Source organism: Cervus canadensis, chromosome 4, assembly GCF_019320065.1.
Source record: "Cervus canadensis isolate Bull #8, Minnesota chromosome 4, ASM1932006v1, whole genome shotgun sequence".
Lineage (NCBI taxonomy): Eukaryota > Metazoa > Chordata > Mammalia > Artiodactyla > Cervidae > Cervus > Cervus canadensis.
The window spans coordinates 90,102,255-90,334,080 of NC_057389.1; the positions used below are offsets into that span (position 1 = coordinate 90,102,255).

The 231,826-nt window shown below is 50.8% G+C and overlaps 4 protein-coding genes and 2 long non-coding RNA genes across 9 annotated transcripts; 3 read left to right on the forward strand and 3 right to left on the reverse strand.

Annotated features, from left to right (window-relative positions):
- Positions 1–303: 303 nt before the first annotated feature.
- On the reverse strand, positions 304–34,062 carry CERS4 (ceramide synthase 4). 3 transcript variants are annotated; one of them, XM_043466440.1, is made up of 11 exons: positions 33,753–34,062; positions 8,877–9,050; positions 5,862–5,979; positions 4,885–5,003; positions 4,727–4,784; positions 4,039–4,089; positions 3,596–3,688; positions 3,264–3,392; positions 2,811–2,917; positions 1,040–1,196; positions 304–804 (listed from the first exon to the last, which is right to left on the reverse strand). In XM_043466440.1, the coding sequence occupies exons 2-11, from the start codon at positions 9,047–9,049 to the stop codon at positions 628–630; spliced, it is 1,182 nt and encodes a 393-aa protein (XP_043322375.1). In that variant the 5' UTR covers position 9,050; positions 33,753–34,062; the 3' UTR covers positions 304–627. The 3 variants fall into 3 exon arrangements, with proteins under 3 accessions (XP_043322375.1, XP_043322376.1, XP_043322377.1); XM_043466441.1 differs by lacking the exon at positions 33,753–34,062 and adding an exon at positions 31,016–31,341; XM_043466442.1 differs by lacking the exon at positions 33,753–34,062 and adding an exon at positions 9,236–9,384.
- A 49,259-nt stretch (positions 34,063–83,321) lies between these two features.
- FBN3 (fibrillin 3) lies at positions 83,322–151,318 on the forward strand. Its single transcript, XM_043466443.1, is given in 66 exon segments — positions 83,322–83,398; positions 83,531–83,755; positions 83,895–83,977; positions 84,456–84,554; positions 84,729–84,824; positions 85,069–85,164; positions 86,922–87,119; positions 87,231–87,356; positions 87,502–87,627; positions 91,990–92,142; positions 92,252–92,437; positions 92,975–93,118; positions 93,189–93,308; positions 93,448–93,573; positions 97,494–97,616; positions 97,754–98,029; positions 98,262–98,315; positions 100,070–100,195; positions 100,288–100,413; positions 101,692–101,811; positions 101,930–102,067; positions 102,178–102,228; positions 102,497–102,622; positions 104,547–104,648; positions 104,651–104,770; positions 104,998–105,123; positions 105,853–105,981; positions 107,118–107,243; positions 108,693–108,818; positions 109,223–109,345; positions 109,516–109,641; positions 110,633–110,758; positions 112,353–112,475; positions 112,671–112,793; positions 113,230–113,355; positions 113,481–113,603; positions 114,451–114,573; positions 114,890–115,051; positions 116,012–116,080; positions 116,976–117,101; positions 121,607–121,732; positions 122,114–122,263; positions 125,366–125,437; positions 128,970–129,095; positions 129,369–129,494; positions 129,935–130,060; positions 130,407–130,523; positions 131,801–131,929; positions 132,582–132,701; positions 133,777–133,902; positions 134,519–134,671; positions 134,848–134,913; positions 135,131–135,256; positions 136,021–136,140; positions 136,266–136,388; positions 137,187–137,321; positions 137,507–137,632; positions 138,734–138,940; positions 139,748–139,873; positions 140,418–140,540; positions 140,711–140,827; positions 144,884–145,012; positions 145,104–145,223; positions 147,090–147,324; positions 147,823–147,973; positions 150,312–151,318. Coding segments are annotated over 65 exon segments (8,577 nt in total). The 5' UTR covers positions 83,322–83,398; positions 83,531–83,558; the 3' UTR covers positions 150,645–151,318.
- A 448-nt stretch (positions 151,319–151,766) lies between these two features.
- CCL25 (C-C motif chemokine ligand 25) lies at positions 151,767–156,564 on the reverse strand. Of its 2 annotated transcripts, XM_043466444.1 has the most exons (6): positions 156,473–156,564; positions 156,194–156,311; positions 154,409–154,526; positions 154,162–154,307; positions 153,713–153,832; positions 153,053–153,437 (listed from the first exon to the last, which is right to left on the reverse strand). In XM_043466444.1, exons 2-6 carry the CDS (start codon positions 156,264–156,266, stop codon positions 153,430–153,432), a joined length of 465 nt encoding a protein of 154 aa, XP_043322379.1. In that variant the 5' UTR covers positions 156,267–156,311; positions 156,473–156,564; the 3' UTR covers positions 153,053–153,429. The 2 variants fall into 2 exon arrangements, with proteins under 2 accessions (XP_043322380.1, XP_043322379.1); XM_043466445.1 differs by lacking the exons at positions 153,053–153,437; positions 153,713–153,832 and adding an exon at positions 151,767–151,979.
- Positions 156,565–157,595: 1,031 nt separating this feature from the next.
- On the reverse strand, positions 157,596–180,498 carry LOC122440339. Its single transcript, XR_006269089.1, has 3 exons — positions 180,320–180,498; positions 179,407–179,536; positions 157,596–157,855 (listed from the first exon to the last, which is right to left on the reverse strand). It is a non-coding gene; the product is annotated as an uncharacterized LOC122440339 (long non-coding RNA).
- On the forward strand, positions 158,639–169,888 carry LOC122440340. The gene is made up of 3 exons (XR_006269090.1): positions 158,639–158,771; positions 168,277–168,373; positions 169,773–169,888. It is a non-coding gene; the product is annotated as an uncharacterized LOC122440340 (long non-coding RNA).
- Positions 180,499–180,640: 142 nt separating the features above from the next.
- Positions 180,641–217,261, forward strand: ELAVL1 (ELAV like RNA binding protein 1). Its single transcript, XM_043466447.1, has 6 exons — positions 180,641–180,803; positions 194,043–194,233; positions 204,375–204,478; positions 208,148–208,301; positions 212,765–212,990; positions 215,711–217,261. The coding sequence occupies exons 2-6, from the start codon at positions 194,062–194,064 to the stop codon at positions 216,033–216,035; spliced, it is 981 nt and encodes a 326-aa protein (XP_043322382.1). The 5' UTR covers positions 180,641–180,803; positions 194,043–194,061; the 3' UTR covers positions 216,036–217,261.
- The last annotated feature ends 14,565 nt before the right edge of the window (positions 217,262–231,826 follow it).

Consider the following 231,826-nt stretch of genomic DNA (forward strand, 5'->3'; position numbering starts at 1 on the left):
GCAAAGGACTCCACCTGTCTGAGCTCAGTACCTGCTCATCTGTATTCAGGGTCTGTGAGGAGCTAATGCAGGGCTGCCCTGGTGTGGGAGGAGATGGCTTGGCTCAGGCGCTGGCTGGGAGTCGGGGACTCACCCAAGGGGGTCCCTACGCACTGCTTGCAGTCTGGGTCCCCAAGGGGTGAGCATGTGTCTTGGGGTGGCATTGAAGGTCCCACTGGTGGGGTACGCAAGTCCGGGCTGCCTTGGGGCCTCTGGGGATGGATGAGGAGCTGTAAGGGGGACACAAGCTCTCAGGCAGAGAAGCTGGTTCCGGTCAAGGTTTATTGGACCCCTTTCGGCCCGGGGCTCTTCACAGTTGCCAGGCTGCAGCCTGCAGGTGGCGCTGGCGGGCTGCAGCGTCCGTGTAGCTGCTCGCCGCCCCTCCTCCCTTCCCGCAGCTCCGTCGGTTGCTCAGAGAAGGCGGGAGGGTGGGTTGAAGGAAGGGGCTGGAGACTGATCATCAGCCCCACCCACCTGGGGCCCTCCCCGTCTCCACAAAGTCTGCCCGAGATCCCCCAGTCCAGCTGCCCCACAGATCGGAGCTGCCCGGCGCTGGGGCAGCCCCCTCGCGGCCAGTCCTCTGGCCGGCTACGTGTCTGGTGTGTGCCCGTTGGCCATGCGACCGGCTGCCCGGCTCCGAGGGCCGTCAGTGGGGGCTGCTCCGGGCCGCGGCGCCGCCCCGTTCTTCATCTGAGGACACTCCTCGGCCGCCTCCCCATCGCTGGAGTCTAACTCCTCCACGTCACTGCGAACATCCTTCTCCATCTGGGGAAGAGGAGGCAGGGAACTGGCTTGGCTGGGGCCCCAGGAAGGCATGCCGCTAGCCAGCACCACCCCGACCCTACCTGGTCTTTCATTCCTTTTTAAAAATTTATTAATTAATTAATTAACTTTTTTTTGGCCCCAAGCACCGCACAGGGGATCTTAGTTCCCCCGACCAGAGGTTGAACCTGTGCCCCCTGCATTGGCAGCATGGAGTCTTAACCACCAGACTCCCTACCTGGCCTTTCTTTATGAAGCTGTAGATCATGCGGAGGATGAGGCAAGACCAGAACACATGCAGTAACTGTAGAACCACCAGAAGTATGTTCAAGAAGTAGTAGCCGAAGAAGGGGCCCAGGTTGGCAATGGACTCATAGTACGTGGTATAGAGGATCCTACGGGGTGGGCGGGAGGGAGAGGCAGGCCTTTACTGGCTGCTGTAGCACCCAGTCCTGGGAATCTCCTAACGTGCATGACCTTCCTTGCTCTAGAACCTTCTATGGCTCCCCATTACCCTTCTCCCACCAAAGAATAATGCCTGTGCTCTTCAGTTGGGCAGTTTAGTCATCCCCTCACCTGATTATATTAAACTCACAGAATGCACAAGCTGGCTGACTGGCTAGCCACAAGCATGAACCCCAAGGGGGAGCTTAGTGTCCCAGTAGCTCTCCTGGGTGGTCCTTTCACACCTTCTCAGGCTCCCGTCATTTCCCCCGCTGCCACCTCCACCCAGATCAGCTGTAGGGTCATCAGTGACCTGCCTTGATCAGAGAGCAGAGGCACCTGGCTGGCCCTGCCACCTGCTCTTTCCCCTTGAGCCTTCAGGGACCCACACTCCCAGGTCCCCACTTCATGACTGCTCCCTCTCCATCTCCTCTGCAGGCTCCCCTGACCTGCAACCCCAGAATTGGGCCTCTCTGTCAACACCTGGTCTCCGGTGACCCCATCCAGTCTCGTGGATGGAAACACTGAACATTTACCCCTCTCCCCAGGATCCCAGGCTAGTGTCCACCGCTTCCTCCACTTTTCGGTGGCTGTGGTGGTGACTGGGGGTGTTGCCAGCCCCTTAAACCCAGCACAGTCACAGCTAAGCTCCTGTTCTTCAAGCAGCAACTCTGACCCCATTCCCGTCTCATAACCCTTGAGTCATCTCCTTGAGCTCACACACTTCTCTCACCTGCCCTGGTCCTGCCCCATCATTGGCTACCTGGACCAGTGCTGTCATCTGGGCCTGGCCCTCAGCTTCAGCCCCAGCCTCCTACCAGCTATTCCCCCTGCAGCCGCCAGAGGGAGCATGTGAGAACTCACATCTGGTCCCTCCAGTCCTCTACTCAGGGCTCCCACCTGCCTCGGGATAAAGACCCAATTTCTCCCCAAAGCCCTGCATACTCTGTCCATCATGCTCTGCCTTCACTTCCTCCCTCTCTCCCTCTGCTTCCGCCACAGGGGTCTTCTATCTATTCTTCCAACATGCTGCACACGGTCCTGCCTCTATGAATGCTGTCAGTGAGGCCTTCTCCGACCACCTTAACTCCAACTCTCCACGCAGTTCCTATGCTCTTCCTGACTTTTCTTCTCTTTAGCACAATCACTGCTGCACATATTCTGTAGCCGACTTGTTTGCCTATTATACTTCTGCATCCACCAGTGTCAGCTCCACAGGACCTTCCCACTGTTCCCTCTGCTGGTGTGAAAGAGGAGGGAGGTGGGAGGCTCAGCAAATTCCCAGGCAAAGACCTGACCAAACGGGGACCCGACCCGGTCTCCCAGTCCATGTTCCAGGCACCCGGGGCTGATGATAACTAAGCCCAATGCTCTGTTTGCCTACCTCTGGGCCTTTGCATAGGCTGTGTCCTGTGTTGGAAACCCCTTTCCCTGCCTCCTCCTAGAAGCCTCCAGGCCAACAACCCCAGTTCCCTGGATTGGGGAACCCAAGAACCGACGGTGAGGCAGACCCGTATCTCAGCCACCTCCACCCCCCACCCCCCACCGCGGAAGGGCTGACTCACTGGGTGGGGAAGAGCACAAGGCGAGTGTAGAAAAAAACCAGCGAGAAGATGATGAACAGAGTGTCGCACAGGCGCCGCCAGTGTGTGTAGTTGAACAATTTACTGGCCTGGGGAGGGCGGCAGAGAGAAATAGACGTGGGAAGGGCAGGGCCAAGAAATGGCGGGGCCTCCTCCCAGGGAAAAAGTGCCCCGGGGCTGGGCCAGGTGAGTTGGGGCAGGGTTTCATCTCTAGGAACTGCCTAGACAGGTGTGATCTGCAGGGGTGACGGGGTGGGGGCCTGACCTCTCTGGAGACTGCCAGGGAGTGGTGCCTCAGCTCCCTGAAGGCAGACATGGGGTGGGGCCCTCAGCTCCCTGCAGACAGTGGGTGGGACCTCAACCCCAGGGGCACGTGGGAGGGTGGGGGGTGGGGGGCGGTGGAAGCCAGAAGGGGTCAGGCTGGGCCCAGCCCACCTCCAGCAGGTAATCGGAGGAGTCATGCAGCAGCAGCACCAGGGAGCCGATGCGCATCAGATTCAAGCTATAGGAGAAGCTGATCAGGATGATGGTCACGAAGTGATGGATCACCTGCTCCTTGAAGTCCTGTGTGAGAGAGACGGTCACCGCCGGGATGACGCTGGGTGGCTGGAGCAGGCCCTCCCAGGGGGGTTGCTTGGAGGATGGGTACCATGCCACCTCCCTGAGGCGTCAAGGTTCTTGGAGTGTGGGATAAGGCCCCACCTGGAACTGGGTCATAATCATCCCAGGGCATCACTTCCCCATCCAGACTCTTGGCCTGACCTCACCTTGCGCTTGGTGTCAAAGGGCAGTGTCATCAGCAGAGAGATGTAGAAACTCAGCTCCAAGAGGTACCAGTGGTACAGGCCTGGCTTCATGGGCTGTGGCAGGGGTGCAAGGTTAGCTGTGGGGAGTGGAGGCGCCCACAGGGCATGGGGTATGGGGCAGGGCCCTCCCCATTTGCTCAAACCCCCCACACATGACTCCCAATGAGTGAGGAAGGCATGAGCTCCCTGTCCGTAGAGGTAACCAAGGCAGTGGTTTTGTGGTTTCCTGCTCCAAGTGTCCTGACTCCTGGCCCCTCTCTATTCCACAAGGGAGCCAAAAACTAGAGTGGGACTCAGAGGAGAATGATGGTAGGATGTCCAGCTTTGGCTCTCCTGCCTGTGACCACAGGAACTCTGACCATGCTGATCTTCCCACCAGCCTCCAAACACCCCCTGGCGCTCACCTGATGCGGGTAATTTTCCCAGCACGTGACCGGCGTCCACAGCCACGACTCCTGCAGGGACGGGGGGAGTCTGAGGATGTCCAAAGGTTAGCACCCAAAACTCCCACCCCAGGCCTGGGTCCTCCTCCCGGGCTCCTGGGTTCTCAACGTGCTGCTCACACTCAGGCTGGCTGTTTTGGGTCAACTACAGCTCTGCCCTCACTGTCGGGGGTGCGCAGGAGTGTGTGTGTGCTAAGTCACTTCAGTTGTGTCTAACCCTTTGTGACCCCATGGACTGTAGTCCACCAGGCCCCTCTGTCCATGGCATTCTCCAGGCAAGAATACTGGAGTGGGTTGCCGTGCCCTCCTCCAGGGGATCTTCCTGGCCCAGGGATTGGACCCGCATCTCTTATGTCTCCTGCATTGGCAAGTAGGTTCTTACCATTGGTGCCACCTGGAAGGCCCTCTCGCTGTACACCAGAGGTTTGTTATTCAGAATCCCCAGCCCCGACACACAGTAGGTCCTCAACAGGCCACCCATCAAGTGAACATTCACCATCACCTTGCCACGTTCCTTCCGCCCTCCCTGTGCCTTTGCATGTTTCCCCATCTGCCCGAGCCCCACACACCCCTCCCCAATCCAATCTGGGCCCAGCACATAGTAGGAGCTTGTGGGATACACGGCAGGTAAGCCATCAGGTACACTCACGTGATAAAGAACCATGGTTCCACTGATGAAGGAGCACAGATAGAAGGCAAACCTCCAGCTGCAGGTGGGGAGGGAACCCATGAAGCAGCTGCCAAAGGAGCAGATCCCCCCTCACTGCACCCCCAGACACCCCCTCACCAGCCCCACCCTGGGCTTACCTGGCCTCACAGAACTTCTTGGTCAGGCAGGGCCGGTCCTGATTCCGGCGTCTCCGGAACCAGCACTGAGTCTGCCGCAGCGTGAGGCCACACTGGCTGGCCAGGAGGTTCATCTGGGACTGGAGAGCGGGTGATGGGGGCCAGGGTCACAGAGGTGGCCTCCCACCACTGTCCCAGGACAGTCAGAACCCAGCTCTGCATACCCCGTCTCCACGCCGTGGTCCTAAACCTCACCTGTGGGGTGGTCTACCTATGTTGATAGGGGAATAGGGGATTTCACAGGATGCTGTGTGCGTATTCAGTCACTTCAGTCATGTCCGACTCTTTTGGGATTCTCCAGGCAGGAATACTGGAGTGGGTTGCCATTTCCTCCTCCAGGGAATCTTCCCAAACCCAGGGATTGAACCCAAGTCTCCTGCATTGGCAGGTGGATTTGTTACTGCTGGGCCATGGGGAAGTCCATAGGGTGGAACCCCCCAAAACAGGCCTTATAAAAACCCAGCCCTGGGACTTCCCTAGTGGTCTAACAGTTAAAAATCCGTCGGCCAACACAGGGAACACAGGTTCAGTCCCTGGTCCAGGAAGATTCCACATGCCTCAGGGCCACCAGACCCATTTGCCAAAAGCCCGAGTGCCCTAAAGCCCGTGTGCCCTAAAGCCCGAGTGCCCTAAAGCCCGTGTGCCCTAAAGCCCGTGCTCCACCATGAGAGAAGCCAAAACAACGAGATGCCTGCACACTGCAACTAGAGAGCAGCCCTCCCTCCACTCACCACAAGCAGAGAAAGCCTGTGCATAGCAACAAAAGAACCAGCGCAGCCAAGAATAAGAATAAAAACCAAAACCCAGTCCTGCTCACAGGCTGATGGGCCTTGGGATTCAGGGGTTGGGGGTGGGGGTTTTCTTGCACCCCTTCCAGAGCTACCCCCAGGGCACCCAAGCAGGCTGACGGGGATGGAGGAGAGGGTCATGGATCTCACCTCTGTGGGTTTCCGCCCTTTCATTAAGAAGTACTTCTCCAGCGTGGCATTGGGCTTCGCTGGCCTCCTGGTCTGGTTCCGCACGCCCAGCCACCGGCTCAGGGGCAGGCCAACGAATCTGGGTGTGGAAGGAGACAAAGCTTGTCAGTCCAGGTGGGGAAATGGGGGTAATTGGGGCCAGGCTGCAGTTTGGGAGCCTGCAGTGGGTGGCCTGGCTGTTGCAATGGGTACAACCTAAGAAAGGCAGGTGGGGGGCTTCCTTGGTGGTCCAGTGGTTAGGACTCCACCTTCCAATGGTGGGGGCATAGGTTTGATCTCTGGTATGGGTACTAAGGTCTTACATGCCTCAGAGTATGGCCAAAAATTTTTTTAAAAGGCAGTTGGATTGGTCTCCAGGATGTGAGATGATCAACTCTGGTGGTACCCAGGCACCTTTGGATGTGAGAGTTGGACTGTAAAGAAGGCTGAGCGTTGAAGAATTGATGCTTTGGAATCGCGGTGCTTGAGAAGATTCTTGAGAGTCCCATGGACAGCAAGGAGATCAAACCAGTCAATCCTAAAGGAATTCAATCCTGAATATTCATTGAAAGGACTGATGCTGAAGCTCCAATAGTTTGGCCACCTGATGTGAAGAGCTGAATCAATGGAAAAGACCCTGATGCGGGGAAAGATTGAAGGCAGAAGGAGAAGGGGGATGCAGAGGATGAGATGGATGGATGGCATCATCGACTCAATGGACATGAGTCTGAGCAAATTCCGGGACATAGTGAAGGACAGGGAAGCCTGGCATGCTGCAGTCCATGGGGTGGCAGAGTTGGATATGGCTTAGGGACTGAACAGCAGGCACCTTCACGCCATCCCAAGGCAGGGATGAGCAGCCCCTCACTGCCTGAGTTCTGATATGCGCTCCCCCCCACCGCCTGGCTGTGGGTCCCCCATAGGCAGGAGCAGGTCTGCTCCTTCTCAGGCCTCCTCCCTCCCAGCATCCCCTCCTCCCTCGTGGACATTTGGAGGAGCTGGGACCCTGGTGAGGCAATCACCACAGTGCCCACAAGGGGGCCTCCAAGACCAGGGTCAGGACCAAAGGGCATGTACACCATATCAATACCACCTTTCATTGGGGGAAACAGGTTTAGGGCAGCTCAACAAGGGACTCATTCCAGACTCACTCCTGCTGGGAGGCAGGGAGGGAGGAGGCAGGAATGCGACATGACTGCCATGGTTTTTTTTTGGCTGTGCCTCAGGTCATGCTGGATCCTAGTTCCCCAACAAGGGACGGAACCCCGGCCCTCTGCAGCTGAACCGTGGGCTCCTAAGCACTGGACCACTAGAGAGGTCCCATGACTGCCCTTTGTTGAAAACTTACGATCTGCCAAAGCATGTGTCTAAGTCCACCTGTGTCCTGGCTCACTTAACCCTATTACTATTGTTCCCATTGTCCTGATAGGCAAACTGAGGCTGAGAAAGGCCAGAGGTCCACCCCAGGTGACGCAGCAAGTGAAAGGCAGGCCCAGGATCCACTTTCCCTTAATGGGGAAAACCTCTGCCTGTGTTTGACCCCAGAAAAGCTACTTCCAACCCCATTGCCCTTTAGAAAAGCAAGGGATATCTTTGGGAGGAGTTAACATGCCCATCTCAGCTGGAGCCCTTGGCTAAATAGGTGAGAAAACAGACCCAGCCTTCAAGGCCTGGCTGAATTGGGCCTCCCAAAATCCCTCAGGCAAAGGGGGATGACCTTATCCTAGATGACCTACCTGCTGTGTGACCTCAGGCAGGTCACTTAACCTCTCTGTGCCTCCATTTCCTCTTCTGTAAAATGGGGATAATAACAGTACCACTTCATCGGGTGGCCATCAGGGCTGAATTGCTCAGAGCAGGGGTGTCTGGTAAATATAATGTCAAAGAATGGGCCCTGGCTTCCCCATATCCTGTGTCCCGGCAGCCCTGACTCCAGGAAGCTCCTTGTGAGTGGGACAGGCAAGGTGTAGAAAGCCCAGGGGGTTGCAAAGAAGGCTGGGGACCTGGGACTGCCCTGGCAGTCCAGTGGCCGAGACTCCATGCTCCCAATGCAGGGGACCCAGGTTCAACCCCTGGTCAGGGGACTAGATCCCACATGCCACAGCTAAAAGGTCCTGCATGCTGGAACTAAAGATACCACATCCCACAGCGAAGATCATAAATATTTTTTAGAAAAAGGTGGGGGATCTGAAATCACACGTGAGCTATGGAGGAAGGGGAGCGGGAGGGGCCCCTGGGCACCGAGGGGGAAACTGAGGGGGGCAAACCTTGTGGGGCTGGGCCGTGGGGGCCGGGCAGAGGTGGGAGCTGCGACCACAGCGCAAGTCAGGTAGTGGAGCGTGGCCCAGAGGGAAGGGACCCAGGAGACGGACAGCCAGGGAAAGAGGAAGAACTGCAGTCTGGGGCAGTGAATGGATTGCATGAGAAATAACTGAAAATCCATGGGTCTGAGAAACCAGGAGGGCACCAAGAACCTGGGCATTTGGCATACACTCAGGGACCAGGGGCCCGGCTGCAGGAGGTGAGTGGAGGAGGGTCCCAAAGTGGGGGCTGGAGTACCTTAGCCCTTCCTTTGGCTACAAAGGAGATCAAAGGGAAGGTGTTGGAAGGAACAAGGAGGGAAGGGTGGTGGTGGGGGAGCGGGCGCTGGGGAGGCAGGAGAGGTACCCAAACAGGAAGGAAGGACGAGGGAGTGGGGGGTGGGAGTTCCTTCACTTACTGAATGGCCTCTGCAGACCCATCCCAGGTCAGGAAAGCAAGCAAGAGCATCCCCCCGCCATGGTCCCCACTTGTTTTCCGAGATGCTGGCATTCCCAGAAACCTGCAGCCCATGTCCTGGGCCTCTGAGACCCTCAGAATATGGGTGGCAGTAGCTGGGGTGGGGGGCAGGATGGAGCCAGAAGAGCACTTTGACTCAGAGCCAGGCTCCCTCCAGGGACACGTGACGATGCGATCCTGCAGATGGGAGAGCGCAGGGTGGGCGTCGCAGTCACTTACCTCTCGAAGGTGAAGCGAACGACCACCAGGGCCAGCGCCAGGGGCACAGCCATCAGCGTGTCCCGGGGGTGGGGGAAGACCAGGCCATCGCGGTCCTCCAGTTGAGCCCATGAGACGTTCGGGGGGAGCCAGAACCTCTCATGCCACAGCCAGTCATTCAGGCTGGACCACATCCTGCGGACACAGGGTCCAGTAAGTGGACAGCTCGGCACACGGGACACGTTGAGTGGGAGGACCGGGCAACCTGGAGTTTGTTAGAGCCAGTGTGAAGGATAGACTTGGGCTATGTGTCCTCAGGCAAATGACCTGACCTCTCTGAATCTCAAGTTCATATGTAAAACTGGGAAGGCAATACCCACCTCGCAGCCCAGCTTCATCAGGTGCACAAAGTGCTTAGCCCGGTGACTGCTGACCCTTAAATGCAGCTCGTCATGGTAGTTATTATGCTGTACTTTATAGACATGAGAAAGGCAGCCAGGAGGGAGGGACTGATTAGGGTGATGACCTTGAGCTCTCGAGCAGCCGGGAAGGTTTTCTGTCATTGCAGGGAGGTTCCTCTGAAACAGCCCAAAGATGAAAGATTTAAGGAATCCACAATTCCCTCCCTGGCCATCCTTCCACGCATGGACTCTCCTTGAGTTGTGAATGTCAGCTGTCTCACTCACTTTCTCTTGGCCACGGCTGGGCAAGAGTGCCTACAGTCTGACCGAGCTTGCTGCCAGATAATGGAACAATGGTCAGGGTGGGCCAGCTTTCCACCAAGAGCTGCTGGGGAGCTGCTGTGGGGCCCAGCTGTCCTGAGGAGCCCAAATAGCTTCTCTGGTTCCCAAGATTTAAAACAAGTGTCCAATCCCCATACTGGTCCCCACTTGAGAAGTCTGTTCATCCATCCATCCATCCATTCATCAGACCACCCATCCATCTACTCATCTGTTCAGTCCACCTATTCAACTATTCATCCATCCAGCCATATCATTTGCTTGCCCACCTGTACTTGTATGAGTTCATCCATCCATCCATTCACCCATCTACTTGTCCATCATCCCATCCATCCATCCACCTGTCCACACATCCATACCCACCTGTCTATCTACCTGTCTGTTCATCCGTCTACCCACCCACTGTCCATCTACTCATCTATCCATCCCTCCACCCACCTATTCATCTGTTCAGCTAGCCAGCCATGTGCCTGCCCACCTTTACATCTTTGCATCCAGCTATCTACCCATCCATCAACTCATCTATCATCTGTTCATCCACCCACCTGTTCACTCATCCATCCATTCATCCACCCATCTGTCTACCTACCTATCCACCCATCCATCCATGAGATGTTCTCTGAGTGGCTTATACATGCCAGAGCCTGAGGCTGGATGCTGGAGACACAGCAGGGAACAAAGCAGACACATTCCTGTCCCCATGAAGCTCACAGCCCAGCAGGGGGAAGCAGCCGGCCCCCAAGTAAATAGATTCATATATAAATGAGACAACACGTCGTGATGGGGCCTGGTAGAAACACGGTGACGTGATTTATCATGGAAAGTCTCTAAGGAAACACCATCTGAACTGAGACCTAGAGATGAGGAAGCCTTGGGAATGTGCAGAAGTGGGTAGTAGTGGTGGGAGGGGGCTGGGAGGGACTTTCCAGAGTGGCAGGTGCAAAGGCCCTGAGGCAGGACTGAGCAACACTGAGCAAGGGAGGACCAGCAAGGATTCCTTTGTGGCTGGAGCAGAGTGGGCAAGGGGAGAGAGTGGGAGGAGGTGAGGGCAGGAAGGGGGTGGGGGCAGGTCACGCAGGGTCTGCAGACTGTGAGGAGGAATCAGATGATTTCCTCCAACATCTTACAGAAAAGTCAAATTTACAGTGAGTGTCTATATACCCACCACTAGGCTCCACCATTCGTGTTTTGCTCTGTTGCTTTATAACACATCTGTCCATGCATCCACCCATCCCTCTATCCACCCACCAGTGCATTTCTGGGTGGACTTCAAAAAACAGCTGGGGGACCACAGCGTTGCTTCTTCCTCAGCCCAGGAGAACTTTTATCACCCCAAAGTCTATGACAGCAGAGAACCAACAAAAGAATCAGCTCCTCTTAATGTTGTTTTAATCTTAAGACAACATTCCCTGGTGGCTCAGATGTTAAAGAATCTGCCTGCAATGCAGGAGACCCAGGTTCAGACTATAGTGCTAGTGGTAAAGAATCCACCTACCAATACAGAAGATGCAAGAAACTTGGGTTCCATCCCTGAGCTGGGACGACCCCTTGGAGGAGGAAATGGCAACCCACTCCATATTTTTGCCTGGTAAATCCCATGAACAGAGGAACTGGCGGGCTTTGGGGTCCATGGGGTCACAGAAATTTGGACATGACTGAGCGACAAACACCTTACTTTTTTCAAGATTAAATAATATGATTTTTTAAAAAAGACTTATTCTCAAGATTTTATCTGCTGCTTCAGAGATTGTGATTTACCCTCCAATTTAATACATATTCTACTTTTATTACTACAATTTCTACAATGTTATTTTATATATGCACATACATATACGGGTGTATTTAAGACTTAGAGTTTATTTGGCTGGGACAACTAAGCTGGGAATCAGAATTTTTTTCTCAATTTGTTCTTTAAGTACCCCTTAGTAACTCATCTTTCCTATCTTGTTTCAGTAAGTGTTTTAGCTTTTAAAAAGTTATTATATTTAGAAATCTATTTATGGAATTTTCTCTTCCATTGCACTTATCTACATTTCCATCTTTACACCATTACCACGTCTTGATTTGCTGTCTTTTTATCTTACCTTTTAATGCTTTGGCATTTCTTTTCTAAATGTACTTTTATAACTATTTGTTAAATTGTAAAATCCTGTGATATTAGTATAAAATTGGTATACTATTAATAATAAAGTAATTTGCATTAAAAGCAAACAGAAAACCACAAAATAAGCAGCTTAGGGGGAGGAATAAATTAAGAGTTTGGGGTTAAAATGTACATACTACTATATATAAAAGTGATAACCAACAAGGACCTATTGAATAGCACAGGGAACTCTACTCAATTTCTTGTAGTAACCTGTAGTGGAAAAGAATCTAAAAAAGAATCGAGTGCATAACTGTGCTGTGTGTCTGAAACTAACACAACACTGAAGATCAACCACGTGCCCTGAGTCTTTGCGACCACGTGGACGGTAGCCTACCAGGCTCCCCCGCCCGGGGAATTTTCCAGTCAAGAATATTGGAGTGGGTTGCCATTTCCTCCTCCAGGGGATCCTTCCAGCTCAGGGACTGAACCCAAGTTTCTTGCATCTCCTGCACTGGCAGGTGGATTCTTTGCCATCACCACTAGTGCCATGCTTCAATAAATATTTTAAAAAACTAGCTGACGTCAAGTCACATCACCCTTAAATATTTCAGCATGCAGATCATTAACTAGAGTTCAATATTGACTTATGTGTTTTTTTTCTTTGAAGGTAAAATTTACTAGAGCACAATGCATCAGCACTAAGTTCACAATTGCTGAGTTTTGACCAATACACGCACCTATGGAAACCAACCTCCAGCCACAAACATTCCCGTCCCTCCATCAGGTTCTCTCTCTCCCTCAGCCCCTTCTCAGTCAACCTCCATCTCCACCGGCCAAAGGGAACCTCTGCTCCAGTTTTTTCCCGCCCCCCACTGGGGGTTACTTTTGTCTGTTCCAGAGCTTCATATAAATGGAATCACAAACCCCATCTCTGTGTCGCCCTTCCTTCACTTGTGTCTGGCTTATTTCACTTGTATAATATTTTCAAGATTTACCTCTGTTGTTGCAAGTTCAGTAGCTTCAATTCTCAAATTGCTGGTACTAAATGAACAGTGAAAGTTGCTCACTCGTGTCCGACTCTTTGTGACCCCATGGACTGTTAGCCTGTCAGGCTCTTCGATCCATGGGATTCTCCAGGCAAGAATACTGGAGTGGGTTGCCATTCCCTTCTCCCAACCCAGGGATTGAACCCAGGGATCCCACATTGCAGGCACATTCTTTACCATCTGAGCTACCAGGGAAGCCCCACTAAATGAATATACCGCAGTTGGTTGTCATTCACTTGTTTTTTTAACTTTTACTTATTATTGATTAAATGTATTTGTTATATTTATTTTTTTGGCTACACTGGGTCTTTGTTGCTGCATGCGGGCTTTTCTCTAGTTGTGGCGACCCGGGGCTACTCTCTAACTGCAGTACACAGGCTTCTTATTGCAGTGGCTTCTCTTGTTGAGGAGCACGGGCTCTAGGGCCCGTGGGCTTCAGTAGATGTGGCCCATGGACTTAGTTGCTCCGAAGTATGTGGGATCCTCCCAGATCAGGGATCGAATCAACCACTGGACCACCAAGCAAGTCTATCATTCACTTGTTGGTGGGCATCTGAGATGCATTCAGTTTGGGGTAGTTAAAAGCAAAACTGTTCAGAACATTCACGTCCCAGTCTTGTGTGAATCGACGTCTTCCTGTCTCCTGGGTCTGTCTGGAGGAGTGGAATTACCTGGTCATACTTGGGCTTCGCTAGTGGTTCAGACTGTAAAGAATCTGCCTGCAATGCAGGAGATCTGGGTTTGAGCCCTGGGTCAGGAGGATCCCCTGGAAAAATGAATGGCAACCCATTCCAGTATTCTTGCCTGAATCCATGAGGTCGCAAAGTATCGGACAGGACAGAGTGACTGACACTTTCACTTTTCTACTTTCGCTGCATATTTTCCTTGATGAGCAACTACCAAACTGCATTCTGGAATGGCTGTACCATTTTCCACTTGATCTTGTGAAGTCTGGGAGTTTTATGGCCCTCAGTTTTATTTTGCGTGGGATGGCAAGGGCGGGGTGGGGGTGGGGGGGTGTGGATTCCCAGACAGGAAGTGGCTTTGGAGGCCAGAATAGGGGCCCACCCAGGAGAAGCTACTACATCCCCCGCCGCCCCAAGACCCACCAACTAGCAACCTTAATTCCACCTGCAAGCTCGGTCTCCCTTTGCCACAAGGGGTAGCATGTACCCCCAGGTTCCGGGATTAGGATGCAGATGTCGTTAAGGGGGGCATTATTTCTCCCCCCTCACATTGCCAGGTAAGAGGGGTTACTCTTAGGAGCAGGCAGGGATCAGAGGGGCCAAGAGAGGTTGCTGGGGGTTGGAATGTCCTGTCTCTTGATGCATGTGGTATTCTGGCTGAGAAAATGCAGTGAGCTGCGCTTTCATGCTGTGCGTCCCTCCTCTGTGCAGATTAAAATATCTGCCTTCAAAAACATCTAGGACCCATTGTTTTGGCTTCTCTTGTTATGGAGCATGGGCTTCAGTCATGGTGGGGCACCTGCCCAGTTGCCCTCTGGCACATGTAATCTCCCTGGATCAGGGGTTGAACTCGTGTCCCCTGCATTGGCAGGTGGATTCTTAAACCACTAGACCAGCAGGGAAACCCTGGTTTTAACTAGCAGTAATCTTTCGAAGTTCCGACTACCTGGTCTTTGTTGCAGACACTCCTATATATCCTGATTCCTGCCTCATCTCTTCAGAGCACTCCCTCAGAGCTATCTGAGAGGCTCTCTCTGGGCTTGAAGTCCTCAGAATGTCCACAGGGTAAAACATAATTTCCACTTTTAGGTTGTGCATTTTTTTTTTTTTTCAGTAGACAGTGGATTTGGGAGGCAGGAGTTGGGTTTGGTGACAAGGGGGAGGGGCATGCCTTGGATGTCCCCAAGGCCACGGATTTGGCTGGAGCTCCTCCGGGGTTGGGGCAGGTAATGGATGAAATCCCCCAGGGAGGAAGTGTACATGAGCAGTCAGCCCAAAGACCATGGCAGAGGGCGTTCAAGTTCAGGCATCGGTGAAGTGATGAGCAGCAGCCACCGCCGCTGTACACTCTGGGGTGGGAGGGACACCAAGAGGCCCCAGCCTGACGGATGGGCCAAAGTGTCCAAAAAAAAAAAAAAAAGGGAACAAAGAGTGCTGCTCACCATCCAGTTATACGAAGGGTTAAACCGCAACCTACAGGCAGGGCGCCCACAGGGGAATTCAGGATAGAAGAAAAACAGGATGAGGCATTCTGTGCTTTGGATAAAAAGGGTCCCTGGATAGTTCAGACTCATAGCCAGAAGAATTTCAATGACCTCAGATTCTTGCATCTTCCCAAACACAGAAAAGCACGGAAATGATTATCTTATCTGTTCTTTGTCACAGGCAGTCATATTTTCCCAAGGTGTGTGCTGGACTGCATGTATTTCTTACCTCCCAAAATTCATGTATATTCTGGCTCCTCCCTACCTCTTTTCGAGCTGTTTACTCCGAGCTACCAAGTGGCTGTCTCCAGAGCTGTTGTCCTCAGTGAAGACCCTGAGGTGGCGCGGTGGTAAAGAACCCCCTTGGCAATGCAGGAGACACAAGAGACACAGGTTTGATCCCTGGGTTGGGACGATCCCCTCGAAGAGGCAACCTACACCCCTATTCCTGGAAAATCCCTTGGACAGAGGAACCTGGCGGGCTACAGTCCATGGGGTTGCAAAGAGTCAGACATGACTGAGCGCACATATAAAGACTCTGAATAAAAAGTAAACTCACAGCTCTCCTATTGTGCAATTTTCCTTAAGACAGGTGTGTGACAGTGGTTAGTTTAGACCCACAAGGTTCAGGAGACCCAGACAGAACAGACGGATGGATGGGAGGATGGAGGGACTTCCGCCCAAGTGGTTGATGTCTATTAAAAAAGATAAATTAGGAGTTTGTGATTAACATATAACATATAACACTACTTCCCTGGTGGCCCAGACAGTAAAGAATCCACCTGCAATGCAGGAGACCGGGTTTGATCCCTGGATCAGAAAGATGCCCTGGAGAATGGCTACCCACTCCAGCATTCTTGCCTGGAGAATCCCATGGGCAGAGGAGCCTAGTGGGCTACAGTCCATGAGGTTGCAGAGAGTCAGACATGACTGAGCAACTATACACACAAATATGAAATTGATAAACAAGAAGGACCAGTTGTATACCACAAGGAATTGTATCAATATCTTGTAATAACCCAGAATGGAAAAGAATCTAAAAAAGAATATATATATATATATAAAAGAATTTAAGGAATTCTGAAAAAGTATTTATATATACATATATATGCATATTATATGTATATATATATATATATATATTGCTTCCTGGGTAGCTCAGCTGGTAAAGAACCCATCTACAATGCAGGAGACCCCAGTTTGATTCCTGGGTCTGAAAGATCGCCCTGGAGAAGGGATAGGCTGCCCACTCCAGTATTCTTGGGCTTCCTTGGTGGCTCAGATGGTAAACGATCTCCCTGCAATGCGGGAGACTGGGTTTGATCCCTGGGTTGGAAGATCCCCTGGAGGAGGGCATGGCAACCCACTCCAGTATTCTTGCCTGGAGAATCCCACGGACAGAGGAGCCTGGAGGGCTATAGCCCATAGAGTCACAAAGAGTTGGACATGACTGAGCAACTAACCATATATATAAACTGAATCACTGTCCTATACACCTGAAACTAACACAACATTGTAAATTAACTACACTTCAATTTTAAGAAATGGTTAAAAAAAACACATTAAAAAAAAAAAAAAACACATAAACAAACTCACTAACAGGAAAATTTGGCTTGATCCCATGCACCCACAGGGGCATGAGTGCACACGCCCAGCCTGGAATTTCTGGCCCCACCCCCACACAACCTCCCAGCAAGAGCTACATTCACGACAGGGTATCTATAGCCTTCTCAAGGGCCCTCCCACCTATCTGAACACCCCTCAGTACAGATGTAAGTGGGCTGGGCAGCCTGGGAAGGTCCACAGCCAGCTAGAGCTGGAGCCAGAACTCAGAAGTCCAGGCCCCCAGCCACATGTTCTTCCCCCACCCAAGATCTGAGTCCCTGCACCCATGGTGCTTGCATGTCATGATGAGCTTTGGGGACAAGTGAAAATGCACAAGAGCAATGGCATCCCATAATCCCAGGGCTCTGCCAACGTCCCCAGCTCAAAGCCCACTTTCACTGCCTGATATACTCTGCTCCCAGCACACACCCCAGCTTTTACGAATGCTGTCCTCTGCCTAGAATGACCATCTAATACTTATTGTCCCATGCTGAGTAATGAGAACACAAAATGGTGATGAAAACTAGTAAGGTCTCAGCCCTCACAGGCTAACGTACCTCTCCTATCTGTCTGGCAAACTCCTACACATCCTTCAAAACCCAGTTCAATTGCCACTTCCTCCTGGAGGCACCTCTCAATTGTCCCCACCTCAGATCCAGTTAAAGCACCCTCTGCCAGCCCTGCCTCATTCACTATGATGTTGGAAGCTGGCTAGACAGCCATTTTTCAGAGGGGGGTTGGAGAAGGAAGGAAGCATGACCAACCTCAAAGCCTAGTCTTCTCAGCTGAAGCAGGCATAGCCTTGTCTGGTCCCCAAGTCTGAAGGGGGAACAGAAATGCACTTTCCAAATCTCAGACCCTTCCAAAGGGGGCTGCCGACTGCAGAAGACTCACCCTTGGACCTCCTCAGTCAGTCAGTTCAGTTGCTTAGTCATGTCCAGCTCTTTGTGACCCCATGGACTGCAGCACGCTAGGCTTCCCTGTCCATCACCAACTCCCAGAGTTTACCCAAACTCATGTCCAGTGAGTTGGTGATGCCACCCAATCATCTCATCCACTGTCGTCCCCTTCTCCTGCCTTCAATCTTTTCCAGCATCAGAGTCTTTTCCAGTGAGTCAGTTCTTCACATCAGATTGCCAAAGTATAGGAGCTTCAGCATCAGTCCTTCCAATGAATATCCAGGATTGATTTCCATTAGGATTGACTGGTTTGATCTCCTTGCAGTCCAGGGACTCTCAAGAGTCTTCTCCAACACCACAGTTCAAAAGCATCAATTCTTCGGTGCTCAGCTTTCTTTGTGGTTCAATTCTTACATCCATACGCGACTACTGGAAAAACCCTTTCTCTAAACTGTGTCTGTCTATTCACTCACCCCCTTCACTCTCTTGATAAAGAAGAGACACTGAACTCTGAGAAGTCACCCACCTCCTTGCTCTGTGGTCAAGCAGGCCAGTGAGCCTGCATGTGGAACACATGGGCAGTGTCTGACATGAAGAAGGGGCTCAGGTATGGCTGTAACTAGGCATCAATGGCCTGCAAGACTCAAACATTTTTTCCACTCCCTCCTCCAACAGATGCCCTCCTCTGCAGGGGCAGGCGGGAACGAGGCTCTGGGTGGTACTCCTCCTCAACTTTCATTTTTTTCTCCTTTGGACTCCAGTTCCTCTGCTTGTTCCCTGTGGACCCTCTGCCTCTCTGGGCCTCAAGGTGCCCCATCTGAAAAATGGGTACAGCCAGATCTTCTGCTTTGCTGCACCACTGTACAGGTTCAGGAAGTTGGGTGGCTTGTAAGTGCTCCACGCTGGTCTTGCAATGGATTTGATTCCTCCAATTTACCTGCCATTGACCTCACTCACTACTTGTGTTTCAGTTGCCCCATCTGTAAAATGGCAATAACAATGCCCCCCCCCCAATGGGGGAGGGGTTGGGAATGATGCCTGGGATGGAGTGAGCTAAGTAAAAATGTAGTTATGTAGTTACTGTTAGCAGCTGGGTGGGGGAAAGCAGTCTGGGAAGGAGGGCACTGATCTGCGCAGGTTCTGAGCGGTTCTCCCAGGGACATCCTCCCATCCATGATCCTCCCCCGCCTGCCTCTGCAGCCTTCCCTTAAAGCTGTAGCCAATGAGTGAGCTCAGGATGGCTGCTGAGGGGTCATCTGGAGAATCACCAAGTGGGCAGCTGGTCAGGCCTAACCAGCCTGAGGTTTTATCCTCATCTCCCCTCCCACGCTCGGGTTCCTCCCCCTCCTCCCCAAGCTGGTCTCCCGGTCTGGACTGCTTCTCAAAGGCACTTTGGCCCCACTCCCAGCCCTGCCCCTGCCACCTGGGAGCCAGACTCTGATAATCCTTCTTAGTGCCTAAAAATATCCCCAGGTTGGGGGGGGCAAGTGGAAGAGAGTGATCAGGGCTTTGTGCTGACATGGGGAGGGGGAGGATGAGCAGAGCACCCCTGAACTGCCCCTCCCCAAAGGCCCTGGCACCGCCCAGCAGAGCAGAGCTGTGCACACACATTTTATTTTAAATCTAGCTGGAAGTGCAGGGCTTGCCTGGGCTGTGCAGGGAAGAACAGACACACACACACATACTCACTCTCTGCCCCCACAGCCTTGCCTGCTTGGGGTCACCTGACTCCTTCGGCTAGAGGCCCAGGCAGGGAGCACGTGATGGGCTAAGAGGGGGTTATTTGTAGATAACACAGCCACCCCTGCACCCAGCCCCGGCTCCTCCACTCTGGCCTCTCTGAGCAGGGTCCCTGCAGAGTGCTCACGACCAGAGATGTAGCCAGGCCAGAAGATACCACCTTCAAGGACCCTAAGGGGGGCCCCAAGTCCAGGGCTCTGCCTCTCCCCTCCATGCTCTGGCCTTGTTGGTACACCCCCTCCCCCAACTCAATTCACTGCAATGGCTGCTTGGTGGGCTTCCAATTCACCAATCAACTGGTGATTGGTGAATGATTCACCAATCATTCCTCCTCCAGGGCCTGCATGTGCTGTGTCCAAAACTCACCAAGCTCGCTCCCATCTCAGGACCTCTGCATGTGCTATGACCAACTCACAAAGCTCATTTCTGCCTCAGGGCCTTTGCATATGCTTGCCCAACTCACCAAGTTCATTCCTGCCTCAGGACCTTTGCACATGCTGTTCTCCCAGGCAACCCTGGTCTATCTCTGTCTCACCATTCACATCTTGGTTCACTGTTACCTCCTTAGAGAATTCTTCTCAGATCACTACCGAAGAAGCCATCATATTATTCCATCTCCTTACCCAATTTTGGTTTTTTTTGTCATCCCAATTGAACTGTTTTCTTTCTTTCTTTTTTTTCAATATTTACAATTATCTATTTCTTTACTTACTTTTGGCCATGCTGAGTCTCTGTTGCAGTTTGCAGGCTTCAGTAGTTACCCCATGGCACGTGGGATTTTCCTGGCCCAGGTATAGAACCCTGGTCCCTTGCATTGGAAGCACAGTCTTAGCCCATGTCCCCTGGAATCCCCAGCCCATTGGCCACCCCTCATCACCACAGCCTGCTTCTCCAGGTTCCCCGGCTGCACCTTCTCAGAATCACCCCTTGGCAACGCAACCCCCTACCACCGCCCCCTCCGCCTAATAAAGCAACCATCAGTGAGGGCTAGAGGGTTGATCTGCAGGTGCCTGAGGGCTGACTGTGGGACATCCACCCTCCTGGAATCTGTTCCCTCCCTCCTACAGCCTCAGGAATATCCCAGGTGCTACAGCCCCCAAGGGCACCGCCCAGTGGCCCAAAGTCTTTACACAGGTGGTGTCTTTTTCCTAAAGTGCCCGCACCCCCTTCACTGGGCTCATTTGTACTAGTCTTTAAGACCTGGGTCAGATTGAATTCCCTACTTAAGAGGCCTTCTCTATCCTTCCCACCCTAAGGAGGCAGAGCTCCTTCCCTAGTCCCGCCCACCCCACCAGGGCCTTTCTTCAAAGCTTCTGTTCAGCCCTGGCTGGCTCCACTGAGCTTAGAGAGCCGAGCCTTCCCACCAGAGAGTGAGGGTCAGACCAGGAAGAGACCTGTGGGGTCTCCAGCATCGCCCAGTGTACGGGTGTGCTGGGGAGTTGGTTAGGGGAGTTTCAAGAAGGACCAAGGGAAGAGAGATCAGGTCTCTGGAAGTTTTAGTGGGCAAGTGAGCAGATCCAGCCCCAGAGGCAAGGCGGGCAGCAGGATCTGACTGTTACCTGCACAGGACTCAGACAGATCAAGCAAACGGATGGGCTTGTAAGGGGAGTGCTTGCTGAGTGCGTGCTCAGTCGTGTCCAACTCTTTGTGACCCCAGACTGTAGCCCTCCAGGCTCCTCTGTCCATGGGATTCTCCAGACAAGAATACTGGAGCAGGTTGCCATTTCCCTTTCCAGGGGATCTTCCCCACCCAGGGGTTGAACCTGCATCTCCTATGTCTCCTGCTCATGCAATTAGTTAAAAACAAAAACACACAACTCTGGGACTTCCTTGGAGGTCCAGACTCTGTGCTTCCATTGCAGAGAGCATTGATCCCTGGTCAGGGAACTAAGATCCCACATGCTATGTGACACAGCCAAAATTTTTTTAAAAAACCAAAAACATGACTACTGAGGGACATGCAAAAACTATGCATGATTAAAGTGTGTGATTCAAGGCATTTGACATATATATGTACTGACTGATGGAACCCATCACCTAGATCAAGATATCCATCACTATAGGCTTCCCAGGTGACTTAGTGGGAAAAAATCCACCTGTCAATGCAGAAGCTGTGGGCCCGATCCCTGGGTCAGGAAGATCCCCTGGAGGAGGAAATGGCAACCCACTCTAGTACGCTTTCCTGGAAATTTTCATAGCCAGAGGAGCCTGGTGGGCTACAGTCCATGGGATAGCAAAGAGCACACACACATATCCATCACTCCCCACATTTTTTTTGTGTCCCTTGGAGTTCCTACCTCTCTCCCTTCCAGTGAGAACTGGAAGCAACCTGGATGTCTAGTGCTGGGGATCAGAAATTTCCATCAGAAATTCAGGATTCAATACTATGAAATCTTACATAAGCATTTAAAAGGAGGAGGAAGATATGGTACAGACCAACCTGGAGGGCATGATGCCCAATGAAATAAGCCAATCTCAGAAAGACAGACAGTATCTGATTCCACTTATAGGAGGTCCTTAGTTAGAGGAGTCAGGTTTATAGAGACAGGAAGTAGAATGATGGGTGCCAGGGGCCGGAGTAGCTAGATGGGGAGTTAAGTGTTCAGTGGGAACAGTTTCTGTTTGGAAAATGAAAAAGTCACAGAGATGGGTTACATGACAATGTGAATACTGTATAAAATGGTCCAGATGATAATTTTTTTGCTATATGTGGTTTACCACAATTAAAATAATTTTTAATTAAGAAAATTATCAAATTGGGATGAAGAGAGGAGGAAAAGCTATGCTCATGGACTTGGTAGGATCACTGAGTTGAAAAAATGAAAGCAAAATACAGAGACACTACTGGACTGATATGTAATTCATGTAATGGAAAACAACCAAAAGAGTTTTGTCCTTGGTATTTATAACAGTGGAGTTAGCTGCATCAGACCAGCCCTCTCAGAGATAATAATGATAAACTCTGGGCTATATACTAAAAAACTGTTATACCTTGAAGCTTTGGTGTTACCACATTCTATATCCATTAGCCACATGTGCTCATTTAACTTCCAATTAATTAAAATTAAAATCTAAAATTCAGTTCCTCAGTTGTATTGTGAACATTTCTATACTTAATAGCCACATGTGGCTTGTGGCTACCATATTGGGCAGTGTAGGTATGGAACATTTCCATCATTGCAGAAAATTCTACTGGGCAGTAGGGCTCTAGAGAGTGAGTCTCTACCTACACTAAGGGAATGGCACGGGGTGAGTCTTCCATTTTTCACTGGAAATAGAAACTGGATTGAAAAATGATAAGACAGAATCCAAAGGGACCATAACAGTTCAACAATGGGGCAGAACATACAGGAAAGAAAAAAGCCAAAAAACAACAACAAAAAATTAGGTCCAAATTCTATCCAAAATTGCTGTGCAAGTCTCTTGCTAACCCTTGAACCATGTGCAGGGCAGACTCCAACCAGCCTGGCTAAAGCTAAAGGAAAATAAGATATAACCCTCCTCCCACCCCAGGGGAAAGAGACTTTGGATCTTGAGTTCAGACAGTTTAATTGCCTGTGAAAATTTTAAAAAGGGATGTGGGAAAGAATCAATGTTCTTTGGAGGAACACAGCAGAATACAGAGTGTCTACAACTTATCTTTCATAATGTCCAGAATACAACCCAAAATTATTTGACATGTGAAGAAACAGGAACACATGACCTATGCTCAAGAAAGAAGGAAATCACTGAAGACTGACCTTGAGGTGACCCAGATGTTGGAATGAGCAGATAAGGACTTTGAAGCAGCTATTATAAATATATTCAGGGATGTGAAGGAAAAAGGAAATGGGATGTGAAGGGATGTGAAGGGATGTGAAGGAAAAGCACCTCCTAGTGAATGAACAACAACAACAACAAAAAACCTCAGTAGGGAAGCAGAAATTATTTTTAAAAAATGCACCAACTGGAGATTCTAAAACTGAAAAATACAATATTTTGAATAAAAAGATTGACTGTGGACTCAGCCATAAAAAGAATGAAATTTTGCCATTTGCAAGAACATGGATGGACTTGGAGGGTATTATGCTTAGTGAAATAAGTCAGACAGAGAAAGACAAATACTGTATGATATCACTTATATGTGAAATCTAAAAAATAAAACAAGTTAGTGAATATAGCATGAACGAAACAGACCGACAAACTAGTGGTTACTGGTAGGAAGAGAGAAGGCGGAGGGGCAAGAGAAGGGTAGGAAATCAAGAGGTACAAGCTACTATATATAAAATAAATAAGCTACAAGGACATATTGTACAACACAGGGAACACAGTAAATATTTTATGATAACAACAAATGGAATACAGCCTTTATAAATTGTGAATCACTATACTGTGATTCATATAATATTGAAACATATAATATTGTACATCAACTATACCTTAAAAAATAAATAAATACAATATACATTGTACAAGAAGAAAAAGAAAGCATTATTTATCCAGAAAAAAAGCCAAAAAAAGTTTTTTGGTGTTTTCCCCCCCAACCCCCAACTGTCGGCTTAATAGCAGATTGGAAATGGTAGAAAAGACAGCTGACTAATTTGGAGACTGATAATAGCAAATACTGAACAGAAGAAGAGAGAAGAAAAAACTAAAGACTGAATAAAAATGTGTATCTAGAAATGGACAGCGGTGGCTGCTTAATATTGTGAATGTACTTAATGCTACCTAGTCGTGCAATTAAAAATGGTTAAAACGGTAAAATGTTTAGCGTGCATGTATTTTACCACAATTTAAAAAAATATACAGAGTCTCAGTGACCTTGGGAGAACATCGAAAGATCCAACACAAGTGCAGTTGGAGTGCTCTAAAGGATATAGTCCACACTCCGGACAGATATTCTATCAGGAAGGTGGGGGAGGGGGGAAGCTGGTCCACTTATTTTGTGAGTCACTGATTTTTACAAGAAGTGTATTTCAAGGTGACTTAAATTTTTTTTTTAATTGCACAATACACCTAACACAAAATGTGCCATCCTAAATGCAGTTACTCTTCTCTTGTCACGGATGAACTGACTCATCTACCCAGGGCCACAGAGCTGGTAACTGACCAGGCTGCATGTGAGCTCAGCTCCGTACCACCCGGTGTTCTAGATGGACATGCGCTCACGGAACCTCAGCCTCTGCATTCTTGGCAAACTGGACCTGCTGCCTTTATGCCTACGCTTCACCCCATGTACTCCGGGCTTTGCCTGGGTCATCAGTGACTACCCCCTGGCCCACGCCAGCCCCAGAGGTCAGTTTTCTTTCTGTAGATTCCTGACCTTCTGGTGGTGTGTGTTCTTGTTGTTCAGCTGTTAAGTCAGGTCCAGCCCTCTGAGACCCCATGGACTGCAGCACGCCAGGCTTCTCTGTCCTCCACTATCTCCTGGAGTTTGCTCAAATTCATGTCCATTGAGCCAGTGATGCTGTCTAACCATCTCATCCTCTGTCGTCCCTTTCTCCTGCTGCCCTCAATTTTTCCCAGCATCAGGGTCTTTTCCAATGAGTTGGCTCTTTGCATGAGGTGGCCGAAGTATTGGAGCTTCAGCTTCAGTCCTTCCAGTGAATACTCTGGACTGATTTCCTTTAGGATTAACTGGTTTGATCTCCTTGCTGTTCAAGGGACTCTCAAGAGTCTTCTCCAGCACCACAATTTGAAAGCATCAATTCTTCCTAGTGGTCTATCTGCCCCCTTTGTCTGTCTCTCTTTCCAAGAAACATGGCATCCTGGGTAATCTAATCCAAGCTGTTTTCTTCTCCTTTGACCCTAAATAAGGCCAGTCCTGAACCCTCTCACACCAGCTTTTCTCCCTGGGAAATCTCACCCCCATTATCTGTGAGCCTGTGCTTTGGTTTTCCAGATTCCCGCAGTTTCCAGGTTTCTCTCCCAATGCCAAAATGGTTAACGCAACAGTGCCTGGCTATGCCTTGCCCAGATGTAGATACAAGTCACCCTGCACCACAAGTGTGCTTCTTGGTCAACATCCCACCATGTACCCAGTCTTTGGGGACAAGAATCTGAGAGTCATCTCAGACCCTTCCTCATCACCCCCGCCCCCCCCACCCCCAGACACTCAGCTACTCCCCAGGTCCTGCAACTGCATCTGTCTCTCCCGTAACAATCAAGCGAGTTCCTTCTCCGCTCAATCCCCACTACCGAGGACCCAATTCTGATTTCAATTCTCGTGGTTACCTCCACCTTGATCTCTCTGCCTCTGGTATTGCTTTTTTTTTTTTTCTTTAATGTTATCAATATTTATTTTTATTTATTTATTTGGTTGCACCAGGTCTCAGTTGCCACATGAGGGATCCAGTTCCCTGACCAGGGATCGAACCCTGACCCCCCTTCATTGGGAGCTCAGAATCGTAGTCACTGGACCACCAGGGAAGTCCCCTGCCCCAGGCTGCCTCCCCCATCCACGTTTCCCTCCCTGAAAGAGAAAAGCCATTACTGGAGAGGATGTGGAGAAAATGGAACCCTTGTACACTGTTGGTAGGAATGTAAATTGGTGCGGCCACTATGGAGAACAGTATGGAGGTTCCTTAGAAAATGTAAAATAGAGCTACCATATGATCCAGCAATCCCACTCCTGGGCATGTGCTCAGAAAATATGAAATCTTTAATTTGAAAAGATACACACACCCCAGTGTTCACAGCAGCACCATTTGCAAACAAGACATGGAAGCAACCTAAAAGTTCATCAGTAGAGGAGTGGATAAAGATGAAGTGGTACATATCAACAATGGACTATTACTCAGCCATAAAGAGAATGAAATAATGCCATTTGCAGTCCCATGGAGGGACCTTAGATATCATATTAAATTAAGACAGTCAAAGAAAAATACCATGTATCACTTACATGTGGACTCTAAAACAAGTATACAAATGAACTTATTCACAAAACAGAAACAGACTCCCAGACATAGAAAACAAATTTACAGTTCCCAAAGGGAAAAAGGGTGAGGGGATGAATCGATGAAGAGTTTGAGATTAGCAGATTCAAACTACTATATACAGATAAACAACAAGGACCGACTGTCTAGCACAGGGAACTGTATTCAATATCATGTAATAAATTATAATGGGAAAGGAAAAAAGACAGCCAGTGTCAGCATCATAAACAGACAGTGGCCATAAAACAAACACAATGTAAGCAGGATGACATTTGGTGCTGGCAGGTACTGAACTCTAGGAGCCTGCCAGCCCAGGTCTGAGCCCTCCCGGTTCAAGCATTCACGTGGAAGTTGGCAAGTGTCCCCTGGGCCTTAAAGACACAGCAGCAGCAACAGAAGCCTTGGGCCTCGGTGTCCCCAGAAGCGGGGTGATTCTCCTGTGAATAGTCCTGGCACGCGTGGGCTGTCCTTGGGACCTCAGATGACCTGCATCAGGCGAAGCGCCCCAGAGATTAAAAAATTACAGAAATTAGATGGTATATGGGCTTCCCTGGTAGTTTGGTAGTTCAGACAGTGAAGAAATCCACCAGCAATGCGGGAGACCCACGTTCAATCCCTGGGTTGGGAAGATCCCCTGGAGAAGGAAATGGCCACCCACTCCAGTATTCTGGTCTGGAGAATCCCAAGGACAGAGGACCCTGGCAGTGTATTTGAATTGAACCCTTCTCAATTAGTAGATGTTGTTTCTAAAGCATTCAACAACAGGGAACAGAAGCAAGAAGTGAAACGGAAGCCTGCTTTTCTGGTAACAGCAAGTAACCTAAAGGAGGGCTTCCCGGGTAGCTCAGTGGTAAAGAATCCACCTGCCAATGCAGGCAACCCAGGTTTGATCCCTGGGTCAGGAAGATCCCCTGCAGGAGGAAATGGATACCCACTCCAGTATTCTTGCCTGGAGAATCCCATGGACAGAGGAGCCTGGAGGGCCACAGTCCATGGGGTCCCAGAGAGTTGGACACCACTGAGCATGCATGCATGAACACAGGCCTGCAGACCTGTCAGGGTTCCAGGGGAACCAAGGGTTGAGACAGAGGCAAACTGTGAGTGCGGAGAGAAAAACCAGCCTGGGCAGATCCACTCTTGCCAGGTGGCCCCAGGCTAGCAGTGCCTTCACTGATGCAGTCATCACCCCACTGCCTACCTATCCACCCACCCAGGTAAGGGTGGGGAGCCAAGCATGGCTTGTGTGAGAAGACTCACCCTCTGGGTGGGTGGAGGTTCCAAAGCCAAGGGAAGGGTCCCCAGGGAGAGTCTGTGTGTGGGCCCTTTAAGACCCAGGCGTGTTTCTGCAACAAGAGTACTTCCTCTTCCCCACCCACCCCACAGTGGTCCCAAAGAGGCTCACTCTACAAGCCCTCCCCCACACTGGAGACTGGGGCTGCTGGGGGTGGGAGGCCAACCTTCCCTTCGTGCCTGGGGTTGATCACCAAGGTCTATATGATCTGGCCCTGCCCTGGCCCCCTCTACCCTGCCGACCTCCTGCAGCCATGAGACTCCATGGTTCTCAGCCTGGAGTCCATGGCCATGATTCCTGAGGTCTGCTCAAATCTCAGAAACATGGCTGTAATGCAGTGTGTGTGTGCCAAGTCGCTCGATCGTATCTGACTCTTTGCGACCCCATGGACTGTAGCCCACCAGGCTCCTCTGTCCATTGGATTCTCCAGGCAAGAATACTGGAGTGGGTTGCCATGCGCTCCTAAAGAGTTCACCTGCCAATGCAGGAGACACGGGTTCGATCCCTGGTCCAGGAAGATCCCACATGCTGCGGAACAATTAGGCCTGTGCTCCACAACCACCGAGCCTGTGCTCTAGAGCCCCTGAGCCACAACCACTGAAGCCCGAGGGACCTTGAGCCCACGTTCCCCATCAAGGGGAGCCACCTCAATAAGAAGGCTGCGCACTGCAAGAAGAGTAGTCTCTGCTTGCTGCAGCTAGAGAAAAGCCTGTCCAACAGTGAAGACTCAGCACAGCCAGAAATAAATAAAATGATAACAACAACAACAAAAAAGGACTGCCCTGAATGAAAGCTGTGGCTGCAAATGTCACGTGAATTTGGTTGTGTAGAAAAGGTAACAATTTCAACATTCAGAGTCACTACTTTGCCAGTGAGAACTACATCAGAGGAAGCAGGTACCTGAGTATAGCCTGCTACCTCCTTCAAGAATAGCCTTAAAATCTATAGTCCAGGGACTTCCCTGACAGTCCAGTGGTTAAGAACGTTGCCTTCCAATGCAGGGGTTGTGGGTTTCACCCTGGGTCAGGAAGCTAAGATCCCACCTGCCTCAAGGCCAAAAAAGCAAAATATAAAACAGGAACAGTATTGTAATAAATTCAATAAAGATTTTTAAAATGGTCCACCTCAAAATGAAATAAAACTCTAAAGATGACATACTGATCACATACATCCTAAAGGGTCATGGCATTTGTCCTGAAGAATGGGTTATGAAAAAAATTTTTATCCTAAAATGAAAGATTCAAAACCTACAGAGGGGGGGAAATACACACACACACACACACACACACACACACACATTACCTTTAAGAGAGACTTGGGCTACCAGAAGTAAAGTAGCCCCCCTCCCCTCATTCTTCACACATTTCTGAAAAATTCTAGGAATACACAGGAAAAGTCCGAAGTGTCCCACCCCAGGGTCTAATTTGCCCCCAACTCCTTCCACTCTCTGGTCAGGCTCCCAGGAAGCTGTGGCTGGCGTCAGTGCCCAGTGTTTCTGTCATCTCCATTTTGCAGCTGGGGAAACCGAGGCACAGGGGAGGGGATGGGTAGGAAGTGGAGAATTGGGATTCATTGAAATCTAAGCCTGTCTTCAGGGACTTCCCTGGTGGGTCTGTGGTTAAAAATTTGCCTTGCAATGCAACTGCAGATCTGTCCAGGCAGGCTTTTTTTCTCCAAAGTTCGCGATTTGCCTCTGTCTCAACCTTTGGCTCCTCTGGGACCCTGACAGGTCTGCAGGCCTGTGTTCATGCATGCATGCTCAGTCGTGTCCAACTCTTTGTGACCTCAGGGTTCGATCCCTGGTCAGGGAACTAAGGGCCCACATGCAGAGGGCAACTAAGTCCATGCACCACAACCACCGAGTCTCTGAAACTGGAGGGGTTTGGTGCACACTCGGCTGAATGGTGAGGGTGGGAAGCGTCAACAGGCGCAGCTGACCAGGTCCTTGTTCACAGGGGGTATGGGGCAGGACGCCAAATCATTTCTCCTACACCAGGAACGGGAGTGACTGTGGGCTGGTGGAGGGGCCATCCTCAAAGTATACCTGCTTGGGTTTTTGCTGCTCGTCCTCAAGGCTCAGCAGGCCCCTGCCTGCCATCTCCTGTCACCTCCCGGTGAACATGCTGCCCCAACACCCAGCTCTGGGCTCTGTGTCCTCCTCCTCTTCCTCCCTGGCCCCCTTCTCAGCCTCCATTAGCGCCTTCCCCCTTGTTCCTTCCTTCCACTCCCTCCAGCCCTTCCAGGAAGCCTCCCAGGTCAGCAGAGCCCCCAGCAAGTGCAGAAGGAAGGGGAGAAGCTTTGTTGTTCAGTCGCTCAGTTGTATCCGACTCTGCAACCCCATGGACTGCAGCACGCCAGGCTTCCCTGTGCCTCACTATCTCCCGGAGTTTGTTCAAACTCATGTCCATCGAGTCGGTGATGCCATCCAACCATCTCATCCTCTGTCGCCCCCTTCTCCTCTTGCCTTCAATCTTTCCCAGCATCAGCTTTGTCCACCAGGAAAGGTCCCCTCTCTTCCTTCCTCCTGCCAGCCTCCTCTGCCTTTGGGGCACACCGTCCACTCCACAAAGGGAACAACACACCAAAGAAACTGCACAGCAGTGGGGCCCAGTAACCTCACTCCCCCTTGAGCAGGGACCCACCCAGGGTCTGCAACTGTTGAGCTGAGGGGCCCTAAGGACCCTCAGTCTTTTCATCTGACACTCTCCCCCCTGGCTCATGCTGCTCCAGCCACATGGGCCTCTTTGCTAAACCTCTTAACATGCCGGGCTGGGTCCTGCCTCAGAATCTTTGCACATGCTGGACCCTCTGCCCAAAATGCCCTTCCTCCAGATGTCTGCCTGGCTGGCTCCTTCTCATCCTTCAGGTTTCTCTTGCCCCCTTCCCAGAACATCAGCTCCACCAATGAGGTGGTGGTGGGGGTGTGTGGCAAAGAAGCTTCCTTTTATTCACTGTTAGTCCCCACTGCCTCCCAGCATGCATACTTCATCAACACTTACTGAATGAATCAATGACAGGCGGGGCGGGTGGGAACTGGGGACCAGCGCAAGGTAGAAAGGGATCCCGAGGGGCGGCTGGCAGGGGCTTAACCCCCTCCCCAGACATACTCATGGCCTGGAAACCATATGATTTGGGAAGCCTAGGAGGATGTGGGGAGAGGGGTGAGCTCCTGCTCTTCAGGGTAGAGACCTGGGGTGACAGAATCATGTTGACAAAGGTGTGCGTGCGTGTTACGCTGCTTCAGTCGCGTCCAACTCTTTCGACACTATGGGCCGTAGCCTGACAGGCTCCTCTGTCCATGGGGATTCCCCAGGCAAGAATACTGGAGTGGGTTGCCAATCCCTTCTCTAGGGGATCTTCCTGACCCAGGGATCAAACCCTCACCTCCTGTGTCTCCTGCTTTGCAGGCGGATTCTTTACCGCTGAGCCACTGGGGAAGCCCAACTTCAAGTCTATCCAGGGTCCAGGCTCACTTCTCACTCATCCACACCTCCACCTGGTCCAGCCTCATCATGGTCTGGATCAGTGCAGTCTCTCTCATGCTGATTTCCTGACTCCTTGCCCCCAGCTTCTCCCATTTACCCAAGGTGACTCCCCTCCACATCTCTGTTCACTGGTCTCTCTGCCCTTGAACTCTATTCTTTTAATTAAAAAATTGTATTTATTTACTTATTTTTGGCTGCTCTGGGTCTCTGCTGCTGTGCACAGGCTTCCTCTAGTTGTGGCACGTGGAGTTCTCATTGCAGTGGCTCCTCTTGTTGCGGACTTTATGGTACGCAGGCTTCAGTGGTCACAGCTCTAGAGTACGGGCTCCATTGTTGTGGTACATGGGGCTAGTTGCCCCACAGCGCATGGACTCCTCCCAGAACAGACATCGGGCCCACATCCCCCGAATTGGCAGGCAGACTCTTAACGACTGGACCTCCAAGAAAGTCCTGCCCATGAACTCTTGATAATCTTCAGCAACCAGGCCAGTGGTCACCTCCAACAAGAAGCCTGACTCCTGACCCCTCTCGAGGCTGAGTCAGGTCACTTCTCTGGGCTCCTCCCTCCTCCTCCCCCCTACCCCTCCAGGCATCCACTCTGCCTTGCCAGGTGGTTGTTATTACCAGATAGGCATTGCGCTCACCTCTGAGGTGACGACTGCTATTATTCCCAATTTTACAGGTGAAGAAATTGAACCAGAGGTGAAGTCACTAGCCTGAGAGCACTGCATTCAAACTGGCAGGATGAGCTCAGAGGCGGCTTCCAGCAGCCAGAGAGGGGACAGCCTGCAGTGCCCAGATAAGAGAGGAGCATGCCCCCCAGCACCTGTCTTCCTGTGGGCATCCCAGGGGTGGTGGGAGGACTGGCCCGCTCCCCACAGCCAACTCCAATCATGACGGCAGTTCCTGTGCCCAGCGAGCACTTCGTGCTGGGCGCTGGGCCAACCAAACACTTTACATGCCTGACTCACTTGATCTGCCGACGCCTGTGGGTTCTGGAGGTGGATGCACTTATGAGTTCTTCCCATTTCTCAGAGCAAGAAATGGAGGCTCACCGGGCCCTGAACTCCCACCAGAGCTGCAGCCCCTCCCCCTCACCCGAGGCATAAGGCTGCCCTTGGGATTGGCCAAACCCCTTTTTATTTCCTAGCTGAGGCTGCCTTTGATTGGAACATCATCCCCAGATACAGGTACCATGGACCCATTTTATAGATGGGCAAACTGAAGCCCAGAAAACTTTCTCTGGGGACTCAAGACCAGTGCAATGACCAAGGCTCCCTCCCAGCTGGAAATAGGTGAGCAGGGAGGCCTGGCAAGGAAGGTTCCAACTGCCTCCTCCCTGCAGCCTGGCTGGGGCCTCAGGGACCCAGGTATGCTCAGTGAGCTTCCGGGAACTCCCATCACCGCCAAGTTTATTCATAGCAGCTGCTCCTGGAAGGGGCTTCCCATGTGGCTCAGTGGTAAAGAATCCACCTGCCAATGCAGGACAATCCCTGGGTCGGGAAGATTCCATGGAGAAGGGAATGGCAACCCACTCCAGCATTCTTGCCTGGAAAATTCCATGAACAGAGGAACCTGGCAAGCTATGGTCCATGGGGTGGCAGAGTCAGACACAACTGAGCGCACATACACACAAGCTCCTGGAAGGGGGCTGAGTTGAGGCTGGGGACTCTGGGGGCTTCAGAGACACCGCTACACTCCAGAATTTCTATTTCAAGTGGCCCCATACAACAGATCCAGGCTGCCCCCTTGCACTCAGTCACCTTGGACCTGGCCTGGGTTCCCAGTGGTGTCTTCAGGACGTCCCCCCTCAAGTGGCATCTCAGGTTTTGCAAATCAGTCTGAGTCACAACAGCCTCACACCCCCTGACCTGTTTCTCCCTCGGTTTCCCCATCCTTCCACACTCCCAGCTGCCCACACCAGAAATCTCTTCCATGCACCTGTCTTCCCGCCCCACTTCTGAGCAGGCAGGGAATGCAGGCGAAGTCCCTCTGCCAAAGAAGAACCCCAAACCGCCCACTTTCCATCGCCCCCTTCCTGTCGGGTCCAAACCCACAGTCTCCTCCTCCCATCTCTTTTTGGGGAGCAGAGTAGCTGCTGGATCTTTGTAAGACACAGCTGGACCCGGTCACTCACTTTGTCCTAAGCCTCCGTGGTCCCCACAGACCTGAGAACGGAATCCACACACTGCTCAGTTATCTTCTTGGCCCGAGGCCAAGGTCTTCGCACCTCGATACCCGGCTCATCGAACTTGAGCCACGCTCGCCTCTTTTCAGCTCTGCAGACAAGCCAGTTTGGGCCCTGACTCATAATCTTTTGCTGTTTTCTGGGCCTAAAAACCCCTCGCTGGCTGATTCTCTCAGGCCTGGCTGACACCTTTTCCGAGAATTCCTCCGCGACCCTAGCCCATCTCCCAGAGGTGTGGCCTTCTGCGCACTGTGCATGGGCTGACATGATCCGTGTCTGTTTACGCGGGTCCTAGCAGTCTACGCGGCCGGGTTGCAGGCTCTGAGGTTAGGGCCCCGGCTGCATCCCCAGCAGGTACAGATTCTCTGGTGACCGACTGACAGACCCCCGCATCGCGCTCCTCGCGTTCATACATTCCGGACTCCCCACGATCCCCCCCCCACCCCCGCCCCCGTCGTGTTAGGCTCGTCCCCACTCTCGCCCACCCGTTACGCAGCCGCCGCGTCCTCCTGCGCTCGCTGCGCCCCGGTTCTCGGGGGAGCGGGGCTCTCTCAGGGAGGCGGCCGGGGCCTGGGACCAGACGGGAAGCCCCGGGAGGCCGTCCCGGGCGAGGATGGGGGACAGCGGCTGTGTCTGAGGACCGCCGCGGACGCCATGGCCGTGGAGGCGGGGCCGGAGCTCGCTGCTAGGGTGGCGTTCCCGGCCGCGTTAGGATAGCTGGGGTCTCACTTACCTGGGGGGCGCAGGCGGCCGGGAGCACCAGGGGCCGGCGGTGGGGTGGGTGGCTGACAGCTCGCCTGCCGCAGATGCGGAGGAGGAGACGCGCGCAGCCGGCACCAGGCACCCGGACTCTGCTCCAGGCGCCGCCTCTGCGGGGGGCCGGGAAGCAGGCTTTGGGGGCAGCGCGGGCCGGGATCGGGGGGCGGGGCCTGGAGGGCGGGGCCGGGGCGGGGCCGGGCAGAAGCCTTCAAGGCTCGGGGTCCTAGCGGCGCTCGGGCCCCTCTTGCGACAAGGCCGCTTCCTAGACCCCCGCCCCGCATAAGGGACCCCGCCTCCAACCCCGCCCCGCGCCACGGGGCCCCGCCTCCAGTCCTGCCCGGCCCCGCCCCGCGGCGCTGTTTAGCCTGAACCCCGCCACGGGTTTCTTCGCTGTGCGGTAGCTCTTTCCTTTGAACCTACCTCCATCTGCTGTGCGCTCAGTCCGGCCCGCATTTCTCTTCCGTTCTCTGCAAGTCCTCTCCAGCGCCCTCCCGGGTCCTCTTTGCTGGCCTGGCTCTGACCCATCCGTGTATCTGCCGACACACTATCGCTCCTGGACCCGCCTGAGTGCACCGCTGGGTGCTGTGCAGAAGGCCCCCGACTCACCACCTCAGGCCTCGGAGGTCACCCCAGTGCCCCCAAGGTCTGGTGACCTGTCCCAGCTCTCAGGCCGAGCTGGTCCAGTTTTTGGTTCATGGGACCAACTGCGGAGTTGGGAAGCCAAGGAACCCCCCTGCGGGCTGGGAGGCGTATAGGGCAGGTGGGCGAGTTTGTGGTTCAATGGGGTGCAGAGATAGGCGGCGGAGCTGTGAAGATAAAGGCGGGGAGGTAGAACGGTGTTGGTGGTGGCGAAACCCCAGTTTCCCTCTTGTAGGGAGGAAGAAGGTGACCCCCTTCCCCCACCCCCCCGGCGCACAGGGGCTGGGAGCCAGGGCAAGCCGTGAATGCTGGGAATCCCGCGTCGCGCAGAGGTCGTTTGTAAGCACCTGGGCAGCATCTAAGAGACTTGCAGTCCAGCTGTCGCCAGTTGAAGCGAAGAGGGTTCCAGAACCACCGGCCAACCCCACAACGTCTAGGCAGGTGGCTCACCTTTGAACAATAAGTCTCTCCCTGTAGCAGACCCTGGGCGAGGTGGGTGAACCCCAGGTTATTTTGGCTGTGGGGCCCTAGGCAAGTTGCTTCACATCTTCTGAGATTGATTTCCACACACACAAAGGGGGAGGACAGCAGAGCCAACTGTAGCAAGTGTGGTTGAAGCTGTCCCACTCCATCCAGCTTGCCCGCATTTGCACCTTCTGTTCCCTCTGCTGCGCTGTCCCTTCTCTTCCCAAATGTGTGCATCCTTCTTCAGCTCTCAGTCTGGTCCTCAGAGCCCCCCTGCCCCCTCTGCCCCACCATCCACATTCACCCTTTTATTCTCTCCTCTTCCTCCAAGAGCTCCTTTGTTGTTTAGCTGCTCAGTCTTGTCCAACTCTTTTGTGACCCCATGAACTGTATGTAGCCCACCAGGCTCCTCTGTCCATGGGATGTTCCAGGCAAGAAAACTGAAGTGGGTTCCCATTTCCTTCTCCAAGGGATCTTCCCCACCCAGGGGTCAAACCCGTGTCTCCTGCATTGGCAGGCAGATTCTTTACTGCTGAGCTTCCAGGGAAGTCCAAGAGCTCCTTTGCACACAAGGAAAAGTCAAACAATAAAGACTCTTTTCTCAGCATCGTGAAAATTTTATTGTGCAGTCACTCAGTCATGTCCACGGTACCTTGCACCTGGGGGTGTGCAGAACATGAGAGCCATTTGGATTAATAGTGACACCAGAGACCTGGTAGGATGGGGGCAGTCCAGGCCCCAGAGGAGGAGCAGCAGGTTCCTAGAGGTGTAAAGGGTAGGTCCTCAAAAGAGGATTTGGGTGGGCTGGGGTCAGGGAGAGATTTCAGGTGGGAGGTACTTTCTGGGCAGAGGTGGGGAGGCTGGAGGAAGGGCTTCGCCTGGCAAAAAGAGATGCAGGCTGGAACTTCTGCACACGGGCCACTTCTCCACTACTCCCTGCCCTTCTGTGCCCAACCACTCCCCACTCCAGCTAGGAGCATGGACTGTTCCGGGCAGGCTTCCTGGAAGAGGTGACATCCGTAACCAGGGGGATTCAGCTGAATTAGGGTCCGACGGTGAGTGAGGAGAGGACAGGGCTGGACCAGTCACTAAAGGCCCTCCAGGGTTCTCTGGGGAGAGGCACAGTCAGATTTGAAGTTAGACACAATCAGATTTAAAATGAGACAGAAGCAGGAGCAGCTGGGGTCTGATCTGGGAGTTGTAGACAGGCATGAAGAGAGGAACTCCAGAGGGATTTAGCAGTAAAATCTCCAGGGTATGGGGGAATCAGAGGAGGCCAGGTCCTGGGTGGTGAGAGTAGGCGGATGGAGTCATTTCTAAGTTGGTGGGTCCAATGTAGGGTGTCTGGGTGGTGGGAAGGGGGACCCTAGGGAGACTTGGGGAGCTCCTTGCCTCCTTCCTTCCACACTTTCACACCCTCTGTACTTGAGGGTGGGACAGGAAGGTAGGATTGGGGAGGCTCATAAGCCCTGATCCAGGTAATAAACTGAGGGCTTCTTTGTCCCTTCTGTGCCCCCACCCCCCAGTCCGATGGCTGGTCCCAGTGGCCTTTTCCAGACCCTGGGGTCATCATGGCCAGGTCTGGAGGCTGGACTCTAAATCCTGGACAATGAGCCCTGTGCTAGACAGAATATAAGGATGCCCGCACATGCTAACCCTAGGAACCTGTGAATATGTGACCTTACAAGGCAAAAGGGACTTTGCATGGCTGATTAAGTTAAGGATCTGGAGATGGGGGGATTATCCAACATCATCACAGGGTCCTCATTAGTATTCATTTTTTTGGCTGTACTGTGTGGCCTGTGGTGGTTATGGTTAGTCACTCAGTCGTGTCCGACGCTTTGCAACCCCAAGGACTGCAGCCCGCCAGGCATCTCTGTCCATGGGGATTCTCCAGGCAACAATACTGGGGTGGGTTGCCATGCCCTTCACCACTGTATGGCATATTGGATCTTATTTCCCCGAGCATGGATCAAACCTGCACCACCTACAGTGGAATCTCAGAGTCCCGAACACTGAAGAACCAACAGGGAATACCCACAAGGGTCCTTATAAGAGAGAGAGAGGAGAGTCAGAGAGAAAGAAATGGGAAGATGCTAACCTGTTGATTTTGAAGGTGGAGGATTAGCAGCCTCTAGAATTGGAAAAGGCCAGGAAACACATTTTCCCCTAGAACTTCCAAAAGGAATCCAGCCTTACTGACCCCTTGATTTTAGCCCAGTGAGACCCGTTTTTGGCTCCTACTTCCAGAACAGTCAGATAGTAAATGTGAATTGTTTTAAGCCACCAGATTTCTGATGATTTGTCTCTGTAGCAATAGGAGACTCAGACAGAGCCCCAACCTCCCATCCGGAGTCCTGCTTGCACTGTCAGACCCCCCTCTGATCCTGACACGATTTCAAAATCAGCACCCACAGCCCAGCCAGGGTCTGAGGACCCACCCAGGTCAGACCCACACCCCCTGCTATGTGCCCCCATCACCCATTCTTTTGGACTCTGTGCCCACTCTGGTGGTCTCAGGGGCTGCTGCTTCCTGGCCTGGTGGGGCAGGGACTGAAGTCCTAGGTGTCCGTCTGTCTGTCACTGCCTCTCTGTGCCCTGGAGGGTTCAGCTCATGACTCTTACTCCAGTCCCTCACACTGGACAGGTATCTGGTGTCCCAGGCCCTTGGCTGACTGTCCTCCCTGGCCCAGCCTTTGCCCATCAGGGTCTTCCCCTCACTGAGGGGCTTCTCTTTCTGATGACAGAGGCCCTCGGTTCAGACAGATCTGAGCCCACGTTCATGCTGTGTGACCTTAGGTGTATGACACGGCCTCTCTGAGTCCCGTGGAATCCTCTTCTATGGGATGGAAGATAATCAGGCTAGGTGGGGCGGGGGGATCCTTAGAGGGACCACTCTCCCTGTGTGACCCCCCATTCCAAATGACTTGAGTCAAGGCTGGGGGAGGAGATAGGGTGGAGAGGATGGGAGAGAGGAGAGGACTTTGCACTGGCTCTTCCTCTGCTGAAATATTCTTCCTGCTTGTCCATGGGGTCTCCTTGGTTCCTTTTTTTCTTTTTAAGTTATTGGTGATTTCATTTATGTATTTACTTTTTTTGGCTATTGAGGGCAGGAGGAGAAGGGGGTGACAGAGGATGAGATGGTTGGATGGCATCACTGACTCAGTGGACTTGAGTTTGAGCAAATTCCAGGAGATGGTGAAGGACTGGGAAGCCTGGCGTGCTCCAGTCCATGGGGTTGCAGAGCTGGACATGACTGAGATACTGAACAACAAAATTTCGGCTGTGCTGGGTCTTTTCTAGTTGAGGGGAGTGAGGGCGAGGGCACGCGGGCCTCAGGAGTTGCTATGCAAGGGGCTCGGTAGTTGCAGTTCCCCTGGCTCTGGAGCATAGGCTCAACAGTTGTTGCAGGCAGCCTCAGTTGCATGTGGGATCCTCCCCCTAACCAGGGATTGAACTCGTGTCCCCTGCATTGGCAGGTGGATTCTTTACCACTGAGCCACCAGGGAAGCCCCCCCACACTTGATTCTTTAATCAAAGCCACCTTCTGCCACCTAGAACGGGGCCTGGCATACAGCAGTGCCTCATAAATGTTCATTAAGGGCAGACGGGATGAGGAGGGGCCAGACGAGAAATGGATTTTGTCCAGGAAAGACTTAGAAAGAGGGCTTGCTGGGTGTGTCTGGGTGTCTCTGTGTCCATCTGCGTTTCTGTGTGTTTCTTTGTGTGTCTGGAATTGTGTCTGTCTGCCTGTCTGCGTGCATCTCTGGTTATTTGTCTGGGTGTGTCTCTAGGTGTGTGTGTGTCCGTCTGTGTGTCAGTCTGTCTGTGGAGGTAGCTGTGCATGTGTGCCTGAGTGTGGACAGACTGAAGCCTTGCTTTCCCCTGCTCAGGGGCTCTGGATCTCACGTTCTCCCCTGCCCCCTCCACCAGAGCAGTGTCCAGCTCCTCTCTTATCCCGCTGCTTCCCCTCCTCCTCTCCCCACCCCAGCACCCTCCGGGCTCTGTACCTGTGTCCTCACCTGAGGACAAGGTAGGTACTCAGAGAGGGTTAATTGCTCAGTTGTGTCCAACTCTCTGTGAGCCCATGGACTGTAGCCTGCCAGGCTTCTCTGTCCATGTGATTTTCCAGGCAAGACTACTGGAGTGGGTTCCCATTTCCTTCTCCAGGGGATCTTCCCAACCCAGGGACGGAACCCAGGTCTTCCATATTGCAGGCAGGCAAGATAAAGATACTGTCTGAGCCACCAGGAAAGCCCCAGGTGCTCAGAGTACCTGGCTTCTCTCCGGCACCAGTCTGGCCCTTTCAGCTCCCAGGGCCCCACGCTCACTGGTTTGAGTTGCATGACCAGGTTGGTGCCAGGTGTGCCGAGAGCCTTACAGAGATGAGCCTGCGCGGTTCTGTCTATGAAGCAAGTGCATTGAAAGTTCCCATTTTGTTGCAGCAAGGGGGAACCCTTCCAAGGCCCAAAAGATGTTTTGCAAGACTGAAGACCCTTTTGACTTTACTTCCTCTCTGCCTCTCCCTCTGTATTCTGCCTCTTGACTTCAATTTCTCATTGCAGAGGTAGAACCCGTGCCACCTGCAATAGAAGCTCAGAGTCTTAATCTTTGGTCTGCCACAGAAGTCCCTGAATCTTCTTCTTTTTTTTTTTTTAGTGTAATACTTTTAAGAGTGCTTTTATATCAGTACAAAAATAAATCTCTTATTTTTTTTTTTTTTGGAAAGGAGGAGTGTTCTGGTTTATTATTATTATTATTTTGGTGATAGCTTTAGAGATATAATTTATGCACTATCCAGTTCCTCAATTTATAGTGTTCAAGTCAAGGGTTTTTAATAAAGCCACAGAGTTGGGCAGCTTTTGCCACTGTGTTCTTTAAAATATATATATATATGTTTACTTGGCTGCACTGAATCTTAGTTAAGGCATGTGGGATCTAGTTCCCTGGCCAGGGATTGAACTCAGCACCCCCATCCCCCACTCGTCCCAGCTACTAGACCACCAGGCAAGTCCCTTCCACAGTGTTCTTTTTGAGGAAACCAGTTCCCTATCCATGGGCAAGAAGGGTGCTTCTAATTTGAGCAGTGGTATAATGAGTAACCTGGTGCAGGGCTGAGGTTGAGTCAGGGTTAAATAGATCACCGCAAATTCCTAGAAGTAAAATTGCTAGTCAGGGCATGTGTGAGGATAGAATTTTGATAGCCATTGCCACAAGGTTCCCTGACCTCCACCATGGCAGCACTATCAGACTTTTCTAATCTGAGAGGTTAAAAAACCTTGTACTTATTTGCATCATTTTGGGTGAGGCTGAGCATTTTCTCCATTTTTAAAAGGTGGATCTTGCCCCCTCCCCTGCAAAGAAAGGGAACTTCCTGGCGGTTCTGTAATTAGGACACCCGCTCTCACCACCAAGGGCCTAGTTTAATCCCTGGTCAGGGGAATTAAAGTCCCACCAGCCCCACTTCTGAGGACCACCACCCTCCAATAAAAAAAGGTGGATTTCTATGTTCTTTTCCTGGAAAATTTTTCTTGTTTTAATTTTTTTTGTTGTTGTTTTAAAGTTATAGAGGCTTTAAAAAATTTATGGTAAGATACTAGAAACTCTTTTTTAAATATTAAGGAGATTAACTATTCTTTGATAAGAGCTGCCATGTCCACACCCCCATCATAGCTTTAAAAATTCATTTTACCAAAGTATAGGTGATTTATGATGTGTTAATTTCAGCTGTACAGTAGTGATTCATCCTTTCATTCATATATATATATATATATTCTTTTCCAATATAGTTTATCATAGGATAATAATATCAACCCTGAATATTCATTGGAAGGTCTGATGCTGAAGCTGAAGCTCCAATACTTTGGTCCCCTGATGTGAAGAGCTGACTGATTAGAAAAGACCCTGATGCAGGGAAAGATTGAGGGCAGGAGGAGGAGAAGGGGGTGTCAGAGGATGAGATGGTTGGATGGCATCACTGACTCAATGGACATGAGTTTGAGCAAACTCCAGGAGATAGTGGAGGACAGAGAAGCCTGGCGTGCTGCAGTCCTTGGGGTCATGAGGAGTTGGACACGACTGAGCGACTGGACAACAGGATGTTGAATACGGGTTCCTGTGCTACACGCAGGACTTTGTTGCTTATCCATCCTATATTTAATAGTTTGCATCTGCAAATCCCAAATTCCCACTCAACTCCTCCTCTACCCCACCCCCCTTGGCAACCACAAGGCTGTTCTCTATGTCTGTGAATCTGTTTTTTGTTTCATAGATAAGTTCATGTCATAATTTAGATTCCATAAATATAAGTGAAATCATATGGTATCTGTTGGGCTTACCAGGTGGCTCAGTGGTAAAGAATCCACCTGCCAATGCAGGAGACCCAAGAGATACGGGTTCCCTGGGTTTGGGTCACAAAGACTTAGGGACTCAACAACAACACTGATTTGTCCCTGTCAGTTCTTAGCTGTGGCACACCAGATCTTCGTCCTGCAGAGTCTTAGCCACCTGAGCACCGGGAAGTCCCTCATCCGTCTTTTTGGATGCAGTTTTGGGAAGATCCCTAGAGCTGTCATCTCTGCCAGGAGGGTAGTTTTGAAATGTGGAGAAACATCAGAATTGTCACAATATGAAAGCTGTTTACTACTAAATTGACAATGGAGGAAATAATTTGATACCCAAACCTCCAGGTTTTTGTTTTTTGGTTTTTTTTTCCCAGAAATGAGCTACACCCATGGAACATGACTTTCTCTGGGGAGCGTGGGGAGGGCAGAGGAATCAGTCCTCTGGTTGCAGGATATTATAAACAATCCACAAAGCAATGCTAGCACAATGCAATTCCACTGCAAAATGATATGAAAAGTCTTGCACCCTGGTGAGATTCCTCGCAGTAGAAGGAAGAGACTGTGGATGGAGAACAACAACGCTGATAAGTCATTGCCAAAGAAAGCCTTGCTGGTCAATCCAAGAAAGAACGGAGAAGGGGGGCCACTGGCAAAGGAAGGATTGGCTGCTCCAGGGAGAATGACTCAAAACACCGGAAGACTCAGACCCAGAGACCTGTGTGTAGTTTTTCTGAGGATGCAGTAACAAAGTATCACTAACTGGATGGCTTAAAGTCAGAAACTTGTTTTCTTCCAGTTGTGAAAGTTCAAAGTCCAGAATCAAGATGTTGGCAAGGCCATGCTACCTCCAAGGGCTCTAGGAAAGAATGTTTTTCCTGCCTCTTTCTAGCTTCTGGTGGCTGCAGACAGACCTAGGCTTGCAGGAGCATCCCTCCAGTTTCTGCCTGTCCTCACTTCTCTGTGTGTTTGTTTCTCTGTGTCCAGATTTCTCTTGTTTATTTCTTTATTTGGCTGCATCAGATCTTTTTTGCAGCAGGTGGGCTCTCTAGTTGTGGCTCTTGGGCTGAGTTGTGCTGTGTTGTGTGGAATCTTAGTTCCCCAACCAGGGATCAATCCTGCAAATCCCCTGCATTGCAAGGCAGATTCTTAACTACTGGGCCACCAGAGAAGTCCATAAATTTCCCTTGTAAGGACACTGGTCATTGGATTTAGGGCCCATTCAACTCTTGTGTGGGAAATCCCATGGACAGAAGAGCCGGGCGGGCTACAGTCCACGGGGCTGCAAAGAGTCAGATATGACTGAGCAACTAGATACACACTACTCCAGGGTGACCTCATCTTACCTTGATGACATCTGCAAAGACTATTTCTGAATCAGGTTATATTGGCAGTAATGGAGGTTAGGGTTTCAGCCTATCTTTTGCTGGGGACACAATTCAATTCACAATAGCCAGCCCCCCCAGGTATTGTTTTGTTTTGTTATCCTTGTGTATGTCTATTTTCCCCCAAAATGACTTTTTCCAGAATGCTATTAAAATATTACATTGTTGTCGTTCAGTCACTAAGCCGTGTTTGGCTCTTTGTGACCCCATGAGCTACAGCACACCAGGCTCCTCTGTCTTCTAATATTTCCTGGAGTTTGCTCAGATTCATTGAATTGGTGATGTTATCTAACCATCTCATCCTCTGCCTCCCCCTCTCCTTTTGCCTTCAATTTTTTATAGCATCAGGGTCTTTTCCAATGAATTGACTCTTCGAGTCAGGTGACCCAAGTATTGGAGCTTCAGCTTCAGCATCAGTTCTTCCAATGAATATTTAAGGCTGATTTCCCTTAGGATTGACTGGTTTGATCTCCTTTGCGGTCCAAGGGACTCTCAGGAGTCTTCTCCAGCACAGCAATTCAAAAGCACCAACTCTTCAGAGCTCAGCCTTCTTTATGGTCCAACTCTCACATTCTTACATGACTACTGGAATATTACATAGTGCGTGTGTTAGTTGCTGGGTCATGTCTGACTCTTTGCGACCCTATTGACTTTGGCCCACCAGGTCCCTCTGTCTGTGGAATTCTCCAGGCAAGAATACTGGAGAGGGTAGCCGTTCCTTTCTCCAGGGGATCTTTCCAACCCAGGGATCGAACCTGAGTTTCCTGCATTGTGGGCAGATTCTTTGCCATCTGAGCCACCAGGAATATTACACATAAACTATTAAATACGAATTTGTGAGCGAAATTTGTTGTTGTTCAGTCACTCAGTCACGTCTGACTCTTTGAGACCCCATGAAGTGCAGCACAGCAGGCTACCCTGTCCTTTACTATCTCCCAGAGTTTGCGAAAACTCATGTCCATTGAGTCGGTGATGCCATCCAACTATCTCATCCTTTGTCGTCCCCTTCTCCTCTTGCCCTCAATCTTTCCCAGCATCAGGGTCTTTTCCAATGAGTCGGCTCTTTGCATCAGAGGCCAAAGGATTGGAGCTCCAGCTTCAGCTTCAGCATCAGTTCTTCCAGTGAATATTCAGGGTTGATTTCCTTTAGGACTGACTGGTTTGATCTCCTTGCTGTCCAAGGGAGGATGCTTATGAAGGGAATGCTCCTTGCCAAAAGTCCAATGAATGTGTTTCAAGAATTAGTTGTAGTTTCAATTATAACCCACATCTTGTTCAAATGAATTCCTTGTCACAATTTGGACACTTTTTCGGAAAGTTACAGTTCCTTCCAATCAGCCCTTTTATTTCCGCCCTCTGGGGTTTTGGGGCCACTGTTAATTGGAGGGGCTTTTCTCTGGGACCTGTGATCCGAAGCTAATAAGAAGGCCCCCTGGTAATTCCAGGTCACTGCAGTGGGTGGGTGTGGGGGTGTGTGGGTGAGAATGGGATGTCCAGGACGTGGGTAGGAGGTCAGGATAACCTCCCCAAGGAGTGAATATCCCTCAGCTGAGGATTACGGTGGGCAGGGATGCAGGGGGCTGGGCCACAGGGGATTCCACTGAAACAAAAGCCCAGTGTGACCCAAGGGGGCTGCTGGAGGGGGCCTTGTCCTCTCAAGCCTGGGAGCCCTGGGGCTCAGACTCGGTGGAGCCACAACCAGTTTTTATAGGAGAGCATCAGGCTCTGATTAGCAATCTGGAGGGTCACGGGGCTCAGCGTGGGCGGTGCACCGGGAGAGCAGAGTGAAAGAGGCTTGTTTTCTGAGATGAGGGTGTCTGGAGACGGGAGATGAGGAAGGAGACGGGGGTGGGAGGGAGGTCACAGGGCAGGCCTTGACTGTGCATCTAGCTCAGCATCCCTCTCTGGCCAGGCGGCCACGTGGGTGTCCCTGAGTGGGTGGGGGGCGGTGGTGGTGGTGGGCACAGGGCCTGGGCAGGTTGGGAGGGAAGAGGCCAGATTGGATGGGAGAAGCCAGGCATGCGCTGGAGATTCAGTGTCTGAGCTGGAGGTGCAGGGTCCCTGGTGTCAGCCCAGGGGAGAGGCATGGGGTGGTAGGAGGTCCCATGGTGGCCAGCCTCTCTGAGGGGAGTGGGCAAGAGGAGGAGGATTCCCTCCCCCTCCCCGACCCCACCAAAGCTGCAAGGGGCCAGCTCAGCAAGCAGGCAGGGGAGGCTCACTCAGCCGCTTTGCTGAACTGTTGAGGCTGAAGGTCAAGAGTTGAAAGATCAATTCCAACCTTGAGCTTGACCTCCAGACCTTGCTGGGGCATGAGGAAAGAGAGGAGTGGGGAGGGGGAAATGGCCTTCACTGACCATTTCTCAAAGGCAGGGCCTGCCCTCCGTTTCTCATCTATTAAAAATAACATCAACCAGAAACCCTTATGGGACATTAAGTGACAAACAGTATTTTAAATGCATTTATCAGATCCCTCAACAGCCCTGTGAGGTGGGTACTCTTACGCTTTTGCAAGTGAGGCGGCTGAGAAACAGAGAGGTTAGGGCACTGGCCCAAAGTCACACAGCCTGTGAATGGCTGAGCTGGGGCTGGAACCTGGGCAGTGTGTTCCTGCTCAGCCGGCAGTAAGCCAGTGACCATCCCTGTGCAAAGCTAGTGGCTCTGAGTGGAGCCTGCCTGGTATATAACCCAGTGGGAGATGGGCTGAGAGGTAGCAGATAGCAGGAGACAGGCTTGGCTGAGTCTCCCAGGGGTCTTCTGGGGAGCCAGACTGGGGATGTGACCTGATGGGTGGGGGACTGACCTAAATTTACCTCCCTGGAAACTTCCCCACCTCACCCCACTTCCCCTTTTGCTACCACTGGGGGAGGGGTGGTCTTTGTGCAAAGCCGGGGAATTTCTCAGTATCCTCCACCCCAACCCTGGAGTGTCCCAGAGGGGTGGGGCTTCCTTGGAGAAAAAGATTCTGAGGATTGGGTCTAGGCTTTCACATAGTACTCAATGCCTTCTGTTGTATTTTACAGACTCTGTGTGTGTGTGTGTGCGCGAGCGCGCTTTGACTAGAAGAAAAATAATCTCTGGGAGAATTCCCTGGTAGTCCAGTGGTTAGGACTCCAAGCTTCCACTGCAGTGGGCACAGGTTAGACTCCTGGGCAGGAGAGTAGAATCCTGCAAGCCAAGGCCAAAAAAAAAAAAAAATCTTCTCTGGTCCAAAAGCCAGCTGGCCCCAGTTATGAGAGCTGGGGGAGGCTTCCGGAGCAAGGGCATCCTGGAGGGCAAGAGTGTGTCGGGGCAGTCAGGCAGAGGACAGTGGGTACAAAGACCCAGAGGTCTGAACCGTATGTTCTGTGTGGCTCGTTAACTTCATGGTGCAAGGAGCAGAGAGGCCAGGTGGATAGGACACTGCCAAAGAAGCAGTACTGGTGCCAAGAAAGTCCTTGAAGTCTTGGATCTAACCTTGGGGGAGGGCAATAGGGAGCCATGGTGGAGTTCAAAGCAGGGAGCGACATGGTCTCATAAATGTGTCCGAGGAACTTCCCTGGCTGCTGTCTGGAGGACAGGCTAGGGAGAAGGGAAAAGTGGGGCAGTCACCCAGTGCACAGTTGTTAAGGCCTGCAAAGGGCAGAGGAGTGGAAGGACGAGGGAAGATATTCAACTTTTAGAATCTTTTATTTCAATATAGCACATGTGCCAAAAAAAAAAAAAAATGCACAGGTCACAAAGGTATGTTGCAAAGTTTTCACACCGTGAACAAGCTTGTATAGCACCCTGATGGATCGAGGACAGAATGTCACCAATCCTCAGATGTCTTCACCGTACCTTCTTCTGTCAGTCCCCCCGTTGCACACACCGCTCCCCTTCAGGGTAACCCCTAACCTGACTTTGAGTAGTATAGCACCACTTTGCCTGTCATTCAGACTTTGTATAAACGGAAGCAGACAGGTTGTTCTGCCTTCTTTCAGGCAGCGTTGGATTGGCAAGTTTTCTCCCCCTTGTTCTGGGTCATAACCCTTGTTCATTGTCATTGTTGTAGAGTTCCTAACTGACTGCTAACTTTTGCGGCTGAATACTTCTTGGGGTATCCCGTGCACTGTAGGATGCTGAAGAGCATCTCTGGCTTCTACCCATGAAATGATGGTAGCACATGTCCCAAGCTCTGACAGCCAAAAATGTCCCTGAAAGTGAAAGTTAGTGGCTCAGTCATGTCCAACTCTTTGCGACCCTATGGACTATAGCCCACCAGGCTCCTCTGTCCATGGAATTCTCCAGGCCAGAATACTGGAGTGGGTAGCTGTTCTCTTCTCCAGGGGATCTTCCCGACCCAGGGACCGAACCCAGGTCTCTCGCATTGCAGTCGGATTCTTTACTGTCTGAGTCACCAAGGAAGCTAAAAAATGTCCCTAGACATTCAGTTCCCTTAGGGGTAAACATCACCCCCAGTTTAAAATCACTACAGTATAGTATTCCATTTTGTGAAGTTACCACAATTTATTGAAACTTTTTTTTTTTTTTTACATTTAGACGGTTTCAAGTTTTGGGTTCTTACAAGCAGAGGTGTTAGGAACATTCTTGCAGGTTTTTCCAAGAGTGAAAGTCCCACGTTTCCTCTCAGTTTATTCCTAGTATAGGTGTTGATTAGGCTTTGTGGATCCTGCCAGTGTCCCAAAGTGGCTGGGTCATTTTACTCTTCTACCAGCAGCATAGAAGCCTCACTTGGTATGGTCTTTCTCATGTTAGCTGTTCTTGTAGGTGTCATGGCATTTTGGTTTAGCTTGCATTTCCCTGACGACTCATGATAACAAGCATCTTTTAATTTAGTGGCCATTTGGAGATTTCCTGTTGTGAAAACCTATTTTTCCCTATGCTGTTTCTGCCCTTTTCTTGTTGATTTGTAAGAGCTCTTTATATATGATGGCCATATGGTGGTATTAGGCCCCATTGGCCACCTCTATCACACTGATGTGCCTGGCTGCATTGACTATCAGGTTACATTCCACTCTGGCCATTGGACTCCAGTTGTTGCTGGAGAACTTAAAGTTCTTGCTTCATCATGAAATAGTTCAGAGATGAAGTGATAAGTAAGAAGTGGATTGATTTAGAAAGAAGCACATTTCACAGACAGAGTGTGGGCCATCTCAGAAACCAAGAAAGACAGCTTCAAAATATTATGTGGTTAGTTTTTTATGAGCTGGGTAATTTCATAAGCTAATGAGTGGGAGGATTATTCCAATTATTTGGGAGAAGGGACAGTGATTTCCAGGAATTGGGCCACCACCCAGTTTTTGACCTCAGAACCATCATGGTGCTGGTGGGTGTGTCATTTAGATGCTAACATGTTACAATGAGTATATGATGAGGCTCAAGGTCTGTTGGAAGTCAGATCTTCTGCTACCTTGGACCTAGTGGGTTCTAACCAGTTTTTGTCATGTCCTATGCCTCTGTCATTCTTTTAAAGGTTGTGCCCTGCCCCCTCCACTCCTATTTCACAGTGACTACTGACTAGAGTGGGGAGACAAGTGTGGGGAGACACACTTCAAAGAGGAAAGCACCTACAAAATCACTACACTGCCAGCAAGGACAACCACTTCCATAATCTGTATTTACTTAGGCAGGCAGAAATTTATCTGGAAGCAATACAGCTCAGTGTTTAATTTATATAAACATGATCACACTATTATCACAAACAGGTTTTTCATTTTTCACTCAACAGTATCTTTTTGAGATCCACATAGGTAGAGAAAGAGATGAATGAAGTTATTTGTTCCCTTTTCACACCTGTATAATATTCCATCACAGGACCATCCTCTTTTCCATTTCTCTACTACCCCACTGATGGACATTCCAGTGAATTCTAGCTTTTGACTCTTATGAACATCACTGCAACAAAGTCCTTATAACTGTCTCCTTAGTACTTGTCAGAAAGTTATTTCCCTTCAAAACCCACTGTTTACTTTTCTTGCTGCCTCCACAAGAAATGGTTCCATTCAGTGGCCATTTGGAGATAATCCTTTAGGAGGGGCCCATTTTCCCCTTGGGGTTCCTGCTTTTTTTTTTCTTGTTGATTTGTAGGAGCTCTTTGTATATGCTGGACCACAGGTTCTTTGTCAGCTATATTTCTGGGGCAGATATTTTGGAAGAAGTTTTGGGAGGCATTCAGGAGGTAAGGTCAACAGATCTAAGTGACTGACTGGAGGAAGGGAGAGGAAGGAGTGGAAAAAGGTGTGCTAATTTCTGACTAAGTGTCATGGTGACTGAGTGGAACTTTGGTGAGGTGGGATCATGGGAGGAGCCATAGGTGAAGAAGGTGCTGGTGGATCTGGAGAGTCATTAGATTTTGGCCTAGGGTCCCATGGACAAAGTGGGGCTCTGCAAAGAGGGACCCCTGGGTGGGCTGAGGACCTCAGAAATTATTTGTAAGACATGCTGCTTTGTGCATTTTTCTGACAATCTCTAGCTTGGAGCAGATTCAGATGTAACACCTTGATTCAGAGCCCCAAACACAGCAGAGTTTTTGGGTCAACTGAGGACAGCTGAATATCGCAACAAGATTTTCCTTTTCTTGCATTAAAACCTTTAAAAATTATTATAAAGTAGGATTGACTTTTTCCCTTTGTTATGCAGCTCTGTGCATTTGAATATGTGGATAAAAAAATCAACCCAGTACTCAAGATACAGAATGTTCCATCACTCAACAAAATTCCCTTGCAGTGTGCCTTTATAACCTCAACCTTCCCCTCTTCTCTGCTCCCCAGGCAACTGCTGATTTGTTCTCTGACACTAGAGTTTAGTCTTCCTGAGACTGTCATATAAATGAAATCACACAGTGTATAGCCTTTTGAGACTGGCTTCTTTCATTTAGCATAAGGGCAACAGAATTTAATTTAATTTATATATATATTTTATTGAAGTGTAACTGATTTACAATGTCATGTTAGTTCTAGGTGCATAGCAAAGTGGTTCAGTTTTATATATATATATTCTTTTTCAGATTCTTTTCCCTTATAGATTATTATAAGATATTGAATATAGTTTCCAGGATTTTATTTTTTAAAAGAGGCTTTATTTACTAAAGCAGTTGTAGCCTCACAACAAAACTGGGTAGAGGGCGTCCCTGGTGGCTCAGTAGTAGAGAATCCACCTGCCAATGCAGGAGACATGGGTTCCATCCCTGATGTGGGAAAATCCCACACGCCATGGAGCAACTAAGCCTGTGTACCCCAACACTGAGCCTGAACTCTAGAGCTCGGAGCCACAAGTGCCCTAGAGCCTGTGCTTCCCGACAAGAGAAGCCCCCACAATGAGACATCTGTGCACCACAACTAGAGAATATTCTCTGCTCGCCACATCTTGAGAAACACCTGAGCAGCAATGAAGACCCAGCACAGCCAAAAAATTTAATAGTAATGATATTAAAAACCTGAGCCGACAGTACAGGTAGTTGGGAATTCCCTGGTGGTCCAGTGGTTAAGACTCCATGCTCCCAATGCAGGGAGCCCAGGTTCAATTCCTGGTTGGGGAATTAAGATCCCACAAGCAGCCAAAAAAAAAAAATACAAGTGCTATATTAAGTTGTCTCAGTCATGTCTGACTCTTTGCGATATTATGGACCGTAGCCCACTAGGTTCCTCTGTCCATGGATTTCCCTGAAAAGAATACTGGAGTGGGTTGCCATTTCCTTCTCCAGGGGATCTTCTCAACCCTGGGTGGAACCCACATCTCTTGTGTCTCCTGCATTGGCAGGCCGGTTCTTTACCACTAGTGCCACCTGCAGTTCCCAAATACTTCCTGCCCCCCAACACACACAGCCCACCCTACCATTAGCGTGGCATCCATACACTGACCCATCATAACCATCCAAAGTCTGTAGTTGACGTTACAGTTCACTCTTGGGGTCGTTCATTCTATGGGTGCCAATGCGTAAAGACATGTAGCCACCAGCACAGTACCATACAGAATCGTTCTGCTATCTTAAAATCCCCTGCACTCCTTTTATTCATCCTTCCTTACCCCTCAACCTCTGGTAACCACCTACCTTTTCACTCTTTCTATAGTTTTGCCTTTTCCATATCATAGAGTTGGAAGAGACTTTTTAGATCAGCTTCTTTCACTCTAAAGGTTCTTCCATGTCTTTTCATGATTTGGTAATTCATTTCTTTCTTTCTTTTTTTTTAAGATGTGAATTTAAAAATTTTTGTTTTTTATTGGACTATAATTGCTTTACACGGTATGGAGGGTCCTTGAAAAACTAAAAATAGAACTACCACGTGCTGTGCTAAATCGACTTAGCACAGTCTTGTCCCACACTTCACGATGCTATGGACTGCAGCCCACCAGGTTCCCTCCATGGGTTTCTCCGGGCAAGAATACTAGAGTGGGTTGCCATTTCCTTCTCCAGGGGATCTTCTCAACCCAGGGATCAAACCCACATTTCTTATGTCTCCTGCATTGGCAGTCGGGTTCTTTACCACTAGCGCCACCTGGGAAGAGCTACCATATGAGCCAGTAGTCCCACTATTGGTCATATACCCTAAGAAAACCATAAATCAAAGTGAAACAGTGGCAGCAACTAAACCACCACCGCCACTACCCCGATGTTCTTTGCAGCGCTATTCCCAATAGCCAAGACATGGAGACAGCCTCAATGTCCAACAACAGATGAGTGGATAGAGAAGATGTAGTTCTTTTTTCTTTTTTAATGAAGAATATTATTTTATTGTCTGGATGTACCACAGTTTATTTATTCAGTCAATTACTGAAGGACATCCAGGTCGCTTCTATGTTTTGGCAGTTAGGAATAAACCTGCAAACATCTGTGCATGGGTTTTGTGTAGAAAGAACTTTCAACTCACTTGGGTGAATATCAAGGATGGTGACTGTTGGATTGTATGATAAGAATAAGTTTGGGGCTTCCCCGGTGGCTCAGTGGTAAAGAATATGCCTGCCAACCCAGGAGACACGGGTTTGATCCCTGGTCCAGGAAGATCCCACACGCCTTGGAGCAACTAAGCCTGGAGCAACTAAACCAGAACTATTGAGCCTGTGAGCTGCAAATACTGAAGCCTTCATGCCCTAGAAGCTGTGCTCTGCAACAAGAGAAGCCACCACAGTGAAAAGCTCAAGCACCGCAGCTGGAGAGTAGCCCCTGGTCACCCCACCAGAGAGAAGCCCATGCAACAACAAAGACCCAGCACAGCCAAAACAAATAAAATTATTTTTAAAAAGAGTATGCTTAGTTTTATAAAAACCTGCCAGTCTCCCAAAGTGATTAAACCCTTTTGTCTTCCCACCAGCACTAAATGAGAATCCCTATTGCTTCATAGGCAATGGGATTTTTTTTTTCTTTCTTCTTTTTGGCTATGCTGTGCCTCATGTGGGATCTTAGTTCCCCAACCAGGGATCAAACCCATGCCTTCTGCAGTGGAAGTGCAGAGTCTTAACCACTGAACCACCAGGGGACTCCTGGCAGTGGGATTTTAAAAAAAAATAATTAAATTGATTAATTTATTTTTTGGCTGAGCTGGGCCTTCATTCCTGAGAGGGCTTTTCTCTAGTTGTGGTGAGCAGGCCCGACTCTTTGCTGTGGTGCGCAGGCATCTTATTTCGGTGGCTTCTCTTTTGTGGAGCGTGGGCTCTAGGGCACACGAGTTTCGAGTTTCATTAGTTGCGGTTCTTGGACTCCAGGGCACAGGATCCATAGTTGTGGCGCATGGGCTTAGCTGCTCTGTGGCATGTGGGATCTTCCTAGACCGGGGATCGAACCCTTGTCTCCTGCATTGGCAGGTGGATTCTTCACCACTGAGCCACCTGGGAAGCCCCAGTGGGATCTTTAATCACAGAAAAATCTAGAAAAAAATATTGGGTTCTACCTGCATGTATGTTTTCCTTAGAATACTGTATATAAAAACACTTACTTGGTGGCTCAGATGGTAAAGAATCTGCCTGAAATGCAGGAGACCCAGGTTCAATCCCTGTGTCAGAAAGATCTCCTGGAGGAGGAAATGGCAACCCACGGCAACGAACTCTAGTATTCTTGCCTGGAGAGTCCCATGGACAGGGGAGCCTGGTGGGCTATAGTCCAGGGGATCGCAAAGAGCTGGACACAGCTGAGCGACTAACACACACACTTGTCATATTGTTAAAAAAAAAAAAAACAACTATCTTTCTGTGTCATTAGAAAATCATTTCATGTACTTACAAAGCATTAAAAGCATTTTTAATGACTGTCTAGCCAATGTGATCATGTTATTATACCACAGTTTACTTAACCGAACACTGTAAGCTTTGGCTAAGTGAATATTATAATAATGCTGCCACGGGTGGGGACGAGATGGATTCAGAGTTTGGGGTTAGCAGATGCAAACTATTATACACAGAATGAATAAACAACAAGGTCCTACTGTATAGCACAGGAAACCATATTCAAAATCCTGTGATAAACCATAAGGAAAAGAAGATGAAAAAAGAATATGTATTTACATATATTTGAATCACTTTGCTGTATAGCAGAAGTTAACAGAGTGTTGTAAATCGATTATACTTAAAAAAAAAATGTTAAAATAAAAATACTACCATGTGACTGAAAAGTGAAAGTGAAGTCCCTCAGTCGTGTCCGATTCTTTGAGACCCCATGGACTGTAGCCTACCAGGCACCTCCGTCCATGGAATTTTCCAGGCGAGAGTATTGGAATGGGTTGCCATTTCCTCCTCCAGGGGATCTTTGGGTGTGTGTAAATGTTTGCCTAGTTCTTGTATTTATTCAGGATGAATCTTTAGAAGTGGAAATACTGGCTTGAAAAAGACAAACATTTTATGATTCTTGGTGTGTGTGTGTGTGCTCAGTCAGCATTCAACTCTTTGTGACCCCATGGACTGTAGCCTGCCAGGCTCGTCTGTCCATGGGATTCTCCAGGCAAGAAGACTGGAGTGGGTTGTGATGCCCTACTCCCGGGGATCTTCCTGACCTAGGGATCAGACGTGCATCTCCTACATTGCAGGTGGATTCTTTACTCCTGAGCTGCCTGGGATTGGTACATGTTGCCAAATGCTCTCTAGAAGGCTGTCATTTATACTGAAAGCTGCAAGTTGGAGCAACATTCTGTAATTCTTCTAAAAAGTCATAGTTTTTAAACCCTCAGGATGAACGGCATCGGCGAATGAGAGAGACAGTGAGACAAAGCTCGGGGCTGAGTCTGAAGTTTATTTTTGCACGGCCCCTTTATACCCTTAACAACATCTTTGGGGGAAGTGCATATTGTTTACACACAGGTCATCTCAAAACATTACAGCAACTTGCCTTCAACAGAAACAGGATGTCACCCACATACTTTTCATTCACAAGAGTCTTTCTTATCATTTGGCCTTCAGGCCTGCTAACATTTTATGGCTTGCACCTGGTGTGACTTAAGCAACTTCAGTGGCCGACCCTGTTTTTCTTGTAATTAATCTATTTTCTTTCTAATAGGCGTCATCTCTATGGGAACTAGATAGGATTACATTTTTATAGAACAGAAATGCGAAGGACTGCAAAAACAGCAGATATGGCACAAAACAGGCTCTTAGTCTAAAAGTTAACTACCTGCAAGAAGTCGCCAGCTAATCTCTATCTAAAGTATTTTCTATTAGGCACATTTGTGGCTGTTATATTTGTGGAGCTTTTCTCACCCCACGGAGGGACCTGTGCTTAATTGTTTCTCTTGTTAGCGTACTGTGCTTAGGATGTTTAGAACAGTCATGAGCATTTTGTGCAATGAGAGCACACATTTATCAAACAAGTCAGAATGCCAGCAAAAGGGTTTGAATTGAAGCATTTCTTTCATCCCTGGCCCCTTCATAGGGTACCAGCATCCAGGAGATTTATTAATTAGGGTTTTAAGTTGGTCTTCATTCAGTGAAAGAGGAGCAGGAGAGCTCTCCGCAGGCAACACAAGAATCCGCAGCAGGGCAAACAAGAACAACAGCAGAAAAAGGGGGGAGGATACAGGGTGGGGTAGAGGCCGAGGCCAACCTGGAGGGTCCCTTGTATCCTGAACGGCCTTGAGTGTCAGGTTTTTTCCTTGTGACCTCGTCATGGGTGGGGTCCCGGACGGCCTTGCCTGCCCGGTATTTTCTTCATGACCTCGTCACGGGCGGGACCCCCCATAACAGCTCCCGGCAGTGGACCACCAGGAAATTTCCTGTGTTAACTCTTACATGGTCCTGCCTCCTCTTCAGTATGCCAATATCCTGGAAAGGTAGCATTCTTACCTCGATTCAACTCGAGGTGTGGCAAAGAGCATCAGGCAGCCGCAGGAGGATACCCTGCTCCCCCTTTTCTCCACCCTTACTGGAAATGGAGGCTTTGCAGGGAAACTGAGGCAGACTGGGTCGTGGTCAATGCTCGCAGACAGCTTCTGAAAGGAATCCAGAACTTTTCTGGGCAGAGGGAAATATCAGATCCCACAGGGCAAGCACCTGCTAGTGTTAGTCACTCAGTCGTATCCGACTCTTTGTGATCCCTTGGTCGATAGCCTGTCAAGCTCCTCTGTCCATGGGATGTCCCAGGCAAGAATACTGGAGTGAGTTGCCATTTCCTCCTTCAGGGATTCTTCCCGACTCAGGGATTGAATCTAGGTCTCCTGAATTGCAGGCAAATTCTTTATTGACTGAACCACTAGAGAAGCCCAAGCACCTGTGATGCAGGGGGCAATTGCTGAAGCACCCACCCCTGTAGGGACCCTGGTGTCAGATGAATTCACTCAAGTCCATGTTCCCACTTCCTGTGACCTCTACCTGCTAATCTTCCACAGGGCCCTCATTTTTCTGTCCCTTTTATCCTCACAACAGCTTTGCCTAAGCCCCTGAACAGGAAGCAGCAAACCCTGTTGAAACCGTGTAACTCAGATTAGGACCTGAACCCTTGGTCTTTTAACTGAGATCACACACCAGGACTTAATAAAGCTCGGGTTCTTGATGTCTCATCCCAGAAAGAATTCAGCGAGAGACAAAGTGATGGGTAAGAAGTGGATTTATTTAGAGAGAAATACACCCCACAGAGGGCTTCCCTGCTGCCTCGGATGGTAAAGAATCTGCCTGGTCAGGGAAATAGATCCCATATGCCACAACTAAGAGTGCCTGCTTCGACTAAGATTCTGAGTGCCCCCACTAAGACCTGGCACAGAGTAGGTGATCACACATCAGTAACTTATACCAGAACATTCCAATGCTTTCCTGAAAAAAAATCCCGCCCCTCAAATAACAGGATACTATTTATGTATATAATAGGGGCTTCCCTGGTGGCTCAGATGGTAAAGAATCCATCTGCGATGCAGGAGACCTGGGTTTGATCTCTGGGTCGGGAAGATCTCCTGGAGGAGGAAATGGCTACCCACTCCAGTATTCTTGCCTGGATAATATATAATATATTAATAAATAATGTATTATTTACATTATAATAGGCTATGTTAATTATAATAACATATTAAACGTATTCAAATGTTATGCTAAGTCGCTTGAATCACGTCCAACTCGGCACGACTCTGTGGACTGTAGCCCACCAGGCTCCTCTGTCCATGGGATTCTCCAGGCAAGAATACTGGAGTGGGTTGCCATGCCCTCCTCCAGGGGATCTTCCTGAACCAAGGAATCAAACTTGTGTCTCCTGTGTCTCCTGCACTGGCAGGCAGGTTATTTACCACTAGTGCCACATGTGAAGCCCCAATAACAAAAAATACTTGAGGGAAAATAAGGTTGAGGGCAGAACACCAAAACCCGCACCACTTAGTCCCCAGAGCACTAATAAAGCCAGCAGTCATCCCGATTTAATCCCTACCCCAGATAAACCTCTCCTGCCTTCTGCGCCGTCTCTGGCCTCAAACTCTGGGCACCACCTCTTCCTTTGAGATGAAAGCATTTGCTCCTAAGAGAGGTCACTTTTAACCTAGTTCAAATCTAATCCAGCCTGTGGATGTCTTCATTAACTTATTGCTTCAGACTATAAAATGTCTTTGGAGTATCTTCACCTGAACTTGAAACTTCCCAGGCAAAAGAAAAAAAGCTGTAGAGATTTTGAAGCCCTAAACCATCCACAGAGCCCAGGAACAAAATGCAACCATGAATAAAAATTTTAAAGTGAAAAGAAAGAAAGAATTGTAGGGTTAAAACAACAACAACAATAACCATGAAATGCCATCATGGAACTCAACATAAAAGCTAGCCGTAAAACCTAGCTATAGAACCCAACACAAAACCCAGCCACAAAATTCAACCATGGAACCCAGTCACTAACCCCACTATAGCATGAAACCATAAAACCCAGCCACAGAATTCAGCCATGGAATATAGCCACAAACCTCTAGGCATGGAACCCAGCCGCAAAACCCCAGTATAGCTTGAAGCCACAGAACCCAGCCGTAAAACCCAATCACAGAAACCAACATGGAACCCAGCGACAAAACTCAGGCATGGAACCTAGTGTTGCCTATCCTGAAGAGAGCCATTTTTGTAGCTTCCATTTTTCCTTTTTAAATAAGGTTTTCCTATCAGCTATACGGGGCTTCCCTAGTGGCTCAGAGGGTAAAGCATCTGCCTGCAATGCAGAAGACCTGGGTCCGATCCCTGGGTCGGGAAGATCCCCTGGAGAAGGAAATGGCAACCCACTCTAGTATTCTTGTCTGGAGAATCCCATGGATAGAGGAGCCTGGCAGGCTACAGTCCACGGGGTCGCAAAGAGTTGGAAACGACTGAGCGACTTCACTTCACTCACTACTTATCAGCTATACCCCAATACAAAATGTTTTTGGTGTTTAAAAAAATACAAAAATTAAAAATAAATAAAGTTTTTCTAATTTACATTATTAAGATTTTCTTTTTAATGATAAAGAGTGCTAGGGAAAAAAACGTGTGAACAAACGCTTCTGGGTTACCCCAACATCCACCCTCTCTCCATCAATTTCAACCACGTGACTTACAAAAAGGAAGTTTAAGTTGTAGCACAGTAAGAAGTAGCTATGGAATTTGTCAGTAGAGACTGGAATGCCCAGGACGGGGCTGCAGAACTTTGTTTCAGCCTGGACGATGCAGCCCAATTCTGCGTGAAAGAGAGAGAGAGAGCCGTTGGTGATTCTTTTGCTTCCCATCAATGTACACTTAAACCAAATTTCTTCCATGTTTTGCCATCTGTAAAATGCGGTTCAGTGGAGAAGGAAATGGCAACCCGCTCCAACATTCTCGTCTGGGAAATACTATGGACAAAGGAGCCTGGTGGGCGCCCGTCCATTTGTCCATGGGGTCACCAAGGGTCGGAGACGACTTAGCTAAACAACAACAAGCAATTATTTTGGCTTTTCTAACTTTCCAAATTCTTTCCTCCTCTCTCTTGTAATTTGTTTCTGCACTCGTTTTCCTTGATCTCAATTCTGACCTAGCTTATCTTTCCTTTTTTATTTTTTCTCTTCTGGTTAATTAACATGTGATTAGTACCAAGATAGAGAAGAAGACATTTTTTGAGAAGCTAAGAGGGTGGAAAGACTGCTCATTTCTTCCTGAATCTATCATTCTACATTTAATTTGTCAGGGTTATTGTTTATTTTCAAGCTTCTTTCTCTACCTATATTTACCATTATCATACCACAAACAGAGAGGAATTAAATGAACATCATGGGTGCATCTGGTTCAGAAAATGCTTGAAGTTAGAGGTTTGGTGTTTGTGCCCACTCAGCAGAATTAATTTGCTTGATTGTGTATTTTTTAAGTCAGGGACTATGTCTTGATCATTTTGTTTAGTGCCTAGCATGTTTTCATGTATATCCAGGCACTTTAAATAAATGTTTCATGTAAACAAAAAAATTCAACTCAAGACCAGTTTTCCATTAGAGATGGATGGTGACGATCACACAATAATGTGAATGTACTTAATGCTGCTGAAATGTATACTTTAAAACAATGCCCTGCTCCGTGCTTTAGGGCCAGCTCTGTCCCTGGTAACATCTGTCAATATTGACCAATATCAACATACAGCAAGGCTTCAGTGGAGGTGTTGTTGCCTGAAGCTGCCCAGGTCTGGCTACGGCTGGGGTAGATTTTCAAGATACCTGGGTTTATGCAACTTGCTGGCACCCAAAACACAGAGGCTCGCCACTCCAAAGAAGCCTCAGTGTCTGGCAGCTGGGAACAGAGTAAAAAAAAGGCAGATAGAGAGTGTCAAGTTAGCTGGTCACAGGATAGACCCGGGGGTAGAGGCTCAGACTGGAAAGAGAGAAGTTTTGCCTGCAAGGGCCCCTTGCTCACTCCTGCTCTCCCCTCATCATTTCCCAGGCAGATGACAGAGCACTCTTGCTGGGAAACCAACCCCAAACTCCAAACCACAGGTACAGGTAGGCAGGGCAGGGGCTGCAGCGTGGTCCCCAGAGATCAGAAAAAGCATCGGCTTTGCACACCCACAAGCTAGAAAGAGATGGGAATACCAGACCACCTGAGCTGCCTCTTAAGAAACATGTATGCAGGTCAGGAAGCAACAGTTAGAATTGGACATGGAACAACAGACTGGTTCCAAATAGGAAAAGGAATACGTCAAGGCTGTAATATTGACACTCTGCTTATTTAACTTATATGCAGAGTACATCATGAGAAACGCTGGGCTGGAAGAAGGACAAGCTGGAATCAAGATTGCTGGAAGAAATATCAATAACCTCAGATATGCAGGTGTCACCACACTTACGGCAGAAAGTGAAGAAGAACTAAAGAGCCTCTTGATGAAAGTGAAAGAGGAGAGTGAAAAAGTTGGCTTAAAGTTCAACATTCAGAAAACTAAGATCATGGCATCTGGCCCCATCACCTCATGGGAAATAGATGGGGAAACAGTGGAAACAGTGGCTGACTATTTTTGGGGGCTCCAAAATCAATGCAGATGGTGAATGCAGCCATGAAATTAAAAGACACTTACTCCTTGGAAGGAAAGTTATGACCAACCTAGACAGCATATTAAAGCAGAGACATTACTTTGCCAACAGAGGTCCATCTAGTCCAGGCTATTGTTTTTCCAGTGGTCATGTATGGATGTGAGAGTTGGACTATAAAGAAAGCTGAGCGCCGAAGAATTGATGCTTTTGAACTGTGGTGTTGGAGAAGATTCTTGAGAGTCCCTTGGACTGCAAGGAGACCCAACCAGTCCATCCTAAAGGAGATCAGTCCTGAGTGTTCATTGGAAGGACTGATGTTGAAGCTGAAACTCCAGTACTTTGGCCACCTGATGCAAAGAGCTGACTCATTTGATAAGACCCTGATGCTGGGAAAGATTGAAGGCAGGGGGAGAAGGGGACAACAGAGGATGAGATGGTTGGATGGCATAACTGACTCAATGGACATGAGTTTGGGTACATTCTGGGAGTTGTTGATGGACAGAGAGGCTTGGCGTACTACAGTCCATGGGGTCGCAAAGAGTAGGACACAACTGAGTGACTGAACTGAACTGAACTGAACCTAGACCTTCTTGGAGTCAGCTGAAGTTGAGACCTAGTAGCGATGGATGAACTTGATTATAATTTGTTACAATGTGGCTAAGCTTCCTCATGGAAGACCCACCCCCCACAACCCCACCAGGACACAGGTTGTCTTTGTGAAGATTGCAAAAAATAAAAATAAAAAACCCTGCGCCCTCCAAGAGGAAAGAGGGCTGTGAGGTTGCAGGGCAGAGTGCAAGTCCCAGTTCTGTCAGGGGATTATTCAAGTTCTTTGAAACACAAAGTTTGCTCTTTCGCAAGATGGCCTGACAGTAACACTGGTTGTGTGGGGCTGTTGTGGCAATATTGTGATTGGATAATATACGTCAAGAAAAAAGACAGTACTTGGCACAGGGAAAACACTTTCTGACTCTTAACTGTTACTTCAGGATTGTTGTTGGTCTGTGATGTCCCACACTCAAATGTGATCTTGAGTCCCTTTGGGGACGCTGGGAGGCTGGGATTAATATTATTATTTGCATTTTCCAGAGGGGAGATCAGGAGTCATGGAGATTCCGGACTCCCCTGGTGGTCCAGTGGCTAAGACTCCGAGCTCCCGATACAGGGGGCCCGGATTCCTTCCCTGGTCAGGGAGCTAGATCCTACACGCCGCAGCTAAGAGTTCACGTGTCTCGGGGAGGATCCCGCCTACCACAACTAAAGATCATGTACGTCTCCACAAAGACAGATCTGTGTACCACAGCGAAGATCCAGTGCAGCCAAATCAGTAGATAAAAGTAAATGCTAATACATAAATAAAGAAAAGTGTCATGGAGATTGAATCTGAGAGCCTAGAGCTATAGAGAGATGGGCAGGGATTGTAACTCACGCATTACCCCAGAGGTCTTCCACTTGACCTCCATCAAAGCCCCAGACATGGAGGGGACGCCAGGCCTCCAGCCCATGAATGGCACAAGAAGGGCAGAGTTCACTGGAGCAGATTCCCCAGCCATGGCTAAGCTCCCTAATTCCAGCAATAGTTCTTTGCTTTTCTCTGGGTTCTGGGAAGACCGTTTCTTGTGTCCCGGCACCCGGCAGGGCAAGCCACTTTCCAATCCCACCAGCCCCATCCTTCCTGTCTGGGGCTGCAGACAGACTGTCTCCAGGGCCTGGGGTGTTCTCATGGCCATCCTGGCAGCTGCATGTGGATTTTTCCATTAATTTTTCTCCCCAGAATGGTGTTTTAAGACCCTGATGCTGGGAAAGGTTGAGGGCAGAAGAAGAGGGTGACAGAGGATGAGATGGTTGGACGGCGTCACCGATTCAGTGGACAGGATCTTAGGCAAACTCGGGAGATGGTGAGGGGCAGGGAGGCCTGGCATGCTGTAGTCCATGGGGTCACAAAAAGCCGGACACGACTTGGCAACTAAACAACAATACTTCTAACTCTGTTTCCTCCACTTGCTTTTTCTTACAACAGCCCCTCCCAACTTCCCCTTCGCCTCTATAAAAGATTTTCCTCTCCTTCGTTTTAATGGATTTGCATGTGGTTCATCATAGTTGCAGATCCTGAATTGCAATTCTTAGCTGCTCTTAAATAAATCCATTCTGCTAGTAAAATAACCGGCTATTTTATTGTTTTAGGTTAACAGCTTCTATTATGGTGGTTTAGTCACAAAGTTGTATCCAACTCTTTGCCACCTCATGGTCTATAGCCTGCCAGCCTCCTCTGTCCGTGGGATTCTCCAGACAAGAATTCTGGAGTGGGTTGTCATTTCCTTCCCCAGGGAATTGTCCTGACCCAGGGATCAAACCCACATCTCCTGCATTGCAGGTGGATTCTTTGCCATTGAGCCACCTGGGAACCTCCCCCCCCAGTCCTTTCTCTGTTGGGTGCCAAGAAAGCCAAAGGTGCTCTTCTCCACCTCCTGCTCCCCCACACAGGAGACTGGGAGTATTCTCTGGAAAAACCCAATGGTTTCAGAGAAAAGACCTATAGAGACTGACGTTTGGGGGAGACCTCTGGGAAAGTTTGCCTTCAGTGAAACTCCTCACTGACACCAACCCCCTCCACCATGTCAGCCCTGAAACCTCACATTCAAATATAAGATTTAAGGAAACCTCCAAAACAAAAGGTAGAGACCAGAATAAACACAGGAAAAATAAACAGACTCAGGAAAATAAAGCTATTGAAAGAGGAAAAAAAAAAAAGTAACACAACCCCACTGAATTACTATCCTCAGAGAAATAGCAGAAGATATACTGATTAGATCAATAATAGCAAACTGCTGCTCTAAAAATAAAAAAGAGGAGCAACCCAGTTCATTGCATAATCATTTTGCCTGGCAGGGATTTGAATGGGTCTAGGATCCATTGCGGGCTTCCCAGGTGGTGCTTGTAGTCAAGAACCCACCTGTTAAAGCAGGAGACGAGGGTTCGATCCCTGGGCCAGGAAGTTCCCTTGGAGGAGGGCATGGCAACCCACTCCACTACTCTTGCCTGGAGAATCCCATGGACAGAGGAACCTGGCAGGCTATAATACATAGTAATGAAAAGAGTCAGCTATGACTGAAGTGACTTAACTCATGTACACACACAAACACACGCACACACAGTTCATTGCTAGGGGAGCAGATGAATGGTGAAACTTGGGGATGTATGGCCAGAAGTCCTGTGAGCAGCTGGAGGTAACAGACATACCTCTCACAAAGCAACATGGATAAACCTTTCTAATAAAGTGCCTCATAACAGCCAAAAAGTGGAAACATCTGATGAATAGATAACAAAAAGATAATAAAAAATCCTTCCACGCAATGAAATATTATCCAGCCAAGCAATGTTGATACACAGTGCAACATGGATGACTGGGAGGGCATTATGGTGAGTAAAAAAAAGCCAAATAACGAAGTTCACATGTTGCATGATTCCATTTACATGACTGCCTACGCAGGCAAATCCACAGAGACAGAGGTAGAGTTGAGGTTGCCTGGGGCAATGAGAAGAGGGGATGAGAGGTGACTGCCAAGGGGTATGAGGTTTCTTTAGGGGGTAATAAAAGTGTTCTGAAATTGGATTGTGTGCATTTTATGGTAGGTGAGTTAAACTTTAAGGGAAAAAATGCAGATTCTGATTCAAATATACATAATATGCCATTTTATTTGAAATAAAATGCCAATAGAGAAGGGAAGAAATGAGAGAGAAAGGAGAAAGAGAGAGAGAGAACAGCATCATTTGGGCATATGGGAAACACAGGTGCAGAGCAAAATATACAGCTTGCAGAATCAGAATCAAACAAAAAGATACACACTAAACTGTCTAGGATGAGTATTGTTCTAGAATGGAAGGGATCAAGGAAATAAAAGAAAGAAGAGAACAAAGACCCCACCCATAACCTCTCTCATAACCCACCCCTATTCCACATCCCTCTGTCATCCTCTTGGCCCCAAACAGACCAGCAGCCGCAAAAGACAATGACTTGAATGACAGAGGAAGACAAAAGTGAGCTGATAAACTATTCAGAAACAGTGAAAAGAACATTTTACATAAAAATCCCTGAGATATATAAAACTGATCTTGGAGAAATGCTCAGACCCCAATTTTCCGGTTGTCAAAAAAAAAAAAAAAGGGAATTGCCTGGCAGTCTGGTGGTTAGGACTCAGTGCTTTCCCTGCCATAGCCTGAGCTTGGTCTCTGGTGGGGGAGCTAAGATCGGCCAAAACAAAAAAAAGAGAAAACAAAAGTGAAGGAATTGTGTTGACAAATTAGACTGAGAACAAAAAAAATCAGGAAGAAAGAAATTACTGTTTTGTTTTTTTGGCCACGTTGCCAGGCATGTGGGATCTTTGTTCACTGACCAGGGATCAAACTTACACCTGAATCAGAAGCATGGAGTCTTAGCCACTAGACCCCCCAGGAAGTCCCTGGGAAGCGGATATTAGGAAGATGGAATAGATAGAAAGGAAAAATGGAAATGAATCAAATGAAGGGAAGGTCAAATAGGGTGAGGAAGGAAGTGGATTCTCTAAAAACCAGTGAAATAGAACCTCTTACCAGACTGATTAATTTATAAATCAGAGCAAGGGGAAAAATAAACACCATTAGGGACCTTGGAATCGATAAAGTGTCAGCATAGATGTAAACAGTCAAATAAGGGAATTGTACATGCCGCCCAGGCAATTTTCTGGAAAACCTAGAGGAAATCAATGATTTCTGAGAAAAATGCACAGTCTGATCACTGACCCAAGGGGAACGTCTGGTTAGGTCAATGACTATAAAAGATATTCAGTTCAGTTCAGTTCAGTTGCTCAAATAAAAGATATTAGAAAGGTGATTAAAGAACTATATTGGGAAAGTTTCTCTAAATAATGGTAATCACAATCCAAATTATTAAAACCATTCCATAGAAAAATACAGAAAAGTCACACAATGCATCTATGACTGCATTTTATGAATTCAAGACTTCAATTCCAAAGCTGAATAATGACAGGACAGAAATATACAGACCAACCTCATCTAAGCACATAGAAAAAAAATTTTTAATGTTATCAAATATTGTCATGTGTCCAAAACAGAAGTTTTCTGACACAGCTTTATTTAGAAAATTCCAGAGTTACAATAAAAAGCACTCTATCAGATTAAATAAAAACCACAAGATCATATTAATATGTACATATTAATATGTACTATTGATAAAATTAAGCAGACTTTTTTTAGTGAAAGTGAAGTAAAATTTTTAAAAAAGAGAAAGGAATTGTTTAAATATAAAAGTAATTACTCTAAGATAAATAGTAAATATTATACTATATTTAGTGTACATGATACTGTATTTAAAAAAATCATAAAATCTAGGGAATTCCCTGGCAGTCCAGTGGTTAGGACTCAGCGCTTTCACTGCTGAGGGCCTGGGATCAATCCCTGGTTGGGGAACTAAGATCTCACAAGCTTCGAGGCATGGCCAACAAAAAGGAAAGAAAAAAAATCATAAAATCTCATTAAAAGAGACATAGCAAAATCTGAAGTAGTGGAAAGGCATACATTTCTCTGATGGGTTGATGCCGGGGTCCAGCCTCGGCAGGATCCAGGGGGTACCCTCAGGATGAACGGCGTCGGCGACAGAGAGAGAAGACACATGAGACCAGCCTTGATAGGGCCAAGTCTGTGTTTTACTTTTTGACAACAGGTTTTATTCCATTTCTCAGAACGTTTTCAAGGTACAAGATGCTTACTCATGCTTACACAGGATTAGTATTATATTATTTTGTTTTTTAGGAAAAGCAGGATGTTTTTTGCTTTCTAATTCTATAGCAATTCTTAGCACATGATCTTCTGGCCTTGGGGCTATTAACATTTTATGCAGGTCAAGTGAATGTAAACCTGTTTTCCGTTTTTATGGTGACCTTAACTGAAAGGTAGCAGTCTCATAGGGCAATAGTACAGAGTAGAATTATATCCTTGTTAATACAAAAATTAATCCTTCTGCAAAAGTTGTCAGTTGCGTTTATCTAAGAAGTTTACCCCAAACTGACTCTGCGACTTTGGTGAGGCAGCTTCTGTCTAGCACTCTTGGCTGACAATTAACAACCATCTCATTGTTACCACACTAGGGCTAAGTTCTTATTTCTCTAGATCTTTAACTATATTAACAATGGTTTCTATAACACAACCTTAGCACATTAAAAGCAAAAACACAGCAAGAAAAACATAGCAAGCAAAACACAGCAAGCAAATGTCAACCCAATAACCACCTATAGAGTAATTTTTCTTATATTTTCTAATAGGACTCCTTCACCCCTCAAAAAGGCTCTATGTCTATTAGGGCTTTTATATAATCAGGTTCTTTATGCTATTTTATGATTAGGATATTATAAGCAATCATGCATATTAGTACCAAGAGCATAAATGCATTTGGCTAACAAACTACCAGCAAAGGAGTTTAAATTAAAACACTCCTTTCACCCTGGATAATCTCATAAAATACCACCACCTGGGAAACTTATTGATTAATGTTCTACATTGATTCTTATTTGGGAAGAGATCGGGGAAGGCCTTCTGCCTGTGTCATAGAAATTAGGGAGTAGTCTATTGAAGCAAGCATCAGAAAGACAGATATCATCTTTAAGGTGAGCGCCGGGGGCAGCTTTTCGAAATCCCTGAAAACCTGATCCGCCTTGCCTGCCAGGTTTTCTCCCTCATGACCTTGTCATGGGTGGGATCTCGTGTGTTGGCTCCTGGCAGGTTGACATTGATGAAGTACATTATCCAAAATTATAAATTTAATACAATTACATTCAGCATTCCAGTGGGGAAGGCATAATTATTTTTCCTCAATTGGATAAAAATCATATGGAGGACTAGCCAAGACAAATGTTAAAAATGAGTGGGGGATGATTCAATTGAAGTTAAAATAGTTAAATAGATGTGTAAGAAAAAAATCATAAAAATCCAGAAAGATATCCCAGAATACATGAAAAGTTGGCATTTTATCTCTTTTCTTTTCAAATATTCTTTTATTGATGTAAAAATTCACAAAATATAAAATTAACCACTTCAAAGTATATAATTCAATGACCATTTACTACACTGACTATATTAAGCAACCACCACCTCTCTCTAGTTTCAAAACATTTTCATCATTCTAAAAGAAAACTCTGTATCCGTTAATCATTTAGGCTTTATTCCCCTTTCCCCTCAAGTTTGGGTAACCACCAATTTCCTTTATGTCTCTATGTTATTGTTGTTAGTCCATAAGTTGCAACCAACTCTTTTGCAACCCCATGGACTGTAGCCCACCAGGCTCCTCTATCCATGGGATTTCTCAGGCAAGAATACTGGAGTGGATTGTCATATCCTCCTCCGGGGGATCTTCCTACCTAGGGACGGAATCCACATCTCTTATGTCTCCTGGATTGGAGACAGGTTCTTTACCAATAGCATCACCCGGGAAGCCCAGTAAGTACTACACAGAAAAATAAATTCAAGTCCCCAAATCAGATGAAAAGATGTTCAGATGGGCTGTGGGTGAGAACATGCAAATTGAGATAATGGTGAGATGCCACTTCCTCAAACTGACACAAATTTTAAAAAGTTGTAACACGCACTGCTGGTGAAGCTGTGGGGGAAAGTGTTCTCAGGCATGGCTGATAGAACTGTGCTATTTTGCTCTGGCAACATCTATTTTTGATGTAAATCCTTTTTCAGAGGCTACTGCATTTTGCAATATTTTATTCCAGTCTACAACTTATCTTTTCATTGTCTTGAAAGTGAAAGTGAAAGTGAAGTTGCTCAGTCGTGTCCGACTATTCCGACCCCATGGACTGTAGCCCACTAGGCTCCTCCGTCCATGGGATTCTCCAGGCAAGAGTACTGGAGTGGGTTGCCATTTCCTTCTCCAGGGGATCTTCCTGACCCAGGGATCGAACCCAGGTCTCCCGCACTGCGGGCAGACGCTTTAACCTCTACTGAACTTCAACATCAGATTTTTTCTTTCATGGATTATGCTTTTGATGCTGTATCTAAAAATCCATTGCCAAACCAACGTTCACCTAGGTCTGTTTCCTTGTTTTCTTCTGGGAGTTTTTTAGTTTCGTGTTTTACATCCAGGTGTATGATTCTACATGTGGGGGACAAGGAGTAAAATACACATAATATGCAATGTATCACTTTAACCATTTTTTAGTATACAATTCAGTGGTATTCACTGCATTCACAATGTTGTACAATCATACCACTATTTCTGGAACTTTTTATCATCCCAAACAGAAACCATACCCATTAAATGATAACTTCCTATACGGCCTTCCTCCAGCATCTGATAACCTCTGACTTTCTGTCTCTACCGATTTGCATCTTCAAGGTAACTCATTACAATGCATTTTGAGTTCATTTTTGTAAAAGGTGTAAGGTTTGTGTCTAGATTCTTCTTCTTCCTTTTTTTTTTTTTTTTTTTTGCATATGGACATTCTAGCACCATCTGTTGAAAAACCTATCCTGGGATTTCTCTGCTGGTCCAGTGGTTAAAATGCCACACTCCCAATGCAAGGGACCCAGGTTATATTCCTGGTCAGGGAACTAGATCTCATGTGCTGAAATGAAGACCTGCTGCAGTCAAACATTTTTTTAAAAAAGAGAAGGCTGCCCTTTCTCCATTGAATTGCCTGTGTTCCTTTCTCAAAGATCAATTGACTACATTTGTGTGAGCCTGTTTCTGGGCTTTCTATTCTGTTTACACTGATTTATGTGTCTATTCTGTTGCCAGTTCTATGCTGTCTTGACTACTGTAGTTTTATACAAAGTCTTGATATTAGGTAGTCTCAGCCCTCCAATTTTGTTCTTCTTCAGTGTTGTGCTGGCTCCTGTGGGTCTTTGCTTTTTCATAGAGATTTTAGAGTCAGTTCATTGATATCTACAGCCTGATAAACTCCATTAAAAATACATAAGCCCTTCAACCAGCAATCTCATTCCTAGAAATCTTTCCTTTAGAAATAAATCATCAGCACATATGGGCATAGGTAGGGCTTCCCTGGTAGCTCAGCTGATAAAGAATTTGCCTGCAATTTTCCTCATCTGCAAGGAGACCCCAGTTTGATTCCTGGGTCAGGAAGATCCCCTGGAGAAGGGAAAGGCTGCCCACTCCAGTATTCTTGGGCTTTTCTGGTGGCTCAGTCAGTAAAGAACTCGCCCACAATGCGGGAGACCTGGGTTCGACCCCTGGGTTGGGAAGATACTCTGGAGAAGGGAATGGCTACCCACTCCAGTATCCTTGCCTGGAGAATTTCATGGATAGAAGAGCCTGGCCGGCTATAGTCCATGGGGTTGCAAAGAGTCAGAGATGACTGAGCGACTTTCACTTACGGGCATAGATATAAAAATATTTATTAGGGACTTCCCTGGAGGTCCAGTGGTTGAGTCCATGCTCCCACTGCAGGGGACTTGGGTTCAATCCCTGGTCAGGGAAATAAGATCCTGCATGCTGTGAGGTCAGAAAAAAGAAAAAAAACTAATATTGTAGGGTTTATTTTCTTTTTGCTAGTGGAGGGAATAAAACCTGTGAGCCAAGGGAAAACTACTTCATGGGAATGTGGTTGAATAAATTATGGTTCATCCACACCATAAGAGGTTATCAAACAAGTCGGAAGAGCGAATTAGGACCTCAGCAGGTAGTCTGGGCAGTTCCCATAAGATACCTTGAATACAAAAATGTATCTAATATGATTCTATATTTATGAAACAGTAACCTTTACTCTCTACTTTTGGTCTATTTATTTATGTGTTATGTACTCTTAGTCAATGAGTAAGAATAACCTGGTGGGAAACACTGTAAGATGGTTACCTTGAAGGATGACCAGTATAAGAGAAAATAAGAAAAAAAAGAGAGGGTAGTTTGCCCCCAGCAACTGTTGAAAACAGTAAGTCTTCTCTCTAAGACAGTTTCGTCCAACAGAAATATAAATATGACCCATGTATGTCACCACATTACAAAAAAGTGAAAAAGAAAACAAACAAAATTTAATAATTTATTTAGCCCTTGTGCCCCAAATATCAACACGTCACATGTATATATATATATATATGTATATATATATATGTATATATATATATATATATACACACACACACACACATCAACATGCCATTGATATATATATATATGTATGTGTATGTATTTAACATATAGGACTTCCCAGGTGCGCTAGGGGTAAAGAACCCACCTGCAAACTCAGGAGGCAAGAAAGGGGAGTTCGATCCCTGGGTGGGGAAGATCTGGAGGAGGGCATGGCAAGCCACTGCAGTATTCTTCCTTGGAGAATCCCATGGGCAGAGGAGCCTGGTGGGCTACAGTCCATGGGGTCACAGAGTCGGACGCGACTGAAGCGACTTGGCACAAAAGTGCACATACATATTTAATATATATAGGGCTTCCCAGGTGGCGCAGTGGAAAAGAATCCGCCTGCCAATGCAGGAGACGCAAGAGACACGGGTTTGATTCCTGGGTCAGAGGGATCCTCTGGAGTAGGAAATGGCAACCTGCTCCAGTATTCTTGCTTGGAAAACTCCATGGACAGAGGAGCCTGGCAGACTACAGTCCATGGGGTTGCAGAGTCAGACACAACTTAGATACTGCGCGCGCGCGCGCACGCACACACACACACACACACACTCACGCGTACACACACACACACACACTCACGCGTTTTAATTTGGCTGCACCACTCGGCTAACAGGATAGCAGGATCTTCTTTCCTCGACCAGGGATTGAACTCACATCTGGCAGTGAAAGCTCCGAGTTCTAATCACTGGACTGCCAGGAAATTTCCATGTCATTGATACTTTAAAAAGCATCAGTCAGGCAAGTGACATTCTTTTTGTCTTATGAAGTCTTCAGAATCCAGTGTGTATTTTACACTTAAATCTCTATTCAAACTGGTCACATTTCAAGAACTCCACAGTTTCCTGCGGCCAGTGGCCACCATCTCCAGCGCAGCGCTGAAGACAATCTCTAGGAAGACTTGAGTGCCCCCTAGTGGCAGGCTCAATTAACTCTACCCTTCCCGGCAATTTGGTCCAAACTCAAAAACAGATCCCTGCCTAGAACCCTTGATGTCTCCCTGCTGCCACCACATCATATCCATACCCCCAGGTCGAGCTTTCCAGGCCCCTCTCAATCTGGGTCTAGCTTATCCCTCTCCACAGGCAATTTCCACTCTTTCCCGCTAGCCTCACTGGACTTGCCCGCCATTCACTCATCCACTGATTGATTCACTGAATGTTCATCAAAAACCCAGGGGTTACCCTGGCTCGTGGGTATCTTCTGAGAGTCAGTGGTGTTTGAGCTTCCAGCACCAACAGTCTGCACTTAACCAACTGCCTCTTTGGGCATCAGTCTTCGAGTTTGATCTTGGACTTCACACCTTCCTAGTAAGATTATTGATTGATTGCAAGTGTACTCAGTCACTCAGTCATGTCTGCCAGGCTCCTCTGTCCGTGGAATTTTTCAGGCCAGAATATGGGAGTGGGTTGTCATTTCCTCCTCCAGGGCATCTTCCTCATCTGGGATTGAATCCATGTCTCTTGTATCTCCCGCACTGGCAGGTGGATTCTTTGCCAGTGGTGCCACCTGGGAAGCCTGGGTAGGAATATTGGGGGAACTCAGTGTGATAACAAAGGTAAAGCTCCTTGCACACAATGGGTGCTTAATAGATGTTGACTGAATTAGTGCCATCCTCCACGCTTGGGGAGCAAGAAACTGCAAGCAGAGATTCCAACAGCAGCTGGGGGTGGGGTGGATGGGACAGGCGAGGCAAACACCAGAGCCCCAGAGAGATGGGTGCAGATGGCAGGGCTGGGAGTGGGTACCAGGTCCTCCCTCTCCCACAGGACTAACCCATACCTGGCCCAGTGGCCCCAGTCTTTGCAGAACCCACTTACAATCACCCCTTGCATAAAAGCTGCAAATGGCTCCCTGCTGATTTGTTAAAAATATTTTCAAAAATTTAAAACTTATTTTTAATTAAAAATTGTATTATTTTTAATTTTATTATTTATTTATTTGGCTGCATCAGGTCTTAGTTGAGGCATGTAGGACCTAGTTCCCCAAGCGGGTATTGATCCTAGAGCTCCCGCATTGGGAGCATGGAGTCCTAGCCACTGGACTACCAAGGAAGTCCCTAAAATATTTTAAAAATTGTTTTGGGGCTTCCCTGGTGGTCTAGTGATTAAAAATCCACCTGCCAATTCAGGGGACATGGGTTAGATCGCTCATCCCAGAAAAATTCCACATGCGAGAGACAAGTAAGCCCAAGCACCACAACTAGAGAGTAGCTCTTGCTTGCTGCAACTAGAGAAAGCTCTCTCTCCCAGAAACAAAGACCCAGCACAGCCAAAAATAAAATAAACAGATAAATAAATTAAAATTTTAAAAATCATTTAATGATTTATTTGGCTGCACCAGGTCTTAGTTGCAGGATCCAGGATCTTTGTTGCAAAATATAGGCTCTTTGGTTGAGGCATGTGGGATCTGGTTCCCTGACAAGGGATGGAACCCGGGCCCCCTGCGTTGGGAGTATGGAGTCTTAGCCACTGGGCCACCAGGGGAGTCCCTCCCAGATGATTTTAAACAGCAAGAAAATCCCCATAGATTGCCGTTGCCTCACTTCTCACTCATCTGTTCCCTGTGCTCCAGTCATGCAACTCACAAGGGCCTTTGCACAGGCTGTTCCCTACCATTTGGGATGCTCCTCTGTCCCCTTCCCTCAGTTTTAATTCCTTATCTGGCCAGTCTCTGTCTTGGATAAGCCTCCCCTGACCTCCAGCCTAAGTCAGGCCCCTGGGGCATCAGTTCCTCCTTTCCCCAAGACTAACCCTACCAGAATGTGAGTGGTTATCTTTGCTTTGTTTGCCACTGTTTTCCCCCCTCACCCAGAAGGATGCCTGATATATAGCAGGCACTCAATAAATGCTAGAGTGAATAATATCCCCCAGACTCTGATACAAGCAGCAGGAGGGCAGGGTCTGAGGCTGTTTCTGCTTCCTTCCTGTTCCCCGTGCCTAGTATACAGTAGGCAGTTAATAAATGGGTGACACTAGTGGTAAAGAACACGCCTGCCAATGCAGGAGATGCAAGAGATGCAGGTTCCATCCCTGGGTTGGGAAGAGCCTTTGGAGGAGGGCGTGGCAACCCACTCTGGTATTCTTGTCTGGGAAATTCCATGGACAGAGCAGCCTGGTGGGCTACAGTCCATAGGGTCACACAGAGTCAGACACTACTGAAGCGACTTAGCTTGCACAGAAATGGAGGATGCCCTCAGGCCTGGGTCACCGGGGACCTATGTCTTGGACCACCACATGGACACTGTACATTACTATCAGCTTGATCCTACTTGATTTTCCCAGGAAAATGACCAACAGAGAGATTTTCCTTCCCATTTTGAAGATGAGGGAAGCAAAGTCCAGAGATTGAGAGGTTGGGCTCCATATGTTGTTCATGCCTCTGGAGCTGATGTTTCTTCTCCATCGGGAAAACTCACCGTGGCAGGCTGCATAGAGTGTCCCAAGGATGCTCACATTCTAATTGCCAGGGCCTGTCAAAGATGGGAACATCTTTGCAGACGCAGTTAAGTTGAGGATATGGAGATGGGAGGATGCTCCTGCATTACTAGTGGAATCACAAGGGTCCTTAAAAGAGGGAGGCAGGAGGGTCAGAGATAGAGAGATTAAAGGATGCTACATGGCTGGCTTTGAAGATGGAGGAAGGGGCCACGGTCCAGGGGATGCAGGTGGCTTCCAAAAGATGGAAAAGGCCAGGGAATGGACTCTCTCCATAGTCTCCGGAAGGATCACAGTCCTGAGGGTGACTTGATGTCAGCCCAGTGAAAGCCATTTTGAATTCTGATCTCCAGAACGGATAGAAAACTGGTGTATTTTTCAAACCACAAAGTTTGTGATAACTTGTTACTATGGCCATAGGAAGCTCATATACCCTGCGACCTGAGGGAAAGTTTCCAGCAGATCAGCAGGCAGAAGGCATCTGATGGATGTAGCAAGACTGTTGCCTCAAGTCCAAAGTTCTGTGTTTCGGACACAACCAGCCCTGTTGCTCCAGTTGTCTGTCTCCCAGTGGCCAGGTCTGCCCTCCCCCATGACAGACAGAGGACCGTCTGTCTGTCCTCTTCTGTCCTGTCACCTTCAGCAACATCAGAGGTGCAGGAAACGCAAGACTTGTGAAGTGAAATGGCAGCCAGAGATCGTTTGTCCTACAGCTGCTTCAACATCCAGACTTCTCTCCATCAAGAGAGAAAATGAAAACCAAGAAAACAAAATGAACATGATGTCATGTTTCTGGAGCTGCCCTGGGGAACAGTGATGGTTGTGGAATCAGACTCACCCAGCCCCACCCGTCCAAAGACAGAGGCTGAAGGTAGGGAAGGAATTCTGCTTGGGTGAGCTCAGCGATGAGACTGCAGCCTCCGCATTAAAAAAAAAAAAAAATTGTAAAATGCAGATAATGTAAGATTTACCATCCTATTAGCAGATGCAAACTATCATATAGAGAAGAGATAAACAACAAGGTCTTCCTGTATAGCACAGGGAACTATATTTAATGTCCTGTGGTAAACCATCACGGAAAAGAATATGAAAAAGAATGTATACATATGTGTAACTGAATCACTTTGCTGTAGAGCAGAAATTAACACAACATTGTAAATCAACTGTATTTCAATCAAATACATTTTGAAAATTACCATCCCAATGATTATTTAAATTCTTAAATTTTTTCCCCACTTTATTGAGGAATAATTGACAGATAGAATTGTATTGGTTTGAAGTGGACAGTGTGGGGCTTCCATGGTGGTTCAGTGGTGAAGGATCTGCCTGCCCACATGGGAGACGTGGGTTTGATCCCTGACCCTGGACGATCCCCCATGCTGCGGAACAACGAAACCTGTGCCTCACAACTACCGAGCCTGTGCTCTAGACCCCGGGAGCTGCCCGCATGCTGTAGCTACTGAACCTGCACATCCTGGAGCCTGGCTCTGCAACAAGAGGAGCCACCGCAGAGAGAGGCCTGAGTTCCACAACTAGAGAGTCGTCTCCACTCTCCACAACGAGAGAAAAAAGACTGCACAGCAACGAAGACCCAGCACAGCCAAGGATAAAATAAACTTTAAAATAAAACTGTATATAAAAAAATGGACAGCAATGAAAAATATCTTTTAGAGTGGACAGTGTAATGATGTGATGTACATATACATCGTGCAATAACTGCTTAAGCATTTTAAATGTGCAGTTAACTGCTATTAAGCACGTTCACATTGCTGGGCAACCATCCCATCATCCATCTCTGGTACTGTCTCATCTTCCCAAACTGAAGGTTTGTCCCCATGAAACACTGACTCCCCATCCCCTCCCCCAGCCCCTGGACCCACCGTCTACTTCCTGTCTCTGTGGATATGACTCCTCTGGGGACCTCCTGTGAGTGGGATCAGACAGTGTTTATCTTTTGTATCTGGCTCTTTTTACTGAGCATGATGTCCTCAAGGTTCACCATGTTGTAGCAGATTTCAGAATCTCCTCCCTTTTAAAGGCTGAATAATGTTCCACCAAATGGAGCTAAAGAGGGTGGGAGAAAAAGGAACCCTCCTACACTGTGGGTGAGAATGTAAATTGGAACAGCCACTGTGGAGAACAGTATGGAGTTTCAGTTAAAAAATTAAAGCTAGACCTACCGTATGATCCAGCAATCCCACTCCTGGGTACATATTCTGACAAAACCCTAATTCAAAATGCTACATGCACCCTAATGTTCATTGCAGCACTATTTATAATAGCCAAGACATGGAAGCAACCTAAATGTCCTCTGACAGATGATTGGATTAATAAGATGTGGTACATACAGACAACAGAATACTACTCAGCCATAAAAAGAATGAAATAAAGCCATCAGGAGCAACATGGATGGACCTAAGTGAAGTAAGCCAGACAGTAAGAGAAATATTGTATGACGTTACTTATATGCAGAATCTAAAAAATAAGATACAAATGAATTTATTTACAAACTAGAGATAGATTTGCAGACATAGAAAATAGACTTATGGTTAACCAAAGGGGAAAGCAGGAGAGGGATATAAATTAGGAGTTTGGGATTAACATATACACACTACTATATATAAAATAGATAACCAATAGGAACCTACTATATAGCACAGGGAATGATACTCAAGGAATAACCTATAATGGAAGAGAATGTAGAAAAGAATGTACATTTGTGTATATATGTATATATATATATATATATAACTGAATCACTGTGCTATACACAAAACTAGCACGACATTGTAAGTTAACTATATTTCAATAAAATTTTTGAAAGATTGTATATATATACATGTAACAGTACCCCTGGAACTAACACAATAATGTAAACAAACTGTACTTCAATTCAGTGTTATGTGGCAGCTGGGATGGGAGGGGAGTTTGGGGAGACTGGATACATGTATACTTAAGTCTTGTCCCTTCTCTGTTCCCCTAAACAGTCACAACATTGTTAATCGGCTACACCCCAATACAAAATAAGACGTTTTTTTTATAAAGTAAATAAATAAATTCAAGAGTGTTCCCTGGTGGTCCAGTGGCTAAGATTCCGCGCTTCTAATTCAGGGGGCCCAGCTTCCATCCCTGATCAGGGAACTAGATTCCACACGCTGCAACTAAAGATCCCGTGTGCTGCAATTAAGGCTCAGCGAAGCCAAACAAATAAAGTAAAAATAAATTCTAGGTAAGTTTAAAAAAATAAAAAATAAATTTTATCCCAGACCTCCAAATAAATAAAAAGCAATAAAAATGATAATCACTAAGAGGTACTTCTTGGTTTACAAGTAAAACAAATGTTTACAGAGAGGAAAAAAGCAAGGACGGAACAATGCATATAAGGGCCAGCATTTGTGTTCATTGTCGAAGAACAAAGAATATATGCATACGTATCAAAGACAGGGGTTTCTGCTGTCTCCCTCTGCCCAGCAGACTGAGGTTTGTGGCTTTGTGATTCAAATCTGCCTGTGCTCTTTAGGGCTCTGGGGGCGGGGTGAGTGACTAGGGGATTTTGTGCCTCCATTTACCTATCTGTATAATGGGGACAGAAGAGCCTGCCTCAGGAGTCTATTATGAGAATGTGTAGAGGGGGATGTCATTCCTGCAGAGCCAGATGGGGAAGCCGTCTGGGTCCAGCTGTTCTCTCGGCCCCTCCTAGCCTGCGCCTGACCTTCTCGGGGCCTTCCCAGGGAACTCCAGAACGCGCCACTCCCCCCGCCACCCCGCCCCAAGCCTGCCTCATTCCCAGGCATCCAGCCAAATTCCCTGGCCATGTGCTCCATCCTCCCTAAGCCCAGCTGCTTCCGGTGCTCAGACAAAGAGAGCTCTGTCCCCAGACTACCAGGCCACCCCGCTCGGCACAGACGGCAGCCCCCCCCTCTGCCATGTGGCTGTCCCCAGCCCCGGCCCTGCGCTCCTGGGCACACGCTGCCAACCCTGTGTCCCTCCTTCCCTTCGACTCACGTTACCGGCATCTGCGAGTCTTCTAGGCCTGGACATCCACAGTTGAGTTCTGTCTGCAAGAGGGCAGTCCAGGACAGTACCGATAGTCATGGGGTGGTGGTGGGGGGTGATGTGGGGAGAAAGAAGAGAGCTGGAATGACTCAGACATTGCACCGTGACCCTCCAAGATGACGACAGTGTGGGGTGCTCAGCGGAGCATGAATGCTGTGACCATGTGACAGGGACAGGAGACGATGAACAGGAGCAGGGGGTGACGAGGCAGCGTGACAGCAACAGGTGACAGCGTAAGAGGGAAATACCCTAGGGACTGGTGAGACGGTGGATGGGCGGCCGTTTTACGGTGATAAGGGACACCAAGGAGAGTGATGCGGTGAGAGATGACAGCGTTAAGATACTGCCGTGGTGGGGACTTCACTGGTGGTCCAGTGGTTCAGACCACACACTTCCAGTGCAGGAGACACGGGTTCAATCCCATGTCGGGGAACTAAGACCCCACATGCGGCGCGGCATGGCCAGAACGAAAAGACTGCTTCAGTGACGACAGTGACAGCATCAAGGGAGACAGGGGGCAGGACCAGTGACAAGATAGAGGCAACACAGCATATAGGACCTTTGCTGTCTCCTTGGTCAGAGGACTAAGATGAGCTTTCCCTGGGTCTGGGACATGCCCCCTTCACGAGGCAGATCGAAAGACAAAGTTTCAAGACACTGGATCTCCATTCTCTCAGGCCCCTTGCTGCAAGGCGGGGGTATAAGCAACCCCCGCCACAGTCCTCCAGCCAAGTGACTTTGGCCCCAACTTTGACGGATGCTGGTGTCAAAAGTGGGACCCCCTTGAAGGATGGGGGAAAGGATAGTTAGGGAGTTTGAGATAGGCATGTACACACTGCTATATTCAAAATGGATAACCAGGACTTCCCTGGTGGCTAAGACTCTGCTCTCCCAATGCAGGGGGCCAGGTTCAAGCCCCAGTCAGGGAACTAGATCCCACATGCTGCAATAGAGATCAGAAAGCCTGTGTGCCACAACTAAGACCCAGTGCAGCCAAATAAATACATATTTTTTAAAAATTTTTTAAAGGAAAAAATAAAATGGATAACCAACAAGGACTTACTCTATAGCACAAGGAGCTGGTGGCACTAGTGGTAAAGAACCCGCCTGCCAGGAGACATAAGAGATGCGGGTTCAATTCCTGGGTCAGGAAGATCCCCTAGAGAAGGAAATGGCAACCCACTCCAGTATTCTTGCCTGGAGAATCCCTTAGGACAGAGGAGTATGGCGGACTACAGTCCATAGGGTTGCAAAGAGTCAGACATGACTGAACCAACTTAGCATACATGCACAGGGAACTCTGCTCAACATCATGTGGCAGCCTGGATGCGACGGGAGAATGGATACATGTATATGTGTGGCTGCGTCCTTTTACTGTCCGCCTGAAACTATCATGACATTGTTCATTGGCTATACTCCAAATAAAGTAAAAAAAAATTTTTTTTTAATTAAGTGGGCTCCCCTGGGTTCTGTTTTGCTGAGGGTGGCTTCAGTTTGGTTTCCAGAGTCCAGGATCGCCAAGCACCATCTGAGCCAGAGCAGAGAAGGAATGGATGGTGTTTCAGTAGGACCAGATCTCTGGGTGGTTTGGGGGTGCCTCTGCTGGCTCCAGGACCCCCAAGCTTGGGTCTTCAGCCTCTCCAGAGATCCTGTACTCCACCAAGTACCCTTTCTGCCAAGACTGATTTCTGTGGCTTGCCCTTTAAGAATCCTGACACTCTGGGCGATGGTGTTTGTGGGTGACAATGTCATGGCAATAAGGGAAAGGTGTAACGGTGACAGGAGGCCACACGAATGTCCCAGGCAGGGCAGCAAACCAGAAAACAGCAAGGTGTCGCCTGGATGGGAGACAAGGAGGTGACGGCAGAGGGGGACGCTGATGGGTCACCTCGTAATAGGAATCTGGCAGTCATTCAGTGTCGATGGGGAAACTGTGTGACCTGCTCTGCCCTTGTGGCAGCATTGGGGGTGGCATTGGCAAGCTTGGGGGGAGAGTGAGAGCGTCCACGTGCCTTCATGACAGTGTAATGTAATGAGTGACCCCGTCGGTAAGGGGCAGGCATGCAACAGACTCAGGCAGTGGAAGGCAAGATGGCACACCAGTAGGGAGGACGATCCAACGGCAGGAACACTCCCTGCTGTCACGGTTGCTTCCACGAGTCATTAAGACTTCCAGCAGCCCCACATCACCTCTGTCTCACCACGTCTGACGGATTGCTCCTCGCCTGGTTTCCAGAGAGCAGATGGGGAGAGTTTTTTTAACTTATTTATTTTTTATTGCGCTGAGTCTTTGTTGCTCCGAGCAGGCTTTCTCTAGTTGTGGCGAGCGGGGGCTACCCTTCAGCTGTGGTGTTCAGGCTTCTCATTGCTGTGACCTTCTCGCGTGGCAGAGCTCTAGGCACGCGGGCTTCAGGACGTGTGGTGCACGGGCTTAGTTGCTCCGCAGCGTGCAGGATCTTCCTAGACCAGGGGTCGAACCTGTGTCCCCTGCCACGGCAGGCAGATTCTTATCTACTGCGCTGACAGGGAAGTCCAGGTAGGGAAAATTCTAGAAGGAATGGCTGCCTGATGTACCAGCCTTCCATGGGGCTCAGCCATGGAGGTATTGGTCGTGCGTGTCCCCGATGTGGGACTGCCCCTCCCCACCTTCCACACGTAGGCTAGGCTGTTTCTGGGGCAGCAGGAACCTAGCCCAGTGCCCGTGTAAGACACATCTGGTGGCTGAAGAACAGACCAGGGTGGACCTTGGCAAAAGAGCCTCAGAAAGGGAGACAAAGGTGTTCCATGAGAGTTGACTCATCCACGGCAGACCCTGACGCTTCCCACACTGGAATCCCACACTTCTGTCAACTTGATCTTGGCGTTCCTTCCCTAGCCACTCTCCCCACACCCTACCACCCCTCCTGACTCTCCTCACAGGCCCTGGGAACTCTGTTTCCTCAGCCAGGATGTCCTCAATCTTGTCCCCAAAGTTTCCCTCTGCCTCATGCTCCTCGATGCTGGGAAAGATTGAAGGCAAGAGCAGAAGGGGGAGACAGAGGATAAGATGGTTGGATGGCATTACCAACTCAATGGACATGATTTTGAGCAAATTCTGGGAGATGGTGAAGGACAGGGAAGATTGGAGTGCTGCAGTCCATGTGGTAGCAAAGAGTCAGACATGACTTAGCAACTCAACAACAATTGAGCCTTCAAGACTCCCATTCCCAGGCAGAATGCTTCTTTCTTTCCCGCCCTCCTAGAGTCCTTCTCTCTGGCCCAAGAGTATCACAGAGTCGGGTCTGTCTCTTGGGACCCACATTGGGAGATTATAGAGTTCTCTCTCTCGTAGAAATTTTTGATGAAATGAGATTATGTATGGGACTTCTCTGGTGGTCCAGTGATTAAGAATTTGCCTTTGAATGCAGGGGACTTGGGTTCCATCCCTGATCAGGGAACTAAGATCCCACATGCTTTGGAGCAACTAAGCCCTCATGGCCCGCAACTAGAGTCTATGCATTGCAAAGAAAGATCCTACATGAGGCAACGAAGATCCTGAGTGCCCCAACTAAGACCTGATGCAGCCAAATAAATAAATAAATAATGTGTATGAAACTCTTAACATCATGCCTAGCCCATAAGCACCTGCTAAATATTACCTCAAATGGTTATTTGCTATTTATTTTTTACATTTCAGAAGTGCTATGATGGAGGCACAATCAGCATAATCAGCTTCGGGAATTCAATAGAGTAAACGAATTATTTCGGCATGGCAGGGGATTTTTGAACTGGGCTTTGCCAGATGCATAGGAGTTTGTTGAGGGGACTAACAGCCTCAGGTCCAACAGCTTCTGAGTAATCTCCATACCAAGGATCACAGGTGGTGTCTGTTCTCAGAGGTGGGAAAGCAGTGGGGAAAGCTAGAAATTTTTGTTTGGGATCTGAATTCCGGCTAGGGAGCAGAAATTCTGAAATTCAACTTCTGTGACAGCGGGAGAAGCTGAGGCTCAGAAGGGCTAGACCTTTGGACTCTTTAAACTCTTCGTTTTGAGAATCAGATAAAAAATTAAAAAAAAAAAGCGGACCTCCTTCCCAGAAAACGCATCTCTGGCCAGCGTTTTGCCTACATTGTTAGGGTCTTCCGGAGCTTAGTCTAGTTAAGAATCCAGGCTCCAGGCAGCCAGGTAAGATTCCCCAGTCACCCTTGGAATTCTCCAGGCTCGAGGGAGAAGGCGGCGGCTCGGGGAGAACACAGAAAAGAGCCTCCAGGTGAGTCCTGGGACCTTTCAGGCCTGGATCTCTTCCAGGCCACACCAAATCGCAGCCTCATCTTAGGGCCACCACCAGCTCAATTTCTACCCCAAAACGCGGTCCCCACAGCCTCCCCGCGCCCCGTCTCAGCCCGTGCCTCGGGTCTGTACTCCCGCCCCACCCCATTTCTTCAGCCCCTCGGAGTTTCACCCGGAGCCCCAAGCCTTCCCCCAGCTCCAGCCCCTCCCCGAGGCCCGAGATCTGAGCCCCCGGCCCCCCGCCCCGGGAGCTTCAGAGGTGCAAACGTGCCCTCCCCCAACTCCTCCCGCCCTCGACCCCCCCACCCCCCGCCCCGCGAGTGGCAGCTCTGGGCTGGGAACTCAGCGGGGTCGGCCTCTCGGTTTCGCGATCCCGCCCCGGGCCCCCGGCGCCGCGCCGAGCGGGCCCTCCGACGCCGAGCCCAGCGCGTCCGCTTGTCCCGCCTGCCTCCACGCGCGCCGCCTGGCAGGTAAGGGACGCGCGGGGCCAGGGGCGGGCGGAGGAACCGGAGAGCAGCGGGTGGGGGGAGGCCGAGGCAGGAGGAGGGGGCCGGGGCGACGGAGGGGGAGGGGATTCCTTTGTTTGCAGCCGGCGGCCCGGGCCCCAGCCCCCTCCCCTCCCCGCGCTCCTCTCGGCGCCAGAGTTTGGGCGCGGGGACCCGGAGGCGCCGGAGGGGCTCGGTCCCGGGTGCGGGCGCGGCCAGACCCAGACCCGCAGGTGAGGGCGGGGCCGAGCGTGGTGGCGGCTCCCGGGCCTGTGTCCCGGGCCCTGCCGGGTGGAGAACGCGGCCCGCGGGCTCGGCGGGCGCGCGCACCCTCCCCGCTAACCCCACGCCTCGTTCGCGGACCCTGGGATTCCTCGCTTTCCGCCCCTCCGGTTACCCCCACCCCTCTGCCGCCTCGTGGAGCGCGCGCTGTCCCCGCTCATTCATTCCATAAGCTCCTCGGCGCGGTTCTCAGACGCAAAGTTGAGGGGTGAAGGAGGGAGCTGGGTCAGGCCACGCCGGAGATGGAGGTCCCCCGGGCCCCGAGGCTGCGTAGAGAAGGCGTCCTCCGAGCGCAAAACAGCCTGGACGGCTTGGAAGCCAGAAGAGAGTGCCCTTGACTAGTGGGGCCGATTTTCTCGCTTCCCCGCCAGAGGTGACAAAGGTCTTTTCCGAGGACCTGAAGACCACCTGGTCAAACTCTCATGGCCCAGAGAGGGGCAGCCACCAGCCCAAGGGCACACAGCACATTTCCCATCCATTCTGCACCCAGACCCAATTCCTTTCCTCTCTAGTGCGCAAAGCTGGACTTGAAAGGGGCCCCGAGACGGCCACTTGGTCTGCCTTCTCTTCCCCAAGGGCCCAGCTCCCGTCGCCCTAGCCTTTGTCCAGTCCTCTCCCTGCCTGGAGTGACTACATCCCCATTGCCTCCCTCCCATCCTTCCAGGTTCTAGAGAGAACCAGGCGCCTCCTGGAGTGTAGGGTCCCCTTGATTTTCTTCCCCTCTCTCTCCTCTGCCTGGGCTTCAGCTCCCACTCAGCCCCTTACTAAATGTGTGATGGCCTCAGTTTGCTCCTCTGTGAAGTGGGCACAATAGCTGTCCCTTCCCTGCTGGACGGAGAGGTGTTCTCGCCAGCGGGAAGTTCCAGTCTGTGCCCCAAAGCTCCTGCAGTCTTCTTTGGATGCCTGGTCCAGCCTCCTCAACTGCGTGCTTCCTCTGGGGCCCTTACAAGCCCTCCTGCATGCTGGCATACATCCATCCACTTCTGTCCTTGTTCCTTCCACTTAGAACCCTACAAGGGCTCTCCACTGCCCTGACCTACAAGTGGGAGCTCCAGCACACAGGTATGCACTCCTGAAACACCGCGGCGGCCACCCACCCCCTCCCCTCCCACTCAAAGGTCCACAGGTCTAATTGCCTTCGCCCCCAGGGTGCTGTCTCTGCCTTGACACCCTCCTCTGGCTGACTCCATCTTTGAGACGTCACACCTCCTCCTGGAAGCCTCCCCTGACTGTTCACCTGCTTGAAGGTTGGGGTTGGATGCCTCCCTGGGCCCCCAGCAGCCCCCAGTTTCTCCATCCTGGCCACCTTCCCACCGCTCCTGGTTCTCCTGGGTACCCAAGGGCTTCTTGCTGAGGTTGACTCCGCCTCCTCTCCACAGCCTCCGAGGGAGGGACGAGGGACGGATCATGATTTTGGAGGGTCCATGCCTGACAAGGAGAGGACCCAGCCCCCTCACCGTGGCCCGGGGCCCTCTGGCTCGACTCCTGCTGGCCTGGACAGCCCTGTTGTGCGTGGCGGGTGTCCAGGGCCGTTGGGATGGGGCTGTGCAGCCTGCCGGTCTTGGAAGTGTGCGCAGGCGTGGCAGCCCTGGCTTCTTGCAAGGGTGTGTGGTACCCGGGATGCTGAGAGGCCCCTGGGATCTGGGCTGGGCCTGGGCTGGGCCGTCCTGCTGGGTGGGAGAACGAGGCCCAGGGGACGTCCAGCCGGGCAGGGGCTCACCTGCCTCTCCTGCTCTCCTGAAGGCCTAACGTGTGCGGCTCCCGCTTTCATGCCTACTGCTGTCCTGGCTGGAGGACGCTGCCGGGTGGGAACCAGTGTGTCGTGCGTGAGTGCCGCTGCCTTCTAGGGGGCTGGGGGTGGTGTGGAGTTAAGCCATGAAATTGGCCCTTGCCTCTGTCCTCAGGCTCCCAGGCCACCCAGTCATGTTTCTTTGCCTTACAGCTTCCCTGTGTCTGTCTGCTTGTCAGTCTGTCTGTCTGTCTTGGTCTTTCTCTAAGTCCCTGTCTCTGTCTCTTTCTCTGTCTTTTTCTCTGTGTCTCTTTTCGTTTCTCCACCCGCACCCCATTCTAGTGGGTCTGGAATCTGACTCTGTTCGCAAGAGACCTTCCCTCTCACTGCCCCCCACCCCAGCACAACAGCCAGCACACCAGTACCCTCCGGCTTCTGTCCTTACTGCTCAGTGGTTCAGGCCCAAAGAACACCTCTGTCTCCCCGTGGCTGCAGCAGAGCTTCAGTCCTCCGGGCCCGCGGGGGGTGGGGATGGCAGAAGATCCTGGCCTTGACCGCTGCCTGCTGCTCTCCAGCCATCTGTAGGCACGCCTGTGGCCAGGGCTTCTGTTCCCGACCCAACCTCTGTGCCTGCGCTGATGGGAAGCTGGCCCCCAGCTGCGGGGTGAGCCGAGGTGAGCAGGAAATGATCCCCCACCCCAGGGGCGGGAAGAGAAGGTGAGCGGCTTCCAGAAGGCTCTGGCAGTTTCCAGGCTGGTTTTGCTGAAGGACCAGAGCCAGGCTGGACACTTCTGGTCCCAGAGCCTTGAGCAGGGCTTTCCTGTGTGTGCCCTGCTCCCCGCCCACAGGGTCAGGGTGCAGTGTGAGCTGTATGAACGGGGGCAGCTGTCGAGGGGAGTCTTGTCTGTGCCAGAGGGGCTACACGGGCACCGTGTGTGGGCAACGTGAGTACCCCCCATGCACACCTGGGCTTGGGACCCCAGAGGTCAGGTCTCTGCTGTCGTCTGCCCACTGCCCACCAGTCCTTCTTCTGGGACCAGGATTGGAGGGGACACACTCATTGTTACAATCTTATCCCTCGGTCTGGGCTGGCTTGTGGGGATTCCTGTGTGAAGAAAGGCTCACTTGGGCCTCAGCTCCCTCTACTGTTGGGGAACCTCAGGCCACCCCCCCTCCCTTCCTCCACAGCTGTCTGTGACCACGGCTGCCACAACGGGGGCCGCTGCATTGGGCCAAACCACTGTGCCTGTGTGTACGGCTTCATGGGGCCTCAGTGTGAGAGAGGTACCAAGCTGAGCATGGGGAAGGGGTCAGCAGGGAAGGGGCACTTCCTGAGACATGGTTGGACCCCTGGAGGGTCCAGTAGACCTCCTCTCTGCTGTCCTTGCTGCACAGAAGGGCAGAGAAACTGTCTGCTCCCGGGGAGGAAATCAGGGAGGGCTTCCTGTAGGAAGGGGTAAGTTGGAGTTCAGGAGATAGACAAGCCCCCACATGCTGCACCCCCACCGTCAAAGTGACCCCAAAGGCTGAGGTGGGAGGAGTCACCTGTTGGGAGGCTGTCACCGAGGCAAAGACAGTGGTTGCAATGAGAAGTTGGATGCCGGGCGGCAGGGGATGGAGATAGTGATGAACCTAGGTCTGCTCTGAAAACTGAGGGACAGGTGGGTACAGGGAAAGGCAAGATGCTCAGGCTCAGAGTTGGCTGAGGAACCTGTGGGTCACCAAGAAGGCAGCTGGATACCCAGGTCTGGGGCTGCCACATCTATGGGGCCTGAAGCCTCTTGGATGGTTGAGGTTCTTGGGGAAGAAAAGAGGGGGTGATTTAAGGATCCACCAAAGAAATGGAGCTTAGCCACCAGCAAGTGGGAAGGAGAAGGTGAAAAGGTGTGCATGGCGATGGGGATGCCCTGGCCGGCAAACCACCAGAGTGCCTTGCTTGGCCAAGGAGCCCAGGAAGGCAAAGACGGGAAGGGCCCTAGGACTGACCCCAGCGTGGGGGCTGCTGCTGAGGCCTGTCTGTGACTGGAGCCAGTTTGGGGAGGGTAAAGCCACAAATCAGAAGCTGGAGGGGCTATGGGTTGCCTGGGTTCCAGAGTGGGCTTTGGGAAACTGGATTTGGCAAGAAAACAGAGTTGGAATTTGGGCTGACAGAGGGGGAGCAGTCGGGGTGGCTGAGGGAAAGGGAAGGTTAGTGGGGAGGGTGAGAGAGGAGGGGCCTGGTGTGGGGGCTGGGAGGTGGGGGCCCCAGAGAGAGGCAGGGCTGGGTGCTCAGCAAGAATGAGTGGGGATTCCAGGGTCCTGGGAGGCTGAGGTGAGAGTCTGGAAACCCTGTTTTGCTTAGGGAAGTCAGGACTGTGTTGGAGCTCCTCTCCATACGGGCCTGGGGGCTGGCTTTGGCGTCTCCTTCTGGGAGGGGCTTCCCTTGGTCCAATGCCAGCCCCTTGATTGGAGCCATCTGGAGCATGGAGCCAGGAAGTCACATCTGGGCCCATGCCCGGCGGTGGGGGGACCGATGAGACCACCTTCGGCTGGGCGGGGGTTCAGCAATGAAGAATTGTGAGTTCAGAGCATTTGGTGGATGCTGGGTCCCTCCCGGAGTCTGGGAGATTCGGCAGAGCCTGAGGTTGCTCAGGGATGGGACCAGCTCTGCAGCAGGGCGTCCATGGGTCCCTGCCCAAGCCTGCAGGGAGGGTGGGCCTGGGGGAGGGGGGAGGGTCTCCAGACATGCTCTGGGCTCTGTAGGCTTGGAGGTCCTGGCTTCTGTTGGAGGTTGGTTGGACATTGCTCTGGAGAGAAAGGGTTTTGAAAGGTGAATAGGAGTTCATCAGGTAAGGGAAGGCAACAGTATGAGTAGAGGCTTGGGGTCAGGAGAAAAAAAACAAAACCTGGTGTGTTGGTGTAGGGAGGCTGGGAAGGTGGCCACAACAGTAGTCCAGGTGAGAGAAGTAGAGGCCTGTGCTGGGCCTGCTGGGATGGAAATGCAGAAGGCGATGGGGTGGGGGGCAGCCTGAGGCCAGCTGCCACATCCATCTGCCCTGCAGACTACCGGACAGGGCCCTGCTTTGGCCGAGTGGGCCCCGAGGGGTGCCAGCACCAGCTGACAGGCCTCCTCTGCACCAAGGCGCTCTGCTGTGCCACTGTGGGCCGGGCCTGGGGCTTCCCATGTGAGCTCTGCCCAGCTCAGCCACACCCCTGCCGCCGGGGCTTCATCCCCAATATTAACACGGGGGCCTGCCAAGGTAAGTAGAGAGGGCCAGCGCGTGAGGACAGAGGTCCTGGGAACCAGGGCTGAGTGGGAGCCCTTGGCAGCTTTGGTTTCCTCCTCTGACGGGCCTCTCATCCTCTTGCAGATGTGGATGAGTGCCAGGCTGTGCCAGGCCTGTGCCAGGGGGGCAGCTGTGTCAACACTGTGGGTTCCTTTGAGTGCCGCTGCCCCACTGGACACGGGCTCAGTGAGAACAGCGCCAAGTGTGAAGGTGGGTGACGGGGAGAGGTTCAAGGTGGGACCCCCTCTCTGCTGTGCTCTGAGTAGCTCAGTTTCCCCCTGCAGGGGGGAGGAGGAGGTGGGATAGGGCTGGTGGGGGCCCCTGCCTGGCGCTGACCCAGCATCGATCTGCATAGACGTGGATGAATGTCTCAGTGTGCCAGGCCTCTGCTCCGGCGGTGACTGCACCAACACAGTCGGGAGCTACGTGTGCACCTGTCCCCGTGGTTATGCCAGCAGCCTGGACGGCACTCGCTGCCTAGGTGAGCCAGGGCTCAGGGTAGGATGGGGGCTGAGTGGGCAGAGGCCAGGTAGGAGACAGACCCCTTGGCTCATCTGTCTCTGCAACCTTCTGGCCCTAGGGCTTCTCTAGCCTTTCGATTTCTATGTCCTTCTGTGTTTTTTGTACCCTGGTTTCCATCCCCTCAGAAATTCTGGCTCCTTATACTTTGGTCTTTATGCTCTCTTGACCCCAGTCTGCAAGCCCCTTTAGCCCCATCTCTAAGGCCTTTAGCTCTCTGGTCTCTTATCTTGGTCTCCTGGCTTCAGTGCATTCCCCCTCCCCCATTCCCCTCTACCTCTAGGACTCTGTCCTTCTGGCTTACTGGCTGGTTGTCATTCTTGCCTTCCTGGCCTCTGTTGCTATACCCCTCTGCCCCTCTAGCCCCCATCTCTATGCCCCTCTGCCCCTCTAGCCCCTATCTCTATGCCCCTCTGGTTCTCTATCCTCCATCCTCCATCTTTATGACCTTCTGCCCCTCTAGCCCCCATCTCTATGCCCTTCTGCCCCCTCTAGCCCCTCTAGCCCCTATCTCTATGCCCCTCTGGTTCTCTATCCTCCATCCTCCATCTTTATGACCTTCTGCCCATTGGCCTAACTGGCCCCAGTCTCTGTATCCCTCTTTCCACTCCTGAAGACTTTTTAAAGTACCCATCTTCCCCCACACCCCATGTTTGAGATAAACTGAGGCCCTGAGAGGGGAGGTTTGCTTGAGCCAAATCTACATGTAGACGAGACAGTTACCCACACCCAGCTCCCCAGAGCCCTCACGCTGCCGCCACGAAGGTGGCGTCCTCTGGTCCATGCCTCTCCCTGGATACCCACCCTCTTGTAACCCCCACACCCCACCTGGCTGCGGCAGGGGGATCCTTGGGCTCTCTCCCTGTCCTGCTGTCTTGATAAGCTGCTCGTTAGACTTTAGAGGCGGCTGACAGGGCTAGCCAGAAACACGTGTGATGGGGTATGGGCGGAGCCTGGGTTTGGTGAGGCAAGGTGGGCTTGGCAGGTCTCCAGCGCCACCTGGGCCCCTCAGGCTGGATTTCTACCAGGCAGGACCGAGAATGTGTTTGGTGTTCTGCCAGTGTACCGAGGTCACTGCCAGACCTATTTATTCCTCCACCTCTTGGGGCCATCTTGGCTGGCATGGTGACTAGCTCTAGGCACGTCCCCTGGACTGTGGGGCCTATCCCAGCTACTAAATAGCAGAGCCTAGATTTGAATCAAGGTCAAGTGTCCTCTGAAAATGGGCTTGCAATTCAGTCCTGTGTTCCGGGTGACCCAGGGCAAGTTCCTTAACCTCTCTGCTTTGCCTCAGCTGCCTTATGTGTGAAGTACTGGCAGTACTTACCCATTTTACTGTTCACTGACCCAGTCATGTCTGACTCTCTGCGGCCCCACGGACTGCAGCACACCAGGCTTCCCTGTCCTTCAGTATCTCCTGGAGTTTGCTTAGATTCATGTCCATTGAGTTAGTGATGCCATCCAACCATCTCATCCCCTGCCACCCCCTTCTCCTCCTGCCCTCAATCTTTCCCAGCATCAGGGTCTTTTCAAATGAGTCATCTCTTTGCTTCAGGAGGCCAAAGTATTGGAGCTTCAGCATCAGTCCTTCCAATGAATATTCAGGGCTGATTTCCTTTAGGATGGACTGGCTTGATCTCCTTGCAGTCCAAGGAACTCTCCAGAGTCTTCTCCAGCAGCACACCTCAAAAGTATATGGAGAGGGTTAAATACTATGGAGTGATTCACCCAGGGGTGGAAGTACGGGGTACTAAGTGCACATTCAGAAACACAGGGGAGCAGAGAAGTTGGGTTTGTAACCACGTAGCAGAGCCTGATCACAGTAGGTGCTTAAGAAGCAAAGGCAACATCATTTTTATTAAAATTCTTGCATTTTGTCGTGTCCTCCCTACTAGAGAGGCAGCTGCTTGGTCAGATCCCCTGGGGTACAGGAACCTGGCTTCCCATCCCAGCCTCACTCTCCAGCAGCTGTGTGACCTTGAACACGTCTGATGACTTCTTCTTGCCTGGGCAGGCACAGCCCTGTTAGAATGCCAGGGGTGATGCTGGAGTTGAAGAGCCCTGACTCACAGCTGGGGAACCTGGGGGTGCACCTGGGGAACCCTCCCGTCCCTGCCACCAGGTGCATGGGGGTGTGTCTGGGGAGGTAGAAATGCTAGTTGTTTTCTCAGCCTTGAGCAGCTCAGGGGTGGCTACAAGGGCCCTCCTGGCTGATGGAGGGGTTTTTCCACTGTGGGCCACTGGCTAACATTTGTGGGTTTTCAAACCTAAAAATATGCTCTTTTAGAGCATATCTGAGAAATCTGATCACCGAATAAAGCCATCAGACTTGAGGTCACAGTGGAAGTGTGTCCGTGGTTTTCGTAGCTGGGGAGCCTCTGCCTCAGTCTCCCCAGGGGCTGCAGCTGTCAGTCTGCCAGTCTGCTCCCCTGTTGTTCAGTCGCTCAGTTGTGTCTGGTTCTTTGAGACCTGATGGGCTGCAGCATGCCAGGCTTCCCTGTCCTTCACTATCTCCCAGAGTTTGCTCAAACTCATGTCTGTTGAGTCAGTGATGCCATCCAATCATCTCATCCTCTGTCGCCCCCTTCTGCTCCTACCCTCAATCTTTCCCAGCATCAGGGTCTTTTCCAGTTGAGTCAGTTCTTCGAATCAGGTGGCCAAAGTGTTGGAGCTTCAGCTTCAGCATCAGTCCTTTCAATGAATATTCAGCACTGATTTCCTTTACGATTGACTGGTTTGATCTCCTTGCAGTCCAAGGGACACTCAAGAGTCTTCTCTAACACCACAGTTCAAAAACATCAATTCTTTGGCATTCAGCCTTCTTTGTGGTCCAGCTGTCACATTTATATGACTTCTGGAAAAACCATAGCCTTGACTAGATGGACCTTTGTTGGCAAAGTAATGTCTCTGCTTTTTAATATGCTATCGAGGTTGGTCATAGCTTTTCTTCCAAGGAGCAAGCATCTTTTAATTTCATGGCTGCAGTCACCATCTGCAGTGATTTTGGAGCCCAAGAAAATAAAGTCTCTCACTGTTTTCATTGTTTCCCATCTATTTGCCATGAAGTGATGGGACCAGATGCCATGATCTTAGTTCTCTGAATGTTAAGTCTTAAGCCAGCTTTTTCACTCTCCTCTTTCACTTTCATCAAGAGGCTCTTTACTTCCTCTTCACTTTCTGCCGTAAGGGTGGTATCATCTGCATATCTGAGGTTATTGATATTTCTCCTGGCAATCTTGATTCCAGCTTGTGCTTCATCCAGCCTTGCATTTCACATTTTGTACTCTGCATATAATTTAAATAAGCAGTGACAATATACAGCCTTGACATACTCCTTTCCCAATTTGGAACCAGTCTGTTGTTCCATGTCTGGTTCTAACTGTTGCTATTTGATTTGCATATAGGTTTCTCTGGAGGCAGGTAAGGTGGCCTGGTATTCCCATCTCTTGAAGAATTTGCCACAGTTTGTTGTGATCCACACAGTCAAAGGCTTTGGTGTAGTCAATGAAGCAGAAGTAGATGTTTTTCTGGAATTCTCTTGCTTTTTCTATGATCCAACTCTGTCTAGGTTCATCATAGCTTTTGCTCCCCTGGTCCCTCTTCAAATTAAAAGCCTCTTGGGTTTCTGCAGAATGTCCAGGGCTGGTAAGCGAGGCCACCCAGCTACAGATCCCAGCATCTCTGTTTGAGAATCCAGCTTGACTTCCCATCGAGGCAACCCCTTGATCCTGGGGTCTTCCTCAATGTGGTTGAATATCCCAGGGAGCTTACTAACAATGCCAACATTTGGTATGGGACACTTTTGCTTGGCACGAGCCCAAACCTCCTTCTCTGGGGTAATTTGGAAATCTTGGTTTATTACCTCTTGGTTTAAACTTGGTTTAATCCTCTCAGCAAGGATTGGCCACATGCCAGATAGAGTGCCCTCTGCAACACTCTTCTGATGTGAGCGCTCTGAGCACCTCTGGTCCATGGATGGTGAAACTGAGGCGCAGAGAGGCAAGGAGGTCTGTCCTGAAGATGGTGCTGGTGGAGCTGGGATGTGAAGTCTGGTAACTGGTCCTCAGGGTTTCCCAGGTGACTCAGCAGTAAAGAATCTGCCTGCCTGCCAGTGCAGGAGATGCAGGTTCAATCCCTGACTGGGAAGATCCCCTGAAGGAGGGAATGGCTAGCACTCCAGTATTGTAGCCCGAAGAATCCCAGGGATAGAGGAGCCTGGTGGGCTACAGTCCATGGGGTCACAGAAGAGTCAGACATGACTGAACAGTGACTGAGCACACATGAATGGTCCTCCCCACTCCTCCCACCCTGCCCCCTGCTGCAGACCACCGTGCTGGCACTTGCTTCTCAGTGCTGATCGCAGGCCGCTGTGCGGGAGACCTCGCGGGCCACTACACCCACAGGCAGTGCTGCTGTGACAAGGGCAGGTGCTGGGCGGCTGGCCTGGCCCCTGAGCTGTGTCCTCCACGGGGCTCTGGTGAGTGGCTGGGGGTGCCTCCTGCCTTGCTCTACCCCAGAGCTTGGCCTGGGGGTTGGGGACCCAGGGGTACAACCGAGGCTTAACTTCCAATCCCACTCCCTTGCAGATGAGTCCCAGCGACTGTGTGCCCCGGGGCTCCCGCTCCTGCCCTCCTATCCGGGCCCCTTCCCCAGCCTCCCCGGCTTCAGATCCAGTGGCAGTGTGGGTCCTGGCCCAGGGCTGGCACGGCATAGCCCCCACGGCTCCAATGGTCGTGGGGTTCCCAGCCTGGGCCTTGGAGATGCCAGCATTGGTGAGGATTTGGGAGGAGGGGTCCATGACCCCTCCGGTGGAAATGGGGATCCAGGCCTCAGGGTCTGGACTGGGCTTTGGATTGGGGGTCATGGCCTGGGCAGTGGGGATGGGAGTACTGACAATGGTCTGGGGGTGGGGGCAGATTGGAGATCCCAGCCTCCAAGGCTAAGTTTGAGCTTTGGGTGAGGGTCTAGGGCTGGAATTGGAGAAGGAAATGGCAACCCACTGCAGTATTCTCGCCTGGAGAATCCCTTGGATAGAGGAACCTGATGGGCTACAGTCCAGGGGGTCGCTCAGAGTCAGAGATGACTGAAGTGACTTGGCACGCACACTAGGGCTGAAATGGGGGTCCGGGGTCTCAGGCAAGTGGAGGGTCTGAATTTAGGGCAGGACGCTGGGCTATAGTGGGAGAGCCTGGCCATAAGGGGTGGAGCCCCAGCCTCTGAGTGTGTGTCTGAACCCAGAGGCGAGGCCCAGACCCAGGGGCCCAGCCCTCGGTCAGGCACCTGCCCCTCTCCATCGGCCCCACACACAGGCACAGCCACACTAAACCAGACCATCGACATCTGCCGACACTTCACCAACCTGTGTCTCAACGGCCGCTGCCTGCCCACCCCTTCCAGCTACCGCTGCGAGTGTAACGTGGGCTACACGCAGGACGTCCGGGGGGAGTGCATTGGTGAGCGGTGGCTGGGCTGGGGGTGGGGGCGCACCCTGCCAGACTCGGGCTCAGCGTCCTCCGCCCGCAGATGTGGACGAATGTGCCAGCAGCCCCTGCCGCCACGGAGACTGCATCAACGCCCCCGGCTCCTACCGCTGTCGGTGTCATGAGGGTTTTCAGGCGACACTCACCAAGCAGGCGTGCCTGGGTATGGCCGTCCCTTAGAAGTGGGGGTGCCAGGGGGTCTAGCTGGTGGAGCCTGCATCTCTGACCCGAATTGGAGTCTGGGGGGGGGGCTGGGAGGACACCTGCTGACCGCCTGCCTGCCTTGCCCCCCCACCCCCCAGACATAGACGAATGCATCGCCAGCAGTGGCCTCTGCCATCACGGCCGCTGTGTGAACACGGAGGGCAGCTTCCAGTGTGTCTGCAACGCAGGCTTTGAGCTCAGCCCTGATGGCAAGAACTGTGTGGGTGAGTTGAGGGTGGGCGGGTGGGGAGGGGGCTTCTGGGCCCCAGTAGCTGCCTTTTAGTGCCTCCTTACCTCTTCTTAAAAAAGAAAAATATTTATTAATTTATTTGGCTGCACCAGATCTTAGTTGTGGCATGCAGGATCTTTAGTTGTGGCATTCGAACTCTTAGTTGAGGCATGTGGGATCAGTTCTCTGACCAGGGATCAAACCCAGGACCTCTGCATTGGGAGTTTGGAATCTTAGCCATGGGACCACCGAGGGAGTCCCTACCTTGCTTCTCGAATCTTGCCACTCCTGCTCCATCACTCCATCCTTTCTTTGGATGGATCCTCTGCTTCCCTTCCTGAGGCCAGCCAGCCCATCTGAGAGCCTTCTTGTGGTCTGTCCACTCTTACCCATGCCTTCATTCTCCCAGTCACTCTGTGACTCCCAGGAAGAGGCCTCTGGGGTAAGACTGTGCTGTCTGCTTCTGCCCCTGACACAGCCCTTCATCTGCTCCAGGAGAGGTGGGTCAGGACCATGGAGAGCTCCTTGGTCTCAGCTTCCCTGTGGGGTATAGGGGGTGACAACTAAACTCCCCACAGCTTACGGGGGCTGCTAGGGACCCCCTTTGTCCTCTTCTGTCACCCTGTCTGAGACCTGCCTTAATCTTCTCTCACTGGGAAGGATTTTTGTCCTTTCTGTATTCATTCTTTTTTTTTTTTAGTTTTTTTATTGAAGGATAATTGCTTTACAGAATTTTGTTGTTTTATTTTTTTTGCAGAGTGTTTACTTTTTATTATTAGATAGATTTAGAACGTTGATTATCACATTAGCTATTTTCTTAGCATTAACGTGAAGTACAGTAATTTATTTCCATGCATAAATTATTCTTTTTATTTATACTGTTTTTTATTAGCTAGATATCACCTACTGAAGTTAATTTTTATTTATTTATTTACTTTTGGCTGTGCTGGGTCTTCATCGCTGGGCACAGGCTTTCTCTAGTTGCGGTGAGCGGGGGCTGCTCTCCTTGCTCCGCAGGGGCTTCTCATTTCAGTGGTTTCTCCTGTGCTCTCCGTGGAGCACAGGCTCTAGGACGCACAGGCGTCTGTAGTTGCAGCACACGGGCTCAGGAGTCATGGCTCCAGGCTCCAGAGCGCAGGCTCAGCAGTTGTGCATGGGTTTAGTTGCTCTGCGGCACATGGGATCTTCCTGGACCAGGAATTGAACCTGTGTCTCCTGCATTGGCAGGCAGATTCTTCACCACTGAGCCATCAGGGAAACCCTGTACTGAAATTAATTTTGATTAATCCTAATGATTAATTCACTGTTTCACATTTTACCATCAGGTCTTTAATGTTGCCTTCAGATCTCTGCGTAGTCTATAACCAGTAAGAGATGATGAAATCATTAGTTTGGCCTTTTTAATTTTTTTCTCTTGGTACATATAAATTTTTTAATTGATTTTTTAAATGAAAGTATAGGTGATTTACAGTGTTGTGTTAATTTCAGATGTACAGCAGAGTTTCAGATTCTTTTTCTTTATAGGTTATAAAACACTGAGCATAGTTGCTTGTGCATTCATTCATTTTTAAAAACCCTTTTAGCATCTTTATAGATATATAATTCTCATACCATAAAAGTAGCCTTTTAAAGTGTACATTTCAATGGCTTTTAGTACAAGCATAACCACAGTCTAAGTTTAGAACCTCTTTATCACCTCCTCTGCATTAGCAGTCATTCCAGAATCATCTATCTTCCCTTCCCTCCCCCCCACCCCTCAGCAGTAGACTCGTCTACTTTCTGTCCCCATGGCTTTGCCTGTTCTGGGCATTTTGTATAAATGGAATCACGCACTCTATGGCCTTTTGTGACTGGCTTCTTTCACTGATGCATCACATTTTCAAGATCTGTCCATGTGTCAGACTGTCATTCCTTTTTATTGTCAAATGCCATTCCATTATATGAGCAGACAACATTTTGTTTCTACCAGCATCAGTTGCTGGCTCTTCGGGTTGTTTCCACTTTTGCTGTTATGGATAATGCCGCTGTGGAAATTCACATACACATTTAGGTGTGGACCTTTTATGTATTCATTATGTTTTTTCCCTCCCTATCTCCATTCCTCCCTCCCTCCCTTTCTTCCTTCTTCTTGCTTCAATCCTTTTTTATTCAACACTGTACTTTGGTAAACAAATCATTTCTGCACTGCACCGACTGCCTTCTTTTAAATTAAACTATTTTTAAAGAAAGGTTTCTGGAAAAAAATATTTATTTATTTGGCTGCATCAGGTCTAAGTTGTGTTGCATGGGATTTTCCTTGTAGCATGTGGGATCTTTTGATGCCGCAGGCAGGCTCTTGGCTCTGGTGCACGGGCTTCTCTCTAGTTGTGGCTCCAGAGCACGCAGGCTCAGTGGTTGTGGCACTCCAGCTTGGTTGCCCCACCGCAAGTGGGGTCTGAGTTCCCTGATCAGGGGTCTAACCAGAGTCCCTGCATTAGAAGGTGGATTCTTAACCACTGGACCACCAGGGAAGTCCCGAGACTATTTTTTTGTTAGCTGATGGTTTTTGCCCTTTCCTTTTTAAATGCAGCTGTGATTCACACAAGATAAATTTAAACATTTAAAAGTGAAAATCTCAGTAATTCCCAATGTTGCGCAACCACCTCTCTTTCTTTCTTTCTTTCTTTTTTTGCAGGAAGATAAACATAGCATTTTTAAAGGTTTTTAAAAATAACATTTATTTAAAAAAATAAAAAAATAAAAATAACATTTATTTCTTAAAAGTTAACACTTGCATAATAGGAAACCAAAAAACACAAGCAAAAAACTAAAGTCATCCATTAACACAAGCAGTTTACTGTTTGATGTGTCCTTCTAGGTCTCATTTGTGTATTTACACAACTAAGCATCCATTTTTATGTAATAAAGATCATACAGTTATGTATTAATAATAAATATCATGATGTGTGCAACAGCATTTTTAAGTGAACAATTTGGTGGCATTTAGGATATTTCCAGTGTCATGCAACCACCATCTCATTTTTCAATTCTTTTTTGCATTTTTAAGAATTATGGCACAATTACACAGTGTAAAATTGACCAGTTTAACCCTTTTTTTCCATGACAGTTTATTATAAATACTGAATATGTTCCCTGTGCTATACAATAGGACCTTGTTTATCTATTTTATGTATAGTAGTTTGTATCTTACCCTTTTTAAGGGGACAAGTTGGTGGCATTTTTGTTCATGCGTAATTTCATGCAACCACTACCTCATTTTTTCAATTTTTTTTTTTGCATTTTTTTTATCTTGGCGAAATATACATAACTTTTTAATTTTTTTGGATGCTCTAGATTTTCATTGCTGCTCACAGGCTTTCTCTAGTTGCGGTGCATGAGCTTCTCATTACAGAGCATAGGCTTTAGGCACTCAGGCTTCAATAGTTATGGCACATGTGCTTGGTTGCCCCTTGGCACATGGGATCTTGGACCAGCGATAGAACCTGAGTTCCCTGCATTGGCAGGTGGATTCTTTACCACTGAGCCACCAGGGAAGTCCCTACATAACATGTTTATCATCTTAACCATTTTTAAACGAACAGTTTGGAAGCATTTAGTGAGATATTGTGCAGCCACCACCTGACTTATTTAAAGGACTTTGAACAACTATTCATGGAGCACCTGTGTGTGCCAGGATGGAAGATGCAGATATGAGCTAGTGGTCCCAGTTGGCCCCAGGGGAGTTCACAGTCCTGCAACCTAATACCCATGCCAAACTAGTCTCTGACAGCCACGTCTCATCCTATCAGGCTCCCACAGGCACGGGAGCTGCCCCTGGAAACATGAGGGCCGGGCTGGTCTCCCTGGCAGGACTGGCCCAATGAAAGAGTGGGTGCCAGGACCCTGTTGGGACCCCGCCTCTCCTGGTGTCCCCAGACCACAACGAGTGTGCAACTACCACCATGTGTGCCAATGGAGTGTGCCTGAACGAGGACGGGAGCTTCACGTGTCTCTGCAAACCCGGCTTCCTGCTGGCACCCGGTGGCCGCCACTGTGTGGGTGAGAAACTGCAGGCTGGACCACAGGGGAACCCATGGGGATGGGGAAGAAGAGGCGAGGGGAGGTGGCAAGGGCGGGTGTGGCATGGGGATGGGGTGGCTGGGACCTGTCGCAGTCTCCCCCCACGACCCCTGCAGACATCGATGAGTGCCAGACACCGGGCATCTGCATGAACGGTCACTGCACCAACACCGAGGGCTCCTTCCACTGCCGCTGCCTCGGGGGGCTTGCGGTGGGTGCCGACGGCCGAGTGTGCGTGGACACCCACGTGCGCAGCACGTGCTACGGGCCCCTCGACCAGGGCTCCTGTGCCCGCCCCTTCCCCGGTGCCTTCACCAAATCTGAGTGCTGCTGTGCAAGCCCGGCCCATGGGTTTGGGGAGCCCTGCCAGCCGTGTCCCCCCAAGAACTCTGGTAAGGGCTTCAGCTGCCCCGCCCCCATGAACGTTCCATGGCCCCCATGGCTCCCATGGGGTGGGGTGGATGTCTCTCCCCCAAGAAGAGACAGAGGAAAACTGTTCTTCCCACTGGAGCAGGCATCTTAGTCCCAGACCCTTGCCCAGCCCCAAGGGGCCACGTCTTGGGCATGGCTTGGCTTCAGCAATGGCCAATGACCGCCCCTCTCTCCCTGTTCCTGCCACCGCAGCTGAGTTCCAGGCCCTATGCAGCAGCGGTCTTGGCATCACCACGGATGGCAGAGGTGAGCGGGGTGGGGCTGGGACCAAGGGTCAGGGACATGGTTGGCAACCTGGCCAGGTCACTGGGTTCCAGAAAGTATCACAGGCTGGCGGGGGTGGGGGTCATTCTCCCATAGCTCTGGAGGCTAAATGTCCCAGATCAAAGTGTGAGCAGGGGTGACCCCTTCGGAGGCTGTGAGAAAGAGTCTGTCTCACACCTCTCTCAGCTTCTGGCACTTAGCTGTTAATCCTTGCCTGGTCGAAGCATCTCCCTGATCTCTGCCTTCATCCTTTTTTTTTTTTTTTTTTAAATTTACAATGGTTCTGGTGTACAACAAAGTGATTCAGACACTATATATATATGATACATATACTTTTCAGTATATATATATATACACACACACAGTTTTCAGATTTTTTGCCCTTATAGGTTATTATAAAATACTGAGTTTAATTCTCGTGCTATACAGTAGGCCCTTGTCTGTTTTCTGTTTTATATAGGGTAGTGTATATATGTTAGGGACTTCTTCCCAGGTGGCTCAGTGGTAAGGAATCAGTGCAGGAGTCATAGCAGATGTGGGTTTGATCCCTGCGTTGGGAAGATCCCCTGGAGCAAGGCATGGCAACCCACTCCAGTACTCGTGCCTGGAGAATCCCAAGGACAGAGGAGCCTGGAGGGCTACAGTCCATGGGGTCGCAGAGTCAGACACTGCTGAGCACACATGTAGGCACGTATATATGTTAATCCCAAACTCGTCTGCCTTCCTCTTGACACAGGGCTCACCCTGTGTGTCTGCACCCAGACCTCCACTCTTATAAGGATACAATCATATTAGAATGGACTGTATGTCCATCTCCAAATAAAGTCACGTGCTGAGGTGATCCTGGGGATGAGGACTCCCACCTATGACACCATCCCTTCCTGTTATAGCCTTCCTGCCTGAGCAACAAATAAAAGGATTTAGGATACAGCCAGGTTTCCCATCCCCCACTGGGCCATGGGGGCAGGACAGATGTCCAGCGCCCCTCCCTCAGTTAAAGGGACAGATTCTGGAGCCAAATGCCTGGGTTTAAATCCCAGCCAGCATTCTTTTTTTTTTTTTTTTTTCCTTTTTTGACATATGTGGCTGCCTATTTCCCCCTGCCCCTTTGTGCCATGAGGCTTAGGGGATCTCAGTTCCCCAACCAGGAATTGAACCCAGGCCATGGCAGTGAAAGTACTGATTCCTAACCGCTAGACCACCAGGGAACTCTCCAGGCCCTACTGTTTACTGATTGAATACTGATCAAGTTACTTCCCATCTCTGTGCCTCTTTTTCTGTAAAGTGGATATACTAGTAGGTCCCATTTCAGGGATGTTGTGAGGACCAAATGAGTTAATATACTCGGTACAAAATGGTAAGCATCTTATAACATTAGTGATTATGATCGCACTTTAAAAGAAATTATGTTGCTGATGTAATAATGTCTGTTCCATGAGTTCCACACCTGTTCCCCCAGGTGCCATTTGGCAATGTCTGGACAAATATTGGGGACGGTGCTCTTGGCATCTCATGGGTAGACGCTGGGGATGTTATTCAACATTGCATGGGTTCCCCGCCCCCCTCCGACTCCACAAAGCAAAGAGTGATCCAGCTCCAAATATCCACAGTGCTGAGAAACCCTGGTTTCCAGGGAAAGGAGGCAGGGTCTAGGTTGGAGCTCTGGCCCCGGAGGACCTGGCTTCTGGAGCCTCCAGGGAGCTGGGGCAGCTGCTGATGCCGTCTTCCTGCTGCAGACATCAATGAATGTGCCCTCGACCCTGACGTCTGTGCCAACGGCATGTGTGAGAACCTGCGGGGCAGCTACCGCTGCGTCTGCAACCTGGGCTACGAGGCAGTCGCGGATGGCAGGGAGTGCACTGGTGAGTGTGCCGGGTGAGTGGACGGGTGGAGGGGGTGTCACCCCCACTGCACACCCCTCACTCTGCTCTCCGGTCCCATCCCCGCCCTGCAGATGTGGACGAGTGCGCCCTCAACAGCCTCCTGTGTGACAACGGGCGGTGCCGGAACAGCCCGGGCAGCTATAGCTGCTCCTGCCCCCAGGGCTTCAGCTTCCGGCCAGACACGGAGACCTGTGAAGGTACAGGGTCCTGGGGGCACGCAGACACGTGCACACATAAGTACTTATGCACACTGCATGCTCTGGGCACACACATGCTGCCAGACGCATGCATACCTGCATTCACCCGCACAGACATGCTCAAAGGCATACAAATATTCACACTCAGTCTCACAGTTACACTCTTAGGTACACACTCACACATAACCACATTCACACTTATTCTCACTGATGCAAAGAGCTGACTCGTTGGAAAATACCCTGATGCTAGGAAAGATTGAGGGCCTGAAGAGGAAAGGGCAACACAGGATGAGATGATTGGATGGCATCACTGACTCAATGGACATGAGTCTGAGCAAACTCCAGGAGATGGTGAAGGACAGGGAAGCCTGGCATGCTGCAGTCCATGGGCCCACAAGGAGTTGGACATGACTAAGTGACTGAACAATTCTCACTCTTTACACATATGCTCATAACCAGAGTTACACCCTCAAAAGCACACCCTTATGCAGACACTCTGACATTCACACACTTGATGATCACTTGATTACACACACCAGTACTCACACAAAACAGATTTACACACCCATATTCACACTCATAGTCACAGTCCCACACATCATACACTCTCATGTGCACACTCTCAAAGACACGTGTGTGTCCACATTTTTACCCCTCGCACACTTAGGCTCACAGCCACACACACACACACTTATATGTGCAGATACCACATACCCACACAGTTGTGCATTCACACACTTATATATACTCACACACAGGAGTATGTGCCCACCCGGCCTCACACACACTTGGTTGCAATGACCTTGTTCATTACAGACCCCTGGGCCCTCACAGACACCTGCAGGAGCGCGCGCACACACAAACAAACACAAACACACACACAGTTAAGCGCAAGCCTCCGGCGGACTGCCCCCGCCCCCCCCCAAACCAGGTCTCCCCCGCTCTGGGTTTTCCTCCCGCCTCTCACCGTCGGCCTCTCTTGTGCCATGACTGACCCTCGCAGGGCCGCCGTTCCCCACCGTGCCTGCCCCTGTACACTTTCACCCGTGCGGGCTCTCGGGATCCTGCGTGTCGGCGTGCACACGCAGGTGCACTGCGCAATTTAAGGCAAACACGCTCCTCTGCGCCTGCCCAGTCCGTTCCCGCGCCTTCTGGCCGCCTGCGCCCCCTGCCGTTGGACTTTGGCAGCGGCGGAGGGGAGGGGCATCAGGTCGCGTGCGGCTCCAGTTCCTGCAGCTCAGGGACCTGATGGGGGTCGGGGGCGGGTTGTTTTTGTAGACATCGACGAGTGCCTGTCCAACCCGTGTGTGAATGGCGTGTGCCGCAACCTGGCCGGCTCCTATGCCTGCGAGTGCGCCCCCGGCAGCCGCCTTGGACCTTCTGGCACCGTGTGCCTAGGTGAGAGGCCCCGCGGAGCAGCCGGGACGCAGACGCCCGCCCAGGGGAAGTCTGGGTCTCCGCGGGTTAGTGTGCAGGTGTGGGCCTGCCAGATGAGCCCGCCGGCCTCTCCCCACAGACAGCACCAAAGGCACCTGCTGGCTGAAGATCCAGGATGGCCGCTGCGAGGCCAACCTGCACGGGGCCACCCTGCGTTCCGAGTGCTGCGCCACGCTCGGCGCGGCCTGGGGGAGCCCCTGCGAACGCTGTGACATGGGTAATGCCCTGGGGGCCGGCTCTGGGGGCTCTCTGGCCATTGAGAGAACCGTGGGGGTGCCAGGTCCCCTGGATCCGGGTGGAGAGAATGACTCCTCTCCCCAATCACAGACCCCGCCTGTGCCCGAGGCTTCGCCCGCGTGAAGGGGCTCAGCTGCGAAGGTAACTCCCAACCCTGTGCCCTTCACCGCCACTCCCCCACCACCACCACCAAGAGCAGGCAAGTGTCATGGTGGCTGCCTAAGGCCCTCTCTGAAGTCATTGGAGATCTCCCTCCTTGGTATCCGGGTCTTCCCTGCAATCCCCCAGCCCAGGAGGCTGGCACTGCCTCTTCCCACCTCCCCAAGAACCACGTGGTATCCTGAGCCCTTAGGGAGCCAGCTCGCTGGGAGCCTCCACCTCTCACTTCTCCTTGCTTTCTGCTGCCTAGATGTGAATGAGTGTGAGGTCTTCCCTGGCGTCTGTCCCAATGGGCGCTGCATCAACACCGCGGGCTCCTTCCGCTGCGAGTGTTCAGAGGGCATGATACTGGACACCTCCGGCCGGCTGTGCATAGGTGAGTGTGGGCCTGCAGGGTCCGGTGTAGGGCCTGCCTCCACTCCCAACAGCCCTTCCTAGGGACAGGTGGGGTCTTGGGGGTCCTCTTGGACTCTGCCCACCACCTTGCTCATGTGTCTCCAAAGACATTTGTTTTTTGGAGGGGTTGGATCCACTTAATCAACGACCCTTCTAATGAAGCTCATTGCAAATGGTACAATCTTGTGAAATGTTACCTGCCACCTTGGTATATTCTTTCTTGCTACCAAAGAAGGTTTACAGGAGGTGGATTTGAGCACGAGACACCTACCTCTATCATGAATGGTAATTCATGCCCGCAACCCTTCCCCAGGGTCCAGGGCTCAAACCCTTACCCTGAATGGCTTGCCCTCAGGCTCAAAGGCTCTGATATATTTCCCCCCTTCAAGGAGCGCTTCTTGCTTTACACCATCAACATCTTGAATAGGACATTTCTTGTGCAAAAGCATCCACCAGCCAGCAGGTAGGGCTCTGCATTCTATCAGTTTTTCCTCCCATAGTAACATTAACCCATTAGTGGCCTCCTCAGTGGCACCATGGAGCCTGGTCAACAGAAGGCAGACGGGCCCTGATGACTCTTTTCAACTTTGATTTCCTTCTAAACTGAGCTTCAGGTGTGCATCAGGTCTTCTTGCTGATCCCAGAATGTGACCAAGGAAAGAAAGTAGCCAAGTAAAGAAAAAATAAAAACATTGCTGAATTCACAGCCAGGTGAAATGCTGTCTGAGCAGCCCTGGACCAAGGCATTGGGTACCCAGAACTTAAGATGGGTCCCGGTGTGTCATGGCACTTCTGTTTATCTTTATTTTTTCTAAAGATTCTGTAACAGGGTCTCATTCTCAAATGGATCCACTTAAACATGTGTTCCTTTTGCAAGGAGTGAAAAATTGTCCTAGTCTAGGGATCAGCCAGTTGTTTCTGCAAAGGGCCAGAGAGTAAATATTTTCAGCTTTAGGGGCCTCACAATCTGTTGCAGCTACTCAGCTCTACTGTGTAGGACAGAAATAAATGAATGTAACTGTATATCAATAAAACTTTATTTACAGAAACGGGCAACTGGCACCCTGGACCGTAGTTAACCAACCCCAGTCTTAGACCATCGTGTCTGGTATTGAGGAAGCCTTATCCATTGCCAGATTATTCTAAGGAGGTTTTACAAATTAAACACACACACTATGGAGCCAGGTGGCCTGGTTTGAATCTCTCTCTACCTCTTACTGTGTGGCCTCAGGCCAGCTATCTAACCCATCTCTGCCTCAGTTTTCTTGCCTGTAAAATGGGCATGATGATAACCATTTTCCTCTTGGTGTTATTTTAAAGACTACATGGGTTGATGAGCTTAGAACAGTGCCCAGCACATAGCAAGCAGCTAGCAGTGCAAGTTATTATTAAAATGTAACTTTGGGGGACTGCCCTGGTGGCCTAGTGGTTAAGACTTTGTGTTCCAATCCAGGGGGTACAGGTTCCTTCCCTGGTCCGGGAGCTAAGACCCCCCATTCCTCTCGGCCAAAAAGCCAAAACATGGAACAGAAGCAATATTGTAACAAATTCAATAAAGACTTTAAAAATGGTCCACATCAAAAAAAAAATCTTTAAAAAATTTTTGTTTTAAAAAAATGTAACTGTTGGGTTATACCCTTATTCCAGTGTAACTGTTGGGAATTCCCTGTGGTTCAGTGGTTAAGACTCAGCTGTTTTTACTGCCAGTGCCCTGGGTTTGATCCCTGGTCAGGGAACTAAGATCCCACAAGCCCTGAAGTGTGGGGAAAAAAAAGTCACTTGGAGGACATGGAGTGTCAGCTGAGGAATTCAGTCTCCGCACTGGGGAGGAAGTTTCGGATGACATTGCCTGTCCTGGCAGCGAGTGTGGCAGGGGCGGGACCGGTGACCACCCCTCCTTGCAGACATGCGCCTGGAGCTTTGTTTCCTGCGTTGGGAGGAGGACGAGTGTGGGGCTGCCCTGCTGGGCAAGTACCGGATGGACGTCTGCTGCTGCACCCTGGGGGCGCGTGGGGCACCGCATGCGAGGCGTGCCCTGAGCCCGAGTCCCCGGCTTTCACCAGCCTGTGTCCCCGGGGGCTGGGCTTTGCCAGCCGGGACTTCCTGTCAGGCCGTCCTTTCTATAAAGGTGCGTTTGGGTTTGGGGAGCCGGAGGCTCCCCAAGAGGGCAGAGGGCAGAGCGTGGGCAGAGGCCTGGAGGTGGGAAGCAGATTTAGGAGAGACCAGATATCTGTGATCAGAGGGGTGAACGCTCAGGAGGCAGGGGACTCGGGGACATGGAGCAGTGTGATGTTTTGTACTGCAGTAGCGTGATGTTTGTACTGTTTTGTGATGTTTTGTACTCCCATGCTGCAGATGTGAACGAGTGCAAAGCCTTCCCTGGGCTGTGTGCCCACGGCACCTGCCGCAACACCGTGGGCAGCTTCCGTTGCTCCTGTGCGGGAGGCTTCGCCCTGGATGCCCAGGAAAGGAACTGCACAGGTACGTACCTGCCTCTGCCTCAGGTGCCTGCAGGGACGGGGGGCCACAAACTAGAGGCACCTAAAAGGCAAGAACTGGCCTTGTTCTGCCTGCCTGCCTGCTATGTGACCCAGGGCAGCTCAATACCCTTTCTGGGCCTCCAGGATCCTGGCTATAAAAGGAGGGGCTGGCAAAAGGTGGCACTAGTGGTAAAGAACCCTCCTGCTAATGCAGGAGACATAAGAGACATGAGTTCGATCCCTGAGCCAGGAAGATCCCCTGGAGAAGGGCATGGCAACCTACTCCATTATTCTCACCTGGAGAATCCCATGGACAGAGGAGTCTGGCGGGCTACGGTCCATAGGATTGGAAAGAGTCAGACATGAATGAAGCAACTTGGCATGGCAAAAGTGACCTCCAGCAACTTCCCTGGTAGTCCTTTGGCTAAGACTCCGTGCTTCCAATGCACGGGGCCTGGGTTTGATCCCTGGTCAGGGAACTAGATCCCACATACCTCAACTGAAAGGTCCTGCATGCCTCAACTAAGACCCAATGCAGCAAGTACGTAAATTGATTAAAAGAAAAGTGACCTCCAGGGGCCTGTGGGCTGGAAGGAAATCCCCTGCTCTCATCTGGGGGTGCAGTCACAGCACCTCCATTTCCCTGGCTCTGTTCGGCGCCTTGGGGCTCCCCTGCGGCCTTGAGTGTCTGCAGACATGGAGGCCTGGCCCACGTCCACTGTCTCCACAGACATCGACGAGTGCCGCATCTCCCCTGACCTCTGTGGCCAGGGCACCTGTGTCAACACCCCAGGCAGCTTCGAGTGCAAGTGTCTCCACGGCTACGAGAGTGGCTTCATGCTGATGAAGAGCTGCATGGGTAGGCAGCCACCCCAGGGCAGGGTGGTGCCCGCGGGTCTCGGGGCTGAGCCGGGGAGTGGGGTGGGGGGACATTGCTGTGCCGGATGTGGGTGGAGGGGGCAGGAGTGGAGAGAAGCCATGACCCAGCTGGGACACGGCAGGTGTGGGTATCGTCCCCGAAGACTGCCAGACACTGGGTCTGGCATTCAGATGAGAAGCATGGGGACCAAGATTTGGGCAGGTTCTCTCAGGGTGGGGGTAGCATGAGAAGAGGAGAGGGCCCTGGAAAGAGGAGCCTCTTCCCTTTTCATTTTTCTCATTCATTCAGTGAATGTTTCACATGCATCTACTCGGGGGAACTATGGAGAACTCGGATACAGGGGGCCATTTCCTTGGAGCTCAGGCCCTAGTAGGATAAAACAAATCCCTAGACAAACAGAAAATAAAGAGCCACTGTCAGAAGCACTTGAAAGGGCTATATGGTACAGTGTGAGCTGAGAACCCTAGGGATGTATCCCATTCTGTGGGGCCAAGAGAGCGGGAGTAATTGTGGTGAAGAAGGGCTGAAGAGTTGTGTGGAGAAAGGACAGTGTGTGCAAAGGCCCTGGGGTGGATGTGAGGGATGGAAGGAGCTGCTGTGGAGAGGAGGGAAGGTGGAAAGGGGGAACAGTGTGTGCAAAGGCTCTGGGGTGGGCCTGAGGGGTGGAAGAAGCTGTTGTGGGGAGGGGGGAAGGCGAAGGGGGAAACAGTGTGTGCAAAGGCCCTGAGGTTGACATGAGGGATGGGAGGAAGCCCCTGAGGCTGGAGTGGGAGGAAGGGGCTGAGATGAGTAGTGAGGCCCCTGGTTCTGTGAACTAATGCCCGGTGGGGCAGGGTCTGGCCTTCCCCCGTCTCTTCTGGGGTGGGGAGGAGGCCCCTCAGGGCCTCCTTTAGCTCCAGGAATGTCAGCCTATGTCCCTGAAAACTCTGAGAATTCCAGCTTCCCTCCCATTCTGACTCCCCTGGCTCATCCACACCCCAGGACTCCAGACCCTCTCGGCCTCAGCCAGGGCGACAGGGTTGGGGGATGGGGGCAACAGCGGGGAGCTTCCATGAGCCCCATCACACCAACCTGGGTCAGCATCTCACACCTCCTCTCTCTCTCCACACGCCCAGATGTGGATGAGTGTGCCCGGGATCCGCTGCTGTGCCGGGGAGGCACCTGTAGGAACACAGATGGGAGCTATGAGTGCCAGTGTCCCCCGGGACATGCGCTGGCAGCCGAGGGCACTGCCTGCGAAGGTGAGTGTGGCTCGCAAGAGGGAGAGGGTGTGTGTTTGTGCATCTCCCTGAGTGCATACTTGTGTATTTGTGTGCATGCGTCAGGTATTGGGAGAGCACACTTGTGTGTCTTTCTGTGTGAAAATGGAAAATCGAGCCTGTGAGTGTGGGTCAGTGTGGACCCATGTGAAGTCTCACTTGTGTGGTTGTGAGATGGAAGGAGTGTGTACTTGTGTGTCTGTGTGAGCATGCAGGTGTGTTTCTGGGAATGCGTCTGTCCAAGAGTGAGTGTGTACCAGTGTTTGTGTGAGTCTGTGAGTGTGTGTCTACACAAGGATGATTGTTCTTAGGTAAGGCGATGGGAGCGGTTATTTGTGTGTCTACATAAGCTTGTGAGAGAGTGTGTGTCTAAGTGTGGGCATGTGTTTGCACACAGGTGGGTGTGTTTGGGGAGGGGGCTGTGTGCATATAGGTATGTCTGTTGAGCGTGTGTTTGTATGTGTGTACACAGGGGTTGGGGCTTTCCCAGTGGCTCAGCGGTTAAGAATCTGCCTGCAGTACAGGAGACAGAGGAGATGCAGGTTTGCTCCCTGGGTCGTGAAGATCCCGTGGAGGAGGGCATGGCAACCCACTCCAGTATTCTTGCCTGGAGAATCCCATGGACAGAGGATCCTGATGGGCTGCAGTCCGTGGGGTTGCAAAGAGTCAGACACGACTGAAGTGACTTAGTACACATGCTCACAAAGGTTGTCGTGTCTACCTGAGTGGAAAAGAAAATGTGACACAAGGACAGATCCAATGTAATGCAAGGTGTGCAGATGTGTTTATGAGTGGGTGTGAGGCGTGTTTGTGAGTCTGAGTGTGCGTCTGGCTGTGCAGATGTGTGTCTCCTGAGGGTGATTGTGTTTGCATGCAAAGGAGCGTTAGGGTGTGCTGCTGTGTGAGCTGTGTGCCTGTGGCTGTGCGGATCAGGTTGTGGGTCTGTCTGCTGAGGGGGAGTGTGTATCAAGGGTGTGTTTTTGGTGTCTTGTGAGTGTGCAGCTGGGGGGATGTGTGGATCGGGGTGAGGTGCGCATTTGTACTGCGCTTCCCCAGTGGCTCAGCGGTAGAGAATCCGCCTGCAATGCAGGAGACATAAGAGACACAAGTTCAATCTCTGGGTCAGGAAGATCCCCTAGAGGAGGGCATGGCAACCCACTCCAGTATTTTTGCCTGGAGAATCCCATGGACAGCGGAGTCTGGAGGGCTGTAGTCCATGGGGTCGAAAAGAGTCAAATAGGACTGAAACAACTTCACGCACGTGTTTGTACCAGGGTGAGATGTAGACTCACACCCATGGGGGGCCATAGATGCAAGAGTGTGAGTGCATTACTGTGCATGCATGTGTCCCAGGGGCTGGGCACAGGCCCATCCTCTCCTGGGGCCCCTCTACCACGTGCTGCCCTTACCAGCCACCTGTTTCCCCCGCAGATGTGGACGAGTGCTCCCTGAGTGACGGCCTGTGTCCGCACGGCCAGTGTGTCAACGTCATCGGTGCCTTCCAGTGCTCCTGCCATGCGGGCTTCCAGAGCACGCCTGACCGCCAAGGCTGCGTGGGTGAGACCGCGCCCGCCCCCAGCCCCAGCGTCGGCCCCCACCGCCACTGCAGTCTCTCCTGGCCTCAGTCTGAAACCCTGCCCCTGCCCTTGACCACCCCCGCCGCACCCCGCTACAGTCAGCCCCCTGCTTGAAGTGCCTCCGCCAGGTCCTCACCTCGCCCAGCCTCCCGCTTCCACCTTGCCCCGCCTCCCATCACGTCCTACCTCCTGCCACACCCTCACTAAGCCCCGCCTCCCACCTTGCCACACTCCTGCCACGCCCCCACCTCGCCCTACGTCACCCTGCCTCCTGCCACGCCCCCACCTTGCCCCGCCTCCTGCCTTGTCACGCCTCCGTCACGCCCCCCACCTCACCTTGCCTTACTTCCGGCGGTGCCCCCTACCTCTCCCTGCCTCCTGCAGATGTGGACGAATGCCGCACCAGGAACGGTGGTTGCCATGTCCACTGTGTTAACACCAAGGGCAGCTACCAGTGCGGCTGCGGACCTGGCTACTCTCTGATGCCCGATGGGAGGGCGTGTGAAGGTGGGTGGGTGCGGCCCCCTCCCTCCGGCCTGGGATGTGGGAACCCACCTGGCCCGGTCCAAATGAAGCCAGCCACACCCTAGCCAGGCCACTGACCCCGCAGACGTGTCCCTGGGGTTCCCCCTCTGTCCCTTCCCACCTGGAGTCCGACCCCTACCCTGGTCCCCCAGATGTGGACGAATGTGAGCAGAATCCGGACATCTGTGACGGGGGCCAGTGCACCAACATGCCAGGGGGTCACCGCTGCCTCTGCTATGACGGCTTTGTGGCCACGCTGGACATGAGGATGTGTGTAGGTGAGGAGCTGGGACTACATACAGGTGGAGGAGGCAGCTTCACTTCACCCACCAGGCCTTCCACAAGGAGACAGGTGGGCGACACAGACACTAGTCCCGTTCCCGGAACACGCGGGCAGGGGAGATGCAGGTTTGTTCCTGGTGGTCTGCTCCTGGCCACCTGCACCCCGAGGCCCTGCACCGAGACCTGCGGGATCTTCTTCACATCAGCAGAGACTCCCCGAGCCTTGTTCTTTAGAATACACTTATTAAACACCCACTGTGTACCCAGCGCATACAGCCGGGTGCGTGCCCGGCTTTGGGTGTCACCTTATAAGATCACCATAGGCCAGGGGCTTTGTGCAGAGGAAGGTGTGTGAGATACAAAGGCGCTGTGTTCTCTGAGCCCTGCTTCGGGACCTTGTCTCTGTCGTCTCTGCCAGGGTCACTGTCGTCTTCTGGTGGGGGCTGGTTGGCACAGGCCCTGGGGAGCAGATGTGGATTGGTGACCCCATTAGGGCAGAGCTGGGGCCAGAGTACAAGGATGTAAGAAATGGAGCCCTCCCAGGGAGGTGTGTCCAGCTCAGGGCAGCTTAAGCATTCCAGATCTCAGGAATCTTAGGAAACACTGAACAAAAGGGGCTTGGGACCAAGATAAGTAGAAAATGCTGCCTCCTCCATCCCTTCGTGCAGATCCACATTGGCAATAAAGGCTCTGAAAAGGCCTTCAGGCCTTAGCTTTAGCTTAGCATCCTCTTAATGTATTGGTGTAAAATCTTTTTGGGAATGTATGTCCGATGTGTTCCATGGAATATGAACTATAGAATGTTGACTGAGTTCTCGCAGCTGCCCAGGGGTGGAATAGGGGGAGCTCTGCCCAGAAGTAGAATTAGGAGAGCTCCCTACCCTTGAAGATGGGCAAAAAGAACCTGGACACAGGGGACCCAAGTGGCAGGGCACGCAGCCATGCTGCTGTACCCCACCCTCACCTGCTTCTCCTGTCACCCCCTAGACGTGGACGAGTGTGACCTGAACCCCCGCATCTGCCTCCATGGGGTCTGCGAGAACACGAGGGGCTCCTTTGTCTGCCACTGCCAGCTGGGTTACGTCGTCAGGAAGGGGGCCGTGGGCTGCTCCGGTGAGCTGGTGGTCAGTGGAGCAGACGCAGGGGGTGCCCCGAGGGACCAGCTCAGGGTCTGTGGGGTCCACCCCATCCCTTGGGGCAGAGCAAGGCCAGACCTCATTCTTACACGTTTCCACTGGTGGGCCCTCGCGTTGAAGCAAAAATAGGATCTGATCACGTGCCCATGGGGCTCCCTTGACAGCTCTGCGGGGGGGCACTCTGGATCCCTCAGCAACCACAGCAGTTCCCAAGGCGTGCAAGCCTGATGCTTTTAAGTGTCACAGCAATGAACATTCAAACATGTCAGTCATTCATGACCACAGACCTGGTGCCTCAGAACCACAGATGTCTCCTCTCTATAGAACAGATCTGGAGGGCAGAGTCTGAGATCATGGTGTCAGAAGGGTTGGTTCCTTCTCAGGGGCCCAGAGGGAGAACTGGCCCATTCCTCTCTCCTCACCTCTGGTGTTGGCCACGATCCTTGAACGCATCACTCCAGTCTCCATGTCTGTCATCACGGGGTGTTCTTCTCTCTGCGTCCGAATTTCCCTCTTCTTATGAGATCACCGGTCATTGCATTTAGGACCCCCTGTGATCCAGAAGGACCTCATTTTAATTTGGTTACATTTACAAAGACCTGCTTTCCAAAAAAGGTCACATCCAGAGGTTCTGAGAGTCAGGACTGAAACTTGCTTTCTTGGGGCGGAGAACACAATTCTATTTGCCATCATTATGTAGTTATTTCAATGCATACTAGAAGCAAACATTAGGAAACAGAGCATCCAAACCATGATTTCGTAGAGATTGTTGTTACACGTTTTTCTTCTAAAGTACATTCGTGTAAGTAAAGATGGGAGACAGCGTAAAGAAACTTTTAGCGAGGGCTTCCCTGGTGGTCTAGTGGCTAAGACTATGTCCTGGCTCCCAGTGCAGGGGACCCAGATTCAATCCCTGGTCAGGGAACTAGATCCCACATGCTGCAACTAAGAGTTCGCATGCCACAACTAAAACCTGGTGCAGTCAAATAAAACATTTTTTCTTACAAAGGAAAAGCTTACAGGGAATGGTAGCTCACTTAGGTGGTTTATGAACATTGCAGAGATGATAAGGCTGATGCAAAATTGGCTGAGGGTTAGACACACTGGTTTAGAAGGAAATCCTGCTTTAGAGGGAGAGTGTATTCATTAAGACCGAGACTTTTTTTTTTTTTTGGCTGTGCCATGTTAGTTCCCCAACCAGGGATTGAACCCAAGCCCTTCAGTGAAAGCCAGGAATCCTAATCAAGGACAGTTCCTCTTATTGTCTACCCTGAGTCTCTCACGCTGCCATTTCAGACCATTTCTGGGGCATGCTGGGAGTCATGCCCTGTTGGGTTTGGGGGTTTTCCTTTTGGGCTCTGGGTGAGGGTGGAAGCTCCTGCAGTGGTGAAGGGGCATTTCTGGGCCCAGTCCTACCCTAGGGAAGGTCTTTTCTCCTGCTCCTGCCCTGAGTCTCCCTACTCTGTACCTGAAGGCCTGTTTCTACTAGGCCCAGGCCTCTTAGGGGGTCCTCTGTCCTCCACCCCATCTCCTGGCCCTGCCCTCCTATGCCTGGATCCCTCTTCTCTCAGATGTAGATGAATGTCAGCTTGGGGGACACAGCTGTGACAGTCATGCCTTCTGCCTCAACACCCCTGGGAGTTTCAGCTGCAGCTGCCAGCCAGGCTGGGTTGGGGATGGCTTTGAATGCCGTGGTAAGTGTCTGGGGGCCAGAGGTCCGGGCAGAGAAGTGGAGGTGGGTGGGGTGAGTGGACAGGCTACAGCCGGGCAGAGGTGGCTGGGCTCAGGCATGTTCATGGGGGAGGGTCAGTGTTGGGATTTGGAGGGTCTGCCTCCCCACAGCCCCCCATCGCACACACCTGGGGGACCCTGGGTTCCGTCTCCTGCAGACCTGGATGAATGTGCCTCCGAGGAGCATGGGTGCAGCCCGAGAGCTGACTGCCTCAACGCCCCTGGCTCCTACCACTGTGCCTGCCGCCTGGGCTTCTCTGGGGATGGCTTCTTCTGTGAAGGTGAGGTCGGGGCATGGGATGGGAGGGCTGGAGGGGTCCAGAAAGGACAGCCAAGGACCGATCCACTCACTGCTCTGTGGATGCCAGAAAGGATGTACCTTTAGCCCTTGGGGCCAGAGGCCAGGCCCTGAGTCCCTTAAGGGCAGTCTTCTCCACTGGACTCCAAATGCATAGGGTTTACTGGGTATGGGAACAGGAATACTTGCTTTCTGTTGGCCCTCCACCCCAGATTGTGAGCGACCATGTCCCCTGTCCTCTCCCTGGCCCTGACTCAATCACCTGCCCAGTGAGTCGGGGTCTGAGTCCCCCCAGGCTACTTGCCAACTCCCTGGAACTCCAGGTGACAGTGAAGGGTTCAAGTGATCAGGGCCGCCTGCCCCCACCATGTGGGTCCTCACCGGCTGACCACCAGCCCCCCGCCTCTGACTCCCCTTAGACAGGGACGAGTGTGCAGAGAACGTGACCCTTTGCGAGAACGGGCAGTGTCTCAATGTCCCCGGCGGGTACCGCTGCGAGTGCGAGATGGGCTTCAGCCCCACCGAGGACCAGCATGCCTGCCAGGGTGAGGTCTGGGGCGGCCGGGGTGCGGGCAGAGCAGGGGGTCCCTGGAGTCGCTGGCGCGTGCTGGGGACAGCTGGAGCGAGATGCTGGCCAGGCTGTGCTCACCTGGGCTCCGCTCCTCCTCAGATGTGGATGAGTGTGTCCTCGGGAACATTTGTGTGTTCGGGAGCTGTGAGAACCTGCCGGGGATGTTCCGCTGTATCTGCGATGAGGGCTATGAGCTGGACCGCAGTGGTGGCAACTGCACAGGTGTGAGGTCCACAGGGTTTGGGGTGGCAGGCTCGTTCCATCAATTCCCTCAGATCTCTTCTCACATGTCCTCTACAGAGTGGAGGGAGTCCTTGTCTGACCCCATCTCCAATAGTGCCCCTCCCCATTAACCTTCATCATCATCATCATTTATCATCCCCCAAATAAATGCAGTGAATCAGGGAGACTTCGCTGGCAGTCCAGTCATTAAGATTCCGCGCTTCCACTGCAGGGGGCACAAGTTCTGTCCCTGGTTGGGGAACTAAGATCTCGCATCCTGCATGCCATGCAACCAAAAGAAAAAAAGGATGTTGTAAATCAATGAAGTCGAGCTCCCTCCACCGCAACCATCAAAATGGTCTCCCACCTGTCTATCCCAAGTGGGGTTCAGCAGACTTTCAATGAAGGGCCAGCCAGTAAATATTTTCAGTTTTCGGCCATACAGTCTTTGCCCTGTAGCTTGGAAACAGACATAGGTGATAAGTGAATGAAAGGCTGTGCTTGTGTACCAGTAAAATTTTATTTACACAAACAGATAGGGGGCTGGATTTGACCCACAAGTTGTAGTCTGCCAGCCCCTGGCTTGAAACATGTCCTCAATATCGGGTTTTTGTATGTTAGCTCATGAACTCTGCTGGCAAAGGCAAACCTCCAGGCCAAGTAGAAAAGAGCAGGGGAAGGCAGGGGCTTGCCTGGGACAGGCTACTGTCCCATCAGGCTTTCTTCCCAGGGGCCTTGTCCCTAAGACCGGCCCCCAGCAGCCAGGTATTCGACTCCCCAGGAAAAAGGCAGGAGGGAAGTGAGTTGAGAGGGGAGGATCCCTGCTGATGGTGCCCCCACCCCACAGATGTGAATGAGTGTGCAGATCCTGTGAACTGCATCAACGGCCTGTGTGTCAACACCCCCGGCCGCTACCTCTGCAACTGCCCCCAGGATTTTGAGCTGAATCCCAGTGGCGTGGGCTGTGTGGGTAAGTACTCACTCTGCTACAGGTGGGGTTCTGGGGTCCATGCGCTGGATGGGGTCATGCTGTGTCACCCACATCCACCTGCTCCTGACAGACAGGCCCTTGGCCAGAGCAGTCAGCCCTGTCTTTTGAGATACAGCCTTTGGGCTCTAGACTGACAGATGCTCAGACTCACACGTGCACACAGACATATGCACACACAGACATACATAGAGTAATACACAGTTACACATACAAAGAGGTGCACATACACACACAGAGACACACACACCCTATTTCTCCCCCACCACTTGCTAACCACCCCTTTCTGCCTGTTTAGATACCCGGGTCGGGAACTGTTTCCTGGACACACAGGATCGAGGGGACGGTGGCATTTCCTGCAGTGCGGAGATCGGGGTTGGCGTCACCCGGGCGTCCTGCTGTTGCTCCCTGGGTCGGGCTTGGGGCAACCCCTGTGAGCTGTGCCCGCCGGCCAACACCAGTGAGTCCCTGAGTGGAGTGGGGGCAGGAGAAGACAGAGCCCTAGCCCTGGTCCCGGCTCCCTCGAGGCTTAGGGGGTCATCTCTGCTAAGGGAGAGACACTGGGAACCAGAGAGGGAGAAGGACTCACCCTGGGTCACATAGCATATTCTCAGCAGTTCGTCGTCTCGACCTCTCCCCAAAGTCTCCTCTGCCATTCTCCCTGCAAATTCTTTGTATGTTTACATTTACTTGCCCGCTCAGTCAATCAACAAACACTGAGAATTCCTAGGGCATGGGAACCTAGAGAAGGATGAAATACAGCCACTGCACGCTGCCCCCCACCCATAAACCAACAGTCCCTGGACTGTTAAGAGAGGAACTATTCTAAGAGTCTGTTTGAGACATAGTGATGGCCAAAGAGGAAGCCATGGAGAGGAAGGGGGTAAGGGAAGGCTTCCCAGGAGAGGGACTTGAATGAGGTTTTGAAGAATGAGTAGGAGTTTTCCAGGCAGCATAGAGGGAAGGGTGTGTGGTGCAGTGGGAACAGCATGTGCAAAGTCCTCAGGTGTGGAGCAGGGAGGCATGTATCTACTTATTCCGGGGCATATGTGTGTGTGTGAATGTACATGCAGGCTCTTCCTTTCATGGGGGAAACTTGTGGTCACATTAGAGTCTTGTTTTGGATCACAAGAATCCTTCCTCCCTATCCCCAACTACCACCACAAGATCCGTCTGCTCACATGTTGAATGTGAACAAGTGTTTACACACACACACACACAGACACCAGATCCTCCATGATTGTACCAATGTTTCTAGGTCCCAGAGGCTGAGGAGGTTAAGGGATGTAGTTTCTATGGTAACAGGATGCCAGGCCCATTCTTGAACCCTTTTTAGGGGACCTCCCCTCCCGTGCTTCCCCTGAGCTTTGCCCAAATGCCTCACCCCACGGCCCCTCACAAGAGTTTCTTTCCCTTGCAGCTGAGTACAGAACCTTGTGCCCAGGGGGTGAGGGCTTCCGGCCTAATTCCATCACTGTCATCCTGGAAGGTGAGTTCCTGGTAGACTATCCATCCATGTACCCACTGATTGACCTTCCTCTCATCTCCCATCACCAAGGAGCAGAGTTGGGCAACTTTGGGGTGGGGGGCAGGTCCTCTCAGCTCTTCTACCTGTTGGTTTGTTGATTCATCCTTCTATCCAATCCCCATCTACCTATCCATCCATCCCCCATTTACCCATCCATATATCCTTCCCCATCCATCCATCCACCCTTTCGTCTTTCCTTCCTTCCATCCATTCATCCATATATACATACATATAAGTACGTTTATCCATCCACTCATCTACAATCCATCCATTCATCATCTACTTACCTACCCACCCACCCATCCAGCCAGTCATTCTTTTTTCCATCCATTGACCCATTTGCTTATTAGACCCATTCTCTGCTTTTCATATCCACTTGTCTACCCATTTATACATCTATCCTCCCATATCCATCCATCTACACATCCATGCATCCATCTACTCATTCTTCCTTTCATTTATTCATCCACCTACTCACCCACTTATTCATTCACACTCATGTTCTTGTCCATTGACATTGTTTATTCACTCATCCACTACTTTTCATCTCCATCCACCCACTTACCCACCCATCCATCCATCTATTCTATCCAAAGTGGATAATGAGATTGGAGAATTCCATCAAGAGGGAGCTTTCTGATGGATAGATGGATGGATGAGAGGATGGACTATCCAATGAAGGGAAAGAGGATGAATTCAGGACATTGACCCAGGAGAGTCTGTGTACACCCTCTAAATATCCAACAGCTCTTGGGTGTCCTTAAAGAAGCAGGAGGGCCCAGGGGAAGGCATGGGTGTCCCCCAAGTACTCCGCTTGGGTGTAGCTTCCAAGCACAGCTTCCTCACTTCCTGACAGACATTGACGAATGCCAGGAGCTGCCAGGGCTGTGCCAGGGGGGCAACTGTGTCAACACCTTCGGTAGCTTCCAGTGCGAGTGCCCACCCGGCTACCACCTCAATGAGGATACCCGCATCTGTGAGGGTGAGCTTGAGCCCTCTCCTCCCTGCCTGCATTTCTGTCCAGCCTCACCTCCTCTTCAGGGCCTGGGGGGCTCACATGCCCCACTCCAGAGTCTGCTCACTTGCCTTGCTGCCCAGGGCCCACTGGAAGGGCTGCGACAGCCTCCTTGGGCCCAATCTACCCTCTGCTCCACTGCTTCTTCCCCATCTCCCCGTTGCCTGACCTCCAGCCTCCTTCCCACTCAGAAATTATCTGGCTTTATCGCAGCAGCCATGCCCTTCCTCTGGGCAAAAGCTGACCAAGGCCGAGAGCTAAGAGGGGAAGGAAAAAGACACCAAAAGAGCAGTCACACCTTTCCTTTAAGCATCCCCTTCACTTGTCTCTTACAGTCCTCTCTTGCATCTTAGCAACAACCGACAGTTAACTGGTATCTGTGATCGTGTGTCACCGCGGAGCTGAGCATTTGCCATTCATTCATTTACCAAAACAGCCTCATGGGGGAGATGTTCCTATTATGACCCCATTTTTCAGATTCAGAAACTAAGGGAGTTAATTAAGTCACTTGAGTGGTGAAAGTAAAAGTGTTATTCAGTCATGTCCAACTCAGCAACTATAGCCCACCAGGCTCCTCTGTTCATGGGATTCTCCAGGCAAGAATACTGGAATGGGTTACTATTCCCTTCTCCAGGGGATCTTCCTGACCCAGGGATCAAACCCAGTCTCCTGCATTGTAGGTGGATTCTTTACTGTCTGAGCCACAAAACCAGCTAGTAAGTGATAGAAACTGGGTCCCAGCCCAGCCATTCTGATCCTTGAGCCTGAGCTGTTTTGATATAGTGTATCAAATTCTTCCTTCCTTCATCCATCCATCTGTCTACCAACCCATTCCCTTTTTTCTTTTCAGCAATATTAACTGAGCACCTGCATGCAACCAGACACCAGCATCAGCAGGCAAGGACAGCGGATTGTCCACTCTGAGCAGCACCCTTTAGTTGTTATTCAGTCGCTCTGTCATGCCCAGCTCTTTGCAACCCCATGGACTGTAGCACGCCAGGCTCCCCCTGTCCTTCGCTATCTCCCAGAGTTTGCTCAAACTCATGTCCATTGAGTCAATGATGCCATCCATCCATCTCTTCCTCTGTTGCCCCCTTCTCCTCCTGCCCTCAGTTTTTCCCAGCATCAGGGTCTTTTGCAGTGAGTCAGCTCTTTACATCATGTGGCCAAAGTATTGGAGCTTCAACTTCAGCATCAGTCCTTCTAATGAATATTCAGGGTTGATTTCCTTTAGGATTGACTGGTTTGGTCTCCTTGCTGCCCGAGGGATGCTTAAGAGTTTTCTCATGCTTTAGAGACTCAAGGAAATGGTAAAGGCTGGGAGAGATCTAAGCTCGAAAGCCCCTGTGTGTGTGTAGGTGGGAGCTGGCAAACCAGAATCAGAACCCAAAATGCTTGAAAAATATTTCATGCCTGCTTCCACTATCCCGTAGACTATCAAAAGAAAAAGGGAAAACTTCTGTCATCAAATATGGCTGCTGCTGCTAAATCGCTTCAGTCATGTCCGACTCTGTGTGACCCCATAGACGGCAGCCCACCAGGCTCCCCCGTCCCTGGGATGCTCCAGGCAAGAACACTGGAGTGGGTTGCCATTTCCTTCTCCAATGCATGAAAGTGAAAAGTGAAAGTGAAGTCGCTCAGTTGTGTCCGACTCTTCGCGACTCCATGGACTGCAGCCTACCAGGCTCCTCGGTCCGTGGGATTTTCCAGGCAAGAGTACTGGAGTGGGGTGCCATTGCCTTCTCCTCAAATATGGCAGTGTGCTGCAGTTATTGACTGTCACAGGGCAGGAAGATTTCAACCTGGGTGTTGACCTTGGCTGTGGAGCCTTGCAGGGTCAGTCTGTGCCCTTGAGGGCTGCAGTCTGGCAGTACTTTCCAGCTTTCAGGCTCAAGGGCCCGCTACTCTGAAGCCCCCAGCCCTCTCCACTTAGTTTAATGCTCTGCTGTTGCCATCTTGAAATTCTTCATATACTTTAAACAAGGGTTTTCATGTGCGCTGGGCAAATTCTATAACCAGTCCTTGTCGAAAATTTTATCTTAACTCCTAGAATCACTAAGTCACATGGCGATTCTGTGTTTGACTTTTTTGAGGAACTGCCAAACTGTTTTTCATAGCAGCTGCACCATTTTGCATTTTCACCAGCAACATACAAGGGTTCCAGTTTCTCCACATTTGTTATCAACACTTGCTATTTTCCATCATTTAAAGTAATATTATCCTAGTGGGTGTGAGGTGGTATCTCATGATTTTGGTTTGTGTTTCCCTAATGCCTAATGAGGTTGAGTACCTTTTCATGTGCTTATTGGCCGTTTATCTTCTTTGGAAAAAATGTCCTTTCAGGTCTTTTGCCCGTTTAAGAATTGGGTTGTTTGTCTTTTTGTTGTTGAGTTGTAAGAGTTCTTTATATATGCTGGACAAGACTCCCATCACCTATGTGATTTGCAAAGAGTTTCTCCCATTCTGTGCGTTGTCTTTTACTTTCTTGAGAGTGTCATTGATGCACAATAGGTTTGAATTTTGATGAAATCCAGCTTATCTGGGGTTTTTTTGTTTCCTTTTTGGTTTGTGCTTTTGGTGTCATATCTAAGAATTTATTGCTAAATACAAGGTCTTTAAGATTTACCTCTGTTTTCTTTCAAGGGTTTTATGTGTTAGCTCCCCTATTTAAGTCTTCTATGTACTTTGAGTTAATTTTTAGGTATGGTGCAAGGTAGGATCCAACTTCATTCTTTTGCATGTGGATGTCTAATCATCCCAGCACCATTTGTTGAAAAGTCTCTTTTTTCTCCATTGAATAGTATTGTTGAAAATCAATTGACTATAGATGTCTGGGTTTATTTCTGTACTCTAAATTATATTCCAGTGATTTATATGTCTATCCTTATACCAGTACCACACTCTTTTGATTACTTCAGCATTGTAAGTAGGTTTAGAAATGGGGAAGTCTGACTTCTCCAACTTTTTTTTTCTTTTCTTAAGATTGTTTTGGCTGTTTGGGGTCTCCTACAATTCCATATGAGCTTTAGGATCATTTTTTCCATTTCTGCCCAAAGAAGAGAAGTCATTGGGATTTTGATGGGAATTACATTGAATCTATAAATCACTTTGGGGAGTATTGCCATTTTAACAATAAAGAGTCTTTTAATTCATGTCCACAGGCTATCTTTTCATTTATTTAGGTCTTATTAATTTTTCTTAGGAGCATCTTATAGTTTTCTGTGTACAAGTCTTTCACTTCTTGGGCTGCACTTATTCTTAAGTATTTTATCTTTTGGATGCTAAATGGAATTATTTCCTTAATTTCACTTTTAATTACTTTTTGATAGTGTGCAGAAATACAACTGAAATTTGTCAATGTTTTGTTGATCTTGTATTCTGTAGTTGTGCTGACCTCATTTATAGTTCTAATAGTTTTCATTCTGTGGATTCTTTAGTATATCCTATATGTCAAGTTCCCTGGTTTTTTAAGTTTTTGACTGGGTCCAGATTTCCTCAAAAGTTAATTTTGTCAGTTTTTGCCCAACTCCGTAGTTGTTTTTTGTGGAGGAATAGAACTCAAACATTTCCTACTCTGCCATTTTTGGAAATGTCGCTCCTAGTGAAATAAATCACCACTCGTTTTTGTGTAGCCCATTAAGAATGCTTTTTAAATTTTTAAAAATTATTGGAAAAAAATCAGAAGAATAAAAATATTTTGAGCCACATGAAAATGACATGAAACTCACATTTCAGTGGCCATAAATCAAGTTTTATTAGAGCATAGCATGCTAATTTGTTTACTCATTGTCTATGACTCATTGTCTATGGCTGCCTACACGCTCCCATGGCAGTGTGAAAAGCTCATCAGAGACCATTGTTGCCTGACAATACAAAAAAAAAGCCCAGGTGGCTTAGGAGTAAAGAATCTGCCTGCAGTGCAGGAGACAGAAGAGACATGGGTTTGATCCCTGGGTTGGGAAGATCCCCTGGAGAAGGAAAGGCAACCCACTCCAGTATTCTTGCCTGGAGAATCCCATGGACAGAGGAGCCTGGTGGGCTACATTCCATGGGGTCACAAAAGGATCAGACACGACTAAGCGACTGAGCAGCAATTTGCTTTGCAGAAAAAGTTTGCTGCCTCTGGACTAGGGGGTTGATCTGATTGAGAATCAACTTTTTTCTTTCAAGAATATTTTATTCGAAAGACTCTTGCTTCCTATTGCATCACACTGGGAAGCATGGGATTGCCCCACTCTTGGTGATAATATTTGTAAGCTCAGGTCATATTTTTTCTTAATAGAGCAGGGATCATAATAAACTGTTTTCCCCACCTAACACCATGCCGTGTCTTTCCACATCACTAAGGTATCTGCATTTGAAGCTAATCTTGAAACTAGACTCAAACATGTAGTAAAGTGTTTCTGGCAGACCTGGGGTGGGGAGTTATCCAGATGATTCCTGGATACAGACAGTTCCTCCCTCCCTTGCAGACATCGACGAATGCTCTGCACACTCAGGCATCTGTGGCGCTGGTACCTGCTACAACACTCTGGGGAACTACACTTGTGTCTGCCCTATGGAATACCTGCAAGTCAACGGTGGCAATAACTGCATGGGTATGAAGTGTGATGATGAGAGAGACCAGTGGTTGTGAAAAAAGTACTAGCCTATGGGAGGGGCTTCTGGAAGTCTCCAGTCCTTGAAAGAGTGTGGAGAGGCATGTTTGTTGGAGGAGAGATGAAGGGTGAGTGTATTTGAAATGCTGCTATGCAGCAGTGAACAAGGCTGCAAGGCTCAGGGGCCCAGGGCTGCCATGAATGGTTGTCCAGGTTGTGCACTGCCCAAGCAAGGTTAACATGTGCATGGCTCTCTCCTGTGTGTTGCCTCAGAGAAGTCAAGCCAGTAGTTTCAAATGGATTTGTGAATGGACTTCTGCCTCTCTGGCTGTCTTCCTCTGGTGTCTCTTACCTACATCCTTCTCCCCAACCCAACTGCAGACATGAGGAAGAGCGTCTGCTTCCGGCATTACAACAGCACGTGTCGGAATGAGCTGGCCTTTAACGTGACCCGGAAGATGTGCTGCTGTTCCTATAATATTGGCCAGGCCTGGAATAGACCCTGTGAGGCCTGCCCGACCCCCGCTAGTCGTGAGTGCCCCTCCCCTGCCTTCTTTGCAGTCTGGCCCTTTTTAGTGCTGTATTTAAGGCAGCCTGCTGCACTTAGGACTCCTGGATGAGTCTGTTGTTTTGATTAGAGCCAAAGAGTTGAAATTCCATCCCGATCAGTGTATGGGGAAAATCAATATATCCTTATTTTGCAGACTTGTGGAATTCAGCGAGGCTTTCATCTGGGATAAAGGACCTTGAAGACTCACAGATTATCTGGGGGTGGGGGGGTGTCAGTGAATGCATGGGGCAAAGAGCGAAAAACAGAAGTGGTCAGAGACACCAGGGCCCCATGAGCTGGGAAGGTAGTGAGCTCATAGAAGCTCTGGAAAGGATTACAGAAATGTCAGTTGGGTCGAAGAAGGGTGTTCCAGGCAGGGGACAGCAGGAGAAAAACCCTAAAAGCAGTGGGGATGAGCTCTATTAGAAAAATCTATCAGCCAGCCGGGCATCCGAAAGAGCTGCAGGAATGGAGTGGCGACCGGAGGGGGCAGCCAAAGATTACAGGTGTATTGTTCAGTCTCTCAATCACGTCTGACTCTTTGCTACCCCATAAACTGCAGTGCGCCAGCCTCCCTGTCCTCCACTATCTCCCAGAGTTTGCCCAAACTCGTCCATTGAGTCAGTGATGCCATCCAACCATCTCATCCTCTGTTGCCCCCTTCTCCTCTTGACCTCAATCTTTCCCAGCATCAGGGTCTTTTCCAGTGAGTTGGCTTTTCGCCTCAGGTGGCCAAAGTATTGGAGCTTCAGCATCAGTCATCCCAATGAATATTCAGGGTTGATTTCCTTTAGGATTGACTGGTTTGACAAGCGTATTAGTGCTATGGAATGAACGCTTGTGTTCCCCATCCCAAATTTCATATGTTGAAGCCCTAACCCCCAGTGTAATAATAGTGTTTGGAGGTGGCGCCTTTGGGAGTTAATTAGGTCATGTGGATGGAGCCCTCTAAATGTGATTAGTGCCCTTATAAGAAGAGACATAAGAGTTGCTCTGTGTTCGCTATGTGAAGACACAGCAGGAAGACAGACAGGAAGACTTCTCACCAGACACCAGATCTGCCGGTGCCTTGACCTTCAACTTTGCAGCCTGCAGAATTATGAGAAGTAAATGTTTGTTATTGAAGCCACCCTGTCTACGGTATTTCCTTATAGCAGCCTGAACTGAGATAATGAGTTCCCTAGGGTTGTGGCAACAAATACCACAGACTTGATGGCTTTAAAAAAAGAAATATGGGGGACTTCCCTGGCAGTCTAGTGGTTAAAACTCCATGCTCCTAATGCAGGAGTAGTGGGTTCGAGCCCTGATCTGGAAACTAAGATCCCACATCCTGCCCATTGTGGCCAAAACCAGCCAACCAAACAAACAGAATTCTTTCTTGCCTTGTCCACCCTCTGGTGGTCCACCCTTCTGATGGTGTTGCTTGGCTTGTGCCTGCATCATCCCTGTCTCTGCCTTCAGCTCACATGACCTCTCCTCGTGTCTCCACCCGTCTCTCCTTTTCTTATAAGGACACCAGTCATTGCACTGTGTGTGTGTGTGCCTAGTCACTCAGTTGTGTCTGACTCTTTGAGACCCCATGGACCGTAGCCTGCCAAGCTCCTCTGTCCATGGGATTCTCCAGTCAAGAACACTGGAATGGGCAGCCACTCCCTTTTCCAGGGGGTCTTCCTGACCCAGGGATTGAACCCACATCTCCTGCATTGCAGGCAGATTCTTTACCATCTGAGCCATCAGGGAAGCCCAGTCATTGCATTAGGGCTACACTGATCTAGAATCACCTCAACTTGATTAAATCTGCAAAGATCCTATTTCCAAAAAAGGTCCCAGAAAGTCTGGGTAGACAGGAACTTTGGGGGTGGGAGGGTCATTGTTCAACCCAGCACAATGGAGTGGGGAGGGGTCATTATTGGGTGTCTCTGGGTGCCAGACCCTGTTCTGTGTTCTAGAAAATAAGAATGTGGTAGACCCAAACTGTGCAGTCTGGGAGGAAACTGCAGATGGCCAAGTCTGGTCATGAGATCGTCAAGATAGATCAAATGTCACTCACAGATTATGTTCTGGGACTTGGGTACCTGCCTGAATTGTGTGCACCTGAATCTGAGCTGCAGGTGAAATATTGATGAGGCAGAAGTCCATACTAGGCTCAGTGGCCATCATGTTCTCATCATGATGCAGAGAGAGGCAGAAGAGTGAGTGAGGGGCAAGGCAGGGACCTGGGGAAAGGGAGCACCAACCTAATGCCTGATGATGTCTGTCAGGTGGGTCCAGGGACACCCACCCTTCTGGGGACTGAGGTCAGGTAAGCAGAATCTTGGTGTCAGCAGTGGGATATAATTAGAGTGTGAGTTGCCCAGGGGACTTCCCAGCTGGCTCAGTGGTAAAGAATCCACCTGCCAATGCAGGAGACACGGGATCAATCCCTAGATTGGAAAGATCCCATGGAGGAGGAAATGGCAACCCAGTCCAGTATTCTCGTCTGGGAAAACCCATTGACAGAGGAGCCTGGTGAGCTGCAGTTCAGGAGAATGCAGAGTTGGATGTGACTTAGTGACTCAACAACAACAACGACGACTTGCCCAAGGGAGCCAAAGGATAGTATCATCCTCTGTCCATGGCCAGAGTGATGAGCTGCCCTGGGTCCTCAAGGCTGAAGCAGACTGTGCTAGGGAACAGCAAAGGGAACAGTATGTGCAAAGTTGTGGTAGCGTAACAGAGCAGGAATATCCAGATGTGTCATGAAGTCAGGGTAACAGGAGGGCAGGAGTTCCTGTTGGCAGAAAGGTGGGGCTGGGGAAGAGAGGAAGGTCTGGAGGTCCAGACTGTAGAGTCTGCATTTTATGGTGAGGATGGTGGGGCGTGGCTGGTGGCTCTCACAGAGAGGAGAGATGTGCCTTTGTGTTGGAAGATCACACAGCACAGGGGCCTGTAACCTTCCCGGCACTGGTCAGGGTGGAGGGAGTTATCAGAGGCCAGGTGAGCACCGGGCTGCAGGGATAGACCAGGTGATCAGAGACAAGAGGAGGGGTCCTCCTAGCACGGCTGCAGCCCCAGCCCCCACTCCCTTGTTTTCCTTTGCACAGTGGATTACCAGATCCTGTGTGGAAACCAGGTTCCCGGGTTCGTCATCGACATCCACACAGGGAAGCCCCTTGGTGAGTGACCTCCATGCCCCCTCTCCCCCTGCCACTGCCTGGAGCCCCTGGTCACTCTGTGCCCCGAGCCCTGCCCCCTCTTTTCCCCTCCCCCACAACTCTTTCCCTCCATCCTCCTCTACCCCACACCCTCGCTCTTCCGTCTCCCTGGGCCAGGAATCCTGCCCCTCAATCCTGCTCCTTTTTTTCTTTAAGCAGAGAGCAGTTTTAGTAAATAGTTCCTCATTTTTAAAAATTCTGCTAAAATACCCATAACAGAAAATTGGCCGTTTTTACCATTTTTAAATGTCCAATCCGTAACATTAAATACATTCACACCATTGTGCAACCATCCCCATCATCCATCTCCAGAACTTTGTCATCTTCCCCTACTGAAAGTCTGTTCCCATGAAACACTGACTCCCCACCCCTTCCCCCAGCTCTTGGGAACCCCCCTTCTACCTTTGAACTGTGGTAGAGGTCTGTGGTAGAGGTCCACAATTTAAGGAGAACTGTGGTCTCCGTAAATTTCCCCTCACAGAAACAGAATCAGACATTACTTGTCCTTTTTGCTTGCTGTTGTTCAGTTGCTAAGTCATGTCCGACTCTTTGCGACCCCATGGACTGCAGCACGCCAGACTTCCCTGTCCTCCGCTATCTCCTGGAGTTTGCTCAAACTCATGTCCATTGAGTTGGTGATACCATCCAACCACCTCATCTTCTGTTGCCCCCATCTCCTCCTGCCTTCAATCTTTCCCAGCATTAGAGTATTTTCCAATGAGTTGGCTCTGTGCATCAGGTGGCCAGTATTGCAGCTTCAGCTTCAGCATTAGCCCTTCCATTGAATATTCAGGGTTGATTCCCTTCAGGATTTCCTTTAGGATGGACTGGTTGGATCTCCTTGCAGTCCAAGAGACTCTCAAGAGTCTTCTCCAACACCACAGTTCAAACACATCAATTCTTTGGCGCTCAGTTTTCTTTATAGTCCAACTCTCACATCCGTACATGACTACTGGAAAAACCATAGCTTTGACTAGATGGACCTTTGTTGACAAAGTAACGTCTCTGCTTTTTAATATGCCGTCTCATAGCTTTTCTTCCAAGGAGGAAGCGTCTTAATTTCATGGCTGCAGTCACCATCTGCAGTGATTTTGGAGCCCAAGAAAATAAAGTCTGTCACTGTTTCCATTGTTTTCCCATCTATTTGCCATGAAAATCAGTCCTGAATATTCATTGGAAGGACTGATGCTGAAGCTGAAACTCCAATACTTTGGCCACCTGATTCGAAGAACTGACTCATTGGAAAAGACCCTGATGCTGGGAAAGATTGAAGGCAGGAGGGGAAGGGGACGACAGAGGATGAGCTGGTTGGATGGCATCACTGACTCAATGGACATGAGTTTGAGTAAGCTCCAGGAGTTGGTGATGGACAGGGAAGCCTGACGTGCTGCAGTCCATGGGGTCGCAAAGAGTCAGACACAACTCAGCTACTGAACTGAACTGAACTTCCTTCAGGATTGACTGGTTTAATCTCCTTGCAATTCACAGGACTCTCAAGAGTCCTTTTATTATATATCTGGCTTATTTCACTCAGCATAATGTCCCCAAGATTTACCCATGTTGCAGCATGGATCAGAGTTAAATGAGGTCTTGTACAATGTAAGTTAAATGAGATCTTGTACTTGAATGCCAAATTTCAGCTGTGCGGTATTTAATTGATAAACCTATTTTCAGTTGTCTTCATCCCATGGATGTAGTCTCCTTATTTCTTTTTTTAAAAAATTAATTAAGTAATTAATTTAGCTGCCCTGGGTCTTAGTTGTGGCATGCAGGATCTTCGATCTTTGTTGCAACGTGCGAGATCCATTCCCTGACCAGGGATGGAACCCTGGCCCCTGCATTGGGAGCTTGGAGTCTTAGCCCCTGGACCACCAGGGAAGTCGCTGTCCTTACTTTCAACAATTGGAACACAGCAGATGAGATCTGATTCCCCTCCAGCCACCCCTTCAAATCTCAGGATCCTTCCCCCTCTCCCAAGGGTCCAAGGTCATAATCAGTCCCCCGTGGGTGGACACTTAGGCTGATTCCAGGTTCTTCTTTATAAACAACAGCTTTCTTGAGATATAACTCGTGCTTTATGCCTGGAGTACTTCTTTCTAGTGCCTTCTTCATGCATTTAAACACATATTGAGGTTCCCCCCCGTTGAAAATGTAGGGCTTTGTTTTCTGGGAGTTGGACATAAATCCTATGCTTTCCCACGTATTGTCTGTAGGACAATAAAAAAAAAAACTTGCTTTTTTCCCCCAGAAAAGAGTCGTGAAGAAACGGCCAGTGCTACTACACACAGCACTGCTCCCTTCTATGTCCTGCTTTGTAGTATTCCAAGTGCGGTCACATCCCAGGTCATAAGTCAGTTCCCCGCGGATGGACACTTAGGCAGATTCCAGGATCTCATATAAATAAAACAGTAGCTCTCCTGAGATATAATTCACACACCATACACTTCACCCATCAAAAGTGCACAGTTCAGGGGCTCCCTTGGTGGTCTAGGGGTTAAGGTTCTGTCCTTTCACTGTAAGGGGCATGGGTTTGATCCCTAGTCTAGGAAATTCCTCATGCCATGAGGTGTGGTCAAAGAAAAAAAGAAAAAGTGCACAGTTCAGTGGGTTTTCATACATTCACAGAGTTGTGCTCCACCACTTCAATTCAAGTTTAGAGCATTCCTTCACATAAAAAGAAACTCCGTCCGTATAAACAGTCATTCCTCATTCTCTGTTCCCCCAGCCCCCTGGCAACCACTAGTCTGCTTTCTGTCTCTTTGGATGTGTCTGTTCTGGACATTTCATATAAATGGTATCATATGGTGTTTGTTCTTTTGGGACTGGCTTCTCTCATTAAGCTTCATGTTTTTAAGGTTCAGCCATATTGTAGCGAGTGTCAGTGCTTCACCCCTTTTTCAGGCGGAATGGTATTCTCTTCTATGAAAAGACATTTTTTATCTTTTTTTAATTAGAGGATAATTACTTTACAATATTGTGGTGGTAAAATAGATTGCCACATTAATAGATGGGTTTTTTTGACCATGTGGCATGCAGGCTCTTCCCTGACCAGGGATCGAACCTGTGTCCCCTGCAGTGGGAGAGGCCACATTTTGTCATCCATTCCTCCTTTGATGTTTCTGGTTTCTTGCTAAACATCATCGCAGGTCCTCTCATGCAACTTCCTGCTGACACATGGGGCTGCTTCATTCCAGAGACCCCAGAATAGCAGGCTTGCACACACACACACACATACACACACACACACACAAATGTGCTGGGTCACAGCCAATGTGCATTTTTGTTGAGAAAGATGCCCTCTCCCCTTCTGCCTTCCCTCTCACATCCTGATTTCTTTCCGCTGTCAGCAGTTCTAGGTTAGCCATGGCAGAATTTTTCAATTGAAGGCTGACTTGTGGACACACAAGTTCTCCCTGGTAGCACGATCTCTTAGGTCAGGGTCCCCAGACGATGCCAGGGGCTGGGCTGCCCTGACAGCTGGTGACCTCCCCAGACATCGACGAGTGCGGGGAGATCCCCGCCATCTGTGCCAGCGGCATCTGCGTCAACCAGATCGGGAGCTTCCGCTGCGAGTGCCCTGCGGGCTTCAGCTACAACAGCCTGCTGCTGGTCTGCGAAGGTGCCGCCGCCCCCCTACCCCCACCCCGGGTGGGATCCTGGTCCTTCTCCCACCCTGTGCTCTCCGGGCAAGTCATTTAAATTCCACGAATCTCAGTTTCCCCCTCTGCCTATGGGGCTAACGCCTTTCTGAGGGGCTCCATCCCACGTCATCCCCCTCCATGTGGTTCTAGCTGCTTCTGGAAAAACCAGGGGGAGGGGGCTGGATTTAGGGTTTGATTCTGCAGGAAAGATTTTCTTTCACTCCCCCCACCTGGCTGGCTGTACTCCCCAGACGTGGATGAATGCACCAGCGGGGAGAACCCCTGCCAGCAGAATGCCGACTGCATCAACATCGCTGGCAGCTACCGCTGCAAGTGTGCCCAAGGGTACAAGCTGTCGCCAGGCGGGGCTTGTGTGGGTAAGTGGGGACACAGTCGGGAGGTGCGGGAGTAGGACAAAGCCAGACTCTGCCTCCTGCTGGGACTTGGGTAGGGCATGGGCCTGTCCAGACTTTGCTCCTCGGCTGTAGTTTTTTCTTTTTTTTTTTGGCCATGTCACTTTAAATGAGGGACTTTAGTTCTCGGACCAGCGATCAAACCCGCGCCCCCCGCAGTGGAAGCACACAGTCCTAATCGCTGGAGTTGCCACCTTGGCTGTACTTTGGGGTGGGGGTGCCGAGGGCATCTGTTAACGGGGGAGTCGAGAGGATGAAACGGGAGGTGAAGTGTCTCCCCTGGGGCAACAGCTCACAGGGGGAACTTCCTGCAAGGGTCGGGCTCCCCAGCTGCAGCATGTGACGGCCCAGGACATGCTGTGTGTGGGAGCCCTGGGGACACTGTGCTGCCTGCCCTTCCTCAGGACGGAACGAGTGTCGAGAGATCCCGAATGCCTGTAGCCACGGCGACTGCATGGACACAGTGGACAGCTACATGTGTCTGTGTCACCGTGGCTTCCGGGCCTCAGCAGACCAGACCCTGTGCATGGGTAAGAGTGCCCGCCTGCTCCCGCCTCAATGGCCAGGCCATGAGGAGGTCGTGGGTTTACACCTCCCCTGGGGTGGGGCTGGTGCTTCTGCTCATCCTGGTTCACTGACTCACAAGTTTGAGTCCTGGCCCCTGACACCCGGGTTGAATAACTTACTCATCTCCCTGCACCTCAGTTTTCTCATCTGTAAAATGGGGATAGTAAATAGCATCAGGGATATATTTCCCATCCATGTGGGCAGGGCTGGGTACCGGAGAAGGGGGCTGGGTCCAGTCAGGCCCTCAGTCCCCAAGCTGCCTGTTGCCCTGGGTGAGCTGGCCAGAGGTCGGGGGCTTTGCTCTGGCAGATGTCGACGAGTGTGACCGGAAGCCGTGTGGGAATGGGACCTGCAAGAACATTGTCGGCTCCTACAACTGCCTCTGCTTCCCCGGTTTTGTGGCAACACACAACGGAGATTGCGTGGGTAAGCCGCCCAGCCTCAGTGCACCCTCACCGAAAAGCTGATCCTTGGCTTGAGAGGCACCACCTCTCTGAAATAAAGGATCTCAACCTGGGGATGCCTCCAGTAAACGACCTCAGGAGATTGAAAAGTAGTTAACCACAAGTTCTCCAAACGCCTGCAGTTGTCAGGTGCCAGGGGTCCCTTCCCAGAGCTTACACTCAGGTTGATAAGAAGGAGATGGCCAATACAGAGAGGAAGGTGAACAGTGAAGGCAAGACACTGGTAATTTAGTACAGTGGTTGAAAGTGTAGATTACAAGTTCAAGTGGTATGAGTTCAAATCCCAGCTTTGCCATCTGCCAGCTGTGTGACCCTAGGCAAGTCACTTAACCTCTCTGCGCTTTACTTTCCTCCTCTGTAAAAAGGAGATAAATAGAAATAGTAGTACCTACCTATCTTAATATCAGAGCAAATTGACTTCTGGACAAAGAAAATTACCAGAAATAGTCAGTGTATGTATTGTAAGGAGTCAGTTCTCTCAGAAGACATAACAATCATAAATGCTTATGCAGCTAATAATGAGCTTCAAAAGGTAGGAAGTAAAAATTGACAGAACTAAAAATGAAATAGACAAACTCACAGTTATGGTTAGAGACCTCAACTCTCCTCCCTCAGTAATAGAGGGAAAAGTAGAAGATCAGTAAGAATATAAAACACCTCAACAGTACGATGAACCACCTAGACCCAAATTATATTTTTGGAACATTCCAGAATATACATTATTCTTAAGTGTACATGAACATTCACCAGGAAAGATCATATTCTGGGCCATAAAACAAACAGTTTTTTTTTTTTTTTTAATTGAGGTTACACAAGGTAGGTTCTCAGAATGTAAGGGAATTAAACTATTGTAGTAATCAGTCACAAAAAGATCTCCAGAAAATCCCTAAATATGTGGAAATTAAGCAATGTACTCCTAAAGAACCCATAGATAAAAGAAGGAATCATAAGAAAAATTAGAAAACATTTTGAATTAAATGAAAATAAAATACAACATAAAATTTGTGGGATGCAACTAAGGCAGGACCTATAGGCAAATTCATAGCATTACAATGCTCATGTTAGAAAATACTGGTGTCTGCTTCATAGGATAGTTGGAGAGTTAATATACAACTGGCATGTAAGTGCTCAATAAATTGAAGTCACAGCCATCAAGTCAATTTTTTGAATAGAAGTGCAAGGGAGGCTCAGAGCCTTAGGCTCTGTGGGTAACCCTGCTGGCCCATCTTCCCTCTGCAGACATGGATGAGTGCACCACCATGGTGGGGCAGGTGTGCCGATTTGGCCAGTGCCTCAACACGGCTGGCTCCTTCCACTGCCTCTGCAAGGATGGCTTTGAGCTCACAAGTGATGGGAAGAACTGCATAGGTGAGTCTCACCATGGTGTGTGTGTGTGTGTTAGCCACTCAAGTCATGTCTGACTCTTTGTGGCCCCATAGACGGTAGCCTGCTAGGCTCCTCTGTATGGAATTCTCCAGGCAAGAATACAGGAGTGGATTCCCATTCCTTCACCATGGTGCTGGAAGCCATCTCAGCCAGCCCCTGCTCCAAGCTAACCTGCAGTTGGTACTTTTGAGGGGGCACGGCTCCATTTCATAACCATACATTTATTTTAAGGTATAAAAAGAGAGAACCAGCACATCACACCCACATTTTCACCAGGTTTGTGGTTTAGAGAATGACTGTCTTGAAAATCCAAGTTTTATGATGTATAGAATAATAGAGGAGCTGCGTGGATGATGTGGAAAGCATGAAAGGGGTCTGAAAGTGGCTTGAGATTAGGAACTTCACTCCCCCTTCCCCTGGACAACACCTGGCTCCACTTATAACCCCCACCAGGACCCAGAATACTCTTCTCCAGATGTCTTTGTTTTCCCAAGGCTCAGCCCTTCCTCTGGGTCCAGGAGGGCTTGTCTGGGGGCCTTTGGCCATTATGCTGTGACCATAGGTGCTGGTCTCAGTCCCGGGTGAGTCCCTGCCCCCCAGCTAGTGCTGAGACCCCTCCTCCTCCTCTCCACAGACACCAACGAGTGTCTCAGCCTTCCGGGAACCTGCCTGCCAGGCACTTGCCAGAACCTCGAGGGCTCCTTCCGCTGCATTTGTCCCCCCGGCTTCCAGGTGCAGAGCGACCATTGTGTCGGTGAGTATCTGGCCTCACCTCCCAGCTCTGGGGCCAGGGGGTGGGCACCTCTGGGCCTCTATTCCTCCATCTGTAAAATGGGAATGCCAGCTGGACTGGTGGTGAGTGAAAAGACACATTTAGGGGACTTCCTTGGTAGTCCAGTTGTATAGACTCCTCGCTTCCAACTCGGGGGACATGGGTTCGAACCCTGGTCAGGGAGCTAGGATCTCACATGCCTGTGGTGCAGCCAAAAATTAAAAAATAAAACCGAATCACTCACACACGCAAGATGCCCTTAGCACAGTGCTCAATGCAGCTCTATACACTTTTATTGTTATTAAGATGCTCTCTTGGCTCAGGGCTTTCTCTCTCTGGGGCCCCCAGGCTTCCTCATGAATCCCATGAAGTGGGCATGGGTGTGGGTCTCACTGGCCCAAACGTGGAATTCCTCAGTCGATGACTGGTGGTCGAGGACTGGTCTGACCTGAGCTCCAGTATTATTCCACACCTGGGTGACTTGTATATTCCATGCCTGGAGCAGTCTGGCCTGACCACCACTCATTCACTTGGATTAGGCTTGTGTGACCTGGGCTAACCTGGGCCAGTCTGGCCTGAGCAGATGGACTAGTCTAGTATAATGTGAGCTAACTCCATCCACCGTAGGCTAATGTTACCCAGTCTTGGTTGATGGTGGTTTAGTCACTCAGGCATGTCTGACTCTTTTCAAACCCATGAACTGTAGCTCCCTTGTCCATGGGATTTCCCATGGGATTTCCCACGGTAACCCAGTAGGTTACCATTCCCTTCTCCAGGGGACCAGTCTTGGTTAGCTCTGTACACATTTAGTCTCTAATGATGAACTTTTCCTGACCATGACCTCCACCCTGGAGACACCTTCTATGAAAGACACACACACACACTGCCTGCCTGGTGCTCTGGCCCATCCTGAGCCCTGGGGACCCCGCCCCGCAACAGTCCCTGCATCCTCCCGGGCTGGACCCCCACCCCATCTGCCCCTCCCAGCGGCTGACGCTGCCCCACCAGTGGAGGGCCTGCTGCATCCCCCCCTCACTTCGTGTCCCTGCCCCTCCAGACATCAACGAGTGCTCCGAAGAGCCCAACCTGTGCCTTTTTGGCTCCTGTACCAACAGCGCCGGAAGCTTTGATTGCCTCTGCCCACCTGACTTTGTCCTGTCTGACAACGGGCACCGTTGCTTTGGTGAGTCTGGAGCCAGGGAGCACCCGGGATGAGGGAAGAGGAGGGAGGTGGGGCGGGGGAAGAGCTACATCACCCAGAAAGGGGACCTGCAGTTTCTTGTGTGGGTCTCCAGGAGCCTTGTCCGGTGTGAAGCTGTCTCTTCTCTCCCGGGTTAGGGCAACTCACCCAGTATTTGTCATTCTGGGAGCCAGTGGTGAGCCAAACCCCTCCGTCTGTCTGTAGAGCCGTATCGTGTCAGTGAAGGCTCAGGCTAGGAATGGGCGTCAGTAATGAGAATGTGGGGTCTGAAGTCTGGGGTCCTCTGGCTCTTTGGAATGAGCTGCTTTGCCTCTCCAAGAAGGGGATTCTGACCCAAGAATTACATGGCTAGGTTGCCCATTCTGCCACAGCTGTGAATGCGGGGTGTTGCTGGAAAGGATTCTCAGATTCTCAGCAAAAGCCCCAGGACTGACCCTCATTGGCCCAGGGTGGGTCACGTGTTCGTTCCTGAACCAATCACCACGGCGTGATCCTGAACTGTTCTGATTGGCTGCTGGTAGGGTCAGGCCCACCCCATTCACAAGAACTGGGGGTGGCTGGCGCTTCTAGCAGTTTCTCTGGGGAATCACCCCCACAGACACACGGCAGAGTTTCTGCTTCACCCATTTCGAGGCCGGAAAGTGCTCAGTACCCAAAGCTTTCAACACCACCAAGGCCCGGTGCTGTTGTAGCCAGAGGCCTGGCGAGGGCTGGAATGACCCCTGCGAGCTGTGTCCCCAAGAAGGCAGTGGTGAGGGCCCCCCGCCCGGTCTCCCCTGGTCCTTCCTGCCTGCCCCCTCCGTGCGCCCCGCCCCTCCCCTGTCTGCTGTCCTTCCATTCTTCCTCCAGCCTTCCCCACACACAAGGGGATGCCGGAGAGTGCACCCGGCCACAGACCCTCACCTCCCTTCCCCTCTTGCTGTCCAGTCGCCTTTCAGGAGCTGTGTCCCTTTGGCCACGGGGCAGTCCCAGGCCCAGATGACTCCAGGGAAGGTGAGCTTCTCACCCACGTGCTGAGACCCCCCGAGGCCACCGCAGCCTCCTGCATTCCTGCCCAGCCCTGTCTGAGCTCTGCCCTGGTTCCCCAGTCTCAGGTTCCCTCTTTGACCCATGGGTGGCCCTGGACAACCCCCCACTTCCTTGAAGGGAAGGAAGAGACCCTGATTGTGGCCAGGGCGTGACAGAGGACTGCAACCCCTGCCGCTTGCAGATGTAAACGAGTGTGCGGAGACCCCTGGCGTCTGCACTAATGGCCTTTGCGTCAACACCGATGGCTCATTCCGCTGCGAGTGTCCCTTTGGTTACAGCCTGGACTTCACGGGTGTCAGCTGCGTGGGTGAGGGACTAGCCCACCCCAGCTTGCTTCCCAGGAAAGGAAGGAGCTGGGGAGGGCACATGCCACCCAAGGGAACACCCTGCCTCTCAGCCACTATCACTTTGTCCACCCACCTGTCCATCTCACCAAAGTTTACTCGCTCATTCACTTATTCATTTACTCATTCACTCATTCATTCATGCATTTGCAGAGTTATTCATTTACTCACTCTTTCACCTATTCACTTATTCACACATTCTCACACTTATTCATTCATTTACTCGCTCATTCATTTACTTACTCTCTTGCTCATTCATTCACTAGCTTACTTGCTCATTCATTTACTTCCTCGTTTACTCATTCACCTATTTTTAAAGCTTTTATTATTTGTTTTTAATATTTATTTAATTGGCTGCATCAAGTCTTAGTTGTAGCACGCGGGATCTTAGTTATGGTGTGTGAACTCTTCGTTGCAGCATGCGGGATCTTTAGTTTTAGCATGTGAACTCAGTTGCAGCATGTGGGATCTAGTTCCCTGACCAGGCATGGAACCCTGGTCTCCTGCATTGGGAGCACAGAATCTTAGCCACCAGGCCACCAGGAAGTCCCTCATTCACATATTCACTTATTCACTTACCGCATGCCTCTGCCCTGAGTCCAGCCCTCAAGGTGCAGCAGATCTAGCCCTGTCCAGTCTGTAGACACTCAGCAGGAGGCAGACAGGATCATGTCAAGGGTGGGGGCTCCCTGAAGGCCCTGACCACTCCCTTACCTCCCCACTGCAGACACAGATGAGTGCTCCATCGGGCACCCCTGTGGGGAAGGTACCTGCACCAATGTCATAGGAGGCTTCGAATGTGCCTGTGCAGATGGCTTCGAACCTGGTCCCATGATGACCTGCGAGGGTAAGTCTCGGCCTGCCCAGACCCGGGGCTGTGAAACAGAGGCTGAGGGAGGGCTGACCTGAGAAAGGGAGAGGAGGTCCTGCAGGCCGACCCCACCCACCCAGCACCTCCACTGGCCTTTCCAGACATTGATGAGTGCTCCCTGAACCCCCTGCTCTGCGCCTTCCGCTGCCACAACACCAAGGGCTCCTACATGTGCACCTGCCCAGTCGGCTATGCGTTACGAGAGGATGGGGCCATGTGCCGAGGTAGGACCCACACAGGCAGGCGGTGGATGGACAAGGCGCTGGGGCTGTCCATACCTTGGTCCCAAAAGAAAATGAAGACATAAGAGCTGTGCCTCCAAGAGTGGGAATGAGTACTAAGTCATAAAGTGACGGGAGAGCTGAGACATGTGAGGGTGCAATGGGTGCTCTTTTGTGAGGGATGGTTCTGCTTTTATTTTTATGAAATGGGAGCATCTCCTCAGTCTAACAACAGGACTGTGGCTCTGGAGGCCTCTCTGGTGGTGACTGGACATGCTCTGAATGGGCTAGCACAGTGGGGACAGTGACTGTTCCCTTCTCCCCCTGGGGACATGTGGAAATGTCTGGAGACACTTTTTATTGTCACAGTTGAGTAGAGGTAGGGGTTGCTACAGGCATCAAGTGGCCAAGGTTGCTGTTCAGTATCCTCCACTGGACAGAATGGCCTCCCATCACAAAGAATTTTTGAGTCCCAAATGTCCATAGTGTAGAGGGTAGAAACCCTGGCCTGGGACTTGGTCCCTCAAGGGCTGTTTCAGGGTCAGCATTCCAGGGACCATGGTGAAGGTCACACAGATTCAGAGACCCTGAGGTGGGCAGGGGATGCAGGTGTTTGGGGAAGTCCTGACCATCCCCTCCCACTTGACTTCCCAGGAAGTCTGGGACAGGTGGGGGAGGAACGGGCACTCGGCAGTGCTTCCGGGACCTCCCTCTCTGGGAGGCCACTGGAGGGTGGGAGAGTCCAGATTTTCACAGCCTGGAGTTGAGCCATGAGCACCATCGATCCATGGTCGCCCACAGATGTGGACGAGTGTGCAGACGGTGAGCAAGACTGCCACGCCTGGGGCATGCTGTGCAAGAACCTCATTGGCACCTTCGCCTGCATCTGCCCCCCAGGCATGAGGCCCCAGCCGGGCTCCGGGGAGGGCTGCACAGGTACAGAAGGGCTTCCCCACCCCATCCCACCATAGACAGGAGAGTTCAAAGCCAGAGGGCACGCGAGCAGGCGGACATGGACCCTGGAGGTGGAGGGCAGACATGGGCCCTGGAGGTGGAGGCCAGCTTGGGGGACCCTGGCCTCCCTGCCTCCCCGCCGGCCTGCCTTATCCCTCCTGCCTCAGATGATGATGAATGCCGTGCCCAGCCCAGCCCCTGTGCCAACGGCCACTGCGTCAACACCGTGGGCAGCTTCCACTGCGACTGTGACGAGGGCTACCAGCCCAGCCCCAGCCTCACCGAGTGCCAGGGTGAGTGTGACAAAGCCCCAGTGTGGCACCCCCACCTGGGAGCTCACCGAGGCGGGGACAGGGTCGGAGCGACCGAGGGGGTACCCAGCCAGTCCAGACACATGTGTTCATCACACGCCCCCAGCTTCCCTTCACCCCTTCAGTCACCACCCCCCGAAAGGTGAGAACATGTCCCTGCTACCCTGTCCATCATCACACCCAGGAAGAGGCCCTCCCCAAGTTCACCACTTCATGGGGCTAAACCTGGAGGGCACCCCAGTGGTACCAGGTGTCCAGGTGACTTATCTGTCCTGGTCCCCAGTGTCCTTGTCGCCTTCTCTCTCCACACTCTCTGCTCCTGGAGCACAATCGCCACCCCTCAGTTTCAGGCCAAGCGTGTGTATCCAGCTGCCTCCTGCACCACCCCAGCCTCCACGACCCCCAGATGCAGCTCACCCTAGAACAAGTTCAGTACCTGCTCCCCGAACCCCATCTCAGCGATGCCCTGCTTCCCACCCAGACCCCCAAGCCAGCCTCCCCAAGTAATCGGATGACCCCCTCCTCACCTCCGTGGACATCACCTCTCTGCTCTGGCCCCACTGTCTGTCCTGGAGGCCACGACCTTTTGCCTCTATGCTACCCCTTGACCATCCATTCTCCCTGCGGCCAGAGAGATGCTGCCCTTTGACCTCAGGAAGCCGCCCATATCTGCAGACCAGAGGGTACCCCTCGGATTTGGAGTCTAGGTTCTGCCACAGTCCAGCCACAGCCGCCAGAGGGCGTTTCACAGCGCTAGGCCAGGGCGAGAAGGGGGCAGGCAGACTTCCCTGGTGGTCCCCTGGTTAAGACTCCACGCTTCCACTGCAGGGAGCTAAGGTTTGATCCCTGGTCGGGGAAGTAAGATCTTCCATGCTGCGTAATGCACCCAAAGCGGGGTGGGGGGGAACAACATAGTGCTAGGCGACTGCAGTTTAGAAGCCGCCACCCAGTGGACATGTGCAGTCGTGTAGGAGATGCTGGAACCTCCTCGTGGATTCTCAGCATCGCGGATGCCCTTGGGGAAGGGGAACCTGGATGAGTGGCTTGTTCCTCCCGCCCGTCATCTCCACCTGTTCTCCCCAGACATCCGGCAGGGGCCCTGCTTCTCTGAGGTGCCGCAGGCCACGTGCCAGACTCAGTCTAGCAGGGGCGAGGCCGTCACCAGGGCCGAGTGCTGCTGCGGGGGCGGCCGCGGCTGGGGCCCCGGCTGCGAGCACTGTCCGCTGCCCGGCACGTCCGCCCACCGGAAGTTGTGCCCCCACGGCTCGGGCTACACTGCCGACGGCCGAGGTGGGTAGTGTTCACTATCGTGTGCCTGTGCTGCGGCCGTGTTAGTGTGTGTGAACCAGTGTGCATGCATCTCTGTGCCGGCGGGTGGGTGGAACAGTGTGAACCACAGCCCATTCGTCGCTCTGGGGGTGTGTGTGCGTGAACTTGGGTGGATGGGTGAGCAAGTGTGTGAACCAAACTGTGTGTGTATGTATGTGTGTGTGTCGTTTGTTTTGGGTTTGTTCTTAGAGTGTGAGAGCGTGTGAGCTGGTGTGCATCTCCTATGAGTGCAAGCTGGATGAACATGTGAGCTGGTGTGTTGTGTGTGCGAGCTTGTTAGCATGTGTGTGTGTGTGTGCTGGTGAGGGTGGGGGCTGGGTGGGGAGTTCACACCAGAAAGTGGATGAGAAGGAGTGAGCTGGTTCAGGATTCGGGTAAGCATCTGTGAGGATGGGCATGTGTGTGAGCCAGTGTGCGTGTCTGACCTAGAGGAACCCATGAATGTGTGTCCTTGTGATTCTGTAGAAGCGTCTGAGCCGGTGACTGGCATGTCCGTCTCAGCTTCCATGTATGTGTCTGGGGTGTCCTGATGAGGTGTTGCTGGTGAGGCTGTGTGTCCCCCACCCTGAGGGTTCTCAGCGTCCAGTAGGAGGAGCTTCATAAGCCTGAGTGTGGGGATCACAGGGGCTGGCTCCCCAGCTCTGGGGTGCAGGGCGGGGGAAGCAAGGGCTGGCCTTACCTCCCAGGAGAGTGCTGGTGGACCCGAGGGAGGTGGTGTGTCCTGGTGAACGAGGTGGGTAGCCCCAGCCAAGCCCTGCTTGTCCCCAGATGTGGATGAGTGCCGTGTGCTCCCTCACCTGTGCCCTCACGGTGAATGCATCAATAGCCTTGGCTCCTTCCGTTGCCACTGCCAGGCCGGGTACGCACCTGACACCACTGCCACAGCCTGCCTAGGTGAGCCCCCCGCCCCTCCCCTTTGCCTCTCCTTACGGCACCTGGTACACACTTCCATGAGAAAACCAAGTCCAGAAAGCAAAGTGGCTTTCTTTCCTCCACCCCACCCTGTTTGGGCTGCTTTCCTCCTGTTATTTGCATCCTTAGGTGCATCCTAAGATTTTCAATTACATTGTGTAGCAGGGGTTCATCTAAATCAGGGTCAGCAATCTCCTGCCCAAAGGCTGAATCCAGCCCTCGGCTTGTTTTGTTAATAAAGTTTTATTGTCACACAGCGGTGCCTGTCTGTCTCCTCACCCTCTGTGGCTGTTTTTCCTGCTACAAAGGCAGAGTTGAGTAGTTGGAATTAAGACCACAAAGCCAAATATATTTACTCTCTGGCTTTTTGCAGAAAAAAAAAAAAAGCCAGTTCCTTGGGTAAGCCCACAGATTCTGGTTGTCTAGGGTCTGGGAAAGAGGCCTCAGCTGGGCCTGGGTGGAGACCTCTGCCCCTGAGCCCCCAGGAATGTCTGTCTGACCCTCCTGAGCGCTGTGTCCCCTCTAGACGTGGATGAGTGCAGCCAGGCCCCCACGCCATGTCCCTTCCTCTGCAAGAACACCGAGGGCAGCTTCCTGTGCGCCTGCCCCCGTGGCTACCTGCTGGAGGAGAACGGCAGGGTCTGCCGAGGTGACATCCCCCTTCCCACACCCACGCCCCGTGGGGCTCTGTCCCTGTCCTCCCCAGGGGCTCCCCCTCCACTGCATGGGGTCAGCTTCTGTCTCCAGGGCGTCTCCCCTGGGAAGCCCCCAGCCCTGGCAGGCCCTGCCCTGAGCCCACCGGGACCCTCTGTGTCACAGACCTGGATGAGTGCTCCTCCAGGCAGCACAACTGCCAGTTTTTCTGCGTCAACACCATCGGTGGCTTCACCTGCCGCTGTCCCCCCGGCTTCACCCAGCGCCACCAGGCCTGCTTTGGTGAGTCCCCTCAGCCCTCCTTGGCAGCATGACCCCAACCTTCACCAGATAAGAAGCAAAGGCAGTGTGGGCCAGATGTCAGGGACACAGGGGTGATCAAAGTCCTTGTTCTGTCGCTGTTTACATCCTGGTGGTGTCTTGGACCTGTCTTCTTCCTCACCCAAGGGACCTAGGAGGCCACCCTCAGGAGTCTCTCTGACCTTGGCCCAGGACACCTACCCTCACCTCTGACCTGCTGAGTCTATCCCTTAGGGCTTCTCCAGGGTGCTCCTAAAAGCCAAGGGGCTTATACAGTCCACACCCGTCACTTTTTAGTGTCTTGTGACCTGGGAGAACCAGATCTCCCCCAAGGGCCGAGCCCAGTCACAGGTGGCTTTGTTTGGGCTCCCATGATCTCAGCTAACAGATACTAAACTAGGCAGTGCTCTAGACCAGAAATCAGCAGACTCCAGCCACCAGCTCAAGCCCAGCCCCCTGCTTGCTTTTGTCAATAAAGTTTTATTGGCACAAAAGCCATGCCCATTCATTTACATATGGTCTGTGGCTGCTTTTGCTACAACAGCAAAGCCTAGTAGTTGCAACAGGGTAAATGATATTTCCTATCTGGTCCTTTACAGAAGCAGTTTGCTTCATCTTGTTCTAGACCCCGAGGGTACAGGACATGATTCAGTTATACATAGGGGGGTTAAGTCGCTAAGTTGTGTCCAACTCTTTTGTGACCTCATGGATTATAGCCCACCAAGCTCCTCTGTCCATAGAACTTCCAAAAAAAAAAAAAAAAAGAACTTCCCAGGCAAGAGTACTAGGGTGGGTTGCCATTTCCTTCTGCTGTTTCTGTCCCAACCCAGGGGTTGAACCTGCATCTCCTGCATTGGCAGGTGGATTCCTTACCACTGAGCCAGCACATGTGCAGCATATGTGTCCGTATACACATATCTATTCTTTTTCATATTCTTTTCCCATGTAGGTTATTACAGAATACTAGTAGAGTTCCTGGTGAATATTTAGTAGGTCCTTGTTGGTTATCTATTTTATATATAGTAGTGTGTGTATATTAATCCCAAACTCCTACTAATTCATCCCTCCCCCTCGCCTTTTCCTCTTTGGTAACCATAAATTTTTTTTACTGTGTCTGTGAGTCTGTTTCTGTTTTATAAATAAATTCCTATACATCATCTTTTTAGATTTCATATATAAGTGATATCATATGATACTTGTGTTTCTCAGTCTGACTTACTTCACTTAGTATGACAATCTCTAGGTCCAACCGTGTTACTGCAAACAGCATTATTTCATTCATTGTAGTGTTACTAACCACAGTCACCATGCTGTACACTACATCCCATGACTTATTTATTTTTAACTGGAAATTTGTACCTATGACCCCCTTAATGCCTTTCACTCACCCCCCCAAAACCCCTCTCTAACAACCACGAATTTGTTCTCTGTCTATGAGCTTGGCTTTCTTATTTTGTTTTTAGATTCCATATATAAGTGGGATCATATGGCATTTGTCTTTTTCTGTCCAACTGATTTCGTCTTAGCAAGATACTCTCAAGGTCAACCAACCATGTTGTCATAAACAGCAGGATCTCCTTTTTTATAGCTGAATAATATTCCATTGTACGTATGTAACACATTTTTCTTTTTTCATCTGTCTTTGGACACTTAGGTTGTTTCAGGTCTTGGCTATTCTGAATAATGCTGCAGTGATCATGGGGCTGTGGATATCTTTTCGAGTTAGTGTTTTCATTTTCTTTGGATAAACACACCCATAAGAGGAGTCACTAGGAGGCCTGCAATTTTAAAACAGAATTAATGACAAGCCTCACTGAAAGAGGAAATTTGAGCAAAGGTTTGAAGGAGATGAACCATGTGCATATCTGGTAAAGGAGTGAGCATTTCCAGCCATGAAATGACAGGTATTCCCCTTTTTCCGTTGTTGTTCAGTCACTTTCCCTCCTTCCTGAGGTGAGCACGTTTAATGTGGCATCTGTGTGTGGGCAGCTGTACACATGTGCACACGAAGGCTTAGAAGACCCAATTCCTCCTGTACCCAGGAGAGCTTTTAGGTTCCCACAGGGATGTTCCTGGTGTCGAGAATCTTCATACTCGATGAAGAAGATGTGTGCTATATATATATATACACACACACACACATATATATATATAGTGGAATACTGCTCAGCCATAAAAAAGAATGAAATAATGCCATTTGCAGCAACATGAATGGACCTAGAGATTGTCATGCTAAGTGAAGTCAGACAGAGAAAGACATATACTATATCATATCACTTAACATGCAGAATCTAAAATATGGCACAAGTGAATCTATCTACAAAATAGAAACAGGCTCTCAAACATAGAGAACAGATTCGTGGTTCCCAAGGAGGATGAGGTGGGGGAGAGATTGATGGGGAGTTTGGGATTAGCAAATGCAAGTTTAGTACAGAGAGTAGATAGACATCAAGGTCCTACTGTATAGCACGCTGCTGCTGCTGCTGCTAAATCGCTTCAGTCGTGTCCGACCCTGTGCGACCCCATAGACGGCAGCCCACCAGGCTCTGCCATCCCTGGGATTCTCCAGGCAAGAACACTGGAGTGGGCTGCCATTTCCTTCTCCAATGCATGAAAGTGAAAAGTGAAAGTGAAGTCGCTCAGTCGTGTCCGACTCTTCGTGACCCCATTGCAGCCCACCAGGCTTCTCTGCCCATGGGATTTTCCAGGCAAGAGTACTGGAGTGGGTTGCCATGGCCTTCTCTGCCTGTATAGCATAGGGTATTCAATATCCTATAATAAGCCACAATGGAAAAGAATATGAAAAAAAAATATGTATATATATAACTGAATTACTTTGCTATATACAAGAAGCCAACACAGCATTGTAAATTAACTTCATTTGAATAAGATAAATTTTAAAAAATTAAAAAGTAAGGACTTTCCTGGCAGTCCAGTGCTTCAGACTCTGTGCTTCCACCACATGAGGTATGGGTTCAGTCTTTGATTGAGGAACTTAAGATTCCACATGCTGTGTGGTGTGGCCAAAACAAATATTTTTTTAATTAAAAAAACTTTTTTGAATAATAAAAGAATCTCCAAACTCAAGGAAGCCCAGATTAGGATTCCCCTAAGAAATGTGTGGCTCATTCTGCACGATCCTAGTCCCAGTGCACTTTACCATTGTGGGTCATGACCACCATGGCAATGTCGCCTGGTAACCAGGTTGTCTTGGCTCAGGCTGCCATGACAAAGTATCATAGACTGGGTGGCTTTAAAAACAGACATTTATTGCTGGCTCTGGAAGCTGGAAATCTGAGATTAAGGTCAGGTTGTGGTGAGGCTCTCTTCCTGGCTTGCAAACAGCTGCCTTCCTCGCGTTGGGGAGAAAGAACAGAAGTAATCTCTCTGATGTCTCTTACAAGGGCACCAATCCCATCGTGAGGGCACCGATCCCCACCCTCATGAACTTATCTAACCCTAATCACCACACAAAGGTCTTGCCTTCTAATACCATCACTTTGGGGTTAGGGTTTCAACATGGGGATTTGGTGGTAGTGGTGGAGGTGGATGGGAACCCACACACAGTCAGTCCATGACTCTGGCTGATATCCCACAATTGTCAGGTTTCCATGAGGACAGGGTGCAGTGGTTACCCCAGGTCATTTTCCCAGAGAAGGAAAAGGGTCTTTGTTAATTTTATGTTGAGCACTGTCCCAGTGCTTCATGTGATTAGGTTAATTTAATTCTCATAAACACAATGAGGTAGATATTATCATCTCTACACTACAGCTGGTGAAACTGAGGCACAGAGAGGGTAAGCCAGTTGCCCTAAGTCACACAGCGTTTAGGTGGTAGAGAGTCAAACGAAGTCCTATTTCTGTGTGATCTCAAATGTTTGTGACGTTTCTGTGAAGTGGGCAGTGTTCTGGACCTCCTTTCACAGTGGGGGAAACTGAGGCCTCGGAGAGGTTAAAGTGTGTCTGGAACAGCTGATCAGGTGGTGGGCCTGGCATCATGGTGCCCCTACCACCAGGTGGCCCTGCCTGTCCTCTGCAGACAATGACGAGTGCTTGGCCCAGCCTGGCCCATGTGGTACCCGGGGGCGCTGCCACAATGCCCCAGGCAGCTTCAGCTGTGAGTGCTATCAAGGCTTCACCCTGGACAGCTCCGGTCATGGCTGCAAAGGTAGAGCTGGGCTTGGAAGTGAGGTCTAGACCTCAGGGGTGGCCCTGGGCGCTGCCTGGCCAGCCTCTTGTCCTCTTTCTCCATCTCACAGACGTGGATGAATGCAGTGGGCCTCATCGCTGCAAGCATGGCTGTCAGAACGAGCTGGGGGGCTATCGCTGCAGCTGCCCCCAGGGCTTCACCCCGCACTCCCAGTGGAGCCAGTGTGTAGGTGAGTGGGGGGGCCTGGGAGGAAGCTGACCCCCAATCAGAATCTGTCCAAACTTGGTGACTGGGAACCACTCCAAGGGCAGGATGCTGTGATAAGCAAGACTACCTAAAGGTCCAATGGGCTGGTCTAGAAGTTAGTTGAGTTCCCTGCTGCTGCGGAGGCTAGGGAGTCAGGGGTCTGCAGAGCCAGTGTGGCAGAGTGGTGGTCATTTCTCAGGGAGTGGTAGTCTAGATTGAGCGGAGAGTCTGAGATGTGCCTAGGATCACTGAGAAAGTGTGCTGGGATTGATTAGTGATGTCTGCCATGAATGTGGCAATGGGAATAAGTATGTGTATGCTACATCTTTTGTCATACCTGTTGCAGATGCCCTGAGTTTGAGGGACTAGTCTTCTGCCTTCTCTCCGGCCTTCCTCGCTGCACAGTGTTCTTTGCTGCTCCTGATGACAGCCTCATCCTCAGCTCTCCTCTTCTTTCTCCCCTGCAGTCTAGTCTTCGCATTCTACCCACATGGGAACCACTCTCCTGCGACCTCTCCATCACCTTTCCTTGGCCTTTGCCTTCCGCCTCCTCTGCTCTGGGTATCACTGTCTGCCCCTCCCGGACTCTCCATCTACTGTGACTCGGCTTTCTCTCTGCCACTGCCTCCAGCGCTGCCTTCTCTCTGGCCCCTCCTCCTGCCCCTCCTGGTGGGTCCTAGGCCAAGTTCTCCATCTTTTGCCCTGTCTCATGTGTTTGTTGTCCCCTGGGAGCCCACAGGTCATCGCCTTGTTGGCCAGTCCCTGTTTCCCAGCCTGTCTCCTGCTCTGCGTACTTACTTATTCATTCCTTTGGCAATGGTTTGCCCAGGACCTGCCTCATTCAGGCCCGGTGGATGCAGAAGTGAGCTGAGATCAGACTTCATTGCTGACCACTCGTTGTCCAGTCTCGAGGGGGAGACAGGGATCGATTACGCCAGTGGTTCTCAACCAGGTGCCATTTTGAAGTGTCTTGGAGATACTTTTGATGGTCACAACTGGGCGCTGGGTGCTCCTGGCTTTTAGTGGGTGGACAGCCCCCCAAAACAGAATGAAATGGTCTCAAACTACAGTAGTGCCAATGGGAGAAATTTTGTTCCAAGAACATCCCACCATTTAGGAATTCCTGGGAAGTTTTTTGTTTTCCAGGTTTTTTCTTTTCTTCCCCCCCCCCCCCCCCCCGCCCCGGCCACACTGCACAGCATGTGGGATCTTAGTTCCCCAACCAGGGATCACACCCATGCCTCTGTAGTGGAAGCATAGAGTCTTAACCACCGGTCCACCAGGAAGTCCCTAGGATTCCTGGGAAGTTTGGAGAAATGCTTCAAAGGAGAATCACGGGATCCGGGGTGGGGAGGTGAAGTATAGGGGCCGACAGACCTAGTCCAAGGACTCACAGGGAGTTTGATGGAGGTTTGTTTTCTTAATAGCTTTATTTATTTATTTATGGCTGTGATGGGTCTTCATTGCTGTACAGGCTTTTCTCTAGTTGCAGTGAGTGGGTTCTCGTTTCAGTGGCTTCTCTTGTTGCAGAGCATGGGCTCTAAGGCCTGCAGGCTTCAGTAGTTGCAGCGCATGGGCTCAGTAGTTGTGGCACACGGGCTTAGTTGGTCAGCCATATATGGGATCTTCCTGGATCAGGGATCGAACCTGTATCCCCTGCATTGGCAGGCAAATTCTTTACCACTGACCCACCAGGGAAGCCCCCGATGGAGGTTTTGACATTGGTCTTGGCCTTGAAGAAGGAGTTGCTTCATGGGGACAGGAGCAATGCAGGCGGAGGGCTCAGGAGATCCGAAGGTGGCCTCCCTGCCCCGCACCTCCCACCCTCTCTCCCCCTCCCCATCCACAGATGAGAACGAGTGTGTCCTGTCACCCTCAGCCTGCGGCAGTGCCTCCTGCCACAACACGCTGGGCGGCTTCCGCTGCGTCTGCCCCTCGGGCTTTGACTTTGACCAGGCCCTCAGGGGCTGCCAGGACGTGGACGAGTGTGCGGCTCGGAGGGGCCCCTGCAGCTACAGCTGTGCCAACACCCCCGGTGGCTTCCTGTGCGGCTGCCCTCGAGGCTACTTCCGGGCTGGGCAAGGGTGAGGGGCTTGAGTGGAGTGAACCCAGAGCCCCCCATGCCCTGGGAGTGCACACACACTCACGGGCCCACATGCAGGCATGTATATACCTGTACGCTGAGAAGCGGTGTGGAGGCCCAACAACACCTGTGGATGTGCACACACAAGCTCACACCCACTGTAGTGTGTCATTGACCTGTACACCTTCATGTGCTCAGTGCTAATATACCCGAGTGTGCACGGGGCTCACACCTATGCCAACATGCCTGGGTACCCTTGTGCATGCCTGTATCCTCGTGTGCACATGTGTGCAAGCCCATGTTGACAGGGTGCATGCAGGTTCACACCCACACCCACGTAAGTCAAGGTCTGCACACACACATGTAGGTGCACGCAAAGTCTCACTGGCACACTCACCTTTGTCCCCATGGGCAGTGTGGCTCCAAGTGGAGTGTAGGCCAGTGGGGTGGCTGGGGAGGTCCCACCAGCCTGACTCACGCGACCCCTGTCCTGGCCTAGGCACTGTGTCTCTGGCCTGGGCTTCAGCCCGGGACCCCAGGATGCCCCAGATGAGGGGGAGCCGCTCTCGCCCGAAGCCTGCTACGAATGCAAGATCAACGGCCAGCCCTCTCGTGACCGGCCACGGCGCAGTGCCCGTAGGGACCACCAGGTGCCAGGGGGGGTGCACTGGGCGTGGGGAGCAGCCAGGGGATGGGCAGAGATGAGGAGCACACTCTCTAGGTCACAGCTATCCCCCGTGTCATGGTGCCTGCCTACATCTTCCTGTACTTTCTCAGCCTGAGGATTCCCCTTGGGAGCTCTCTGGGGGACACAGGCCCCCCAAACACCCCAACTTGCTCCCAGTGACAAGTCAGACCCCTCTCACACAGACCTTGGGTGTGATGCCTCCTGGGGATCCTTTCCATGGCACTTGGAGGCAGGAGAGATACCTTGAGCTCCCACACCTGCCTATGCCCTGGGACTTGTCACCTGCCACCTGGCTGGGACAGCCCTCTCTCAGAGTCCCTCTGGGTTTAAGCACCAGTAACCCTCAAAACAGCCAGCTTAACCCCTTCTTCCCTCCCCCTCCTTCAGACCCTCTGCCTCTGCACCTCTTTCCAGTATCCATGATGCTCCTGGAACTATGCCCAGACCTCCTGAACTCTCCTTGTCTCTGGAAATTGCAAGGGTCTCTCCCCCCTCCCCACTACACTCTCAAGAACAGCAGAGCAGTTCTGCAGTTTAGCCCCTTTGTCCCCTGGGGCCACTCCCGCCATGGCCCTGACCCCACCAGCTCGTGTGGGGAGGATGTTTTTGTCAAAGATTCAGCTTGCTTGTCCTTCAGCTGAACAGTCCCTGAGGCCACGTCTGGCCAGTCTTGCCACCATCCCCTCTAAGGCATCTGAAAGCTAAGCATTTGTTGAGCACCTGCTGGATACATGTGCTGCTCTAAGCACTTCTTTTGCTTTTCTTTTCCTTCTAGTTGTTGTTTTCCCCTTTCTGGGAAAAACCATGTGGGTATGTTGCCTTTGTTGCCATTATTTTTGTAAGCTTCACAGGGATGAGGCCCAGTGTCTCAGGTTTGCCACTGTTTCACCAGTCCTTGAAACTCAGTAAGAGTGACTGGAGTGGTTGTCAGGGCTCCTAGCGTGGACCCAAGCAGATCTAGGCAGAAGCAGGCTGGGTCTTGTGGTTTTGCTTGCAATACCCATGGACGGCCAGCAGGTGTCACTAAGAGTGCATGTCTAGCGGCATTACTGGTGAAGGGCTAAATCTCTGGAACTGAAAGGCAGGGGAAGGCGGGGCACGGACAGAAATAGCTTTCACTTTCAGGCAACAGCAAAACACCCCCATCAGCATGTAAATTAGGCAGAACAAACAGCTCTGCCCAGAGCAAAGGAGACGAAAACACAGATAACCTCCTGTGGGATTGGATGCATCACCCAGCCAGGGTCAGCCTGCCATTGAGGTTTGCTGGCTTATTCAGGGGTCCTGTCTGGCTGCCAGGGCCAGGAAGCATTCAGAAGAGCTCAGATAAAGAGGGTTTTGTCATCTGCACACAGCAGGGCTCTCAGAGAGCCCAGATGCAGGAAGTGCGGCGGGCCTCCGGAACTGGAGCGATACTGGGCAGCTCCTCTGTCTGGCTCCTCTGTGCTTCTGTCACTGTGTGTCTGGGGCTGGCTCTTGCTGCAATGCCCATGGTCGTAACTCTAGCCACCCCAGACCACCTTTGAGTGACCTTAGCGTTTTGGGGCCTGATGCCGTCTGACTGCCTCCTGGTCTGGGTTGCTGTTCAGTTGTCAAATCGTATCTGACTCTCTGTAACCCCATGAACTGCACCATGCCGGGCTTCCCTGTCCTTCACTATCTCCCGGAGTTTGCTCAAACTCATGTCCATTGAGTCAGTGATGCCATCCAACTATCATCCTCTGTTGTACTCTTCTTCTTTTGCCCTCAATATTTCCCAGCATCAGAGTCTTTCCCAATGAGTCGGCTCTTCACATCAGGTGGCCAAAGTATTGGAGCTTCAGCTTCAGCATCACTTCTTCCAATGAGTATTCATGGGTTGATTTCCCTTAGGATTGACTGGTTTGATCTCCTTGCAGTCCAAGGGACTCTCAAGAGTCTTTTCCATCACCACAGTTGGAAAGCATCAATTCTTTGGTCTGGGTATCTGACGGGGAATCCTCTATTCCTTCCATCCAGACTGGCAGGGATCCAAGTAGGGTCCCTCGGTCAAAACAAGGGATCTGAAGTCAGCCTGGCTCCCCCTCTTTGCTTTCCACTTGGGAACCAGTCTTCACCTTCACCCTCTGTCTACAGCCCAAGCTGACCATTGGCCTTGTGGGTGGAGGGCTAGACAGGAGTCAAGGGCATTGAGTGGTCCCTTTTTTACTCCACTTTAGAGACTGGCTGAAAGTCTCCTCTTGGCCCCCTGCCTCCCCCCATACCCCGGCATTCTGATTTCTCCAAGCCCCTTCCATCATCCACCTGGTCTTTCTCCCCAGGCGAGCCTGGCCAGCCTTGACACGGAGGCTCCACTGACCTTGGGACTGAACCTCTCCTGTCTGGGCCAGGCCCAGCACATCCTAGAGCTGAGGCCAGCACTGGAGAGTCTGGGGGGCCGCATCCGCTACGTCATTGCCCGCGGCAACCAACGAGGCTTCTTCCGCATGCATCACCTTCATGGTCTCAGCTCCCTGCAGCTGGGACGCCGGAAGCCAGGGCCTGGCACCTACCAGTTGGAGGTTGTGAGTGTGGCCGAGCCCTGGGGCACCCAGCCAGAGGGGCGGCCGGGGGGCCGAGCCCTGCGGCTGAAGGTGCAGTTGCAGCTACTGTAATCCGGGGGTTCCCACACCTCCCACCTGGCCCCAGGCACCCCCTGCAGCCTGATTTTCAGACTCACCACCTGGGCACTGCCCCACTCCTGCCTCCTTCCACGGGGTTTTGGGGAAACTGATGTCACTCTGTTTGCTATGACCCACCCCCCCACCGGGAGACCCTAGTGACAAGCCCTGGACTCAATGGGCCCCAGGGTCCCCCTGTGGTCCTCCTCTCCAGAGGTGGGAGATTTGGAAGGCGGGAGGGTTCGATCCCCTGCAGCAATGGCCAAACAGGTGGAACCCCAAAACTCAGGAAGAGTGAAGTGCTATCCTCTGACCTCAAGCGAGCCCGGCCTCTACCCGAGGGACCCCAACACTGTTTCCTGGAGACAGCTGGCAGCCGCAGCTGTCTGCCCCCTCCACTTCTACAGCCAGGGTCCAGGAGGGCCCTGGGTTTCACTGTATCTGGACAATCTCAGGCTGACACTTCTGCACTTCAGGGGGTCGGGAGGCCATGGGAATGGGTGGCTGGAGTGGGCCTAAGGCTCGTCTCTCCCAGCAGAAGAGCACGCGGGGCCCCAGCTCAGTCACTGATGTGCAACCATGCTCATCATTCCCACGGGGAGCTGAGCTAAGGTTCTGAGGATACTTTCATATCAGAAGCAGAGACAATAAAGTTATTTTGGGTTAAGCACGTCCTTTGGCAAGTTCTGGCAGTAAAGGCTGTTCTAGGCAGGGCCAGGCAGGGCTTACGAGGAGGGGACCAGGAGGACAGCAGCTTTGGGAAGCATGAGCTTCTGCCCCGGGTTCTGAGGAGGAAGGGTGTAGGTGAGATGGGTGAAGACCAACCCGGCATCTTGGGGCATCATCCGAGGGTGCAGGTAGGTTGTGCCAACTTCAGACCTGGGAGTTCTGGCACAAAGTCAGGCTGCAGTGCTAACCACGGGTTCCCTCGAGGGTTTACCATCACTGATAATAATGATTCATGAGCCCAGACGACATACTATACCAGGCACCATTCTAAGTATTTTACAATTACTGACCCATTCGGTCTTTCTTACCGAGTCCAAGCTCGCACACTGCTCACTGCACGACAGGTCGATAAATCGGGAGATGAGATGTTGGGGCAAAGAACAGCGACTTTATTCAGAGAGCCAACAAACTGAGAAGATGGTGGACTTGTGCCCCAAAGGAAAGTCTTGCCTGAGTTGAATCAAGGCTTCTTTTATACTAAAAGGGGAGGGTGTGAAGTTAAACCAATTTCCTGGTTCTGGTCAGCCTCCAGAGGGGAGGGGATGTGTTAATTTCTTCCTTCCTGCAGTCGTTCACAGGTGGGCCTGGCCTGGATGCCTCCTGTAAGCTAATCAAAGGTGTTTTAGCTTTGTGCTCATTACCTGGGAAGCAGGGTTCCCAGAGATGGGCCATTATGTATAATTTAAGCTTATAGGCAACATCCCTTTAGTGATTAACTTGAAATAGGATACAAAAGTTTCTTCCCTGTTACATATATAAACCTGTGGAATAAGTACTGTTACTCTCATCCCCATTTTACAGATAGGAAAACTGAGGCTGAGAGTGATTGAGCAACCTGACCAAGGCAACACCAAGGTACAAATAGAAGAACCGAGTTCAAAGTCAGGGAACCATGCCAGGTTGGGCTGGATCTACTGAATTTGATGGCCAAGCTCAATGGACTCATCGTGTTAAGGTTAAGCTTGTGCGGGTGCTTTGATGTGTAACAAATGATAGCATATTTAGTTCCCATGAACTTGTATGAGGCAGGCAGTGTTACCACCTCCGTTTTACAGAAGGGAAACCAAGGCTTCAGAAGTTGTGGAACCTGCTCCGGGCACCCACAGAGTGTAGTGGGACCAGGACATTCCGCCGAGTCTGCACCCTGGCCCCCGACCACTTATTGTCCTCTAGGGATGGTACATTTGGGTCTCATCTGGAACATTCTCTGTCATGGTGGAAACGGAGGCTGCACAGTTGGGTGGCTCGAGCCTGGGTGAGATTTCCAGGGCCCCGGTGTGTGGCTCTGCCTTCCCCTGGAGAGTAGTCACTAGTGCCTGGCTACAAGGCTCTGTACTTATTCCGGTCCTGGCCCACCTGACTTGTCAGGAGCCTCTGGGTCCCATCAGAGCTTGCAGAGAACCTCTCTGTCCATCACCCAGTCTCACTACAGCCCAGGGGTCTGGGCAGAGCAAGCATGGTGACCCCAGTGGTGAGAAAGGAAGAAAGGGTGATCTGCTCAAGGCCGCCACTGGGAAGCACAAGGCGGGACTCATACAGAGCCTCAGCCACTCAAACCAGTGCTTGGCCCTCCCAGCCTAAGAGCATAGATCCTGTGGTCAGAGGGCATCATGTGGGTTTCAACACAGGCTGGAGGTTCACACCCCATAATGAAAGGTGATGGAGACAAGCATGGCGTCCCATCTTTGGTTTATTTAAAAGTTTTAGAAGCACGTCCTGGGAGAGAACTGAAGCTCTGCAGGGACCCAGAGGGATGCAGGTAGGTGTGTCCCTGCAGGCAGGTTCTTTCCGAGAATGGTTACCCAGGCAGGCGTGACTGGTGCCTGGAGCAGGCGCAGGGCTTGAAGTAACAGGGCTCCCTGGTTCCAGTTGCTGGAGGGGCAGGAGGTGGCAGGGGTGACAGGGAGAGGCCGGGCACAGCCTCAGGTACAGGGGTTGAGATTTGCCCAGGAGGACAGAGGGGCTGGGGCAGCCAAGGCCGCAGAGTGATGGCTGTGGCAGAGAGAGGCCCGGCCCACCTCGTGTGGGCAGATCCTGGAGTGGTGTGGGCTCACGGTCCTGCCGGAGGGATCAGAGGGGTTGGCAGGTGAGGAGGACTGGAGTGGAGTGAGGTGGGGGGGGCCCTGCAGCTTTTGGTTCACATACCTGGCATTTCATTACCCTGCCGAAGCCCCTCTGGACAGGGGCAGGGTGATGATCAGCCCCCTAGGACCCGCCCATGTGAATCTATGAGGCTGATCAGAGAGCCCTCATTCCTCTGCAGCAGTGATGGGGCGGAGTTGGGGTGGGAGGGAGGCCCGAGGAGAGGGGTGGTCACGTGACCGAGAGTCGACCTGGATTAGCAGTTGACAGGAGGGAAGTTTTCCTCTTGCTGTTTCTGGTGGAGACCCTGAACCTCGACAATGGAAGTGTTGAGGTTCCAGAGCTCGATTTCCTCACCCCAGAGTGAGGGACTGTCAGAAGGCAAGAGAAATAGAAAAAGAGTGCCGCCTATACCTTTTGAGCACCTGGATCCACCCCAACCTGAGGCCTCATGTTGGCTGGTTATTTGAGCCAGTGAGTTTCCTGTTTTCTTGAATTTACCATCTCTAGCTATTGAAAGTGTCTTGACTTAAAACGCTGCACATTCCTTCAGCCTCCCACTCACCCGCCCCTGCCTCTCCCTGGGGTGGAGGTAGCTGTCAGGGACTTGGTTGTCGTCCCCTCCTTCGAGGGTTGAGAAGTTCAGGGGCCGCAGCTGGGAGGATGGACTTCTTAGATGCTGGCCTGGGGTCTCACCCACCTTGGAAGTTTCTCCGAGTGCCGTGATGCTTCTCCAGGTGCTTTGACTGGCTCTTTTTCCGGGCATCCAAAATCTTCATCCCAGCCACAACCCACCTGGCCCCTGGCCTCCCGCACACCATCTTGTTTTTCTGAGGTAAGAAGAATCTGCAGGGATGGGGATGCCCAGGTGAGGATGTAAGTGGAGAGGAAAGCTGTGTGACGGCCTCCACCAATTCCCCCGCCGATTCCCCCGCGGTCCCACTCACATCACAGCAGGTAGGTTGCAGCTCCCGCTCACATCCTGGCGATGGTAACTCTGGGCGTGCCGCAGCACGGACAGCCTGGCCCGCGGGTGGTAGGCCAAGCAGCAGTCCTCAAAGGCACCTGCGACCACACAGCCGCCCACAGGCTCAAGTCTGAGCATGTACGGCCGCGCATGCACTCTGCCGGCCGTCCACAGACATGGCACCTACGCGCATGTGCGGCTAGGTATGCCCGCAGAGACACCCCCACTGAGGTGTGTAGCCGCGCATGCGCTCTGCAGGGATGCCCACAGAAGTGGTTATCCACGCGCACACACTGCAACCCTTCTAGGCACTGTGGAGGCCCAGGGACAGCGCAGACAGTGAGGTAGCCACTGGGCTCATCTCGGGCCCTTGACAAGGACAGCTGGCAGGAGTCCGAGAGGGCCCTGCAGGCCCCAGCTGGGAAGGGTCCAAGACCACGAAATAAATTGACCAACGCCATTTCCACTCCTGCTCCGGTGCAGAGGGCAAGGAGTGGGTGCAATGGCCTGAGAAGGGGAAGGGGCCTGGTTTGAGGTGGAGGTGCTGGTGCCAGAAGTATCAGGGAGGATGAGAGGGTGGGATGAGCAGAGGATGAACTAATATGGAAACAGTGCTGGGCCTTCAACGTCTTCTGGGGTCCATCCCTCTGACAATCCCTGCCTCCAGGGGCCACATCTTACTTCTGGGAGGGGCTTGGGAGGACTTGAAGGCTCCCTCCATCCCCACCTTGACCCAGAAAGCAAGGAACAGTGGAGTCAGATGGACCGTGTTGCAGTGCCAGGCAGGAAGCTTCCTGGGGTTGGGGGCAACTATGCCCCCAGGATCAAAGGGCCCAGGTTGGGCCTGGCTCCTGAAATGGGCCTTTTATTAGAGGACAATGAGAAGAAGGCCCAGCCCCATCCTGGGCAAAGGCTAAGGTCTGCTGGGGCAGGGCTAAGGGCCTCTCAGACCTAATGAGGGGCAGGTGGGGCAGGTGGGTGGGGCCATGGGGCTTCCACCTGGCCAGGGGTTCTGCTTGGCCACCTGCTGGGGCTCAGCTGCCTCCTCAGGCCCACGGGGATGGAGAAAACAGTGGCAGAGCTGAGGGAACACTGGGGGGGGGCATCCGGAATGACCTTTGGTCCCCAATATCCACAAGTGCCTAATCTCCGGAGAGGAGGAGAGAAATTCGTTAATAGCAGTAATGGTTATCATAGTAGCTGCCAGGCACTGGGCCAGGAGTATCCAATTGAATCCTCACGTCCCATCTCTGCAGTGGGAATTTGGAACCCCACTTTGCAGATGAAAAAACTGGGGGTCATAAAGGCCAGACCACACAGGTAGCCTGGGTGGGGGAAGCCAAGATGGAGACCCATTTTCATTGGGCTCCCAGGCTCTGATCTCAACGCCCCCTCCCCTAGGGGCTTTGCAGGCTCAGGTCACTGCAATGTGTCCTGGGCGGGAAGCAGCCATGCTGCCATCTGCTCCCCATAGTTTCTGGACTGGCTGGAGTTTGGAGGGATGCCTTGGGTCATGGACTGTGGGGGAGGCACCCAGGGGCTCTGGAAGGAGAGGCTGAGGACCATCACCCCCCAGGAGCTTGCACAAATGCTGGGAGTTTTTGCATGGCTGCTGGGGGAGCTGTCCATCAGAGAATGGATTCAGTGCTGATGGGCTCAGGGGAGGTTTCTGGAGGAGGGGAGAAGCATATTGGTAGCGGGAGGCACAGGAAAGATGGGGAGAGGGGACTCCAGAGGTGGGGGTAGGGATGAACTGAGTCAGTACCTTGAGCATGGACAGTGGGAGCCCAGGCAACCACGAAGCAGCCCACCAGGCAGACCAGGAGCCACGGATTCATAGTGCAAGCTGGTCCTCCCCCTCTGACACCTACCTAGAGGATTAGCTGGGGAGAACAGGTGGGTGGATGATGAGGACCCAAGAGGGACAGCGGCAGGTACCGGGAGCACCCCCATCTCAAGCCAGGGCCCCCTGCATGGGAGGCAGGTGGCATGGGATGGGGACAAGTGCTGCAGGGACCTGCTGCTGGTTTCGGGAAGGACTCACCAAAGCCTATGGGGTCCCTGGAGCTGGTGCCTGCTGGAGTGGACCTGAGCTCTCCTGCCTGCCAGGCCAGCAGGCTTCACCCTTTATAGATGGAACCCCACCCTGCCGCTCCGCCCTCCCTCCTCCTCCCTCACTCCACCTCCTGGCTTCTCCCTCCAGCCCTGCCCTCCTCTCTTCTCCCCAGTTTTTCTAGCTCTTCTCTCCAATGTCAGGATGCACTTGGCGGAAGTTGGGAGCCCGGAGTAAAAGGATCTGAATCAAAGAGCTGGGCAGGAAACAACAATACCTTCAACTAACTGCTTGGATGGGGGTGAGAGGTGGATGGGTGCAGGTGGACAGACCCAGCCTTGACCTTAGCCAGCCCCCTTGAAGGTTCACCTTCTCCCCCTCCAGGCCCCTCAGCCAGCACCCTGGCTTTCTCCCTGAAGGGCCTTTTCTCCTCCTCCTCCTGGCTCCTTTCTTGCTGCACCTCAAGGTGGACCCTGGCTTCCCACAGGCAGGACTCAGGCTGCCTAGAGCAGGGGAGAGCCTTCATCTCTTCTCCCTACTCCCCAGACACCTGTGCCCATGGGGCCTTGACTTCATCCCATTTTTCTATTCTTCCATACAGTAGGGTGACTTATTGTGTCACAGAGAAGCCTTGTTTTTTGAGAACAGGCAAACCCACAGAAACAGAAAGTAAAATCAGCTGTCACTATAGGCTGGGAGGAGGGGAGAATGGGGATGAGGGTGAAAGGAACGGTATAGATTTCTTTTTGCTCTGAAATTAGATGGTGGTGGTGGTGGAGGGACTCTGTGAATATAGTAAACAGCATGGAATGGTACACTTTCAATGGGTAATGTCTCATGCAAAAAAAAAAACAAAAACGATATTAAGAAAAGAGTTTTATTTGAGCCAGACTGAGGGCTAGCCCAGAAGCCTGCTTTCCAGGTTACTCTGTGAAACTGCTCCAAAGAAGCAGGGTTTTCAGCACAGTTTTGTATCTTGTCAGAACAAAGAATGTTAAACAATTCAGGGAGACATTTCTTCAAGGTCTCAGAACAGACCAGCTCGTTTGAGGCAAGTCAGTATGACCTTGGCACCTGTGAAGCGAGTCTTATTATCAGAGGACCAGCGCTGGCATCCCGGGAAGGACTTTAACCTTTATTTTGGACATGGACATCCTTGACTTCTGGCTAGTGTCCTCTTCTTTAATAATTAAAGCAGATGTACAATGTAGGTTGATAGGCCACAAACAGGCTTTTTTAGCTAGCATCAAATTTAAGTTAACAGGGGACCTCCCTGGTGGTCCAGTGGTTAAACCTCCATGCTCTCAATGCAGGGGACCTGGGGTTGGATCCTTGGTGAGGAATCTCAGATCCCCTCAAGCTGAGAGCCATGGCCTAAAAATAATAATAATAATAATAAAATTCAAGTTAACTCATGTATTAGCCACAATGGCTTCCCTGTCTCTGTCTCTGTCTCTCTCTGTCTCTGTCTGTCTGTCTCTCTGTCTCTTTCTCTCTCTCTCTCTCTCTCTCTATATATATATATATATATATATATATTTCTTTAACAGTGCAATATATGCAACTTAAATTTTCCCGAATATTATCTTGCGAATAAGGATCACAATAATGTTCTGGTTTGGGGAGAAAAGCGAGAGCTCCAGGTAACCACGCCAGCAGGCACCCACCTAGAAGGAGTTTCTTTTTTTCTAGGGTCAGCGTGGTCCAGCTGGAACAGAGGGGTGAGGGTGGGGGCCGTGGGGGTGGAGGAGCAGCAGGTAGCGGGGAAGGGGACGCTGCAGAAACCTCACAGCGGTAACCTCACGTCTGTAACTTTTTATAGTTGACTTCCTTAGCTGTAGACCATTCCGGGCATTTATGACATTCTCTACCCCTTTCTCATCTCTCCAGCTCCACCAGGATACCCTGGCGGCGGGGAGGGGGGGGGGCGGGCGGGCCCTCACCCTCTCCCTCTCCCTGGGCCCGGTCGCGTGGCTAAATGGGTGAGGCTTGGCGCAGGGGCCGGGCCTTGATGAAAGACACTGAGCGCCGGGGCGGAGCTTTCTGACGGGCTGAGACCAGGGCGGTGCTTACGGACTCACCGGCCCGAGCCCAGCGGTCCTGCGCCGGTGGTAGCCGCTCCTGGAGTAGGTGAGGCTGGTCCAGGACGCGGTTCCGCGTGGCTGCGGGCTTGGGGACGCGGCGTGGCGGGCCGGGACCAGCCTCCCCGCTAAGGCCCACCGTCCCTGCCTGCCCGGTCGGCGGGCAGCGGCCAAGACGTGGCGTTACCCAGTAGTGGCGGAGGTCCCCGGTGAGCAAGCCCACCTCCCCGCCGCTCACAGTTAGTCCCACCAGCAGCTTTAAAAGGGAGCAAGGGCTCTGAGGAACCAGCACGCAGGGAAGGCAGGGGTTTTTGCACTCAAGTGTCTGAGCGGCGGACAAGATGCTTCAGGACTAAGGGCCCTGGGTGGAGACCTGGAGTTCGGAGGACTGCAGTTGCTGATTGTGGGGCCAGACCTCCACGGTCAGGGCTCAGCTGAGAAAGCGGAGGCCTGTGTTCCCGCAGCTCCTGGAGGTGGTCAGGGTCAACTGTCTCCAGGGAGGGGACCCTCTTCTCCGCATGTGTGAACACAGCGCAGAGGACAAAGCCGCCTCCTGCTCCCCAGCCCCGAGCTCTGAGCATGAGGCCGTTGTGGGTCACCACCAGCCTGCAGCTGAGCCAAATTCAGGGACTGACCACACCCCAGGGCCCGCAGGGCAGGATGCAATGCAGGGTGAGGGGAAGGGGGCAGCGGCACAGCTCAGCGCACCTCTGGGATGGCCATACTGCAGAATGGGGCAGTCAGGTGGCTGGGTGAGGGGAAATACCAACCACTGCCTTTGGAGTGAGCTCCTCTGGGGGGTTCTGGGTACCTGGCTCGCTCTCATTTCTCTGCTGGAGGACCTCCCAGGTGCTCATAACAGTTGACAAATATTACAGAGAAGGAGACAGGGTCTGAGAGGCCCTTTTTCACCCTTTTTATTTTTTATCCTTTGGCCAGGAAAACCCGACTTTTATTTCTTAAATACTGTGAAGAAAGGGGGACATCTCCTAATGGGGGAAGGCCACTGAGCAGAGACCTGGGGCTCATCAGGAAGGATCCTGGGTGGCGGGCCTCCTGCAGTTGCTCTTGCATCACACCTCCACCTCTAACACCCCATGCTGCCTACCGCCCTCCTGAGCCTCTGGTACCTCCAGGTCCTGGTTCAGGTGGCCTCTGAGAGAAGCCACTGGGATGCCATCCCCACCCCACCCCCCACCATCCTGACTCCACACACCAGACCCTGGGTATCCTGTCTGCCAGGCCTGGGCTCCTGTTGTACCCAGCTGCCTCTCACTCTGGTCCAGATGCACAGTGGTTGCTAGGCAACTGGAGGAAGGAAGGAAAAGTGCTATTTTTTTTTTTTTTTAAGGATGGCTTGCAAGCCTCTGGCCTGACTTTCAGGGACTTAGTTCCCTGTGTGACCCATTTTACTGTGTTCCCCATGTGGTTGGCCTGCCTCCTGCAAAGTCAGATTTGAAAGGCTTCCCTCCCCAGACTGACCAGCTACCTGTGTTCCAGGGGACCTGCGCAGGGAACTCAGGCTACCACCACTGGTCGTGGCCTCAGTCCTTGTGTTTCTCCTGCACCTACTGAACATGCAGGGGCTGGGCCAGCTGGGGCAGGGGTGATGTGGAAAGGGAGGGCGGTGGGTCCTGAGGAGAGTGTCCCATAGGGGTATGAGTCCCTCTTTGAAGATGCTGGGGCTTCCCTGATAGCTCAGTTGGTAAAGAAACTGCCTGCAATGCAGGAAACCCCAGTTCGATTCCTGGGTCAGGAAGATCCGCTGGAGAAGGGATAGGCTACCTACTCCAGTATTCTTGGGCTTCCCTTGTGGCTCAGCTGGTAAAGAATCCACCTGCAATGCTGGGGACCTGGGTTCGATCCCTGGGTTGGAAAGATCGCTTGGAGAAGGGAAAGGCTACCCACTCCAGTATTCTGGCCTGGAGAATTCCATGGGGTTGCAGAGTTGAATACAAATGAGCAATTTTCACTTTGAGGATGCTGAGCTCCACTCAGCCCTTCCACACAGTTATCTGGGCACCTGTTATATACCAACCACATTCCCAGGGGTGACTGGAGTAAGCAAGCAGATGTCTCCTAGCCAGGAAAGGCGATGGCAATGTCACTGATCCTCATTAAACACCTGTTTGGGGCCATTTGTTATTCATTCAACAAACACCTACTGTATGCCAGGCACTAGGTTGGGTGCCCTGGGTAAGCAGTGCAGAGCAGACAGGTAGCAAGTTATGAAGCAAGATCCTTGGAGACAAGCATCACTGTTTCAAATCTGGAGGTGGCAGGAAGATGCTGGGGGTGGGTTGGGCTCCTCTAAAGAGAGTGGCTTGAGATGACAGAAAATGCTGTGGGATTAATATTTATCCCCGCTGGACAGGGGAAAAAAACAATCATCTGAGGTCCAGCGAGGTTAAGTTACCTGACTAAGTAAGTGGCAGCCAGATTCCAAGTTGAGGTCTGACTTCATTACACATATACTTTTTGGGAACTGTATTATGCATGTCTTTTTTTTTTTTTTTAGTTATGTATTTTGTTTAACCCTATCTATCCAAGATAATGGGCTTCTCTGGTGGCTCAGTGGTAAAGAATCCACCTGCCAATGCAGGAGACGCAGGTTTGATCTCTGGGTTGGAAAGATCCCCTGGAGGAGGAAATGGCAACCCACTCCAGTATTCCTGCCTGGGGAAATCCCATGGACAGAAGGAGCCTGGCGGGCTACAGTTCATGGGGTTGCAAAAGAGACACGACTTAGCGACTAAACAACAACAACAAGCCAAGATAATATCATTTCAACATGCAATCAAAAAATGATTTATGAGATATTTTCCCTTTTTTGCATAATAAGTGTTCAAAACATGGCTTATTGAAAAATTTCAGTACACTTCAAGTGCTGAATAGCCACATGTGGCTGGTGTCTGTCTTATTGGACACTGCATTTCCAGCCACAGATCACAGTCAATTCAAAATTTTACATTGCTTCTCTTCTTTCATTTTCTATTGATATTTTTTTAAAGGGCAGTTTAATTTTCAAAGCAAAATTGAAGAGAAGGTACAGAGATTTCCCATACATCCCCTGCCCCACATTATCAACAGCCTACATCTCAGAGGTGTGTTTGTTACTGGCAATGAACCTACAATGACCACTACCATCCTACCATCACCATCATCCAAAGTCCAGAGTCTGCATTCGGGTTCACGCCTGCTGTTGTACATTCCATGTGCTCAGTCACTCCAGTCGTGTCCGACTCTGCGGCCTCATGGACTGTAGCCCACCAGGCTCCTCTGTCCATGGGATTTTCCAGGCAAGGATAGTAGAATGGGTTGCCATGCCCTTCTCCAGGGGATCTTCCCAACCAAAGGATCAAACTTGCATCTCCTGCATTGGCAGGTGGATTCTTTACCACAACCGCCACCTGGGAAGCCCTTGTACATTCTACATGTTTGGACAAAATGTATAATGACATATCCACCATTATGGTGTTATACAGAATATTTCACTGCTTTAAAAACCCTCTAGGCTCCCAGCATGTCTCTTTTATTCTGATGTTTTGACAGCTAGGGACTTGCTGATCCTGAAGGTACTACCTCTCCTAGGGCTAGCAGATTCCCAGAGATAGTAAATGGCTTCCTTTCAAAGGCACCTTTCATATGCAAACCAGCCAGTCCACAGCTCATATCCTAACCCCCTCCTCTATCAGGTTCCCACACTCAGGGTCACTATTCTCCAGCCCGGGTCACCCCAGGGCCTGCTGAAATGATTCAAACTAGCTAGTCCTAAGCCTGCTTACCCAGCCTCACTCAACCCTTCCCAGGGAAGGACTGGGAATAAGGGGGACTTCCCTGGTGGTTCAGTAGTTAAGAATCTGTCTGCCAATGTCGGGGACACGGGTTCCGTCCCTAGTCTGGGAAGATCCGACATGTTGAGCAGCAACTAAGCCCACATGTTACAACTACTGAGCCTGTGCTCTAGAGCCCGTGAGTGGTAATTACTGAAGCCGGTGTGCCTAGGGCTCATGCTCTGTACAACAAGAGAAGCCACAGCAATGAGAAGCCTGTGCACTGCAACGAGGAGTAGCCCCTGCTTGCTGCAACTAAAGAAAGCCCGTGCATGGCATCAAAGACCCAGCACAACCAAAAGCTGATTAATTACTATTTTAAAAAATTATGATAGAGAAGACAGTTTGCTGCTCATAGATCCCAAGAGGAGGCATAACACACCATGCGGGGAAACTTGGGGAAGCACCAGGGTCAGTAGGGAGACAGAAGGAGCAAGGAGAAAGCAGGGCACGAGCCTTTCTTGTGGCTTCCCTGGGGAAGGCCAAGCCAGGCAGGGTAAGAGATTTGGGGCTGGCCAGTTTGAACACTCTTGGCTGGCCCCAGGGGCGGAGAGGCTCTCCCTGGTTGTCTGGTATACCTCTCCCTGGGGGAACTAAGGAAGGGGGATTTTGCTTCCCAGGAGTGTGAGAGCCTGACAACAGAGTTGGCTGGAGTCTGAGCTCTGGATTGGTTGCCCTGCATCTGAAAGGCTCGCTCCCAGTTACCTGCTCTCTCTAGGGATTGCTCTAAGGGCAGTCTGTCCCAGATCAGCAAGGCTGGCAGATGTTAAAACATTATAAGACCCAGAAAATAAAACCCATGATGAGAATGCTCATCACCTCTCTGCTCTCATCACCTGTCATCCCCTCTTGCCTGTTTCACAGTCACTCCTTTTTGGCAGTGGATGAATGCCAAGGACGGCCTTCAAGTCCCTCTGGTGTCTCTCACTCTCCTGCCTCACTGCCCCCCATCACCTCCCACTCTTGGACTCCTGCCCTGGCTCCCACTGAAGCCTAACAGTGGCCCCTTGCCACCCCTCCCCTAAGACTGTCACCTCCTTTGGCTTCAGAGACACAACCCATTTTGTGTCGATCGTCATCGCTGTGTCAAGAGCGTTTTCCCAAGTTTTCGGCCCTGGTCCCTTTTGGAGAGGGCTGAGGCCACACAAACACTGTATTGGGATTGCTGACAGAGGCTTCGATGTGCCTCAAAGATCATATGTCTGTTTGGCTGTGAACTTCTGCAACTCAAGACTCACTTTCCCTTTGAAGTAAGTAAGTTCAGTCGTTTAGTCGTGTCAGACTCTTTGCGACCCCATAGACTGCAACACGCCAGGCTTCCCTGTCCATCACCAGTTTCTGGAGCTTACTCAAAATCATGTCCATTGAGTCTGTGATGCCATCCAACAATCTCATCCTCTGTTGTCCCCTTCTCCTCCTGCCTTAAATCTTTCCCAGCATCAGGGTCTTTTCCAGTGAGTTGGTTCTTCGAATCAGGTGGCCAAAGGATTGGAGTTTCAGCTTCAGCATCAGTCCTTCCAATGAATATTCAGGACTGATTTCCTCTAGGATTGACTGGTTGGATCTCCTTGCTGTCCAAGGGACTCTCAAGAGTCTTCTCCAACACCACAGTTAAAAAGCATCAATTTTTCAGCACTCAGCTTTCTTTATGGTCCAACTCTCACATCCATACATGACTACTGGAAAAAAACCATAGCTTTGACTAGATAGACCTTTGTCAGCAAAGTAAACAGTGGCCTCTTGACCTTTGTCTTTGCTTTTTAATATGTTGCCTAGGTTTGTCATAACTTTTCTTGCAAGGAGCAAGCATCTTTTAATTTCATGGCTGCAGTCACCATCTGCAGTGATTTTGGAGCCCAGGAAAATAGTCTGTCACTGTTTCCATTTTTCCCCCATCTATTTGCCATGAAGTAATGGGATCAGATGCCATGATCTTCGTTTTTTGAGTGTCAAGTTTTAAGCCAGCTTTTTCACTCTTCTCTTTCACTTTCATCAAGAGGCTCTTTAGTTCTTCTTTGCTTTCTGCCATAAGGGTGGTGTCATCTGCATATCTGAGATTATTGATGTTTCTCCTGGCAATCTTGATTACAGCTTGTGCTTCATCCAGCCCAGCATTTTGCATGATATACTCTGCACATAAGTTAAATAAGCAGTGTGACAATATACAGCCTTGAAGTACTCCTTTCCCAATTTGGAACCAGTGGGTTGTTCCATGTCCAGTTCTATCTGTTGCTTCTTGACCTGCATACAGATTTCTCAGGAGGCAGGTCAGGTGGTCTGGTATTCCCATCTCTTTAAGAACTTTTCAGTTTGTTGTGATCCACACAATCAAAGACTTTGGCATAGTCAATAAAGCAGAAGTACATGTTTTTCTGGAACTCTTGCTTTGTCTATGATCCAGCGGATGTTGGCAACTACCTCTGCCTTTTCTAAATCCAGCTTGAACATCTGGAAGTTCTCGGTTCATGTACTGTTGTTAGCCAGGCTTGGAGAATTTCGAGCATTACTTTGCTAGCAACATCCGATGGATGATCAAAAAAGCGAGAGAGTTCCAGAAAAACATCTACTTCTGCTTTATTGACTATGCCAAAGTCTTTGATTGTGTGGATCACAACAAACTGTGAAAAATTCTTAAAGAGATGACCAGACCACCTGACCTGCCTCCTGAGAAATCTGTATGCAGGTCAAGAAGCAACAGTTAGAACTGGACATGGAACAACAAATTGGTTCTGAATCAGGAAAGGAGTACATCAAGGATGTATATTGTCACACTGCTTATTTAACTTATATGCAGAGTACATCATGAGAAATGCTGGACTGGATGAAGCACAAGCTGTAATCAAGATTGCCAGGAAAAATATCAATAATCTCAGATATGCAGATGACACCACACTTATGGCAGAAAGCGAAAAAGAACTAAAGAGCCTCTTGATGAAAGTGATAGAAAAGAGTGAAAAAGTTGGCTTAAAACTCAACATTCAAAAAACTAAGATCATGGCATCTGGTCCTGTCACTTCATGGTAAATAGATGGGGAAACAATGGAAACAGTGACAGACTTTATTTTTTTGGGCTCCAAAGTCACTGCAGATGGTGAATGCAGCCATGAGATTAAAAGATGCTTGCTCCTTGGAAGAAAAGTTATGATCAACCTAGACAGCACATTAAAAAGCAGAGACATTACTTTGCCAACAAAGTTCCATCTAGTCAAAGCTTTGGTTTCTCCAGTAGTCATGTATGGATGTGAGATTTGGACCATAAAGAAAGCTGAATGCCGAAGAATTGATGCTTTTGAAATGTGGTGTTGGAGAAGACTCTTAAGAGTCCCTTGGACTGCAAGGAGATCCAACCAGTCCATCCTAAAGGAAATTAGTCCTGAATTGTCATTGGAAGGACTGATGCTGAAGCTGAAACTCCAATCCTTTGGCCACCTGATTCGAAGAACCAACTCACTGGAAAAGACCCTGATGCTGGGAAAGATTTAAGGCAGGAGGAGAAGGGGACAACAGAGGATGAGATTGTTGTATGGCATCACAGACTCAATGGACATGATTTTGAGTAAGCTCCTGGAGGTGGTGATGGACAGGGAAGCCTGGCGTACTGAAGTCCATGGGGTTGCAAAGAGTCGGACACAACTGAGCAACCTAACTGAACTGAACTTGCTAGTGTGTGAGATGAGTGCAATTTTGTGGTAGTTTGAACATTCTTTGGCATTGCCTTTCTCTGGATTGGAATGAAAACTGACCTTTTCCAGTCCGGTGGCCATTGCTGAGTTTTCCAAATTTGCTGGCATATTGAGTGCAGCACTTTAATAGCATCGTGTTTTAGGAAGTGAAATAGCTCAGCTGGAATTCCATCACCTCTACTAGCTTTGTTTGTGGTGATGATACTTAAGGCCCACTTGACTTCACATTCCAGAATGTCTGGCTCTAGGTGTGATCACACCATCATGATTATCTGAGCCATTAAGATCTTTTTTGTATAGCCCTTCTGTGTATTCTTGCCACCTCTTCTTAATATCTTCTGCTTCTGGAAGGTCCATACTGTTTCCCTTTGAGGATGGCTGTAAAAATCAGAAAAGTCTTCTCCTAGTGAGAAGGGAAAAGAATTGGCCAAGGACATATTGGAGAACATGGGAAGCCTTTCAAAGTCAGCTATGAGAAGCAAAGATTGTGACTTTGGGGGCTTTATGTGCATAACTTTCTTAATTTGCAGAGAAAAACTGGTCATTGTGTCTGTTTCTCCATCCCAGTGTTCTAAGCCTGAGAAGGTCTGGTCCACCCTAGCCTTGACTCCCAGTATTCCCCTAAGTCACAGCGGGGGTGGAAGTCCTGGAATCAAGGTGTTAACAGGGCAGTTCCTTCTGGAAGGCTCTCATGGAGAATCAGTTTCCAGGCCTTTTCCAAGTTTCTCACAGCTACCAGCATCCCTTGGCTTGTGGCCCCTTCCTCCATCTTCAAACCCAGCAGTGTGGCCTCTTCTAACCTGTCTCTGACCTCTGTTTCTGTCATCACATCTTCTCTGACCTGCACCCTCCTGCCTCCCTTTCATAAGAACCCCTGTGATTAACGCTGGCCCATCCTGATAGTGCAGGATCACCTCTCATGTCCAGAGCCTCAACTTGACCAACCTGAGAGTCCCCCTGCTGTGCAGTATCATGTATCCCCAGGTTCTGGGCATCAGGACATGACATCCTGGGGGAAGGGAATTCTGTTGCCTCCCATAGCACTCATGGGGGGCAAACTCCTAAGGGAGGGCAGGGAACACTCCTCAGGGGAAGTGATGTGCAGACTTGAGGCAGGAGACGGATGGGCCCCAGGCTGAGCAGCCAGAGTTTGTCCCTGGTGGACTGAAACTCCAGAATAGCAGAAGCAAGAGAGAAGCTGGGCCCTGTCCAAATAAAAGACCACACATTCCTCATTTTCAAAATCAAGGAGACCTTCCCAACTATGCATGCGCAGAATGGCTCCTTGGATGTCAAAAGAGAGAGGGCACCACTTCGTAGTAAGTGATGTCAGCCTACCCATAGGCCTCTTTGCTGGAATCCATCTTGGCTAAGAGATGTGCACGCACACACGGGAGGACACTGAGATCACCCAATACGGGCTCAGAACCAGACAAAGCAAGATGACTGGCCAGAGGAAACCCAGAAGAATGCCCTACAAAAGTGATTCAAATTAGCACAAGGGCGTGAGTCTCTCTCCAAGCCCACCCGTGTGTGTATTCACATGTATCCCTTTTTCCTCCTAATAAGCACTTCACTTGTTTCACTACTTTCTGTCTCTATGTGAAAATTCGTTTCTGCACCGCTGATCGGCAGGGTCTTGTCACCGGCCACTGGTCCTTGGTGGTCTGGTGGCTAGGATTCAGTGTTCTCATTGCTGAGCCAGACTTCATCCTCTGGCTGGGAACTGAAATCCTGCTTCAAGCTGCTGCAGGCTGAGGTCACCCAAGATCAGGCTCAGTTCTGGAAGGCGGCAGGAAGGGAGGGTGGGTGGGGGAACAGAGAACAACAGGCAGAGGGAACCAGACACATAAAACAGCAGGCTCCCTGAATACCTGACCCAGATGTGACCTGAGGGCCCTTAACCTGAGCACAGAAAGCCAGTGGAGAGGCCACCTGCCCAAGTCTGGACAGAGAAGATCTTGTCACAGTTGTGGGCGGGGGGCGGCTGAGGAGGCAGAGATGCTGCTACAGATCCTACAAGGCATGGTCCTCTCCACCAGGAAGACTCCTCTGGCCCCAGTGTCAGGGAGGAGCCCTGCTGTGGCCACTTTCTGGTCCTGTCTGTCCAGACCCAGAGGAGCTTCTCCCCTTCTCCCCCCATGGAGGGTTTCTATTCAGTAACCTTTAGCCTGTCTACCCCTGCCTCACCTTTCTAGGGAAAAGCAGTTTCTGGTTCCTCCTGACCCTTGGCCCGCCCTGGATCAGAAGCCCATGTGAGGGTTGAACACTCCTACCTCTGGAATGTGAGGCCCGGTGAGTGAGAGGGACACAGAGCTGGGGAGCAGCGCTTCCTCCCCAACCCCCCTCACTCCCCACCCTCCAGCCAGCCCCGATCTGCTCAGGCCTTTGGTCCCTGCTGCACCGGGAAGGGCAGGGAGGCGGGCAGTGTGCTGAGGATGCTGGATCGGTCACCGGATGGGGAACAAGCCAGTTCACCCACAGGACAGTGGACAGGAGGTGATGGGGCTTTTGACAGGAGGAGGGGTGAGTTGGGGCTGGGGTGCCCCCTCCAGCTCCTTATTGCCACCCCCTCACCCCGCTGTGCTCAGGTTGGTAACATCCCTTAACTATGGGCCCCTGGAGTCTGACAGGTCCTCCTTGGGTCAGGGCAGGAGTGGGTGCCCATCTCACACACTGAGGAGAGGACCCCAGTTTGGGTGGCCTGATTGGGGGGGATGGGGACAGGGTGGGCTCTGCCAAGACATGGTAAGCCTGGGCTGGTGTCTTACTGCCGTGGGCCCTTGAGAGGTTGACTGCTGGTTCACTAGGTCAGCAGAACTTTGACACCTACTGGGTGCTGGAGATGAGGGGGGGCGGCAGGGCTTGCGTTTGCTGACTGCTTGTGGCTCAGCTGGTAAAGAATCCATTTGCAATGTGGGAGACCTGCGTTTGATCCCTGGGTTGGGAAGATCCCCTAGAGAAGGGAAAGGCTACCCACTCCAGTATTCTGGCCTGGAGAATTCCATGGACTGTATAGTCCACGGGGTCGCAAAGAGTTGGACGTGACTGAGTGACTCTCACTTTCACTTAACCAGACCGTGTGCTGGAACAGGCCTAGTGATTGCGCTTGTGGGGGAAAGGACCAGAGGTTGCAGGGGCAGAGGGCTGCGGGGACGAGGGTAAAAAAAGGTGCAGTGCATCAGCACGACGGCTCGGAGAAGCGGAGGCGGGGGTGGCGAGCGCGTGTTCAGGGGGACTTCCTAGGGGGAGTCCAGGAAAATCCCTACTCCTGGGGGGAAGCAGGGGCTGGTCTGGGGAGATGAACCAGCCCCCCCATCCCCGCCCCACTGACCAGCCTCTGAGGCTGGACTCCTGAGACCTGGCTTCTCATCTTCCCCCTGGAGCTCCAGGTCTGCTCTATCCACCAGAAAATAGGGAGCCCATACCCCAGAATTCCCATGACCTGTGGAAGACGGGGCAGTGTCGGTGTGTGATGGGGGTCATCCGAGCTCCCCGCTCACACCCAGGGTGGATAAGGCAGAATCACATGCTCCCCAGGCTGAACTCTGTCCTCCCTAAAATCCGTATGTTGAAGCCTTTACCTAAATCTTTGGTTTTAGGACCTTTAAAGAGGTTTTGGAGTTAATTACGAGGTTGTGAGGGTGGGCCCTAATCCAGTTTGACTGGTGTCTTTTTATGGTGGGGAAATTAGGGACACAGAAGGAAGGCCACATTGAGGATGCGGGGAGAAGACGGCCATCTGCAAGCTAAGGAGAGAGGCCTCAGAATGAAGCCAACCTTGACCTTGGACTTCCTGCCTCCAGGACTGAGGAAGTGAGTTTCTGTTGCTTAAGCCCTGGCCTGTGCTTTGTTTTGGCAGCCCCAGTGAACTCACACTCGCAGGGCGCCCTTGAGGAAGGCAACAGCCCATCACTGGGTGCCTGGGGATGGGGTGGGAACAAGGTGAACATGGGCCCTGTTTCCTCCCTCTCCCATGTGAACCTGAAGCCATCACTTCGGTATTTATTTATTTTTATTTATTTGGCCACACCAGGTCTTAGTTGCAGCATGCGGGATCTCCGATCTTTGTTGCAGCATGAGAACTCAGTCGTGGCATGTGGGAATCTAGTTCCCTAACTAAGGATTGAACCTGGGCCCTGCATTGTAAGCATGGAGTCTTAGCCACTGGACACCACAGAAGTGCCAATATTTTTTTTTATTTTATTTTTTAATTAAAAAAGTTTCTTTTGGCATGTGGGATCCAAGTTCCTGGACCAAAGATCGAACCTGTGTACCCTGCATAGCAAGCACAAAGCCTTAACCACTGGGCTGCCAGGGAAGTCCCTGAAGCCCTCACTTTAACCATACCACTGAGGATGCCCACTCCCCTCCATGCTCAAGCATCTTAAGCCGCTGGACCCTGGCTGGATGGAGGGATAAAAGTAACACCCCAAAGATGCCACAGTGAACCCACAACCCCCCACCGCAGCTGGGCACTCCTTCCCCAGAGTGATCCATGCAAATCATCTCCCCAGCCCCTCCCTTCTCCCCAGCTCCCACCCTGCTCTCATCTGCATTCTGCTCAGTCCATCTAACAGGACCCAACTCAGAGGCTTATGATGAGGATGAAACTGCCTCCGCACAGGGCTTGGCCCACACTCAGGAGGCGCGCTTACTCCACGTGGTTGCAGGCCTCCTGCCCGGTTCTAGAGCAGTTCCCAAGCCAGCTGCCAACACTGGGCATTCAGATCACTGCCAACCTTTTACTCTTTAAAGGCTGTAAGAACAGCCCTTCCACTGGGGGCTCAGGACACTTGTCGGTGGTTTAACCACAGGGTCAGACCATGAACCTTGTAAGATGCTGGGGAAGTAGCTTCTGAAGGTTTTGTAATTTTCTGGTAACCCCAGCTACCACCCCGAGGAGCCAGTGTCCAGGTCCAGGCAGCACTAGAATGGTCTTCGCCTTAACCAGCCCTCACCCAAGGGCTGTTCTGAGGTTTGTCGACTCTTTCTTCCCTGGTGAACCGTTTCTGATCTTTGCTCCTTGAGTTCTTATCGATTTGTGTGAACTTTTAATAGCTGATAACACACCTGGCTTGTTCCCCTGGTACAACTCACTCTTAACCATGCATGATCAGAGGTTAGCCTGTGTGGAGGGCTCCCAGAGATGCTGCTGGCAGTGCTTTTGAACTTTTCATCTGGGGAGCTGGGTGGTTTGAGGGTTTCCTGCTACATGGAATGTGGGAGTTACAGGGTGGGGCAGAGGCCCGTAATGGGCTCACCCTTGGGACCCTTGCCCCTGCACATTGGGGCAGGTGGGAGGCACCTTGGCAAACCCAAGGGGCCCTGCCTGCTTCCCACGGGATGCTGGACGAGGAGCAGGGCTGGAGAATGGTCACAGCTAACTAAGCACCTGCCAGTGACTGATAGGCATGAAGTCTCCATCACATTTACAAAGAAAAGATTGAGGAAAACAGTCTGATGGTTTCTCATAAAGTTACTCTGTCAGCCAGCCACTCTAGTCCTAGATATCTACCCAAGAGAAATGATAACATACATCCCATCAGAAACTAGTCTACAAATGTTCACAGCAGCATGATTCACTGAAGCCACAAGGTAGCAACAGCCCCCAAAATGTCCATCAATGGATGAATGGATCAACATGTGGTCCAGCCACACACCATGGAATATCATTCAGCCCTGAAAATGAATGAGGCACTAAATCACGCTACAACAGAAACAAGCTTTGAAGACCTGATGTTCAGACACAAAAGGCCACATATTGTATGAGTCTATTCATATAAAGTGATCAGAACAGGCAAATTCATGCAGTCAGAAAGTGGACTAGTGGTTGCCAGGGGCTGGGGGAGGGACTGCAAAAGGACATGAATGAATGATGTTAGTCACTCAGTTGTGTCCAACTCTTTACAACCCCACGGACTATAGCCCGCCAGACTCTCTGTCCATGGGACTCTCCAGGCAAGAATACTGGAGTGGGCTGCCATTTCCTCCTCCAGGGGATCTTCCTGACCCAGGGATCAAACTCAGATCTCCTGCACTACAGGTATACGCCACTGTCTGAGCCACCCGGGAAGCCCAAAGGGCATGGGGGTTCCTTTAAAAAAATTAATTTTTTATTTGGCTGCACCAGATCTTAGTTGTGGCGTGTAGGATCTTTAGTTGCAGCATGTGGAAATCTCGTTCCCTGACCAGGGATCAAACCCTGGGTCCGCTGCATTGGGAGCTTGGAGTCTTAGCTACTGGACCACCAGGGAAGTCCTGGGGTTCCTTTCTGGAGTGATGAAAATGTGTTGGAATAAGGTGGCGGGGAGGTTTGTGCAACTTTGTGGATATACTGGAAACTACTGAATTTCTGCTTAATTTTTTTTTTTAAAGAAGTACTGCAAAAAGCCCAACAGATACATGTAAAACATGTAGAGACAGGTCAAGGAGAACCCGTATGGCATGAAAAATAACAGCTGGATTTAAAGGAAAATAGAAATCTTAAAAATGAAAAAAAGTGACATAGTGGCTACTTCCCGGTCACTGGCAGGAATGAGGTGGGTGAAGTGACAGGAGAAGTGAAAGTGATCACTGTCAATAGTGACCCTCGGAATTGGAGTCACAGGGCCTGTTCTAACCTTTGATACGATGGGAGATAAAACGCCACTGCTGCTCTTGCTGGAAGAACGCCCAGTGGAAGAGGCATGGGTCAGATCTAGAAAGGCAGAAAGGTAATTCTGGGAACCAGCACTCACCAAGCTCACTCAGGTCACTGACCCATGTGATCTCGCGCCGTGGTGTGTGGGGAGCTTGCCTTTCAGATGAGCAGGGGACTCCTCCCTTCCTGTTCTCCCAGGCATTGAGCATAGAATCTCCTTTGTGGGCCTGTGCCAGGGTGGTCGCCCTGGGCCTCAGCTGCCCTGCTCAATGTGTGTCCTCGAGGTGGCAATGTCCTTCATCTTTTACAAATAAACAGAGGCTCGGGAGGTTACCCCATGGCAGTTCCTGGATGTAAGCTCTGTGCCCGCTCCAGGTCAGGTTCTCTGGGTCAGAAATGTGTATGAGCAGGAAGCACGGGGGACCCACACCCAGAAGGAACCCCTGGCTACCCATTCCTCCAACTCTGGAGTAATCAGGGCCATGAACTCCAATGGGGTTGCCCACTGAAAACAAACTCAACCGTCCACAGAGAAGTCGATATAGCTTCCTGGTTTTTTCCATCACTCACTGACTCAGCACTAGTAATGGAATCAGACCGAAGTTTGGCCCCCAAAGAGCTCCAGTGCTGTAAGGCTCTTTAGGTGTGACCGGGCTGCCAGGCTTCTATCCTCAGGATGGGTGATCCGCTTTGATGCCTCAGCTCTGTTTGGGGGCTGACCAGTGAATGGCTGCCCTGACAACAAAACCTATTACTTTTCTTTTTTGTCTGAGCTATGAGACAAGTGGGATCTTAGTTCTATGACCGGGGATGAAAACTGTGCCCACTGCACTGGAAGCACAGAGTCTCAACCACTGGACCACCAGGGAAGTCCCTAAACTCACTTCTATGTCCCCAAAATAGCCCCCACCCACACTGTGAGCCCTGAAAGTGGTCCAGGTGTTACGGCTTCCCCATTGCTGTGCCTAATAACTGGGCTACCGCCTTGCCCACACCTGACTGTCTCCAAGTCCTGGTGATCCCACTTCTAAGACACTAGGAATCCTCCTCTCCACATCCTGCCCTACACCTGCTCCCTCAGCTCTCCCCAGGGCTGTCTTCATAGCCCCCACCCACTCTTTTGAACCACCCCCTCTTTTGAAGTATGCATTCCACGATTGCTTCTGGGGCCCTTCCTTCTAACAAATCAGCAAAGAATCACTTTAAGTGTCTCATTTAAACTGCTCTTTGGCTAGGGACTTCTCTGGTGGTCCAGCGGTTAAAACACCACACTTCTACTGCAGGAGGCACAGGTTTGACCCCTGCTCTGGGAGCTAAGATCCCAGAAAACCAAATCATAAAACAGAAGCAATACTGTAACAAGTTTAATAAAGACTTTTAAAAAACTGGTCCACATCAAAAACTACATATATTTAAAAAAAAAATAAAAAATTCTCTCTGGCTGAAAGATTCTTTCAGCTGCCCATTGCTTATGGCAGGAGCACCGGGGCCCTGTGACTGCTCTATTAAGTTACCACAACCTTGGTGGCTTAAAGCAAGGCACATTTATTATTCGACAGTCCTGGCAGTCACAAGTCCAAAGTCAGTCTTATCGGGCTAAGATCAAGGCACTGGCAGGGCTGCCGTCCTGGAAGTTGGAGGAGAGAATCAGTTTTCTGGCCACTAGAGGCCGTCCGCATTCCGTGGCTCGTGGCCACCTCCTCCAACCTCAGAGACATCAATGGCATCACTGTCCTCTCTTTGTAGTGTCACATCTTCTCTGTCCCTCCTGCCTCCCTCTCATAAGAATCTCTGTGATGATGTTGGTCTCATACAGATAACCCACGATTGCCTGCCCATCTCCAGATCCTCAACTTAATCCCATCTGCAGAGTCCCTTCTCCTAGGTAAGGGGACATCTTCACAGGGTCGTAGAGACCACTGGTATTCTGCCCACCACAGCAAGACCAGCCTACTTTTTCTGAAAAGGGCCCTGCAGTAAATCTTTTAGGCTTTGTGGGCCATCTGGTCTCTATTGCCAAGACTGCACAATTTTCAGAGCTCAATGCAAGATAAAAATATGGGGCTCCTTCATTCACAAGGTTAAGAATTTCAGATCAGTGACGGCAGAAGTGCAGAGCCCCCCCTCCCCAATCTGAGCAAGTCTGTGTCTGCTCCTGCAACCTGAAAGTGGCCATGGGCCACACACAGATGACGGGCGTGGGCATGGGACCAGCAAACGTGATGGATGCTGAAGTTGCACTTTCCCATGTCACAAAATGTTATTCTTTTGGTTTTTTTCCAACCATTTAGAAATGTAAGATTTCCATGCTTCCAATGCAGGGGACACAGGTTCCCTGGTTGGGGAACTAAGATCCCACGTGCCCTGTGGTGCAGCCAAAAAATTAAATAAGATAAGTAAAATAAAAATGTAAACATCATTTGTAGCTCACAGGCTGTGTAAAAAAAAGGTGTGGGTGGAATTAGGCTGCAGTCAGCTGGCTCCTCATCTGCAGGATGAAATCCCAACTTCTCTGCCTGACTCTCTAGGGCCCTTGACAGCCAGAGACAGACACCCTGACAGTCCTATCTCGTCATCTTCTTTCCTTGAGACACCTACTGCTTCCTGAACTCTCCTCACGGGCAAAGCTGCACCTGTGCTCCAGCTGGTCCATGTGTGGAAGCCCCATCTCCCCCTCCTCTGGCTGGCAGACCCTGGCTCCTGCTGCCCTCCGGCCCAGCGCTGCCCTCAGGAAAGGCAGAGCTCTGGGCCTGGCCCTTGTCACACTGGCTGGGCTTGCTGTCTACATGTCCTCTTCTTTCTTGCAGCAGCAAGGTCCTCACGGGCAGGAACCCAAACGGAGTCATCCTAATCACATGGACCCTGGGAGCATGTGCTTCGAGGCCCAATAAGAACAATCAGGAATTTCAGTGGCTGGAATGTACTCTAACCCTGACCCCTAAGAACCAAAACTATGCTTCTTACTAAAAATCAAAACAAAGAATTCCTATCTCAGGATCAGATCAGGGAAATAAAGATCTCTGAGATCAGGCAGGCTGGACTCAAATGCCTGTCCTTACTAGACATGTGCACCTGGACAAGTCACCTCCCTTGCGCTTAGGACAGGGTCTCAGCTTGCCATGGCCAGTCAAGCCCTGTGTGTCGTGCCCCTTTCAATCCCATGAGTCACTGGCCTTTCCTCAGTGCGTCACGCTCCTGTGGACCTCAGGGCCTTTGTGCTTGCTGCTCCTGCTCCCCTTCGCCTGGTGACTCACCCTACTGACTGGGCAAGCCTCCCCTGGCTGCCCCCGGGTGAAGTCAGGTCCGCCTGTTACACGCTTCGCTGCCACTCTGGACCTCTGCAGGTTGAAATTATTTTTGTGTCATTTCTTCTTACAATTAATAAGCACTTGATACCAGGTTCTACTTCAGAGATTCTGAAAGTGAGTGATTTCATTTCATTCTCACGGTGCCCTCATAAAGTATCGTAAGCACCCCACTTCGTGGAAGGGGAGGCTGAAGTTCAGAGAAATTAAACAACTCGCCTGAGGTTGCACAGCGATTGAGTGTCAGAGCTCCCCTCCTAAGCCTGTCCTCACAGGCTGACTCTGAGCTCTGTGAGGGTGGATGCACATCAGGTCGTTGTACGCATCCCCAGGGCTGAGTGCCCAGACCCACTGAATCACAGGTGACTGCAAAGCACTGACGACCTAAAAGAAACAGCATCGCACTAGCAACATGCACTCCTAGTGTTCAGATCTTGGTTTCTAATACCATTCTCTAATCAGAGGAACCAACTCGGAGAAATGGCTGCTTCTAAGATTGGGATCAGGAAATACACATGAGAAGAACCTGCAGCATCTTGCAGTGCTAGAAAGTAAGGAAGTCCCCCAGAAAAATCAAACAAGCAAAAAAAAAAAAACCCACCAAAACACATTGATAGGAGTGTGTCAAAAACCAAAGGTGGGCTTCCCTGGTGGTCCAGTGGAAAAGAATCTGGCTGCCAATGCAGGAGACATGGGTTGGACCCCTGGTTTGGGAAGATCCCAAATGCCAAGGAGCAGCTAAGCCTCTAGAGCCTCAACTATTAAGCCCTAAGTACTGAAGGCCGCACACCCTAGAGCCTGTGCTCCAGGACAAGAGAAGTCACTGCAATGAGAAGTCTGTGTGTTGCAACTAGAGAAAAGCCTGCAATGAAGACCCAACACAGCCAAAAATAAATAAATTAAAAACAAAACAAAGCAGCCAACGGAAAGGGCTCCCAGTGGCCAATGCTGGAGCAATTTGAGCAACAAAATAAAGTAGTATTGGGTTATAATCCAGAGTATAAATAAATACTCAGGAAGCTATACTGATCTAATTAAATGACTGGATAAACTAATAAACAGGGGGAGAAGAGGTAAGCCTTTCATGCAGAAGGATTCCAAGTAATTTATGTAGATATCCACCCTTAAGGAGAACACACATGTCCACTCTCTATGTGGGCTGCATATAGTGACTTCCTTCCAAAGGAAAAGGGGAAAAGTGACTTTACAGTGGAGAAACCTGACAAATACTAAGTCAACCAGGTGATGAAGGCCAATATCAACATGCATAAAGTTGATAGTACATATCCTTTTTTAAAAAAAGAATTCTCTTACTTTCTTTTATTTTGGCCTCACTGCTCCACCTGTGGGATTTTAGTTCCCTGACCAGGGATCAAACCCAGGCCCCCTGAATTGGGGGAACAGTGTCCTAACCACTGGACCACCAAGGAAGTCCCCAATTGTATGTATCCTTGACATGGCATGATGGAAATGGCCCTTTATCTCTTTGGTCTTCCTCCCTCAAACCCATCATTCCAGGATTACCACAAGAAATATACCAGACAAATGCCAATAGAGGAGTATCCTACCAAATATTTGACCAGGTCTCTCAGAACAATTAAGATTATCAAAATCAAGCAAAGTCGGAGAACCTGCCAAAGCTAAAAGGAGACTAAAGAGACAGGACAACTAAGAGACTGGATCTTAAAAGTTCTCATCACAAGAGGGAAAAAATCTAACTGTGGTGATGGATGTTAATCTTTAACCATCTTATTATGGTGATCATTATGTAATATACACATGCATCAAATCATTATGCTGTATACCCCAAAACCAATGCAATGTTATATATCAATTATCTATCTCTTTTTAGAGAGAGAAGATAACTAAGTGTAATGTGGTATCCTAGATGAGATTCTGGAAGACAAAAAGGACATTAGGTAAAAACAAAGGAAATCAAAACATGAACTAGGTTTGACAAGAATGTATCAGTCATGGTTCATTAAGTATAACAAATGTATCCTACTAATGAAAGATGTTACAAATATGGGAAACTGGATGTGGGTAAAAAGGTAACTCTGTTTTCTGTGCAATATTTCTGTAAATCTAAAATTCTTCTAAAAAGTAAAGTCAAAAAAAAAGTAAAGTCTACGAATGATAGCAATGATAAAGCATAGATGAATGATCACAATACTTCATTAATCATCATGGTGACAATGACTATAGCTCTCTTCTTACATTGCTATTGTGAGCACTCCGTAGGACCAACATAAAGCATTTAGCATGAGTTATAGCTCAATTCCGGAGAAGGCAATGGCACCCCACTCCAGTACTCTTGCCTGGAAAATCCCACGGACAGAGGAGCCTGGTAGGCTGCAGTCCATGGGGTTGTTAAGAGTCAGACACGACTGAGCGACTTCACTTTCACTTTTCACTTTCATGGACTGGAGAAGGAAATGGCAACCCACTCCAGTGTTCTTGCCTGGAGAATCCCAGGGATGGGGTCGCACAGAGTCGGACATGACTGAAGCGACTTAGCAGCGGCAGCAGCAGCAGCATAGCTCAATTCAGAGCACTGCACTTGTCACCATTCTACGAAATCTATGCCATCCACTATGGAAGCCATGAGCTCTACATGACAAAATTTAAATTAAGTAAAAATTAAATCAATGGAGTTCTTGTGGCAAGAAAACTGGAGTGGTTTGTCATTCCCTCCTCGTTTTGTCAGAACTTTCCACTATGACCCATCCATTTTGGGTGGCCCTGCACAGCATAGCTCAAAGCTTTATTGAGTTAATGCAAGCCCCTTGACCACAACAAAGCTACAATCCACGAAGCTCCAATACTTTGGCCACCTGATGTGAAGAGCAGATTTCACTGGAAAAGACTCTGATGCTAGGAAAGATTAAAGGCAAAAGGAGAAGGGCGTGGCAGAGGACGAGATGGTTAGATAATTATCACTGACTCAATGGACATAAGTTTGAGCAAACTCCAGAAGATAGTGACGGACAAGGAAGAGTGGTGTGCTGCAGTCACAGGGGTTGCAAAGAGTCGGACACAACTTAGCAGCTGAACAACAACAACAACAAAAATTAAGTTCATTAAATGCTCAGTTCTTTAGTGCTACCAGCTACATGTCAAGGGCCCAGGAGCCACATAGAGCTCGTGGCTATTAAATTTGGCAGTATTGATTAAAAAAAAAAATGCCCATGAGCACAGAGTGTTCTGTCGGACAACACTGCACAAAACAATAAACGGCATGATTGTTTGTTCAGTGTTCTTGACTCCTTCGGGTCCTTCTGCAAATCTTACCTTCTCAACCTTCCTGACAGCCCTCTTTCAAACTGCAACCCCCACCCCCACCCCACATACCCCATGCCCAATTTACTTTTCAGTCTTACCACTTGCTGTGGAATCCACTTAATTTCTTTCCTGACTACCCATCTAGTACTATGTGGTTCAATGCTGTAGTCGTTGGTAACCACGGCTCTTGAGCCCTTGAAACACAGCCAGTCCAACTCCAGGTGTGCTCTGAGTGTAAAAGACATACAAAATTTCAAAGGCATATAGAGAAAAGAAAAAAAAAAAGAACATAAAAATATCTCATACATTTTTACATTGGCTACAGGCTGAAACAGCATTTTGGACATAAATTGGGTTAAATAAGATCCGTTATTAAAATTAACATCACCTGTTTCTTTCTTTCTTTTTTTTTTTAACATGGGTACTAGAAATTTTAAATTATGCATGTGGCTAACATTTGTGGTTGCCTTAAATTTCTCATGGGCTTCCCTGGTGGCTCAGACGGTAAAGAATCTGCGTGCCATGCAGGAGACCCCGGTTCGATCCCCCGAAGAAAAGAAATGGTAAGCCACTGCAGCATTTTTGCCTGGAGAATCCCCATGGGCGGAGGAGACTGGAGGGCTACAGTCCATGAGGTCAGAGTCAGACAAGACTGAGCAACTAACACTACATTTCTCATGGACAGCGTCAGTCTAGAATGTCAGCCAAATAGAGGCAGGTATTTTCACCTGTTCGCTGACGATACAGTGATCGGCACATAGTAGGCGGTCAATTAAATTTTAATGAACGGACGTTAGGCTGAGCCTCTGGGCACCCGTTAGCTCTAATAATCAACACAGATGGAACACTGACCACGTCCCCAGGTCCGCCTCCTCACTACACCAGATAAGGAAACTGAGTCCGGGCGAGGTGACGTAACCCCAACCCAACGGCACGTAGTGCGGAAACGTCGGGGCCAGGATTCGAACCCCAGTTCTGTCACCGCAGCCCAGGCGCGCTGACCGTTCCTACCTTGCAGATTGGTGACGGCGGCCAAGGCGGCGGCGGGATAAACAGGCGCGAGACACACACCATGCCCAGGGCAAGGGGAGCGGCTCTTCGGCCGCTGCCTCCCGTCGGCCTCCGTGGGCCAGGCCACAGATGGCCCCCTCCGCGGCCATCGCTGGCCACCCGCGTCTCTGCCTGCCGCCGAGCTCTTCGCAGGCGGCGCCAGCCGGAAGTCCCGCCCCCGCCGCGCGCCCCGGGGCGCCGCGACAGCAACGCGGGCCAATGAGAAGCGCGCCGTGGCGGACGCCGGCCAATGGGCGCGCGCGCCGGGGGGGCGTGTCCGGGCCGCGGGCCGGAGCGGGTCGTGCGCGCTGAGGAGGAGCCGCCGCCGCCGTCGCCGTCGCCGCCGCTACCGCCACCGCTACCGAGGCCGAGCGGAGCCGTTAGCGCCGCGCCGCCGCCGCCCGCTTGCCCCGGAGCAGCCCCGGGCCCACCCGCCCGCGTCCAGGTGAGGCGGGGGCCTTCGACGGCCCCCGACGGGGTAGGCCGCGGCAGGCCTGAGCTCGCCTGGCCGGGCCGCGGGCGCTCGCGGGCCTGCACCGGCCGAGGCCCAGGCCGCGCCGGGCCGGGAGGGGACGCGCGCGGGCCTCGGCGAGCGGGCGGGGGCCGGCCGGTGTGGGCGCCGGCGACAGGCCCCGGGCCGGATTCCTCGGCTGCCGCGAGGGCCGAGGTAGGGGGTCGCGGCGTGGGCACGCGCCTGGCGGCCGGGCTCCGCGGCCGGCTCCGGGTAGCCTTGCAAGCCGGGTATCCGGGGGCGGGAGAGCGGAGCCAGAGGCAAGGGAGTGGAGTGAGCGCCCTCAGCTCTCGGAGGTCACGGCCCCCGGGCTCGCTCCCCCGGGAAATCCTACTCAATCTTTTGTAGCGGTTGTCAGAGGACCGCGGTGGATCTGAGGTCCTCTTAGAAGTGTATAAACCCTTCGGGTATGTATGAGAACCCTAGAGGAAGAAAGAAAAATATTTTTTGAATACCGTCTCTAACAAAACAGTTTTTGGGGTGTGGGACGTCTGGATTTGTAAATTGTGTGTGTGTTGAAAACACAAACTGCACGCAATTGAACAATGGGGGATGGATGCTCTTCCTTTTCCGGCGTCCTCTGCTGCTAGGCATATTAAAAATGGGTTCTGATACCCACTGTGTGCAGGGCAGGTGGAGAAGAACTTTTGCAGATGTCGCCCCTGGAGGAACAGAACCCCCCCTCACAGAGAGTATTCATGGGCGATCTGAATAGCCACGGCTCCAAAAGTGGGACGTTGGGGAGGCGGAATTTCTCAAAAAGCGTTTCTCAACCTTGGCACTACTGATTTTGGGTCTGATCATTCTGGGTTTGGGTGGGGGAGGGGCTGTCCCTGGCCTCTACCCACTTAGATGCCAGCAGCATCTTATTCCTCCAGTTGTGAAGATCAAAAATATCTTCAGAGATTCCCGGAAGTATCACACACATACTCACACGTGTGAGAATCACCCCTGGACTAAAAGAATGATCTTCCACTAGAAGTACCCCTAGCCCCATCTCTGATTCCTTAAAATCCAGAGTTCCCAAGTCGTTGGACAAACTGTACTGTGGGAGCCCTAATTTGCTTATCTGTAGAATGGGATGGATGAGACGATTGCTGTGCAGATTTAAGGATTTGGGAAGCCCTAGCATTCAGCATGACCTGTGCCTGAGGAGACACTGAATATATAATGTTATAAATAGTCCACCATATTTAGTGAGGATTTACTATGTGCTATCCACGGATGGACATTGATCTGCAGCCCTTGAGGTGGGTGCTGTCTGTTGTGATTTCCGTTTTAGGAACAAAGAAACCCAGGCTTCAGTAGGTCGCTTAGTGAGACCAGTCTCACACAGGAAAGTGGCTAATGGCAGGATTTGAACTCAGGCACTCTGATTCAGAGTTCTTACTTTTAACAGCTGAGTTTTACCACTCTTATAATCCCAGCATCTGGGGGACCTGAAGAGACGTTCCATTCACGTATCACTGAGCATCTTCTGTGTGCAGAGCTTTGTGCTAGGATCTGTTATAAAATTGTTTGACTTAAAGACCCATGAAGAAAGCAAGATATATGAACATCTCAAAAAGTGGAACTAAATCATATTTATGTTGAAGAGGCAGAGTTTTGGATTGGCTGTGTTGAGTGTGAAGTCATGGGGCAGCAAGTGGAAAATGAGAGGTTTATGAAAGTACCATCTTCCTAAGGCCCTGCTTTTGTCTCGCTCCGGCCTCCCATCTCTATCACCTTTCCACACTCCAGCAAGATCTGATTATGTTAATATTTCCAATCAGGAGTCTTTGGGTGGAAAATAAATTAATTTTTAAACCTTTTTAGGTGGCTTAAAAGCTTAAGTCGGGGATCCTTTGCACATTCTAACCCCCACCCTTCCTTTCTGATTTCACCTGCACATAGGCCCCAAACTCCGACCCTCACTGCCTGTTGCCCCCACTTTCTGGAATGCTGTTCTCCTCCACCTGGAGATCTCTTCCTCATACTGTGTGGCCCAGGTCGAAGCTCACTTACCATATGAAGCCTCCCCAGACTGCTGCTCTTTCTCCCCCCTCACCAGTCAACTGTTCCCTCACTCCTGTCCCCATCTCATTCAATGGAATCAGATTCATGCTGAATGGTGAAAGAAGTGTAGTCGCCTCCTTTCGCCTCTAGGTGGCAGTAGCCAAGCGGCAAGGCCGACCTGAGTCCGGGGAAGAGCAGAGGAAACCAGCCTATGGGAGGGAAGTTAGTTTTGCTTCCCTCTGTTAGCTGACTCTCTGCGCTCGGCTTCTGAGTCCCAGGCCCTGTTCTAGGCTCTGGGGAGGCACTGGTGATTGCAGTGAATGCACAGATTGTTTCAGCCCACTCCGTTGAGCGTGGTAATTATGGTTAAATGCCTGCTGATGTGGAAACACAGAAAAGGAAACTGTTTAACCTAGCCCTGGTGGGCAAAGGTAATCACTGTCCTGGAGGAGGTGAAACAGGAGGGGAGGGGTTATCCAGGCCTAGACTGTGGGGAAGGGCTTGGTAGGATGCAAGAACCACACCAGCCAAGGCATGGAGGTGGGGATGTCTTGGTTTGTTCAGAGACCCACACGGGGTCTGGTAGTTCAGAGGCAAGAAAGGTGAAGTGTGTGGTGGTAAGAGGACTCTGATAGCTGGTGTGCAGAGGGAAAGGGTGTTGTCCTGCAGGCCAGGCCGAGGGGGGCTGTCTGACAGTTTCATTCCACAAAGCGAAGGGGTCAGATCTGCACATAGGACAAACAGCCGGAGGAGAATATTGCTGAAAGCCAGCAAACCACTTCGGAGGTGATGACTTTCCTGTAAATCAGAAAGGTCACAGATATGACCCAGGGCTGTGGTGGTCTGGAAATAGGGGGTGGGTGTGAGACCCGGTTATCGGGTAAAGGACACAGGGCTCAGTGGGTGTTTAGCTGTGCGATGTGAGATAACATTGGGCAATGATTCTGCGCCCTGCCTGAGTGCCCAGTAGGTGGATAACGGTCACTCAGAGAAACAGAGAAGACATGAGAAGGAGCAGTTTAGCGTGTAGACATAGACAAAATAGCACATCATGTGAGTAAGATACGTGTTCCTTCTGTGGATATACAGACCGGAAGTGGGGAGGTGGCAGAAGGTAGCGTCCTGTCTGGACGTATGGATGGGACTCGCTCATCTGCTCACTGTCCTTCCTCACTTGACCCAGAGCCTCGTGGGCACTGGCCAAGTCAGTGGGCACAGTTTTATAGACTGAACACGTGAAACCTTACTGTTGGCTCATTGTTGTGGGACACAGGGAGGAGTGGGAGAAATTACCTCCTCAAGGAATTTACAACCTGAACTGGGGAGAAAAGACATAGATGTGTGAGATTAAAGTAATGATAGGAGGAAGCCATGGATAGTGACAGCCTGGAGAGCTTTGAAAGAAATGATTTTTCCTTACTTGGGGTTTGTTCTTGATGAAAGAGGCGGTATCCAAACTGGTCATTGTCATCAGAGAGGCGTGGGCAGCTATTTCCAGGTGCCACCAGCAGTGTGAGTAAGAGAAAAGGTGAATGCAGAGAAGTCCAGAACCCTGAGGGGACCGGTTTGGGCAGGCAGAGGGTCAAGAAGGTGGACTTGGACATGAATCTAGAGAAGTATGCCAGGATCAGGTGGTACAGGGTTTCTCAACACAGTCAAGAAGTGAGTTTGGAAAAGCACTTTTCTTTTATTCCTTTTTCTTCCCCCAGATATTTATTTGTTTATTTGGCTGTGTCAGGTCTTACTTGCATCATGTGGGATCTTTAGTTGTGGCCTGTGAACTCTTTGTTGTGGCATTTGGGATTTAGTTCCCTGACAGGGATTGAACCTGCGCCTTCTGCATTGGAAGCGTGGAGTCAGCCACTGGGCCACCAGGGAAGCCCTGAGAGTAAGGACAGACAGACCAATCAAGAGACTTTGGTAGGACAGAGATGGCCCAGCACTCACCTGAGGGTCGGGACTGGGACTACTGTTTTGTCTTCTACACCCACTGCCTTGCTCGTGCCGGCATGTGATTGCACTCTATGTGTGCTGGGGGAAAGAAGGGTTAGAAGGGAGCTCAGAGGTGACTGGATCCCGCCACCTGTCAGGAAGACACTTGTGCCAGAGGAAAGACTTACAGGGGAGGGAACAGCGCAGAGCAGCCCAGTGGCAAGACCGATGTCACCACGGACAGAAATCAGGAGACAGAGGAACAGGAGTGAACTGGGGGGAGAAGGCCTAACGATGCTTGGTGTGAAATAATCACGTGGCAGGAGACTGGATAGGAGTCAGTCTGCCCAGAAGGTGACAGGGACCTGAACAGGGACAATGGTAGAGAGATGGGGGGAGAGTGAGGCATCTCAGATGCAAAACCAGCAGAAACTGGTGCTCACTTAGGTTTGGGGGATGGGAGAGGTGGTCTGAGGGACAAGTGTGTGTGGGCGCCACCAGATGAAGTGATTCAGGAGGAGGGGAAGGTTTGAAGAGGGGGGCAAGAACAGAAGGAGGCGTGAGGACGCTTGCACCGCAGGTGGGGAGGGCGGGGAGACATGTGCTCACCTTGACTTTGTTGGTAAAGTCAGAGCGAGAAGACGAGACTTGAATGAGATTCATGTTGCTGGTGAACAGAGGAGGAGACCCGCCAATTCGTCTCAGGATATGTGTGTCATTGATGCGTGACTGACCACGGACTACCACCGATCTCTTCTGTGTCCCATGGGTGCTTGTGATCCCTGGCTGCTGGAATGCACCGTGGCTTCCATGGAACTCAGGCCCATTAGAAATGGCCTCAAAAGTGCAGATCATTTCCAGGGCCCCAAGTGGAAAGGGTCAGTGTGTTCCTTAGTAGGCGCTCACCACGTGTCAGGAGCTGTGCTGAGAGCTGAAGCAGGGGGTGACACCTCCGTTTGCAGACAGGCAGGTGGAAGCTCCGGGAAAGGAAGTGATGTCCCTGACATAGTTCATATGATGAGCAGTAAGGTTAGTGTTGGAGCTCAGGTCTGTTAAAGCCCGTGGGTTTTTCCTCCTGGGCCAGGTTGCTCTGCAGTTCCATGTGAGAGCCCTGGAGGGGCCTTGACCAACTGGAACTCCTAGCAGGGCTGTGGGTGTGATCCAGTCCCCTCAGGGTCAATGGAGCGCTCTGGCTGGGCTGGACACCCAGCTGCACCCACTTTGCCTCTCCCCTGGGCTGCTCAGACTGGCAGGCATGGACTTGTTATGACTTAGCTGTCCCTGTTGGACAGCTTTCCTCACCGTGGGCTGTGGGATGGGACAAGGATGGAAACCGAGTTGATCTGAGTGAGCCCCACCTCGTGTAGTGGTTATAATTGGGTCAGGTAGTGCCGTCATTTTTTTTTTTCTGGCACCACAGCATTCCCTGGGTGACCTTACACTCCTCAGACTTTCACCTTGAAGAACTCAGGACTTTGCATCTGAAAAGGACAGCAGAAATAATTGAGTCCAGGCCCTGTCGTGTGATGTGTGAGGTGTCAGGGTTGAGCCCCAGGATATATTTGACTTGTTCTACTTTTGTTCTGGCCCAAGTATAAAAGCCTGTCCTGTAACTATAAACCAAGACAGATTCTCATAGGTGCCTGATAGAAACTGATCTTGCTGCTTTGCGTATGTACCACCTATGTACGCTTTTATATCATATATATATACACACATATGCGCATATGTATAGGGTATCTCTCCCTTATATACATAGTAGGTATACTACTGATGTGAGCAACATCTCTGAAGTCACATGGCCAGAACTTTGGAAAATAGCTCAGTAGGGCTGAAAACCCTCAGAGATTGTCCCAATGGGACTTCTCCATCACACATCCGTGACCAGAAACATTTCCAAATCTGCAGGGATCACTTTGCTAAACTAAGTTCCTTGTTTTGCTCCCTGCAGTTGACTTTGGTTCCATGGGTTGGGCTGGGATGGGATGATGCTAAAAAGGTAGGATACTAAATGTATTAAATAGATTGTCGATTCAATTTCCAGCCACCCTTCTTTAACATAAAATAATGCAGCAAATACATATGATTCCCAGTGTGCCTGTACCCCTCTCTGTGTGTGCCTGGTATGTTTGCCAGATACCCCTGGGGACCCTTGGCAACAGTGATGTAGCCTTGACCCTCAAAGCTTTCACTGATGTGGGTGAAAAGCAAATATGAGTCAGAGTGATTTGTGCAACAGTGAAGGTTCACACCAGCAGTGTGCAGGTGCTGAGAACGAGAGCGACTGAGCATCCTGGGAGATTCTTTAAAGATAAATGAAGAGGTGATGGAGAGGGAGGCTGTCCCTGCTAAGGGAGCAGCTGAAACAAAAGCGCAGAAAGATGAAGGTCCACGGCATGCTGGGGACGACCAAGTGAAGCGAGAAGGGGGGACGAGCAGGGGCCATTGCAGCAGTCCTGGCATTTTATCCTTGGAAGACTGCTCCGCAGCGACAGCTTGATGGTTGGCCCTGCCACTGATTAACAAGGTGACGACTGCCCCTGGGCACAGCCGTGTAACCTCTGAGCCTCAGCAGGTGGTGACTCTGCTGTCAGGGAGAACCGGTGGGGGCAGGAAGCGGGGGAGCTGGCTTGGTGGGGCTGAGGGATGACTTGGAGATGTCCACAGGTCTGCCACTCATGGGACGTTGAGTAACAGGAGGCAGGGTCTGGCGAGTGAGAGATGACTGGAGTCATCGATTGTCAGGCAGACACCAAGACCAGCTTGTGGTTGGTGCTTCCGGGGACAGATACGCAGATTTGGAAAGATCAGGGGAAGGGACGTGAACTGCAGGGTGGCGCCGAAGCACCAAGAAACTGCTCTTGGGGTTCAGTTCTTCAGCAGTGCCAGTTGACTAAGAATGGGGCCCACAGGGGGCTGCTCAGCCTTGACTGGGCATGTCAGGAAGAGCCAGCATGCCAAGGACAGGGCTGTCATGCAGAAGCTTCATGCTTTCAATCTTTAAAAAAATTTAAAAAAAAAAATTTTTTTTTGGCTGCACCATGGCACGGCATATGGGGAGTTCCCTGCCCAGGGCTTAAACCCATGCCCCCTGCAGTGGACGGGCAGAATCTTAACCACTGGACCACCAGGAAAGTCCCTAAAATTTATTTTTTAATCCAGTTTTTGGTGTAGAGTTGAGTTTTGACAAATGAATGTGACCACCACCATGATCATGATATTGGAAAATTTTATCACCTGGGAAACAAAAGTATTTCCTCATGTTCTCCTTGTGAAGTCTACCCTTCCCCCACTCCTTGCGCCTGGCAACCACTGATTTATCTGTAGCCTCTGGAAAAGCTTTTTCCTTTTCCAGAATGGAATCATGCAGCAGCCTTTGAGTCTGCTTTCAGTCACTCAGCAAAATGTATGTGAGACTCTTACGAATTGCGTGAATAGTAATACCTTTTTAATCGCTGAATAGTATTCCATCGTGTGGTGTACTATAGTTTATCCACTGGAGGTTCAAGGGACATTTGGATTGTTCCAGTTTTTAGCAATTATGAAGAAGGCTGCTCTGCATGTAAATCAATGATGTTATTACACACCCTCACACCCTACACGGAAATAAACTCATGCTGGATTAAAGACTTAATATAAGACATGACACCATAAAAACTCGTAGAAGAAAACATAAAGCATTCTTTGACATAAATTATACCATTTTTTTCTTAGTTCAGTCTCCCAGGCAATAGAAATAAAAGCAAAAATAAACAAGTGAAATCTAATCAAACGTATAAGCTTTTGCACAGCAAAGGAAACCATAAACAAAATGAAAAGACAACCTACAGCCTGGGAGAAAATATTTGCAAATGGTGCAACTGACAAGGGCTTACTTTCCAAAATATACAAACAGCTCATACAACTTGAGAAAAACAACCCAATCAAAAAATGGGCAGAAGACCTAAATAGACTTTTCTCCAAAGAAGACAGGTGGCCAATAAGTACATGAAAAGATGCTCAACATTGCTATTAGAGAAACGCAAAACAAAACCATAGCAAGGTATCACTTCACACTAGTCAGAATGGCCATCATCAAAAAGTCTACAAATAATAAATGCTGGAGAGAGTGTGGAGAAAAAGAAACCTCCTTACACTGCTGGTGGGAATGTAAATGGGTGCAGTCACTATGGAGAACAGTATGGAAGTTCCTCAGAAAAACTAAAAATAGAGCTACCATATGATCCAGCAATTCCACTCCTGGGCATATATCCAAACAAAACTCTAACTCAGAAAGATACATGCACCCCTATGTTCATAACAACACTATTCACAATAGCAAGACATGGAAACAGCTTAAATGCCCTTAAACAGAGGAATGGATATAGAAGATGTGGTACGTATACACAATGGCATACTACTCAGCCATGAAAAAAAAATGAAATAATGCCATTTGTGGCAACATGGATGGACCTGGAGATTATCACATTAAGTGAAGTAAGTCAGAAAGAAAAAGACAAATGCCATATGAGATGTCACTTATATGTGGAATCTAAAGTATGGCACAAGTTAACTTGTGTACAAGACAGAAACTGACTCGGACACAGAGAACATACGTGTGGTTGCCAAGGGGGAGCAGAGGGATAGCAGATGCAAACTATTATGTAGGATGGATAAACAACAAGGTCCTACTGTTTAGCATAGGGAACTATATTCCATATCCCATAATAAACCAAAATGGAAAAGATTATGAAAAAATAAACACATAAAAAATAAAAACTAAATGTTTTAAAAAATGAATAAAGCTATTCACATTATTGCATAGGTTTTTATATAAACAAAAGTTTTTATTTTCCATGTGTGAGTACTAGCAATAGGGTTGCTGGGTCATATGGTAAGTTTATGTTTAATTATAAGAAGCTGCCAAGCTGTTGTCCACAGTGGCTTTAACATTTTTATATTGCCACCAGCAATACATGAGAGCTCTAGTTTTTCCACCACCTCACCAGAACTCAGTGTGGTCTGTTGTTGTTGTTTGCTTGTTTTAGACCTCCTGTATGCCTAGATGGCTAACAGTGTTTTGATGTGGTTTGTCTGTCTTTTGGTCGTGCGGGATCTTAGTTCTCCGACCAAGATTGAACCTAGGCCCTTGGCAATGAAAGTGTGCAGTCCTAACCACTGGGCTGCCAGGGAATTCCCCTGATTGTGGTTTTAATTTGTGTTTTCCTGATAACTGATAATGTTGAGCATCTTTTCATCTGTTTGTTTGCCATCCATATATCTTCTTTGGCTTGGTATCTGTTCACATTGTTTGCCATTTTAAAAATTGAGTTGTTTGTTTTCTTACTGTTAAGTTTCAAAGGTTTTTCTTTTTTCTTTTTTTTTAAAGGTTTTTCTTTAAAAAAAAGTTCTGGATACAAGACCTTTCTCAGACACATGATTTGCAAATATAATCTTCTGGATTATAATTTTCCTAGCAGTGTCTTTTGCAAGAGCAAAAGTTTTCAATTTTGATGATATCCAGTTTATCAATTTTCTTTTAAATGGATTTGGATTCCTGCATGGTATCTAAGAAATCTTTGCTTCACCCAGTGTCACAAAGATTTTCTCCAGGAAATTTTTCTATTTTTATATTTTAGAACAGAGGTCGGCACACTTTTTCTGTAAAGAGCCAGATGGTAAATATTTTCAGCTTTTTGGACCATATGGTCTCTGTCACAGCTACTCAACTCTGTCACTGGAGTGCAAAAACAGCCATAGACAGAACATAAACAAATGAGAGTAGCTGTGTGCCAATAAAACTTTATTTATAAAAACAGGCTGTGGTCTGAACAAATTTGGCCCATGGGCCATGGTTTGCCAACCACTGATTTGGAAAGCAAACTTTTTGCCAGGCATTGAGGACAGCCCACTCTGGTAATTACTGCTCAGTTTATTATCTGTGAAATCGGTGTGAGAGAAAAGGCAGGAGAGTAAAACAAGAGTGAAGAGAGAGGGGGATAAAGGAAGAAAGGGGGAAGGAGGAAGAAAAAGATTTGAATCACATTTTGAGCAAACTTCAGCATGCATTTTAATTCTTTAGTTAATCCTTGTACTTTGGTTCAGGCTTCAGCCAGTGTTTTTGTTTGTTTCTGAGCTAGTGATCTTAAAATCTCATGGCCACAGACAGTTTAACAGGTTTGTGGAGTTTTTCCTGATCAAATCTGTTAATGCCATGCTTTTTACTGAAAATGGTATTTATTTAACCATCTCCCATTAATACATATTAATGTTTTGTTTTGTTTGGCTGAGAGGCATGTGGGATCTTAGTTCCCTAATCAGGGATCAAACCTGGGTCCCCTGCGGAGTTTTAACCACTGGACCTCCAGGGAAGTCTCTAATACATATTTAGATTATATCCAGTGTTTTACCAGCCTTGGGGTCAGCATGTTCCTTGCACATATTTCCCTGCACTTACGTGATTATTTCTGTAGAGCAGTTTTCTGCAGTTCTAAGTCAAAGGGTAACATTCACATTCAACATTTTGATAGGCTTGCCATGTTGTCTTTCCAGAAGGCTGCACTTTGCACACGCATATCGGTGGAGTGTGAGGGTGTTTAAGAAAAGGTGGGGGAGGGGTATTTTTTTTCTCCACTTATCCTTACACTGGGTTTTATCCATCCCGGATTGTAGTCCCTCTGACTGACACAAAGTAGCATCTCCTTTTATTTTGCATTTTCCTCATTGTTTGTGAACTTGAGCCTCTTTTCATGCCTTACTGGCTGTTTAACTGCCAGCATCTATTAGTTTCAGCTCATATTCTTGGTTCATTTCTCTGTTAGTGATATGTTGGCTTTTTTCGTATTAATTTGTAGATGCCTTGAATCAATTTTTTCTCAGTGTCAGCAGTACTGACACTTAGGTTAGATAATTCCTGGTTGTGAGAGCTGTCTTGTCCTGTGCCTTATGGAGTGTTTAGCAGCATCCCTGGCCTCTAACCACTAGGTGCCAGTGGCAGAAGGCTCTTCCATCCTGATAGCCAGCAGTGCCCCCAGATAGTGCCCAGTGTCCCACGGAGGAGGGGGCAAAATCACCCAAGGTGAGAACCCAGCTCTAAGTGAGATAATAAGGAGCTGGCACTTTCTCCCTGTCAGCCTGCTGCTTGCCTGTGATGTCTTTGCCGTCCAGGAGTTTCTAACCTTGTGAAGTCTCCCTTTCCAATCTTTTCTTTTATGACTCTTGATGCTAAACTGCTTTTTAAAGAGCAGGAAGCATAGACCATTTTCAAAAAATAAATACTAGGAGACTGGACTGATTTTGCATGTTGTGTATGGTCTGAAGCAAGTGAGAGCTGGAAGGTAGAGAAGACCTGAATGTCTCCCCCAGGAAACTCAGAACCAGACCTGATTCCTCTCTCTGTGTTGGTATGGGGCAGGCGGGAAATCCTGTGCAGGAGATGCGCGCTGGTTTTTATATAATCGCTGGCAAGACTAATTTTAGAGGAGGCGAAATGCTCTAGACACTGGGCACTGGATTTTGAAGCATAAAGTCAGAACTGGGCAGTAAGAATCTGGAGAAAGGGTTGGGCTGCCCTGGAGACCTCCCGACTAGTGGGCAGCAGGGCCTTTTTCTCAGTGATGACTTTCAGCTCCATAGAGATGCCTGCTTCTTTAGAGCCAAGGACACGGGACTTTACAGCAGTGCCTGTGAGCAAAACCTCAAGTGAGTGGTGCTTCCAGAAAAGCAGTCTTGAGCTGACTTTCCTCCAAAGCCATCACTGTGCCCTGCTGGTGTTGCTGAAAGTCAGGATTTCTGTAGGCAGCTTAAGGTGTCAGAGCCTGCCAGCTTTGGAGACAAAGGTCCCCGAACTGGTAGAGAAATCGTAACCTCTTTCCTAGCTCAGTCACTCTGTCTTGGGAGGAAAGCAGTGCAGAGGCCCTCTGCCTGCTGGCCGGAGGACAGACGGGGCGTCTGGGTGGCCTGCCCCGGCGCTTGTCACAGGCTCCTGCATGTACAGCTACATCAGTAATGCACATGGAGACCGGACAAAGCAATCCAAGATCTTTGGAGTGTTCTCAAGACACCCCAAACACTTTTCCCAGAGGCTCTATTCGTGGTACTGGAATTGTTTGAGGGTTTGCTTCTTTAAAGCCCTCTTATTAAGTGGAAATGGTTAAACTTGGACTTGTTCTGGTTTTGTTTCAGTAGACTTTATTTTTAGAGCAGTTTTAGGTTTGTAGAAAGATTGTGACAAGAGTCCAGAGTGAATTCCCCTATACCCTTCCACAGGCACAGTTTCCCTCCCCTATTACTAAATCTTGCCTTAGTGTGATATTTTGTTGTAATAGGTGAACCCATGTTGTTACCTAACTAAAGCCCAGGGTTTGCCTTAGAGTTCACTCTTTAAAAATCTTATTTGTTTATTTTTGGTTGTGCTGGGTCTTCATCGCTGCATGTGGACTTTCTCTAGTTGCAGTGAACAGGGGCTGCTCTTCATTGCAGTGCATGGGCTTCTCATTGCAGTGGCTTCTCTTGTTGCAGAGAACAGGCTCTAGGCCCACGGGCTTCAGTAGTTGCAGCTCATGGGCTCTAGAGCGTGGGCTCAGTAGTTGTGGTACACAGGCTTAGTTGCTCCACAGCATGTGGGATCTTCCTAGACCAGGGATCAAACCCATGTCCCCTGCATTGGCAGGCAAATTCTTATCCACAGTGCCACCAGAGAAGTCCTAGACGTCAGTCTTCACTTTAAACGTTCTGTGGGTTTGGTCAAATGTATGGTGACATGTATCCACCCATTATACCCTCATACAGGATAGCGTCGCTACCCTAAAAACCCCTGGGCCCCATTCCCCTTTCCCTGAAACTCCTGATCTTGCGGTCTCTCTAGTTTTGCCTTTTCCACAATGTCACATACTGGAGACCCTCTAGTATGTGGCCTTTCAAGCGCCTCCATTCAGCAGTGTGCATGTAAGGCTCCTCCGTGTTTTTGTGGCTTCCTGGCTCCTGTCTTCTTGGCACTGAATAACCTTCCATTGTGTGTGTGTTACCAGATGACTGGCGTGTGTTTCTCCATTCGCTTACTGAAGGGCATCTTGGCTGCCTGCAGTCTGGGGGCGGTTATGAATAAAGCTGCTATAAACATCCACATGCGGGTTTTTGCGTGGACATAAGTTGAACTCGTAACATTGAAAAGAAAAATGTCTTAAGTGCAAACACAGTCATGAGCGTTGCCTTGATACCCTACAGTGGGAACGTTTGGAATTTACTTCATTTTTTCTCCCCCTGCAGATTTTTTTTAAAAAATACAATGTCTAATGGTTATGAAGACCACATGGCCGAAGACTGCAGGGACGACATCGGGAGAACAAATCTGATCGTCAACTACCTCCCTCAGAACATGACCCAGGATGAGCTACGAAGTCTGTTCAGCAGTATTGGTGAAGTGGAATCTGCAAAACTTATTCGGGATAAGGTGGCAGGTAAAGAAACAGAGCCATTTTTGTGTGTGTTGGGCGGGGAGATGATATGTGGGGCCATCCCACCAAGCCCTGCTTCTTAGCCAGGAAGTTTCATTTTTATCTCAACTCTGTTTTGCTCCCACCCTGGTGTAAGATTGGCTGTAGGTTCCCAAAGGAGGAAAAATCCATCCTGAGATGGAGAATATATACAAAATAAGACAGTGGGAGTGAGGGAAGATGAGGAGACAGGAAGGAAAACCCAGGATGCTGTGAGAGCTGGAAGGGGCATGGTCCCAGCTGTAGAGGGACCCTAGCCAGTGTCCTGCCTGGGGCAGGCCCAGCCCCTCTTCTCAGGCAGTGCTTAAAAGGTCAGACCCGCAGAGCACTGAGTCAGTCCCATATGGACAGCCCTTCGTTAGATTTGGGCCACCCTGACTGTCTGTTCTCGTGCTGTCAACTTGAACATCTGAAACTGAGCTTGAACTCTCATGGGGGCTGGGGCAGGGGAGCAGAGGATCACGGGTGGGCCGTGGGTTTGGCAGGCAGGCAGGCGCAAAGCTCCAGCCTCCCACAGCGCCTCGGTGTCCACATCCACGAAGTGGGGTGGTGGCGCCTGCCTTCCTCATGATGCTGCCTACCTCCTAAGGGTTTGCAGAAGGCCGGTACCTGGTAAGGCCCTCCGTGAGGAGGCCTCCGTTCTGAGAGCGAGGTTGCAAGAGTCCTAGGGAGAAATGTGAAGAGACCTGGGGCTGTGACGCACTCCCTTTCTTTCCTCCCCAGGGAGGTGCCTTCTGGGAGCCCTCCTCTGCCTCCCCGCCCCCCCCATCTCTGCCAGCTCTTCTGGGAGCCCTCCTCTGCCTTCCCCCCCCCATCTCTGCCAGCTCTTCTGGGGAGCCCTCCTCTGCCTCCCCGCCCCTCCCCGCCCCCTCCCCTCCCCTCCCCCCCCCATCTCTGCCAGCTCTTCTGGGAACCCTCCTCTGCCTCCCCGCCCCCCCCATCTCTGCCAGCTCTTCTGGGAGGCCTCTCTGCTCCCGCCCCCCCATTCTCTGCCAGCTCTTCTGGGGAGCCCTGCTCCGCCTCTCTCTGCCTCCCCGCCCCCCCCATCTGCCAGTCTTCTGGGAGCCCTCTATGTCCGCCCCCCCCCTTTCTGCCCAGCTTCTGGGAGCTCTCTGTCCCCCCCCCCCATCTCTGCCAGCTCTTCTGGGAGCCCTCCTCTGCCCCCTCCCCCCCCCATCTCTGCCAGCTCTTCTGAGGGGCGGCCAGTCCTCTCAGCAGTGCTCTGGCTCCCACCCTGGCTCGTAAAATCTTGGTTCCCTACACTGAAAAATAATTTCAAGGTCAAGAGTCATGTTTATTATGGAAATATATTGGGTTGGCCAAAGAGTTCATTCGAGTTTCTTTGTAGTATCGTATGGAAAAACCCGAACTTTTTGGCCAACCCAAGATTTAAGTTTACATTAGAGTAATACTATTGAACCCCATGTACCCATTGTCCTGTTTCAGTAACTCTCAGCATCTGCCAGTAACTCTTAAGATGCCTGTCCCCAAGGTGAGTCTCGTAGAGGCTGGCTGACCATAGTACAGGGAGTTAGTTCATCAGAGGAGGATTTTGGTTTTTCATTTTTAAAACATGGTTTTGTTTTGTTTTTATTTGATTGTTTATTTGGCTGCACTGGGTCTTAGTTGCAGCATGTGAGATCTCAGTTCCCTGACCAGGGATTGAATCCGGGCCGCTGCACTGGGAGCCTGGAGTCTCAGCCAGTGGGTCAGCAAAGTCCCAGAGAGGGGACTTTGAACTCAAAGTCCTTTAACGACCCTCCCAATTCTGAGAGTCTGCAGTTTATTACATATCTTCAAAATAGGGGCTTTAGATAATACACAAAATTGAACAGTGTTGGAATGTTCTAGAAATTCCTCTCTCTCTCCAGTTCCAGAAGACCATCCTGAATAAGAATTCTTTTTCAGAGAGGTTTTGAAATTCTTCTGCACAGCTACTGAGTCTTGCTTTTCTTCTCTTGTGTTCTGGCAGAAGGAAATATTCAGTCCCGGCAATATTCCTGACGACTCTATCTTTTGGCTTGTTGCGTTTTTCAAAGGCATTAGAGCTGTGTAAATAGGAACACCTAGATTTGGCGAGATGAGTCCGGAGAGAACTGGTTTTCTCTGGTGAGAGAGAACCAGTGAAATCACCACAGGCATGATTTGGAAATTATTTCAGTTCAGAAATAAAGATTTTCTGCTCTCTGGGCAACTTTGAGTGTAATGCATCGGGAGTGGTGGAGTAGATGAGCCTGGGTTGACATTTCAGCTCTGCATCTCAGATCTTATAGTTCTTCATTTAAAAAATACATATATATATATATATTTGTTTATTTATTTATTATTTGGTTGCTTCAGGTCTTAGTTGCAGTATGTGGGATCTAGTTCCCTGACCAGGGATTGAACCTGGGCCTACTGCATTAGGAGCGCAGAGTCTTAGCCCCTGGACCAGGAAAGTCCCTGCTACTGTTGTTGTTTAGTCTCTCAGTCGTGTGGACTCTTTGCAACCCCATGGACTGTAGCCCGCCAGGCTCCTCTGTCCATGGGATTTTCCAGGCAAAATACTAGAGTGGGTTGCCATTTCCTTCTTCAGGGGATCTAACCGACCCAGGGACTGAACCTGAGTCTCCTGCATTGGCAGGCAGATTCTTTACCGCTGAGCCACCTGGGAAACCGCAGTCCTTGCTAGTAGTTCTTTAAATTGAATGAACTTTTATAGAAGACTTACCTCATTCACTTTTCTCCTCTTGCCACCAGTGTGTGATCACTTCTTCAAGGCTGGTTCTGGCCCAGGGCCTCACCTCTCACTCCATGTTGTCCTTTACTGCGTTCCTCTGGTGAAGCCCTTGACCTGGTTACCTTTCTCAGTCTGCTTTCTCCCAGCCTGGCTCAGGTACCCACCCCAGCAAGACTCTTGCATCGTGGCGGACAGGCACCTTGTCCAATCAGACCTCAGCCGAGCTTGCAACAGGGACATCCTCATGCCCCACATTAGCCATTTCAGCACATATTCTCCTCTCAGGCGCTGATTCCTCTCGCATAATAGCCATTTCACCTCTGTCCTAGATCCCTTCCCTTCTTAGCATGCAAAGAACCTCAAGTTATGCAAGTACCTACTTTTCTGGGTCTTTCCAGGATCTGCCACCAGCATTCAAACACACTCCAGTCCCTGCTGTCTTTAAGAGTCCTTGCTCGATGCCCGGACCCCCTCTAGCTCAGGACTTTTCCACTTGACATTTGAAACTGGGTAACTCTTGAGGGAGGGCCATCCTGTATGTTGCTTCCCTGGCCTCTGCCCTGTAGATGCTGGGGGCACCTTCTAAGTTGTGAAAACCAAAAGAGGTCTCCAGAAGTGCAGAATAGCCCCTAGGTGAGAAGCTCCTCTGGCTGACGTCCACCCTCTGCTGTTCATGGAGCTGTCTCCTCTGTCTCTTCCTTATGGAAGGAAACTTCCTCTTCCCTCAGATTCATGAGCCTGGCTTTCTGCTACCTCTGAGGCTCCCCCCTTTCTGTCTCTCTTGCACCTCTTCCCAGCTGTTAACCTATGCAGTCCTTGACTTATTGCTTAGCCTCCTCTTCTTCCTAGGCCGACACTAGGGTGAGTGGATGCACCTCTAAGCTTAGCCTGACATTCAGCTGTGCCACCTCTCTTGCAACCAGAAATGCTCCCAAGCTCCAAGGCCTTCAGCCTCTCAGTGTTTCCCAGACTGACCTTGAGTCTCCCACAAGCCAACTGCTTGTTTCCCAGGTTTCCATCTTAGCAGATGGCACCACTGTCCACTCAGGGGCTCCAGTCAGAAATCCAGGCATGACCTTTGACCTGTGTCCCTGAATGTTTCTGTCCCTTTTCTGCCATCCCTCCTGCCACCACCTTAGAGCAGGCCACATTGTCTTCTGCCTGCCCTACTGCTTTAGGCTCTCAACTGGCCTTCCGTGCTCCCTCCAGACCATCTTCCTAACTGTAGCACCGTAACCTGTAGCTTCCTAACCTCTAGCACCCTAACTGTAGCTTCCTAACCTCTAGCACTTCCTAACTGTAGCACCCTAACTGTAGCTTCCTAACCTCTAGCACCCCTAATGTGTCCTGTCACTCACCTGGGCCCCATTTGCTCTGGGATGTCTTTCCTGGCCTGATCTAGTCGACGATAGAGGCTCCTCTGGGTCCCCGTGGCAATCAGCCAGCATGGGTTTCCACAGGCCCTGAACTTGGAACTTGCTTGTCCAGTAGGTCCTTATGGTTCTCAGAGGCAGGGACCCTCTGGTATCCCCAGATGTGACATAATCAGTTTTTGTGGAGTGAATGAATGAGTGGGCCTGGGGCTGGGGGAGAATGCAGATCGGCACGGACAGTCATTCATTCAGCAAGCCTCGTATGAGTGCCAACCGGGGGCCAGGCACTGGTGGTGGGAGGCAGTGGGACAAGATGGTGACTGGATGTGGGGATGTTCAGTGTGCTGGCCTCGAGATACAGACTGTTTCTGACCAGCTGGGCCCCACTGGTTTTGTTGCTGCCTGTTCCATCCACAGTCACTACCTGGCCTTACTGTGCAGCCTGCTCTGCTCTCTGTCCTGGTGTCTAAGCCTGTCTGCAGATGTCACGTGGCCCACAGGGCACCATTACCAGTCTGCTCCCTCCTGGACCGTGTCATACTGGTCACTGGTCCATAGCCTTTAGCCTCCTCACTCAGCTTCTGTCTCATTGGCTTGCACTTCTGGTCAGGATAAAGCCCACACCCCAGCCTGCGTTCCCAAGTCTTCTTGAGACCCTTCACCCCTAGCCACTGCACCCTACACTCACCCTCCTCTTGGGCTGGATGTACTGCTTGTCATCTCCCAGACACACCCTCCTGTCACGCTCCTGTGACTTCACCAGTACTGCTCCCTCCGCAAAGATACCCTTCCACACCCATCCAGCTGACCACTTTTTTTCTTAATACAAATCACCTCTCTCCTTATAGAAAAAAAGTTTAACACGAGACAAGCAGGAAGAAAAGTTTAAATTACTGTAATTCCACCAGTGTTAGCTTTTTGGCTTATGTCCATCCATAGTTTTTTCTTTACATATTTATGGTTGTGAGCAGTCATGTGCTTTTACAAAAATGGGCTTGCATCTCCCAAGCTATCTCTTCCTCCTCCATCTGTGAACATCTCTTCCTGTCACTGGACTTAAGCTGTTTCGTGGTCACAGGGGTTACAGGCTATTCTGAGTTTATGACAGGTTGTAACTGCTTTTCCATAGCTACAAGCCCCACTGAGGTTAATACCCTGGCACAAGTCTTGGCTCACCAGTTATTACTGTAGGCAGTCTTCCTAGAAGTGAACCCACAGAGGGGAGAATGGGTACTATCTAGAAGCTGTTGACCCACATTGCCAGCTGGCCCTCTAGGGGCTTTCCGGTTCACATGCCCTCTGCTTGGCCCTGGCATCCTTGAGGCCGAGCAGGGTTTCTCACCTCTTCTCTTAAGTGAAAAATGACATCTGAGTGTGGTGACAGTCTGCATTTCTTGTGAAGTGTACCTGTTCCGGCTGTTTATACTCTTCTTTTATATAAGAACTCTTTTTGTCCTTTGCTCATCTTCTTTCCTTTGGGGACATTTGCTGTTTCTTATTCATTGCCTAATTAGTTCGTTCATTCCCCTCCCCAGGACACAGTCTCTCCCTCAGTGATGTCGTCCCTTGAGCCCCTGTGGGCCTTTAGAGAAAGGACTCGACTGCACCCCAGCCTCACGTTGCAAAGGAGTGCCCTGTCCACGGGGCACTCGTCTTCCTCAACTGGGCACCCCAGGTCAGCACGAGGAACACTGAGGGGTTAAAACATGACATCTGGCTGCTCTGGTCTGCGGAAGCAAGGTGATATGCCATGGAATCGTCTCATAGTCTTAACCCTTGTCTAAAAAAAGAGAGGAAGACATTTGGAAACATGAAGGTCCTGGCCCAGGAGTCGCCCAGCCTGGCATGTGAGCGCTCTGGATGGAGGCGGCGTTGCTTTCTCCAGGGCAGTGGCTCTCGGCCAGGCCCTGAGCATTAGCAGTACCTGGGGACCAGGAGAAACACGTCTGAGGCCCCACCCAGATCCACCAAGTCAGCCAGATGGGGTGTTTGAGCCTTTCTGGAGGGGGCAATGCTGGTACTGGGCAGAGTCAGAGCCCCAGATGAGGGGTGCTGGCCTCACACACCCCTCCACTAGGCCCAGGGTTTATTCATCCTCCGTCCCATCCTTCTTTCCCTCCTCTCGTGCCTTTCCCCTTTCCACTAGACTCCACCCTGGGCCCTGGTGGCCCCAACCCTGACTCAGGCAGGCTTCAGCAGCCTGTGCAGGATCCGTGCCCTGACCACACTCGCCCCAGAGTACCCCCACTCGCCCACCAGACCTCAGCCCCCTTGTTCAGGGTTGGTCTTCCATCGCCCCTCAAGGGGTGCCACTGACCTGCCTTCAAGGCACTGACTCCAGTGGCCTCCTGGCCTCTAGGTCACTGGAAAGTCATCTGTAAGGAGCTTGGAAGTGGGGATCCCCACCCTGCCCCACATCCTGGATTCTGGACTGAGGAGCACCCTAGGGAGCTGCGTCATTTCCCCAGGTGGCTGGCGGACCCTGTTAGAGAAACGGTAACTTGGGAAGTGAGGGCCTTCCCCCAGTCGTCTGCTCTGAGCACAGCCTCTCAAGTCTGGCTCTTCTGCATAACTGGCCTGCTCCCTTCATGCACTGCCAGCGGCAGTTCTCAACCTGGGCTCGGCAGCAGCGTCCTTGAGGGGCTTTACAAACCACCAAAGCGGTCCCCGCTCCTGCCTCCCCACCCCCCTGTCATGTCCTCGGTCCAGGATGTGGCCTGAGATGGTTTGTAGCAGCTGTCCTGCTCATTCTAACAAGCGGCCGGAGTTGAGAGCAGTGGGGTTATGGTGAAGGAAAGCGTGGATGGAGGTGGGCGTTCACCACTGTTAACACTTTAGTCTCTGGCCTTACCCAGTGGGCAGAACCATGGGCTCCCCTTCATTCCTCATCCACCTCCCTCTTGGAGCACACAGGTACCCACCAGAGGAGAGCAGACTAGGGGACAGAGCCAGTCCCAGCCCGGGAGTGCTGGTGCCTTAGGGACCTTGGCCAGCAGCGCTCCCTCCCCATCAGCCCATCGGCAAGTCCGCTTGCTGGCTCTCCCTCCTGCCCACCCCTGCCCTGCTAGGGTCCTCATCTCACACCTGGTCTGGCTCACGGGTTCCTGTGGTCTCTGCACTGGCCTCAGCCCTGCTGCTGCTGTGGTCCACCCAGCGGCCGCCTCCAGGCCAGGCCCTTAGCTCATTGTGTTCAGCCGCCGGCCGCCTTTTGTTTCCTGGAGCAATCCAGAGTCTTCTGTGCCACAGAAGCTTGGTGCTTGCTCTTCTGCCAGAGTGCTCGCCTGCAGCCACCCCGAGGGCTTGCTTCTCACGTCCCCTCCTCAAGGGACACTCTTGACCACCTGTCACCCCTGGGCCCACCCTGTCCATCCTCTCCCTCCACCATGGAGGGTCCCCTATTAGCACCTGAGTGTAGCTTTGTCTGTCAGCTTCTTGCTCCTTTGTTGCCTGACTCGCTCAGTGGGATGTGAATTTCATTATGGCAGGAGCTGTCCTTGGTGATGATCGTTAAACCCCTGGCCAGCCTGGCACGCAGCTCGACACACAGTGGGTGTTCAGTTAGTACACATGGGCTTGTTGAGGAAGAGTGGAGGGGGGCAGGGTGGAGAAGGAGCCAGTGGCCATTGTCAAAGTGTGTGACTTCCTAGGTGACATTATTGGCTGTGGCCACTTGGTGGTCAAGGAGGTCACCCAGGAAGTGTGGATGACAGAGACAAGGGCCAAAGGTAGAGCCTTATGGGCCATCTTGACGGAGTGGGCAGAGGATGAGGAGCCTGGGGAGGGTCAGTTGGCGTTGCAGTCACGTTCTGGAGGAGGTGGCACCTCGGGTGGGTTGGCAGTGCCCAGTGCCACTGAGGGCTTCCAGAGCTGTGTCCTAAAACTCTCTGTGGCACAGCCTGAGGGCCAGTTGGTGTTGGTATGGCAGCCAAGGTGGAAGGGCAGGGAGGGATCAGCATCTGAGGGTGGGGGGGCCCTGTCCAGACGCCAGGAGGAACCAGCTGCAGCAGAAGGCGCAGGAACACGGCCTGGCACCAGAAGAGCCAGGAGCCAAGGGTACAGGTGGCCCAGCCTTGGGATTGGCCTTGTGGGAGGGGCAAGAACATGAGACGACAGAGAAAAGCGAAGAAGATGGCCCGGACAGAGCAGGAGAAAGTGGCCCTTGCAGAATCGCCAGTAGTTTGTGTAGCTTCTCTGCCCTGAAGCGGGGAGGGCGTGACTCCACAGAGCACTCACAGTGTCAGGCTGCACACGGAGAGACTGGTGAGACCGGGGTCAAGGCCAGCATCAACCAGGAGAGCCCTGTGGACAGCATGCACCCCAGAACGATGGCATGAGAAGGGCTCTTCACTCTGCGGCCTTCTCCTGAAAGCCCATTGTAACCCCATTCTGACCACAGGAAAATTTCCGACAAACCCAGGCTGATGGAGAGTCTGCAAAATTTCTGGACCAGTCCTCATAGCTGTCAAGGTCATCTAAAACAGGGAAGGTGTGAGAAACTGTCCCTGCCAAGAAGAGCCTAAGGAGAATTGGCAGCTCAGTGTCATGGGGGACCTTGGATGGTGTCTTGGGACAGAAAAGGACATTAGAGGAAAATTCAGGCGGTCTGGCTCAGATGTGGACATCGGTACCAATTCACTAATGTAACAAATATACCATCCGAAGATGAGATGTTACTGATAGGAAAAGTGCGTGTGGGGTGTGTGGGAATGCTGCATGATCTTTGTAACTCTTCTTTAAATCTAAAAAATAAAGTATTTTAGTTTGTTTATTTCCAGGTGACAGCAGTGGGTCAGGCTCTTCCCAGGTCTCATTAATGGCAAAACGAGCCTGGGTTCAGCTGGTGAAGTGGGCAGAGCCAGCTCATCTGCTCTGCGGATCTCTGCCTGCTGGTGGCTCACGCCTTGTGTTTTAATCATCCAGTGGGCATGTGTGTGTACAGGACTTGGGGAGAGCAGTCGTCTCTCACGCTCACCCACTGTCTCTGCTGAGAGCAGTGGCCGATGCACGGGGTGTGCCTGCTGACGTGGTGCGGGGAGGGGTAAGATGTGGGCTTAGTGGCCGTTCTCGTCTCCAGGCCGCCTCCTGCTCCTCCGTTGGGAAGGCGTGCGGTTCCTTCCACTCTGACCGTCACCCATTGCTTCTCTCAGGGTCTCCTAGAGGCCCACAGCACCACCCCCCCCGCCATGCCGGGCCCCTCCTGCGCATCCAGTTGGTGGTCACCTCACCATTCTCAGTGGTTACCTGAGAGGGAGTGCGACACCCTGCCTGTAACGCTGGATTTCTTTGGGAAGAACTGAGGCTTGCGCTGGCCTTGTGGTGCCCCTGGGCATTGGCTGATGATGCCGTCACCGTAGGAGGTGCTGCCAAGGGGGACTCTGGTGGCCAGGCTGCCCTCAGCGCTGGTTGTCCCTGTACTCCCTCCTCCCCAGCTGGACTTTCAGTTCAGGAAACTGAAGGGAACCGACACTGGAGGGCGCCAGAGCCCAGCAGACCTTCCCACTCCAGCACAGCAGGGCGGAAAACAGCCTGGACACTGACGTCTGGTCATCGGCAGGTTCTCCCCACCCGCCTGTCCTGTCTGCTGCCGTGACTGTCCTCCTCCCCACCCCGCATCCCAGGTCCCCCCCACTGGGGGCTGCACAGAGCAGCCAGCACCAGTGGAACAGATCCTTGGCCCTGTTTTGGTGATGGGCTCCCTGGGATGCTCGATTACAAAAGTCACATTTTATTGGTTGGTTCTTTGCAGAAAATGTGCAAGTTTGCCAAGGTGGTGTCACAAATAAACCATCAGTATAGACTATAACCGTTGACCTCTAACCCCTCCTTTCCAGAAGCCTTGGCTCTTAGCTCTTGTGTCTTCTCGGTCATCTTCTCTCTGGTCTTGTCCTTTTGAGCCCAGCCAAATGCAGCCCTGTCCATCCTCCCCATCTCTTTCTCCCCTCCTTTCTCCCCTACCCCTCGCTGGCTGGCTGGCTCCCAGCGGCTCACTGATGTGCACATGTTCTCCACACAGGACACAGCTTGGGCTATGGCTTTGTGAACTACGTGACTGCCAAGGATGCAGAGAGAGCGATAAACACACTGAATGGCCTGCGGCTCCAGTCAAAAACCATTAAGGTAAAGAGCTGCGATCACCGTCTCATTGGTTCCTGGCTACATAGATGTCTGTGCTGAGCCCTGGCCTTAGTGAAAGACTCAACCTTTTATCTCCCCGTCACTGTCTTGGCACCATTAGCACAGTTGCCCCTCAGAGCCTGGGCACTTCCAGGGCATCTCCTATTGGCTTGTGTGAGACCCGTATCCAGTGGTGACTGTCCCAGCCCTTGTGCCTCTGGCTCCTCAGCCCCACCTGCAAAGGGAGGATCCCTGGAAAGGACTGGCACGGGGACCGCCCCTCCCCGGCCCCGGTGTCCCTGGCATGTTGGCTCACAGCAACCTCCTGGTGCAAAGACCTCCCCGCCAGTCTCCCCTGCTGGCCCAGCACTACTGTCCTCCTGCCGAGCGGGTGTTGGGCCAGGACCACGTTCCCACTTGCACCTGGTTATTGTTGCGGCCGCGGCAGCACTGTCCTTCCGCCCCCTGCCCAGGCTCCCCTTCCTGCCCCGTTCCAGCAGTTATGGTCCTCTTCTTACCAGTGCACTCAGCAGTCACTGGGCAGACGTGTAGGAGTTGCCCACTGTGGGCCACTCAGTGAACAAAACCATTCCCACGCCCTTGTAGGGCAGGCTGGCTCTCTGTGAGGTGCACACAGATGTTAAACAAATATGATACCAGGTGTGGCCGAGGTAGGTGTCACGAGGTGTCCTGGGGGCGTTGCGTCCTGTGGGGGGCTTCTGGATGACTTGAGGTACCTTGAGGGAAGGGAGAGAGCCGTGCAGCACGATGGGGTGGCCTGGGCAGTCAGTAGCGTCATTCCCTAATCAGGGGCTGAGGTGGGTTCCTGGGATGAGTTGGCGAGTCCACCAGGCCTCACAGGACAGACCGCCCCACCTTCGTGCTCCTCTCAACTGCCATCACTGACCATGTCCTCCTTTTCTCAGTCTCACCCCTCCCCACCCCCAGGTGTTTGTCATCAGGCTCTGTCCACCTCTGGACCAGCTTTGGGTTTCCTGACCTTCGCTCCATGTCCAGCCCTGCCGTAGGACATGCCCCCTCTCCCCACTCCACAAGGGACCCTGGCCGGGCTTCCTGCAGTAGTAGCTCCTCCTGTGCTGTGCCCACTGGCCCTCACCCACAGACCTGGTGAGGCGCTCATGCTGAGACAGGCATCCACCAGAGTCTCCAGAGCATCTCCCTCAACCCGAAGCCCTGGAACAAGGTTGCCCTATTGAACCTCTGCATCTTCCAGATCCTCAGGTAGCTCGAGGGGCCAGAAGTCTGAGTGCCCTCTGAGGGCCGTGAGCTGTGTGAGCGGGTCTGCCCCATGCCCCTCCCAGTGCCTGGCAGTCACTGGATCTTGGGTGGTTCTCGGCTTATAGAAGCACCACCCCAGTCTCTGCCTTCATCTTCACATGGCGTTCCCCCTGTGTGCATATCTGTGTCCAGATGTCTCCTTTTTATAAGGACCCCCCATCATTTATCTGGGGCCATCTTACTCTGCTCTGAACTTATCATCATGAATTGCATCTTTCATGATCCTATTTCTAATGAGGTCACACTCTGAAGTCCTGGGGTCAGGACTCCCAACGGGAATTTGTGGGAGGACGTAATTCAGAAGTCTTGGGTTCTTCAAAAACCTCTCACAGGAGGGTTTCCCAAGAACAGGACAGTGGACCTGGCAGAGGCAAGGGAACAGGTGGTGTGGGAGCTTAGGAGAGAGGGTTCTGGGCAGAGTGGTGCGGATCCGGGTGGGCGTGCCTGCCGTGGGTAGGCAGGCTCTCTGCCGCTGTCTTCTTGGGTTCTGATTTGACTCTGACCTTGACAGTGGCTGGAGAGGACAGGAAGCTGCAGTAGTCATCAGGGTCCCTGGAGACACCAAGGCTGGAAGGAACCGAAGTGCACTTGGCTCTGAAAGCACTTCCTCCCCCAGGCTTTATTAGGAGGTGATCGTAACCACAGTCAGCGCCTGCCGCCACAGCACTCCCCTGGCACTGGTCTGGGAGTGTTCTTTCCCACAGTGTCCTTCACCAAAAGCTGAGGGCAGGCCCCAAATGCAGCCTGTTCCAGACAGATCTGCGAAGGGCCAGGCAGGACATCCTGGGGGACAACTCCCTGCTGGCCTGGCCCAACCGCGGGAAAGCACAGGACGCCCTGAGTCCCAGCTCCTACCTTCAGCCATCCTGCCTGAAACCTGACACCTCTCACTGGGGCCTTTGGTAAAACCAGACGAAACAGTTGGAGTGACTCCCTCTGTCAGGAGTTTGAGTGGGGTGTTCTGTGGGGCTGGTTCATGTAGACCCAGAAAGTTAAGGTGCAGACGTAAGAGTGGGGCCAATATCCTTCTTGGAAGTTGAGAAGCATGGCCACGGCCACCTGGTGGTCTCTTTCTCTGAGGGCAGTGCTGCTTCTGCCCCAGGTCTTGCCCTAGAGTGTCGCCAAAGTGCCTCAGGCCTGGCTGCAGCGCAGGGACACATCCAGGGAATGTTGTCACTGCTGTTCCACTCTCCCCTCAGGTGGAGCTGGGCTCTGACCACACCCCAGTTTCTCCTTTCACCCGCTATCTCTCCTTCTGGGCTGTGTCCTGCTTTCCAGGCAAAGGCAGTGTCTGTTGTCTCCTTTTCTGGAATATTCCAGATGTGCCTCAAATGTGTGAGAGTCAGCGTGTGAACAAAGGGATGTGTGTGGGGGTGTGGTCTCAGCATGTAGACCTGCACCCCTGCCCTTCCTGGCAGGCCTGAGTGTTGTGGTGGGAACACATCTATCGTTTGTGCCCTTGTGCTGCCCAGTGACACCTGAGAGGTCGTGTCCGCTACTATGTTATGTATCGTCTCAGTTTTTTGACCCCCAGGGAAGACGTTCTGCTCAGGTCTAACTGCTCCCCCTTCCAGAGCACATGGTTCTCTGCTTCTTCTTCCTCCTTTGTCCCCCAGCCTCCTGACTTGGTTCTGATTCCCTCAGGTGTGGGGTGTGACTAGAGTCCTGTCCCCTCTGCCGAGGGTGGAAGGGCTTTGTCCCAGGGGCTCCTTCCCTGCAGAGGTCTGGCCTTGGCCCCATCCCTCTGTGGCCCACAGGATCTACCCTGCTCTCACCCCAAACTGGAAACACTAAAGACATTTCCTTGCCCCCAGCCTCACACGTAGACACCATTTTATCTAAACTGCAAAGTTCCTGTTAGTCTTTCTTCAGTTTTGCAAAACAGAAGCCCCAAAAAGCATGGGGTCATTTAATATTGAGCACTCACATGTGTTTCCCCACACACGGGGCCCCATCTGGACTCCATGTCGAGCTGGCCTGTTGCCTGATGGGTGTCACACTTCCAGAGCACCCAGCTCTCTCCCCCGCCATTCTCTGGGCTGCTCCCAGGTAGGACGATGTCCTCTTCCAGCCCTGCTCTTTGTCCAGAGAGGCCTGAGGCCAAGGTAGGAGGATGGGCAGCCAGGGTTGGTCCCTGCCCTGCCCCACACCAGCCATGGACCCCCAGACTCTCGACTATGAAATAGGAGTGACATCGGCATCATCATGGCACATGAGGGTCCCTGCCTGGCCCGAGGAGGGCTGCCAGCACGGACTGCCACAGGTGACCTTCTTCCACAGGGTTGACTTTCCCTCACCTGAAGGTGTAACACCCTCCCTGGATGCCTTGGCCACACACCTTCCCTAACGCTAGCAAGCGGTTTTGTTTTCAAGGTGTCATATGCACGCCCAAGCTCCGAAGTCATCAAAGACGCCAACTTGTACATCAGCGGGCTCCCGAGGAACATGACCCAGAAGGACGTAGAGGACATGTTCTCTCGGTTTGGGCGGATCATCAACTCGCGAGTCCTTGTGGATCAGACCACAGGTACGGTGCCTGGCCTGGGACACAGTGCACTTTCTTCCAGGCAGGGCTCGAGTCTCCTTGGGAAGGCAGATGACTGTCCATAGTTACTCCAGCCATGAGGACAGAATCACAGTGAGAAGACGTTGGCTTTTGCTTAATGAGGCCAGGAAGTTGGGGGGGTGGGGGGCGTTACGTGACATAAAAGCCACCCCGACATGAAAGGTGAGGTGCGGCCAGGCTTTTACAGTGAAAACGCCAAGAGATCCTGGCACTGTTCACTGGCACCCCCTGTCCGAGCCTGGACTTGAACGTTGCTCTTACTGCAGGCAGCAGGGTGCAGGGTCAGACAGTCTCTACTCCAGGTCCAGAGTCCCCACCTGTCATTGTCCCAGAGCTCTGCGGAGTCATTCTTGAGTCTCCACGACTCAATGACCCCCACCCAGTAGCACATTCAAAGCTCGAAGGCTGTCCTGGCCACTTCACTACCCCCTCTTGGGTCAGCTGAGCTCAGGACACAAGCAGCTCAGGCTCTGGGCTCTGCACATAGCACTCAGGCCCACCGAACTGAGCACCACAGGCCCAGAAGCTGCCCCTCAAGGTGGCCACCTGCCCCACCAGCCTTGGGCCTGGATCGGGCCGGCCACACACTCGGGTCTGTCAGGGAAGCAGTGAGCTTGGGACATCCAATGTTAGGGCCCTTCAGCTCTGTTCTCTGCAGGAGTGGGAATTTGCTAACCAACTAGAAAGTAAAATCGCTGCTCCCAGAGCTCAGTGAAACTGGTAGACTTGTCTGGTCGGTTTTCCTGTTCTTCCAGCACTGAGCGTACTCCCCGCCTCTGTGGCTGAGGTAGTCAAGCACGCACTGGTAGCTGGGCTGCAGCAGCTGTGGCTCCGGGGTGGCCTCCCCGGGAGGCTGGAAACAGACGCAGAGCAGGCAGGGAGGCTGTCCCGGCTTGTGGCAGACGAGCGGGGTGCATGTTTTCCCATATCCTCCCTGAACTGTGTGCTCTGTAGCCCGCAGCCTTGTCCCCCACTCTCCCTCGTCCTGTCTCAGCTGGGCACGGGCTGGGGCCCAGCTTGGAGAGGAGCAGACAGCTTGACTCCTCCAGGGCCCCGAGGAGGAGCAGGGGCTCCTGGAGTGCAGTCCCCAGGTGCAGGTCGCTGGCAGCTCTGGGTACCCCCCCAGGCTGGCACTGACACCCACTCTGCTATAGGGACATGGACTTCACCCACCTGGCCTCCTTTCTGCCCCTGGCTCTGGGCCGGGATGGGCATGAGGTGACGATGCCATGTGCTTGGTATAAACCCTTGGTCTGCGCCAGACTAGTTCCTGTGGTCCCTGAAGGCACCTCCCTTACCTTCAAGTACCAGTCGATCAAGTGACCCCACGCCTCCATTTACCCTCCTGCGCAGGAGCGTCTGAGTGGGCTGTCAGGGGACCTGGAGCGGGCAGTGATGGTGGCCTGCATCCCGCCTCCATGGCCCTGCTTTCGCCAGTCCTGTGTGGACTGCTGGCCTCTGCTCATCTCGGTCCAGCCCAGCGCTGCTGAGAAGGGCCCGGCTCCCACTCTGGAGTCCACGCACCTTGAGAGCACCTCCCCCACCCCTGGGCCACAGAGCCTGGGCTTTTGTCCCCAAAATCCTGAGGATGGTCACTCCTGCAGGCAGTTCACGCACCCGTTTGCTGGAGATTTTGCTCTCTTTCCCTTTGCAAGGCTGCTGTCTCCTAGAGTTTGGGAGACTCTCAGGCCTCCCCACCAGCTTCTGCCACTTCAGTGTGGGCCCCCACCCCACACCCCTGACTGTCTTTAGGAGCTTTGTGAGAAGAGGGTGCAGGAGCCGTGAGGGGCCCCCAGGGGCTCCTCTCCACAGCCCTCCCCTCGCCGGGGTGTGACACTAGAGAGGAGAAAGGCGAGCCCGTGGGACTGTGGGCTCCCCCCCCGCCCCGCTCTGGAGGATCCTGCTGCTCAGCGCACCTCTGCTGGGACCCGATGGAGCCCAGCAGCCAGGCCAAGAATGGCACAGAGAGCACGTCTGCATGTCAGGTTTGCTTTCATGTGGCATATGTTTTAAAGAAACAGAGAAGTACTCAAAAAACCTTAACCTGTAATTTAAAAAAAAAAATGGCCTGAGTAATTAAAAAGAAAAAAAACCAGATGGTCTGGTTAATTAAAAAAAAAATCAAAAAAAGAAAAACCATAATTTCCTGAGCTGACAAGTTTTTTTTTTTAAATTTCTTTGCTTCTTTATGCATTGTAATTATGACCTTTATAGTTGGCTCATCTAGAGATGGTGCCATTTATTGGTCTCTGCTCTTAATCCTAAAAACACTAGAGGAAAAAAAAAATCATCTTTAAAATGTATATTTTCATCCAAGCATTGAGTTTATATTCCCTCACTTATGTAACTTTCTTTCTTTTACTTGGGTTTTCTTGCTTTCACTTGGGCAGTTTTCATTTGATAGTCATTTTAGAAAACCAGACAGGGAAGCCACACTTGCACACACACACTGTCTCTGCTTGATTGCAAGGTCTTCATGAATAGAGTGAGATTGTCCCCTGCAGGCAGCTTTCTGTGGGAGCCAGCCAGCCAGCCGCAGCTTCCAGTGAGATTTGCCTGTGGTTAGATCTCGTTCGGGTTCCCATCTGTCTAAGCCGTCGTTCGTGTCGTTTAAGAGTAAATAAAGAGTGTATGCCAAGTACATGTTTTCAGGTGTTCCTTCTGAACTGAAATTTTAAACTGGGCTCAGGCTCTAGACTGCGCCTGGCACATGTGAATCTCTGGATCTGGTCTCACTGACTCAGTGAGCATCTCTGGCTGTGTCCATTTAAAGTTCATACTTACATAGTCAAGGAGCCATGGTGGGGGCAGCCTTGAGACTGCCAGGGGCCACTGTGTGGCCTCCCAGGGTGCTGTGCTGGGGGCATTTCCCGGTTGGAAAGTTGGGGTGTGTGCTTTAGGACTTGGCATTCACAGTATGTTACGGTTGTGGCAGAAGAACCCCTGCCCGAAGGCCCCTGACTACGTCTGTTTGTTTACATGGGGCCCACGGTGTCCCTTCCCAGTCAGGACAGAGCGTGGGATTCTATTAACAGGCCCCAAAGGGGCACTTCTGGCAGTAGAACTTGTCATTGGCGCCCCTGCCTGATATGCCTGAGTCCCCCACACCTCTCCTCGGCCCCCACCCTGGGCCCATCCTGGGGACTATCGATGACACCCTGTGGGACATGGGAGCCTTGCTTAGCCGGTGGCCCGGGGCCGTGGGCTCTTCTGCTCTGATAACTGTCGTTCACCACCTGGTTAAGGCCTCGGGACAGCCTGTGACTGGCAGTGGAGAGGGAGAACTTCCAGGGTAGGGCTGTCTGCCACAACCTCCTCTCCAGGGTGCTCCTCAGACACCCTCAGCTGTCACCTCCACACTGTGACCACTACCCTTGACCCCAGGAGAAAGAGCTGGTTGTCTCCATGGCTCCACATTCCTTCACCCCAGCCCCACCTCATTCCTCCACTTCTTTAAGGGACTGGTCCCTGTCATTCCTCGCAGGCCCAGAATGTAGGCAGAAGGAGGATAGAAGGTGACTGAGCCCACTCCCACCTGGTTTGTTCAGGTCTCACCCTCATGCCAGGCTGACCCGGCTCCGCCTTCAGCAGTTGGGCCTGGGACTCAGGCAGCCACGTTCTTGTTCTTTCAAGGGCTGAGGCAGCAGCAGAATCAGGGGCTTGCCTTCCAGAGGCTCTGTCCAGGGAGGCAAGGTAGCTGAAGGCAATGGTGATCGTACCCGAGGCAGGGAGTCTGTGGGTGGGTGTCAGCACCATTGAGGGCCCTCAGAATCAAGAGAGGCCAGAGTCTTCTCAGAAAACTTAGGCTGTCCAAGAGGTGCATGAGGTGTTTATGGCAGGAAAGAGCCCCCAGGGTGCAGCTGGGTTACTCAGACTCCATGCCCTTCCGGGACTCAGGAGGCTGAGTCAGGCACTGAGCGAACAGGGATTGGATCAGGCCAGCTGGGAAGGTGACCTGTGAAGGCCTGGCATGGGCATGAGGCCGGATGGCCGGGCAGGCCATGGGAGGGAGCACCCTGGGGCAAGGGAGAGTTCCTTATTGTCCGCCCAGCCCTCAGCATGCCATGCACTGGCACCGTGGCGGGCACCTGGCCTCCACAGTGATGGAGGACAAAACATGGCTTCCTTTTAAAAAAGAGGTCTGGGGCATCTCTCTGGGATGTTGTGCCAAAGTGTCTTATTGCACAGAGACTATGCATTGTTGCTTCAACTCAGAAGAAAGTTTGAAACCTTAATCTTTTATTAGTCATTGTTTGTTTTAATTTGTTCATGTTTCCATATATAGGTTTAATTTTTGTTTCTCTCATTAGCCAAGCATCCAGTTTAAACCACAGTAGGCTGACTGACTTGACTTTTGCTTTTCAGTTTTAAAACTCCTTGCATTTTTTTCCCCCTAACTCCATTTTTGTTGGTTTGTTAAAAAGGTTTGTCCAGAGGGGTTGCGTTTATCCGGTTTGACAAACGGTCGGAGGCAGAAGAGGCAATTACCAGTTTCAATGGTCATAAACCCCCAGGTTCCTCTGAGCCCATTACAGTGAAGTTCGCAGCCAATCCCAACCAGAACAAAAACGTGGCGCTGCTCTCCCAGCTGTACCACTCGCCAGCTAGACGGTTCGGAGGCCCCGTCCACCACCAGGCGCAGAGATTCAGGTGGGTCAGGAGGGTGCGCTCTTCCCACCATGGCCACACGTGCCGCATCCAGCTGCTCGCAGCCTGCTGGGCAGGCACTCCCGGGCTGCGGGCTGATCATGTCCTGTCTCTGTGTCCCCTGCCCGCCTCAGAGGGTTATCTGTGTGGAGCCATGTGTTTCCATCTGAGTATGTCTTTAACGGGAGTAAATAAGTTGGCACAGCTGCATCTAGCTCCCAGCTCCTGGCGCTGCAGCCTGCAGTTCCTCAGGACAGGCGAGTGGACCACAATATGGAAGAGCATCGTGTATCTGGGGAGGAAGATGTAGCCTGAGCTCACTGGAGGGCTGGTCTCCTTCCACAGTTTTAAACAGGTTTTAGACTTTTGATGAGCAGCCCGAGGGCAAACCTTTCTTGTCCACCTCCTTGTGGAGTCATTTGGTGTCTAAATATTACTAATTCTGCTTTTTAAAAGCCCCGTCCTAGAGGCGAACTGTTTACCTGCCTTCCTTAGCCTTTCCACATAAAACAGTTCTAGTTGCCAGTATGTAGTAGAGCAGAAACGAGTAGAGCTGGTGACTTGGACTCTGAAATCAGCTGTATTACTACCTCATGGACAACAGAGAGGCCCACAAGCTGGCCTGCCTTCGTTGGCTTTTCAGGTTTAAAGGCAAAGCTGGGGAAGTGTGTTTGGACAGAAGTGAGCTTGATCCAGTTTGAAAGTCAGATAGCGCAATCAGCCTCACTGCTGATCTGGTGGAGGGTGTAGATAGATGGCCAAGTTCAGGGAGTTACCTGTGAACTCTGGAAAACCAGAGAGCTCGGGGGAGAAGAGAAAGGGAGACGCGAGTGCAGGAGGGGCCAGGCAGGAGAGTGACCATGACCTCCAGGGACAGACAGAAGGAAGGGCAGAGGGGGAAGGTAAGAATAAGAGGGAGGAAGACCCAGAAGAGGAGAGAGTTTGCAGAAGGGCCCCAGATCTAGGATAGGATGGGTCCGTTTGCCTCTGTGGGGGAAGGTAAGAATAAGAGGGAGGAAGACCCAGAAGAGGAGAGAGTTTGCAGAAGGGCCCCAGATCTAGGATAGGATGGGTCCGTTTGCCTCTGTACATCAGAGGTAAGGATGGGGGCAGTTCATGGGAATTGAGATGAAGTCAGCTCTCAGTAGCAGGAGACTCTAAGGGGTGAATGAGAGTGAACTGCACTGTCGCCGGGACAGCGGTCAATCCTGTACAGCCTCGGGTCACTTTCAGTTTCATGAACATGTCAAGGTTTAGTGAACCACTGTCATAACTTGGGTCCACGTCCTACAAAAGGTAGAGGAGACGAGGTTCATTTAACAGTCAGCCTCTTCCCAGTTCTCACTGAAAAGCAGCTCACACAGGCCCTCGGGGGCCCTTCCCCACCCCCGTTTCAGTGATCCTGTGGTCTCACCACTAACAAGTCATTTAACCAACTCAGACATTTGGTGCGGCTGTTTAACGTCATTCCCGCAAATTCGAAATCACGGCCCACAGCATGCCTTGATTCTTCATCATTGATCACCGTTCTGTCAGTGGGCTGCACCCCAGGGGGCTGGTCACTCTTCTCCAAAGTCTGTCAAGGGAGTGAATTTGTTCAGTGGCACTCGAAGGCACCCCGCTCACCCCTGAGTCAGGCCAACACCTCAAACCTGATCGTGTTTTGGAGCAGGTAGTCCTTCTCCAGTTGCCTTGTGGGGCTTCAGAGATGCTGTGTCATGCTCAAGTGTTCTTAAACTGGTCCTCTGACAGTTAACTTTTGTGTTTGTGAAACATCTCGAGGGCCACGTGGCTTCAGGAGCAATTTTGTCATCTTCCTTCATTGTTAACTGCCATGGCCATGATTTGTAGGCTTACGTTTATGTGACTAAAAGTGTTTCTTTAGAAAAGGGGCCCCAGGGACTTCCCTGGAAATCCAGTGGCTAAGACTGCCTTCCAAGGCAGGGGCAATGGATTCGATTCTCTGTCAGGGGACCAAAGTCCCACATGTTATGGGGTGCAGCCAAAAATTTTTTTTAGAAACTGAGTGGTCCCACAGTTTTGGTAAAGCTTGGTGGACTTGCAGTCCGTAGCCCTGGCCCTTCTGGGGTGTTATGAGCCAGCAATGGAAGGTTGTCCAGAGCTGTGCCCTGCTGCAGTGGCCCTTCATGGGTGTGTACTGTATGCAGACACTGCTTGGCTGTGAACCCTCGGAGAGGGAAGGTCCTGACGAGGTGGGGGGTACAAAATTCAGAGAAAGAGAAGAAGATTCAGCCCTCCCCCACCCCTGGCAAACACACATATATACACAGACATATAGGATAAGGAAGGGTTTCCCCAGGGGGAGCTGGGAGTGTAACAGCACCCAGGAGGACGTGGAGAAGCTCCTGTCATTTAAAATGTGGGAAGTACCGGTGTGACTAAACAGGACCCGCCTCTTCCCCCACCCCACAGTGGGAGGGGTGGAGGGAGCGGCTGGTCAGAGGCCACTACAGGCCCCCTCGACGGGGGAAGCAGGTTGAGGCTCTGACCCCCTCCGGACAGCCAGTGTCTCTCCTCAGAGCCCATTCCCTATGGAGCAGGGAGCCTGTGCCCTCCCTCTGACACTATATTGACTTCCGCTCAGTGGAAAGCTCTGACGGTGCCCGAGGTGGGGGTGCCAGCCCAAGCGCCCCCATGGGCCACGTGCCCACGCGCGGGCCCACCCCGACCCTGACCTGAACGCTGTGCTCTCTGTTTGCTAGGTTCTCCCCCATGGGTGTAGATCACATGAGTGGGCTTTCTGGTGTCAATGTCCCGGGCAACGCTTCTTCGGGCTGGTGCATCTTCATCTACAACCTGGGCCAGGATGCCGATGAGGGGATCCTCTGGCAGATGTTCGGCCCGTTTGGCGCCGTTACCAATGTGAAAGTGATTCGCGACTTCAACACCAACAAGTGCAAAGGCTTTGGCTTTGTGACCATGACAAACTATGAAGAAGCCGCCATGGCCATAGCAAGTCTGAATGGCTACCGCCTGGGGGACAAAATCTTACAGGTTTCCTTCAAAACCAACAAGTCCCACAAATAACTCGCTTACGCTTTTTTTTTTTTTTTTGTACGGAATAGATAATTAAGAGTGAAGAAGTTGAAACTTTTTTGTTAGTGTACAACTCATTTTGCGCCAATTTTCACAAGTGTTTGTCTTAGTCTAAATGAGAAGTGAAAAGGTTTTTATACTCTTGGGATGCAGCCGACATGTTCAAATGTTTGAAATCCCACAATGTTAGACCAATTTTAAGTTTCTTAAGTTATTTCCTTTAAAATATATATTAAACAGAAATCTAAATAGACTGCATTGACTAACCAGTCCCTCGGGATGGTGGTGAAACTGAAGCATGCTTTAACTTCCGAGACTGTCTAACACGCGTTTCATTCAATGTCTCCACAAACTGGATAGAAACCAACAAGCAAACAGAAATGATGTTTTAGTTTTAGTTCCTAAAGATGTTAGACAGATGCTGAGTGCGTGTTTTTCTCAACCGCTTCCACATTTTAAGCGATTTCTGCTTCGGTTGACAGGAAATTGCTTTCCCAAGCAGGTCCCATTGCCACCTGCTGCTCACCCAGCCAAGGGGCCCCGGCTGTGGCAGTGGGCCAGTCTGCCGTGGGCCACCAGCGGGAGGGGGACCGCACGCCGGGCCGGGCCAGGCCCTGCGGAGGACACGAGGGGTCTCCTACGCCCAGGCACCAATGGGAACGGACCAAAGAGTTTCAGGGGAACTCCAGTATATTCCAGAGTCAGATCTCAGCTGCAGGCACGCCTCAAGATGCCTTGCTCCTCCGACCCCCGAATTCCTGTCCACACGTTGCATGCGCAGTGCCCCCACAACAGCGGATTCTGTCGACCCTGTCTTCGCTCCAGTTTCCGAGCGCATTGACCACAGCTCCAATGCGTCAGATAGCTCTATTTTTTAACGACACAGAAACATTTGAGCATTGTATTTCTCGCATCCCTTCTCGTGAGCGCTAGGCTTTTTTCTATTTTAGTCAGGTTTTGTTTTGAAACTTTGCTCTCCTATGAACACTCAACAGAAAAGTACTTACTTCCTGACAGTTACCTATTAACAAAAAACAAACAGCAACAACAAAAAACACCCTTTGATTTGTAGTTTTAAAGATTAACCCTCAAAGTTCTCTTCATAACTGCCTTGACGTTTTGGGTTGTTCTGTTAATTTTCTTTTGCTTTTTTGTGTTTTTTGTTTGTTTTTACTTTTGCATTTAAGACCATTAAATTTGATTTTGTTTTGCTCGAATTTTGTTTTGTTTTTTATTTTACCTTTTCTTTCTTTTTGGCTAGGTAAGGTACAGACAGCCCAGCATTCAGGGAGGATTCATAAAATCTTAAGCAACAAATCTACTTGCCTCAAGACAAAGCATTTACGGATCTGTGATGTTAGGATTGTGCCCTCAAGGTGGTGTTTTTTTCCAGACGGGGAGTGGGCAGGGAGAGTCCAAGAGAGGGCCTGAGAGGGAAACAGGCAGGGCCCCAGTCTCCAGGCAACTCCTCAGGAGCATGATGTGATTTTTTTTTATAAATAACCAGTGTATGAGAGAATCAAAACCACCATAACTTAGTACCAGCGGTTTTTAACCTTGACACGAGAGACTAATAAAGCATGTGAATGATAGGCTGTTTTTTAGTTATCGATATCATGGAATCGCGGCATTATTTATTTATTTATTTATTTAAGTGGAAGTCATTGGGCTGTAGGCACAGCCTTCCGCAGAGTGGTTCAGTGTTCTGAAACCTCCCTCCCCCCCCCCCCGCCCCGCCCTCGACCATTTGAGGCTGCCTGTCCCCCCATCCCTTCCCTCATGCTTTACTGAGGGGCTGCCAGCCGCTTACCTGAGCCTTCCCAGTTTACCACACGGCCCTCTTCTTACCCCACAGAGGGCCAAGTTCATCCCTTGAGGCCTTGTCTCACAAGTTGGCCAAGTGCCACGGAGGGCCTCCTCCCTCCCATAGAATCTTCTAGATTCTAAGTCCAAGCCAGCTTACGTGCCTCCTCCCGGATCCAAGGCCCATTTGCCTGGATTTGACACAAAGAGGGTCCCCACTGTGTGTACCCCAGAGCACTCCGCACCCCAGGCCCAGGATGCTCTCCTAGAAAAATACACCATGCAAGTCGTGCCAGCCTTGGGCTAACATCTTCTCAGAGAAGGTGAGGTTCCCCGTCCTCAGAGTGACCCTTAGATCTCCTCGCTGACACACATTCCTGCCAGCCCACGCTGGCATGCAGTTTCCTATGAGAATTCTGTCAGAGGCCTACACTGCGGAGTGACAGGCTCACAGCCAGCACCGTAGCCCACCCCCTCGTCCCCTCTGTTTTATTGGGATCACATTGGTTTTCCTGGTGGTAGCACACATGAGATGGAAACATGAAGCACATATGGACCTCTACGAGTTGCCCAAAGTATCTCAGTAAATTTCTCATTTTACGTGGTCCCCACTCTAAACAGCCTTCTGGCTAAAAACCCTCATGTGTTTCTTTGGGAGTTTTAATTTGCGAGTATGCAGGAGAATACTGCCTTTGACATGTTCTACTTCCAAAAAGTAATCGTCACTGCCACGGAAGTCCCAGATGCTGGCCCCGTGTCCGAAAATTTCATTACATCTGTAAGCTTGTTTGCAAAAGGAAGACCGCATTTTTTTTTTCAAGTCACAATCCGAAAGAAACCATGTTTTTAAAAAAAAATTTTTTTAACCTAGATCAGTCATATTTGTATCTTGTGAAATGAATGCTCTCCTTTTCTTTGAGAATTTTGATGAAAAAGAGTTGAGGATAGATGATGTTAATTTATGAAAACTTTGGTTTGGCACATAAATACCAAAGAGACTGACTGAATTCTCTCTTGGCCTGTGTGACTGGCCCTCCTGGCTGTTCACTCAGCAGCTGCACCTCTGTGCCCCTGGTTCCAGTCAAGTAATCCACTCTACCCCTCAGCTCTGCCTTTCCTTAGCTTTTCAATGTAATACGCCAAGCTGTGGTTTTCTGGGCTGGCTGTGCCTCTGGTCACACATCCCGTGACTGCAACACCCTCCCCCACCGCCCCCCTCTTGCCAGAATAGCCAAAGGCTGGGCTTTCTCAGCCGGCGGCCCCTTCCTTGTTCCCCCAAGGTGAGTCTTTCCCTCGCCAAGGGCAGCTGCCTTAACCTCCGAGAGTCTGCGCTTGGCGTTAGTGCTGGAAACCCACCTTCCAGGCTCTGAACCTCGCTGCTGTAGGGAGCCGGTCCTTGTGAGCTGGCAGCTGTGGCGGGGAAGCCCTGCTGGATCAGACAGACATGAGAAGCCCAAGACAGCCATTGGCAATAACTTACCCCGGTTGACCTCCAGACTAGGGCTGTGGAGTGACCCCAGTCTGCCATTGGCCTTGAAAATCAGAGTTCATGTCCCCCTGGCTGTCCCATTTCACTGTCCCATGTCCATCCCTGCCTGACCCAACTTCCCTGTGCTTTCCACAGCCATCCTGGGCTGGATCACAGAGAATGAGACCAAGCCACCAAGGGCCTCTCTTCCCACCCCACGACCCTCACCCCAGCCTTCCTCCATCTGAAATCCCTCCTGTCTTCCCAGGACCCACGGTACCTCCTGGGACCTGAGGCAGCTCCTCAGGAAACACCTGCTGCTCATCAGATTCCCAGGCCCGGCCCTCACCCTGAGTCCCAAGAGCCCTCAGCTGAGTGGCAGCGGGAACTGACGCTTTCTTGAAATGGCCGTAGGACCCCCAGCAGGGTTCACATTTCCATGCCTTTTGACTTCGCCTCTGAGTTATTAACGATTGTATTTTTCCACAACCTTTTGGTGACAGGAGTTCAGTTTTCTGCTTGGTCGTTAAATAAATAACTCCTCGTAAGTCCCCGTGAGGACTGAAGTTAGGCTGACCGGTGGTCCGCAGCGACCCGGGAGGACTGTGTTTCACTTCTGCCAGGAGAGAAGGCTTGTCCGTTGGTCGGGGCCATGTCTTTACTGTGTAATGTTCCTATTATAGTGACTTGCTCTGGGCCGGTGGGGGGCACTTTCCCAAGTGGTTCCCACGTTGTACAGTAGATGGGTAGACCTTTTGTATATTAGTATGTTTTAAGTTATTGGTTTGTTTTATATAAAGTAATTTATTTTTCAGGTACCATTTTTCATTTTAACTTTGTTTTTACATGGGTTTGTTTTCAATAAAGTGTGACACTGCTGTCCAAAAGCCAACAATAAAATGAATCCCATTGTGTTCTTTGGAGATTGCTTATGTAACTAGCTTTTTTTTTCTTTTTTCTTTTTTTCTTTCTTTTTTTTTGATTTTCAGGGGAAAAAAGTCCTCCTCAGTTTTCCATCCCCCCCAGTTTGCCTTTTTATCCTTGTGAATAAATGTTCTTTAGTGTTTTAGGAGGAAAAAGCAAACCTAGATTTTGATAATCCAGAAGACTTCAGATTAATAAAGAAGCTTTGAAAGAAGACCATTTTTCAAAATTTTAGTGAAGTGAATATTTTTTGTCAATGGCTTTCTCAAAGAGAATGAAACTTTTGCACCATTTTCAGAGTTTTTATAGAGATGCCAAATTGATATATTTACATGTAATGAAAACATGAAAAAGTTTTATTAAACAATTGTTCATAGCTGTGTAGACATTTTAATTCAGTTTCCAAAGCTCTCAGAGTGTATTTTTGGAGTACGGAGTGCTCACGGTGTGGGGCCTTACGATTCCAAAACAACGCGATTGTCCGAATACGTAGTCCTTCCCGCAGGTGTCAGGTTTGTGTTAATCTCTGTATGTTAACTATGACTGGAATTCTGTGATATTTTGGTAATAAATGAAGTGGGATCGTGGAGACGTGGTGGTGTGGGGGTGACGGTGTGTGCCTTGTAAAGCAGCCATCGCCGAGTGAACTGCCAGCGATGGCTGCCGGCGACTCCCTGCTTCCTAGGTCAGGGGAGGCTGCCCTTCAGCAGGCTCTGTGCTCGGGCAGGCAGGGAGCCCTCGGGACAGCCAGCCCAAGGGATGACGCTAGGATGTATCCTGTGCCCAGCTCCCCTGCCACACACCACCCTCTGCCTAGATGCCACCCCCCCGCCCCCCCCCCCCCACACACGAGTCAGCTCCCTCCCCTTGGAGACCTAGAGACCTCTCCCTTCAGGCCCAAAGGCTCCTGGGCCCCCTGTCTTGTCCCTGAGTATTGCCTGTCCATCTGAGCCTCTGGCCATTCCGAATGTCTTCTGACTCTGATGCCCTCTGGGGAGGGCAGGTGAGTTCCAACTCCCCCAGAGGCAGGATGGTGTGTCAGGGGCTCAGGGTCAGGGGCTCAGGCTCACATCCTGACTCCAGGCTGTCCTCCGTAGGCAAGTCCCTGACTCTCCTCCCCCAGCTTCAGCATCCTCAGCTGTGAAATGGGGTCCACAGGATCCTCGTGGAAAGGAAAACAAATCAAGTAGGTACTGCAGTCACCACAGCCGCTCTGAATCCAGGGGCGAGGCTGGGGTGGGCAGAGCGCTCAGCCCCCACCCCCGGCTCCCCCGTGCCCAGTGGGCTCAGCTAGAAGCCTCGCATACTTCGCCACCAGGCACTCACGGGGCCTCTTCTGAAGTCGCTGGGTTTCCTTTTGTGAGTGTGTGTGTGTGTGTCTTATGGTTCTGCATTGAGCTCCCTCAGAATGCCCAGCCTGTGTCCCTCCCCGGTAGGGGCAGGTCGGCGCCACCTGGGGAAGGGGGCCGGGCTCTGGCTGGAGGTGACTCTAGGGGTATCCCTGGGATGTTCTGGGGCCTCCAGGCAGCTCCTGGGGTATCACTCTGCCCCAAAGGGGCGGGGTCTGGGTGTCAGTCTTTCCTGGCCAATTGCAGACCTTGGTGTGCACCCCCTTCCCCAAGGGGTCTTATAAAGCAAGTTCGAGGACTTTGCAGGCACTCTGCTGGTCAGTGGTTAGGACGCTGCAAGTTCACTGCAGGGGCCATGGGTTTGATCCCTGGTGGGGGAACTAAGATCCCACATGCCACTCCTTTGGTGCAGCCAAAGGAGTGGGGGGAAGGCAGACTCTGCTTCGGCAGTTCTGATGCCCACGTAGAAGCAAGAGAGGCACCGTAAGTGGGGGTGTGCTGTAACAAAGCCCCTCTGCCCCCAGCTCCACGTCGTGCCCGGGACGACCTCTAGCACCTCCCCTGACCCCAGAATTCAGAGCTGAGAGGCTGGGACCAAGTTCGAAGTTGAGGGGGGGGCTCCTGCCCGGGGCCGGTGGGTGGGGGCTGTCTTCACGGTTCCGTTCAAGGTTAAGGCTCTGAGGACCTAATGCCTGCATCCCTTCGTCCCTGTGTCTCGTTTGTTTCACCTCCATGCTTTCCTAGCTCATTTGGAAAGGATTTTCAGAAGAGGAGAGAAAACCATGGACAACAATGCTGTCCTGGAGAACCTAGTGATCGGAGTCTGTCACTGGAGACTGATGTCCTGGAGTCTAGTGATAGGACGGACCAAGTTGTGCCCTGAGGGCGTTTTTCACTGCAGAATGGGAGGCAGTGGGGCAGCAACACTGGCCCCTTGCCCTCTGCCCCAGCCTGGAGCCCACTCAGAGCAGGACAGGTCAGGGTGGTGTGGAGCTGTGAGCCCTGAGCTCTGGGAAGCCACACAGAAGTCCCGCAGCAAATTCAAGCCGGCCCCGGAGCACGTCTCCCCAGTGAACACCTTGCTTTCCCCACCCAGGGCTCCAAAAGAACGGACCGAAGACCCCCACCGTCCTGTGTGTAGGTGGTGCCGAGTGCTGGGGCAAGGGGTGTACCTCAGGGAGGTAGGAGGTGGTAGTGGACATGCTATCTATTAGCTGTTGGCATGCTGTTCACCTTAGAGTCCTTCACGGAACCTTGAGGAAGTTGTTGGTGCTGTCCCCATACTCCTTTAAAGGTGATCCCCTGAATCTCAGCCGATTGGGAAAACAGACACCATTCAGTGCTGGTGACCTTTTTTCCCCACCAGTTTGATAACAGAGCATCCTGGGTTTAGACCACCCATTACCTCTGTGCATCTGAGTTGTCCGTCTTGGGGTTCAGCTGGGATGGGAAGTTGGGGATGCAGAGGGGACACAAGGCCTCCCGCAGGCAGGACATTCTGCCTGTGTAACCACACGGGGGTGGGAAGGGGCTCAGGTACCCATGGGCGCATGCCGGGGCCTGGACCCAACCCCCAGCTCTCCTGGGGATCTTTCAAGTCACCCTAGACAGTTGAGGGAGGGAATTCCCACATGGTGAGCACACAGCCAGCCCCTCTGCACCTGGACCTCCAGGAACAGTGTCCCTCTGAGATCCCGAGGGCTCCTAACTTCCACCAAATGGGACAGAATTTGCAGAGCCTCTGGTTCAGAAAAGTACCAAGAACTTCAAAGTCGCTGACCTCAGAACATTAAACTGAGAATAGTGGGACTCTCAGTGTGGGGTCCTGTGTGGGCATGGGTCCATGGCCCAACACCCTTTCTGTTTAGGAGCTTTCTGGTTAACTTTGGCCTTCCTGTAGACTCTGGAACCTCAAAATTCACCTTTGCCTTTGTTCCAAGGACCAGCTTCTGTCCCATTGGTTTTCTCAAAGTTGAAAGATTTGGGGACTTCCCTCGTGGTCCAGTGGTTAAGATTCTGCGCTTACAAGGCAAGGGGCATGGATTCCACCCCTGGTCGGGAGACTAAGATCCCACATGCTGCACAGCCAAAATAAATCAATTTTTTAAAAGTTGAAGGATTTGGTTGAGTTCTAGAAGAAACTGCAGCTCAAAGAGCCTCGGGGTGGGTGTCAGGGAGAGGGGCCAGGGCTCGAGGCAGGCCACTGGAGGGCCCTTTCCTGTTGGAGGGACCCTGGACAGGAGGTGGGGGTGGGCAGAGGGCAGGGGATCTGGTTTGGTGGCACACACATGAACCCCCTCCTCTCTCTGGCCAGTGAAGCCTCATGGCGAGCTCTGGTGAGTTAACCATGTGAACCACTCACCGCCCGACCCACACCAAGCAGCCGATCCCTGGGAGCACCAAGAGACGGAGCAGAGCGAGTCCCCAGAAGCAGTCTGCAGTGGTGGAGCTCCAGGGCCCCTCAGGAGAGACTCCAGGGACTCCAAAACTAAAACCAGTTCTGACTTTAAATAAATACATGTGAGCTTTCTCTTTCCTCCATGTCAATAAAGTCAGACCCAGTGCAGCTAAATAAATATTTTTTAGAAAGAAAGGGATGTGTCCAAGACAAAGGTTTCAAAGTGATTTGCAGAGACGGAAGGAGGGCAACTGACCATGGAGGAGTCAGGGCCCCAGACCCACAGAAAAACCAAAGTATAAACCTTAAATATGCTTTTTCAAAAGGCTTGGATTTTTTGCCTTTTTTTTTTTTCTTTTTTTGCTAATTTCTTAAAATCTGAAAACATTCCTCTCATCTGCTTTCATGACCAAAGAAGAACATTATAATGTATTAAGTTACTTTTAAACCCTTTTGGCTACATGAAGATACAACCTTGTAAACGTTTACAATTTAAGATGTGATGTGTGTAAAGCACCCACTTCCTGGATTTCTCCCTTTGCAGCCACTTTGAGTACCCTGCTCCATGCCCAGTGCAGATTAGAGCCTTAAAAAGCCAGACATCAGGGAATTCCCTGGCAGTCCAGTGATTAAGACTCCGTGCTTCCAGTGCAGGGGGCTTGGGTTCGATCCCTGGTCGGGGAACTAGATTCCACACGCCACAACTAAGACCTGGCATGTGTGGGTTAGTTGTTAAGTCATGTCCGACCCTTGCGACCCCATGGACTATGTAGCCCATCAGGCTCCTCTGTCCATGGGATTCTCTAGGCAAGAATATTGGAGTGGGTTGCTGTTTCCTTCTCCAGGGGATCTTTCCCATGCAGAAATCGAACCTGGGTCTCCTGCATTGCAGGCAGATTCTTTACCGACTGAGCTACATAGCCAAATAAATAAATAAGCCAGGCATCAAGGCATCAGGGAATTGCCAGCTGGTCCAGGGTTTAGGACTCAGCACTTTGACTGCCTGGGCCCTCGGGTCTGCTTCCTGGTCAGGGAACTAAGATCCTGTAAGTTGTGCCTGTGGGGGGCGGAGGGGAGGGTGGAAAAAGAAGCCAGGCATCAGGAAGGTGTGGGCTGCACGTCCAGGGTGACAATGGAGGAAGCCGCCTGGGACGGGGGAGGCCAAGCCCAGCCATCCCCGAGCGCCCATAGGCAGGCTGATTCATAGGGGCCTGGGTTCTCCCTACCCGCTCTGTGTGTGCCTCTCAGAGGAAGGGCTGCCCCTCTCCACGTGTATGCCTGTCTCGCTGAATCCGTTCACATCACTTCCCCTCTGTGCACATCTGACTCTGTGTCCAAACCTCCGCTTTTTATAAGGACACGAGTCCTACTGGATCAGGGCCCACGATGATGACCACATATTAACTTGATCGCCTCTCGAAAGACCCTACCTTCAAAGAAGGTCACATTCTGAGGTCCTGGGAGTTAGGATTTCAACATGCCTTTTGGGGGGACAATTCAACCCATGAAAGACCTTTCAAAACCTGTCCTGGTGGTCCAGTGGCTAAGACGCCATGCTCCCAATGCAGGGGGACCGTGTTCAATCCCTGGTCAGGGAACTAAATCCCACGTGCGTCAACTAAGAGTTCAGATGCTGCAACTAAAGACCCAGAGTGCCACAACTAAGAGCCAACACAGCCGAAAAAATAAACAAATATATATATTTTTAAATGTGTCACTGAGTCTTTTCTGAGTTCTTCCCCAAAGCAGTGCAGGGTAGGGGATTGGGGGTGGTTAGTCGACTGCCGCTGCTGAGTTTCCTTCTGGGACTTCCATGGAAGAGGGGACTGAGTAAGCTGGAAGGATTCCTCCTGCTGGATTCAGTGTGACAGGGGCTAGCAGGATGAGCTATGTAATTTGGGGGCCTAGTGTAGCATGAAAATGCAGAGCCCCTTCTTTAAAAATCATTCAAAATTTCAGATACACAAAATGTAGTATATCCGCAAAATGGAACATTATTCATCTTTTAAAAGGAAGGAAATTCTAACACATGCTACAACACAGATGAGCCATGGTAAGTGAAATAACCCCGTCACAAAAGGACGAACATGGTAAGATTCCATTTTCGTGAGAGCCCTGGAGAAGTCAAGTCCATGGAGACAAAGCAGGATGGTGGGGGCCAGGGGCTCGGGGAGGGGATGGGGAGTCAGTGTTTAGTGCGGCCAGAGTTTCAACTGAAGATGAAGAAGTCCAGGCGATGGATGGTGGGGATGGTTGTAGGACAGTGTGAAAGTACTTAATGCTGCTGAGCTGTGCACTCTTTTAAGTGATGAGTTTTATGTTATGTGTATTTTACTACACTTAAAGTTTTTAAAAAATGTATTAGGAATTTCAAGATGACAGGACTTCCCTGGTGGTTCAGTAAGACTTTGCCTTGCAATGCACAGGGTACAGGTTTGATCCCTGATCGGGGAGCTAAGATTCCACAGGCCTTGTGGCCAAAAAAACTGAAAAATAAAACAGAAATTAAAAAAAAAAAGACACAATATAGAAAATTCAATAAAGACTTTAAAAATGGTCCACACACAAAAGATCTTTAAAAAAAAGTGGGGGGGGGGTAGTTACGTCCCTGGTGGTCTAGATGTTAAGATCTGTCTGCGAATGCAGGGGGACACGGGTTCGACCCCTGGTCCAGAAACTAAGAGCTCACATGCCGCCGGACAACTAAGCCCACACACCACAACTACTGAGCCCGAATGCAGCAGCTACTGAAACCCACACACCCTAGAGCCCATGCTCCATAACAAGAGAAACCACAGCAATGAGAAGCCTGCGCACCGCAACTAGAGAGTAGCCCCCACTTGCTGCAACTAGAGAAAGCCTGCACATAGCAATGAAGTCCTAGAACAGCCAAAAATAAAGTTATTAAAAAAAAAAGAATTTCAAGATGGCAACCGCAAAGCATGAAACAGCATGTGCTACCCCATGGATCAGATGTTGCCCCAGCTGGCTGCCTACATCTTGCACCACCTGCAGCCAGCAGGCCTCCCAGTGCAGCCAGGACTCCCTCGCTCCCCGTGCCCAGGAGAAACCTGCTCACGGCTGGTGTTCTCATCACCTGGGGGATTACAGTCCAGGTCTCTGAAAACTCACAGCGCGCCTTTGCTGGCAGACATAATTGGTACAATGAAAAGCAAGCTGGGTGGTGACCAGCTCCTAAGGGCAGAATTCTGGTTTCCCTCCTGACAAGGTCTGGGTGTTGCAGGCAGATGTCTTGCCCTTTCTGGGGTCCCAACCCAAGGACCCCAAGGAGGGGTTTCCCTGCTGTGGTCACATGGAAAAGGGAGCAGGTCAGCCCCACCTCTGAGCCAGGACAAAGTTTGCTCCTCTCCTCCCATCACTTACTCCAAATCCCCCCTTTCCCATGCTTCCACAGCTGAGTTAGGGGTTCCCACTGGACTCCTGGCCCTGAGGCAGAGAGTAGTAGGACCTGGGCCACTGATGCATCTGTGCCCACAGCTTGCTTATCTCAATATCCTTCCAACCATTCTTATATTCAATCCACGCATATTCACCAGGTCAAACATTGCAGGACCATCCACACATGAGCAAAAAACACAATGTAGTTCATCCATATGATGGAATATTGTTGTTGTTCTTCAGTTGCTCAGTCATGTCCAGCTCTTTGCGACCCCATGGACTACAGCACACCAGGCTCCTCTGTCCTCCACTATCGCCTGGACTTTGCTCACATTCGTGTCCATTAAGTGGGTGATGCAATCAAACCACTTTTGGTGGTTTTGAAGAGATCAAATCTCTTCTCTGCCACCCCCCTTCTCTTTTTGCCTTAGTCTTTCCCAGAATTCAGCCGTAAAAGGGAACGAAGCTCTGACACACCTGAGACAACGTGGATGAACCCAGAGAACATGATGCTCAGAGAAAGAAGCCAGATACAAAAGGCCACATAGTGTGTGATTCCATTGATAAGAAATGCCCAGAATAGGCAGGTCCACAGAAAGTAGGTCAGTTACTGCCAGGGACCTGGGGGTGCAGTGGGAATGAGACCTACTGCTCACTGGGCACAGGGTTTTCTCTTGGGGTGAAGAAAATGTTTTGGAGCTAGATGGAGGTGGTGGTTGCCGCAACCTTGTGAATATAGGAAAATCCACTGAATTGTTCAATTTAAAAATGAAGAATTTTCTGGGAATTCCTAGCCGTCCAATGGTTAGGACTCTGTTTTCATTGCCAAGGGCATGGGTTCCATCCCTGGTGGGGAAACTAAGGCCCCACAAGCCATGCAGCATGGCAAATAAAACAGAGTAAGACAAAATAAAACTAAAATAAGGCAAAATAGAATAACAAAGGCTCAGCGGATAAAGAATACACCTGCAATGTAAGAGACACAGGAGACACAGGTTCAATCTCCGGGTCAGGAAGATACCATGGAGAAGGAAATGGCAACCCACCCCAGTATTCTTGCCTGAAAAATCCCATGAACAGAAGAGCCTCACGGGCTACAGTCCATGGTGTCATAGAGTTGCACGTGACTGAGCATGTGAGCATCTTTTCATGTGACCATTGCCCATCTGTATGTCATCTTTGGAAGCCTCTGTTTATTCTTAACAGGTAATGGTCACCATTCAAAGCATGAAATGTCCAAAGATAACTGAATGAAAACTCCCCCTCTCTGCTTTCCTTGCCACCAGGCTTTCCTCTCTTGAGCTGCCTGTGTGTGCGTGCACTTTCAAATCAACTATATGTCGATGTTGTATTTTAAATAGGTGGGTAGCGAAGCCACCAGGTCTGTGTTTTAAACCCACCAAAATGCTGAGAGGGGAGTGTTTTACTGCTTGTAGAGTGTCCTGCATTTCAGAAACTGTAAGCTTATTTAACAAGTGTTTTCAGATTCATCCATGCTGTAGCATGTATCAGAACTTCATTCCTCTTGAAAGCTGAATAATATTCCAGTATATGGATGGACCACATTGTGTTTATCCATTCACCTGTTGGTAGACACTTGCTTCCACCTTTGCGTGAAGATGACTAATGCTGCTATGAACATGGGTCTGCAAATACTTCTTTGGTTCCACTGGTTTTTTTTTTTTTTTTGGTCTCTTCCATTTTTCCCTCTCCACCACCCCTTCCTGGATTATGGTAACAAAAGAGGGATTGATAATGGTACTTAAGACTGAAGAGACAGACCTTAGCATGATAAGGCCTAAAAAATATGCCAAAATCACCCCATTGTGACTTTCATCAGTCCCACACAATTTTGCCTTCATAGGTTCCATCCCCCATGGAAAAAGGAAAAAAAATTATATTTTACAACACTGTTGGCATAAAGATGACTGAAATTCCAGCTAGATTATCTATTTTTTCTTCTTATTTTAAAAGAAAGCAAAACATTTGCAAAGAGCCCCCAGGTATGGTAGGCCCTAGTCACCTAAGAGGAAGGTCACCCCTTCTAAGAGGTCAGGCCTGGTTCTTTTTTCTTTTTCCCTTTTGTTTACCTCAGAAGTGTATTGGGTTTTGGGTGGGAGTGGTTGTGTTTTTGTTTGTTTTTGTCCACACGGCATGCAGGATCTTAGTACCCTGACCAGGGATGGAACCCATGCCCCCTGCAGTGGGAGCATGGAGTCTTAACTGCTGGACCGTCTTGGAAGTCCCAGGGAAGTCCCAGGGACCATTTGAGCAGTCCCAGTTCTCGTTCTTTGAAAGGTCTGATTGCCTTATAAGCTCTGCATCTGCTACCTGACTGTCCCACCCACAGTCTACATGGAATCTGATTGGCACAAATAATCATGAGAAGAGAGATGAGCTTCCAAAGAGAGAGGATGAAGGACCCTCAGGACCACTGGAGATGCTAGAAGCCCCTCTGGATCAACCACCTGCTGAGGGTCCTGCCCAGCACTGCCAAAGGCACCGCCCTGCATTGTGCCTGGAAGCTGACAGCCAGGTGTGCCCCCTCCCCCCCACCTGCACCATAAAAGACAGGTTTCCGTGACCCGGAGTCCTGAGCGCCCTGACCCCTGGCTTTTCCACAGGTCCATCTGCCGGTCCCCTCATTCGGGATGCTGAGGTCTTCTAGCGGCCACAGTGGCCTCGGGAGCCTTCCACAAAACAGAGTGATCAGATGGCTCAGAGGGCACCCCGTCACGCCCTCTTTAAAACTCCCCAGTGCAAAAACAAAACAAAACAAAACAAAAAACTCCCCAGTGCTCCTACTTAGGCAACCCTCGTGATCTGGTCCCCACCTATCCCCTCCAGCCAGGCTCTCCTGCTTCCCCTGACATTTCCATGATCTGTCTCCAACCCCTGCTGGCACTGTCCCCACAGCAAGCTTTCCCGTCTAGTTGCTCCTTTATTTATTTATCTTTTTTTGGTTGCGCCCGGTCCTTGTTGCGGCACTCAGGATCACTAGTTGCAGCATCTGAACTCTTAGTTGTGGCATGTGGCATCTAGTTCCCTGACCAGAGATCAAACCAGGCCCCCCTGCATTGGGAGTATGGAGTCTTAGCCTCTGGACCCCCAGGGAAGTCTCTAACTGCCCTTTATTGCTTCTTTTACATGCCTTCGACTTCCGCAACCTGGCCCTTGAGTGGATCAATTTCTGGAGGCCTTTGCTTACTTGATAGAAACAGAATGCTAGTGCCAGCTTCACAGATTTTAAGGATTCAAATCCTACCTTACCAACAGCCCTTGCTTTTCACATCACCCAGCCTGGCCATGGCTGTTGGGTGGGGGTCTACACTGTGACCTGGGCCAGAGGCTTGGCCCTAACTCTCCAGCTAGATTCTCTTTGTTGACGTGGTTGATATGGGCCGCTTCCTCCCTGCCTGCGAGCTGTGGGTGCCTGACTGTAGAAGAAGACTAATGATAGCATCCGCCTTGGGGGCTTGGGGGCTGGCGCTAAATAAGAAGCTGCTTCTTGGAGCCTAGCGCACTGTCTGGAACAGGGGAGGCGTGCCGTCAGTGCCAGAAGCTATTATTATTCCTGGGGAGGGAGAACAGGAGATGGAGAAGAGAGTCAGCTGGGTAGAGCGGGGAGCAGAAGTGGGAAGAAGGCCAGACAGAAGGCAGACAGATGGCGGAGGTCCGTGGGCAGCAGAAACTGGGCATGGAATCTTAGATCCCAGGCCAGGGATGGAACCTGTGCCCCCTGCATTGCAAAGTGGCTTCTTAACCACTGGACCAGCAGGGACCGACATTAAGAAATGTGTAAGTGCACAGTACGAGACGATTCACTGCAGGCATTGAGCTGGCTGTATCCCAGAGTTCTAGAATTCATGCATCTCCCTTATCTACACCCAGCCCCTGGCAACCACCCTTCTTCTCTTTGTCAAGCCGTAACATTTTGGGTAATTTGTTACAGAGCAGTAGATGAATAATACACAGAGTCTGTGATCATCTTAGCTCCAAACCTCGTCCTTCCTGGGGTCTCAGTGCACACACTACCCAGCATGGGTTTTCTGGATGCTCCCCCCAAAGGGTGACTCCCCGGTGTCTTGGTCCCTGTTGCACTCCTGGCTTCACTGTGGACCGTGCCCGGTTGACTGTAACACACACTCACCTGATAGCACTGGGAAGGTTTCCAGACAGCCTGGGGTTAGTCTACCATCTGGGAGAACTGACTGTCTTAGTCAGCTGGGGCAGCTATAACAAAATACCACCCACTAGTTGGCTTGGACAACAGACCACGATTTGCTGCTTTGCTTTGTAGAAACATGTAGATCAGGCACAATCACCAATAACACACCAAGTTACAAGACAAGGCTGGCAACCCTGTAACCGAGGTCTACTCAGGGAGCTGAAATCACAAAAATCCCTTCCCTTTTACCTTTTCTGCCTTTGTTAACCTTGT

Excerpts from the sequence above, each read along its gene's own strand:
- CERS4 (XM_043466440.1), bottom strand. The coding sequence starts at position 9,049 with ATGTGGTCCAGCCTGAATGACTGGCTGTGGCATGAGAGGTTCTGGCTC. Across the intron at positions 4,090-4,726 it reads GAACCATGGTTCTTTATCAC|GAGTCGTGGCTGTGGACGCC; the intron begins GTGAGTGTACCT and ends CCGTCCCTGCAG. Across the intron at positions 3,689-4,038 it reads GGGAAAATTACCCGCATCAG|CCCATGAAGCCAGGCCTGTA; the intron begins GTGAGCGCCAGG and ends CCCCTGCCACAG.
- CCL25 (XM_043466444.1), bottom strand. The coding sequence starts at position 156,266 with ATGAATCCGTGGCTCCTGGTCTGCCTGGTGGGCTGCTTCGTGGTTGCC. Across the intron at positions 154,308-154,408 it reads TGCAACCTACCTGCTGTGAT|ATTCTTCTTACCTCAGAAAA; the intron begins GTGAGTGGGACC and ends CCATCCCTGCAG. Across the intron at positions 153,833-154,161 it reads CACTCGGAGAAACTTCCAAG|TCCCTCACTCTGGGGTGAGG; the intron begins GTGGGTGAGACC and ends GCCTTCTGACAG.
- ELAVL1 (XM_043466447.1), top strand. The coding sequence starts at position 194,062 with ATGTCTAATGGTTATGAAGACCACATGGCCGAAGACTGCAGGGACGAC. Across the intron at positions 204,479-208,147 it reads TCCAGTCAAAAACCATTAAG|GTGTCATATGCACGCCCAAG; the intron begins GTAAAGAGCTGC and ends TTTGTTTTCAAG. Across the intron at positions 208,302-212,764 it reads CCTTGTGGATCAGACCACAG|GTTTGTCCAGAGGGGTTGCG; the intron begins GTACGGTGCCTG and ends TTTGTTAAAAAG.